The 213216-nt window shown below is 36.0% G+C and overlaps 7 protein-coding genes across 11 annotated transcripts; 5 read left to right on the top strand and 2 right to left on the bottom strand.

Moving 5' to 3' along the window:
* Positions 1–11039: 11039 nt before the first annotated feature.
* LOC128985787 (TRAF3-interacting protein 1-like) lies at positions 11040–79341 on the bottom strand. Of its 5 annotated transcripts, none has more exons than XM_054405660.1 (12): positions 78998–79341; positions 73854–73971; positions 69984–70096; positions 69529–69597; positions 66683–66876; positions 62457–62839; positions 58101–58239; positions 55154–55285; positions 52964–53075; positions 47287–47418; positions 18667–18869; positions 11040–11259 (listed from the first exon to the last, which is right to left on the bottom strand). In XM_054405660.1, the coding sequence occupies exons 1-12, from the start codon at positions 79130–79132 to the stop codon at positions 11100–11102; spliced, it is 1890 nt and encodes a 629-aa protein (XP_054261635.1). In that variant the 5' UTR covers positions 79133–79341; the 3' UTR covers positions 11040–11099. The 5 variants fall into 5 exon arrangements, with proteins under 5 accessions (XP_054261635.1, XP_054261636.1, XP_054261638.1 ...); XM_054405661.1 differs by having other exon boundaries at positions 55154–55282; XM_054405663.1 differs by lacking the exon at positions 78998–79341 and adding an exon at positions 78360–78416.
* A 19221-nt stretch (positions 79342–98562) lies between these two features.
* LOC128984211 (uncharacterized) lies at positions 98563–113027 on the top strand. The gene is made up of 5 exons (XM_054403509.1): positions 98563–98645; positions 104169–104265; positions 110334–110477; positions 111961–112169; positions 112914–113027. The coding sequence occupies exons 2-5, from the start codon at positions 104172–104174 to the stop codon at positions 113025–113027; spliced, it is 561 nt and encodes a 186-aa protein (XP_054259484.1). The 5' UTR covers positions 98563–98645; positions 104169–104171.
* A 617-nt stretch (positions 113028–113644) lies between these two features.
* Positions 113645–117536, bottom strand: LOC128984210 (uncharacterized). Its single transcript, XM_054403508.1, has 2 exons — positions 114970–117536; positions 113645–114407 (listed from the first exon to the last, which is right to left on the bottom strand). The coding sequence occupies exons 1-2, from the start codon at positions 117534–117536 to the stop codon at positions 113645–113647; spliced, it is 3330 nt and encodes a 1109-aa protein (XP_054259483.1).
* Positions 117537–128395: 10859 nt separating this feature from the next.
* LOC128984209 (uncharacterized protein K02A2.6-like) lies at positions 128396–129709 on the top strand. The gene is made up of 2 exons (XM_054403507.1): positions 128396–128652; positions 128728–129709. The coding sequence occupies exons 1-2, from the start codon at positions 128396–128398 to the stop codon at positions 129707–129709; spliced, it is 1239 nt and encodes a 412-aa protein (XP_054259482.1).
* Positions 129710–129769: 60 nt separating this feature from the next.
* Positions 129770–147436, top strand: LOC128984208 (oocyte zinc finger protein XlCOF6-like). The gene is made up of 14 exons (XM_054403506.1): positions 129770–130127; positions 130371–130477; positions 131013–131160; positions 132029–132129; positions 133645–133813; positions 134554–134672; positions 135859–136012; positions 136755–136867; positions 137828–138001; positions 139530–139542; positions 139864–140037; positions 140926–141002; positions 141820–142093; positions 145115–147436. The coding sequence occupies exons 1-14, from the start codon at positions 129770–129772 to the stop codon at positions 145333–145335; spliced, it is 2202 nt and encodes a 733-aa protein (XP_054259481.1). The 3' UTR covers positions 145336–147436.
* A 960-nt stretch (positions 147437–148396) lies between these two features.
* On the top strand, positions 148397–152453 carry LOC128984207 (uncharacterized). Its single transcript, XM_054403505.1, has 2 exons — positions 148397–148450; positions 151788–152453. The coding sequence occupies exons 1-2, from the start codon at positions 148397–148399 to the stop codon at positions 152451–152453; spliced, it is 720 nt and encodes a 239-aa protein (XP_054259480.1).
* Positions 152454–152546: 93 nt separating this feature from the next.
* Positions 152547–153194, top strand: LOC128984206 (uncharacterized). The gene has a single exon (XM_054403504.1). It carries the CDS (start codon positions 152547–152549, stop codon positions 153192–153194), a length of 648 nt encoding a protein of 215 aa, XP_054259479.1.
* Positions 153195–213216: the final 60022 nt, after the last annotated feature.

The raw sequence follows: 213216 nt of genomic DNA, 5'->3' as shown, positions 1-213216 counted from the left end.
TTGGGTATGGCGGGGTCGAGACAATATTTATTTAGTTGTATAGTAGTATTCTGTAAGCATTTTTCGTTAAATGAAGGTGCGCGCTGGAAATCAGAAGTATTAAATAAGTTTATCTATTCATTACTGGCTATACGTCTATTTATTTAATTTTTTTAGAACTAACAAAAAAATCGGTGAGCTATCAAGATCTTACGATTAATATTAGGATAAAGGCACTTTTAGTCAGACAAGGGTGCACGCTAGGAATGATTTGGGTGTGAGGTTGGCATAACCACGTTTAAGACCTTGTTGCCTTTTTATTTTTAAGAACTAGTAATAATATTGGGGAACTAACAAGTAATAACGAAGAACTCAAAATTGGCAAATATATATAAGCGTTTTTAGTCAGAAAACGGTGCCCGCTGAAAATTTTATAATTTTGAAGTCAGCGTACTCACTTTGTACGCCTCGTAACTTTTTAATTTTTTTGAGAACTAACGTAAATATTTCAGAACTATCGAGAACTAACGAAGAACTAACGATTGGCATATAGATATAAGCATTTATAGTCAGAAAACTGTGCCCGCTGTAAATTCTATAATTGTGTAGTTGGCGTACCCACTTTTTATGCTTCGTAACTTTTTTTATTTTTTGAGAACTAACGTCAATATTGGGGAACTATCGAGAACTAACGAAGAACTAACGATTGGTATATAAATTTAAGCATTTTTATTTATAAAACTGTGCCCGCTGGAAATTCTATAATTGTGAAGTTGGCGTACCCACTTTTTATGCTTGGTAACTTTTTTATTTTTTGAGAACTAACGCAAATATTGGAGAACTATCGAGAACTAACGAAGAACTAACGAAGAACTAACGATTGGTATATAGATATAAGCATTTATAGTCAGAAAACGGTGCCCGCTGGAAATTGTATAGTTGTGAAGTTAGCGTACCCACTTTGTATGCCTCGTAGCTTTTTTATTTTTTGAGAACTAACGTAAATATTGGAGAACTATCGAGAACTAACGAAGAACTAACGATTGGTATATAGATATAGGCATTTATAGTCAGAAAACGGTGCCCGCTGGAAATCGTATAGTTGTGAAGTTAGCGTACCCACTTTGTTTGCCTCTTATCTTTTTTATTTTTTGAGAACTAACGTAAATATTGGAGAACTATCGAGAACTAAGGAAGAACTAACGATTGGTATATAGATATAGGCATTTATAGTAAAAAAAAATTGTGCCCGCTGGAAATTCTATAATTGTGAAGTTGGCGTACCCACTTTTAATGCTTCGTAACTTTTTTATTTTTTGAGAACTAACGTAAATATTGGAGAACTATCGAGAACTAACGAAGAACTAACGATTGGTATATAGATATAGGCATTTATAGTCAGAAACCGGTGCCCGCTGGAAATCGTATAGTTGTGAAGTTAGCGTACCCACTTTGTATGCCTCTTAACTTTTTATTTTTTGAGAACTAACGTAAATATTGGAGAACTATCGAGAACTAACGAAGAACTAACGATTGGTATATAGATATAGGCATTTATAGTCAGAAAACGGTGCCCGCTGGAAATCGTATAGTTGTGAAGTTAGCGTACCCACTTTGTTTGCCTCTTATCTTTTTTATTTTTTGAGAACTAACATAAATATTGGAGAACTATCGAGAACTAAGGAAGAACTAACGATTGGTATATAGATATAGGCATTTATAGTAAAAAAAATTGTGCCCGCTGGAAATTCTATAATTGTGAAGTTGGCGTACCCACTTTTAATGCTTCGTAACTTTTTTATTTTTTGAGAACTAACGTAAATATTGGAGAACTATCGAGAACTAACGAAGAACTAACGATTGGTATATAGATATAGGCATTTATAGTCAGAAACCGGTGCCCGCTGGAAATCGTATAGTTGTGAAGTTAGCGTACCCACTTTTTTTTTTTTTTTTTTTTTTTTTTTAATAGAGGGCCAGGCTTCAAGTAACCATGGGATTGCAACGCAGCTAGAACAGCTTATTGTGCACCCTCATTCACAGGTCCTCATTCTTTGTCAAATCCCAGGTCCTTTGTGAACCGTGAGATCCTTTTGACAATGGTGACCCGTTCTTCCCTTTGATCTCCAGTCGATAGGCCAAGGGATCTCATGCGCAGACCTTGTAGGGCTGGGCACATAAATATCACGTGGAATGCTGTCTCCTCCTCCTCTCCACATTTCCTACATAAGAGGCTTTCAACTTGAATTCCCATCTTGTGTAAATGTCCACGGAATACCCAATGGCCGCTAATAAAGCCAACCACCTTCCGCAGGGTCTTCCTACTCAGCCCAAGGGCTTCTGCCGCTATCGCACCTGTAGGTGCCTTCAGCATTCTCTTTGACTGTACATTTCCTTCTGTTCTTTCCCAGTTCCTTTGATGTTCTATGCCCATCCACTGGCGAACAGCTCTCCGTGCTGTGTTGTAAGCAATACCACACGTCGGCTCTGGACCCATGAGCGGGCTTTCAGCTCCTTTGTTTGCCCACTTGTCAGCTCCCTCATTGCCAGCAATACCTTTGTGCCCTGGAACCCAACTAAGGATGATCCTGTTGGTCTTTCCCAGGGCTTTCATGGCTTGATGACAGTCCCATACAGCCTTGGAGGTAAAGTCGAAATTGTCAAGTGCCATTAGTGCTGCTTTGCTGTCTGAGTTCATGTATATAGTGTGGCCTATAAGACCGCGCTTCAAACACACTCTCGCACACTCAGACAGGGCCACCACTTCTGCCTGGAATACAGTGGCCATTTTTCCCAAACTTATGCATAACTGCACCTTGGGTCTGACTCCATATATTCCAGCCCCCGTGCCCGTTGGCTTTTTTGAGCCATCCGTATACCAGGTGATCCCCCTTTTCATGAATTCAGGTTCACCCTTATCCCAGGCATCCCTGTCAACAATGTTGACATTGTATGGTTTTTCTAGATCTGTGATCTTCACCATCCTGTCTGGTAGCATTTCCAAGGAGTTCTTTTGCACCTTGTCTACAATTCTTGTGTGCTCACTGGAGGCGTTATACTTCCAGTTGCCACTGCAAGCCATTCTGTAGGCTGCCATCCTTGCCTCTCCTTTCACAATGATGTCGAGAGGTGGCAGGTTTAGCACTACTTCCAGGGCTGCAGTTGGAGTGCCTCTCATGGCTCCTGTGATGCTAAGGCATGCTACTCGCTGGATCTTTTGTAGTCTCTTTACAGCGGTAGTTTGCATTACCTTGGTCCACCAGACCACCGAGCCATACACCATCATCGGTCTTGCGACCCTAGTGTATAGCCAGTTAGTCATTTGTGGACTTAGACCCCAGGTCTTCCCAACAGCCCGCCTCATCATCATAAGTGTGGTCTGAGAACGTTGCGTTATATGTGCCAAATGGCTGTTCCAGGTGAGCTTGTCGTCCAGCCTTATTCCTAGGTACTTGAACTCCCTTTTAACCTGGATCTGATTACCGAAGAGAGTTGGTACTCTAGCGATATCAACATTTCTCTTCCTTGTAAATGGTACCATTACAGTCTTCATTGGATTGACCCTCAGACCTTCCTGGTTACACCACCTCTCCACTATGGACAATGCCCTCTGCATGAGTTCCAGGCAAGTGTTCATAAATTTTCCTCTTATTAGTACAACAATATCGTCAGCATATCCTTGAGCGTACATGCCCTGTGCATTGAGCTCGGACAGGAGATCGTCAACCACCAGATTCCACAGATTTGGTGACAAGACGCCACCCTGTGGACACCCTCTTTGGGCCTTGACCTCTCTCACCGTCCCACACAGAGAAGCTTGCGCTCTCCTACTTTCGAGCATGTTGCCTATCCACCTCACTACAGTGCTTTCCACATTTCTTGACACCAGCTTTGATACAATAGAGCGAGTACTGGTGTTGTCAAAAGCTCCTTCTATATCAAGAAATGCAGCCACCGCTATTTCCTTGTTCGAGATAGCACTTTCAATCTTACTAACCAGCGCATGCAGGGCTGTTTCGCATGACTTTCCCTTCTGGTAGGCATGTTGGTTTGGATGCAAAGGATGGCTTACCAAGACCCTATCCTTTATTCGTCTATCCACTAATTTCTCCATGGTCTTCAGGAGAAACGATGTAAGGCTGATTGGTCTGAAAGCCTTGGGCACAGCATATGTATCCCTTCCGGGCTTCGGTATGAATACCACCCTTGAGGTCCTCCATGCTGTTGGTATAACTCCACTGGCTAAGCTGGTCCTGAAAAGACGCACCAAGGGGAGTATCAACTGGTCCCCACCTTCCTGCAAAAACCCAGGATAGATGCCATCGGTACCAGGAGCTTTAAATGGTTGAAATGCCCTAAGCGCCCATTTGATACCGTTATAGGTAATCACAGCCCTAGCGCAGGCCCAATCTTCTCTTACCGTCCGCACCCTAGTCTCTCTTTCTATCTCCACCTGGACTGTGCTCTGCGGTTGTAAGGATCCTGGGAAGTGAGCGCTCAAAAGGCTCTCCAGCACTTCTTCTGGGCCGTCTGTATATGTACCATCCTCCTTAAGCATTGTTCCTAAAGGATTAGCTTGACCTCGAGCTAGTACCCTATGAAGCTTTGCACATTCAGAAACACTCTCCATGTTCTGACAGAATTCTCTCCATGACTCTTTCTTAGCTCTTCTAATTGTCCTATTGTAAACAGTGAGCATCTCTGAGTAGTTGTTCCAATTTCCTGTACGTTTTGCCACATTATACAGTCTGCGAACCTTCCTCCTCAGAGCTTCTAGCCCCCTATTCCACCAGCAGGCTTGCCTAGACATGTTCTTTACAGTCTCTGGGCACGCTTCTTGGTATGAGCTTAGTATGGCCGCATTTAGAGAGTTCGCCATACTCTCCACCCCATGCCCTTCTGTGTCTTTTAATTGTCTTAGTCTGTCCCCTAGCACCTCTCGATACTGGTTCCAGTCTGTCCTTCTAACGTTCCTATAGGTCTCTTTTACACAGATCGAACCTATAGTGAATTCAATGTAGCTGTGATCTGACGCTGAGTGATCATCAGATACCCCCCATTTTACAACCTTTGTCGCCGCATAATTACTGGCCAAGGTTATGTCCAAAACCTCTTCCCTTAGTACCACCCCTCTCCTCTGTCTAAAGGTTGGTTTGGATCCCTTATTAAGTATAACTAAATTAGATTCAGCTACAAAACTTAACAAGCTCTCACCTCTCTCATTGATATTGCTGCTGCCCCAGGCCACATGATGGGCATTGGCGTCGCAGCCCAACAGCAGGTGTTTTCTTTCCCTGGCTCCATATTCGACAACCATCCTCATTTCTCTGGTCGGTGGTGGTTCCTGGGAGTCATATGGCAGGTATACTGAGGCAAGCAGGATTTTGACGTTACCGTCACCCATCTGCCCGTATACCTCGGTCACGGCACAATCCCTAGAACAGAGATTAGTGACTTTCAGTGTCTTAATATTTCTACTGACAAAAATGCAAGCTCTAGGTTTGTCACTGTCAGTATCATATATCAACTCACCTTTTGCGGTGCTCATCCCCATGATTCTGCCTCCTGCGGTCCATGGCTCCTGGATCAGAGCCACGCCTATGCGGCCGGCAAGAATTTTCTGGCAAAGCGTAGCCGTAGCCGCCTTGCTGTGCTGGAGATTTATCTGGAGCACCGCAACCATCCTCTACTTGTGGGGATCCTTGCTCCCATGCAACCTGAAGGTTACCCTCTCGCAGCCCAAGAATGGGCGCATCGCAAGAGACTTCAGCTTCTGCAGGGAGTTTTCGTCAATTATTATGACCAGGAATTGTCCGCTAGGGTTTGAGTTCCCCCCAACGACCGCCCAGTGGTCTGTGTCAAGGTCATTCTGCAGCTTTATGCCCTGCATCACGTCCTTCTTGGTTGTTGCCCCCGTTGTTGTGGGAACAAACACTGATACTTTCACAGCCTTTACAAGTTCTTTGGCTGGGGCAAGCTTTAGCGAGCTGCCCTCAAAGGGGCTCAGCTCCTGAACCTGTTTGACCAGCCATTCCTTTGTGGTTGTGTTAGTACAGCCGACTACTAGGCATCCACCTTCAAGATGGCAGCTGCTTATCCTGACGTCTTTGCCACGAATGGCCCGTCTGGACAGCTCCCCCTTGATTTGGTTGGCTTCAACCTCTGTCAATTTCCTGTCCGGGTGTTCAGTTCTGGCGATTGCCATCTTCTCTACGGACAATGTCTCTGAATATGTGGGTGCCGATGTCCTCTTTGAAACACCGGACCCCTCTCCTTCCTTCCTCCTTGACTTCTTTTTGTCACCCCCAGCATCCTCAGGTGTCAGGTGCTCTCGCCCCCTCTTTCCACCCGTCCTTCTAGAGGCTTCAACAGAGTCGGCTTTGGGAGTGCCGCCCTCACCCTGCTTTTTCCCAGCATCCTGGTTCCCAGAGGAACCGGCTTCGCCGGGAGCAGAGTTCGGGTGCTTGGCAGCCCACGCCAGCCTTCTCTCACTTCTAGATAGCACCTTCTCGCCTTTGGCTAGAGCTTCCGCTATCCTTTGTCTTCGTAACTCTCCCGTGGAAAGTCGTTTGTTTTTTTGTTCCTTTCCAGTTTCCGGGAGCTTGTCATCTTCATCAGATTTTAGTAGGCCTTCCTCCTCCATTAGGGTCGGATCTTCTACATTTACACTAGCAATAGAAGTGCTTTCGACCTGTTGGTCACACTTTTCTTGCTCATCAGTTATGTTTTTGTCAGTTTGCTTACTAACTTTTGTTTGGTCATCCATTTTGTTCCCACGAGTACCGGGTATATAAGGTCCACCTCCCCAGTGACCCGATTAGAGAGGTAAGGGGTTCATACGACTGGGTTCCCCCTGGTTCCCAGAAGGCTCCGTTTCTGACACTGAGTATTAGGCCCCCAGTGCCGCAAGGCTCTCAGCACGGGTCGCATTACACCTTAGCCCAGGGCCCGCAGTGCTCAGACATAGCTATTGCTATGACTGAACGTCTAGGTGGGCGCCCTGCTCTAAGAGAGGCAAGCCTCTCTTAGACCAGCACGAAACACCCAGTTCTGATGGTGCTGCTGCCCCCCACCAGAGAGTCATTCAGGACTCTAGCCTAGATCCGCCGAGATCAGCGTGACAGGGGCCACGACGTGAACGGTGCAGTCATTGGACTACACAGGCCTGTACTTCATTTTTGTACTGGCCTTCTCGGACGGTCTTGAGCACCATAGATGCCCCTGGGGGAGAAATAGTCCTCGGTTTCAGATATCATTGCAGCTTTAGCTGTCCGAGGAACTACCGCACCCCCTTAACCCCCCGTACCCACTTTGTATGCCTCTTAACTTTTTATTTTTTGAGAACTAACGTAAATATTGGAGAACTATCGAGAACTAACGAAGAACTAACGATTGGTATATAGATATAGGCATTTATAGTCAGAAAACGGTGCCCGCTGGAAATCGTATAGTTGTGAAGTTAGCGTACCCACTTTGTTTGCCTCTTATCTTTTTTATTTTTTGAGAACTAACGTAAATATTGGAGAACTATCGAGAACTAACGAAGAACTAACGATTGGTATATAGATATAGGCATTTATAGTAAAAAAAATTGTGCCCGCTGGAAATTCTATAATTGTGAAGTTGGCGTACCCACTTTTAATGCTTCGTAACTTTTTTATTTTTTGAGAACTAACGTAAATATTGGAGAACTATCGAGAACTAACGAAGAACTAACGATTGGTATATAGATATAGGCATTTATAGTCAGAAAACGGTGCCCGCTGGAAATCGTACAGTTGTGAAGTTAGCGTACCCGCTTTGTATCAAATCAAATCAAATCAAAATAGCTTTATTCGTCATGTCATCTGTACATGCTTGGTACATTGAATAGTGTCAATGAGTAGCCTATATTACATTTAAAATATTTGTAACATGGGCCCTAAAATTAAATATGTAATAAAATAAAATTAATAGTACAGATTCTTAAAATATAGAAAAGAACTTAAGTTACAGAATGGTTTTAAACATCAGCACTAAATGGACTAAATTAAATTAAACTAACTAACCAGAACCCTCTATAAAAATTATCTAGTGAGTAAATAGCCCTTTCAGTCAAGAAACTTTTTAATGCACGTTTGAATGAATTTAAGTTGTTATTTTTAATATAACTTGGTATGTATTTCAAAAATTTGGATCCATTATAGGTTGTTTTCTTTTCAAAAAATTTTAATCGATGTTGATCAGTCTGGATTTCATTCCCACTTCTTGTATTGTAAGAGTGTGTTTGATTGTTTAAAGTAACTTTTTCAGGATTGGATTTTACGTAGATGATTGAATCATAAATGTACTGTCCATAAACTGTTAAAATTTTTAGGCCTTTAAAGTGTTCTACAACAAATTCATCTTTTTGCAGTTTTAACATCTTTCTGATAGCTTTTTTTTGGCTTCTTAAAATCATATCTAAAGAAGTTATGTTTGCAGAACCATAGATGCATAAACCAAATGATATGTGTGAATGGACGAATGAAAAATAAATTACCCTTAAAGTTTCAGTATTACAAAGGCCTGACATTTTTGAAAGAGCATGTATCCCTGAATTGATTTTGGAAAGTACTCCTTTTATGTGATCATCCCAACTCAGGGTTTCATCAATCTTCAATCCAAGAAAATTTGTAGTATTTTTTCTTTCTAAAATTTGACCCTCAAAGACCAACTGTGGGTAATGTTTGAATTTATTTTGAGGTGTTCTAAAATATACACGAAGAACTAAGAACTGTATGCCTCTTAACTTTTTATTTTTTGAGAACTAACGTAAATATTGGAGAACTATCGAGAACTAACGATTGGTATATAGATATAGGCATTTATAGTCAGAAAATGGTGCCCGCTGGAAATCGTATAGTTGTGAAGTTAGCGTACCCACTTTGTTTGCCTCTTATCTTTTTTATTTTTTGAGAACTAACGTAAATATTGGAGAACTATCGAGAACTAACGAAGAACTAACGATTGGTATATAGATATAGGCATTTATAGTCATAAAACTGTGCCCGCTGGAAATTCTATAATTGTGAAGTTGGCGTACCCACTTTGTTTGCCTCTATCTTTTTTATTTTTTGAGAACTAACGTAAATATTGGAGAACTATCGAGAACTAACGAAGAACTAACGATTGGTATATAGATATAGGCATTTATAGTCAGAAAATGGTGCCCGCTGGAAATCGTATAGTTGTGAAGTTAGCGTACCCACTTTGTTTGCCTCTTATCTTTTTTATTTTTTGAGAACTAACGTAAATATTGGAGAACTATCGAGAACTAACGAAGAACTAACGATTGGTATATAGATATAGGCATTTATAGTCAGAAAACTGTGCCCGCTGGAAATTCTATAATTGTGAAGTTGGCGTACCCACTTTGTTTGCCTCTATCTTTTTTATTTTTTGAGAACTAACGTAAATATTGGAGAACTATCGAGAACTAACGAAGAACTAACGATTGGTATATAGATATAGGCATTTATAGTCAGAAAATGGTGCCCGCTGGAAATCGTATAGTTGTGAAGTTAGCGTACCCACTTTGTTTGCCTCTTATCTTTTTTATTTTTTGAGAACTAACGTAAATATTGGAGAACTATCGAGAACTAACGAAGAACTAACGATTGGTGTAAGCATTTATAGTCAGAAAACGGTGCCCGCTTGAAATTGTATAGTTGTGAAGTTAGCGTACCCACTTTGTATGCCTCGTAACTTTTTTATTTTTTGAGAACTAACGTAAATATTGGAGAACTATCGAGAACTAACGAAGAACTAACGATTGGAATATAGATATAGGCATTTATAGTAAAAAAACTGTTCCCGCTGGAAATGTTCCAATTGTGAAGTTAGCGTACCCACTTTGTATGCCTCATAACTTTTTTATTTTTTGAGAACTAACGAAAAGATTTGGGAACTATCGAGGACTAACGAAGAACTAACGATTGGTATATAGATGTAAACATTTCTCCTCAGAAAACGGCGCGTGCTAGAACCCGGAAGTGTGAAGTTAGCGTACCCACTTATAATCGGCTATAACTTTTTTATTTTTTTAGAACTAACGAAAAAATTTGGGAACTATCGAGAACTAACGATGAACTAACGATTGGTATGATCAAAAGTGGATACGCTAATATGGGTACGCCAATTTCACGGACCTGCTGGTACTCACTTTAGAATCAGCCATAGTAAATATAACCATTGACTATACACAGAACTCTCCCATGATTTGTATGCTAGATTTTATTTCTTGAATTCAGCAGACTCCATGACTTTATTACATTAATTTTCCTGAGCCCCATGGACCCATGATGAATTTTGATTAAATATGAAATGAAATGAAATTGGTTGTGGGAACACTGACCATTGTCACAGACAAATACGATTTGCTAACCAATATTAAGAACCCTTAAGAAAAATCACTTTCCCGCCCCACTACACCACTTATTATAATTAGTCCATATCCATTAGGTCTTTTTGCAGTTAAATCTGAAAAAGAGCTACTTTAGTTAATTTATTATTAAATATCATCATCATACTTGCCACATGTGACCTGGTCTATAAGTGTTCCAGTGTTCGATAGTAGTAACATCTTGAGAGCTCTTAGATTAGTTAAAAAAAAATAGTTTCCTCGTTAATCCCACGTAATAGTAATAAACGTCCAAATAATTGTGCATCCAGACATTCACAGCTGTTTGTTCCCTTGTTTACAATCTGACTTTTAACCATTCAACTGAAGGAACAGCTGTTAAATTACAATCCACATTTATTTAAACTTAACCGTTATAAGGAAAGTTGATCAGCAAAACTGGTTCTTTGAAAATGCATGCTAGAAATAAATTAAACACAAGGAGGCAAAGCCCTAAAGGAATTTACCTATTTAATTGCCATTCACAGGTGTGCTAGATTATAAGCTTTAAAATGACATTCAATCATAAAAATTGGTTAAATAGGACAGCCGGAAAATGGATGTAACAGGAAAAACCTTCATTAATTGTATTATGTATTAGAATAAACAATTTAAAAGGCAGAGGGATAATTATTGAGTCTGTAAGGTAATGTTCGCTTTTATATTAAAAAAGTTACAAACATAACAAGGACGAGGTTGGTTAGTGTGTCGGTGCTCGGGCTTTGAGCAGTTTAGAGATCCGCTCATCGTTGCGCAGGATGTTTCCCTTCACTACACTCATTTCCTCCTGCTGCTCCTCCACCAGCTGCTGCATGTCCTCCAACCTACGAGTGAGCGGCTCAATACACTCCTCTGTCATTCTGAGGAACACCAACACAATCAGTGGCAGCACTGGCTGCTTAGTACTCACTCAGACATAAAAACAAGCATTAAATAATTATGTATGGCTTACTAATATATTATTGCTATGCACACTGTACATGTGCCTAGCAGGACTATTTTTTCCAAGTAATACCTAACGGTACGTCCAGAGTGCACGCCGATTCAGATACAGATTCACATTTTCGGCGCTTGGTTAATCTGAGTCAGATATTTTGTTGGTGGCTACAGTGGAAGCAGGAAATACGCCGCCGGTGCTGACTCGGTTAGCAAAGAAACAAGTCAGTCATTGTTATGGAATTGTCGGATGAGGAATTAATGTGTAAAATTATAGCGTCTGAAACTGTTGTGAAGTTACAACCAGTGAAAAATGGTGTTCATGATTATATTATTTATCTCTTTTCTTATAGCTAGAAATGATATAGCTTCTTTCTATATTGCGTTGAGTGGGAACCACTGAAACCTGTTATTAAAATTGGACATCGCATTGTAAGGAACTGGTGTAACCTACATACCAAAAACAAAAAAAATCCTGAAGTAACCCTAAAAGTAAGAATGAAAAAAAAAATTACTATAAAAACATAATTTTATTAACTAAATAGTATGCGTACGTGCAAAATCTGAAACCAGATTGAAGGATTCATTTCAGTAAGCAGGTGCCTGCGCGTGGGCTCGGTAACCGGCAGCCACTTCGGCCACTTCCATTTGAATGCAAGTGCCATTCCTGCCGCCGAAGATCTGAATCTGAATTGACCTGCACTCTGGACGTACCGTTGATACGGAGATCTGGTTTCATCTTTCCAGGTTCACAACTGGATCAGTTGCACTCACACTATCAACTGTACTTTGCATCTGTTTAGGTTTAATATATTGGCTACTAGCTGTAACCCGCGGGCTTTGCCCCGTTTAACTTCTTAATTTTCAAGATTATCTCGTTCGCATGGCTCAATCACGTCCTGGTTGAAGTTTGTTCGCTACGCTCACTCACCTTTAGGTTGGAGCTCGTTCGCTGCGCTCACTTGCCTTCAGGTTAGCTTGTTCGCTACGCTAACTCGCCTCCAGGTTGAAGTTCGTTCGCTACGCTCACTCACCTTATGGTTGCAAATTAGCTGTTGTCATAAATGTAAAAGAAATAATAGTGCTGCACCCTGTTGGTAATCCTTGTAACTTAAATGCTATTGAACATCATAGAACAGAACCAACTCGTTTAATTGAAACAGCTGTTAAGATTCAATAATTCCATTTCTCATAAGGTTAACATGGGAAACTCCAGAGCCACTGGGGCGGAGCCCGAAAGGATTTTTGAAATAAGAATATGCCTATATGTTAATCGGGAATGTGAGCTATCATCATGCCAAATTTCAGCCCAATCCGACCAGTATTTTTCGCGTTCACTTGTCACAAACATACATCCAAACATACATCCAAACTTTCTCATTTATAATATTAGTAGGATTCCTGAGCATCTGTAATAATATTGTCTTGTTAACAAAAAAGCCATTGCCGACGCTTGGAAAAATTCTCACAAAACTGTCTCAGTCTCTTCCATTGCAGTGATAGACGTGGTGGCCTTCCATCAATCCGCTATCACCAAACTAGTGGTGTAAGTCATAAACTTTCCAGTGTGGCAACGCTCGGTCACTACCGATTGACAACTGATAAAAAATCAGCCGAGCTTAATTCGACCAGAATGCCTCGCCCGGCCCTATTCAGTGTGGCGTCCAAAGGCTTTTAGATTTTTGGCCTTAAATAGAGTGTGTAACCTAACACTGAATAATGCTTGTTTTACATTTAAGCTACAGGGTATGTTAATTAGGTTTCAAGACCGATTGTATCGAAGCGCTTTCAGACCGGTCACATAGCCCTGTTTGAGGGGGGTCTCGGGTAAGAGACCAAGCCCTCCCGGGTTGCCAGCGAAACGAGTATTAGCATCAGGCAAACTTAGAATGTGAGTCATTCCATGTCAAATCACCCAAAAAATTGAGGTTATGAAACCCACCTTCCTAGAATTTGATCACTTTCTGAAAAAATGTCATTCCTATGTCCTAAGTACAAAATAGAAAAAATTTGAAGATAAAAGCTGATACTTTTTTGTATTAATCTTTTTGTGATCCACCATTTTGTCCTTTTTAAAAAGGAAATTTTTTCTCGGAATTGACAACCGAATGTAGTCTGGGCGACTAAACAATTCAATTATTCATGAACAATTTAAGATAACACTTACAATTTATTCAGGCAAGTTGAACATAAAAAAATCTGTATATAGGTCACTCTTAGAATATAATATAAAATTAATAAACATTTTTATTTTTTTATTTAATTTTTTTGAATTTGACACAACATGGATTGTGAAAAACGGCTATAACTTTTTTCTCCAACCAGCTAGAACAATTATGTTTTTGCAGAATTTTCCTTAAAGCTATGACAAATCAATAATAATAATAATAAATATTAATTAAAGATAAAGATTTAGTAAAATATATCTTGTATTTAAAAAAAAAATACTACAAGAGTTTGCAGTTTTGAAAGCTTAATTTACCTAAGTCCTGTTGTTCTTTGACAATATTAAATTACGTTTTTGCAGATTACTTGATATTTCCTTAAACAAATTTAAAGCTAAAAGCTTCTGAGCGGTTTAACTTTAAATGATTGTAACAAAATAGGCGAATGTTAGTTTATTATTGGCTGATTTACAATTTGAGCAAATTTCATGGCAAGAGATTACACACATACACAGTTATTTTGATTTGGCAGAATTTCCAAGTCTTTCCTGACTAGTACCAAGGCCCCACTAGAAAAAACAGGCCATGCTGCAGCACGGGCAGTGGTGCTACGTCACAGTGGTGGATAGTTGTACTACTAAACTCTTACCATTAAAATCTTACAAAAAGCCAGCTCAGTTTTGGCCAGTATTGTTTATTTACCTAAACATATGGGAATAGTGATGGCAATGAATTTATCAATGAAATTTATCCACTAGTGTGACGTCAAGGATCCTGCAGCATGGCTTGTTTTTCTAGTGAGGACTTGCTAGTATACCATTTTTTTCAGGTTTGTTTCAGCCAGCTCTAAATCCTTGGTTGTAAAGTAATAAGCTCTACCTGTAGAACTTGTTTGTGGAGCACCAACTGAACATAAAATGTTATAAAAAGGGATAAAACAGGAATCTTCTCATTGTGGCCAGTAAAATGATTTACTAGGACCATGTGGATGCATGAACACTAGTTCAGCGACTTCATCTTCATCTGAAGTATTCCTCACAAGAGCAAAAAACCAATAGTAATCATACACTGCAGCAACATATGAGTATGGTGTGGGCTTTGAAGATGGCTGCCACAAATTGCCCTCTGTAAATGAAGAAATAAAATATTTGGATCTATGGCCGCTGTTAGCCTTCTAATTTCTAAAGGAATCACTAGAAATCGGTTTATAGTGGTGAAAAATGCTTCCTGGCACAGTTCTTGTTAGTGAAAATCCCTCTAACAGTTTGATCCGCAATTCATCATTTTTAGCCTTTGATAAATAGTGAAAGTTTATTTTCTCAATGCTTGATTTACAAAAGTCAAACACAGCAGCTGCAGTAGTCATTTGTTCATGATCAGGTCATTAAGGGCTTGGTTTTCGAAGTGTGCGTTTTATGGTACATCCAAGACCATCGCAGGTTGACTTACCATGGCTTGTGGCATAAGGCCGGCCACACACAGAACTAGGCAAGGCGGGGCGCGACAGGGCATTTTGCCTCGGGGCGTCTTGTGCGACGGGAATTGCACGGGCGCTTATGGAGCTCCACACACAGGGCCGGGCCGAAAAGACGCCCCCGGGCGCCCTCAGGGCAAAATGCGAAGGTCTCCAAAATTATGCCCCGAGGCAAGTCGCTGCCGGGCAGAACATTCTGCGCATGCGCGGTCATGTGATTTATTCCCTTACAGGCTAATTTTGATAAGGATTATTTTACAACTAATATAATTTACATATAAGACTAAAAATGTATACGACCAAAGATTACACCCTTTGATAAGACTATACAAGTCGTAGTGAAGTAGTGATATTACTACAGTGGTTGAATACCTAATAGTTTATCTTGGCATTGATAACTGAGGAAAGAGAGGGCCAACGTTCATATATTAAGGGTTTCAATAACCACTCCTCTGGAGGTATGACTTTGAATTTTGTTTTCTATTCTGCTCCCAAGTATAAAATAAAATTGAAAAGTTGGCTAAATCGGCTCAAGGCTCAGAAATAAAAAATCCTATATTAATTTTCAGGTTTATGGGGGCTAAACTTTTTACTTGACGTGCCCTGCCTCATTCTGTGTGTGACAGCAACAAGACAGGGCGTCTCATCGTGCCCTGTCGCGCCCCGACCTGCCTGGTTCTGTGTGTGGCCGGCCTAAAAGGAGTGCTCAGCATAAATCCCAAAATCGTTTTCATGCACACATTTATTTTTAAAGTTTTTTCCTGTTTTTATTTTTCCCGGCACATCCATCCATAAAATAATGCACCTTTGTGACTGATGGATAACTGTCTTTCAGCCATTTCATCATTTCTCGTTGGACGGCATTAAAAAAAAGAGACATCATGATCCAAGTCATCACTAATGAAACAGTGATTTGAAACCTCGCCACTGAAAAGGGTGATTTTTTTTATTAAATTAGGAAAGTCGTGCAACTATTTTTTTTCTAGTAGGGTATAATTTAACAAAAAATATAAAAATTTTGGTTTACTTCTAAATATAAATTATAGGTGACCGCGTTTGAATAAGAAGGTGTCCTATGATCTTGTATCTATCGTAAAGAGTGAAACCCGTTGGTTATAATATATAATAACATTCAGACATGTATTATATCATACTTTTTTGGATGTAATAGGGTCCAATGTACAAAGAAATGAAAAAAAATATTTTTTTTTAATTTTCATGATTTTTACCTATTTTCAGTGGCAAATCCCCTTAAGTTCCCCCTCCCTGCCAAATAAACACATACCGTAAGGGATTAAGTGTACGTACAACCACCTCTTGACCAGTGACAGCTCTGAATTTCATTTTGAATTACAAAAGAATAGTTTTCACTTAGTCCATAAATGTAGTGTATAATGTAGTAATGCATCGTTAGGAGAAAGGGTTTCTTTTTTTTTAAGATGTTTTAAAGACTTAGCTTGGGATATTGCGATGAAAGAGTGGGGAATTAGATTCTGAAGCTTATCAACAAGCAATTTCATTAATTCTTATTTGCTTGTTGTTTGCCTGACTAATTCTTGTCAGTCGGTGCTCATCCACTAAGTAAACTCAATTTATTGCATCATTTGATGAGCATTCATCACAATGTCTAAGCAAGCAGTCTGAATTTTCAGGATCACAAAACATTAACTTTTTTAAGTCGTATTTCTTTAATCTTGATAGCATCAAGAAGTAGTTTAACATTTTGACGAATACTACAAACACAAACCGAATGAGTGCCCGAAGCACCAGCAGAAATACACCACTTTGGTCGCAATGTACAAAATTTGGAAAATCCTATTTTGTCCAAATGGGTTGTCCCATTTGTAGCAGGAGAATAGTTCATATATTATTGAGATTACATAATAGTAACATTCTTTGCATGTAAACATTTTGACTTATACTATATTTATCTTTTGCTCCTGGTAACATTCTACTATCTAACTGATAAAATTCTTTGACACGACTACAACCAATCCAATCCAGTTAGCTATTTGCTAACTTAATACCATTGAGGATTATTAGTCCCAGAGCAGGCTTTTCAATGATTCTCTTGTTTTCTGGTAGCTTTCCAAGGCCAAATCCATGTTGGGGACCAACTCCTCTATTTTGGGGACCATCTCCACCACCAAAAACATCATCACAGGACCGGTTCTAAAAATTTTTTAAAGTTAAGCAAACACCCGAATCAGCGCCACGTAAAATTCCCCCCCCCCCCCACCTGCCATGAACAGAACTTAACCCTATTTGTGAAATTTTTTCCCAAAAATTTTGGGAAGAACTTTTTTATAAGTTTAAGTTCGAAGAATACTTGCAATAAAAGACTTTTTTCAACTACTGTTTATTAATCACACAAATTTTACATTTTTACACTTTTACTCATCATATAGGCTACACTTTAACAAAACCCAAAGTTAATAATTTATCTATATTCTATATAACCTAAATAAAATTAGAGTTTTGTCTGTACATTGCTCAGAATCATATATTTTTAGGTTATTTTTACCTTTTACAGTATACATTAAATAAGCAGAAACGAGTCTTATCTCTATTTCTGTTTGTCTGTCTGTATGTCTGTCTGTCTTTCTGTATGTCTGTAACACTCAAGATGGCATTTTACGCTATCTTCTCCAGGAAAACGAGAGTACCTATCAAGATCCAAGTAATTTTAATGTATTCACTGGATTGGTGAGAGTGTCTTTAGCCATTAAAATATAACCTCACTACTTTGTAAATAAAATTACGGACGTTCAAAAATGCAGTTTTGTGAGATTTTTGTCAAGTTTTCGTCCAATTTTTATCACATAATCATTCTATGAAATAACGAACAGCTGTTGGGATCAAGACTATTTTTTCTAGCTGTCACTGATATGTTTAGAAATGTTGTTTACAAATACCATTTTCGATCACGTTTAGAAAGCAAATCCCAACCTAGTGAGATTAAAAACGTTTTTCTTACGTAACGGATTTAATTAATCGTTGTTTTGTTTTGTTAAAAAAAATTATGTCTCGTTGGCGCCACTTTTTCGATATGCGACCGCCTAGTTCGCGTATGGGTTAAACCGGCCCTGCATCTAGAACACATTTGCTAGCCTCTTTATCATCTCACATGATGTCACCTCTTTCCAGTTTTCCTTGGGTTAGTTCAACTAATACAAAATGTAATAATTTAGAATCATGCCTCCAACAACATTGAAATTTTTTTTTTTGCATGATTCATAATTTTTCTCTTGTCCATGTATACATAAAGCATCAGTAAAATCAAATGCTGGAGGAAATTCCCCCCTTCCTCCATTATATTGGAATTTTACTTTTATTTCTGATCAAAACTTTGCCACTTCTAATTAAGTAGCAAATTTGGCTTGGCTTACTTGGATAACTTGAATTAAGGAGAAACTGCTTTTGGTTGGTTGGCTTTTCTCTAAAGGCCATAATTGAAATAGGGCCTTTCCTAAAATAAGTCTATTGACCAACACAAAATTTTCCTTACGGTTGTTTAAGATGGCCAACTCTGTCCATTCTTGGAAAAAGATGAGGAATGATATATTGTTCCATAGCTCTGAAAGAGTTAACCTTCATCAAGCAGTTGCTCGTATGTTACAAGCCAGGATACAGGCCTCTCTAAACTAAAACTTATATTCATTAATTGGTACATAGACCATAAGTAAGTTTACCTCTGTTCTGCCTGCAGCTGTTGGGCCAGTTGTTGGTTTGTTGTCACCCATGTCTCCAACTCTGTCTGCATTGAGTCCACATCCTCTTGCAGGAAGTCTATCAGCTTGCCCAGAGGGTTGACAGCTCGTGTCAAGGCTTGGATGGCCGAGCGAAGTTTGTCCACCTCACGAGCCACAGCCTCTTGGCGAGCACTGCTCCAGCTCTGGCAAAGCAAAAACAGTTATAGCAAGATCAATTAGTCTTGAGACCTATACTAAACTATGATGAATGCAGGACCGGGTAGAACCTCACCACAGTTACAAAATATTGCCACTGATCACATTTGATTATTGTATTTAGTACATTGCAGGTGCATAGTTGATACTGATTGTGAATGCACAGATCTAGTGTCCATGTAATGATGGTGGCATTGGGAAAACAGCAGCAGGTTGGCTTGCAATAGAAGTATCTCTAACTGGTGGATGGAACAAATGGAAAGGAGTTTCTAGTTTCTTACATTTGAAAATACATTAATGCTTTCGGTGCTAGAATATTTTTTTTGTAATTGTCCAAAAAATGCTAGAGTTATTTACTTATTTTGTCCGAAAAGTGCTAGGCTTGCACGGGGGCCAAGTCTAGTGTGCAAGAAAAAAATTGATAAAAATTAAATTTTTCATCTCAAAAGTACTAAGGAATGATATATCAGACATATAAATTCTTGGGACAGGAGTATTCGATACCCCAAACGAAGAGCCTAGGGCCCACAACACAAGAGGAGCCTGGTGAATGATTCAACAATGTTGTAACCATGTAAAGCTCAACATAAGTTTATAGCTAACATAAGTTTCCGGTACAGTACTAATCTTTACTTCTATCTTCTATAATATTATGACATCCCATCTATATGGACCAACTGTAGCAAATTTTTTGTAAAAAAGAACGTAGTTGTGTGAGCCAGTCACAGAATGTACTAGTGTCTAAAATTATATTTTAAACCTTATTTTTTGTTTCTGACCAGGTTGATGGGTCATAACAGTTGCTATAGCTCACCATAAGCCATTCCCTTAGTTTGACTTGGTAAACAAGTTTGCCAATTAGATAGAATTTAGTATTTTAGATCAGCGCAATCTGTCGGTGGCTCACATCAACTACGACAGTTTTGATCAAAAATCTGCCTACAAATTTAACATGGGAATGGAACGTCTAATATAAAAATCTAATTATGTCTGTATGTGTTACTCAATATCGTAAAAACTACAAGACAGACTGGGCTTAAATTTTACAAAATTATAGCTACCAAACCAAGAATGGTAATAGGACTATTCACACATCGATAATGATTATGGGCTTTGCCCCTTTGGCTTTAAAAGTTCTGAGGTGAGGATTTTAAAAGTAAATATTGATTGTCTCCATGGCTGCAATGAGAACACTCAAAATGTTTACCGGTAGATTTTGCTTTGACATTTCAATTTAAACAAGAACTGCCAAATTGTTTATTTCACAATTTCAGTCAGCTGATCCAAAGAAATAAAAATATATTATAACTATGTGGAAGGTTTATCTATATAAATAAAATTAGAGTTTTGTCTGTACTTTGCTCAGAATTATATACTTTTAGGTTATTTTTACGTTTTATACATTAAAGAAGCAGAAACGAGTCTTATCTCTATTTCTGTCTGTCTGTCTGTCTGTCTGTTTGTTTGTCTGCCTGTCTTTCCCTTTGTCTGTAACACTCAAGATGGCATTTTACGCAATCTTCTCCGTGAAAACCAGAGTACCTATCAAGATCCAAGTCATTTTAATGTATTCACTGGATTGGCGAGAGTGTCTTTAGTGATTTAAATAGGTATAACCTCACTACTTTGTAAATAAAATTACGGACGTTCAAAAATGCAGTTTTGTGCGATTTTTGTCAAATTTTCGTTCAATTTTTATCACATAATCGTCTATGTAATAACGAACAGCTGTTGGGATCAAGACTATTTTTTCTAGCTGTCAATGATATGTTTACAAATGTTGTTTACAAATACCGCAACCATTTCGAATCACGTTTTGAAAGCAAATCCCAACCAAGTGAGATTAAAAACGTTTTTCTTACATAACGGATTTAATTAATCGCAAGTGCAATAATATAGTCTAATAGTGTAACCGTAAATGAAATTAAATAACTAGACATCGTTTAGATCGGAACCAGAAATTCTTTGAGTATAAAATGTTTCTTGAGTTTTGACAACCAGAAAGAAGACCTTGAATCAGTGTTGTATAGGGCTGGACACTGAAATGATCGTCGCCAATAGCTTACAAAAAAGGTTTCCACTCATTGACGGCGCTTCAATGGCGGTTGTGTAAAGTGTAAAGTAAAAAATCACAACTGCAGTGGGTGATTGTAACAGAGGTTTAACAAAGGAAGTGCTAAACTCGCTTTTCCAATGTGTCACTTTCTGTTTCTACTCACCGTGTGATGCAATCGCTGGACCATACAGCCAAAAGGCCCATAGCTCATATCTTGGGTACGTAAGCCTACATATTTATTCATAACAACCTTTTTGACGACGATCCTTGATACCGGTACTTTTCCATAGAATACATGGCCTACCTACTTAAGAAATATAATTACAAATGACCAAAACCCCAACATTGTGTGATTTTCGTCACATTTCCTTCTAATGTTAATAGATATACTAATCATTGTTTAGAGAATGCGTAATCTATTAAATAACAAAAAGTTGTTTGGGTAAGGTTGTTTTTTTTTTTCAAACTGACACCGATAAGTTTACGCTATAACTTTTTACGAGAAAATCCAAAAGCAAGAGATCAATAACCTCGGGACTAGATATTAATGTATTTAATTGGTTGGTCGGATGTACTATAGTTCTTAGGTGTAGGTTCTTACGTAGGTACTGGTTCTTTTCCTTAGAACCGTTGGTAGCTGCTAGAATCATTTTTACGTAGGTACCAACACATCACTGTAGTTTACAAATTAGTTATCGTTGGTGTGTTGCACCTTATTTATTAGAGCCGTCCGTATTCAATTTAAGTGATGTCTGAAAGGCCTTTTCACACCGGCGTACTGGACGTACTGTACGTTTGGTACGTTTTTTTTTCAACAAATCGCTGTCCATGTTATCATATGGGCTCGTTCACACCGCGCGTACAGAACGTACTGTACGTACAGTACGTACGCGATGGTCTTGTAAAAATCGCTCGGAGAGCGATTTTTCTAAATCGTACGAGGCGTACGCGAGCTCGCGCATGCGCAGTGGTCACACCAAAACCACGTGCTCAGCCAGTGTTACTTGTCTGACTGCAAACGAACAAGTGTACGTTTTGGAAGTTTATGTGCGGTGTGAAAGGACCGCGTACTGTACGAACTGGCCGTACCAAACGTACAGTACGTCCAGTACGCCGGTGTGAAAAGGCCTTAACTCTGTATAAGTTTTGCTTTTTCTGTCTGGATTCCAAATCTTAGCTTACCCGGTATGCTAAGAAAATGATAACCTATTTGAGTAAAACATTTGTTGGGCAAACCATCATGAATTGTTTACGCCTTTATATTGTTTATGTATCAATAGTTCGTGGCCTTTTTTGGATTGTTGTGTGTATGTCTGTTGGTAACGCATTAATGTCCTTATTTCTCAGTGTTTCACGGAATGGACAAGAGCACCTTTGATACTGAAAATGTCAACCGGAATAAAGTGTTAAATGGTGAGGTTGAGGTAGTACTTTAAATACGTTTAGGTTAACCGATGTGGAAAGTAACTTTCAATTATAGGCCTACTTTAGGGCTACGCTTCATGGATCTATAAAACATTTTTTAGTTTAATCATTGGACATATGGACCATAACGATCCGGGTGACATTTAATTGCGAAGCATTTATTTTGGCTTGAACTGTCAGATACTGTATTTGCAAAGGTTTATATATAATAGTTTTGCCAGCATATCTGCAAATATGCAAACTAACTGCTGTTCTTAATCTTAATATATGAAGGTTTCAACTGACTACTATAAGATCCCCGTGCGTAGAACGGGCACACAGCTAGTTTAACCTAAAACTTGATCATAGATTATTTATTCTAATGTTTCTATAAAGGCCATAAAGTTTGACAAATTTTGTTGTTTCTAAAAGCGTTGGCAGATGTGTAACTAGTTTATACAACAAATGTAAAGATCAATATGTTTCTATTTCATGTCCTCTTCCCGGTACAACAGCTAGTACAGTAGAACTCCGATTATCCTAATCAATTCGGACCAGACCCCATTCGGATAATAAAAAATTCTGATAATCGGAGTTTTACCGGAATTCCGGGAATTTTAAAGGAAAATCCCCATTTTCTGTACTAAATGAACATTTAATTAATAATAAATGAAGTCACAACATTTTTACAGTTTACAATGCATGTACGAGTGTTCTATACATGTTATTAAGATAATAGTGGTCCATCAAAGTCCAAAAATACACACTTGCTAAATTTACAGTACAGTACTATCTTACTTGTTGAACATTTACACCAACGTGAGCTGCTTGGCTGTTTTCAGATGTTTTTTTTGCAGCCAGATCGCGCATCCGTTTAACCGTTAGTAGTTGTAGGTGATCACACTCAGGTTGCCGCACCATCCATCTTAAAGCAGTTTCAAGACAATTAAATGCTTCTGAAGCTGACGGTCCATTATCACTTTCAACTTCCATGTTGACTTCTTCTTCCTCCTCAACAATGTCTTCGGAAACACTTTCAATGATCTCTTCATCACTTAGGATTTGATACCCAAGTTCTGACGAATCACTCATGACCCACTCTCCAACCTCTTCAGTACTCACTTCTGAACATCCCGGAATTCGTATAAGAATGTTTCCTAGTTCTTCAAGTGACATATCATCTTCATCCATCTCATTTTCTCACCACAGAAAAAGAGTGCCTCGCCATGTTGTACGCTCTTAGGAAGTATAGACCCATCGAAGGCTATCATATAGTAGTGATTACTGACCATCAGGCCCTCAAATGGCTACACTCAATGAAAACTCCCTCAGGTAGAATAGCTCGTTGGGTGCTAGAATTCCAACAGTACGATTTCCAAGTCGAATATCGTAAAGGAAGCATGAATAAAGTAGCGGATGCTTTGTCCAGGAACCTACCCGAACCCACTAGAAAAAGTGAAAATGAGGTACAAACTGCCACTGAAGTGTTAGACATATCAAACAACTGCAGAAAGGATTGGTATGACAACATGATGCAGAAAGTTTCCAGGTGGCCAGACAAATATTCCCGCTTTAAAATTGTAGGTGGTAGACTCTTTAAACATATTTGGAATAATGTAGGACCGGGAGAAAAACCCTCTACTTCCCCGTGGAAACTGTGTGTCACAAAGGAAAACCGAGCTGACGTCTTAAAGCAAAACCATGATGATCCTACAGCCGGACATTTAGGCATAGCAAAAACATTTGATAGAATCGGCCGCAATTATTATTGGCCAGGTATGTTCAGAGAAATTGCATGGTACGTTAGGAATTGCTCCTCGTGTCAAGAGTTTAAGTACCCTAAAAAAAAGATTTTAGGGGAAATGCAGTTTAGGAATTCACAACATCCCTGGTACTGTGTGAGTACAGATTTAGTGGGTCCCTTTCCTAGATCAACAAAAGGTAATAAATATCTTCTCATGTTTCAAGATACAATCACTAAGTGGGTGGAATGTGCGGCCATCAGGGCAGCAACTGCAAAATCCATAGCGCAGGTATTAAAAGAAAGGGTAATATTAAGGTTTGGTACTCCGCAAATTCTTTTGTCTGACAATGGCTCTCAGTACACCAGTAAGCTCTTGGAGCAAGTATGTACAGAATATGGTATTAGACATAATTTTACCGCTCCGTATACTCCCCAAGCAAATCCAGTAGAGAGAACAAATAAGGTAATAGAAACTATGGTAGCACAGTATTTATAGGGGACCCAAAAGAAATGGGACGTACTATTGCCCGAATTTATGTTCGCGTACAATACCTCCACCCATACCTTCGGCCGAGAATTAAGAACCCCCCAATTGCTGAATTTTCCTCCAGACTATGGTGACGAATCTAGACCCGAGGAGAAAGAAAATGAACTGAGAGATGTTTATTGGTTTGTAAAAAAACATATTGAGAAGTCTCACAGAAATCAGAGGCATTATTATAATTTACAAAGACAACCTTACAGCCCTAAAGTAGGGGATTCGGTTTATTGTAGGGAACGACATTTATCTGATGCAAGCAAAGAACATAAATGCAAAATTACAACCAAAATACTCAGGTCCTCATTCCATAAGTAAAGTGTAGTCACCAGTGGTAGTCGAAATAATAAAGGATGGAAGGCCGGCAAAAGTTCATGTAAAAGACCTTAAAATAAACCAGTAAAGGAATTCTAGTAAAAGTAATAAAGAGGTGTCAAAAAGGAACTGTTAGTAAACAAATGTAAGTGCAAGATTGGGGTTTTCCAGGTTGAGGGTATGGGAATTTCCAAGGGACAAATTATAATTACCTTGATGGAATGAGTCAGCGTGTCAACCCCAACATAAAGGGGTGAGTCAGTATGAGTCATCGGTGAGATACCTAGACAACCAACAGGTAGGGAGTCATTCTACTGACAGACGGGGCATAGGAAGGTCAGGTAAAATGTCGGTGCTCCCTGAGAATGAGTTAACAGACTTAGAAGAAGGAAGACGGACGAGCGATAGGGTCATAAGTACCTACTTAAGCCTACTACAAAAAAGAGGAAATAAAAAGGCATGGCCTTCTATACTTCCCCTCAACACGCATTTCATGGAGAAGCTGCTAAAAAGTTCCCCAGCAGAAACATTACGTTGGGTGAAGAATGAAGATGTTTTTTCTTTCGACATGGTACTCATCCCCTATTTTATTCACGAAATACGACATTGGGTTCTATGTATAATAGATTTCCGAACCAAAGAAATCCTGGTGTACGACAGCCTACATGGCAATCATACGGGAGCTGCAAATAAGCTGTTGGACTTCCTGCGTTATGTAGCAGTCAACAAACACAAGAAAGTGTTAACTACTAGAAAATGGAAGATTAAAGAGAATCTGGGGCCACGCCAATTCAACAATCTGGACTGCGGGGTATTTCTCTGTTTTACAGCGGAAGCATACGCCGCCGACCGAACCTTAGGGTTTACTCAAAGAGACATACAGTGGTTGAGACGGATCATGGAAGAAGAACTAAAAACTGGTGAAATTGTTTCCCACCAGAAGCCACCACCACAAATACCCGGTGTTAGTCTCCCACCAGTAAAGAAAGGCCGGAGGAACATTGAGAGGCGCACCTCCCCTATGTTCACTGAACTGACTGGATAGATGAGAGATACAGAAGAAAGGATCACAAGAAGAGAGGACGAGCGGAAGACGGCAAAAAGAAACCCCCAAAAGCGTTACAGATCGTCATCATCCTCGAGTGCAAGTTCCGCCAGCTCATCGACATCGGACAGTTCGTCTGATACCACAGTTTCGTCTACATCTACAAAATTAGAGACTGGACCCACTCCCATCGAGAAGCAACCAGGGCACCCTCTAGAGGTAGCATCGGGGGAGGGCGAAGGCAGTTGTAAAAATAAAGATTTACAAAAAGAACTAGACGCATTAGTCGATGAGGTATTTGAAGACAAAGGAGCTAGCAATGCCGAAATGGATGACTGGAAAGTTTTGGACATTTTGGAAGGCACTGACACAGTGGAAGACGAATACCCACCAACCCCTGGAAGAACCATAGATACGACCCTTCCCCCTTCGGACTCAACGCATTGGGTAAACTACGTAGAAGTAGACGAACATTCAGTGGCGAAAACCCAGAGGAAGAAAACCATTCAACTACTGAACGAGTCGTAACCCTTTCGGGAAACACCCCGACTAACAGAAGCCCTATAACAGTAAGGATACCTCTGAACAAAATTAAGTCAACATCAATAAACAGGAAGAGAACCAGATTGCAACGGAAGAAACAAAGAAAATTCAGAGACAGGACTGCTGGAGTAAAATATTGGAAGTCTGAAGATGTTACTAAGTAAAGCTAGGAATATTAAGGAAAATAGATTTTCTTGGTAGAAAACTAAAAAAAAGACACAAGTGTAGAATTGTTATTAAAGAGCAAGTAGAAAAAGGAAGTCTTGTTTTGTTGTGTTTGTTAAACAAAAGAAATCGTTTTGTTAATAAGAGAAAATTTCTGTTTTGTTTTTGAATAAGATTTTATTTTTGTTTTTACTGATATTGAAAATAAAAGGTGTTATATGAATATGTTAAGTGCCATTTTACCTGTTAGCCACTAAGGCCCAATAAATGAGAAAGGTGTTTTTCATGGAAAAAAATAAAATCGAAAGTTTGGTAGGAAAATATACGTTTGGAAATAAATTAAGTATATTCATAAAAGAGGAAAAAAAAACGCTCAGTTAAGAGCAGTTTTCTTTTGAGTTGTAATTTTTTTTTTGTCGTTATTAAAGGAAAGGGGGAGTGTAATAAAGTGATATAGATACACATAGAATTGTGCCGTTTTCCCTCAGCACTTTTCTCTCAGCACTTTTCCCTCAGTACTTTTCCCCAGTACTTTTCACTCAGGTAAATCCTCTCAGGACAATGTGCTGGGGAAGGAGCTCAGTGCCAGGGCCCGGTACTGAGTACTTTCCCCCTCCCTTTGGGGGTAAAATTCGTGCATATAAGGGAGGGCACTTAGGCAGGAGAGTCAGTTGGGTACGACCCCACCGGATGGGCGTGTTGAGCCCCCAGTAACCCTTCCCTGGGTGCTGGATGGGCGTGTTGAGCCCCCACTACTTTTTCCTTTCCCTCCAGTACAGGACGGGCGTGTTGAGCCCCCAGTACTTTTTCCTTTCTCCGGTACAGGACGGGCGTGCTGAGCCCCCAGTACTTTTCCCTCTCTCCGGTACGGGATGGGCGTGTTGAGCCCCCAGTACTATTCCCTTTCCCCTAGTGCATGGGCGTGTTGAGCCCCCAGCACTCCTTCTTTACCTCTCCCTCCGATACAGGACGGGCGTGTTGAGCCCCCAGTACTTTTCCCTCTCTCCGGTACGGGATGGGCGTGTTGACCCCCAGTACTTTAGTGCACGGGCGTGTTGAGCCCGCACTGGTTGGACGGGCGTGTTGAGCCCCCAGCCATCCTTTGAATCTTCCCCTTCCACTCCGTGCAATAGTGGATGGTATATATAGGAGATTCTGTTTTAGGCTGGGCAGTTGCAGCCAGACAGCCGACGAGAACGGTCAGCAGGAGACAGCGCGGCTTTGCTACAAGTCTATACCACTATTAGAAGGTTGGGCAGCTGGAGCCAGACAGCCGACGAGAGGTGTCAGCAGGAGACAGCGCCGCACACTTCAACGAATCGACATCACTGTTAGAAGGCTGGGCAGTTGGAGCCAGACAGCCGACGAGAGGTGACAGCAACGATAGGTTGCTCTCTGGGAAGTACGCCGTTGGGAAGGCATTCCAGAGGATCACAAGGGACAGTACGACGTTGAACACTGGACGCTAAATTGATAGTTGTCTTTGTAATACAAGGCCTATTATGTTTAGAAGAAATTTTTGTAAATATTGTAAATAGTGCACAATAAATCAGATCAGTTTGTAGCAGTCACTGAGTTGTCACTAACCCAGGATAAAAACCCTCTAGGAAAAAGCTAGAAATACTTTGTAGGAGTGTGAAAGGGACTTTTATCCTTCAAAAGGGAAAAATTCCTTACAACGTACTAGTAGCTTCACGGGAGGAAGAACCATTGTAGGCCATATAGTAGCTTCACGGAGGGACGAACAGTAGCGCTCAAGGACGTCTGCCGTCTTCAATATCAAATATTTGATATTTTGCGAAACTTATTTACTGTAGCTTTACGTTTTTTAAATTGTTGAAATAAGCGATTCGGTTAATAGGAGTTCGGATAATTGGAGTTCTACTGTACAGTGATTGCATAATGAGGATTTAGTAGAGCACTGTGTATGAAGGATTATTGTGGACATTCCCATCACTAATTAGTAGCCCTTTAAATAACATAAACTCAAAATCTCTAACAGGAAGATTTAAAAAGATTATTGTAAAGTATTCTGCGTGATGACAGAAAGTTAGTAGGTAATTAAAAAAGTACCATATTTCTCTATTTGGGTCTTAAAATAAGGCACAGCTCGTAAATTTACTGTTTGAATAGTAAGGAAAAGGTGTTCAATATATACAAATAACAGTCAAAAAAGTTCCCGGAATGATTTTTTATAAATTTATTGAGTAAATACAATCTAATTTTCCTTCAAAATACTCTCCTTCTGCAACCACACACTTGCCCTAACGTTGATACAAGTCTTCAAAACACTTTTGGAACTCAATTTGTTGATGTTCTTTCAACAGGGTGGCCACTCAAAACAGATGCTTAAATTCCCGGTGTTTTCCCAGGTATTTTTTAAGGAATTCCAGGGCGTATTAAAGACCTATTTTCTACCTACACATATACACATTTTAACAAGAGCTGAAAAAAAACTATGAAACTCATTCGCACAATGCAGCACAGGACTGACGCGCAAGACAGGGTGGTTATGTTGTACAGTTTCTGATCGTTTCGCCCGGGTCGTGCCGGCTGAAAAAATCCTTAAATTAAATATAGAAACGATCAATTATAGGATTAAAAGTCTGATAATCAACTAATAAGGGAGATGGAGTGTATGTTTTCAAATGGAATTAAATAAATGAAATAATCTTATATATTAAAAAAATTTGGTTTTTCTTTTCCGAGTTCGTTTGGCTCTTCTACCCGACCGATTTTCATGATTGAGGTCTCAAATTGAAGGTATGCACGCTCAGATTTGCCATCAAGCATCGGCATATATTTATCTATAATCCTACTCGGCTTATACGTAAAAGAAATTTGCTCCCCATGTTATTCTTATGGGAGTTAAATTTGGTTTATCTTTGCCGAGTTTGATTGGCTCTTCTACCCGACCGATTTTCATGATTGAGGTCTCAAATTGAAGGTATGCACGCACAGATTTGCCATCAAGCATCGGAATATAGTTATCTATAATCCTACTCGGCTTATACGTAAAAGAAATTTGCTCCCCATGTTATTCTTATGGGAGTTAAATTTGGTTTATCTTTGCCGAGTTCGATTGGCTCTTCTACCCGACCAATTTTCATGATTGAGGTCTCAAATTGAAGTTATGCACGCACAGATTTTCCATCAAGCATCGGCAAATATTTATCTATAACCCCACTTGGTTTATACGTACAAAAATTTCCTCTCCATGTATTTCTTATAGAAGTTAAATTTTGTTTCTCTTTTCCGAGTTCGTTAGGCTCTTCTAACCGACCGATTTTCAAGATTGAGGTCTCAAATTGAGGGTATGTACGCACAGATGTCCCATCAAGCATTGGAATATATGTAGCTACAGTCCAAACCCGGATTATACGTAAAATAAATTTGCTCTATTGGTAGTTAAATTTAGTTTTTCATTTCTCAGTTCGTTTGGCTCTTCTACTCGACCAATTTTCATGGTTGAATTTTCAAATTGAAGTTTTGCATGTCCAGTTCATGGTTGAATTTTCAAATTGAAGTTATGCATGTCCAGATTTCACAACAAGCATCGGTTTAAGATACAATATACAAAATACAAAAAAAATAAAAAATACAAGGTTAAACCCGTCGAAATCAACAGGTACTGTTGAGGTAATTCTATTTTGGAACCATTTGGTTTGTTTGTGATTCAGCACTATGCCAATCTTAATAATCATAATTAATTACACAAATGATGCCGGAATTTTACCGAAGGTTCTTATATGAAAATAAATAGGATAACGTAATTAGAATTGAGTATAGATATCAACTTTCGTTTTTTCGTTTCGTTTAGTTTTTTGTTTTGTTTTTGTCTAAATAATCTACTTTTATTTGGGCTATCGGTGTAATATCGGGCTATAATTTTATTCGGGCGGAGGGTATGTTGAGTTGAGCTGACTCTGAACTTTAGTTTCAAAACATTTTCCAATATCTTATCTTAGACAAAATTTGTGATTCCTTCAAAAAATATTTACATCTGTCTTTCGAACATATGATTGAATATTTATTTAATTCCGATAAGGTGTTTACATTTTAAATGCATTTTCGTTTTGTTTACTAACACGTTTTCGATTTTATCTGTGGCATTTATGATGAAACTGCGAATTACGTAAATGAGTCGATTATTATTGTTTGTTTTATTATTTTTTTCCAGTTATTGCTTTTTGTGTGTTTACTCAAATTTATTTGTATCTACGATGAGTAATTTAGATGATGGGCACTACAGCGTCCTTGAACATAAAAGTGACAGTTCTTCTTGCGTAACACCAATGCACAGTCTTGGGTGTACTGATAAAAATGTTATACCTTCCCAATACCATAATAAAGGGGATCAGATTGTGGTCACAGTTCCTGCAAAGAAGCGTAGGCGCAATTCGACTTTAACAGGGAGGCGTGAGAGAGGTGTCAATTTCACATGAAAGACTTTAGTTGAAAAACCATTCTTGAAGACGTCTTCAAGCAGTGCCTTTTCAGACAAAATTACAAATGAGTCTAATGTACCTTCCCAATCCCATAGTAAAGCTGATCAGATTGAGGTCACAGTTCATGCAAAGAAGCGTAGGCGCAATTCGACTATAACAGGAAGGCAAGGGAGAGGTGTCAATTTTACAAGAAAGACTTTAGTTGAAAAACCATTCTTAAAGATGTCTTCAAGCTGTACCTTTTCAGACAAGATTCCAAATGAGTCTAATGTACCTTCCCAATCCCATAGTAAAGCTGATCAGATTGAGGTCACAGTTCATGCAAAGAAGCGAAGGCGCAATTCGACTTTAACAGGAAGGCGTGAGAGAGGTGTCAATTTTACAAGAAAGACTTTAGTTGAAAAACCATTCTTAAAGCCGACTTCAAGCTGTGCCTTTTTAGACAAGATTCCAAATGAGTCTAATGTAGTACCGATGTCACACAACGCTACTTCATCAAAGATAGGGCAAATTACCGTGAGTAATAATTCTTTGAAGACTAATTTTCCTACTTTTGATATGATTCCTATTGTTGGTGACGGAAACTGTTTATTTCGTGCTATATCTTACTGTTTGCATGGTAGTGAAAATAGACACTCTGAAATAAGATCAGTTATTGTTGATGATGTAATAAGAAAGTGGAATTTATATAGATATTTCATAGTTGGGGACACTTCTTATGGACATTATATTAAGAACGTTAGTGATTACGAAACTGTGATGTCCGCCAATGGACAAAAAGCAGGGCATGTTGAACTTAATAGTGCTGGTGAATTATTTCACGAGTGTAAATTTAAGGTGCACATTGAACATACTAAATCAATAATTGAATTTGGTTCTGGTAGTATAATTCACAACCTACTCTTCACAGGTAATTTAGATGATGGACACTATAGCGTCCTTAAACATAAAAGTGACAGTTCTTCATGCGTAACACCAATGCACAGTCTTGGGTGTACTGACAAAAATGTTATACCTTCCCAATCCCATTATAAAGGGGATCAGATTGAGGTCACAGTTCCTGCAAAGAAGCGTAGGCCTACGAGCAATTCAACTTTAACGGGGAGGCGTGAGAGGGATGACGATGTTACTAGAAAGACTGTCATTGAAAAACCATTCTTAAAGCCGTCTTCACGATGTGCCGTTTCTGAAGAGATCCCAAATGTACGTGCTTTCTCTGTAGGGAGCCTTCAGGAAGTGTGTAGACATTGCTCTGCATTGTATTTTAAAGCGGAAAAAAATACATCGGGGATCTTTTCCTTGTGTTGCTATGATGGGAAAATTAAGTTACCACCCAATAAAATTCCTGAGGAGATAAAAAAACTATATACTGGAAATGATGAAAAATTCAAAAACTTCCGAGAAAATTTAAGGCAGTAAAATAACGCATTGTCGTTTGTTTCTTTTGGTGCTAATGTAGACCTACCTCCGAGTTATGGTCCTTATACCTTCAGAATCCATGGCATGGTCCACCACTTAATTTTGCCTTTATATCCCAAGGATTCACAAAGTGCTTCTTATGGCCAGTTATATATTCTTGACTTCGCCAAATCTAATGAAATTAGGATTTCTCACAATGCTAACCTAAATTTAGAAAAAAATACACTAAATGATTTAAGTAATTTGTTAGACAAATGTAACCCCTATGTTCGATCTTACAAAACCATGCACCAGAAAGTAGAAGAGGAAAAACTTCATGCACAGAATGAGAACCGTGTTCCTCTTAATTTTGTTATGAGGTTCTATCATGAGCCATTTGCAGATCAGCGTCATTACAATGACCCAGCTGCCTCTGAAATTGCGGCTTTCGAGACGGAGGATGGTGCGCCACCTTCACATAGACATATTACAGTGTATGAAAAGGAAGGAGGTTTAAAGAAAATCGATTATGATAGTATGCACTGTGACCCCATGTGTTATACATTAATTTGGCCCTGCGGTGAAACTGGTTGGCATATAAATTTGCCTATTGAAGGAACGTGTGAAACAAAAATACGGAAAACTGTTACCATGCGAGAGTATATTCTATACAGAATTTCAGTTAGGGGAAATGGTTGTGCTGGAAACTTTAATCCTATAGTAAGCGCTGGAAAACTTACTTAACAGCTTTTTGTAGACTATTATTGTCGTATTGAAGGAGATAGACTAAAATACATTCGAAGAGAACAAACAAAATTACGTGTAGACACTTATGTTGGTTTGTCCGATGCTTTACGTATAAGGGCTGAACAGTTAAGAGTAGGTCGGATCGTAGTTTTGCCATCGTCCTTTATTGGTAGCCCCAGGAATATGATGCAGAATTATCAAGACGCTATGGCATTAGTCAGGAAGTTTGGGAAACCTGACCTATTCATAACATTTACGGGTTATTATCTAATTGTGGGACAAAATGGGGAAAAAAAATTTAATGTTTTTTATAGAGAAAGTAAATTTATTTTTTGTTAATTGTTATAAAATAACCTTACAAACATAATATCAGCCTTAGCATAGCTTAATTTTAATATTTACAATTTTTTTTTTATTTTTACTGGCCGAACATAGAGAATTTTGTCAGATCGCTAACGTTCTTATTAAAATCTATAAAAATCCATTCTTTAAAATTAGACCTTAAAAAGTATAGTTTTAGGATAAAACATACCTACAACAATGTATTCTACATATAATTATAAACATTTTTACGTTTTATGTATATATAAACGGTACAAATAGACGAATATTAAACCAACTGGCATGATTAAAACATTTAAATTTCAAGTAATGTTCGAATCTAAATTTGTATGGATTAGATTTTTAGGTTATGTGTAATAACAGATTAAATTATTTCATGTTATTAACCTTAAATATGAAAATAAATCTATTTTACTGGATTTTAAGAGTTTTTGTCAGCGTTAGCGATCTGTAACGGCGTTAGCGATCTGTCACTGACGTCAGCGATCTGTCGCGGTCTATAGTAAAACAATCAAAACTACAGTATTACGTAAATCAAAACAGTAATCCTACAAAAGAAAGAAATACAAATGACTCTTGGGAGATTACAAGAACAAGATAATTACAATTCTAGAAATGAAGGTGACAGTTTTCATTTTAGAACCGATATAACAATAGCAACAAAAATTTGGAGTATTACGTAAATCAAAACAGTAAGCCTACAAAAGAAAGAAATAATAATGACTCTTGGGAGATTACAAGAACAAGATAATTACAATTCTAAAAATGAAGGTGACAGTTTTCATTTTAGAACCAGTATAACAATAGCAACAAAAATTTGGAGTATTACGTAAATCAAAACAGTAATCCTACAAAAGAAAGAAATACAAATGAGTCTTGGGAGATCACAAGAACAAGATAATTACAATTCTAGAAATGAAGGTGACAATTTTCATTTTAGAACCAGTATGACAACAACAACAAACATTACAGTTGTACGCAGTTTTTGAATTTATACATAATGGTTCTCCTCTTTTTTACAACTGATGGGCTTGGCAGAACTCCAACAATTTGATCATATGAAACATATGATACGTCTTTTTCGTACATTACGTACACTGACTTATCTTTCAATATGTTTTTCATGAACATCACTTTCAGTTCATCCTCACTGTCAACTTCTGTTTTCACAACCGCAACAAAATTAAGCGGTTTTTTATTTTTCTTTTCACTTCCCACAGAAACAACGACAAAACAGCCTTTTACCAATGACGACTCATTGAGCACAGGTACACATTTAACCAACTTCTCATCGTCTGAACAAGAAAAAACCTCTTCAACTGTTAATTTCTTCTTTGACGTAGAAGAGGAAGCCAAGCTCATCTCTTTCTTCACCTCTGGTAACCACTCCTCCTCTGAAGAAACGTCTTCCAATTTTAAGGTTTTTGGTGTGGAAGTACGTGAAGCAGAAGCAGCTCTTTTCTTGGAAGTAGAAGACTTTGTCACGTTGTCTCGAATTTCCATTAAGTGATAGTGCTTGCACGGCTTTGATGTGTCTAAGCACTGGAAGCAAGACAGTTTTGATCCGAACATAAATCCCCTGCTGTTCCAGCTTACTTGTCTCACTCCCATGATACCTTTTAGGGCAATAAGATTAGTGGGAAGTAGGCTTTTCATCTCCACGAACTCGCCGTTTGACACCTCGGCGAGCATTACAGAGCTATTCTTCCTTAATACTCTAACTAACTCTGCTGCCGAAGATATGTCATTACCATGCTTTACATAGTCGTCTGCAGTCCTTTTAATTGATCCACCTACTCCGTCCATCGACCCTTTACCGTGTCCCGGTTCAGAAAAGTTCCAGGTAAAAACCTTTAAGTTTTAAAAAAACTTAGGTAACATTTCTTTCATGAAATACAGGTTGCCCTTATTCCTGTACTGTGACGATGGACCATCAGAAAATATGTGGACGGTGTGGGTTAAGGGGAGCCTTTCAGCTGCATCCTCCAGCACTGGTCGCATGTGGGCCCAAACCGCGTGACATTGGTGTTCCAAATTATCAGCAACCGTACAAAAGGATTTGCAGACTACTTCTCCTTGAGAAATGTAGTGCATTACACCGGTATGTAATGACACTTGTTTTTTCGAAGCACCAAAATGCATAGATTGGACTTCGGTTCCCAATTTACAAATGTAGTTTTGGGAGAAATCTATTTGTAGCAAAAGCTCTCCCTCCTTAAGGTTTTCTCTAACCTTTTTCAGTTTGTTGGCCTGGTGAAGCATGCTGAAAACACGTTTTTTATATATGGGCAGTGCTTTCTGAAACATGTCAATGAGTTCTGAAACTGGAGCCACTATTTCCTCCTTAACAGTTCTTTTAATATTCTTCTTTGCCCCCTTAATGTTCCTTTCTTCTTGAATATTTTTCCACTTGGAGTACTTCACGTTTGCTTCGCTGTCATTTACATTAAATTCAATATCATTGTTTTTGCATTCTTTGCATTGTTTTAACATGCATTTCTCATTCCTCGAGGAACAAACAAGGGATTTAAGTACATCTCGGCCACTCTTTTCTTTGATAACATTTGCTGAACTTAATGAAGAAACCAGGAATTCAAAATTTTCATGGATGACGCAGGCACATGTTTCTCTGTCTCTAGCTTTGGGGCGAGTCACCCAAAACGGACGAGATCTTACAAACGTAGTATATCCTATCTTAATGTTTGGATTTTCTTTACAGAATTTTGTATACAAGTTCTTCATGTTGTCTAGCAAAATACGGCGTTGTTTCTTGTTTTTCCCATTTTGTACAGAGTCTTTTTTACCGGGGCACATCTTTGAAACTAGGTCATCTTCAAAAAATCGCCTTAACGTCAATGCCTCTTTAACTCGTACAGTCTCATGCTGCTTTCTTGTGTAAGTTATATCAACTGTTTGACCATCAACCTCTTTCTTTGCTCGTTGATTGTGTTTATAAGAAACAATGTTTTTCAAATATGTCTGGACTCTATACCGTTTCAAGATTTTTGTGCCTATTACTTTAGTCATAATCTGTCTTTCTTTCGCTCTAGGATTGACCCCTGCTATCTGGTTTTTCAGTTGCTTTTGCAATGTGAATCCAACATAAAGTTATTTTTTAACTTTAGGCGAAACACGTTCGGTTCCAATCAATTCTTTAACTTTCTTGTTCGGAGATGGCGAACCCGGTGAATTAGTTTTATTTTTGATCTCTCTTTGCAGTCGTTTTTTGTATTTTTCTACTTTCCGTTTCAACTTTTTAATTTCATCCGCCTGCTTGTTTATTGTCCTATATGCCTTAGCTCTATCTCGACGAACCTGTTTTCGCCCTTTTTCTTTCTGTCTTGAAACTACTATTTCGGGATTCTCTTCCTCATTCGCAGAAGATGGAGGGGTTTGATTTAAGACATTTTTCAAAGCTCTTTGTTTCTTCCTGTACGTCGTACAATACTTTCGCCATTGCTTTCTTATTTTCTTTTGCTCAGACGGCTTCATTTCTTTTATTGGTTTAATTTTCTTTTCTTCTTTCAACCGTTTTAGTCTATCTCTGTCTCTTTTTCTCTTCTTTTCTAGCTGCTCTTCGGTCATTTTGGCCTTGAACCGACGCTGTCTCTCTGCTGCTAATTTCTTTTGTCGCTCATATTTTTCCGAAATCTGAATATGTTTATTGTTCACCTTCTTCGCCATTGCTGCAAACTTTACCAGCAAGTCTGAAAACAAGATACAAAATCGCAATACTCACTTGTTTAAACTTACCTGATATCATTCCAGCATTAATAAAAAATTGGGAAATACGGTGAAAACAATACAAATCATTTTGAAATATTTAACCATCCAAACAGTGTCATTACATTAAGTTGTTTTTAATTAATTCACAGATTAGAAAAGTGTACTTGCTTTGTTATGTTAGCATGATAATGTTAACTAAAAACGGCATGAACCACCACTGTGACACCATAATTGGTACCAACAATGAAGAGACGCAAAATTTCATAATCAGTTGGAAAAAATTTCAAAAAACACCGAAAGACTACTTTTGATACCTAATTTAATAGACTTCGAATTCCATGTAAAATAATATGGTACAAAATCTGAAATATTTTTAAATAACAATGTATCGCTACGTGAAGAAAAGGGTCATGATCACGTCCTTAGCTGCATGATAGCATAGTACGACCATGATATAAACTAATTGAAGGGATAAAAATAAACTTGAGAAATATTTAGGCTAAGAGAGATTTAATGTAAACATTGTGCAATACTGTTAAAACGTAAACTTACTAAAACATAACGTCATTCTTGTAACAATTATACAGCTCGTTAACAATAGTAGACAGATCGCTAACATCAGCAGACAGATCGCTAACGTTATCGGACAGATCGCTAACGTTAGCGACAGTTAAACAGATCGAAAACGTTAGCGAGCTGTTCGTTAGCGATCTGTGAAATTTAGTTGTTCTAGTAACTAGCGCCTTAATACGAGCATTGTGGCGGGAAAACAAACTTTGAGGTTATGTTGCTCACTACGTATTCTTACATTACGGCGTTTTCGTTAATGTTCATCTGAAAAGTTAAAAGTTATGCACGTTAGCGATCTGTTGCTTAATTAACATACTGAGTAGAACTTACCTTGATTTCTGATGATAAACTGGTAAACACGAAGATTAACTGAAAGAATAGCATACGATTTCACTTCACTAAACAAACTGCAATCACTGGTGAAGAGGGTGCTTCTTGTGAGACGCCGAGTGAGTAATGGCGGCAAGTTTAAAAAGTGCGGGAAATTTAAATCGAGATAGCGGGACATTCAAATGTAATTAAAAAATGCTGTTTCATATTTTCGTTTGCTTTAAAATAACCTCATGAATTAAAAGATCCATATTCAACGGTTATCTTAAAGTTGTTATTACATTTTATTTTTGTATTTATTTTATATATTTGCAATCTTCAATCAGCCATGTTGCACTTCGGGACCGTTAGCGATCTGTTTAAAACACTCTTTGGGAATATTTTTCATATTATTAAAATCATTTTTGTTTATATTTTATGCATTTATATGGTAGCTGTTATTATATGCTATGTATGACAAATTTAATTTTTATTTTTATAAAATCAAAAATGGTTGAAAAATTGGTGGGACTAAATTTTTCCCACAATTTTAAATTCACCCTTACCTGCAATCCGGCATGGCCTGAAATAACAGGGAGTATTCATACTTGGGAGACGCCAAATAACAGACCAGACATTGTTGTAAGGGTATTTCATACTAAGGTTCAGGAACTAATACGTCTACTGTGTACAGTTGGGATATTTGGAGCAATAAAAGCATTTTTGTATACAGTGGAGTTCCAAAAGCGTGGATTGCCCCATGTTCATTTGCTTCTAACGTTAGATGATGATTGTAAGTTTAGGGGTCCAGAGGACATTGGCAAAGTTGTTTCGGCCGAAATTCCCGATCCCATAAACCAAGATTTGTATGACTTAGTTAGTAAGCACATGGTGCATGGGCCGTGTGGTATATTAAATCCTTCCTGTGTATGTATGAAGGATGGAAAATGCAAAAAAGATTTCCCTAAATCCTTTATTGAGGAAACGCAAGATAATGTTAATGGCTATCCGATTTACAAGCGTAGAAATAATGGGAGAACCATAACTAAACGTGCAACTGGAGACGATGTAAATGTTACAAATCAGTTCATTGTGCCATACAATCCATTTCTTCTTCTATATTTCCGTGCACATATTAATGTAGAGATCTGCTCCAGTGTACGATCTATAAAGTACATCCATAAGTATGTATATAAAGGTCACGATTGTTGCAATATAGAGGTAGCAAGGGAAAACGATGTACTTGATCACGATGAAATTAATTTATTCCTGAATGCTCGATATGTTGGACCAAGTGAAGCTGCTTGGAGAATGTTTGCATATTGCATGCACGATCAATCTCACACTGTGGTTAGATTGCCAGTCCATTTACCTGATTCTCAGAATGTTTACTTCAGAAACGATGCCCCGGAGGAAGGTTTAATCCAAGCACAGTTAAAAACTACCCAATTAGTAGCATGGTTCAAGTTGAACAGCAATCCTTCAACTAGAAGTCCTTATGTATATCCCGAAACACCAGTTCACTATGTATGGAAGAAAAATGAATGGCATAAACGTAAACACTATTCTAGAACGATTGGCCGAATGTATAATGTTTCACCTGCGGATTCCGAGCGATATCATTTACGTATATTATTACTACATTTAATTGGTGCTACCAGTTTTGAAGATTTGAAAACGTATGAAAATTTCACACATCCTACATTTAAGGCAGCAGCAACAGCACGAGGATTAATATTGGATGATATGGAATGGCAGCGAGCCTTACAAGAGGCCTCTTCTTTTCAAATGCCATACCAGCTTCGACAGTTGTTTGCCTACATCTGTATATTTCAGTGTCCATCAAATGTTCTGAATTTGTGGAATCTCTTTAAGGACTCAATGTCTGAAGATTTCCTTAGATCATACCCGACCGAAGTAGCTTACCAATTAGCTCTGAAAGATATTTCAGAAACGTTAAAATTACATGGTTTCTCTCTGAAGTCATTTGATTTACCATCTATTGATGAATTGCCTCAAAATACATGTATAGAGGAAACTATAGATGAAATCCAACATGATGAACTAGCAAAAATGATCGCTTCATCAAATGAAGAACAACGTGTTGTGATTGATGAAATTCTAAACTTACTTCTAAACAATGATGAGTCTGCAAGTGTTAAGGCATACTTCATAGATGGACCTGGTGGCACCGGAAAAACATTTGTATATAAATGCTTAATCCAGAGATGCATTAATATTGGAATGCCAATCATATCCGTTGCATAGACTGGGATTGCTGTTATGTTACTTCCCTTTGGTCGCACAGTTCATAGCCGATTTAAATTACCACTGAATTTGAATGAACATTCTGTCTCCGGCTTAAAAGTCAACAGTAAAGAGGTTTCTATCATTCGTTCTGCAAAATTAATAATTTGGGATGAAGCACCTATGGCCAACAAATATGCTCTAATGTGTGTCAACTGGCTACTGAAAGATATAATGGATAACGATGTGCCATTGGTGGGAAAATCATTATCTTAGGTGGAGATTTCCGGCAAGTGTTGCCGGTTGTGCCTCATTCATCTAGAGCCTCTACTGTTCAGAATTCAATTAAGTTTTCATACCTATGGCCACTATTCAAAATTTTTAAATTAACAAAAAATATGAGGGCTAAAACTAATGAGTTAGATTTTGCTAACTTTTTGCTCGAAATTGGCAATGGGGAATACCCAACAATTGATGACAAATCTGTGGACTTACCCCCACCACTTATCTCTGATTCAGACATAGTTTCAGAAATTTATGGAAAAAAGTTTACAAACGCCTATGGACTCATCGTACTTATCAAAATGTGCCATTTTAGCACCAAAGAATGAGCATTGTGAGGAAATCAATAAAAGAGTTTTAGACCTCATCCCAGGCTCAAGCAAAACATATATAAGTGTGAATAAACTAATTACAGATGATGACAGTGAACTATTGCAATTCCCTATTGAATTCCTCAACAGCCTTGAGATGACTGGTTTGCCTTCTCACAAATTAGTCTTAAAGGAAGGTGCCATTGTGATATTATTAAGAAATTTAAACTACACAGCAGGTCTTCTAAACGGAACAAGACTTATTGTCAAGAAAATGTATGAAAACAGTTTAGACTTAGAAATCATAACTGGCACAAATATTGGACAACGTGCACTATTACCCCGCATTGATCTCTCTCCATCAGATTCTACAGTACCATTTTCTTTCAAATGAAGACAATTCCCCATAAAGGTTGCGTTCTGCATGACCATCAACAAGGCGCAGGGCCAAACGATTGATCAAGTTGGTGTGTACTTGCCTGAACCAGTATTTAGTCACGGTCAGTTGTATGTCGCCTTATCGAGAGGGAAATCTTTCGATACTGTAAAAGTAGAAACTAAATCAAAAGGTGGACGAACAGCAAACATTGTTTGGAAGGAAGTATTATAAAAGTCGTAATATTAATAAAGATTACCAGATGGAGGGAACTACTCCTGAGAATATGCGTACATGCAATTCTACCGACAGAGATGTCTATTTTACAAGAAATATTGTTGTTAATAAAACATTCTTAATAAAGCCTCATTCACGCTGTGATACATATGAGTTAACAAATGTACGTGCTTTCTCTGTAGGTGCTTTTAGGAAGTGTGTGGATATTGTTCTGAATTAATTGATTTTAAAAACGGAAAAAAATACATCGGGGCGATTTTCTCTGTGTTATATGGAATGTGTTATACTTTAATTTGGTCATAAGGCGAAATTAATCCAGCAGCCCTATAAGGGTTTAATTAAAGTTGTACCGCCCTTATTAAGTTTAGTATTTTATTTTTTTATTATTAATTTCAATGCTGCGGAGCAGCACGGGTCATCTAGTGGCAATGAAGAGGTTGTATTTATAGCCTATAGTTTATAACAGTTTATTTTTGTTTTTAAATAAAACACAAGTATTTAAGTACTTAAAAGCAAATCAAATTTTTTTATCAATAATTTGACACAAAAGTGCAAAAGGTTCTATTTATCTGTATTAAACAGGTAGTCTACAAAGTTAAAAATAAATTACGCAAAAAGAATAAATTAAAAGTCTGATAATCAACTAATAAGGGAGATGGAGTGTATGTTGTCAAATGGAATTAAATAAATGAAATAATATTTAATTAAATACAACTAAATTTTAAATTCAAACAATCTCTCTCTAGAGAGAGAGAATTAAATGTTTAAGACATTTTTAATTATTTTGCGAGCGAGCAAGCAGATTTAGAAATATAATAAATTATGGTTACAAATACATTTAAATTGATACATACAGGGTGTTCATTTGAAAACTTTCCATATCTGTTGTGTGCAAAGGTAAGGCTTTTAACACTTGTTTGTTCTCATTTCCCCCTAATTTGGACATGCCAAATCCAATAAAATTATTTTCAATTTTGAAAAATGCCCCAAAAGGGCCCAATTTGGGGGGTAGGGGTGCTTTTTGAGAAATTTTCAAATGTAAACATGGGTTGTGTGATACATCAATTTAAAGGTATAATCACCCCGATCATTTTGGTGCAAAAAAAGTTTAATTATCTTTAACCGTATTTACAGGGTGGGTCAAAACGTTTTAAAAAAGGACTTTGAAGTTAAGTACCATATTACCCTAACTACTGAACGGAACAGCGCCAAATTTCTTTCCAAGCTTATTCTTGAGCTACTCTTTAAGATAACTTGTAGTAAGGGCATTTTCCAAGTTATTTTCTAATTTTTAAAAAATCTCAAATTTTAAGAATAAAAGAAAGCTGAAAACTCAAAATTCTTAAATAGCAAGGTATAACAAATTTCATACAACGTGAAAGGACCTTTTTTAACAAACATTTTACGTATTTAAGTTTTCTTTCTATCTCTTACCGTTTAAAAATTGCAGTGGAAAAACATAATTTTCCATGGTAAAATTATAACTAGTTTTCTAATAAAACACATTGCACTTTGTTCAACGATGTAGTAGGATTCATAACAAATTGATCGACTACTTTTACGTGTGTCAGAATTCATCTTGGACCCTTCATCCTGTTCTTTTCTCATTGGTAACTGAGCCAGTTTCAGAAAACTTCCTAACTAAATCATTTACAGCCATATGACTCAAGGTTATACCTGGATATCTATTGTTAAACACTTTGCAGTTATCCTGGAACACTTTTGTTATGGCCAATAAGTAAAATAAAGTATATTTTTTTAAGTTTACACCATATTTGATTAGGTACTACAGGAAATGGTACTTTTGAAATTAGTACTACCATTGACTAGTCAATGGTACTACAGAAAGCGGCCCACGCTTGGGTTTTTCTCATCAGCTATAAAACTTGTTTCTCACAAAGTAAAACGTAATGACTTGTTTGCCTATCTGCCTAAAAATAATTATGAATTGTTTCCTTCAGTTATTGCACCATTTAATGTGTCTAGAGACGAATTTTGGCTGTTTTATTAGAAAACTAGTTACACAGAAAATTATGTTTTTCTACTGCAATTTTTAAACGGTAAGAGATAGAAAGAAAACTTAAATACGTAAAATGTTTGTTAAAAAAGGACCTTTCACGTGGTATGAAATTTGTTATACCTTGCTATTTAAGAATTTTGAGTTTTCAGCTTTCTTTTATTCTTAAAATTTGAGATTTTTTAAAAATTAGAAAATAACTTGGAAAATGCCCTTACTACAAGTTATCTTAAAGAGTAGCTCAAGAATAAGCTTGGAAAGAAATTTGGCGCTGTTCCGTTCAGTAGTTAGGGTAATACGGTACTTAACTTCAAAGTCCTTTTTTAAAACGTTTTGACCCACCCTGTAAATACGGTTAAAGATAATTAAACTTTTTTTGCACCAAAATGATCGGGGTGATTAGACCTTTAAATTGATGTATCACACAACCCATGTTTACATTTGAAAATTTCTCAAAAAGCACCCCTACCCCCCAAATCGGGCCCTTTTGGGGCATTTTTCAAAATTGAAAATAATTTTATTGGATTTGGCATGTCCAAATTAGGGGGAAATGAGAACAAACAAGTGTTAAAAGCCTTACCTTTGCACACAACAGATATGGAAAGTTTTCAAATGAACACCCTGTATATATTTCACTTTGATGTTTGCAGTACCTAATTTGCCACAAAAGTGACAGCAGGCCATGGTAACTAAACTTTGATGCAACACATACACAACACACAAGCGCGATACTAAAATGAAATAAATGATTTTGGAGACTAAACTCACGCTAAGTTGACTTCTTAAGCCGGGTTTACACTATGCCAGTTGGCGAGACAATTGTCTTTGCCAATTGGCATCACGTGGTTTTGGAATTGTCGTAGGCCAGGCAAGTTGAACGAGAACCTGTTCACACGTGGCCAACACTTGCCCAGGCATTTTACAGTGAACCAGGGTACTACTGCTAAAAGACAAGACAGTGCTATTGGCCTCTACACCGTTTACACGGTGCCAATTGTCACGATAACTGGGTTTTCGAGGGGTGGGGGCCTCACTGGGCCCAGCTCATTGTCCTCAGTCTACTCCCGGAGACAACTGAATTTCGGGACAGTTGGCGGGACAATTGGCTTGCCAATTGGCCTGAAGTGTTTACACGAAGCCAGTAATTCCAAGCCAGTCAGTTGTCTCCTGGCAATTGTCTCGCCAACTGGCATCGTGTAAACCCGGCTTTAGAGACTCAAAATTTCTTCTCCAGATAGTCCAGAGGGATGCTCCAGACACCTGAATCTCTCTGCCAATGAACCAGCTCCTTCTTTATTTCAAATTCCTCTATTGGGACACCAGCTGAGTTGATTCCATCGTAGACTTGGCACAAGGCAACCAAACTTTTCTCCTTCACGCACTTTTTTCCACAATGCACTCAGAGTTAATGGAAAAACCTCGCTCTACTGTAGAGTTTCTGTGAGACAGCGTCAATATGATGGTACAAAAGTCTGTCAAATGTTTGCACTGTTCGTCCCTCCGTTATTAATTACAAATCATTTCAAACAAAAACTTGTCAAGTCAGATCTCTTTTCTTCTGTACTTTTTGCACATTTGTACACTTTCTTCAGAGATGAATATTTCTTTGTATTGATTCTTAATGGAGTCAGCTTTGATTCCAGAAGTTAGATTTTTTGTAACAAACGACTCCAAGCAGTTTGTTAATCTAACCTCGGCAAGTGTTCTATCAAAACCAATTGTTCCCGGATCCAAAAAAGAAATGTATTTCGTTAAACATTAATAAAGTGGAGAATTTTTCATGAGTTTTTTTGTCATGGCTACAATAGCCGTTCTGCATTCATTTCGGAAGGTTTGTATGTCTAATTGTGTTTTTTTTCATCTGAGCGTGTCACGTGTAGCAAAGCCTATATCTATTGTTTTAGCAGGTTTAAGATTTTCATTAGTAAGTTGGATTTTTTCCGCTCTGTTTTTAGAATTTTTAAAACTTCTTCCTTTACAATTTTTTCCATAAATGATAAGACTAGTGCATTTAATTCTTTATACAAAAAAAGGTGCCATCGGCTGATCTCCTTGGAATTCCCGAAGAAAAGGCTCTATCATTGATTGAGGCCATATATGAAAAGAATGCAAGTTTAGGTGACAACATTTTGTATTTTATTTTTCCCTTCACAACCTTGAAACTGTAGGAATTGGGTTCTTGAGCCGTATCTGTAAGATATTTTATTACGTTGGGTAAGATTTTCAATGTCCTTTCTGCTACAGGTCCACTTTCAACCCATCTTACTTAACAAATTGCAGAGGAAACAATTTAGATCTAGATAACTGTACATATAAGACCTTCTGGCAGGTGAGTTTTTAAATAAATTATAAAAAGTTCTTAAAAAAGTAGTTATTTCTATTTCCCATCCTGTACTATTTATTCCAACTTTAAACTAGCAGTGACCATATGTGAGTTGTCATGAAGGAAAATCCAATTGTTTCCCGCCCATTTTTCAGTGCGTTTCCTTCTGATGGCATCTCTTAAGCGCCTGAGAATTTTGATGTAAATTACCTTGATTACTGTTTGCCCCTGTAGGATAAACTTGTAGTGAATTCCTTTTGAAAAAAAAAAACACCTCAAGCATCACTTTTCCTTTGTTTTTGTCCACAGGAAATATTTCCTTACTTGGAGATGTTTTTGTTTTCTATTCAGAGGTCTGTCGTTTTGGTAGAGGGTTGTAGAGATAACACCATGTTTTGCCACCAATCACAATTTTATTCAAATATTTGGATCTGCATGGACCAAATGAATTAATTCACCAGCCATTAACATTCGAGTGTCTTTGTACTCAGGAGACAGCAGTTTTGCAACCATTCGTGAACAAATTCGATGCATGTTCAAATGACCATGAAGGATGGTGTGAACACTTCCATGAGATAAATGTCAATTGGAAATTCATCGATTGTTAATTTCTGATTTTCACACACAACTTCATAGCCTACTCGCTCAATGTTTACAACATTGACTGCTGTTGAAGGACGTCCACTATGAGGGTCATCGTCGATGCTTTCAAGGCTGTCATGAAACTGTTTGTACCACTCATAAACCTGACTTTTCTTCATATTCTTTCCTCTGTAAGCTTGAATTGACAACTCAAGAGTCTCACTAGGTGGTTTTTTAAGTAAAACCATTGACTATACACAGAAAACATAGAACTTAATGTTTGTACGCTGTTCATGAAATGCCATATTTCAATGCAGGTACACGACTGACAGTTACCGATAATGTAGACTTGCAGGTACACGAAAAGCGCTTACCAATGCTGCACTACGGCTCGTCAGCTATACCCGCACTACCGATATGCCATTCCTGCAAGGCAAATTTCCCGCTGATGATCACGCTACATGTCTACAGATATTCATTCCGGGAATTTTTTTGACTGTATATGTAACTTAAATCCAAAATTGCACGATAATTTTGCTGATTCTAATGTAGCAATCTGCTTTAAGAGGGTAATCAATTTTCGACCTAACTAAAAAACGGCTACAGTTATTTGTGATGAGTGATGATATAATTAATATTATTGGAAATAACTCTTAAAAACTCTTTATAAAATACCTACAATATCAACTTTTTGAATATAATCCAGTCCGGTTTCAAAATTAACATTTTCTTCTAATTCCTTCTGTGTTTCTAAAATCTGAGATACTAGATGTCCTTGATCCCCTGATAGTAGTTGGTTTTCACCCACCACCTAAAAAAATATTACATGCACTTCAGAACAACAATACAGCAATAAAAAATTTATTGTGTTTTGTAGGTATAAGAGATAAACTAAGCCGGAACATTCCTACTTTATGATTCTATTCCAGCAACACTATAGAAAGTCTATCAGCAAGTCCTAAGTCAGGTATTGTTCAACCAGTTCGGCAGCCGTCCTTTATTACTGCATACTCAACTAAGATCACACTAAAAGGGACTAGGAAGCCCAATAGCAATTTTAATTTAACAAGTTATTTCCAAATCAGTAAATCAGCCCAATCTGATAATAGGATTTAGGGAGCGTTGTATTCCCCAAAAATCAGGTTTTTAGACTTTCTGCCTAGGTCCTATATAAATTTCAATAATTTATTACTGTTCAAATTAGCTAAAAAAAAAAAAAAACAGTCAATTTTAAATATCACACTTTTATTCTGCACCTAATGGTTACCAAGATGTGGCAATCAACAGATAAATGATTAATATTTTGTGTAGCAGATTTTCTGTTAACTATAAAGTTATCTAAGCCGACTGAAATGATTAGTTACAACCTAAAAGTCAGTGACGGCTGGTCCATAAGGACTCTGTGACAGAGTCCTCCCATTTTCAAGACAAAAGTATAAATAATAATAATTAACTTTATGATATTTTATTCCTGCATCTGAATGTACATACATGTTAGAAGGGTCAATATCTTTGGGACGGGTGATAATGGACGCAATATGTTTTTGCAATAGGTAGTAAGTACTTGGGGACTCAGTAGATATGAGTCCAAACTCCCATATAAACTGCATGGAAGAATTCAACCAATCACAGCGCTGAGTCAGGTTCTAATGCAATAGATATAGAGCGTTTGGGACTCCGTCCTAACAGTAGTTCTAACTATTGCCACAAGCGTTGAGCGTAATGATCTGTTGACTGTCAAGTGTCAACAACACAATATGCAGGGCCGGATTTCCCAATAGGCCCGGTAGGCCCGGGCCTATGGGCGCAAGCTCCCAGAGGGCGCACGGCCGAGAGGAAAAATATTTTTTTTAATATCTAAAAATAAAATAAATAGCCATAGCTTAACATATTTTGCTAGTTGATATAAAAAAACTCTTGCCAATATAAAGCATTATAATTTTTAAATTCATTAGATAGACGAGTCAATTTAGCCCAAAAAAGCCTCTAAGATAGAACAAATTCCAACAAATGGTTTTTCTACGGTTTTTGGTAGTAATAGGTGTAGAAAGTAACAGAAAAAAAGTCTACCAAAATCGGACAACCGGAAGTCGGGTTTTTCCAAGATGGCCGCCATGAGGCCTTCAAATCGACAAGATGACTGCAAATTCGTTGATTCATAGTTCCAGGATTGGCCGATTTCCACGAAAATTGGCAAACACGTGTAGAACTATATTTCCAACCTTAAATATGAAAACTAGGCAGACAAAGTAACCCAAAGATGAATTTTCAGGGTATTTTGTGCTAAAAAATAAGACTTTTTACCTCAAATATATGTTTTTCTAATATTTTGTACAAAGTTTGTTATAATTTCAAATTTATTTTTTCACCATTAGATTCAACACAAAAAAACCTAACAATTTAGTATATTGAATCTTTGTTCTGCTTCAATTTGTTACAGAGATATTGAAAGTAATAACTTTAGTATGTTTTCTTGCCGAGACAACTCAATGTTAATCTTATGGAGAATAAGCATACATATTAATATTATTTTTCATTAAACCTATATGGATAAGACTTTTTGTTCTGCTTCATATTATCTGTTTTAATATTTTTTTTTACTAAAAATTCCGTTTTTGGCAGTTACCATTGCAGCAAACCTACGTATTCGGTTCCTCAGTTTTAATCATAAAGAGAATAAGCAAAAATCAATTTCTTATTAGTCCGAGAAGTATAGAATATAACCTTAAAACAATACAAGAAAACGTTTTATGGTTTTATGTTGTAGTTTTGGGTGTGCAGAGTCGGATTTTCCCAACATTGGACAAATTTTTAAAAAAAGATACCATAAGCATTTTCTATGCACATTTTTCTAAATATTGACTTGGGACCAACATCGATATTTATTGGGTGGTCAGTACTTCATTTCGATGGGAAACGTATTTTGGCCGCCATTTTTGATCCACCTTATTGGATATAATTTTTTGTTGTTGTAACGACAGTGTTGTGACATATTATTACTATATATACTATATTTTCACGCATATTCCAATGCCGAAATCCGTTTTTAAATACAATTTTTTGTATTGAACGTTTTGTACTTTGAATTTTTTTACGATTATTTTCCTTATCTTCAGTTAGTAGTTCATTCTTAAATAATTAATGATGTAAGGGCTTTCATTTGAGCTATTGATCATTAAAATTGGACGAGTTAGAGACGAGCTACCAATCCCAACAAAATATTAAAATTTAACTTTTTATAAATCAATTTTTATTAAATGATTTATATCTCGGGTTTTTAATACGTCACCAAGTTCTTTCTGGTCTCAAATTACTCCGTAGAGAATTAGGTTTTTTATTTTATTAGTCACTAAATAATATCTGACTAATTAATAAAAAATGAGTCATGCACCTTAATTTAATATTAATTTATTTGCATTTGAAATTTGTCTTTAGTTAAGTACATATATCCCCAATTCTAATAACTCCCAACAAATAATCTATAACTACAGTAAAAGTCAATACTTTGATGAATCTTTTAAGATTATAAAGAGTATTGGGAGTTATTTTTCGATTTAAGGGTATATGTCTTAAACTAAAGACAAATCTCGAAAAGAAATTATTGTAAAATAAGACAGACCCATATTAAATTTGTCACATAACCCAAACATTTACTGAGTACAGTAATATGAAACCAGAAAGAACTTGGTGGCGTATTAAGAACCCGAGATATAAATATTTTAATAAAAATGTATTTCTAAAAAGTGAAATTTAATATTTTGTTGGGGTTGGTAACTAGTCTCTAACTCGTCAGATTTTAATGATCAATAGCTCAAATGAAAGCCCTTACATCACTAAATGTTTAAAGATAGAACGAACTGCAAGCGTTAATATGTGCTGGAGATATAAGAAAAAATAATCTTAAAAAATGTTCAAAATACGAAACGTCTTTAAGAAATGTATGCAAGAGAATTTTCGTTTGAATATATCTTTAAAACGAAAAAAAAATATTTAAAAGCTCATTTTGGCAATGGAATGGGCGGTAAATCTAGTTTAAAATAATGTGTCACAACATTGCCATTACATTAAAAAAATTATTTATATCCAATATGGCCGATCCAAGATGACGGCCAAAAACACGTTCCCTATTGAAATGAGACTGTCATTACATTTAACAAAAATATAACAACGAATTTGCAGTCATCTTGTCGATTTGAGGGCCTCACGGCGGCCATCTTGGAAAAACCCGACTTCCGGTTGTCCGATTTTGGTAGACTTTTTCCTGGTACTTTCTACACCTATTACTACCAAAAACCGTCGAAAAACCATTTGTTGGTATTTGTTCCATCTCAAGTGCCTATATTGACTCGACTAAGAAGAAATAACCGTTAGGAAATATAAACAGTTTTTCAACATTACGCATCAATTTCGTTACAACATTGATAACGAGCAGGCCCAATTCACACCGAACGGACGTCGGGCGGAGACGTGGCACGGACGTGGCGAGGACATATGTCCGTTCCTCGCCTCCCCATGTAAACAAATTGGTCAATGCACACACAAGTGACGTGGCGCGGGCGGCCGCCCTCCCGCCACCGCCACGTCGCTTCGGCGTCCCTCGTGGCGTATCGGAAGTGGCATGTCCGTAGCGCGCCCGTTGTTCGGACTGCAAATATTGTACTCTACTTACCAACCTTCTTGTGTATAGTGCTTGTACTTACCAACCTTGTTGTGTAGAGTTGTTTTTGTGTGTAGATTGTGAGTTGTTTCTTCACTATGCGAGACGACATTGAATTTTATATCAAATTTTGTGTGGAAGTAGAACAATTCCCTTGTTTGTACTAATTAAGTTGACGGAAATTAACTAACACCATTGACATAAATAGAAATAAGCAAAAACCAAGGCGTTTAGTCTACATACAGGTTGTCTCGCCACTGTACCGTCCCTTCACCGTCCCTTCGGTGTGCATTGAACACGCCACGTCACTGCCACGTCTGTGCCTCGTCTGTGTCACGTCTCCGCCCGACGTCCGTTCGGTGTGAATTGGGCCTTACGGTTATACGGGAGTAGGCTGTAGGGATGTTGTCGAGCGCCCGAGCGGTACGCATCGTATTGCCACTACTCTTTGCACTGCCACTATACTGGGTCGGCGCCACTGATCGGAGTGATTAGGGGCGAATGTGTGTTAGACACCGTTACCACCCTTACCTCACAAAAAGAAATGTATTAACTAATCTTTTGATTAGTTTACAGCAACCTGCAGGGTCAAGTTAAAATATATAATACGTTTTGAATATTAAAAAATATGATAAGTTTATCTTTAAAATTCAATAACGAAAAAAATATCTGAGTTTGCAAGAGGTTTTAGAAAAATTAAATCCCCTCCAAAGCACCATTTGATGTCTTTTTCTCCTCAGCTCAGGCCTGAGGATTATGGTTGGCCGGACTATTGCTTTGCAAATATAATCTGAATGCAGTACCACCATAGATTAACCATAAACTCAAGTCGACTTGTTATCATATTTTTAATCCTAAATATAGTTTTTCATGTCTAGTTCATATATGTTGGTCACACTGGAAGTTAGTTTTGACGTAATTTTGTTTCTATTATTGTCTATTATTCTATGTTGTCGTTGTGAGAGTTTTAGTTTCTTGTAATATAACCAGGGGACGACCTATTGTTTATGATTAGATCGTTTTATTTTGGACAAACTAGGTTTAAATAACATATAACTTAAATAAAAAGAATTGTTTTCAGCTAATCCCTAAGGATGACAAATCTACTAAAGGCCTATGTTTAATCTATGGTATCACGAACTTGTTATGGAGTTCATGTTTTGGGGCCCGATATTGGAATCAATGGACATGCTTTTTTTTTGCAGAAATGCTCTGTGGGTTGGATTGTTTTGTTTCAGTCCCACAAGCGTAAGCATTTGCTAAAAGCATAAAATTGCCTTAAGTGTTTAAGACGGCATTTTGTTAAGGCTAACCAAGACAATTCTTAAAAAAACTTGCAATGATAAAATTCCGACGAGGAGTGGTGTTCAAACAATTAACATAGGCCTTTAGGCATGAGATGTTTTTAGTTTTTAATAAAGGTTTGTAGGAAAGAAACTGTGACCAGAACAGGGGGCGGAAGAAATATTTGGGCCTAGGGACGCCAAAATGCTAAATCCGGCCCTGACAATATGATCAGTCTAAAGTGAATACAGTATCTAGTGATTCTTAGAGTTCATTGTGCCGATGGTATTTGAGGTGTTAATTAATAATGTACTAAATTGTTTCTCTATAAGTTTTGTTCAGAGATGCTAATGAATTCTGTTAAAAATATTTCTGGAAAGTACTGCTACTGCTGAAAGTGATAATGTAAAGTTACCTGATCCACTACACCCTCTGATGAAGGAGCCTCAACAATCACCAAGCTTTCATCATCATCTTTAGGAAGGTCAATAGAATCTACTATTAAATTCACAGGTTCATTCACTTGCCTGAAAAATGTGTCCATTCATTTAGTGCGACACAAACCTCAAATGTATAGATATAATATAAAACTAGTTTTAAAGTTTAAGAAGACTTGCTGTTTTTATACCTGTTAGGAAACACACTTTCAAATAATGAAAAACAAGAAGTACTAAACAGCAAAATTGCATTTTCTATAAAAGAACAAGAAGACTTGTCAATGACATGGCTACGTCCCTATATCACCATTGGCATATTTGATGTCACAGGAGAAGAACAAAGCTTTCTAGTATAGGCTTTCTCTAGCTGTTTTGATCCTGGGCTCGTGGTTTGAAGGTATAAATGGAATAAAACCTCAATGAAATGAGGGTCCAGTAAAATAGGATGTCATTAAACATAGGCCTACTGACATCAAGTTTGTTCACAGTATCTGTATATTGTGTACCATGGATATTACATCATATTCAGGTAGTTTAGAACTCAAGTGAATGTTTTTCTATTACTGCTGGCGAGGCAGTGAGTGCCTTGACCATAGTAAATAATGTTTCTCCTTTTTTAAATTTATTTTGAGCCCCTTGGATGTCCAAAGTTTTGAGATGAGGTTTTCAAAAGTAAATATTAATTGGTCTCCATAGAAGCATGAGAAAATTCACAATGTTTAACTTTGTGCTGACATTTCAATGTAAACAATAAGAACTGCAAAATGCTTATTTCACTATAGCGCCTAGTTTTCCCCTTCCAGGAACTGATGAGAACCTCTTTAGAGAAGGAGTGGGGGGCGTGACGTCACTCTGCTCTTGAGGGAACACCATTACCGTAACGAGACGAAATGTTTCCATCGGTGTTTGTGGCGTAGTTGATAGTGTCTCAGACTTGTGATCTGGAGGTCCCCAGTTCGAATCTTGCTGGTGACACTAACTTTTTGTTCAAGCTTTTGCTTAGAATTCGAATACTTCTTAACTGTACATCTTTTGCTAGAATTTGAGGCATTTATAATTTTATTTATGAACAGAACTATTTTTTTTTTTTAATTAGTAAACCTTCATTCGATTTTTATCTTATATCTTTTTATATGATCAGCAAGTTTGGTTGGTTAGGTAAGGTTATGACAGTTTAATTTTATAATTAAAAATTTTAAAATTAATTTTATGATTAAAAAGTAAATTTTCTAACTAAAATATTATTAAATAAATTTAAAGATTTTCTTAAATCAACGTGAGGGGCTCTCCCACAATCCCCCACTCCTTCACAGAAAAGGTTCTCATCAGTTTCTGGAAGGGAAAATGAGACGCTAGTCTTATTTCACAATTTCAGACAGCTGAACCAAACAAATTATAAGATTTTACACAACTTATGTGGTACAAACAGTCTCATCAATGCTTTCCTTAATTTTTAAATTTATTAGGATTAAACTTTGGAAAATATGATTTTTCCTGGATTATTATTTTATTAAATAAAGCAGGACCAATACAAACAAATCCATGTGTCAGAGTCAAGTTCAGTTCAAGCACATAACATTACATAACAGACATTGACATTGCATAGCACTGAGTCAGGTGGATGGATAAGCCAGCCAGGAATGTCCAAAGTCAAACTCACCCGCATTATCTCCATGATAGATACCCTTCTTGTCTGCTTCTATAAAGATTTTCATGCAATTATATACATTTTTCTCACTTCCTCCTTAAATGCTCTAACTTCTATGGACTTTAATTTCACATTTTAAACCCAATAAAAACCAAACAAAAAATACTAAACAAAAAAAAATTTAAATTTACTTTGTTTAAAATGGAATAAAACAGCAGCACAACTTCTACATGTGGGATTACTCTCACTCCTCGATGTCAAGCCTTGATGTAACGATTTGCTCTATATAACGTAATATTTTACAATTCCTGTGTGAACACCATATCAGTCAATAGAAAATGTGCCCCTATATAGCGAACAAAATACGTTTAACCCTCTATACATAACAAATATTTAGTCATTTCATTGTAATTATAATATTTAAACACCGGCGGGTTGCTCACATTACAACATAAAAATGGGGAACCTGTACCACTTGATTGGTTGGTCTGATAAACCTGTGTGTAGAAGTATTACTCACTTGTTGTCAGTGTCGTTGAGTTGTACCATGCCTCTGTCTCTCACTCTCGGGGCCCCGGGCCTCGCGCTGGCCGGTCGAGCTGCTGTTCTCGGTCTCTTTGTCTCTCTTGCCACTGCAGCTACGTTGGTACTGCTGACAAATGACAAGTCTGTTAAACTCTTGACCTAGAATAGTGCTAGTAGACTTCTCATCCTAATACAATATTTGAAGTTTGTTTTGAAGTTTTTGTTTGTTTGTTTCATGTGTCATTTTACAAAAAATGTGTCACTTTAAGTTAAGTAAATATCAAGAAACAAATATGAGGGTTGTCTATGAAATAAGATATAAAAAAATCCAGTGGAGGCCAAGCAAGCTTTTTCAAATCTGACTGTAGCATCATGTTCTTTACTCCTCCCATCTACTATTCTAGCCAGTTCTCATCCCTATGAACAAATTAGTTTTATCATAGCCGATAACGATGTAAGGTAAATTTATTGGTCCTGCAAAGAATGAATGACATTCTATAACTAGGGTTCTGTGTGAAAGAGTCAGATGTGTATGGGGAAAAGTGTTTGGATGTAAAACATATGTTAAGAGGTTTATGGCGTTTGCAGAATTTTTTACATATTTCAATTATGAAGCCGGCAGTAGGTGTTTACTAGAAGTGTTTACAATGATAGAAGTTTTGGAAACTTTGCTAGTTTGCATGTTCAAGACTACTAGCGTTTACTGTTATCCTTTGTTTTCTTAGAGACAATCCATATCAGTTCAGCAATCTTGTGTTCAGTTACGTCAAGATACATTTTTAAAAATCCCCTCACTTGTAGTGTATTTCATATAGTACACTCTGCTGAGTATGACCATTGTAAATATATGTATCATGATGGCAGTGTTTCAGTAAATAGACCGTTGTTCTCTTCAACTTACTCTCTTAAGAAGTCCTACTCCACCGGAGTTCTTCAGAGTTCTCTTCAACTTACTCTCTTAAGAAGTCCTACTCCACCAGAGTTCTTCAGAGTTCTCTTCAACTTACTCTCTTAAGAAGTCCTACTCCACCAGAGTTCTTCAGATTTCTCTTCAACTTACTCTCTTAAGAAGTCCTACTCCACCAGAGTTCTTCAGATTTCTCTTCAACTTACTCTCTTAAAAAGTCCTACTCCAGGACGAAATGTTGTGTTATGTTTAGTTTTGTGTTTTTTTTTTATTGTATATATTAACCACGGGGCTCTATTTTACTCAGGTAAGGTAGCCGAACTCTATTCCATTCCAAAAAAAAAAATCCTCTAAGAAACAATGAATCTTATCACACAGAAATCTTAATCACAGAGTGTTATTCATAACTGACAGGTTCTTTAATTATTCCTCACATTGTTATCAGCAACCAAGGCTACTCATTGTGAAGAGGTAGGAACCAGCTACTAATACTGGGGAAATATAAAGAACACAATGCTATTGTCAGATTTGAACTAACTTGCTTAGTCCTGACTGGAGCTGGTTGGAGACCTTAAATTACAGATAATCATACGCAGTAGGGAAATCACAGTTGTAAACGTGTCTGAGTACTCATAATTTATAATATGGTGGTATAAGAGAATAAATATATTCCTAATATTACAGCACCAGTTAATTTGGTCCATATACAACAAAATCCAGTGGCGGATTAGGGGGGGGGGGGGAGGGGCTGCAGCCCAGGGCGGCAAATTGTAGAAGTATGTTTTTTTTTAGTTTGGAATTTTAAATATATATTGAGTTTAAATAAAAAAAAAACTTCATAACTAGGAAAGTCGAGGGTTGAATATGAAACATAAATGTAACTACTTAGTCAGACAGCTCAGTCAGCTACTGTTAATCATCAAACCTTTCCACATTCAACCTCTACCAACAACACGCACTATCACACATCTCTCAACCAAGCTTCCATCCCCGAAAACAGCCATGGACTCGTTTGAATCAGCAGACAGCGATGTGGCGTGATGACCCATTGGCTCGCGAGTTACTCATGCGAGCAATATTTTAAAATACTGTCACCGGTCATGTAAGGCTTATTCAGTATGCTATTTCAATAAAATTTTGATAACAAAATAATTAATCACCTCAAATTAAACTACCTTTTTATTTTTTTTACTATTAACAATTTGATTTCACACCTACTCCGATAAAATAAATTAGTACAGTATTTAGGATTAATCTAAATACTACTTTATTTTATTGGAGTAGGTGTGGAATCAAATTGTTAATAGTAAAAAAAAACTTAGTTTAATTTGAGGTGATTAATTTAGCTATACAAATTATTTGATTATAAGTCAATCATTGGTCTCAATTAAGACACACAACTCTCGACTTCTAAAATAATATTTTTTAAAGCAGTCGTCGTATTATGAACTCCATTATGTTGTAAAACAATGTTACATACTATGATCATTTAAAAAACCATCATTTTACTTGAAATATTTTAAATCTCGTTATCAAACCAAACCTCTTAATTGTTTATTTTTTAATTTAAAATTATTCTCATGGCTAAGGTAATTAATTACTAATGAGTAGGTATGCAATGAAAAAAATTATAAGAATAAGATAAGTCAAGCTAGTGAAGATTCAGCTACTGTAGTGGTAATAGACAAGTGAGCTGAGGCACACACGTCACTCCTTTGACCACTGTGATGTGATTCGGCGTTGACCCGCCCCAGAACCAAGATAAACTTACACGGTTGCTTATGATGGGGGGGGGGGGATTGTGGATAGCCCAGTGGGGGCAAATCTTCAAAATCGCCTCTGACAAAATCCTGTAGACGGATACTCAAGTATAAGTAAAACACAGTCCAGAAAGTAGACACAGTAATAAAACTATAACAAGACAAACATTCCAAAGTTAAAACATACCTGACACACTCTATTTACTAGACTAACAAAAGAAGCTTTACTTCTATTCCATAAAAATGTCATTGAAAACTTGCAACCAAATAAATACCTTTGAGGGGTCTCTTGTTCCAATGGTTTCTTCTCTAAAGCCGATAATTCTTTTGGACCGGATATTACTTTTTCCAATGATGACACTTCTTCTTTTTTGTCGTCTTGGCTATTAAAAGGTTCAGTAGAAATAGGTTTTTCTAGAACAAATAAAGATGAAAATATAAATATACAGTCAAATACTTTTACCTACGACCGTTTTTTTAAAGAAGCTGTTTCAGTTCAGTTCTTTGAATTGAAAAGATTCACATCACAGCATTGTTTACTTTCATAACAGCATAGCTTTACTCTTAACAACACATGTTACAGACCAATGAGGTTCAAGGATTGAGAGAGAAGAAGTAAAATTGTAATGATTCGAACTCCAACTAATCAGCTGTTCAGGCCAATTCAATTGTTGAGTGGTGCAATTAGTGTTTGGTAGGTACCATGTTTCGTTGCATCACTATCAGTGGTAATGGTTATAAACGAAAACATAACCTCTCTTAGAAGTTATGAGTAGTGATTTTTAGGAAATATAACACTGTCCTATGTAAAGTAGTGTACGCAACTTGCGTAAATAGTTTTAATGACCCTCGTAGAATTTTTTAAGCCACTCGCCAAGGCTCGTACCTCAAATTTTCTATTCGTGTTGTTAAAGCTATCTTTACGCAATCGTTGCGTAAACTACTATAAAATTGCTTGGATACAGATCTGCATAAAGTAATCTTTGGTTGCTGAAGAGGCAACTAGTTTCATGGATAAACCATCTGCAGGCCTACAAAGAGTCTGCATCAATCACTTCATTTGAAGGTCATCAATAAAGTTTAGTTAAAACGAATAAACAAAAACGAACACATCACATATAAATGGAATATATAATGTACATAAAAAGTTAAAAGGACGGAAGAAAATTTACATACAAGCAACGCGACCAGGCTGAGGAATGTCTGCACTATAAGATGTTGACTTATTGTAGGCTTGAAGATGGTTCATATATGAACGAAAACTAGTTGCCACTCAAATAGAGGAAAGTGGGGCTCCTTCAGACAAGGGGCAGCATCAGAGATTGATATTTTGGGGAAATTAAAATACTCAAGATGGCAACACTGACATCAAAACTTCAATTATTTTACTCCCACTACCACTAGAACGGTATGCCCTCGTGAATATTACAATGACAAATACTTCTTTTGTAACAGAATGTACATTTCGGCTCTGACTGTACTGCCCGTCCAAGTCAATTTCCCCCACCCGAAAAGGAGCTCAGTGCCACTTGAAAAGTTGTGCGGGGTTTGTCTATTTTTGTCAGTAGGGTAATTCGTAATTTTTAGGCTACATAACTCTTTTGAAAATACATTTAAAGTTTGCATTATATAAATAATATAGACACATACTACAAAAGTAGGTAGACACTAGGCACTCAATAATAGTATACTAGTGCACCTGTTGCTCGAATTCGAGCAATTGCAAAGTATTACCATGGACTAAGCAACGTATTACAGTCGTTATTTCAAAACGAATAACAGTCATAATTTCCGATGACTTAAAAGAGTCAACTCAAAGATAATGTAATCAATCACTCCACTCCAGTTATCGAAACTGAAAACGAACGCTCACTCCACTCCAGTTATCGAAACTAAAAACTAATTCACTATGCAAACGAACGCTCTCGTATGTATCATGTGTTTACTATGAACAGGTGTAATTAATACAAATTATTCGTCTGTTTAAGTAAACAAAATATTTCCTCATTAGAAATACATTGGGATTTTGATGGCCTGTGGAGCAAAGCCTGAGGACTTTCATTGCGGTACAGGAAATGGTGAAAGGGGGCGTCTACACAAAAAATACTTAATTTTGACACATCGTTTGTAAAAATCCATCCATTATTAACGGAGGAGTAGTGTTTCGTATAAATCGCCTTCACGTATTATACAGGGTGTATATAAAGTCCGGCACGGGCTTAATATTTTATAAACGACAACAGATAAATCAATAAGATTTGGCACATCAACACCACACCTAAAAATCTACTTTTTCAAGGAACTATGAATTTTCTGTTATATCATGGGGACATCCCGCAAGAAGTCAGAAGGAAATCTTAAATAGGAGCATAGGTCAATATGCACATCAAATGAAAGGTCTTTTCTAGTAGAATACAATGCCGCAAACCGCACTTCAAAAGGTTGATCCTGCGCAAAATGGCCGCCGTTCAAAGATTTCTTGAATCCGCCATTTTGAATCTTTGAACGACTGCCATTTTTTACTCAGGCGTTCTTTTGAGCTTGAAATTACGGCATTGTAATCTACTAGTGAAGACCTTTAATTTGATGTGCATGCCAACCCATGCTTCCATTTAAGATTTCCTTCTGACTCCTTGCGGGACGTCCCCATGATATGACAGAAAATTGATAGTTCCTTGAAAAAGTAGATTTTTAGGTGTGGTGTTGATTCACCAAATCTTATTGATTTATCTGTTGTCGTTAAAAAAATATTAAGCCCGTGCGGGACTTTATATAAACCCTGTATATAAGGATTACATTACTAGTACGGAAAATATGTTTTTACAATACGGTGTGGTCATTTCCGCACGAGACAAAGCTGAGTACGGGATTATCCGGTAAACACATTGTGGACGAGTAACGTACGATATTTTTCGCCATACTACTCTGAATTAAGCTAACAATGAAAACACTGTACAAATCCTTAATATTCTCACCAACTAAATGACTTAACAATCACTACTCATAACGTCCAAGACAGGTTATGTGTTCGTTTATAACCACTTACTGCCAATTATTATCAGCTGGTGCCCAGTAAAAATGTATTACACAGTACAGTAGTATACAGTAGTAACCCTATTTGATTTAGCAGGCGGCAAACAGTTGTTTTCTGGAAAAAATCCTTGTGTGAAATAGTATATTACGTTACAAGTCCTGAAAATAAGTGTTTGCCGGATGAGTGTGGTTGTTGATGACCATACGAGTCCGGTACACACATTTTTGACGAGTTACGTACAATAGTTTACGCCATACTACTAAATCCGTACAAATCCTTATATATTACCACCAACTAAAGGGCTAAAAATCACTAGTCATAACCTCTAAGAGAGGTTATGCTTTAATTTATAACCGCTCATTGCCACCCAAATACAGTATAATCAGCTGATAGGTGTCCGGTAAAACTCATTACAGTACAGTAGTACGCAATGAAACCCCATTTGATTAAGCTGGCGGCAAACAGCTGTTTTCTGGCCTAAATCCTTGCGTAGGAAGTTCGTCAAAATAGTGTAGTGTGGTGTAAAGTTCATTAAAACAGTGTAGTGTGGCAAAAACTTTTAGTGGAACAATATAATGTTTTAACAAACTTGCCACGCATGGATTTAGTCCAGAAAACAGCTGCTGGGAATGGTCACTGGACATGGCTTTCTGAAATTACACCTGCATCGCTTGAGGATCCACAATGGTGACACTGCGTGTAGGAAATGTGGGCAATCAGAGGAGACTGCTGATCACCTACTCTACGACTGCACAGCTCTGAATGAGGTAAGGGACAGTACTCTTGGTGCAATGACAAGGGGCAGACACCTTCCTCAAGAGGAGCTCATTGACAGGATGCTGGAGTTCATTAAGCAACTCAGGTTTGACGGACTCTGAAGTACCATGTGGGGAGCGCAAAAAGCCCATCAGTGGCTGACGTGCAACAGGACAAGGTCCGCCCCTACAGAATCAATCAATCAGCTGCTGCTGCCAGCTTAATCAAATGGGGGGTTTCATTACATATACTACTGTACTGTAATGAGTTTTTACTGGACACCAACCAGCTGATTATATTTGGCAATGAGTGGTTATAAACAAAAACTTAACCTCTCTATGAGTAGTGATTGTTAATCCTTTAGTCGGTGGGTATAAGGATATTTTATTGTTAAGTTAGCATAGAGTAATATGGCGTAAAATATCATACGTCACTCGTCCAAAATGTATTTACCAGACTCAAATGGTAATACCGCACTCAACTTCGTCTCGCACGGGAATGACCAAACTCTTCCGGTAAATACCTATTTTCTGGACTAGTAACGAATATACTATTACACTATTACAAATAGGATACAATGGTATTTTCCAAAACAATCTTTTACCAGTGAAAATAAATCAGGATTATTGGATTTAAGACAGACAAATAACTAGAAATATTTCTCCAATTCTAAATAAAGAACCTGTCTGTTAGAACCTTATCACCTTCTCTGTCATCCCTTACACCACAGAGAAAGCCCCAATCCAATCATCCACACACACACACACACACACGTATGCTCTTGCATAGTTACAATTACATTTCAGTTTTTAAATTTTAGTAGGCTTAGGAATTTTCTTACTTGTAGATTTCTTACGATGAACAGCTCGAGCAGACTGAGGTCGTTTAGGTTCCTCACAAGATTTAGTAATGTCTGTTAGATCATTTGAAATAACTATTGAATGTAGATCTTGGCTTTTCAGAGGATCTTTACTTGTGTCTAAGTCTTTAGTTTTAGTATTAAATTTCTCTTTAGATTTTTTCTCTTTACTTTCCTCTTTGTCTTCACTATTTCCTGAATTATCCAAGCCAACTGCGGGAGATGGAGGTGGAGGTTTAACATCATGTTTGGGCTCAGGATTGTGGAGTTGTCTTGTCTCCACATCAGATGACTCTTCACCAACTGTAACTGTGGTAGGGACTTCAGACTTATCTTCATCAGGCTTGATTCTCTCTTTTGGTGATCTACAAGACACAGAGTAAACAATTAACAGTAAGTAAGCATATGTATAGAATACTAGCTGTAACCCGCGGGCTTTGCCCCGTTTAACTTCTTAATTTTCAAGATGATCTCGTTCGCATGGCTCAATAACGTCCTGGTTGAAGTTCGTTCGCTACGCTCACTCACCTTTAGGTTGGAGCTCGTTCGCTGCGCTCACTTGCCTTCAGGTTAGCTCGTTCGCTACGCTCACTTGCCTTCAGGTTAGCTCGTTCACTACGCTAACTCGCCTCCAGGTTGAAGTTCGTTCGCTATGCTCACTCACCTTTTGGTTGCAAATTAGCTGTTGTCATAAATGTAAAAGAAATAATAGTGCTGCACCCTGTTGGTAATCCTTGTAACTTTAATGCTATTGAACATCATAGAACAGAACCAACTTGTTTAATTGAAACAGCTGTTAAGATTCATTAATTCCATTTCTCATAAGGTTAACATGGGAAACTCCAGAGCCACTGGGGCGGAGCCGATTGGACGGATCACGAAATTGATGGTGTATAAACCTATTCCATGAAATTCTACACGTATGTACCAAGTTTCGTGGCAATCGGTTCAGCGGTGTCTGAGTTTATCACTGCCAAAAATATATATATACAAACATCCTCTTTGATACTTATAGAAATTGCATTTATTTAATTGGTAAATCAATTTTTAGCTGCAATTTTTAAAGTTCTTGAAATTGGTTAAGGGTGGTAAATGATGAAGTTTTAATACTTTTCTTTTAAATTTACAATGGTATGTGTCGTCTGCTTATAAGTTTGCTGCTCCCTTGCCATTGAGTTTTATGTGCAGTAAATATAAAGTCCAGAGCACATGTGTCTGTACAAACCCTAAAAACATTCCTTATTATAGAGTCAAAGAAATTGTTCTATAAAAATTAAATTAAAATTACTTATACATCAACCAATCTTATTTTGATGAAACGGTAAATAGATGCATTAAAATTATAAACAAATAAAATTTGTGAAATGTAAGATATTTATGAGCATGCAATAATCCATTGAGTTAAATTTTACGTATTTAAATTTACATATGACACAAAAACTATACATGCTTTAAATACAACGTCATCAATGAATTTAAGTTTGGCTTCTAACCAAAATGTATTGTTTTTGTGTTGAATGTGTCTTTTTGTTGATGTGAATTCTGTGTTCAATCTTCAATTTGGTATTGAGATTAATCATAGGAGAGAATATACCTCAAGATGTGGTAGTTGTTGCAAAACATGTAGTAAATAGATACCAAAGGATGTGCTGCAATATTTCATATTAAGATCAATCAAGCAGTAGAAAAACAAATTCTAAATAGTTGTAATGAAGTGTTTCTGGAGGCAAAGGTATGGGCACAAAATTTACAATAAAACAACTAAATGCAAGAAAACGAAAAGGTGCCAAGTGAAATCCCCAAAAGGAAAAATAACACTTTTGCTGAGGAAAAAATTCGCAGGACTTTCGCTGGGGACCGGGTACTGGGTACCTTCCCCCACCCTCAGAGCACCTTCTGACCGTATATAAGGCCTTGGGAGACTCAAGTCAGTTGGGCCTCCAGGCCTAACCCCGCCGGCAGGCACCTCCGGTGGAGTATGCACTCGAGTCATGTTAAGCCCGGTACACCCTATACTAGAGAGAGGCGTGTTGAGCCCGGTGCAGCCGAGAGGCAAGATGAGCCCAGGACACCCCGCACTAGAGGTGTGTTGGGAACGGTGCATCCCGTCCCTGCACTAGAGGTGTGTTGGGAACGGTGCATCCCCCCCTGCACTAGAGGTGTGTTGGGAACGGTGCATCCCCCCCTGCACTAGAGGTGTGTTGGGAACGGTGCATCCCGTCCCTGTACTAGAGGCGTGTTGAGCCCGGTGCATCCCGTCCCCTGTACTAGAGGCGTGTTGAGCCTGGTACACCCCACACTAGAGGCGTGCTGAGACCGGTGCATCCCCCCCTGCACTAGACGTGTGTTGAGCCCGGTACATCCCGTCCCTTTACGAGAGGCGTGTTGAGTCCGGTGCATCCTGTCCCCGAGTGAAAATTTAAAAACGTACGTTTTCATGTCCCTGGCCTTTTACTTCGTAGATACTGGATTTGTAGTTTATTATTATGTGTTTTAATATTTTTTGGGACGGGGGCAACATGTTACACACATTTATTTAGTTTTAAATAGGTTCTAGGTATTTTTTTCGTATTTTTAAAGTCTCGAAATTCACGACCATGACGTGTCCCTAGGGTACATTTTCCAACTTTCACGCTGTTTTTAGACTAATTATTCATGCCGAAATATATAAAGTCATATTTTTATGTTATCAATGGTTATTAAACTTACAAAAAAGGAGTATATTATAATTTTATTATCATTGCAGACTGACTACCATGACAAAAAAGGTCTGTCCCTCGATTTGGCGTCACGACCATTTGGGAAAATTTTTCAACTTTGGAGCACGACAGTGGCAAGCCTGGCGTCGATGGAGTCAGTTGGTTTTAGAGACTAGTTCGGGGTGTACGTCAGGATTGTAGTGCCGATTGTTTTGAGTTGAAAGGAGGAATTACAAGATTAATAAAGGAAAGATTGTGTTTTTTGTAATTTTGGTGTGTCCATGACCGTACGTAGTCATTCGATGAAGTAGACATGGTGTTAATTTTTTTTTATAAGATATTTCAATTGCTAGATCAACCTAGAAGTCCACTTTGTATCCTCGAACATGAGGTGCAGGGCTACCGCCAGAACAGAGCCAAATAACACGTAATTTCACGACCAAAGTTTCACGACCATCGCGGTTTTTTTCACGACCAATCCAGCCTTATGGATTATAGTGAGTTTGGTCGTGACAATAACTTTAATATAATTGTAAATTGAACAGTTTAGTTCAATTGAAACACATAGTTTTATTATAACTAACAGTATAATTGAAGGATTGTTTGGAAAGATTTAGATTATTCCAGACAATTCACGACCGTACCGCTTGTCCCTGACCATCACGTTTATGATTTCTATCATAAAAATTTCAAAAATTAAAATATCGTCATATTTCAATGTTTTATACACAAAAGAAGCACACCTCTATACAAACATAACGATTTTTCGGGTCTCAGGTAAGTTTTTTCGGAGTTATACAAACTTAAAAAGATTTTATTGGCTTTTTTCTATTTTATGAGTTTTTTAAATTTTTTTCTAGAAAGACCAAATATACCAAAAGCTCAGTGACCTTTTTATTGTATAATGGTCATAAAAGTAAATTAGTTTATAGCAAAACATAGTTATAAAAATAATATTAACTATTTTTAATATTCATTTAAACGTCCGTTATGGTCGTGACAGGAATTTGTGTTTTTCTACTAAAGATGCTCTTTAAAAAGAAAACTACCAAAGATATTGCGTTACCATGGACATTTTATGAAACTTAAAATGTTAATGAAATAAAAATAATAATAAAAGTTTTGAAAAAAGGGGAAACAAATTTGCAAAGTGCTTTTCCTGAAAACGTACGTTTTTAAATTTTCACTCCCCCGTACTAGAGGCGTGTTGAGCCTGGTACACCCCGCTCTAGAGGCGTACTAAGCCCGGTGCAGCTGGTTGATGTGTTGAGCCCAGTACACCCCGCGCTAGAGCCGAAATGGAATACATGTGTAAATAGCATTGTAAATAGTCCTGAAATAAATGTATCATAATTTCTACAAGTGTACAGTCAATGAGAGTCCTGGAAAAAAAACCAAAAAAGGTCTAAAGCTGAAGAAAGGAAAAACAGAGAAAGTACCTTACATAGTTTTATTAAAGTTTTTTTTTTTTTTATCTTTGAAAACATAAACCAAATAAATGTTACTTACTCATTATTGTTGGCAGGGGTTTCTTTTGGGGGTGATACATCTTTGGATGATTGTTTACTTTTTCTTGACTCTGGTTTTCCCACACTTTTAATTTTTTCTTTGCTTTTCTTTTTCAAAGTATCACTGTTACGTGTCTCCTTAGGTTTTGAGTCAGATGTTTTTGTCTCTTTGATAACCTTATCTTTAGGACCATCCTGTGAACCAAACAGAAATTACAAGTAACATACAACAGTAGTAAACTCAAAACCAATGTGGTGTACCGATTCTTTTACTTCTGGAAAGCACCCATATATCTAAGTCTTTAAACATTCCTCTTAGCTTTCTGTTCTTTTGTATCTTAACCTCTGTTATCTTGAAATGGTCGGTATATTTTCTCTGCACTCTATTCTCAAACCCAGCACAATAAGGTTTTTTGGTGCTTTGGTCAGGGCCCAAGTTTCTGAACCATACAGTACTACTGGGATAATATGGTATGGTATGAATTTGGTTTCTACTGACACCCTGCAGCTTATTGGACAGTTTTCTAGAGACCTACCACAGCAATTAGCATTTGCTTTACTAAACAAATATTTGCTATGCCAACATAGTTCTGACATTATTAAATAAATCTTCCATACCTATCCTTCATATCAATTTCACTGCATTAATTGCTAAATAAATAAGTAAAGAAAGAAAAGTAAAAACAATGACAGATAGTTTGTTTTGAAACAGCTGTAAACATTGAATTCGATCAGCGCCGCCCTTAGGGTGGAGCGAGTGGAGCGGCCGCTTCAGGCCTCGCGCCGGGGATGGCCTTGCGCAGCGAGGCCTGCCCAGCGAGGCCTGCCCAGCAAGACCTGCCCAGCGAGACCTGCCCAGCGAGACCTGCCCGGCGAGAACTGCCCGGCGAGGCCTGCCCAGCGAGGCCTGCTCGGCAAGGCCTGCCCGGTGAGGCCTTACTATCGCTAAAAATAAGATAATGCTTGAGAAAGAAAATAATAAAATAAAGGATAGAAAGATACATGTGCCTAAAATATGTCTTACTTATTATGAATTATTTCAATTGTTGTATTGATTTAATAAAAACCTACAAACGACATTTAAAACACAAAAGAATACCAAACATCGTTTTACAGCGACGGCGGCGAGATGACGGAACCCGAACCTCGCGGCAGCCAACGAGCCACCCTGGTGAGTGTAAATGAGTCATGATTATTGCCCCCAGTACACTCTCGCCGAGCCGTTCGCCGAGTAATTTGGGCGAAAGCTTATGTGAGGTAACTGTGTACACTCTCGCTTTGTCTCACATTCGAAATGGAGTCAAACTTCGATGTGGAAGTAGCGCTCGCCACTCGTGCAGCCTCGGGTCCTTTGACTAATGTCAAAAAACCAACTCCAGACAGAGCACCGGTGAGCACGAGGCGAGGCGACCCGAGTCAAGGCGAAAGAAGACGAGCTCACCGAGTACACTCTCGCACTCGCCAACGCTCACCTTTAAAACCCCCTTCACAGACCAACTGCCGAAAACACAATAAACCTAACTTGACAAAAAGTAAATAAACAAGATAGCCTATGAGCATTTATTATTTACAAAGTGACGGGACGACAATCCACAATGAAGAGAAGTGTTCATTTTTTTTTTATTAATGAATAAAAAAGTAAAGAACTTTGTGGACAATATTTATGATATCTACGATGGAATTGGAACAATAATATGTGCAATTAGCAATAACATTAACGGTAATTTTCAAAGTGTAAAAGATTCATTTTTTTCGTCAAAACTCTTTGCAAACGACTTTGCAAGTATAATTTTACAAAAATTTCCGGGGGTGTCCCCCAGAACCCCCAGTTGGCGTTGTTAAACATGGCCTTGCAATTATGCTTTGCCCCAGGCCTCGCTTTTTATAAAGACGGCTCTGAATTTGATATACTACACTCTATATCCTAAAGGTAAGTTTTATTTTAATTTTTCTCCATGGAACTTATTTTGGAGGCCATTTTGTGGTGCCAAATGAGGTCAAACCACATTTTAAGTTGCATATTTAGTTTCCCCATCTTTGCCTCTCATTCTCATCTCAACCACAATAATTACTATATTACTTAAACTTAAGATAGTATATATCTTACTCCAATTTCGTTGGCAAAAGAAAAAAAAAACTGATTTGACTGTGCTATCTGCTTCTGAAGAATTTTGTTTGACTAAAATTTACTGTACTTGTCATTGATGAAAAAGACATTTAAGAAGCAAGAAGCACATTATTTCATATTCCTTTACAATAACAAATTGAACACTTAAATACTCAGCAGTTTCATTGGGTACCGGTACATTTATCACCCTATCCCCAAAATCAATTTTAGTAGTAATTTCGTAGTTTCCGTATTTAACCTTTATCCCTGAACCTTTTTTTTTACAAATTCCCACATAACTCTACAAGAATTAACAATAAAATCACTACAGGTATTACATTTACATACAATCTCTTTGACATGATTTATAATTCCAAAAAATGGGGTGTAATATTCTCTCATAGGTACACTGAAAAATTTAATTTAATAGAAAACTATAAGTTTTAAATTATTGTAGACACTCAACTTATTAACTAATCTCATTTGGTATTAGACTTGTGAATTTTTGCTATGTTTATTGACTGAACCAAGGAGGTCACTTCTGCATCACTGCATGCATAACTAATGTTTATTGACCAAGTGGACATACTGTCAGTCAATGTTGAGACATTGCTTCGATCGTATAATACACCTTTACTGTGTGGTTTTACTAATTTTGTTAAAAAGCATAAAAAGACTAAAAAGCTAATATTCCTTATGAGCAAGTGTCTTAAACATGACAAAATTAATAATAGTTTTACCTTCTTTTGCTGAGATGAACCTTTACTTTTTTTATTTAAGACCTGCTCAACAGCTTTTGAGCTATCGATCTGAAAAAAAATTCATGAAAGCTTTTTATTAAATGATACAACTTGCAACATTTACTAAAGTAAGAGTCTGTACATGTGTACTAACTATATACTTTAAAAGATTATTCTTCAATATGATTTATAGTGGAGGTATAATAGAACACCTTAACCACTTAGTATCATTGTGACAACGTTATGTAAAACACATTAGCCTTCTGACTTCTTTTACCTTTTATTAATCCCGGGGTTTTTTTTACAAATTAATCCATGAAAAAATAAGTGTTACAGTTTATTTTTTTTATTTTTAGTGAGCTTTAAATGTCAACATATTCTATGACACCAATTTGATACAGTGACTACGAAACTGACCAATTACAAAAAACAAAAATTATTAGGTTGATACACACTTTTTTATCCAAAGCTTTTCCGATTGCTTGGAGCAGCTCGTTGGTTTTGGCAACATCTAGGCCTGCCACTATTTTGTTTGGACGTGCTAAAATGCTGATACCCGTGGACAAATCTGAAACATTAGATTTAAAACAACACATAGGATAACCTACAACAAAAACATACTATTCCATTGGGTTTTATAAAAAATAATCAAATTAAATGAAAATCAGATACTTATGATTATACTAATTATCTATCAATAATCAGTTGTTACAATTTTCTTTGCTCCCAACTTTTAGGAGAGGCTGATTAAAGGTTCAAGTACAAAATGATAAGCCCCTGATACAAGAAAACCTGCAAATATCCAGCATTTTTGTTGAAATTAGTTTTGAATATGACCATTGATAACTAAAAACTTTGATTCATCCCCCTTAAAAGAATGAATGGAGTGAAAGACAATAGATTAACGAGACTAAAAAACAAATATTTTTCAATGGCAGATCAAGGTAAAATAGCAGTTGATCAGAGCCATATTTCTCTGGAGGTCCGAGCCTGGGGAGAACATTTTTTTAAATATCTACAAATAGAAAATACCCCCACTGCAGCAGACCTGCAAACTACGCGAATTTCCATTTGCCTGATTTGATTTTCACTTAAATCTATTTAAATAAAATTAGGTTTAACGAGTACCTAGGTTTGCTGCTACGAAGATGGTAATTAATTGTGTTTTTTAGGAAAATATTATTTAGCTTATCCTAAATAAATCCATATTTATAAAAGAGGAAGTTTGTATGTATATATATATACTAGCAGAGTACCCATCCTTCGTACGGGTGTGGCATATAAGTATAAAATGCTTAGTACAGTTATACTCAAGCTTACAGCGTTTGCAATGAGGGAGGACAAAGTATGGTAAAATTTGCTTCTTTAAATTTATGGTATAGTACTATAGTATTACACATCTACCATAGGTAGCCATAATGTTCTACCACTTCACCCAAACAATAGAAAAATACCCCCGCCGCAGCAAACCTGCAGACTAAGCGAATTTCCATTTGACTGATTTGATTTACACTGAAATGTCTACTTAAAAATATAACATTTATTCCCGATTTAAATAGAATTAGTTTAACAAGTACTTAGGTTTGCTTCAGCATCAGGGAGGGTAAAACTTTTTTTTGTAAAATGTTAATAGTTAGTAAGAAATAAAAACATTTTCCAAATTTGATGAAAATATGTTCATAAACAAGCAAACTACAACAGTTTACTTATTCTCCATAAGAATAACATGGGAATTTTAAATTTACAATTTTTTGGAATTTTCTCCGTAACCATTAGGCGCATAATAAAGCTTCAACATACTAAATTATTTGTTAATTTAAGCTCTACAAAATGGTTAGGAAAGAAATTGCTACATTTTATGTTTTTGGGTCAAAAATGGGAAAAACCTATTTTTACCCCATAAAACCCCCGTTCCCATGGTCCGATCATGCTGGATCGTGAACTCGTTCGAATAAACGTAGGTTTACACGTTTGTACCAAATTTCATCAAAATCAGATCATTTTTGCTAGAGTTATCGTGCTAACGGACATATATATATATATAAAAATATATAAATAAATAAATATATATATAAATATATATATATATATGAATTTGAACGGATGGTGTTTTTGGCCTCTAGGGACCTCAAAACAAAAAAAAAATCGGTCCCGTGTCCAGGTCTTACCATGAGTACTACGGTAATAGCTTATTCCCTATATGGGAAATTCGCTAAAATAAATTATTAAAGATTCACAAAATATCACAAATTATTCGTGAAATTAAAAACATAAACATAACTGTAAACAGACAGTTCTCATTGTGTATCACAGTTTTTTTGTTGCTGCTTAGTTCAAATTAGCTGTTTTCATAAATGAAAAAAAAATAATAGTGCTGCATCCTGTTGGTAAATCTTATAACTTTTAATGCCTTTGCATATCATAGAACCAACCTTTTTTAGTTGAAACAGCTGACTAAATTCTTTAATTCCATTTAAATATGAGTACTCATAAGGTTAACATGGGAAACTCTAGAGCCACTGGGGCGGAGCCCGAAAGGATTTTTGAGATAAAAATATGCCTATATGTTAATCGGGAATGTGAGCTATCATCATGCCAAATTTGAGCCCAATCCATACAGTAATTAATGCGTGATTGAACTTCAAACACACAAACAAACAAACAAACACACAAACTTTCACATTTATAATATTAGTAAGATAAGATATTTGAACGTTATGGACTCCGAAACCGCTCGACAGATTGTAATGAAACTTTCAGGCATTATTAAACATTATTCAAGGATGGTTTGTGTAAAGTTTGGTGCAGATCCGTCAAAAGGGCTCTGCCCCAGTGGCTCTGGAGTTTCCCATGTTAACCTTATGAGTACTCATATTTAAATGGAATTTGAGAATTTTAACAGCTGTTTTAACTTAACAATTTTATTCTGTGATAATCAATAGCATTTAAAGGCTACAAAATGTACCAACAGAGTGCAGCACTATTAATTTGTCTAAATTTGTTTGACAGTTTGCTAATTTCAACCAAGCAGCTGTGATAAAAAATTAGAACTGTCAAAGTAGGATTGTTTACAGTTATGTTTATGTTTTTAATTTAATAAATAATTTTTGATAGTGTGTGAATAAGAGGAGTTTTATTTTTTAAGAGCGTAATTCATTAACTTATTGACTTTCTTTTTTCAAAATGTTTATAAAAACCTATTGAATTTGTATGGTTTATTTCCCAAAAAATAATGTCTGGGAAACGAAAGTAGCCAGTTAATATTTTAAGTTAATACTTTTAGTGGATTACTAAAAGTTTATCTCCATAGCCTAAAACATATCTATAAAATAATAATTATTCTCTTAAGCGTTCTCTTCCCGTTGCGAAGCAGGGTATGGTGGCTAGTATTCCATAAAATATCAAAATATATCCATAAACAAACAAACTACAACAGTTTACTTTTGAATAATATATTGCCGAAATATATTGCTTTGTTATACTTTGTGAATATAATTTAGATGCAGTATGCTAACCAACACAAGTAGACTTCCCATCACATTGTACAATCTACAGATTTTTTTCATGTCTAGTTTGTGTTGGTGACACTAGGCGCTAGGGTGATTTGTTATAATCGATTTATTGTAATGTAACCAGGGAATGTGTTAATGTTTTTGATTAAATTGTTTTATTTGGCTAAACGAGGCTTAAATGACTGTAATAACAATAAGAATAGAATTAACATTTCAGTTATTAGAATTTAACTGATCTATGAGGATGCCAAATTTACCAAGGGAGTATGTTTAATCTGTGGTATCAAGTACTGTACGGAGTTAATGTTTTTTGGTCTGTAATTTGAAGCCACTGGGAGGCAGCAATGGTCTAAATAGACCAATGCTTTGTTGCAGAAATGCTCTGTATGGGTTAGATCGTTTTGTTTCTGTCCCACAAACACTAGCTCCCTATTTAATGCAAAATATTTCTAAAAGTGTTTTAAGTTGGCATTTTGTTAAGGCCAGAACCAAGTAAATTCTTCTAAAACCTTGCAATGATATGACATTGTGGAGTAGTGTTTTAGCAAAAATTGTCGTTTTAGTAAAGGTTTGTAGAAAAGTAACTTTAACCAGAATAGGGGGTATAAAACAAATATTGGGACTCCAAAATGCTAAATCCGGGCTCTGTAGAACTAAAAATAAAATAAACCATAGACTAGATATAAGGTGTTAACTATCTCCACCAGTAACATGAAATGCCATTTAAAATGAAAATTCTTATTTTAATGGAGCTTACATATTTAGTGCAAGTCCATTCAATGTAATTTGATTGCACTAAAATACTTTACTTACTGACAGCAGCTATAAGTTTTTCAAGGAAAGCAATTTTGGCCTCTCTGTCTTTGATATTCTCTGGGTTTAACTCGTCTTGGGAGTACAATCCTTGTAAGTAACCTGTCTCTTTCATCACCTAAAAATTTTAACGAATATATTTTCTAATAAATTGTTGTTATTATTATAATGTGCTTGTCTTTGTTATTATATCAATCATAAAGTATCCAAAACTCTTTACCTTTTTCTGTTTTTATATTAAATATCTTCATGTCTTGGCCAATTAAGTTATGTTTTAGTTAAACTCTATCTAGTTTTCTAGTAGATAGCATCAACTTGAATTTTAGGTAAGTTTAAATTAACATGTTATATTTGATTTTATTGTAGTTCTTTCTTTTGAAATTCCATGAAGAGAAAACTGACATTCAATTTGATGAAACCAAAGTGAAACATTTTTTGTCTAAAATGGTGGAATTTTCACTTGAATTGGTGAGATTTGCGAAGCCTGTGGTGTACCAGGAGTTGGAGAAGATTCTTGATTATTCATTATGGTCTAAATGAAATACTGACAATAAAAAGTACAATAAGGGGTCACCAAATAAGGCTTGTGCCTTATATAAATATACTAACACAAAATAAGTTAATTAAAAGATAAGATTATAACATTGAAACACTTTTGTATTAAGAAAGAACTACAATAAAATCAAATATAACATTTACAAACAGTCAGCTCATCATATGATAATTTTTACATTTAAAGCACAGTTGAGACAGTAAGTAGCAGATTCATATTAATGGCAAAACTATGTAGCCACAACTATATAATACCGTACTGATTTTAATTGTTTAAAAGTCTGAAAATTATACCACGCGTATACCAAGTGTGTATTTTATGAACAAAGGCGGGTTCTTTTAACACTGAAACCTAAGAACTGTCTTTGAGATTTGCTGATGTTTATGGCAAAGGAAGGAAAAACTGGGAACAAATATTTCAAGAGCAAAAGGGAGGAGGGAGTTAAATAGCTGCAGTATGATCTTAGGAATAAGTATTTACTTGCTAGACGATGAGCCCGATAGTGTTAAATCCCGATGATGACTGATGAGCTCCAACTACCTCACACTTGATAAATTCTTTTAACACGCATACCTACGTCCTTTAATCAAGCCTGACGACAATTCAAGATTCCTGATTTACATAACAATGATGTTTTTCTTGAGCTTGAGTATATGAGGTGGCTAACAGAGAGGCTGTTACAAAATTTGGTAGGATAGCTATTTTGCCCAGCGTCGTTTCCGTAAGTTCCTTATCGCTGCTTAAATATTGTTGTATCGCTGCTTAAATATTGTTGGCACTGGCCAGGAATATTGTCCACTAGTGCACCTGTTGCTCAAATTCGAGCAATTGCAAAGTATTACAGGCGTTATTTCAAAACGAATACCAGTCATAATTTCCGATGACTTAAAAGAGTCAACTCAAAGATAATGTAATCAATCACTCCACTCCAATTATCGAAACTGAAAACGAACGCTCTTGTGTGTATCGTATCATGTGTTTACTATGAACTGCTGTAACCTGTAATTAATACAAATTTGTCTGTTTAAGTAAACAAAATCTTTTATCCATAAGAAATTCATTGGGATTTTGATGGCCTGTGGTACAAAGCCCAAGGACTTTTATTACAGGAATTGGTGAAAGGGAGCATCTGCACAAACAATACTTCATTTTGACACATCGTTTGTAAAAATCCATCAATTATTAAGTGTTTGTGTTGTGTGTGTGTGTTTGTGTGTGTGGAGTAGTGTTTCGTAGAAATCGCCTTCACGTATTATATATATAAGGATAAGGATGATTGCGCTACACTATTAATTTCGCAGCAGTCTTCATTTTTTTAACACAGAATGGTGCGGTCAATTATGTCTTTGCTCTTAAGGATTGCATACACATTCCCGTTATTACCAAGAGGATTGTCCGAAACAATTGGATTTTGTGGTATCTCAATTACATTGCATACAAATTCTGGGCGAGTGTCCAGCTTTCCATACCCGAGACGCTAAGGAAAAAGCCATGAATTCTCGTTTGAATGCAAAAAATTTCATATTATTTCTTTGTGTGAGTTGCTTGATCTCATGCAATGCTGTGAAAAACTTACTGCATTGCTCATAACGTCCCACTCCTGCACACATATAAGCATTGACTTTATATCTAAAGTCAATGATATAAGGTACCACTGGTAAAAGATCTATCTAAACTTAAGTCGCCGCAATAAAGAACCGTTGTCTAAAGCAGGTGCCTACCTCACTCAATGGAGAAATCACCATCGACATAGAGATTGGTTGCAAGACCATGTAAAAACAACTAGGTACTGTATCACAAAATTCTTCCTGGACCATAAATACCAACTCATGCTGGACCATTCCAACTTAATATCCCAAATTTCACATACACTTCTCCAAAAACCAAACGTAAAACATTAGTAATTCAGGGTGTATACACTATGTTTTATAAGTGGGATTCCAGGTTTTTCAGGTTTTCCTGGATTCTAAAAGTTGTTTCCTGGTTCCCACGATAATGTTTAGCTGTAAACTACAAGCAATTAATTCAAGGTCAACAGTTTAAGTTTGCTCTCATATCACATTTGTATAATTCTAATTGTTCCAAAGTTCAGTGAGCTAGTGTTCCAAAAATAATAACCCTTAATATCGTGATCGTGATAATTATCATCATCATTACATAAGGTCACAAAAACATCGTTTCCTGCGACTGTGGCAAAATCCTGAATATCTCTCGCGGGTGTGTAGTTATCATCGTCTCCCGCAGTCACGGAAACATCATCATTGTCTCCCCAGAAAAATCCTGTACATCTCCCGCGGATCAAAGACCTAATTGTCGTCTCCCGCCATCACAAAAACGTTATTCTCGTCATCCGCCATCCCGGCGACATCCTCAATATTTCATGGGGTTTGTAGACGTTATCTTCGTCTCCCGTGGTCACAAAAACATCATCATTGTCTTCTGTGATCACGGCAAATGCTGGATCATCGTCATCCACCATCGCCCAGCGAAATCCTGAATATATATATGAATTTGAACAGATGGTGTTTTTGGCCTCTGAGGACCTCAAAACGAAAAAGTAAATCGATCCTGGGTCCATGTATTAACAAAAGACATACGGTAGGTAATAGCTTATTCCCTATATGGGAAGAATTCGCTAAAACTAACTAGGCCCACCGATTTCATGACAACTTTTCTCCTGAGTCAACTTTATTTGAGGTTCCTCCTAGGTCTAGGAGAAGTCATTTTGAATTCATTTTGAGTAATTTTGAATCCTCTTTCAGATAGGCTATCAAATCATGCGAATGATTACAGTTGATAATAATGGTTAAAATTACCTGTTGTTAGTCAAAACAATACATTGTAGTAAAACTATAGTAACTACAGTACAGCTGTTGGGAGTAGAGCACATCACCACGTTAGAATGTCTGGCTAATGACCCCATAATGTATTTTTCCAAGAGATTTAAATTACACAAAAAACACTTGAAATGAGACATTTATTAAAACTGGTTGATCTGACACTGGTTGGAATCAGCATCTGGTCATCCAGTTTTAATTGGTTTCGTTTTATGAGCTTACTAGCTGGCCTATTGCAAAGCTTTCGCATCACTGAATCCTTCTCAAAGCCCACTTATTGAAGTACACAGCATGGGCCTACAGTTAATGGCGTAATAAGTGCATCGTTGATTTCAGTATAGGTCCTTACTTCAGGAATAGATGAGAGGGATTACATTATAGATAACTACCTTTTCCAAAATGTAATGTTAAGTTATTTACGTTTTAACATGTTTACAGGACCTCTTTTAAAACTATGTTTGAAGTTATATTATCTGGCCATATGTACGATTTTTGTGTTGATGGCTTTGTTTTTACACAGACATAGTTTTCACAGAAAAAAGCATACCTTTGGACAAAGCCACAAAAAAAACCGAATGTACCTATACAAAATTGAGGTCTGGCACGTACAATCCTTCCTTTGTTAGCGTCTGTCCGTGTGTTTTATTCAAAGTCATGGCAAAGATTACTTTAGCGGTAAATTCATTATTAGTCAGTTTGAAAGGATTCCAGACTATTGAGTAATATGACAGTTTCGCCAGCTAACTTGTTTGATAGTGCAGGTGCCCAAGTGAGCTCCAATTTTGGACCCAGCTTAAGTTTCTCATTAAAATGATAATATAGTTCTTTTTAGCATGGGTTTATAAGTAGACAAACTTAAACGGCTCTATATGAGTTCAAAAACTCTAATGGATACAACAGAGCGTTCTACGTCCCTTGGTAAAGAACCGAATCAAAATTTGACACAACATAGGGTAATCATTTATTGAAACCTGTAGTAAAGAAAAGATAAAGAAGTGATGTTTGAAGATCGAGTTCTTAAATATACATAGAATGGTTAGGTACCGGTATGTCAAAATGAAGTCTATGGGTCATAATAAAGAAATATAAAAGCTAAAGAATCCATGTGATACTTACTTTTGAGTTGCTCTTGTTTAGAAGTGAATAATCCTCTTAAAGTGAAAAAAAATAATTAACTGTAGAAATTATAATATATATAGATTATCAAAAGTGTTTTGTATAATTTAAATCTACTGTCAAACTCCACCATTTTATGGATCATTAGCTAGACATTCTATCCTGATGATGTGCTTTATTTCAAACAGCACGAACAGCTGTAGATACTACAACAGATCATTTTCAGAAAACAAGTTGGTACATAGTTGTCCAGTCAATCCACACAATCCAGAGGCAATCAAACTTTAAGCGTTCCAAATGAGTTTAAGAGAACCAAGCAACCTTAGGCTATTTTGTGGTAAACTGTCACAGTTATGTCCAAATAATCACTAAGAGTTGAATAAAATTCTTATGGAGAATCATGGTAAAAAAAGATTCACAAAACATTGTTTTTGTTTATAATCAATAGACGTATTTTTTCTGTTGTGAATGTTTTATATTGCCAAAACATAAAAAGCAAGAAATTTGAAAGATTCATGCTTCTATTCTTTTCACAAAAAGGGAGAAAGTAATCCTTGGTTTAAAACAACTTTGCGATCACTTAAACTGTTTAAATAAACTCATTAGGCTAGGCCTACTATAAAAATTAGTTTACTTACCGTTGTAGTAATGTCATGTAGGTATCTAAATGGAGGTTTCCGTAAAAGTTTCTCAGTTAGAGGAGGTTTTTTAATATACTTTGAAAGAGAACTTTGAGTTGTCCTTATTATTTCTATTTTTACCTCTTCTCCCATTTTTCAGCAATTTAAAACCCTACATAGTAAATTAACAACACAACTAGGCCTAATTCAAAATTACAATACATATTATCTACTAGTTGTTGATTCCATTCAAATTAAAATTATTTATGTACTCATTAAACCATGAAATAACAATTATAATTCACAAACAAATACAATAACTTGTATCCTGAAGTTTTACTCTTTTCTTGGACTATCTATGTCACAATCACGGTCATAATTTATTGTTTACACGATAGTTTCCATGGCAACGAGGTACGAGCTACGATGCAGGTTACATTGCAGACGATTCTTTTTTTCTGCTGAACAACAGCTGTCTTCAACCATAAAATCGTTTTAGAACAACGGTGACCAGCTTTTCGTATACCTCAATGACGTCATAGGAGTGGAACTATCGACCAACAATAACAATAAAATGAAATGATAGTCGTAAAAACTACACAGTTCATGACAATCGTCAAAAGGAAAAAAAATACCCCCGCCGCAGCAAACCTGCAGACTAAGCGAATTTCCATATGTCTGATTGGATTTACACTAAAATGTCTACTTAAAAATTTAACATTTATTTCCTATTTAAATAGAATTATTTTAACAGGTACATAGGTTTGCTGCATCAGGGAGGGTAAAACTTTTTTGTAAAATGTTAATAGTTAGTAAGAAATAAAAACATTTTCCAAATTTGATCAAAATATGTTCATAAACAAGCAAACTACAACAGTTTACTCATTCTCCATAAGAATAACATGGGAATTTAAAATTTACATTTTTTTGCAATTTTCTCCGTAACCATTAGGCGCATAGTAACACTTCAATATACTAAATTATTTGTTTTTTTAAGCTCTACAAAATGGTTTGAAAAGATTTTGCAAAATTTTATTTTTTTTTGGGTCAAAAATGGGAAAAACCTATTTTTACCCCATAAAACCCCCCGTAAACCCCCGTTCCCATAGTCCGATCATGCTGGTTCGCGAACTCGTTCCAGTTTATCTCGCCTTACACCTTCAAACCAAATTTTATCAAAATCGGACAAAAATTACTCAAGTTATCGTGCGGATGGACATATATATATATATATATATATATATAGACATATATATATATATATATATATATATATATATATATATATATATATATATATATATATATATATAGATATATAAAAATTTGAACGAATGGTGTTTTTGGCCTCTGGGGACATCAAAATGAAAAAGTAAATCGGTCCCGGGCCTAGGTCTTACCATGAGACCTACGGTAATAGCTACTTCCCTATAGGGAAATTCGCTAAAACAATCAAGATGGATTTAGTTTTACAATTACATCAAAACTAAAGTTGTAAACTAAAATAATCTTCTTTCTCGTATTTTGTGAGTTTCTACGCGAGTGGCATTTTTACTTTATCCCCCTATAGGCTACATAGTATATGCAAAAAGTATTGTTTTTGTCAAATTTTTCGAGTTTGAGTTTTGATTGGATATATCCGTTTTAGGCACGGCCGCCTTTAACTCCAGAAGTTAAAGGCCGCCGTGGTTTTATGCCCCCCTGAACCCAAAAAAGTGGTTTTCCAAATTGTCTGTATTTGTGGATGTGTACAGAGCCACAGACCACACCTGTGGTCCGATTTTGATTAAATTTGGTAAGTTAGGCCTAGGTACTAATCCACGTCATCTCCAGGCTTTTTCATTATTTTTGTCTTTTTTGTGTGATTTTCTCATAAAAACCTATAAATTAACGGGGAAATCGGATTTTCTCGAAAATGGCCCGAACGATTATGATAACAATTTAGTATGTTATAGTCCTTTAAATTCTGAACAAAATGTTACAAATCCCACTTCCGTAAAAATTACGGTTCAAAAGTTATTGTAACTTATGTTATTTTCCCATAAAAACATAAAATAATAACAAAAAACCGGATTTTAGGGAAAAATCCAGTTTTGGTCTAAATTTCGAGAACTTTGATGTTGGATTTGCTCGAGGTCCCCCAAAGTTCAATGCCGTATGTCCAAATTGGTTTGATCATAACTTTATATAGTAAAATTTTGTTAGTCAATGATAATTTTGAATTCGTACCTAGTAGCCAATTGAGTTTACGAATTTTTAACTCCATTTGCTGTCTCTTGCACCAGATATGAGATTTCCAATTTAATTTTTTGTCAAGAGTTAGACCTAAATATTCTACACTGTCTGCCTCCGTTAAAGCTATAAAGCTACATTATTAATGGATACCGGTACTGGAGGATCGTACCCTGTTCTCAGAGCAAAAACAATATGTTTGGACTTGTTTTCGTTGACTTTTATCCTCCACTTTTTAAGCCAATATTGGAGCTCATTCAAGGCAGCTTGCAGGTTAATTGAAACGACTTGAGGGTCCACACATTACTCGACAACAGTGCTGTGTCGTCAGCAAATGTAGCAACTGTGACGTTGGGGACCACAGGGATGTCTCCTGTATATATCAAATATAGCAAGGGACCAAGGAAACTCCCCTGAGGTACTCCAGACTATATCGGCCTCAGATCAGATAACGAATTTTCGAATTTTATTTGAAAAGATCGATTGGTCAGATATGATTTTAGAAGTTTATACAAAGAGTGAGGGAGAGACGTTTTGAGTTTAAATAGAAGTCCAACATGCCACACCTTGTCAAAAGCCTGTTTAACATCCAATAATGCATCTGAACAGTACTGTTTTTTCTCAAATGTGTTCTTTATTATAATATCCACTAATCGGTGAGTTTGTTGAATGGTGGAATGTTGTTTGCGGAAGCCGAACTGGTGATCAATAGACAATAGACAATATATATTTATTCCTTTAAGCATACAGATAATGCAATAGGACAAGTCAAGACAGGTAAATAGGTTCAGTGGGACTGAACTAAAGATCTGGTATTAAGCTTAATTAATCTACAGTGGGGGTTAACCTTTTGAGTATTACCTTTTCAAACAATTTGGATACTATATAGGAAGCAAGCTTATGCGGGTCTGTAAGAAGATGCGTCATTAGGTGGTTTGCCTGGTTTTGTGATAACAACTATTTGTGCAATTTTCAGTTGAACAGAAAAATATTCCAATCTTAACATAGGATTAAATATAAATGTCAACAACATAGTGCCTTTACGGGGTAGTTCTCTTAGACTTTTTCCAGTGATGAGATCATAACCAGGACTTTTCACGGGGTTAATTTCTTTACAAATTATTCTTGAAACCTCTGAAGGAGTGCAAGATTTGATAGGCAGAGACAACTGATTTGGTCCATCCAAAAATTCGTGAATTTCACTTTCGTCATTGGGGGTATTCGGAGTAATAGGCATACATCAGAAAAGTAATCTTAAAAAACCTTCGCTTTTTCTTCAGGGGTTTTAGCTCAGGACCCATGAAGTTTCCAAATTGGAGGTACATGTTGAACTGGTCGTTTAATATATTTAGTAGACTTCCAAAGAGAATAATCGGGTGCTTCAGTTGGGGTTAGATTTTTCGTAAAATCGTCAAACCATATATTTTTCAGTCTCGCTAAACATAGTTTTAATTTATGAGCTGCACGATTTAGACGAGTTTTGTCAAGAGGATCACGTGAATTTTGCCAAATTCTCCGTAGTCTACGTTTTTCTGCTACTTTCTTCTTAATATAAATTGGGTAATTATTTGATTCTGAGAGACAGATTTTAGATTTTGGAGTTTGCTTCCCAGGCTGATTTCTGAATGGTAGTGTTGAAGTAATTTATTGATTCTTCTACATCATGTTCATTCCGTAACGTACTTTAAGAGGTACCTACTCAAAACTACCCCTTGGTATTCAAAACTGTTTTGAGTATTGAGTGACTGGTATACATGCCTTTGCCTTAATGTGGACAGATTATCTTTAGATTGTGTACAGTTATGAACATCATATATATTTTTAAAGAGATACATATTTTCTTTTACATACAGCATGTGAATGTGATAATGTTAAGAGCCACAAAAAGAGGCGTACAATGAGTTGGTCTAAACTACAAGTTAACCTCACAGCCTTCTTTTGTAAAGTAAAAAAAGTACTTTTCCTACAGTTACCTAACAATGTACATGTTCTCTCACTGATTTGAGAAAGCAACGTGGCCAATTCACTCATCAGTGAGACAATGTTAACATCGTCTCACTCTAATTACTTTGTCTCACTCCAGATTTGCAACGTGAAGGCACGAAATAGTGAGCGCGTAACATGCAGGCAACGTCGTATGCGCGCGAAATACGTTGCCAGCACTGGCTGTAAATCAGCTGGTCAGCTGTTGTACTGTTGTATTTGTCACTTCACATTAAATGTTTATTAAAAGTTCACTTCTGTGTAAAAATAGGTTATGTTTCTTAACCAATTTATTTGTTTTATGGTAACTGTAGGAAAAGTACAGTAAATGTGCAACTCGAGTTCAAAGTACAATTGCCTCACTCGAGAAACCATTCCTAAGGATTTCTCTCGAGTGAGTCAATTGCTCACTTTTCTCACTAGTTGCACAAATAACTATTTTTTAGCATACAGCTTTTGGCCTATAGTGAGGTACCATAGGATAGATAGGAATGTGGCAATAATATAGCTTATACAAATAAGGACATCTTGTGAAATAGTTGACTTAAGAGGATTCTACCAAGGCCCGACTAGGTAAATTCAAGATGGTGGCTAAAAATGCTACAATTTGTTCCTGAATATGCCTCTACGGTACAAGCTCTCAACATTCTAAAACAGTGGATTTTTTTTTCAATGATTGCGTGCATTTTGTGCTCTTAACAAATCAAAGCTTGTTGCGGGTGGAGCAAACATAATTTGTAACTACATATTATTTAGAAGTTAAAATCGCACGTGAAAAAGAATAATTAACTGATTTTCACAATGATTGTCTCAATACTTAAAAACTTCTTTCACTTTTACACTTTTAAATATTGCACGATATTGTCATGTCGGTTTAGTTGTTTCAATCCAATCTACAGCAACGTCAGCAACCAACGGGAGAACTTCCAACGTCGGCGGGGCGATGGCAAACGGCTACTTTCATGGTTTCATCGTTCGTTCGTTCATGTGACGTTCCAGTCCAGTGAGGCTGAAATAGTCAATGCTGAAACCATACTGGACTGAAGCTACGTTTCCATTCCTACAAGACGCAGGCACAAGTCGCAGCACATGTCGAGCCATGTCGCGGCACATGTCGCACGTAGTTTGTCATGCCGTTTCCATTCCAGGCACAAGTCCCGCGACTACGACTGGCAAGGTAGTTTAGTTGCTCTCTTGCTGTGATGTTGTGAGGTTCAGTGGCTAGTTTATATATATATTATATTGTGTACTACAAATCGCCATGGATGACGTAGCAGCCTCTGCTTTTTTATTTATGGCTGGTGCATATAATGAACTCAGGAAAAAAAGACGAAAACGACCTAGATGGTGGATTAGGAGTTTTTTGGCTAAAAGACCATCGGAAGGGGCCTATAACTCATTAATGAGAGATTTGCGCGCACAAAGTGGATTTGAAAATTTCCTCCGGATGACTTTTGCAGATTTTGAATTGCTGTTGGATCTGATCGTACCAGAAATCGAAAAAAACAGCAATTGTCGGAAACCCATTCCTCCTGGGGAAATGTTAGCTACCACTCTACGATTTTTAGCAACGGGTGATAGCTACAGCTCACTGATGTACCTTCACAGGATATCAAAATCTACAATATCAAGATTTATTCCTGTAGTGTGCAAAGCCATTGTTGTAGCTTTGAAGAGCTACATTCAGGTAAGAATCTATCCATTATCTATATGACCTTGATAAATCTATCGATTTACCCATCAAGCTATATTACTGTTGTTAAAGAATGTTGTTCATTTTGTATTAAATATATCGACCCATAAATATTTTTAGATATATGTTGAGTCATATCAAATTAAAGCTCTTATCATACAGATGAACCTTTTTGTGGGTTTGGAGATATCTCGGAAAATGTCTTCATTCTTGAGGCTTTTGAAATTTTGAGTTTAAGGCAATAGTAGAAGATAATAGTGGCAAGAACAGGACAATAGTGTATGTGAAGTAATGTGTTGCATATACTTGAAATGCGTTTATAACCAAGGTACAACTTTTTAAGTCACGAAGTGATGCAGGTTGCCCTATAGGTCTACTAGTTTCCTTTAATGGTTGCGTTGTGACTTATCTCGTATAACGTTTTATTGTACAAGGTCATTGTATTCGTCAAAGAACGTTAAAAGTGGTCGTTATTTGATAAATAAGAAAATCCCTCACTGAATAGCAGGACAAAAAAATAAAACATTTTAGTATAACATTACTTTATTTTCAAAACAAATTTTACTTAAGTATTAATTCACAATGCAAAATCCCTTCTGTCCTTCTGTCCCTTCTGTTTACATTAATTAAGCATTAATCTATAAATAAGAAATTACATTAGTTTGAGAGTTACAGCTCAAAATGTTCTGCAGAACATTAAAAAGCAAAAACAAACACGCGAAATAATAAGAATATTTTTCAAACCATTTTATTCATTGCCGTACTTTAAATGGCATTAATTACTTCTTTGCATACGGCACATTTTAAGAATACTCCAGATTACCAGAAAACACGTTCAGTTCTTCTTCCTCATTTCTTAGTGAAATCATCGGAGGGTACAGCGGCTGATTTGTGTTAAACTGTTGGGGAGGGATTGGACTTTGGGCAGGGCTATAGTTACTGGAAGATGAATTTGAGCGTGATTGTAGGTTGGTATAAACCGTAAGTGGGGATTTTGGTTGGATTAGAGAATGATTGGCTGAAGGAGCTGGAGGAGGATTGAATGGTGGAAGAAATTCGCCTACAGTCATACCACATTCGGCTTGGTATAATATGTTTGAGATACTATGGCGCACCCAAGCCTTCACTTTTCTGTCAGTAATTTGTTTTAAGGACTCACCCACATATTCCCCAAAACATTCATCCTCGCTTTTTTTCCGCAAGGCGGCTGATGTGAACACATCATAAGCGTGGTTGAATTTTTTTTTCAAAGTTTTCGGTTCTTGCAGAGGGCGTTTTCTGGGGCGTGGCATCTGCTCACGAGGCGATGTAGCGTTGTTGGTTGGACCTGGTTCAGACGGGGGTTCTGGCGCGTCTACGATTTCATTTTCTATGTCGTCACTCTTCTCTTGTAATATTTGCTCCTCAGTGTTCCTCGGTTCTTTGGTCAGGTTCTTGTCCTGTAATATATATATATATATATAAATTATACTACATTGTTACATAATACATTTTATAACCTGTAAACATGGTATAATTAACTCTTCCACAGTGCAATATAAAAAAGACAAAAAAACCCCAAAATTACTCTAAATGTTATAATCTTACTAATATTATAAATGTGAAAGTTTGTGTGTTTGTTTGTTTGTTTGTTTGAAGTTCAATCACGCATAAACCACTGGACGGATTGGGCTGAAATTTGGCATGATGATAGCTTACATTCCCGATTAACATATAGGCATATTCTTATCTCAAAAATCCTTTCGGGCTCCGCCCCAGTGGCTCTGTAATTCCCCATGTTAACCTTATGAGTATTCATATTTAAAGGGAATTAAAGAATTTAGTCAGCTGTTTCAACTAAAAAAGGTGGTTCTATGATATGGGAAAGCATTAAAAAGTTATAAGATTTACCAACAGGGTGCAGCACTATATTTTTTTTGCATTTATGAAAACAGGTAATTTGAACTAAGCAGCAACAAAAAACTGTGATTCGCAATGAGAACTGTCAAAGTAGGATTGTTTACAGTTATGTATTTATGTTTACATACAGTACTGTATGTTTTTCATTTCATGAATAATTTGTGATATTTTGCGAATTGATAATTTATTTTCCTCTATTGTTTAGGTAAAATGGTAGAACATTATGGCTATGGTAGATGTGTAATACTTAGAATACTGTAAATTTAAAAAAGCAAATTTTATCAAACTGTGTACTCCACCCATTGCAATCGCAAAGCTTGAGTATAACTGCAATAAGCATTTTATACTTATATTCCAACCCCGTACGAAGGACGGGTACTCTGCTAGTTGATTATAAAAATTAAGTAGCTAATATTAAACACATTTATTTAATAGTTTATGTAAATGCATGTAAATTTTTCAGCTACCACAAAATGAGGACGATTGGGAAGACGTATCAAAAGGATTTTACACCAAATAGAACTATCCAAATTGTATAGGTGCACTAGACGGAAAACACGTCGTTATCCAAGCGCCAGCCAACAGTGGAAGTTTGTACTACAATTATAAGGGGACATTTAGTATTGTCTTAATGGCAATGTGTGACGCAAACTATAACTTTATGTATGTGGACGTTGGTGTACAAGGACGTGAATGTGATGCAGGCGTATTTTTGGACACCGACTTGTACTCAGCTATTGAACAAAACCAGCTAAATTTTCCACAGAAGCGGTCTTTACCAGGTAGAGATGTCGATATGCCTTTCGTCATTGTGGCTGATGACGCATTTGCCATGACAGAACGCCTGATAAAACCATTTACAGGAAGACATAACAAAGGTTCGATTGAAAGAGCATTTAACTATAGACATTCAAGAGCAAGGAGGGTTATCGAAAATGCCTTTGGAATAATGAGTAGTGTCTTCAGAGTACTCAGGAAACCAATATCACTGCATCCAGAATCTGCGAAGTGGGTTACGATGAGCTGTGCCTATTTGCACAATTTCTTAAGAAAGAATTCATCTATAGAAACCTACTCTCCTGCTCATGTGTTTGATTATGAAGATGAACAAGGAAATGTGACAAATGGAACTTGGAGAAATGAAGGGGTGGAACTTCAAGGACTAAATTGGGTAAAACAGAGGGGGAAAAATCCTGGCGTGTTTGTACGCCAAGAAATGGCCTACTTTTTTCACAGTCAACCTCTCTCCTGGCAAAATCGCTTTGCTTAGTTCCTCCTAATGAGTTTAAGATTATGTTAACACTGAGTACACAAGAGTTAATATGAGAGAGCATACAAAGTATTGACATTTTGTAAATACCTTAACTTTTTGTATAAAATAATAATTAGTACATTTAGTTTTTTATGTAATTCATTACTTTTCGTTCAATACGCAAAAAGGAGTTAAGGGACTGTAACCGACATTTTGTACAATGTCATTAACTTATTTCACGTTAATTTAGAATTATGACCACATGTAACTATTGATTAAATTTTTGTCACATTAAAAGGTTTTGTGTACGTTTTGACTTTTATTAAACACAATTTAACTACTAACTTATATATATATATATATATATATATATTATTTACTTACCACATTTATAGAGCTGAAGTGGGGCATACACTCACTGTGCTTTGACAAAAAGCTCAATAACGAAAAAAAATGCCATTTAGGCACGTAAACTTCACTTGCCCCTGCACCACTTTTCTTGCTTTTCTCCATCTTAGTTTTCTCCCTAAGGTACTGCGACCTAAGGTTGTGCAGCTTCTTTTCTACTTCAGCAACAGTGCACTCCATCGCAGTTGCAATTCGTTGTAAAGCGTCATGCCGGTTGTTCGAGTTTTTGTGGTTAGAACTCGTCACATTCCAGAGTACGGTCTCTTGTTCGAATAACTCGATTAGCCTCGAAACCTTACACTTGGACCAATCCATAGCTGCCTAGATGATAGTTGATAGTTAACAGAAACAGATAGCACGTGAATGAACACTGGTTGCACCGGAACTCGGCGAATTATGAGGTTATGTTTATCTGTCACCTATGAGCATGCGGTAGTTCGGAGGAGCTGCGCATGCGCGAGTCGCAGGGACATGTGCCCGGCCGTTTCCATTCCAACTGGGCACATGTGCCCGCGACTCGGGCACATGTTTTGTCGCGCGGTCGGCGGGCACAAATTTGTGCCGGGCACTTGTGCCGCGACTTGTGCCAGGCTGTTTCCATTCCTACAAATTCAGAGATTTGTGCCGGGGACACTGCGGGCACATGTGCCCGGCACAAATTTGTAGGAATGGAAACGTAGCTTGAGGCTGTTTTATGACTATGCGCTCTTTTCAATCGTTTGACAATACAACTTTACTTACTTGAACTGTTATTAACTTGTATTACTACAATTATTAACTTTGACTACGACCACCCATTAGGTTGTTAGATTTGGTAGCTTCTAAAATTGCCAAAGGCATATTTTTGATAAGAGAACTTAAGATGGTTCCACCCGCCGGCTGTTTACCACGTAAACATGGTCCTACAAAAGAACCTCCTGGCATTATTAAAATGTTTATCGAGTTGAAATATACTTTAAAATATTCACAAAGATCCAAACTATGCACTGGCTGAATTGTTTTCTAAGTCTAACAATTTCTAATTGTTTCTTTAATTCTTACGGATGTCTTAAACATAACATATTTTAACTAAATTTTCCGATTAACAACCTGCCAAACTGTGCACTTACATCAAAATATAATCCCATTTTTTAGAGACTATAGGCTACCTATTTTAAGTTTTAGTTCCTTCCTATTAGTCTGTATAGTCTTATCTCTATTTCCTGAAGTGAAGAAGCTTATTGCCAAAATTGTAGTGGTGAATCATAATAGAAACAATTAATAACTGAATTGACCTTCAATAAACTAAAAACTTCTTATACACTTAACCCAGTGCTACATTTCCTTCCTGCTAAGTTTGATTGGAAAATGGTTAGTGCATTAGAGGTAACAAATGTAGTCAGTAGATTTAAGTCCTCTAGCGGTAAATATATTTACGACATGTCAACTAATTTTATCAAAAGGGTTGTACATGTAATCGCTCCTCTACTGGCCCACTTGTTTAGGGGCTGCCTTCTTGAAGGCATCTTTCATGATGAAAACAGCCATAACTGTGCCTGTGTTTAAAGGGGGTCCTAGAAATGTATTAAGCTACAGGCCGGTGTCCCTGATACCTGTGCTAGGCAAGATATTTGAAGCCTTAATGTTAAAGTCAGCTAAGTGAGCACTTTGAAACTCATAGCCTACTAGTCCCTGCTCAGCACAGCTTCCGAGGGTAAGTCCACGTCACTGCGGTGGGCTCCCTTTTGCAGGTTATTCTTGATGCTTTTGAAGACAAAATGTCAACCTCTGTTGTTTTATGTGATCTGTCACGCGCTTTTGATTGTGTGCCACCTGATCTACTTGTCAAAGCTTTCAAGCTTGTCAAAGCTTTTGGAGCCTATGCGCTCAAAATGTTTGTGTCCTACCTTGGAAATAGGTTTAAGGTATTGTATCCTCTGGGATGGGGAAAAATCAAACGCTCGAGCTGTTAAGCATATGGAGTCCCCCAGGGTTCAGTCCTTGGGCCTTTCTTATTCATTGTTTCCATGAATGACTTGTATTATGGCATCTCAAATGATTATATTGATGTACATGGATGATACCACTTTTTTGCTAGACATATTGATCATATTATGGTAAAAGATTCTGTTAGCACATTGTTAAATGAAACGTCTCAACGGTTTAATGGAAATAAATCGGCTTTGAACGCAGCCAAAACTCAAGAAATCATGTTTAGCCTTAGGTTTCACCATGAATTCGGACGAGCTTGTGTGGGGTGACCACATGAATGCACTTTGTGTAAAATTAAGTAGAGTAAGGCATCTTTTGAGGAATTTGACCTCTGAACTACCTTTTAACTTTCTTATATTTGCTTTCTTTTCTTTTTCCCAGGCCCTTATTGTATATGGCACACTATAGGGTCACTCTCCACTTGCTCAGAAAGTACGGTACTGCTCCATCAGAAAAATGCGATCCGGGTAATATGCCAGGTTCTATCTGGAGCATTGTAAGAATTTGTTCACTGAACTCCGCATTATGACTGTTTTGAATTCCAATATTTATCAATGTTTGTTAGCTATTAAGGACATGGAAGATGATCTTGTTCAAAGGTTTATTGCGGACATTTTCCATCACGAATGTAAAAAAAAAAAAAAAAACAATACACAACGTTTCGGGATCTGGAATCTGATCCCGTCTTCAGGTGAAAAAACTTAACTAACACATTACAACTAACAATACACAAACGCCCAACCTAAGTTGGAATACACTACCGAGGGTAGTAGTCAAAAAATATGCACTGTATAGCAGTCAAGTCATGATACAACATGCAATTAATAACAAATCACAAAACACTATAATCTATAAAAGGTTTACGTACAAAAAACTCACACAATGGAACACTAACAACACCGTACGCTATGACTCCACCAATGAGACTGAACCAACATGGCTGACCAATCGGAAACACGGAGACAACAGAAATGGCTTCCGGTCCCTGGAAAAGTAAAACCAACAAAATGGCGGAGCGATGTACGATGCCGCAAGATGGGTGTTAATTATGTTTATTCATATCACGAGTTTTACTACGAGTTAACATAACGTGCGAATTTTGAGGAGAACTCGTTATTTCCCTATTTATTGAACAATTAAGTTCCCTATCCTTTAGTTCCTTGTTCAAAATGGGTAGCCAAAGTGGCCTTATTTCAACCGATGACTGACTGATTGGTTGGTCTGCTAATTTAATGTATGAGGCTTCAATGAGTTTACGTTTGAAAAAATGAGGTTCCTTATGGACAATTTTTGCCTCTTCAAAATTCATACGATGATTTTCGGACCAGCAATGATGAGCGATCTTAGATTTTTCCACTAAACCTTTTTTGGTGTTTTCTCTGTGTTCTTTGATTCTAATGTTCAACGGTCTTTTTGTCTCGCCATAGTAAGGCCTGGAACAATCATTGCAATTTATTCTGTAAACACAGTTTTTAGTATCCTGAGTGTCATTTTTGGGTTTTGTTTTGACGAGACTCTGCCTAAGTGTGTTTTGTGTCCTAAATGCTGTTTGCACATTAAATTTCCTAGCAACCCTTCTGATTTTTTCCGACAGTCCTGACACATACGGGATTGACATGTGGACGAGTTTTTCCTTGCGATTTTGTAAAGGTTCACGCGTAGCCCTATCTTTCTTGCATTTGTTTATAATGGATCGAGGGTATCCGTTACTAGCCAAATCCTGTTCTACTTTCTTAATTTCATCCTTTAACTCATCCTGATTGGAGCAAATGCTCTTAGCCCTGTCAAACAGAGAGTAAGCAACCCCCTCCTTGACAGAAATTTGGTGGTTTGATTGAAAGTTTAGATACTGCCCTGTGTGTGTCTTTTTTCTGTAAACAGATGTTCTAAGACTGTTCAAATGCTTTTCTACGCACACGTCCAAAAAGGGGAGTTTGTTTTGTGATTCCACCTCCATGGTTAGTTTTATGGAGGATGAAACACTATTAAGATGCTCTAAAAACTCATTCAATTTATCATCTCCATGAGGGAAAACCACGAAAGTGTCATCGACATATCTCCACCATATCCTCGGTTTGAGCCGAGCTGAAGCCAAAGCTTTTTGCTCAAACTCCTCCATAAAGATGTTGGCAAAGATAGGTGACAATGGTGACCCCATGGCCATACCCTCATCTTGACGGTATAATTTACCCTCTAATTGGAAATAGTTACATTGAGTACACAACTCCAAAAGTTCCATTATGACGTTAACAGGGAGTTTAGTTCTGTTTGCTAAAGTATCGTCGTTTGTGAGACGGGTCTCAATTATTTTTAGGGTTTCCGAAACGGGGACATTCGTAAACAGACTTTCAACATCGAAGCTGACCAGCTTGTCAGTATCAGCCAGTACGATAGATTTAGACTTTTCTACAAAATCTTTGGAGTTTTTGATAAACGAATCAGTGTTTCCTACTAAAGGCTTTAAAATGTCCAGAAGGACTTTAGACAATTCCCTACAAGCAGAATCACGGGAGCTAACTATTGGTCTCAGAGGAACGTTAGGTTTGTGGATCTTAGGTAACCCGTACATGTGTGGAATTTTGGAATGGTGTGGTGTCAACCGAGTCCTTTGTTTGTCGCTAAAAAACCGAGGATATGGTGGAGATATGTCGATGACACTTTCGTGGTTTTCCCTCATGGAGATGATAAATTGAATGAGTTTTTAGAGCATCTTAATAGTGTTTCATCCTCCATAAAACTAACCATGGAGGTGGAATCACAAAACAAACTCCCCTTTTTGGACGTGTGCGTAGAAAAGCATTTGAACAGTCTTAGAACATCTGTTTACAGAAAAAAGACACACACAGGGCAGTATCTAAACTTTCAATCAAACCACCAAATTTCTGTCAAGGAGGGGGTTGCTTACTCTCTGTTTGACAGGGCTAAGAGCATTTGCTCCAATCAGGATGAGTTAAAGGATGAAATTAAGAAAGTAGAACAGGATTTGGCTAGTAACGGATACCCTCGATCCATTATAAACAAATGCAAGAAAGATAGGGCTACGCGTGAACCTTTACAAAATCGCAAGGAAAAACTCGTCCACATGTCAATCCCGTATGTGTCAGGACTGTCGGAAAAAATCAGAAGGGTTGCTAGGAAATTTAATGTGCAAACAGCATTTAGGACACAAAACACACTTAGGCAGAGTCTCGTCAAAACAAAACCCAAAAATGACACTCAGGATACTAAAAACTGTGTTTACAGAATAAATTGCAATGATTGTTCCAGGCCTTACTATGGCGAGACAAAAAGACCGTTGAACATTAGAATCAAAGAACACAGAGAAAACACCAAAAAAGGTTTAGTGGAAAAATCTAAGATCGCTCATCATTGCTGGTCCGAAAATCATCGTATGAATTTTGAAGAGGCAAAAATTGTCCATAAGGAACCTCATTTTTTCAAACGTAAACTCATTGAAGCCTCATACATTAAATTAGCAGACCAACCAATCAGTCAGTCATCGGTTGAAATAAGGCCACTTTGGCTACCCATTTTGAACAAGGAACTAAAGGATAGGGAACTTAATTGTTCAATAAATAGGGAAATAACGAGTTCTCCTCAAAATTCGCACGTTATGTTAACTCGTAGTAAAACTCGTGATATGAATAAACATAATTAACACCCATCTTGCGGCATCGTACATCGCTCCGCCATTTTGTTGGTTTTACTTTTCCAGGGACCGGAAGCCATTTCTGTTGTCTCCGTGTTTCCGATTGGTCAGCCATGTTGGTTCAGTCTCATTGGTGGAGTCATAGCGTACGGTGTTGTTAGTGTTCCATTGTGTGAGTTTTTTGTACGTAAACCTTTTATAGATTATAGTGTTTTGTGATTTGTTATTAATTGCATGTTGTATCATGACTTGACTGCTATACAGTGCATATTTTTTGACTACTACCCTCGGTAGTGTATTCCAACTTAGGTTGGGCGTTTGTGTATTGTTAGTTGTAATGTGTTAGTTAAGTTTTTTCACCTGAAGACGGGATCAGATTCCAGATCCCGAAACGTTGTGTATTGTTTTTTTTTTTTTTTTTTTTTTTTTTTTTTTTTTTTTTTTTTTACATTCGTGATGGAAAATGTCCGCAATAAACCTTTGAACAACATTAACTCACCATCACCAACAATGAACTTCAAACAAAGAAGATGATCTTGTTTGCAACAAGGATGTCCACTCATATTTAACTAGAAATAGAAACAATATACATATAAGTAGCAAAAGATTGAGTAAAACTAATAACTGTTTTCCTGTTTTAATCCCGGGGGGGGGGGGGTTTATACAGTTTTACAATGCTCTCCCGGAAAGTTTTCGATTGGTGCGGAAGTCCAAATTTATCAAGTTTGTGAAAAATTACCTCGAAACGAAACCGTTTTAGCAAATTTCCCTATAAGGAAGTAGCTATTACCATAGGTGGCACGTTAAGATCTAGGCCCGGGACCGATTTACTTTTCATTTTGATGTCCCCATAGAGGCCAAAAACACCATTCGTTCAATTTGTATATATGTATATACAGTGTGTGTGTGTGTGTGTGTGTGTGTGTGTGTGTCCGTGAACAAGATAACTTGAGTTATTTATGTCCGATTTTGATGAAATTTGGGTTGAAGATGTAAGGCAGGATAATCTTGAATGAGTTCGTGAACCAGCATGATCGGACCATGGGAACGTGGTTTAATGGGGTAAAAATTAGGTTTTCTCATATTTGACCCTCTAAAGATAAAATTTTCCAATTTCTTTTTTGACCTTCTTAAAGAGTTCAAAAAACAAATAATTCAGTATATCAAAGTGTTTTTATACAGGCCACGGCCTGGTAGAATTGGCAACGTTGAAGTAGTGTTGTCTAGCGCCAGACGTCTCATAAGCATAACATGGCAGAGGTGACATCAGCCAAGGCCACACAAAAAAAAGTGTTTTTAGTGTGGCCTTGCATCAGCTCATTAATTCACGTATTATTTATTTAAATTTATCAAAAGATTGAAAATAAAACATACAGAGAGGAAAACCAAAATGAAAAAAATATTTTTGTACATTTAAAGCTTTCGTATTCTTCAGGTCTTTCTAGTATTCGTGGGTCTTACCATGAGTACTACGGTAATAGCTAATCCTATATGGGAAATTCGCTAAAATACACAAAAATTAGCTGCCTCCAAACAAAACAGCTGTTACAATACTACTTGCGATTTGGCCACTTCGAAGGCAGCGGACTGGAGTTATCTACAGGCCGCGGCCGGGTAGAATTGGCAACGTCGCAAGTAGGGTTGTTTAGTGATAGACGTGCTAGAAGATAACATGGCAGACATGTGACTTCAACTCATTATTTCGCACTTTATTGATTTTAATTTAAATTTATGATCATAGGCCTAAATTTATTAAAACATTGAAAATAAAAAATACAGAATTGAAGACCGAAACAATATAAATTAAAAATTAAAAATCTGTTGTAACAGCTGTTACAACCCCACTTGCGACGTTGCCACTTCGAAGGCCGCGGCCTGGAGTTAAAGGCAGCCGTGGTTTAGCACGGCCACCTTTAACTACAAGCCATGGCCTGGTAGAATTGGCAACGTCGCAAGTGGTGTTGTTTAGTGATAGACATTCCATAAGATAACATGTCAGACAGGTGACATATCAGCTAATTAATTCACACTTTATTGATTTAAATTGATTTAAATTTATGAACATAAATTTATTAAAATATTGAAAGTCAGCATTTAAAACCGAAACAATATGAATTAAAAATCTATATCTGTACATTTTAAGCGGAGTCAATATTGTCATAGTCCAGTAACCAATCTTTCGTAAATACACAAAGTACCATTAGCTGCTTCCAAACAAAACAGCTGTTACAACACCACTTGCGACGTTGCCACTTCGAAGGCCGCGGCCTGGAGTTAAAAGCGGCCTTGGGTTTAGGCCAGACCTTTAATCCATGCTTGTGTTGTTCGAAGTCTATATATTGTAAAGAAAAAAAAGAAAAGGAAACTCTGACTTAGACTCTCATATATTTAAATGTTATATTTAAATATATTTACTCCTTGCAATGCTCTTTAATGAATTCTTTACAAATGTTGGTTGCCCCTAGGTTGGAAGAACTCTAGAAAATAAAAATATCAGACAGAGCTTTTTGGCAGTGGAAGCTTGATGTTATTGAAAAATATGAGTGGACCCTGCAAAATATAAATATTCCCCAAAGGTCCTTAGGGGGCGCCCCTGGCACTCTTTGTAGTTCTTCCAATAAAGTAATACCTTTAATGAGATCAATTTACCAGTCTTAATTCTACACTGAATTTACTTGCTCACTACTACACTAGTGACTAGTGTTGCACTTAAAAGGTGAATCTTTTGTAGTGGCTTATGATTTACTGAATTACCTTTTGTTTATCAATTAAATACTATTGCATATACTAAAATACCAAGGTTATTGAGAACTAAAAGTGAGTAACAATTTGAATTTATTGCACAGAATTTAATAAATACACTTGTTTCAGTTTACAGTCGTTGTTGTGTTCTTTTAAATAAAAATGACCTTGAGATACACAATCAGTTGGAAATTTATTGAAACTGTTGAATGGATTTATCAAAGGGGAGGTATGGTGCGGTTTCACACCGATCTCGAAAGTATCAATGGAAGAGTGGTATTTAATCTAATAGTTGAGATGACCTGTACCAAGCAAATCCTTTCGTTGGCCAACGATTAAAAACGAAGGTCGTCTCGCAGTCCAACTGATTGAACAATATTGTATTCAATCGTAGTAATGTTTATCAGAATGTTGCGTTATTATTTTATAGCTAATTTGGTACTTTGGTGGTTCATCTATGTTCAAACTGGCACAACCTCCAACAACACTTCCGTATCAATCGAACCAGCTAACTGCTCCCTCCTCTGATAATAATTTATTTCCCCCAAAAGATACTGACTGTGACACTCTTTAAAGGAATTGTACCATTTGCTCAACAATGAAAACTAACAATGACTCTGTGTAAAAATTCCAACACTATAAAAATCTTATTAAATAACTCTGAATTGCCCTATAAAAACATTTTCACCTATTTATTCTTAATACTATAGGATTATTACAATCTAATTAATAAAGCGGATTGCTACAATATGAATGGATATGAAAATCAGTGATTTGAATTCGAACCTGTGAACATGTGCTTATTCTACATGAAATGACAAAACAAGACAGGAAAAATTTACAAAAGTGCGACTCACTGAAATCTTAAATTAACAAATAAATAACACAAATTACTTACAGTTTGGACGTCCACAAATATAACACAAATAAAGGGGAAGGGATTGGGAAATGTAACTAGCCGGTATTCTACAAGACGCGATGAATTGAACTCGTGAAACGAACGTGTAATTTTCAAATGGCGGAACTGCGTTGGTCGGTAACGAACTTTTTCACTTTTTGACAATGACACTGATTCTAATTTCCAATCGCGGGGCAATTATATCCCTTAGGGATATAGGCTGTACGACTTTAAGGAAATTTAAGATTGCCCGACCAAACGCCGCGAGATGAATTTAATTTCCACGAACGAAAAACAATTTTACCGAACTAGTTACGATGAGATTTGGATAGGAACTGGCAACTCGTGGGAGCAAATGACCACCCGGCTAGACTTCTCCCCTCTCCTGCTTTAGTGCGTGGTGCATTCTGGTCTATACTGATCTATTGTTTAAACCAGCTGACTGTTCTTCGCGTTACCCTGTATTGATTTGTTGCCTTTTTACAACAAAATCGGTACAATATGAATTAAAAATCTATATCTGTACATTTTAAGCGGAGTCAATATTGTCATAGTCCAGTAACCAATCTTTCGTAAATACACAAAGTACCATTAGCTGCTTCCAAACAAAACAGCTGTTACAACACCACTTGCGACGTTGCCACTTCGAAGGCCGCGGCCTGGAGTTAAAAGCGGCCTTGGGTTTAGGCCAGACCTTTAATCCATGCTTGTGTTGTTCGAAGTCTATATATGATCAATGATCAATACTATTTAACCATTTAGATTTCACGTAAAGGCTACCCTAGCCTTCTTCTTGCTCTATGGCGTCTTCAACTTCAACTTGAAGTTTCTTCTTTCTGTACAAGAAGGCTGTTCGGGTTCGGCATTCTTGCATTCATCTATGTTAATAGTTTTACGTTTTGTTGTCTGAAGGCGCAGTTTTTATTTGGATTATTCGAGGTAATTATTATTTCAGATTCAGGGATAAAAGATGCATTATAAAATTTTCTCTTTAACAATAAATTGTGAAAACGTTTCATCATAGTCTTTTTTCATGCAACGTGTTGTTAATGTTGAAAGACTCACTGTGTGCTGCAGCGAATTGCTCCGCCATTTATCCCATTGACGCGTTTCAACCTATTACCTAATTTCTTTGATGATATGCCACCAGTTGCTTCTTGGCTTAGCGTTATCAATTTCATCCATACTTTTCGATTTATGAAAAATCAGGAATAAGAAAATTACTGATTCAAGTTATTTCTTTGATAAGTTTTACCCATTTCTCAAACATTCAAAGCGAACGTAGGCCTAGGGTAGGACTTAGTTACGCCTAGCCTAAAAGTTTCACTTCCTTACAATACCTAAATAGACTAATCAAGGAGAACCCAAGACAGGTTATTTCATAGGTAGGATATAGGCTAAGATGATTTTCCAAACATCTATTGTTGAAATAGCCAATAAAAGGTTTGTCTTAAAAACTTCCCAAAGGCCTAATCCTAGCCTAGTGTTTGATTCAATTTGTAATCATCACTCACACTGCTCCACTTGTGGGGTGTCCCTCTCTTTTGTTAGGCTTGGCCTACTAAACTTTACATTTTAGTGTTAGGTAAATGAATTGACAAACTAAGAAGAATCTGTACATTTTCACATGCACTGTATTTTAAGTTATAATTTGAAGGGCAACGTACAGTTTCCTGGGCCAGGCCTACCCTTATAACCGATTAAATCTATTGATTGAAAATATTGATAGTCAATATTTTTATCTTAGTTAACCCTCCGAGTGTCACTCGTCGAAAAATCGACGTGCGACACACTTTGTGTAGTGTCACGCGATGATTTTTCGACGCGCGAACATCGTTTACGGCGAAGGCTCTATGACTGACTGAATCGGATTGAACTGGATCGAGTTAGGTATCGTTCTTCTCGTTATATTCTAAGCTTTCTCCAGAGGTCTGTCTCAGCGCTGTATGTTCTCCGAGCCGATCGTAATTGTAGCAGACAGCTGACGTGCGTATTTGTAAATAGCTAGGTTACCCTCGGACCGATGACTGATGTGTTTTATTACGTTTATCATTGTTTTAGTGTTAAAAATCAAAAGTAGTGATATACGTGGTGCGTTATAAGAAGATTTAAGTGATTTTGAAGGGCTGGTTGATGATCCTGAAGAAGTAGGTAGTGATATTGATGTAAATTATCAGCCAGATTCCTAGCTATGGTTAGGCTATGCATTCTTAGCTAAACGCTATGTACTGAAATCTGTTTTTTGCCCATAACTTATTTATTTGCAAATCTACTTCCTTATATTATTACTTATATATTTGTAATCCTCATAAAATTTAGAACAAAGTGGCTATTTTCAAATATTTATAGGCCTAGGCCTATAATTTATCCAATTTCATTGAGCGCGAACTTATTTTTTTTTGAAAATTTTCCAAAATATTTTTTTTTTTACCTAAAAAAATTTTTTGAAACAAATGTTCCTTATGTTTTATGTATAATATTGAAGCCCATGATTTTCCAAACAAAATGGTATATAGCCTAGAACAGTTGAATTAACATTGTTTTAAGCTTCTCAGATCGGTTTTAATAAAACCTTGCAAATGCGCCAAAAATAGGCGGACATTAAGGCCTAAACTATGGACACTCGGAGGGTGAAACTTAGATAAAAATGAAACTGTTATAAGTTAGCTTAACCTAACCAACCAAACTTGCTGATAACTGACTTAGGCTTAATGAAAAGAAGGTTAAGGGCCTACTACTCATCGAATCAATAGTTTCAAACCCTCCTTAACTAATTAAGTAGGCTCTTATTTGCTATAACTTAGCCTAAGTTTAAGTTAATTAAGTTACCGGTAAGTTAGGATAATTTCCTACCTAAGTTATCTGAAGATTCTAAATTATTGATGTGACTATAAGTTAACTTAACTTAGTCAAGTAATCACTTTTTTGACCTAACTCTAAAGCTGCCACTGACTCGAGTTAGGGCCTACAAGTTATTTCTGACTTAACTGACTGATGGTGGCTGGGTCTGAGTTTGTGTAAATTTGGTTACTCTGCACGAGTTTGTGATTTAACAGAAATTGAATAAGTGCTGCAATTACTGTTATGTCAAATGAATATTAACTTTAAATATGCTATGTAACTTAGGCCCTACTGCCTTTGTTTTTTTTTTTTTTTTTGTACCAAGGGCTAGGCCTTTGAATCGCCAGTTATAACTTAATGCGTAACTTATTTGAAATGGGGCAGATTAAAACCATTAAAAAAGAATTTAAGTACCGGTATCTGCCGCTTCTAGGCAATGAAGTGTGCCCCCCCCCCTCACTTTTCAGCGCACTCCCCGACCTCACTAATATCACCCTAATGGCCAACACATGTCATGTCAGTTGATTTTGTAGAAAAATAATCGGCAATATTGTATGCTGCATCAACAAATTTAAGCTTAATAACTTTTGAAGCCCTTTTAACGGAGGTTTTTTTGCGCCGTTTTTATGCAAAACGTGATTCTGACTGGATACACGGAGTGCGACGTTTTTATACAATCATTAATTATCACGTTTTGCGGCGTGAAACAGCACACAAAATCGTCTGTATACAAGGGCTCTTATAACACTTTTCATTAGGCCTAACACTTTTAGTCAGATCCACTTGAGACACATGCTATTGGCTTTGAAATGGAAACAAATATGTTTACTTATAGAACTGTTTTATTGAAAAAATCGCATGAATCAAAAATAAAAACGTACGTACTTTTGCATTAAAGAATAATATACCATTTTAAATGAGTTAACTTAGTACAGTAAGTATTTTGTTCACACTTTCATTCTTTCACACTTTCATTCTTTCAACCTTTCAGCTAGCACTGTAGTGTCGTATGTAGGGTTGTTGCGATATCAGCAATCTATCGATATTAGATATCGATAACGATTCCAGCCTCTAGTAATATCGATAAAGGACCAAAGAGGGAGTGAAATTTAAAATTAATAATAAAAATCCACAGTGCATTTCAAACCCAGCCTATTTTTTAGGAGTTACAATGAAAACAATAATTACCGTATTTACAACAATTTAAACAAGGCTAGCACTGGTGGACTTTAGTATAGGCTATTATAGCCTACAACAGCTCAATCAAATGCTCTTGAGCTCTGACAACTAACAAGTGACAGCTGACAGCGCAACCTAGTGATGGGGCATTCGAATACAGAATCGAATAGGTACTTATTCGAATACAACCAAGGTGTTCAAAGATTTGAATACTTCTGGTTGTATTCGAATACTGACATTCGGCCGGGTTCAATAATACTTTGAAGCCAAACCAATCTAGTTTGAATAGCCAGAATGAATGAATTCGAAATCGGCCGATGTGTTCCGAGTTCGAATACACTGAATACTAGTGTTATGAATACCTTTGCTTAATTTACTTCACAACAACAACTTATAAGTTTACTTACTTGGAATGGAATCTTCACTGTACCCGACTCAGGAGGGATCAATAATTAATTAATTGTCTCATTAAAATGTTAAATTTGGACACTACCAGCATTTATTAGTTATTATATAAAATAATTCAATGAAGTAATGAATCGCACTGTTTTAAAATTGAAATTCACTTCTCACTAAATCTATAATGAATACTTTTGTCTAGTTTTTTAACAATATTAAATGACTCATTACCTACAGTAATTTAATGAGAATGAACAATAATTTATTTAATTTGGGTTTTAGTTTGTTTTAAAATATAACCTACCTATTTATGTTAGAGGAGAATTGAACCACATTTATTTTCATTTAAATGTATTTATACATGAATGGCAATACTTGATTTACAAAACTAGACTTGGGAAAATTGAAATTGCCATATTGTTACACCATATTGCTATAAAAGTATTCGAATAGCCTACAAGTATTCAAATAATTCTAAGTATTCAAATTCTCAAAAGTTTTTGATTATCCCATCAGTAGCGCAACCAACACTCCAGCAATAAAAATCAGTTGCTACTAACTTAGTTCCTTCTACCACAAAAAATATAACCAGCTATTCCCATATTAGTGTGGATTTTATCTTGTACATAACCTCGATAAGAAGGTATGCACGGCCACCTTTAACTACAGGCCGCGGCCTGGTAGAATTGGCTACGTCGCGTAAGTGGTGTTGTTTAGTGACAGACGTCCCATAAGATAACATGACAAACAGGTGACATCAGCTCATTAATTCACACTCTATTGATTTAAATTTAAATTTATGAACATAAATTTATTAAAATATTGAAAATAAAACATACAGAATGGAAAACCGAAACAATATGAATTAAAAATCTAGATCTGTACATTTTAAGCGGAGTTAATATTGTCATAGTCCAGTAACCAATCTTTCACAAATACACAAATACCATTAGCTGCTTCCAAACAAAACAGCTGTTACAGCACCACTGGTGACGTTGCCACTTCAAAGGCTGCGGCCTGGAGTAAAAGGCGGCCGTGAGGTATGTCGATATCACTAAAACTTTATCTAAACTTATAAAATTCAATATCGAGAACCGATATCGACAAAATTCTTCCGATATCACGATATTATCAAAACCCCAATATCGATACAATATGGGAAATATCAAAACGAAAATATCGATATGCATTGATATCGATAATATTGCAATATCCCTAGGCATATGAAGTGTAGCCTAAACAGTGTTTCTTCGTTCACCACTACCCACTACGCTCCCGCGTGTCTGCCAGACCAATTAATAGCGTGGCACAGAAAACTCAGCACAGCCGTGCAATACACTATTGACTTTTTTAATGCGTTCTGAAATAATTTTATACTTAATTAAAATATTTCAAATGGCTGTTTGCCGTTCCCAGTATTATTTGCTATATAGCCTAAATGTTTATTTTTTGTCTATTTTATGTCCCTGGCGTTGGCATATCTACTGAAACAGTTATTTGTTGATAACCCTGTTTTTGTCTAAATACGTTCCAAAACAAACGCCTATGGACCCCTACTCATTGATACAGACACCACTGACTGTTAATTAATTGTGGAGAAAACTTTAAGGAATTGGCTGTATTAGACCAGGTCTGTTTGGCCTATCACCCATGGATTAGAGTAAAGGTTTAACTTATAAACTTTTAATTATTAGATACCATATAGTGGATATTCTGACAAGAAGGAGCACTTGGCCTACATGTAAAGATTTGTTGCAGCAATTAACAATAGGCCTATAGTCTTGCTTGTTTGCTGCAAAGAGAATTTTATTTGGATAAAGTGCTATAAAATAAATAAATAAACATTATCTTTAAATTCTTTATATTAAGCTATAAAATTACTTAAATGCTCAAGGAATAGGCCTAGTCCCTAGGTAGCATACTTTTATAGATAATTATTTAGCCTAGCGGTCTTTTTTTACCACAGTGTGTTTTTGCTTGTACAATTTAATGATAGAACTTGAAAAATACTAAATGATTATTAACTTATCTTGTTTTTTTTAGACCATGGAGGGAGAGATTGAAGAAACTGAGGAAAATGGGGTGAAACCCCCAATCACTGCACAGTTAAAAACTTATACGAGGCAAAACAACAAATCAAGTGAGTAATATGTTGGTTAACTTACTGCGTGATAAATCAAAGTAGTCAAATCTAAGAATCTTATTTGCACTTAGGTCTAAGTTGAGAAAAAAACAACATAATTATGTTAAGCTCAGTAAGCTTCAAGATTAGTTGACGATTAAATTATGACGTACTTACTATTTTGTTAGGTCTATCTCATACCAATCTATATTAATAAATTTGATCATACGTAGACAGAACACATGATTTAACACCTATAAACTAGAACTATTTTATACAAAAATGTTAATTTTCGTACAGTTACCTAACAATGTACATGTTCTCCACTTATTTGAGAAAGCAAAGTGGCCAATTCGCTCATCAGTGAGACAATGTTAACATTGTCTCACTCTAATTACTTTGTCTCACTCCAGATTTGCAACGTGAAGGCACGTTTCTTTACCAATTTATTTGTTTTATGGTAACTGGTTGCACAAATAACTATTTTCTTTAAAAAGTGGACTCTAAAGATTGACAATAAAAGTTAATCAGGAAGGAAAAATACAGCACTGACAGGATAGGACGTAGTCATTATGATAGGTGGCCACGTTTGACAAACGTGAGATAATACACTGTTAGAAATCACTTAACAGTCGATTTTCAAAAACCGGCCAATATGAGTAACAGAGAAAAAAATATGTGTTTATAATTTTAAGCAAATATTATGGTAGGTAATAATATATTAATAACCTTACACAGCAGAGCTAAATGTACTTTTAAGTTACTTTGAGCGTACTTTTAAGTTACTTTGAGCCTAGATAATCAATCACCAAGTAGGCTACTTTGATCATTCTTTAGTTAAGTAGGCTATTTTTTTTACTACTGGAGTAGGCCCTACGCTATTTCTATATTTAATGATGATTTTGTGCACCACTTTTCAGAACGTGAAGCAGCTCAAGGAGACCCTCCTTTGCATTTTCTAGTGCCACCTTTTTTTCACTACATCTTTTTCCCCTGGGCACATTCTGCTACTTTCAAAGAAAGTGGTCAACTGTCTTCTGTGGCATGAGATGACACTTTTTTCTGTCTGGCTATTGGATTCAACTATAAACTGTAGGTCCCTTAGTTGCCATTAGCTGTATGGGCTATTAATTAACAGCTGTGTCTAAGGAATGTCGGCCTTAGTCACTAACAAGACTACAAGATCGCGCCACTCACCCTACACTCATCTCCATTCATACTTTAAATACCTACTTTGTATGGTCACCATTTAATAAGAAAGTATTATAGATTCGGCTAATAGTTTATTAATTTAGTAGGCCTTTGCTGCTAAGTGATTGAAATATTTTTGCAATCAATATTTCTTTATTACTTATTGCCCAGGACCTTCGATACTTGCTGGTACATTTTTAGGATACATGATCCAGCTACCTCTTTATTTTGTTTGCTTAGCTTTTTTGCAGTACAAAACCTAGAAAGAGTTGTTTTCAAACATTAGGAGTTACTTTATTCCTAACTATTTGTTAAGCAGAAAGGAAGGATACACAACTAACTCACCTGAATAGAGTCCCTGGAGGTTAATAGAACACAATAGTTTAACTGATATTTCACCCCTTTCATGGGCTTCTTCAGAGAAATAATGGCAGTTACAGTTCTAGCACTGTTTTAATTGTATCTCAGGCTTGTCAACACATCACTTGTAACTCTATATACACACACACACACACACACACACACACACACACACATATATATATATATTTTTACACCATTGCTTTTACTGTACTACTGTTGTTAGTTGTATGGGTGAGGAATATTTTGGAAGGAATTTGGGTTCATCTCATGTTTAAGTTTGCTTAGGAGATGGGAACTATGAATAGAATACCTCCATAGCTGCATTGGTTTTTTGGAAGGGATTTTAAAGATGTTGTAATATAGCTACTGTCAAATTGGAGGTTGTGGGTTAGGGCATTTTGTGCCATGGGGTTTTCTTTGTTGGTTTTAACGTCATGACGGTGTCTATTCATTCTTTTTCGTAATGTTTCTGTTGTTTGGCCAATGTATTGATTGATTGGACAGGTCATTGGGTGCATTCCAATCATCTTAAGTGCATGTTTTCTGAGTTGCAGGAAAGGTGTCCTTTGAGTTTCTACTGTCTATTGTTAAAAGAACTGGATAACGTTTCTGCTGGTTTGTGAATGCATCTTTCCTCATTACAATTGTAAGAGCCGGGGCTAGGTTTTTCTGATGGTTATATTGAAGTGTCTAGTAGTTTAGGATGAACAAGCAAGTTTTTTTTTAGATTTAGAGGTTGTCTGTATAATAGGGATGGAGTTTTTTGGAGAAGATTCTTGGATAGCGCAGGTTTCCAGTGCACCGATAATTCATAGAATGCTCGACCTAGCAACAGCCAGTAAAGATCTCAGGCGCTACTCAAGGCAACACTAAATATATTTATTTACTATTGGCCGTAAGTCTCCTCAGACATGACGACATCATAGGCCACGGAAATAAAATTATGTAATAACTTTTTTAGTTACATTTTAGTTTTCCAAGAAAAGATTAAAACAAGCAGCTGATCGCATACGGCAAAAATTACGTCGTTGCTGTCGCCTACGATGACGTCATGCCTAGGGAGCTTTGCGACCTGTTGATTTAGTGTTGCCATGCGCTACCGTAGTTCTTAGAATTGATTGATTATCTGTGTATTCGTGCATTACGGATCGACGGCTCGGCCTAGCAACAGCCAGTACAGTACTAAAATACAGTAGAGAAGTCTACTACTTGACCTAACAACAGCCAGTGGAGACTTCCACTACTCGACCACACTTGTTAAACATCACGCCTCCCAGTAGTTGTCTCGATATTTATAGTTTATAGTTAGGCTTTATTTATAGTTATTATTTTTTTATGAATGGCTCGGTTAACCCGGAGGCTTGGTTAACCGAGACTCGGATAACCGGGAGTTTACTGTATTTTGATGCCGTTAGGCCATGGTATAAAGGGAGGTTAAATCTATCATTGCAAAGAGTGTACCATCTACAAACAAACTACCCACAACTCATGTCTACGCACAGGCCCCTGCCTATGTAGACCTTTTCCATATAATTTGATAAGGTTTTTTTTTTCTTGTGCCATTTAGTAGGTACTTTTGTAAGTTACTTTTAAGTGTAAGGATTGTATAATTTGTTATGTAAACTGCCACGAATTGTATTTTTCAGTTGGGAAATAAAAAATATTATTTCATTATTTCATCTGGTAGAGGTTGGGGTGTAGCCTACTGTTGAGTTTGTTGAGGAAGTAATTAGAATTTTGTATGTATGAGCCTAGGTTTTGGACCGGTGGTTGTAAAAAAGAATCAACGTAAGAGAATATATCCTCTCTGTTTGGGAGCCGCAGCCTCCCCAGCGTAAACTATGGGTCTACCAGAGGGGGTTCGTGCCTTTGTGGATTTTAGGTAGGATTTATATTTTGGGTGTGATAGGTTCTGTTGGAATTTAAAAAAAAACTTGCAGTTTAATTGAAGTGCAGATTTGAAATATATCAGTTAAATTGTGTTATTTTTTGTGTTCTATTAACTTCCTGGGACCATTTATTCAGGTAAGTTAGTTGTGTATCCTTTCTATCTCCTTAAAAAATTGTAAAGCCAAGCTGCTTTTTCCTTCAAAAACTTTAACTAATAATTCTTCAACAAGTTTTTTCGGGCAGGGAGATCCTTTAGATTTTGATTTCTTCCTCTCTCTCTTTTGAGTCTCTACCTGTATTTTTCCAAACACAGTGGTTTTATCTTCTCTTCTTGCTTTTTATAGCCATTGTCTCCGCAGTTGTTTTCTTTTTTTCGAGCTTCGTTCGGTTCTGTTCTATCCAGTACTTCTTCATTTTACAGTGTTCCCTTTCCGTCGTATCCGCAACTGTTTTAAATTTTCCTTCCTGTTTCATTCTCTCTCTGTGTTCTCTGTCATATTTCCTTTTCTCCTCCTACTTCACTTCGCTTAATTTTGCTCCCTTTCTTCTAAGGCAAGTTGTTTGCTTGTAGGGCTACAAGAAACCAACAGCCGTAGAATCTGTCGTAAATCACATTTTGAATAGTTTTGAGAGTAAGCGTTCAAGCCTTTTAGATTTAAGTAAAGCCTTCGACACTGTATCACATGTTATTCTATGTAAGAAGTTAGACTTTTATGGGGTTGGAAATATGGAGTTGAAACTTATTGAAAGTTACCTTAGTAATAGAAAACAATTTGTTAGTTTAGATAATAGGGTTTCAAACTTTGCAAATATACATGCCGGAGTGCCACAAGGATCCGTACTTGGACCTTTTTTGTTTTTAGTTTTTGTGAATGACTTAAGCTGTAATGTCTCTGCCTTGTCAATACTGTACGCTGATGATACAACCCTTGTTCATTCTGACCTTAATCTGGAAAATGTTATGACAAAACAGAATAGAGCTCTGGCACAAGCCCAAGAGTGGTTCTCAGCAAATAACCTAGTTTTAAACAATGACAAAACCGTCCATATTTTATTTTCTTTGAAAAATGTGATAGATATTAACTGTGATGAAGATTTATTTAAACCTGTTAATTTACTAGGTATCTATTTAGATAGTAAACTCTCATGGGATGTACATGTAAATAGTCTATGTAAAAAGCTGTCAAGAGTAGTGTGTCTACTGTGAAAACTGAAAACTTATGTCAGTGAAGATGTGTTGCTTATGACCTACTTTGGTCTATTCCACACACATCTATTGTATGGAATAAAGCTTTGGGGCAATTCACCCTCTGCCATAGATGCTTTCACATGGCAGAAAAAGGCTCTCAGAGTTATGGCTGGGCTAGACTCTTCAGACTCTTGTAGAACAATTTTTCCACTATTTAATATAATGACCCTTGCTTGTATTTACATCCACAGCAATCTTATTTTTGTAAAATCTAACTTAGAAAATTTTAATCAACAGTTATCAGTTCATGATCATGACACAAGAAATAGAGGTAATCTTGTTAAACCTAATATTAGACTGCACAAGTATTTTAAGAGCCATAAATACCAACAACTGTTGTTCTTCAATAAACTGCCAGAGACTGTGAGTGAGGCTGTTGCCTAATAAGAAATTTAATTGTGTAATTACAAAATGGTTAAAAAGTAAGGCTTTCTACACTGTAGAGGAATTTTTAGATGCTAAGACTGATTGTATTATAGACTGACTGTGATGTATTTTTGCACTGACGATGCCTATTGTAACGTTCTGTTATTTAATGGCAAATAAATATTCTTGATTCTTGATTCTCTTGCCTACATTAAGTAAACAAACACACAAACTTTCACATTTATAATGTTAGTAAGATTAATCAGGGGTCATCATCTGAATCTTTTCCTTTCTACTGTGTTTATATTGGCTCGATTTTAAACATATGCTATGATTAAAATTGTGACGTAAAGATAAATGCAGGAAATCGGTGGTTACTTGAATGAAAAGAACGGTTTTGTTAGCTGTAAAAAAGACAAAAATGTGTAAAGAGACGGGTGACTATCATGACACAAGAAATAGAGGTAATCTTGTTAAACCTAATATTAGACTGCACAAGTACTTTAAGAGCCATAAATACCAACAACTGTTGTTCTTCAATAAACTGCCAGAGACTGTGAGTGAGGCTGTTGCCTAATAAGAAATTTAATTGTGTAATTACAAAATGGTTAAAAAGTAAGGCTTTCTACACTGTAGAGGAATTTTTGGACGCTAAGACTGATTGTATTATAGACTGACTGTGATGTATTTTTGCACTGACGATGCCTATTGTAACGTTCTGTTATTTAATGGCAAATAAATATTCTTGATTCTTGATTCTCTTGCCTACATTAAGTAATTGACTAAAATACAACTAAAATGTATCAGCCTATATAAACAAATAATTAACCTGCCCTTGTACACTGACTCCATTAGGGGACTTAGGGAAGAGATAGTCACTTCTCAAGAGCTGTTAATTATGAGTAGGCCTAACATGCTTGGTTGATAAATCCCTCAGACATCTAATTGTTGAACATCTAATACCTTTTTGTGTAGTCTAATCTAAGTTTTATCAAGAACTGTTTTGCTGATACTTTCAATGTTTTAGGTGGATTGGTCACAAAACTTGAAATTTTACAAGATTTTGATGAAATTACAGAAGAAGATCTCACCAATGCTGAGAGTATTCTTAATCAGGAAAACCCTGAAAATTCAACTGAAATTGAACCTTCCTCTGAAGATTATGAAACAGGTAGGTTGGTACAACAACAATACCATATTGAGTTTGAAGGTTCTGTACTGTGTATTCATATAGGCTAAATATATATTGTGCCGTTGTTTATTCTATATGTAGGTCTACATACAGTGGATTATTACACCTGTGAAAACATTAAACTGTAAATTAGCCGTAAATGTTGTAGTCAAACCTTAACAATACAAATGGGCTGTTTCGGACCCTTGATTTACCCAACTAAACCCCGATGGTATTGAGAGTATATAAATTCTTGATGTTTGTTACTTGGACATTTTCAAGCCCAAAAATGAAATGATATTTACATACAGTCGTGCAATACGATTGTTGTTATAAAATATTAAAACATTCTTGAGCTACACTCATAGTAAGTGATACACATTTAATACAATGAGACACAGTTGTAGGAATAGCTTTAACCATTTAAGACCAGTATATATATATTTTGATTATTTTAGTCAAAGTGCAGTAAACCCCTGTTATATCAAACAAAACCCGGATACCCAAACCGAAAACCAATTGAAACATTAGCTAGATTTAATGGAAATTACCTGTCATGGTGCTGGTAGTTGGCCCAGCTTTGCCAACGGAAAGTAATGGAGCAGTTTACAACACATTACTCATAGGTAGGCTACTTTGATAAAGAGTAAGTTCAGAAAACATTTGCCTATTACCATTGACTATTGGAGTCAAAGCTATTACTTTAAAAATAAATATATTTTGGCTACACAATTGTTCATTTCAAATTGACAGTAAGGCCTAGTTTGAATAATGTAAAAAAAATATTCATTTATATCTCTGAACCGATTTAACCTTTATATTAATAAGTTCCAACCATTGATTCACAAAAAAAAATAGGTTATTAGAAATGGTCTTGTTTCCTTTATTTCAGTTAATTATGGTTTCACTGAGCTACTTTTATATTGTTTTCTACCACTGCATGGAAATGATCACATTGCCCATACCTGTAAACAGTATGCAAAATAGCTCATTTCCGCACTAGCTAAATATATATATCAGCTGATTTCAATGTTGGCGTCTCTTTATAAAAAAACCGGTAAGCAAATAACATTTAACCTAAAAAAATCAAACAACATAAAATTAATTTTATATACAACTAAAAAGTTAATCTGTGTGTGGTGATAAGTTAATTATGGTGGTAGGAAAAATCTTATGTGTTACAAGTGATGTGCGCCGCTCCACAAAGCTTTGCAGCAATGACGTGCTTTGTGTTCTTAATACACAAATAGCCATTCCCTCATTAAATTTGTACAAACAGAAAACACCTAAATAAAAAGTAGCAAAATGCCTGAGGTGTAACTCACAAAGAAACTTCCTATTTTGTGGTGCCGCCCACCGCTTGTTTTAGATGGTCTCTCCCACCAAGATTTATACTATACACCTGACTTCAATCTACTAAATCAGGAGACAACACTCTAGACCACGTTGTGAACATTTTACTGTATCCATACGTTCCTTTTAGTTGCAGAGATAGTTGATGGCAGTGAGTTGCCTGTCAAACTGCCAGCAGATATCACTGTAGTCAAGGAAGTAACTGTGACACCAGCCAAGCGAGGTCGGGGACGCCCAAAGAAGAACTCAACCCCTGTCATAACACCTCACCCTGTCGTAGTTGAACCACTTGAAGCCTTCTCTTGCAGTTTGTGTCCTCGATCGTTTCAAACTGCTTTTGTAAGTTTTCATTTATTCATTTTTAGGAGAAAAGATTAACTTATTTTAAACCCCAAATCATCATTGTGCAATCTTTCCATCCATGCTGTTGCAATATTGTAAACGATTTTTTAATTTAGGCAACTGTTAAGTTCAAAATAAAATTTTTGTAAATCTAACCAGCCTAAAAATGTGTAAAATTGGTTATGAATCAAATCTAGCATTGGTTAAACACTAATTCTTAAACTTTTTAAAATACATTTTTAAACCTCATTTTTCTTCAGAATAAAATATTACCATCCTCTAATCTTTGAAAATAATTTTAAAATATTGTAAATTTAAAAAATACCTATTAATAGTTATAATATTATGGTAAAATTTATCTTTAGTCTTTATTTGTTTATAATCTTTTGTTCTTAAAATTGCAACTGAAACCGTATAGAACATTGCATATGTTCTGTTTTGATTTTTTTTTGTTTTGGGGTTTTTTAACGAGCTAACTGGATTGTTTGTGTTTCAACTCTTTAACTGATGATTATTTTTCTTTTATTTTACTTATTTGATACTGGTGTCTCAGGTCAACTGTAATTTTATATAGTCATTAGAACAGCCATAATTTTATTTTCTGACTATGATTATTTTCTATTTATGAGGCAAGTATATCATATTTTCCCTCCTTTTAGTGTATTTTTATAGTTATTATCAATCATAAAACAACTAGTCTTGTCAGTGCATACATAGCTAATATATTCCCTTTTATGCCAGGGGCTGAAAAAGCATGAAAGCGCTTGCAAGCGTATTCATGGAGTAACTAAACAAGAAGTTGAAGAGGTGGCAGAAGTGATGACTGAAGAGAGCCCACCAGTGGAAGGCAAGTAAATTCACATCTCATACTGTAGCGTAATCAAAAGGTTATTGTAGAAATAATAAAGTGGACTGTATATGGGTTATTAATTTAATTTTGACAACAGAAAATAATGGACTTTTGGTTTAATTTTTAACACTGAACTATAGTTATGTTACCACTTTGACGTTATTAAGGTCTTGAAAGAAGATCTGGTCGAATGTTGTCTCTAGTTGAGAAGATATGTTTCATGAATGTCCAAATGTTCTCACGGTACACAGAATTTAGTCAAATTAAAAAAGGTTTATTTAATGAACACAAAAGGAAAAGGTAAATGGAATAAGTCAAAATAAAAGGAGAGAGAAATTAATTATGTTACACAAAGAAACGATATTACAAGAGAGAAAAATTGCACTTTTTGAACCAGAATGTTTACCTTGGAATGTTTACATTTTCAAATTTTTATTATTGTATTGTTGTTGACATGTGGAGATTATGCTCATATGGTCAGCTGGCCTTTTACTGAACATACCGGCCTCCATAAAACGATAGTTTTATAACAATGAACACAAAATTGTACAAAAAACGGAGCACTGAAGAATATTCTGAATATTATTTACAGCTATTTACAGGTCTTTTTAAGTTGTATGGCTTAGTTTTGAGGGAGAGGGAACACTTTAACAACTGGTCTAGTAAGGTAACCGTGTTGAGTCTTCAGATCAACAACCCTGACTTGTCCATCTGTGCCAGGATGCAACTGTGTGACACGGGCAAGGGGCCAGGACAAAGGAGGCGATGAAGAGTGGATCAAGACTAGATCTCCAACTTTTATGTTTTCTGTCTTATGAGTCCACTTGGATCGTTGCTGGAGTGTATGAAGGTACTCTAGTTGCCAGCGCTTCCAAATCCTTTGGTGGAGAGCTTGTACTAGATGCCATCTTTTGAGCCGAGTTAGTGGAATATCAGCATGGTCTTCTTCTGGAATTGATGCCAGCGGAGATCCTATGAGGAAATGTCCTGGAGTGAGTGCTGAACAGTCATTAGGGTCGTTAGATAATGGTGTCAAAGGACGGGAATTGAGGATTGCCTCTATTTGTGTAGTCAGAGTCATGAATTCTAGGAGAGTAAGAATGTGTTCACCCATGACACGGCGCAGATGGTATTTGACACTTTTCACTGCTGCTTCCCATAGACCACCTTGATGGGGCGAAGCAGGAGGATTGAAATGGAAATTTATTTTCCTGGATGAAGTGAAATGCAATAGTTGTTCTTCAGATTCTTTGGTGCGCAGAGTGTTTTTGATTGTTCGACGCAGTGCAGAATCAGGGCCATATGAAGTTCGTGCCACAGTCGGAATAGATATCTTTACAGAATCCTCTTCGGGAGATGAATCGTGTGAGTGCAGCGATGAATCCCTCAGTTGTTAAATCTTCTACAACTTCTAAGTGCACTGCCTTTGTCACAAAACAAACAAAAACACAAATGTAGGTTTTGATATGACGCATTCCGCGGAGATTGACAACTTTCATGTCAAAAGGGCCACAATAGTCAACGCCACTGGTAGTAAATGGTCGAGCTGGAGTTACTCTTGCGGTAGGAAGATCTCCCATGAGTGGAGTGATGTTCTTTGGTTTCACTTTGAAACATTTTACACATTTATGAATACGTGTCCGTATGACTCGACGAGCCGAAAGAATCCAATAGTTTTGGCAAAGGATTGCTTGGGTCAGTTGTGGTCCGGAATGTAAGTGAGTAGTGTGGACAAAGTCTATGAGAAGATCAACGATATGGTGCTTCTTTGGAAGTACTATTGGGTGTTTGACGTTGAATTTCAGCGATAGCTTCTTAAGCCGGCCTCCCACACGAATTATGCCGGAAGCATCCAGAAAAGGGTCTAAACGTTGAAGATTAGAGGTACTGGGTTTGTTTTTGTGAAGTAGAGTCAATTCATTCGTAAAACATGTAGCTTGTACACACTTGATGATGGTACGCTCTGAGTTCTTAAGTTCAGAGACGGTGAGATGCCCATGTCTTCGGTCAGAGCTACGTGCATTGTGGATAAACCGCAAGACATAGCTTGTTACTCTAAGTAGTTTGGACCACGATGAGTACTTGGAGAGAAGATCCCATTCTGGAGGTTGGGTTGAAACTAGGACATTTAGAGGAGTTGTTTTACATTCTTGAGTGTCTTGCAAGTTGATGGGAACGAAGCGATTAGATGGCCAATGATCATCTGAAAGAGTTAACCATGGAGGGCCATTCCACCATAGAGGATGATCAATGAGTTGAGCGGGAAGCAAACCACGTGACGCACAATCAGCGGGGTTGTCTGTTGAGGGAACGTAGCGCCAGGAGTGAGAGGGGATCAATTCTTGGACTTGAGCAACTCTGTTGGCAACATACGTTTTAAGTCGATATGAGGGGGTGTGTAACCAAGTGAGGGTTACTGATGAATCACACCACAATGTAGTTTGAGGAAGGTCAATCTTTTCTTTGAAAATTGTACAACAGTAGGTTGTGAATTTTGCAAGTAAGTATGCACCACATAGTTCCAAGCGGGGTAGAGTAACACGTTTCAAAGGAGCTACACGTGTTTTTGCGAGAATCTGACGAGTGATGATTTCTCCAGTTGAAAACTCACAGCGGAAGTATAAAACTGCTGAGTATCCTACTTCGGAGGCATTTGAAAATCCATGGAATTGTAAGAAACATGTGGTAGTGAAATGGAACGAGCGAGGGATCTTAATACTTGAAAGTAGAGAGGTTTCATCAACGAATATGTGCCATTTTTCGGCGAGTTCATTTGGAAGAGTGTCATCCCATTGGATACCCTGTGACCAGAGTATTTGCATGAGGGTTTTTGCCCACATGGTCACGGGTGACAAAAAACCGGTAGGGTCAAAAATGCGTGCTATAATGCTCAGCACTGATCGTTTTGTAGGAGGACCATCAGGGAGACTTAAGTTGTAAGTGAAACAATCTGAAATGGGTGACCAATTTAGTCCAAGAATGGCAAAATGAGGGTGATTAGTGGCTTCCAAAAAGACTGGTGTTTCTAGATGATCTTGAGGCAAATCTTGGAGTATTTCTGGGCAATTGGATGTCCATTTTCTTAGCTCAAAACCACCACGTGCAAGAAGTTCAATCAGCTGATCTCGTAGTTGCTTAGCTTCGTTGAGTGTATGAGCTCCACAGATGACGTCATCCACATACGTATTATCCCGTAGAACTTTGGCTGCTGCTGGGAAGGACCCTCCTTCGTCGTCAGCAAGTTGATGTAACGTTCTGATGGCATGGAAAGGTGAACTGCTAAGACCGTATGTAACTGTTGTTAATTTGTATGTGGAGATTTCTCGAGTCTTTTGATCACGCCATAAAATTAACTGATACTTCTGGTCGTCAGGATGAACTTGAATGCAACGATACATTTTCCTTATATCGCAACTGAACACATAATTATGTGAACGAAAATTCAACAAAATGTCACAAATGTCAATCTGAAGTTTGTGACCGGTTAAAAGAATATCATTTAGTGAGACACCGGTACTGGTTTTGCAACTACCATCAAAAACTGTACGAAGTTTGGTTGTACTACTGGTTTCCTTCAGTACACCGTGATGAGGCAAATAGTAGTGTGGCTGCGAAAGATCGGAAGGGGATGCTTTGACCATGTGTCCGAGATGTTCATATTCAGTCATAAACTGTGTATACAATACCTTGAAATTAGAGTTGGATTCAAACTTTCGTTCAATTGAGTGAAGTCTATGTTCAGCAGCAGATTTTGAAGTGCCCAGTGGTTGATGTTGGTCCTTGAAAGGGAGTCGAACCACATATGTTCCATCTGGAGAGCGGGAGTGAGTTGATTTGAAGTGATCTTCAGCGATGCGATCGTCTTCAGAGATAAGATTGCACTGCGGTACCTCTTCTTGTTGCCAAAAGCGAAGTAGAGTATTATGTAGCTCGTCCGTAGTGGAGAGTAGAGATGAATGGCATGAGGTGGGAGAAGAGTTAGACAAAGTTGGTGCATTGCCCATTAACACAAATCCCAATCGTGTTCCAATAACGAATGGAAGGTTTGAGCCCAATGGGTAGGATTGATGAGTAAGAAGTTCTGGAAACAAAGCACCTCCTATCAGAATGTCAATATTCTGAGGAATATGAAAGGTCGGATCTGCGAGGACAAAAGGTTTTACCAGTTTGTAAACCTCAAAAGAAAGTTGAGTACGAGGCAAAGGAGCGGAAATTCTATCTAGAATATGGAAAGGTTGATTTGAAGCAATTACTTCACTACCTAGTGTGGATAGTTCTAGGAGTGCATGTCCCTTTGTCGAGGATTGCGATGCAGATATTCCCACGATTGTGTGAGTAGAGCGGTGACGAGAGACGTTTAATAGCTGTGCTGCCCTCTCTGTCATGAAGTTGAGTTGACTTCCACTGTCGAGCAGACATCGAAAGACATGAGAGATTCCATTAGTAGCGGTAATTTTAATGAGAGCGGTGCCTAGAAGTACCGTAGTTGCTGGCTGAGAAATCGAGAGCGACATTTCTGGTTGAGCAGAAGCGACTACAGAAGGTGTAGCAGTTGAAGGTTTTGAGGGTTTGGCTATAGGAGGAGGCTGCACCGACTTTACAACATTTTCGAAATGTAACAAGGTGTGGTGTTTTTGTTTACATTTAAGACATGTGCCTGTTGAGCGACAATCTTTGAGTGTGTGATTGCCAAGACATGAAATACATTTATTTTGCTCCTTTACAAGTTTGTAACGCTCGTTTGGAGATTTCTTAGCAAAAACCTTACACATGTAGATTTTGTGATCGGTTTGTTGACAGGCAAAGCATGATGGAAATGTCTTTACAGAAGTGGAGTGATCATCTAAGCTTACAAGTGCAGTATAGCGGGTGCTTGGTTTGGAGTAATTTTTACTAGATGTGAGGGCAGACTTTGAATTAGCCTTGTGACAAAAAGTTGAAGAGTGTAGGTTGGCATCTTCACTGTTTGAGCATTCTTCATTGAGAAATTTAATGATTTCGTCCACAGATGGTAACGAATGAGTTTCACATGATTTGAATGAGCGGTAATGTTCAAGTTTTTGCCGTAAATTTCTATCAAGTCTACGGAGCAAATGAGCTGACAGCAAAGGATTGTCATTGGTAGTGATGTCACTTTCTAAAGCAATAAGTGATTGTGTATGTTCCAGAAAATGATTTAGAAATTCACGTATTGATTTTGTATTTTCAGATGTAGCAATGGGAAGATCCAATATGGCATTTAAATGTAAAGAAGTTAAGCGTCTGTGATTGTGGTATCGATCGCGCAACAAATTGTATGCGATTTCGTAGTTAGATGCACTGATGTTTAAGTTTTTAATTAAATTTAGAGGCTCTTCAGTTAGACAGCTTTTTTTTTTTTTTTTTGTGGGGGCTGGGGTATTGGCATACCCCTAGCTACTTCGGCCTGGAGACCTTTTGTAGCACCCTTTAATTCATTCTGACAGCCCTAGGCTCCTCAAGTAGCCCAGGAGCTGAAAGACACCCAGCTTCCTTATCTCTGTTGGTTCCAGGAATAACCTCCCCAGAGATATAAGCCTTCTATGGGCCAACGCTGGACAGTCCAGCCATAAATGTTCTGAGGTTTCTACCTCGTTCTCACAGAACCTGCAGAGGTCTGTTTGTGACCTCCCTATGGTCCTGAGATGTTTCCTGATAGGACCGTGCCCTGTTAACACTCCTACTAGCAGACTAATGTCCCCTTTCTTAAGGCTCAGCAAGTCTTTCCAGCCTTTATCAGTGGGGTCGATTAGTAATTTGGACGTCCTCATACCTGGGTGGTTCATCCAGGCCAGAGCCTTTTGAACCTTGACCCAGTCTTGGACTTTGGCTACTCCTGAGCTTATGGGGGTACCACAGTAGGGTTCTGGTCCTGACAGTTGGTCTTCCGCACCCTTCCTGGCCAATGCATCGGCTTTTTCGTTCCCCTCATGCCCCGAATGTCCAGGAACCCAAGACAATTTGACTTGGTTTCGCTCTGCTAACTTTTTGAGGGTGTTTTTACACCCTTTTACTGTTCGTGACTGTGTCACACATGACCCCAGCGCCTTCAGTGCTGCCTGGCTGTCAGAGAGAATAAGGATTTTACCCTTTCTTAGATTCTTGCTAATAATATTATTAGCACAGCACTCAATCGCCAGGACCTCTGATTGAAAAACTGTTGTTGTTCTGCCCAAGGCCAGAGATATTTTGGTTTTGTTACCATACACTCCCAGCCCTGATCTCTCATCCTTCCGACTTCCATCGGTGTAATAGACCAAGCATGCTCTGTCATTGCTGAAGTTGCACTGTTGCCAGTTGTCTCTTCCCCTATTGCAACTTGGTAAGGAATCTCGAAGTCGTATTCCTTTGTCATGAGGTCTGGTGTGCCTAGTTCCAAGTCCATGCTTGGGAATCCCCTCAGGATGGACAGGTGGCCAGACTGCCTCTGTAGATTCAGCTCACCTCTGCTGCCCATTTTTAGTGCAGATATGGCTGCGCATTTCTTAACTTCCAGCCCTAGTGGGAGCATGTCGAGTATTGCCTCCATTGCAGCTGTGGGACAGGATTTCATGGTTCCACAGATCCCCGAGCACGCTAGCCTTTGCAGCTGCTGCAGTTTCCTGCCAGCTACTGTCTGCTCTGCCTTAGGCCACCATACTAAGGCTGCATATGTAACCATTGGTTTGACTATGGCTTCATAGGTCCAATGTGTGAGTTTGGGACTGAGTCCCCATTTCTTGCCAAAGGTTCTTCTGCAAGCACCAAAAGCACCTATACCTTTTGCGAGTACATAGTCAAAGTGCCTGCTCCAGGTCAGTTTCTGGTCGAGGTAAACTCCAAGGTATTTTGTTTCCTTCACAAGTTTTACACTTTTCCCCTGAATTTTTGGGGCTGTTAGGTTAGTTCTCCTTCTCGTAAAGGAGATTAGCTCTGTTTTGTCAGGGTTAATTGTGAGCCCCTCTTTGGAGCACCACCCCTCAATGAAGCTAACGGCTGTCTGGGTAAGGTTGTTCACTGTGGCTGCGTGTTTGCCTCTGACAGTCAGCACTAGGTCGTCTGCAAAGGCTTGGAGGTCTATGTCTCTCCTGTCAGCCTCTCTCAGTAGATCATCCACCACAAGAGCCCACAGCAGGGGTGAGATAACCCCTCCTTGAGGGCAACCCTGCCGAGCAATGATAGCTGTCGAGTAGCCTCCCAATTCTGCCGTCACCACCCTGCTCTTGAGCAGGGCATTTATCCAAGCTGCTACGTCGGGGGAGATGCCCCTGCTTCTGACTGCAGCCTCTATAGATTTGTAACTCACGTTGTCAAAGGCACCCTGTATGTCCATGAAGACCCCTGCCATAATCTCCTGGTGTTCTAGGGTTTCCTCGATCTTTGCCACTAGGGTGCTTAGGGCCGTCGTTGTAGATTTGCCCTTCATGAACGCATGTTGGCTCGCACTTAGGGGGTTAGTAACTAAATATGCATCCCTAATGTGGCGGTTTATCACTTTTTCCATAGTCTTTAGCATGAAAGACGACAGGCAAATTGGCCTGTAGGATTTAGGCTGGGCCTGGTCTCTACCTTTTTTCAGCAGAAACGCCACCCTTGATTTCCTCCAACAAATTGGGATGTAACCTAGGGCAAAGCTGCCCCTGAACAGAGCTATCATATGATTTAAAAGGACCTCTAGTCCTTCTTGGATGAGAGCTGGGAATATTCCGTCCCCGCCTGGAGACTTGAAAGGGCTGAATGAATCGACAGCCCACTTCACGACCTCCGGCTTGAACAGCTTACTCGAAAATCTTCTAGCCAAAGCAATGTCTCTAGGTGATTTCCTATTCCAGGGTATCACGTGTTGTCCTGTTGAGTTGCCTAGTGGGGTGTTCCCCGGGAAGTGGGTGTTCATGAGGACTTCAAGAGTCTCCTCCATTCCTATTGTGTGACTCCCATCCTCCCGTTTTAATGTACCGAGCGGGTTAGGCACATCTCTCTGAAGGGCTTTTTGCAGTCTAGCTGCTTCTGGTAGGTTTTGAATCCCCTCACAGAACTGCCTCCAGGACTTCCTTTTGCTTTTCCTTATCTCTGAGTTGTACTCCGTTAGGGCTCTTGAGTAGTTAGCCCAATCCCTGGTTCTTTTGGTGGTGTTAAAGAGTTTACGGAGTTTACATCTCATCTTGTTTAGCTTCTCATTCCACCAGGGCACATTTCTTGTTGTCCTTTTGGTTTTGAGAGGGCAATTTTCCTCAAAGGCATTTAGCATTGACCTGTTTAACTGTTCTGCCTTCATGTCAAGGCCGTCAATGGTCATGAGTTGGATCACCTTTTCTTCAACTTCATCCCTGAGGGATTCCTTGTATCCCACCCAGTCTGTTGTTTTAGGAGCCCTATAAGTCAGAACGCTTTTGACGCTTGCTATCAAGTCAAACCTAATATGGCAGTGGTCAGATAGAGAGGCTTCATCAGAGGCGTGCCATCCTTTTGTTTCCAGGTGACCAAGGTTTAACGATAGGGTGAGGTCCAAAATTTCCTCTCTTATTCTATTTCTGAAGGTTGGTACATTACCTATATTTTCTATCTGTAAGTCAACCTTAAATATAAATTCCAGGAGATCCTTACCTCTTTCATTAGTGTCCGAACTCCCCCAGATGGTATGGTGAGCGTTTGCGTCACAGCCGAGGATTAGGGGAATCCTCTTGCTTCTAGCATACTCCACCAACTGCACCACCGCCCCCGGAGGACAAGTTTCTCCTGGGTTGGGGAAGTAGGCTGAGGCAACTAGAGCTTTTTGCCTCCCTGCAGTGGAGTCGAAATCGACTTGGATTGTTACCAAGTCACGGCTGGTGAATTCTGTAACAGCTAAGCATACGTTGTTAGGGTTCATGAGGATGCAGGCCCTAGGGTTAGCAGATCCCCTATCGTATACCAGCTTACCCACCTGGGTTGGAAGACCTCGAATTGTTCCTCCTCTTACCCAGGGTTCTTGTAGGAGGGCAAAATCGAGCCCTTCGGTGGCAAACCTCCTGCCCAGGGCTGCTGAAGCACCTTTGGCATGATGGAGGTTGGCCTGTATGAATCGGGAATTCATTCCCGTTTCCTGTCTGAGGGGTCACTCTTACCCCTCCTGTCACGGTGATGGGACTCCCTTCTGTCCCCTTGTCTAGGGTTGCTGCTCCTTGGCCGGTACTGCTCCCTTCTTGTAGTTGAGGGCCCCCTGTGCCTCTCCTCTCTCCTTTCCCGGGAGTTTCTCCTGTCGAAGATAGGGAAGTGCCGGGAGTCTTGGCTTCTCCTTTCTTCGCCCCTCCTTGACTCCACTGACCTCACCGTGGAAGTGGATGTTGAGGGTGGTGTCCTTTTCCTTGCACCCAGGGTGGCAGATGGTGGTTGCACTGGCGGAGCATTTGGTGACTGCGCTGGCGGAGCATTTGGTGACTGCGCTGGCGGAGCGGTTGTTGGCTGCGCTGGAGTGACGGTGGCCTCCCCTTCAGCGTTTGATGTTATGGTGGACGAGGGGGGCTCAGGCCGAGGTGCCGGAGCTGATTGAACAGCTCCCTCCTCCGGACCTTTGCCCCTCAGCTTAAGCGTGACTACACCGAATCTGTAGGCCACAATCAATGGACGGTCCCTAGTGATCTTGGCAGCCGTCTTTGGGTCGATGGACAGGACCAAAATCACTGCATTTCCTTCGACTTCCACTCTGCTCAGAGCCCTCCAAGTCTCTGCTGGCAGGTCTTCGTTTTGCCTGTTGAGTGCCCACAGGATGTGCTGGGTCGAGTACTGGCTACTGTTCGGGAAGTAGACCGTTAGGACTTTTGCCTTGGGAATGTCTCCCTCAGACACGACCTTCACGGTTATCCCCCCCTCAAGGCTTATCCTTTCGCCTTTAGTTCTTATCCAGGCAGCCATCTCCTCATTTGCGCAGACCAGAACCATGTAGCCATGCCTGCTGTAGACTGCGTTGAATCTAGGCCGAAGGCCTTCCTCTGGAGCCTCACTCCAGACGAGAGTCAAGATGATCTCCTGAAGTGCATCCATCTGTTCGCTTGTAAGCAGGACCTCGGGATAGTCGGAGTGGATGACTCCAATTCTGATCCCCTCTGTCGCCTGTTTATAAGAGAGTTTGTGGGGTTGACTGGTTGCCTCCTGGGTAGTAGGCGTTGCCCCTGCTGAGCTCTCTTTTTTCCTGTTTTTCCTCATACGGGCTTCTTCGGGGGTAGTTGTGTCCTGCCTAGGTCTTTTTGGCCTACTGCTGGTCTCCCCTTTATTGTCATTCCTCCCTAGTGGCTCGAGGCTCTGCTCATAGGCTTCCTGCCTTGGAACTCCCCTCCTTACAAGCCAGAGGAATCTCTTCGTTCTGGAACCGCACATCTTTCGCCAAGGTTTCCTTGATGTAAGCTTGAGCTTTCCAGCTTCTACCTCTAACTCCTTGACAGTTTCGGAGTCGTCTTCATTGAGGAGGCCTTCCTCCTCCGATAGTGTCATTGCATCCCCTCCCTGAGGTGCGGGCACCTCCTGGGCGGGAGTGCTAGGTTCTCGGGGGATGACATCTTGGGACCCTGTGGCCGCCTCAGATGTCTCCATCCGTTGGGGAGTTGTCCCCTCCTCTACCTCCATACTTACTTCTTCTTTTTTGTTGGTTTCCCGGTTTAAATTATTCTCCATGTTGGTCCCACGAGTAGCTAGGGAAATGTGGGTCACCCCGGGCAGAGCCCCGCTTACCCGGAGAAGGCTGCTTAAAACTGGAGGTCGCCTGGTATCCAGAGTCCGCATACTTGTGGCCAAGCTCCCCCTTGACCATGCAGTCCTCGGCGTATGCTGTTCCACCTTGACTTGGGATGATTAGATAGGGAAATGAAGATAAAGTTGAGAAAAGAATAGTTAGAGGCAGATTTTGAATCAGAGGACTCGACAGTGAGAGAGTAGTAATAAAATAGCGAGAAATTAAAGAAATAGAAAAGAAGCCTGCCAGTTTGGCACCCTGATCCTTTGGAAGGAGTGTCCTGAAAGAAGAGTCGGATCAGGGAGTACCCAGTTGGGATGCGCACGTTTTGCCTTAGATTGAGAGAGTAGGAAGGCAGTGCTTCTTGGACATACTGGCTCGGCACATGTGAGGGTGCTTGATAACACAATCACTTCCCAACCAGTTAGACAGCTTAGTAGGTATTGAAATTTTGATACTGGAGACAGAGATGTGTTGAGGTGTACAGCGCTATCAAAAAGATTTATGAAATTAATCCACTCGGCTGAGTTTCCCGAGAAGGTTTTCAAGTCAAGTTGCGGTAGGCGGACAGGTTGCATGAAAGCATTACAGTTGGAATCATTCACCATTTCTTGAGGGGGAGATTGAGGTTCGTCAATAGGGATTAGTGACTCTATAGTACTACAAAGATGTATACATAATTCACCAATAGTATTTTCATCATCATTTAGAATAATGCCATCGAGTTCTTCGTCAGAACAATGTTCTAAAACGCGCCTGAAATTTAGTTCAAAGTCGTCTTGCTTTTTCCTGATTTCATCTAAATAGTTATGAAGTGATTATATTTGCACAGAGGATAGGTTGTTTGCTTTCGCACTTTCATTAATAGAATCTATATTTTCTTGAATTTTTCCAAGCCTAACTTTGAATTGTTTGGTTAGTCTTTTATAAGTACAAACCTTAATCGGGGCTAGGTTCACAGGAGCCATCATTGAACACAAATACAGTCAAAATACACAAGACACAAAAGTTATTTCACTTCGTAACATAAAACAAAATGAATTAGGCTAGTTCAATTAAACAGTTTGTGGGCCTTAACTCGGAACCAATCAACAAAAAATATAAACACTGAAGGATTGGTACAATGTTTACAAAATGACTATAATGTCACAGAGTCTTTCAGTCATTGGAGTAGGCCTATTAGGCTAATGTGATCGAGAGAGTGAGAGGGATAGAGGTAGAGGGGGAGTACAAAATATGCGTGAACGACAATATTGAGAGTTTATGAGGTTATGTTCGTCTTTAATCTTCACCAAAAGTCCAAATAATTAATCCAATCAATTGGTTAATCAACAATCCGGCTCGAAGGACCAAAGATGTAGCGTAATCAAAAGGTTATTGTAGAAATAATAAAGTGGACTGTATATGGGTTATTAATTTAATTTTGACAACAGAAAATAATGGACTTTTGGTTTAATTTTTAATACTGAACTATAGTTATGTTACCACTTTGACGTTATTAAGGTCTTGAAAGAAGATCTGGTCGAATGTTGTCTCTAGTTGAGAAGATATGTTTCATGAATGTCCAAATGTTCTCACGGTACACAGAATTTAGTCAAATTAAAAAAGGTTTATTTAATGAACACAAAAGGAAAAGGTAAATGAAAAGTCAAATTAAAAGGAGAGAGAAATTAATTATGTTACACAAAGAAACAATATTACAAGAGAGAAAAATTGCACTTTTTGAACCAGAATGTTTACCTTGGAATGTTTACATTTTGAAATTTTTATTATTGTATTGTTGTTGACATGTGGAGATTATGCTCATATGGTCAGCTGGCCTTTTACTGAACACATACCTATGGATTTTACACATTCAACATGTTTAAGCATTACTGTGTCTTTCAGTTAGTTTGAGCTATTCTCTGGCTCTCTTTTTTGATAGAGCAAAATTTAAAAGTTTTTTAATAGATTATTTTGGTGTGATTCTTGTTATGTATCAAGAAATAAGTCCATATGTTTTATTTATAACATCTGTCAGATGACTGTTTACATTATTATGTTTTGTTTACTTTTTAGTTTAGTCTGATTTGTGAGTTCAATAAATTCAGTTGTGTTAATTATGTTTTAATTTACTAAACTGGCGACGAGGATAATTGGATAATTGATCTCAATAAGCCTGATCGTTTTGACCCCCATACAAATCCTGCAAGTGTCACACAGCGTTGGGGTACATGGATTAAGCAATTTGAGAGGTATGCTTTAGCTGCAGACATTACCAGTGATGTAAGGAAAACTGCACTAGTACTTAATCTAGCTGGTGAGGAAGTGGCTTACATTTTTGACAGTTTACCACAACCTAATGAAATAACGTACAAAAATGTTATAAAACTATTAACTGACTATTTCGCTCCTACCAAAAATGTCCTTTTTGAAATATTTAATTTTAGGAAGTGTCATCAAGCAGAATCAGAGTCGTTTAACTCTTTCTATTCTCGACTAAGAACATTAGCTGTGAACTGTGAATTCAAAGACTTGGATAGGGAATTAATTATGCAAATTTTGATTGGATCTAGAAGTGATGAGTTAAGGAATAAAATTTTGAAAGAACCTACTATTAAACTTCAGGATGTTGTTATTGCAGCTAAGTCAAATGAATTATTTCAAACTCAAAGTAAGGAACTTTCTTTCAGTAGCTCAAGTTTTGCTAATGCACATAAAATTGACCATTCAAACAGGAAATTTGTTGCATTTAACAACAATCCAGCTCACTCTGTTACACCTAATGTTTGTCTTGGTTGTGGACTAAGACATTTTAGAAGGGATTGTCCCCATCTTCAGACTACTTGTAATATTTGCAAGAAAATTGGGCATCTAGCACGAGTTTGTAAAGGAGGGAAACCACGCCCCAAAGAATATTTTAGCCAAAAACACGGATCAAAGGGACAGCGGGCTCATGAAGTTTTGTCAGAGGAAACCAATTATGAACAAGAAGAAACGTTTCCACCTCAATCAAATAACGAAACAACTCAATACGTCCAGGAAGTTAACTGCACTAAAGTACCGGAACTGTATACCACTGTCAACATAAATAATCACAAAGTTCTAATGCAAGTTGATACTGGTGCAGGTGTTTCTATCATAGGAGGAGAACTATGGAATACAATTTCTCATAAAAACTGTAAACTACAACCTTCTCCTTGGAAACTCAAGGATTACAGTGGTAAACCTGTAAGTGTTTTAGGTCAGACTAATGTTTATGTGAAATACGGTAAGTTCAATGGTTTCCTTCCGTTAGTCATAACTGAAGGTAATAGAAATAGTTTATTGGGGCGTAATTGGCTAAAAAGTCTTAACATTGAAGTAAACGGAGTACTTTCAATCAACTGTCATGAATCTGAAGTTCTTAATAAAGCTCAGCTGGATGTTCAACATCTGAAAAGTGAATTTTCCGATGTATTTTCAAATTCTTTAGGGTGCTATAAAGGACCTCCGATCGAACTGAAAATTGACCAGAATTATAACCCAATTCACTTAAGAGCGCGCCCTTTACCTTATGCATTGCAGGCCCCAGTAGAAGAAGAGCTGAATAAGTTAGTTAATCAGGGAGTGTTAGAACCTGTTCAGGTATCGGATTGGGCCACACCAATTGTTGTTTCCGTAAAAAGCAATGGTAAAATATGAATTTGCGGTGATTATAAGGCAACGTTAAACAAAGCTATCCAAGATCATCTGTACCCTATTCCACCAATCTCTCAGCTCTTAGCAAACTTAAACCAAGGGAAATATTTTGCTAAGTTAGATTTAGCCCAAGCTTATCAACAACTGGTTGTTGACGAGAAGTCGGCACTAGCTCAGACACTAATTACACACAAGGGTGCTTTTAAACCAAAAAGACTACAATTCGGTATTAGCTCAGCTCCATCTATATTTCAACATTTTATTGAGGGTTTGCTTTCGGGCTTGGACAATGTAATCCCTTACTTTGATGATATTTTGGTTAAAGCAGGAACAATACACGAATTGATTACCACATTAAGACAAGTATTCACTCGTTTTAGAGATGCAGGGATTACACTCCAAAGCGAAAAGTGTTCTTTGTTATCTACATCAGTTGACTTCTTGGGATTTGTTGTGAGCTCTGACGGAATTCGTCCTAACCCGGACAAAGTCAAATCCATTCAAGATGCTCCTGAGCCGACTAACAAGGAACAACTGCAGGCATTTTTAGGTTTACTTAATTTCTATCACTGTTTTTTACCCAACAAAGCCAATGTTGCAGAACCTTTACATCGCTTATTGGACAAAAATGTTAAATGGCGGTGGGAGGAAAAACATAAACTTGCTTTCAATGCTTCAAAGAAGCTCCTTTCTTCCGATAGTATACTGGCTCATTACAATCCCTCCAGCCATCTTATACTAACTTGTGATGCATCTCCTTATGGTATTGGTTGTGTGCTTAGTCAGGTTCGAGGGGAAAAGGAAGTTCCAATTGCGTTTTATTCCAGGACAATGAGTCAGTCAGAACGAAGATATGCTCAAGTAGATAGGGAAGCACTTTCCATCATTGGAGGGGTTAAAAAATTCCACAATTACTTATATGGGAGGCATTTTGAAATTAGAACAGATCATAAGCCACTTCTGGGTCTTTTCACTGTGGATAAACAAACACCAAACACACTGTCACCTCGAATGATTCGCTGGAGTATCCTTTTAAATGGATATGACTTTGATCTTGTATACAAACCGGGAATTTCTATTCCGAATGCTGATGGTTTGAGTCGTCTTCCATGTTCCTCCAATGTTGTTGATCAAGAGATAAATGAAGTCTTGAATGACGTGCTATACATTGAATCCGATGAGGTTAAACCAATCACCGCTAATATAATAGCAAAAGAAACAGAAAAGGATCCACTTCTATCTAAAGTACTATTATGGACTCAACGTGGTTGGCCAACTCATAACTCAGATCTCAACCTTACGCCTTTCATTTCTCGTCAAAATTCAATTTCTCAATACAAACAATGTTTACTTTGGGGAACTAGGGTGATCATTCCATCCACTCTCAGGCAACAAGCTCTGAAGCTTCTACACATGGGACATGAGGGCATTGTTCGAACAAAGGCGTTGGCTCAAAGCTATTTCTGGTGGCCAAAACTTGATCAAGACATAGAAAACATAGTGAGTTCTTGTCAAGCATGTCAACAAAGTCGTCACAACCCTCCAAGAGCAACAGTTCTTCCCTGGGAGAAAACGAAACAACCCTGGTCTCGTCTCCACATAGATTTCGCTGGGCCCTTCCAAAACAAGTTGTTTTTGATTGTTGTCGATTCTTTCAGCAAATGGTTAGAAGTAGTTTTGGTGCCTTCTACAGATTCAAGATCAACTATAAAGGTCCTCAGAAGCCTTTTCGCAACACATGGTGTTCCAGACACAATAGTATCTGATAACGGGTCGGCTTTCACTTCACAAGAATTTCGATCGTTTAATGAAAGCAATGGCATCCGCCACGTCGTGGTTGCACCATACCATCCGTCATCGAATGGTCAGGCAGAAAGGATGGTCCAAACGACAAAAAATTCTTTGCGACGAATACTTCAAGGAGATTGGCAAAAAAGATTGGCTCAGTTCCTAATATCATCTCATATAACGCCAAATTGTTCTACTAATATGTCACCGAGTGAACTGCTGTTCGGAAGGCGTATTAGAACCATCTTAGACAGAGTTCACCCAGATTATTCTTCAAGTGACAAAGAAGAGAAAATCTTGGATAAAGCGCTTCATGATTACCAACTGTCACCTCAGAGGAAATTGAAAGAAAATGACTCCGTATTTGCAAGAAACTATAATCAGCGAGGACCAAAGTGGATTCCTGCTAAAGTCACTAGAATAACCGGGCCACTGAGCTACCATTTGATAACAAAAGAAGGCATTGAAATACGACGTCATATTGACCAATTGAGACCTCGCTCAGAAACATCAAAAGCATCTACTAACTCACAATAGGATAATCCTGAATCTCCAGTAAACCCACCATTCCACCCACTACTCCAGAATCCTATTCAAATGAGAACACCAGAAGCACATCATATCACTCCAGTGCAACCACCATCAATGGTTCGCAATTCTATTATGATGAGAACACCAGACGTACAACCAATGCGACCATCAGTGATGCAACAATCTCGCAATTCCTTTAGTGTTATAGAAGGTTCAATTAACCCTCATCAAGAAGATGCTGGTTTCAACGTTTCTGGTTTAATTCAAGACTCCACTAGCATGAGCACGAGTCCACAACCTGTTCGGTCACGTGTCTCTAGATCAAACTCCCAAAACACTTCAATGAGCATGAGTCCTCGACCTGTTCGTATCCGTCGACCACCGGCATATCTGAAGGACTACCTAACGGGGGGAGGAGTGTTATGTATCAAGAAATAAGTCCATATGTTTTATTTATAACATCTGTCAGATGACTGTTTACATTATTATGTTTTGTTTACTTTTTAGTTTAGTCTGATTTGTGAGTTCAATAAATTCAGTTGTGTTAATTATGTTTTAATTTACTAAAATTCTTTTAACCTTCCCATAGAGAGCCTAAATAAAATACTTAAGTGTCATTACTAATTTATAATTACAAGGATTGCTATTTTATGTTTCATTTTTGCAGTTCCAGTTAAACGAAGGAGAGGACGCCCGCCTAAGTCTGAACAGTTACGTCAAGAAATTGTAAAATTCAAATGTGAAACATGCCCTAGAGAATTTAACACTCTGCCTGTAAGTTAAGCTATCTAAAAGTTTACCTGTAAGCCCTTTTAATAACCAATCAATTAATAATGATGTTTTTAAAATGTAAAGCAAGAATTATACGAGTAAATTTATCTTAAAAAAATAATTGTGTGGATGGTTGTGTTGAAACCAAACCCGATAATTTGATACTAACATTGCTTTTTTGTGCCCAAAAGGAAAACAAATTTGAATTACTCAAATACAAATTCCGTCTGTAGGTATTTATACTCCCCAGGCACTCTTGGTTTTTCGTTTGTATGTCAATTATTGTTTTTTATTCTAAAAAGCTGTTCACAACTTATCTCTACACTAATAACAAGTCTATGAATTTTCATACCTAAGTGATTGACAACCTATACTTGTCTGGCATTTTTTGTCAACGTTCTAAGAGAAGTGTTAATTCTAACAAAGTTTGGGCTCGAAAATCAAAAGGAATATCAAGAGTACCTTGTCATGAGCTGATAAAAAAGAATAAATATATGAGGCTGGTGAGGTAACAAAGTAATTATTGCTGTTGACTCAGGGGCTGCAACGTCACGAGTCTAGTTGTCGCAAGATGAACCCTCGCAAAGGCAAGCAGCTAGCTGATGACTCTGACGGCTACACTCCCAATGTGCCTATCTACAACAAACAGCTAAACATCAATCAGATACTAGAAGGAACCCTTGAAGGTACTTGATAGTGCTCATTTTTTATTTTTTTTCCCCGGTACTGTATCTATTTACAGAAAGTAACGATGCAAGTTTGCTACGTTTAAGATTTTTAACTGATTGGTATTATAGTAATGAATCACAACTTTGTAGGTTTAAAATATTTTATGGCATACATTTCTTCTTGAATCTGAGTAATGTTTGGTTCTTTTGAATGGTTTTTAATGTACTAGAGTTTTTAGGCCGATCATAAGGTCAGGTCTTTGCTTTCTCTTGAGTTACAAGTTTTGTCCTGGAAATTTTTAATTTTGATCCTGGAAAACCTTGAATTTTATTTTGATGGGATACTGGAACCCCTGCTTTCGTTAAGGATGTAAAAATACATTTTTCAGTTGCATTGATTTAATTGTTAAAGCTTTCAAAATATAAAAGTATAAAATAAAACTATTGTGGTTATAAGGTTTAATTTGTACTGTATAATAAAACCCTAATTAATTTAAATAAAAACAAGTCTATTTGAATAACCTATTTTTTGGTCAATCAATATAGGAATAAAGGCTATTTTTATATAAAGAGATCACTATAAAAGTACATTTCTTTACACAAAATCGATTCATCAAAATAATCAACATTGTTTTATACTAAGTTTCAATGAACCCACGCTGGCAGACACAACTCATTGCCTAGCCAACTTTCCAATTGATTTGAATGTTTTTACTTGGTGTTGGTTAACTCAAGTTTTGGTTTAGTAAGATGTGTGTGAAAAGGGGTTTTATTTAATGATCTATTGCAAATTGTAATGTATTCCATTGCAAATTGTAATGTATTCCCTATTGTAATGTATATTGCTTTACAAAGGATCATTAATCATAGTTATTGAACGTTACAGGAGATCAGGTCGCCATAGAGGCAGTTGATGTGAAAGACCCTTACGCTTTTGAAGAGGGAAGGTGCCATTGTTGTGGAGAAGATATTGAAACAGCTCACATGGTTAGTAAATTAAGTAATTGCTGTATCATTCACAAATAAATAGCCTCACTTGGATTTTACATAAACTCTTCAATCCAACCAGTCAGGTTACAAATTATAAGATCTTAACACGTTCTCTTATGATATTAACCACAATACTAGAAAGGGTATTTGAAAATGGGTTTTATTATTTTATTAGCAACAGAGCCCGTTGTGGTTAAATACATTGGTCTCTAGTGGTTTTGAAATTTGCATACACCAGTTTACTCACTCATAATTGTTGGTACAGATTAATCACATAACTTTAGGAACACACTTTAACCACAAATGCCAATTGTGAACAACAACGTGTAAAAAAAGAAAAGACAATTAAATAACAATATAACAATCGGCTGTTAAATTATTAACACACGTTTCATATTATTAGATGATGCATAGGCCTACTGGCAAACCAATTAATGCAATAAATAAAAATAAAAAAATCTAACTTTATAATTCTTTGCAAATCTACATGGATGAAGCGCTTTCAATTGACCGATTAGAAAATCGGTCCAGTAGAAGTCTAGATTTAGTTGTACAAAATTCAACAAAAATATCTCTAATTCAGTATTTTCTAACAAATATAAATTTGGAGGTCGCTTGGGTTATTTGCCAATAACTTAAATGGTGGTGAAATCGACCAAAGTGGACGTGATATTCTGAAAGAGAATAAAATTTCCTACAAATAACTGCAATGTAGGCCTATTCCTTGAAAATACCTAATAAAGGCAGCCAAAAGTTGCATCCAAATAAAACTATTTGATGTATTTCTCATGGAAAACAATTTTCATTAGTTCATTTGTATATTCTTCGATATAGTCATTAGAACAGCCATAATTTTATTTTCTGACTTTGATTATTTGCTATTTATGAGGCAAGTATATCATATTTTCCCTCCTTTTAGTGTATTTTTATAGTTATTATCAATCATATCACAACACAAATTAAGCTTTCCAACGAACCATAAATAATAAAATCGGTCCAACTCTGGATTTAGTTGTTCAAAGATTTTAAAAACTGAATTAGGCCTATACTTATTTATTTTACAATAATCATATAACATCATATTCAGACAGGTGATTCGTCATTGTTACAATATTTTAGTTACCAAATGATAAGAACTAAAATTTCATGTTCTTTGTTTTGGCAAATGCATTTTCAGTGATAAATTTCATAGTATTTCATGTATTTATTGACAATTTCAATGGTCATAACTCATAAGTTACTTTTGTACCAGTAAGGCTACAGTAACTTAAAAGCCCTCTTAATTAACTTTTTTTTCCTTCTCGTAAGCTCTACTTCTCAGGGACTTACCACAACGGTCCTTATTCTAGTAAAAACTGGCAGTGCAATATCCCTATTAAGTAAATCACATTTTATTTTATAAAGCCAGGGTTTTATGCAGTTTATGATGAGGATATATATAGTGTCCATAAATTTGGGAAATTATCTTGTGTATTCATTGATTCAACCTACTTTTCATCATCTATGTTCTAGGGAGGAGAGTTTGAATGTACAGAATGCCAGAAACTGTTCAGACTTAAATCGTCACTGGAAAGACATCGAAGAGTGATTCATAACGAGGGTGACTCCTACAAGTGTCCAGAATGTGATGCTAGATGTCCTGACAAGGGCACACTTGCTCGTCACATGTACACTCATACTGGTAAGTCCTAATACCTCCAGCATTCTACGTGTAGGCATACTCCACTTGATTCCACATTCACTGTGCAGTACAGATCTTATGGGAGATAGTCGTTCACTATTAATTATTAGAAATATGATATTTGCAATCTGTGAACCCTTGTGTTGGGGTATAAGTACATTCTAATGATTTTTTAAATCTTATGTTATTTAGGCCTATAGGTTTGGGTTATGACTCATTGATTTGAAATCAACATTTGTATAGTAAAAAAAGTAAGAAAAAAGGAAAGCAGAGTCTCCCTTGTTGCCAGGAGATGGTAAATCGATGATGCTCTGTGACTGTTCCTTTTAAAGCTCCTTGATCACTCTCTCTTCTTATCTAACTCTTCTTGTAGCACGTTGCAAAACTCACTGATCAATTCCCTGCACATAATTTAACATTTTTAAGTACTCGTGAGACAAGACAGACGTGGGGCACTCAGCAATGTGTAAACAGGTTCTTGTTCAGCTTGACTGGCCTCTGACAATCCCGCAATAATGTGATGACAACTCTGTCCCTTCAACTGGCATAAAGCGGCTCCTGATGTTTAGAGGACAACTAGTATCACTGTGGCAGCCATTTGGAATATGTGATGTATGTAAGCTTTATATATTTCAGGAAAACGTGGAATGAACTTTACTATACAGAATATTATACAACATTTTTGGCTATTAATGTTAGTAAAAAACCTCTTCTAAAGCTTAAAATGTTTTGCCACATAGGTTTGAAGCCAGTCTCTTGTCCTGTTTGCAACACTATGTTTAGCAGGAAATACCATCTCATCAGGCATAATTACCAGACTGGCTGTGACGGGTCTAAGAGGCCCACCTTCCCTTGTCAGGTAAGCTATGTAAACCAAAGTAAAGCTAAATAGTGTTAGCCAGTTAAACATAGTTTGGAGTTACATATCTCGTTTGGTATATTATTTCACTCATTTAATCTAATTATTATTTTAGTGGCTCACTGACTGTTGTGTATGCCAAGGATAAGTTTTCAATTACAGTTGATTCTTGATAATTCAACTCTTTAGAAACTGGGCGGGTGCCAGATTAACAGAAAATGTTGTGTTACAAATAATAATGTAAAATGTAATCTATAAGCTGATAAAAATAAACCTTTGAAGCTTTATAATGTACACCTGAACTATTGGGCATTCAAACTAATCAGTTTAGGCTTTTTTTACAAATCAGGCAATTTTCATAGTAAACAAACCTTATTTAGCAGCTAGCTTACCTTGAAAGTGTGGGTAGGCCATAGAACAAGTAGAAAAATATTTTGCACACAATATTTCGTCCCCTAAGGGACTTTGTCAAGTGTAGAGAGAGTTTATAAATTACAAGATGGCTGCTGTCATGGCTGATGGCTGTTGTCAACTATGCAGGGTTGCCACATCTCATTTACAACTATGTACACAACTTTATATATATACACACACACATATAATATTTTATATACAAACTAGGCCTATTATGTATTTAGCTAGCTGCTTGGGCAGGTTTATCTTAGGTTAAGGTTTGGGGGAGTTCTGGAGTTGGTTATATACTGGAATGAGATGTGGCAACCCTGCATAGTTTACAACAGCCATCAGCCATGACAGCAGCCATCTTGTAATTTATAAACTCTCTCTACACTTGACAAAGTCCCTTAGGGGACGAAATATTGTGTGCAAAATATTTTTCTACTTGTTCTATGGCCTACCCACACTTTCAAGGTAAGCTAGCTGCTATCCTCCTTCTACCATTTAAAACCTGGCCTAGAGCCTTTCCTTAAGCAAAACAAACCTTATTTAGCTTTTATTCTATCAAAAAATAACAACTATTCATTTTAAGTTGAACTTGACGCATAAGTGATTGAACTAGACATTACTACTGAAGACATGTCACAACATGAATCAAAGTCCAGAATTGTACAGACATGGGCCGATGTCTCGTTCATCGCAGTGTCCGATTACAAGTGTATTGAACTATCAAGTGCTGGATTATTGAAAGGGTTTTGCTCCTTTTGAATATAACCTAGGTACATTACAGGTGTGTGGTCGGGTGTTTAATCGCAAAGACAATCTAAGAGAGCACCTGCGGGCTCATGCTGGTCAGACCAAGCGCAAGAAGAGATACACTTGTGAGGAGTGCAATGAGGAGTTTGTAGGTCTACAGACACTCACAATGCATAGGAGATCCCACATCCCGGGACTGCTGGAAGGTAAGTCATTATAATGTTTAAAAAAAACTTTGGAACCGTTAGTACTTTGATTAAGAATTAACAAAACAAATGGAAAACTGTAATAATGTAAAAAATTGTATTAAGCATGCTAGGCTGCAATAAAACTATGTAAGTGTTTTACTCGTTTGAAAATTGTTTTTTTTTTTTGTACTAAATTGTTCACTACTTTGTCAGTTTTCCAGTTATTCTGGTTGCTCGCAAAATTGTGCTCGCAATATAAACCATTGAAAATTACCTCAAGTACCTTCTAAAATTACTTCAGAAATTAATGTATTAGGCTATTTAAAATGTAGAAAAAAGAAATGTTCAACCTTAAAAGTATTAGCAAATCAGGCTACTGCATAGCAGCTGTCAGGGTCAATTTAGTGAGCACTCTTTCATAGTAGTACCAGCACCAGGTGTAGTTCACAACCCAATATACCCCCAGGAAATAATCACCAGCAGCCATACCAAGAAATGAGCACTGCTCAGTTTATAAAATGTTCGTAAACATATTTCTGTAAATATGCGCAAGCTAAACAAACTGTGTCCTTTTCTATCATTCATTGTCACTTGCCATTTACAATAATGCAAAAGACATGTTCAATATTAAACTGTACAGACAGGAATCTTTAGCTTGCTATAAATTATTTAATAATTACAATCTCTTATTCAGTAAACTTGTTTGGAAGTGGACCACAGTTACGAAATGTGATTAATTTTTCAGGGGATAAACCATGGCCGTGTGATTTCTGTCCCAAACAGTTCCCATCTCAAGGAGCTCTGAAGAAGCACAGAAGAAAACATACAGGAGAAAGGCCTTATGAATGTAGTTATGTAAGTATATTAAGGGAAATGCCAAACATTACCATAAAAATAAACAGAATCATTCTATCCATTGATCTTTTGGGTTAAAAACTGTGTTGTCAGATAAAATCTGATGACTAAGTTGATTAGCCATGAAAACCTGGACAAAAGCATGCTTTGCCCCTACCTAAGAACACAAAATCACACTGTAGGCTACATTATACTGAGTACACTGTGACCCAGGTTTCTGCTTTTGAGTAATAAGAGAAACTAAAAGGATTGCCTCCAGAAAATGTTTAAAGCAGTTTGAGTGTTTAAATAGCAATTATTTAAGTTAAATACATTAGCTGTAGCTACAGCTTATTTGAACCAATAACATGTGGGTTTTACATAGTGTTATGCGAGGTTTGCTGCCAAAGAGACTCTGAACCGTCACCTACGCACTCACACTGGAGTGAAGCCCCACACTTGTCAATATTTAAGTTAATTACATTAGCTGTAGCTACAGCTTATTTGAACCAATAACATGTGGGTTTTACATAGTGTTGTGCGAGGTTTGCTGCCAAAGAGACTCTGAACCGTCACCTTCGCACTCACACTGGAGTGAAGCCCCACACTTGTCAATATTTAAGTTAATTACATTAGCTGTAGCTACAGCTTATTTGAACCAATAACATGTGGGTTGTACATAGTGTTATGCGAGGTTTGCTGCCAAAGAGACTCTGAACCGTCACCTACGCACTCACACTGGAGTGAAGCCCCACACTTGTCAATATTTAAGTTAATTACATTAGCTGTAGCTACAGCTTATTTGAACCAATAACATGTGGGTTGTACATAGTGTTATGCGAGGTTTGCTGCCAAAGAGACTCTGAACCGTCACCTACGCACTCACACTGGAGTGAAGCCCCACACTTGTCTATATTTAAGTTAAATACATTAGCTGTAGCTACAGCTTATTTGAACCAATAACATGTGGGTTGTACATAGTGTTATGCGAGGTTTGCTGCCAAAGAGACTCTGAACCGTCACCTACGCACTCACACTGGAGTGAAGCCCCACACTTGTCAATATTGTGGCAAAGGCTTCATACAGGCTTCCCAGCTGCGAGCTCACATCTTCCACCACTCAGGTACTACTCCCATATCAATGATACAAGGCGTGGTAGTAGAAGCAGTAATACCACTGAACACTAACATTTGATATTGTCTCAAAGAGTCAACACAAGATAGAGAGAAAGAGTCAAAGAGACAAAAGACAAAGATCACAGAAACATATTGCATAGCCTAACTGAAAAGTTTAATAAATCTAATATCAAGTTTAAAAAAATAACAGGATTTATTTTATTTAATTAATAATAAAACATACATTAAGTCAGTCATAATTTTAGTCTCATGTGTGTACTTTCGAAACAACAGTTATGCAGCAAGGTGCTTGTAAATGAAACTTCTTTTGAATTTAGTTACCCAGTACCAAAATTAGGATTGACAACGTAAGGTGTGTTAAACTATCTATATTGTGAAAAACTCGAGTTTTAATGATATATCAATCTACGATATAAATTTTTCATTGTACCAGAGTGTTACAATTGTTACTATATTTAGTTCTAAGAGTTTAACATGTTTTTTGACTAAGGGTTATTTTATTGCTGAATGGCAGAAGATGAATCTTACTTGACAATCGCTTCAGCTTATCATGTAATATCATAATTTTGTTGTAAAATGCAGTGTTTCATGACTAATATTGATGTAGGCTAAAATTAAGTTGTTAAATGGAAACACAGGAAGATTTGTATTGACTAAGATATATAATATTTTCATGTTTACTTCTTTAGCCTTTCGTCTGAAACTAAATTCAGTATAATTGTCTTAAATGTGTAACCACACTAATAGGCATTTTCTTTCAAGCTATTCCAATTAAAAAGGAGATAAGGAGTAAGTAAAATCTAAAAGTGTTTGATTCCTGAAACTATAGTTCCTTACTTACTTAATGACGTTACAAATCATTGGGTTTGATATTACCAAAAGACTGGGGACCCGTAGTAATTAGATAGATGACTATTTAAGATGGAATATTACTTCAGTCTAAGAATTTGCAAGTGAATTGATTGTATTAAATATATGTTACTGCTACTCAATACAATACTGATTTGCGCTGAACTTGTGTAGATAAAAAAAATGTCAGTTAAGCCCCTGTCACACGGAGCTGGTTTTTTTCACCGCTAGTAACTATCAGCTAGAACCAGCATAAAACCAGCATCAGCATCGTGTGAATGATTCTCTAGCTGCTAGAGACACTTGCATGAGCTGGTATCTCTAGCCACTAGAGGGTTTAAACAGTTTAATATTACAAATGCTTGAAGAGTCACTAGCAGGTCATATGACCACCCAGCTGTTGTCTCTAGCGCCATTCCAGCTCCGTCTGACAGTATCGTGCTAGTTCTCGCAATAAGAAAAATGAATTTAAATCATTTAATACATATAAACTAATCAAGAACAAATTTAAAACTTTATGTTTGGAAATTTTTTCATGCATTTCCATAATTTTCTTGTTGTTCCGATTGCTACATCTCGCCTATATTTTAAAACTATATGAATGTCTTTTTTTGTGTTGATAAAAGATAAAGAACTTGTGTTATAGGCCTACCACAACTTATTTAATTTTAATTTGTTAATTTACATGCCTGTAGTAGATACAAAATAATAGTGTTTATATATATATATTAACATTTCATTTTTTCCCTTTTACGCTTTTACTTTTATGATGGCTGATCATAGACAAAAACATCACCTTGTAATACCAACAGACGACATTATTTTTATTAACAACATATTGTCTCATTAAGTCACTTATATTGATATCAGCAATCTGAGAGTATCCCATAAAACTATTTTATGTTTGAATAAAATACTGGCTATGGTTGGTTCACATAACCCAAAGATGAATGCTTACATGCTCACAGTGATAGTACACAGGATGTTGTGTATATAACCGATGGGTAGACATACCTGGTGTTGCAGGAGAAGGGGGCTTCACCTGTGATCAATGCGGCAAGTCCTTCAACCGCAAGCAGCGCCTGCAGCTGCATGTCAAGTACGTTCATGAAGGCGCAGAGCCATTCAGATGTGACACCTGCAGTCGCACTTTCCTACGCAAGGAGGACCTTGCACGGCACCAGCTCCTGCATTCTGGTGTTAAAGGTGGGAACTGGGATCATCATTATAAAATATAGGTTACTAACGTTTGACTTTAGCTTTATCATGTCCACATGACTATTCCAGTTTCAATATATTAAGAGACGACGATAATGTTTACATCATGTTGTAGTTGTTTTTCGAAGCCACTCTATGCAAATCAAAAAAAAAAGGTTAAAATACCTGCAGACTGCCTATAGTGGTCCTTTATCATCCAACAGGATTTTGCGTTTTAGTATTACTATACCATATTCAGATCCTTTTATACAAAACTTGAATGTTTCGACACATAATATCACTTCACGGTTTTAAACACAGTCACAAAGCATTGAATAAACTATTTACAGTAGGCCTATGAATTGAAAGGGAGAGACAAAAAAGAAGCAACGCATACATTTCAACACTTGAAATGCTTGTGTTGCTTCTTTTTTGTCTCTCGCTTTCAATCCATCGATGTATCGTTCAAGTGCACAGGTTTGCTTATCCTTTGTTGTTTCTCAGGGTTATCAATAGCATAATAGTAGCTGAATAATATCAGCTAATTTAATGCTGTTTATGAAAGATCAACTGAAAAAACCTGAGAATTGTCCATAAACTATTGGCTTAGTTTGATTTATAACAACTGCCTCATTACATATTCTATTGATCTATTGATTTTTATGTTCTTAACATTTTGATGGACTCTCACTTTCAATTTTAGAACTTTCTGTAAAAAATTTGAATTTGTTCATGAATTTTAAAATGTTTCCTTCAACAAAACCCCCAAAAAAGAATAAAAAAACTAGCATTAGTTACAACTGTTATATTTTCACCACAAAGTCTTTCTTTCATCTGAAAACCCTGGAAATTGTGGCAAATAAACAAAAACTGTCCTAATAAAAATTATTGTTTCAGAACACAAATGTCCTATATGTGGTAAGGCATTTGCCATGAAGTCTTCTCTGAAAATCCATCTTTTGACACATACCAAGGTAAGTAATATTACAAGTGCTTCCTTCCCTAAGCTAGCCTAATTTAACTAGCAGTTTTTAAAATAAATTGAGTTATTTTGAATTTGCCACCAACCATAGAAAGTTTTCTGTAGATTATGCTACTCCTAAGGAAAGTGTGCTTAGTGAAATAGTTTTCTTTAAATTATTGGCCTAACTAAGTAGAAAACTTGAATACAATGGCATAACACAAGTAAAAAGTTTGTTCAGCGCCAAACTTTAACCAAAAGAATGAAAATGTCCTGTTTGCTCTATAGTGGTTTATATTACCGTGTTACTGTTGAAAGGATCATTTGTAGTTTGTTAGGACTAAAGCTGGCTTTGAATGGAGCACATCATCAGGTCCAAAGAATGTGGAATGTGGCTCTTGTCTTTGTTTGACTAATAAAGTTTCATATCAAAACAAACCATTATTTATGATCACCAGTTTCAATATGTCATGAAACAATATTTACTAAGAGCTAAAAAGAGGATACATAAGAAAATTGGCTTTTGCTACTGCGTATACATGGTGTTTTCATTGTTAAATAATTACTCAAATGAAGAAAACAGAATATTTTTGTCGAGAACCATAATTATGGAACATAAAAATAAACTATGAGCAACCTGGTTGCAAAATTGTTTTAAAATCTTAATTTTAAACAATCTTTTAGTAATATTTAATATTTCACCCCTAACAAATCTTGATCTCTAGGTACTAAAAATAAAATATGATAATTCATAATTTCCCTTACCTTACTGTGACTACCCAATGGAGGTTTTGATATTATATATTTCACAAATCTGTGGCTAACTGTAGGAACCGCCAAGATCATGTGACGAGTGTGGTAGAGCATTCATTCGTCAGGACTGTCTTCTGCGTCATATGCGTACCAAACATCGTGACATGTTGGAGGAGATCATGCAGGAAGCAGAGAAGAAGAAGTTACAACAGCAGCTGCTTGCAGCAGCTAATCAAGCAGCTCAGGAACTGCCTACAGAAGAGCCTCATGTCCTTACAGAGGACAGCCTGGCAGAGAACGTGAGGCAGCTGCTCACTCTGCTGGTAGACGAGACCACACTCAAGGCCTTCGGTGAGACAAACTACCTGAACAAATAGTTAAGCTAGCTTGCTCATTAGAGTATAAACCAGACACACAAATAATCACAAAATGGTTTTCTGTATTTACTTTAGGGAAAAAACTCATAAAATCAAGCTTTGGTTCCCCTACTAAAAGAGCTTCTGCCTACATATACACACATCTCCAGGCTTTGATTCAAAACCTACGCACCTTCATACATCAAAGAAACCACTGACTTTCTTTCAAAACTTGCCGTCCTTTAACAATCCCTCCTCTACAAAACTGTTCTTGCCACCATCAATGTTACATCACTCTACACCAACATCCCTCATGCAAATGGACTTAGTGCCACCAAAAACTTCCTGGATGAGACACCAAAATCCAAAGTCGATTTCTTAAAAACAGACCCTAATGTCTGTTGGTACAGATACATTGATGACAAGTTGCTATTCTCTTTTCACCCTAAACCTACAAACCACAAACATACCTCCACAATAGTAGCTGCCAACAATAGGTACTAAACGCCCACTTCATTACGGTATGGCCCTCAGAGGAAAAAGAATCTGTTTTTTTACGATGCCTAAAAAGTACAACAATCAGCTCCAAAAAGCCTTTGTGGGGAGAGGTTCTCCTTCTTCTATCATAGTCATATCTCAAATAAAGGTGGCCCAAACAGCTCAGAAAGCTCTTGAACTATACCAAACCAAAAACACAACAACAGTCTCACACTCAACCAAAAAATCAACCTGATTACCCTTACCACCCCAGTTTGAACAAACTAAACGAGCCCTCAAAAACTGCCTACACAAAATTAACATGCAACAATACCACCAAAGCTCTTATATTGTGTAAATGCAAGCACCAAACCTAAAACATATGGTTCACCCTAAATTACCAGATCCTTACATCGAATCACTCACAAAAAAAACCTCCTGGGTCTTACCCTAACAATGAAAACAAGTAAAAACCTGTGGCATCCACCTTCCAGTTAAAACCTTCACCGTGCTGGCATTGAATGTGCTATTCCACAACACAAGAATACAAGATCAAAGAACACATAACCAGCAATAGTGAAAAACCTCATCTACAAACTCCAATTCAACCTCTGTCAAGCACAATATAATAGGCATCACAATACATAGACCTTAGAGAGAGAATAAATGAACACAGGCTAGATTTCAAGAGTCAAGATAAAATATACAACCCACAAAGAATAACCTGTAGCCAAGCATGCTGGAAAGCTCTTAAATTTTGATTCCTTCCCCTTCCTCACCTAACACCAACCTTTCCTCTCAGCTCAGTTAGATTTTATGTAGTTTTCGCTGTGTGAATAGAGAATACTTTGTTTGGTCATGTATAGTATAATTTGTTGCGGTTGCCTAAGAAGGCTGTTTTAAAAATAAAGTAGACTGTATGAAAGGAATGTTGAATTTGATTTTGGTTACAAATATGGCGGATTTTTGTTTAATCTTAATACTGAATATAGTTATATTACCCCAATGACGTTCTAGAAGTCTTGGAGGAAGATCTGATCGAATTTTGTACTGTATGGCCATACCTTTCACTGGTGTCATGTAGTCCCGTCGAGAAGATATTTTCAATGAATGTCAAAATGTTCTCACATTTTAGTACAGTACACAGAAAAATACATGTGGGATAAAACAGGACTTTTCCTCATATTAAAGCTGATATAGTTCAACTCATTGTAGCACTTTTTGATTTGAGAAGAGGTGTATCCGTAATGTTAGATCAACTTCAAAATAGCTTGGAACCCTCCCAAAATCATCAAAAGTCATACTTTTCTAAAATAGTATTTTAAAGGGAAAAAAACAACTTGGCTTTGGAATAGTTATTGAGGGGAAAGGAAGTATACACAACTAACTCACCTGAGTCCCAGGAGGTTAATAGAACACATCCTTAATATATAGGGTGAGTTTTAACTGTCCCCCCCCCCCAACTTTTTTCTACATTTTTTCAAATATCAATCCCAAACCACTTCTAAACATTGTTGGGTAGTAAGTACTTCATTTTGACTAGGTAGTCATTTCCAACCGCCATCTTGGATTCACCACCAGTCATTGTCGACCTATTTTCACTGGGTTATGACTGATTTAATTTTTCTTGTCGTCATCTTGGATCCGCCATTTTGAAATGTGATTAATTATTTTAAATATGAAGGGGATGTTGTGACCCATCATTTCAAATTACTTTTTTAAGCTGAACTCAATTCCACGATCTGTTTTTCATTTTAATATTTAGATTTTGAAATATTGAGATTTAAAAAAAAATTGCTATATTTCATAAAGAAAACTTGATAACAATAAATGGATTGCGGCATTGAGTTTAGCTTAAAAAAGTAACTCAAAATGATGGGTCACAACACCCTCTTCAAATTTAAAATAATTGATCACATTTCAAAATGGCGGATCCAAGATGGCGGCCGAAAAAAATACATCCGTCATAACCAAGTGGAAATAGGTCGACAATGATTGGTAGTGTATACTTATCTTTATCTAGCACTATTTTGAGATTATGGTCTTAGTTTGTAAATACACAGTGTTAAAATGGCCTAAAAATAAAGTTATATACAAGCTCTCATAACTTTGGAATGGATCAAGATTTAAAAAAACAATTTGTGGCATTGTAATCAGGGTAAAATCTAGATCGAAATAACAGGTCACAACCCCTCCTTAACATTTGAAAAAAACATTTTGCATCCAATATGGCGAATCCAAGATGGCGGCCGGAAATGACCACCTTGTCCAAACGAACTTCTTACTACCCAACAATGTTTGAAAGTGGTCTGGGATTGATATTTGACAAAATGTAGAAAAATTTGGGGGGTATCAATTAAAACTCACCCTGTATATAACTAATATATATATGTCCTTAATAGGTAATATGTGTTTCCTTCCTTTCTCCTCAATAGCTTTGTGATATAATTTTTTTTTTTTTATAATTTTGTCCCCTAAATCATTAAAAGGACTTTTGCTGGTTTATATATAGAACTGCATGATAAAGTATTTTGTTCAGGTTGGCCAGATGCGTCGGTTGACAAGTTACTGGAAGCAGTGATCCGTCGTTGTGGTCATCAGCCTGCTGGGTTCCCTGACATGCCCTACGCAGACCGACTGCGGGAGAACGCCAAACTGCTCTTCACTGTGGTCATTGACGACAATGCTGTCAAAACTCTACTCAACAACCAGACTGTGGATGAAGTGATCCTGCATGTGCTGCGACTTGCCAAGCCATAAAACTGAGACCATAACATAGGTCATAAAGATTTTTTATAGAAAACTAATTTTAACACTAGTTTTACAGGATTACTGACAATTATTCTAAAAATTTCGAAATATAATGCAATTGAATTTTTTTTTAATTAACAAAACAATAGCCTGACAACTTAAACACGTATTGTACAGTTTTGAACTGTTTCTTAAGATCGGTTTAACTGTCTTACTTTCAGCCACTTTGTATTCAATTTATAAACTGAACTGACTACGACTTGTTACGATTGTGTGCAGTTATCTGCCTCTGGTCATGGTGCTGTGCATCTCAACTGCAGAGAAAAGTTTTTGTTGCCGTTTAATTTTGTTGATTTTGAATTAAGTTTGGAATTTGTTCTTTATTCTTCATGTTAACCATTCAAAACATATAGAAATTGTATAAGTAAGAAGGGAAACTGGGGAGTGTTTCCATTTGTTTTATAAAGTAGTAGGATACTTTGCTTGTAAAGCTATTTTTTAGCCTTACATTTATAGACAGGTCTCCAGCTGTGCAGTATTACATCAAATGGTTTGTTGTTCACATACTTGCTGGCAAGTCTCTTCCTGCCTTAATGTGTAGTCTGAATTTGTATTTTTAATATTCGTATACATGCACATATTTTTATAGAAGTGATAAGTAATATATATATATATTCAGATTTCAAATTATTATATGTATTATAAACCATATTTGTATTTATACGCAATAATGTATTAATAGTTAGAATCGAAGGAAAAGGTTGGGGATAATATTTTATATATTTGATATAGTAATGAAATCTGTAAATAATATTTTTACTCTGAGTTAATTACTATGATTATTGAGGGTGTTTTAGCCCAGAGATGGTAAGAACACTTCTATGAAGTGTACACAAGAGTTTAAGCCTTATTATGGATTTACTCAATGAAAGTGATTTTCTTGCGTCCTACTAAGATATTTTAAACATTTTTTTTACTATTAATGCAAAAACAATGATAACATTGGTAAGGGTTGTTTTAGTCGTAGAACTATGTAGTCTCTGGGTGTAGATGCTATTAAAAGTCTTCTGTCTATTGTCGACTTCAAAACACAGGATTTTAATGTCATTATATAATATTTAACTAATTATGCTGTTGATAATAATATGTTTGTGTATTTTTATTTTATGAGAGATTTTGAAACTTGACATATTTTAATAACACATCAGTTTTTATATTATTATTTTTTTTGTAAATCTTGCATTTTAAGGTTATTAAATCCATATTGTTTTATTAATGAAATAATTAATTTTAATCCTTTGGTATGCGATATAAATTGTTAGATCGCATTATCCTAAACATTTGATGTATTATTTGATTATTTAGCAATATGTGCAAATGATGCAAAAGGAGTATCTGAAGGTATTTTTCCTCTGTTACAAATTTAGTTTTTGTACAATTACAATTATAATAACTTATGTATGAATTGTGATTTTATCACTTTTAATTGAAGTCCAATTTTTTAAGTGGTGTCAATATTATACAACTATTGAACGTTACACACTGAAAATCATTTGTAGCTTAAGCCTATAAATTGAACCCTTTCCTAACAAAAAACCCAATGCCAGAAAGATTTGACAGTTTAAGTAAACATAAACTGGAGAAAAGTACAGATGGTTTACTTGGATATGCACAACATTTATTTTACTGTGCCAAAATGGGATTCTTATCTTTTTAATGTGGTATTTATAATGTTAACTGGCATATGTTATAAAAGGTTTTTTTTAAGTAATTAATTCAAACATGTTTATTTATTGGCGCTCTTGCTACAAATTATGTTCAAGAATTGGTTGAGTCATTTGGGTATGGAAACTTAGGTACAAGGGATGCTGGTCAAGTTGTAATCATGTATCATTATACAATTAAATGGTTGTCATTACCATGTTTAAATATTTGTTTGTTAATCATTTTTTGATTTGGGTAAGTGAACTATTAACTGTAATTTAAATATTAAGTTAAATAAAGTAATTTCTGTTACTTTTATGAGCTTATAAACCGATAATTTTTTATAAAAATCCTATTTATGAGAAACTGTTTTGTACATATAAAAATAAATTAGTTTATTAAATTATTTTTTACTTTCAGTTTCTTTGTACCCATTTTAGTAATTAAAACAATTTATTGCGGTTTTGTCTTCTGTAGTCTGTTTGTACTGTTTTTCATAAATATTCCATTTAGGCTTCCATTAGACAATTATGTTAAAAGCTGACTTAGGTTGTTTTGCTGCCTCAAAAGTATTGATGATAATTTTTTTAATTGATAATTTAAGTATCGATTTGATGATAATGGACCATCAATAAGATAATTTTCTCATACTGGCGATCTTGTGATTATCAACCAAGGATCATAACCACTTAGCTACCCAGCCATATATTTTACCTCGTAGTGCCCGAATATTAAAATAGTGCCTACTGTATTATATTGTGCTTTTTGAAATAGACAGTTGCTTGGTAAAATATTTAAATTAAAACACAATCCTTCTAAGTACAGCAAAGTATCATTATACCTTGCTTAAAAATAGTTGTCTGAATACTTAAAGTTGTTCATTAGCCTTTTATCAATTTTTTTATGGTCTCTTTCGATAATGTTAGGTTTATAAGGGAAAGTGGGTAAAATAAATACCTTTAAATTCTTTGAACAAACAAAATATCTTTATGTTAAAAAAAAAAGAATATAAAATGTCTTACAAGGCAGCTTTTTACACTTTCCCTATGACCGATAGTTCTGATGCTGTGAGAGCTGGACCAGCCTTTATACCATGTATACAAAGTACTACTTTGACAGGCTATTCAAGATTTGTTTTCTCTCCAAAGATAAATAGAAGCAAACATCTCCCCATCAGTGAAATTAACTACTTCACAGATTGAATTAAGGTAAGGTGTAATATCCCGTGCGGCTCCCGGGTTAGAATAGGACCGCAGCGTTCCCGGCTTGTCGTAAGAGGCGACTAACAGGGGTTGGGAGATTATTCTCGCTCCCAACTTTCTTGACGTCAAGCTCCCATCCTGCCTTTGGCTTTGCCCTCAAAAACATGCAGAAGCTTCTCTCTTCAGCGAGTTATTTTAGTCCTCTTCTTGACCGAAAGGTACATGGGGCCCTTGGAGTGCCCACACAGTGGCTGATGTGTGTCTCACAAAGGTAATTGGATCCTTAAAGCCCTGATTACACGAGGCCAATAGAGCAGGCAGGTTACTTGCCTCTAATATATTTCAAGTTACTTAGGGCAAGGAACCTGCCCGCCAACTGGCTTCGTGTAAACACGGCTTAAGTGTGTCGTCAGGAACCAGCCCTTCAGGGTCTAGGTTTTGTTTGGTCTCTTCACCACACTGTCATACTTAAGGCTGTTTCCCACCAGGTTAGCGTAGCTTGAGCAATGTCGCATGTATCGAGTATTAGCGACATACATCAAATCAAATCAAAACATCTTTATTTTCCTTACATGTACATGGGTACAAAAATAGTGTCAAGTATAAAGTACTAAACTAGCTTAAAGATATAAATACATTTTAAGTATGAATAGGTATTTATTCAATGAGTTCCTCCATTGTATAAGGCGCCTTTTCTATTAAATGTTTTTTTAATTTAGATTTAAATAATTTATAATTTGATTCCTCCTTTATAGAGGCAGGCAATTTCCTTAGAATTAGTGATCCAGCAAAAGTTGGTTTTTTTTTTAGAATTCCAGCTTATAGGTTGAAGTTACAATATCCTTTTTATGTCTTGTATTGTAACTATGTGGCACAACTGGCTCATATTTTAGGCTGTCTCTTTTAGCTATACATGCTATTTCAAAAGTATACGCTGCAAAAACTGTTAAAATATTTAGATTTTTAAAGTGAGATTTAACTGATTCATCTTTTTTAAGGTGTAACATAGTTCTAATGGCTTTTTCTTGCATGATTAGAATTTTATTTAAATTTTTAATCGTAGTTGCCCCATATAGTCCAATGCCATAGTTTATGTGAGAATGAATATGGGCAAAATATATTTTTTGACGTGCATCTAAATTGCACAAATAAGACATTCTTTTCAATGCGTACACTCCAAAATTAAGCTTTTTTAATAATTTTTCAACGTGTTTATTCCAACTTAGATGTTCATCTACATAGAGACCTAAAAGTTTGGCTTCAGAAAGTTGTTCTATTGATTCTGAATCAATGATCAAATTGGGTTCAAGTTTCTGTTTACTTTGTTTAGTCGAAAAGGACATAAAGTTTGTTTTTGTTGTATTAAGATTCAAATTATTATTTTTTAGAAATTGTTGTATATTATACAATTCTACAAAGGCCGAAATTTCCAACTCCTCTTTACTTTTCCCCGCCACTGTTAAATTTGAATCATCTGCATATAAACAAATCTTACTCTTTTGAGGATTAACAATACTTTTAGGCAATTCTTTTATATAACATAAAAACAAAATTGGTCCCAAAATTGAACCCTGTGGCACCCCCCACTTAATTCTACGTTTATGAGAGTTAAATGTAGTTAAATAATTGTTTTTGTTTGATTTTATTTCAACAAATTGCATCCGACCATCCAAATAAGATTGAAACCATTTTAAGGGGACTCCCATTATTCCAAGACTTTCCAGTTTCTCTAGCAAAATTGAATGACAAACACTATCAAATGCTTTAGAGAGATCCATGTATATCCCTAGAACATTTTCACCGTTTTCAATTGATTCTACGATGGACTCAATGAAGTCAGTAGCTGCTGTTATTACTGATCTTCCATTTCTGAAACCATGTTGAGAATTATCAAATAACTTATTTGATTCAAGATAATCTACCAATCTAATGTACATTGCTTTCTCGTATACCTTTGATACAGCAGGGAGCAATGAAACAGGTCTATAGTTAGATATTTCAGTAACTTCGTTTTTTTTATGTAAAGGAATTACCTTTGCAATTTTTAGTTGATGCGGAAATAAGCCAGACACAAAAGAGGAATTCACCAAATGTACAAGTGGCTTTACTAAAAGGTTCCCTACATATTTTAATAATTTAGTTGGTATATCATCATAACCACTAGACATTTTATTCTTAAGTGAACCAACAATTCTTTCCATTTCCTTATCATCTACAGGAGTGCACTTAAATATCCTACTTTCAAAAAGCCCTTTTGTTTTATTTACATCGCTAACTTGATTAGTTGTTCCTCTATTTTTATTATCTAAAGGTTGCCTAACACTAAAGCTATCTACAACATCTATAAAGTAATTATTAAACATGTTTGCAACATAAGTAGGATTTTCAATTAGTTCATCATTCAGTCGAAGACTAATATTCTCTGAGTAAGTGTTTTTTTGTTTGAAACTTCATTATTAATTATTCTCCATGTGGTTTTGTTAATGTTACTTGAATTATGAATTTGGAAATCAAAAAACTTCTTTTTACTCTCAGTAATTTTTTTATTTAATATTTTTTTTCTTTTATTTAGTTTAGAGAAAGTACATTTATTTTGTACTTTTCTAGCTATTCTACTCATTTTTATAATTTCCTGTTTTTCTTGTTTAATTTCTGGATTTATCCAGGATTTCTTTGTGTTGTAAATTTTGACAAGTTTATTTTCAAAACATAAATTGAAATAGTAAATTAACGTTTTGTGAAAAATATTGTACTTTTCTGTTACCGGTGCTAAATAAACATCATTCCAGTTTTCCTTTTCCAGCATTTGATAAAATTGGAGCTTATTTTCTTCTGAGAATTGTCGGGATTTTTTAAAAATGTAATTGTTTTTTATACATTTATCTAAAATATTTATTTCTAAGATTTGTCCATCGTGATCTGAAAGCTCAGTTATGACTCCTGTGGTCTTTAATTCATGGGTTGGAATGTTTGTTAGAATGTTATCAATAGCCGTTACTGAGTTAGCTGTGACCCTTGTTGGAAAATTTACTAAAAATTTCAAACCGTGAGATTTTAACAAATTATCAAAATCCTTGCTTTGTTTGCTGTTTACTAAAACATTTATATTAAAATCTCCTACTATTACCACCTTTTTGTTTTTTGATAACACATAGTCACATAGAATACCTAATCGACTTAAAAATTCATTAACACTACTTGCAGGTGATCTATATATACCAACCAAAAGAATTTCATCCCCTACAAAAAAATATTTTGAACAACAGAACTCAAACACTTTTTCTTCCCTTAACACTTCAATATTAGCATAGTTCACCTGCTTCCACTTTAAACCAAGCTTAGATAATATCAAAACACCTCCACTTTTAAATTTTTCCCGAGTGTAATCTGAATTTATCATAAAACCGTTTAAATTAAATCTGCTCAGCTCATCAGATTTCATGTTATGCTCTGAAACATCTTTTACGAAAACTACTATTAGTTCACACCTGTGGCGTTGACTTAGCCACAGCTGTGCCTTTGGTCTATACTTTGTTTAATATTTATTATGAACAGCTGTTGCTAGTTGTTGAAAACAACGTTCAGCAACGCAACGACCCTGGTAATGTATCAGTTAGTCGAGTTGTAGTAAAGCTTCCACCATTCTGGGCCGATCGACCTAGACTGTGGTTTGCTCAGGTAGATTCCCAGTTCACCATCTCAGGCATCACAAGCGATGACACTCGGTTCCACTACGTCGTTTCTCAGCTTGAAACACGTTACGCAGTGCAAGTAGAGGACATCATCACAAATCCGCCTGCAACGAATCGTTACGCTGTACTTTGTCCGAAGCTTATTGAAAGGCTGTCTACTAGTGAAGAAGAATGTGTTCGCCAGTTGATCAGCGACAAAGATATCGGAGATCGCAAGCCATCGCAGTTCTTACGCCACCTACGTACTCTGATCGGTCCAGCCCAACTACAGGACAACATCCTTCGAGCACTCTGGCTACGTCTCCCTATTAACATTCAAGCGATTATCACAGCTCAAAATGAACTTCCACTTGATAAACTTGCAGATATAGCGGATAAAGTCATTGAAGTTTCTACAAGAACACCACAAGTAACAGTAAATGCTACGGCAACTCGTGAACACACGAAGTCAGATGACGACCTCACTGCTGCTGTTCAAGAGTGGCGCACTCGAAGTATCCCTCCGGCACGATCGTTCGACCAATCATAACAAGAAAACATCAAAATACGTAAATCAATATCAGCACAAATCTACAAGCCATATCTGCTGGTATCATGCCAAATTTGGTGAGCACGCGTCAAAATGTACATCTCGTTGTTCTTACGCGGGAAACTCCGAGGACGGCCAGTAACAGCGGCGACTGACTGTCAAGCACCCAGCCGCAGAATCTTTGTCTCAGATCAAAAGCCGAATCTCCGGTTCTTGATCGACACCGGCTCTGACGTATCATGTTATCCCAAACGTCTTCTACGAGACTGTCACACATCTACAGACTTTAAACTAAGTGCCGCCAACGGTAGTACTATCAAGACCTACGGAACCTGTTCTATGACATTGGACCTAGGCCTTCACCGTAGTTTTGCATGGCAGTTCACAGTTGCAGATGTCAGTGTTCCAATCATTGGCTCAGACTTCCTCAGTTACTACCATTTGCTTCCTGACTGTCGATTGTTGCGACTTCATGATGCCAAAACTGGACTTATCACAGGAGGACAACTTTCCGTTACGACTCAATGTAGCGTAAAATCCGTAGTCACTACTTCTTCCCTCTCTAAAATCTTGCACGAATTCCCTGAAATTACTCGCCCTCCAGGATTGCCTCGAGAAGTGAAGCACCAGATAGTACATCATATACACACAACTCCAGGACCTCCTGTATTCTGCCGACCACGACGACTGGCCTCTGTAAAGCTCAAGCTTCCTGGACTTCCAGTCTCTGCGGGGGGCTGATGTGGCGTTGACTTAGCCACAGCTGTGCCTTTGGTCTATACTTTGTTTAATATTTATTATGAACAGCTGTTGCTAGTTGTTGAAAAATAGTTAGTTTTGACTATGTTATGATTCAGTATACTTCTTTATTCGTTTGTAAATAAATCATTATCAAATATTCGTTCATATAGTGGTGAAATTAATTCATACAGATTAAACATCGCTATACACTGAAAGCTATGTTTCTATTCTTTTGTAAATTGGCTCCTAATTTGAGATGTGGTGGAGTGCATAGTTGGTTGTTTGTTTCAAGTTTATTGCTGTTCTTTTGCACCCCTCCAGGCCAGTGCATCAACTTTCTCATTCTGCTCACGCCTGAGTGTCCTGGGACCCATAAACTTTTACTTGTTTCCGCTTTGCCAGTGTTGTGAGGGTGTTTTTGCACCCCTTCACTGCTCGTGACACTTTCATACAAGACCCCAGGGCCTTTATTGGGTCTGAGAGGATCAGTATTTTCCCTTTCCTCACGTTCTTGTCCAGGATTAGTCAGGACCTCCGATTGAAAGACTGTCACTGTGTTTCCCAGGGCTAAGGAGCTATTGGTTTTGTTGCCATTAAACCCCAACCGCGAGCTGGGGGTTTATCCTTTCAACTTCAATCTGTGTAAAATACAAGGCATGCCCTGCCCATCTTGAGCCTGCCTTGTTGCCAGTTGTACCTTGAAGTCATACTCCTTGGTCATCAGGTCTGGCATTGTCAGTTCCATGTCTATACTTGGCAAATCCCTTAGTATGGAGAGGTGTCCAGTCCCTCTCTGAAGCATTAACTCGACTCTACTACCCGGGCAATATTTCATGGTCCCACGGACCCCCGTGCATGCTAGCTGCCTGCCACTGTTTGCACTGCTTTTGGCCACCAGGGCTGTGTCACATCATTGGCTTGATTATGGTCTCATATAAGTCCAATAAATAAGGTTGGGATAAGCCCCCATTTCTTACCAAAGGTTCTTTAGTCCGAAGGCTACTGTGCGTTTTGCAAGATTATAGTCTAAGTGCCTGTTCCAGGTAGGTTTCTGGTCTAGGAAGATTCCAAGGTACGCTCCACGTTCTCAGGCGTCCTCACTGGCCTTGGACGGCCTGTAGGCCTACGTTTTGCAGTTGATCCTGTGATCTAAAGGTATCCACCCACAATTTGATGGTGTTTTGGGATGGGATAGGTTCCCCACAAGCCACATTAAAATGCCTCCGAAACTTATGTTGCATACCAACAACAGAATCGTCATTTTTAAAAAACGCCTCAACGGCAAACGCGCGATGTATACTGGTCCACTGCTCCATGGTGACTGAAATGGCATCACTTGGCCTTGAGAATGAGCCGCTCCCCACCAATCCCCTCCACTCGGCTGCCGGACTGTACTCGCTTGAAAACCGTCAGATATTTCTGCCGCTCCCTGTATTTTAACTCATTCACTGACTTAACTCTTTTCCTACTTATTTCTGAGGGGGGGGGGGGGGGTGAGCTTTCTGAGTTCCAGGGTCTCTTCTATCTTTGTGACCAGGTTGCTTAGGACTGTTATTGTTGACTTGCCCTTCAGAAACATATGTTGGTTTGTGCTGAGGGGATTTTCCTCTAGGTATCCCTAATGTGCCAGTTTACTACTTTTTTTGTAGTCTTTAAAATGAAAGATGGCATATTTGCCTGTAAGACTTTGGCTGGGCTGGATCCCTCCCTTTTTCAAGAGAAATGCCACCCTTGCTTTTCTCTAGCAAGAAGGGATGTAGCCTATAGCAAAACTGCCCCTAATCAAGGCTTTTATGTGGTGTATGAGGACGGATGTGGTGTACAGTATCCGCCCGGAGACCCCCCTTTCAAGGCTGAATGACTTGATAGCCCACTTCACTATCTCTTGCCTGAACAGCTTGCCCAAGTATCTCCTTGCTATGATCCCAAGGGGATTTGATTTTCCAGGGTATAAGATGTCGTCAATTGACCCAACCAGCCGGTACCTGAAAAAGATTGGTCAGCCCGGTCTTTGTTGGTAAAAAGATTAAATACTTTATCGAGGAGTCTACTTTTTTCCATTACCTCCATAACCACTTGCTGAGGGAAAAGTGGTGCATTTGGGTCAGTTATAGCAAGGTAATCAGTGCCACTGTAGATTTCTATGTGTAGCTTATTAAATACGGTTATTACTTTTACTGTCACACTTTTATGCCATTCTGTTTTTTCTTATTTTTTTTTAATACTGAATGAATGCGCAGCGGTGTTTTATACCTATTAGGCTCTCGTCAATGCATAAATCCTGGCTTGGAATAAAATACTTCTTGAACATAGTATTTGCATGGCCCAGTATCCACCTAATTTTTACCCAGGGATCATAATTAGGATTAGGGTCATTACGAGGGAGTGCATGAGTCCTATAATCAGGAATTGGTTGAGGGACATAGTCTTGGAGTAGAAAGGAATGTCCTGGTTTGGTCTACTGTCCCAGTAGCTTTTTACATATGTTCTTCCAGGGGGTAAGGCCCATATTTATTAGGATTCCAAACCATTTTTTCAGTCCTGAGACTGTTACATTCTTCCAGCTATGATATCTTGATTAGGGGGTTAGATTTTTACCATCAAGGAATCTAGTGGCTTAGGCATTGGTTTCCCTCGCAAAAAAGTGCAAATACCTCTTAAAAGGCCACAGAAGTAAAATAATGTCCTCTACATATTTAGAAACTTGTATTGGCCCCTGGCATTTACCACTTAAGGAGGAAAAAGTTTACATTTTATATCTTCAATTGAATACACTAAAATGTCTGGAATCGTTGGCCACTTCCAGTAGTTCCCGGCTTTGACCATACAACTTACTTCTACTTGATTTGGTTCTACTTTTCTTAAAATTTCACCTGGGAAAAGTTCTTTATCATATTTTACTTAACATCAGTCATTAACTTTTAAATCAGAGGTATTGGATTGGTGCTCAACAACTTTGGCAAGGCCAGTAAAATTAGATCAAAATAATACATTTTGAGGAATTAATTCCCAGCAAGCTGGAAATCATTTTAATACCTTCGTTTGGTCCCAAATAAGTTTAATCTGAGTTTGCACCGTTCTATGAGGTGAGCTTACATTATGGCAGCCTAAAATAAATTAAATTTTAGTCCTTTTTCCAGTTTTTTCCGAGTAGCTCAAAAACAGTGCGTCGGACGCAAACAACGTCCTTTTAATATCAAAGAGGATTAAATTATGTGTAAAATGAGTATATACATATCCAAATTCGGTTAAGTAGTATGGCCAAAATCTTAAGTTCAAAATATATATTTTTTCGTTTCATTGCATTTTACATTTTGCGACTTTCCAGAACCCCATACTATCTTTGAATGAGAAACACACCCGTCACCCCGTCACTATTTCCTTCTTTACACGAAGTAAGAGTGGGGAAAACAGCTGATCAAGTATTCCCAGCTGTTTGCAGTTGTATAGTACAACAATATCATTGCTAAGTGGCTGGCATCAGTTACTTTGGAGGTGATGTTGTGTATACGACGCATCTTATTGCAAACAATATCATATTACTGACTCCCATTAGAAAAAGAAAAAATATATAGAATGGCAGTTATAGAATGAAAGTTGTATAATCATTGACTATATTATATAGTCAATGGTATAATATAACACGTTAAAAAGGTATTTCAATTGAAAATTTCATGTATTTTGAAAGAACTAATTTTGCATAAACCTTAAAATCGGGTTCCATGAACTGTCCTCTTGGCTGCACATCCTCCGTAAATGTAAGGATTTATCTCAAGCTGCGGTGGATTGTCAAAGAGACTGTCCTCACCTGGTTCTGCTTCTACGGTGTTCGGTATGTGGGACACACTCTCTTCTTGAAACTGCTAAATTTAAGCATGACTGACCAATGGCAGCTAAGGCAAATTGTTGAGCATTCCATGTCTACTTTATGACAGCTGCACTTTCCTGTACACTCTTTTGTACCTGAATGACACTAGGATTTAAATTTGAGCTGGATTCTTTGTGTTTATGTTTGGGAGTAAGCCATGTTCCGTCATCCTCTAACCCCAGTTGAGCAGATCCACTGGTCTATCATACCAGCTCTGTATTTGGTGGCAAACTCGTAGAATGTGTTGGGCGGCGGCTGCATTTGTTAGTGGTAGAGAATCTATATATTGAAAGTTAACTTTGAAATGGATTTTGAGAATATCTCGTAACGAATTTTGTCCAGTGAGGTATTAACAGTATTATTGCTTTTAGATAAACAAACAGTTGACCTGCTAAAATTAGGCCCTCAGGATGAACATCTGTATGGTGGAAACCCTTTACAGCCCCCTACAACATGTTCTTTTCAAGGAGTTTTATAATCTTCAACATCCCTTGGCGATAGAATGCAGATGGTATTTCATCCACTGATTGCATATAGGAACGGAAGGTTCTCTTTGACAGGAGAAGAGAAGTTGAAATGCCTGGGAGAGCAGAACATGTTTTAAGAGGTCCTCTTTCCAGATTTCCTGAGGTAAAAGTTTGAGGAATTTGGTGCTTTGGCGGTTAATAGGACCAATAGATCTTTGTCCTATTTAATTATTATGGCTTTCGCAAAGTTCTTAGCCATTTGAATGGCAGTGTTGACTATGAGAATATCAGCATCCTCAAGAGCTTGTCTGACTTCAAGCCCCTGGTGCACTAATTTCTCACTCAGCATTGAGTTAGATGTTGTAGTTAGAGAGAAATTGTTCTTTCAGCATGGTTGCAGTCATCGTTTTAGTGAAAATTATGTTTGCCAAGGATTGATTGCTTATTATTATTACTATTCCTTGTTGTTTCACAGAAGTTGAGGCCTCAACATGTAACGGTCTATCACAGATTAAATACTCAGGATCGTTCATGTCCTAACATGTTAAACACTTAATATCATAAAGATAACAGATCACTACGTTATGTAACACTTGTTTGAACAAATAAAAATATTGGTAAACGCCCTCGATTATTTTTAAACAACGCCGTATTCACAACATCACTTCCAAAGTGAGCATTAACTCGACTCTACTACCCGGGCAATATTTCATGGTCCCACGGACCCCCGTGCATGCTAGCTGTACGCATCACACACTTTTTCCATTCATATACTACTTTTTCCATTCAGTGCAACTAGTTCCTTGCTGCGGAAGATAATTTGTGTTATAATTTTCTTGATGACAGCCACTTAGCTAATATTGTTGTACTATACAACTGCAAACAGCTGGGAATACTTGATCAGCTGTTTTCCCCACTCTTACTTCGTATAAAGAAGGAAATAGTCACGGATGTGTTTCTCATTCAAAGATAGTATGGGGTTCTGGAAAGTCGCAAAATGTAAAATGCAATGAAACGAAAAAAATATATATTTATAACTTAAGATTTTGGCTATACTACTTAACCGAATTTAGATATTTATATACTCATTTTACGCATAATTTAATCCTCTTTGATATTAAAAGGACGTTGTTTGCGTCTGACACACTGTTTTTGAGCTACTCGGAAAAAACTGAAAAAGTACTAAAATTTAATTTATTTTAGGCAGCCATAATGTAAGCTCACCTCATTGAACGGTGCAAACTCAGATTACACTCATTTGGGACCAAATGAAGGTATTAAAACGATTTCCAGCTTGCTGGGAATTAATTCCTAGAAAAATTCTTATTTGACTGGCCAAAAAAGATTTTAAGAACAAGTACAATGTGTTGCGTGTAATCAAAAATAAAAATAAAAATATTTTAAAATTATAAAGCTCCGTTCCGATAGTCCTATCATGACGTTTCAAAACTGCATGGTTTACTTCATACACCACAGATAATTCACATTGGAACTCAATGGACGCTCGTTTGTTTGTTGTCATCTTTCACACGAGTTGTGTTGAGTGTGTCTGAAAATCTGTGTCTTTGCCACAAACTGAGACATGCCACGCAGCACACGCATTTAGTTGCAGAGAGCACAGCTGGTTAGTTGTCAAGATGGCTGAAAGTACCTACTACTCCGAGTTTGACAAGGAAATTGAGGAATTGGTTAGTCTATATTGTGTTTCGTGCTTGCACCCAAGTTGTGTCGCATGTGTCGAAAACTTTGACATGCCGGCCCACGCATATGTCAGTGACATACACACATGTGTTCCAGCTTACGCGGCAACGTAAGATGAAATGGTGGCACAGTTTTCTGCCTTGTGCTGTGTTGCGTGCTTCTCAGCATACGCCCGGCCTAAGACCCATGTGTTTCAGCACATTAGCTTTGGCAATATAACCCTTATTAAAACAGAAGATTGCATCAGCCGCACCAAACTGCAATGTAGTAAGGCCAACAAATTCAGTCTTAGGCAAGGCAATCTTTTCCATATACAACTATTTACACTTTCATTGGGGTTTTGTGTTTTGCCATGCAAACATCGCCTCAAAAGTCCTTCTGCAGATAAATCTTCATATATCGGTTTTATTGCTTTCATGACTGCTTCAGGAAGAGATTTGTTGTGTGTAAACGGTGCTTTTGTTATTAACGATTTATTAATCTTGCACCAAGTGTTCTCTCCTTTCGGACATAAGTCATGTTGCGGGTTTAGATTACACTCTTAGTAATTTGATTTACACTCTTTCCTATGCTGTTCTAGCTTCACTGGATCATTCTTGTACAGATCTCTGACACAATTAATCCAGAATGTTGACATGCAATAATAATCTAATACCTTTCCAGTGCCAAAAGATGTTACAGTTGTGATGCCGTTTAGTGACTTGAACCCGCGTTTTGCGATGTGCCGTCAAAAGCGGCAGCAATATCTGGACTCCCTTCATTTTCTAGGACAGCTTCAGAGGCTGCATTTCTCAAAGAGGCATTACACACATCTGTTAGACTTGGGAGGATTTGTTTGTACAAAGTCTGCATCCATAGGTTAGGAGGAGCTTAGGATTATTACGGCGGAAAACGTTTTACCAGGCTCAAGCCTATTGAGCGCATTGCATAAGAAAATCGCAGGTTGGCTTCATGCTTATTCCTAAATGTATTTGACGACATGAAAGAATTACTGTAGCCACATGAATCACATTCAAATATCAACTTATGTGCCAAGCCGTTGGAATAGATCTATAGTCCGTTGAAATAGATAAGAGCATAACTAATTATTTTAGGAATAACGCACAACATAAGAACATGACTAACCTTTAGCATGTATGACGTTAGACAGCCGTTGAGCCGGAGATCTGGTAGTAATGACGTCACGGCATTGGTACAGTGCAGCCAACACCGTTAAAACAACTAGTTCTCTTAAGCATTGATTCCTTATATATTACACTCGCCAACTCTTTTAAAATAGTTGGCCTACAAATCAAAACTTCTTATAAAAACTTTAATTCAACATAAAACTCTCTTTAAAACCAAACACTTTTTTTTCTTCTTTTTTTATTTTTTTAATAATCAACTAAAAATTCTTCATCTTTAATCGTGTGTATACACACTTACAAATACAGTTTAGCTGGTTTGCGCACAGTGCGCTGCGATCTTCTAACCACAGAAGTTGGACTGCACTGCACCTCTGGACGCTGCCCCTCTTCCATCGACTTCCGTCCATGGGGTGACGGTGGACTTTTGGCACTTGGCGATGATGGCAAACTCTGCCGACTTGGAGATACTCTTTCTGGCGACACGCTGACGGTCACTGATTCTGGTTGATCTGGCTTCCTCTCTTCTAACCAAAATTTCATCTTCCTCCACATGACTTGGTCTTAGATGACCCGCGTGACAAAACCTGGTCCGGTTTAGGACCCTCCTAACTTAAGATAGGTTACTGGACTTCTACACTCCACAATTTGGCCGGAAACCCAAGAAATCTTTTCCTGCCTCACTAACACCTGCTGGCCTTCACTGAAGGTCCTATTAGAGTCCCTGTGTTTATCTGCTGCCCGTTTTTGCAACTCCTGTTGCTTCCTAGCCCCATCAAGTAAATTTGGCTTCAACATCGTTAAGATAGTTCTAGGCTTCCGGCGTAGAAACAGTTCAGCCGGACTCACGCCTGTCACTGAAGTGGGGGTGTTGTGATAGGAAAATAGAAAGTGAGAAATAGAGAATGTTTTATCATAGATAAAACTTATTATTATAGATTTTTTATCGTTAAGGATCAGCCAAAGAATTTGTTGTCAGTTAATTCCGTCTGGTCGACTGTAGAGGTCGTGATTTGTTTACAAATTGTTTCTAGTTATTTCAGTCATTGAAAACCTCGTTAAGCCAAATAAAACGATCTAATCGTGCTTACCCTAGTTCTATAACCAAACAGTATAGTAGAAATCACAAAATTGCCAGAAACTCTTCGTCACTAACGTTCAGTGTTACCTACATGAACTAGACACGAAAAAAGACCTTCCAAATTTACACTGGGATGTCAAGTCTTTTTGTGTTAGTTTGTGTGTCCGCAGGTTTGCTGTGGCGGATTTGTTTGCTCATTAAATAAAGTTAAATTTTAAGATTGTATAGTATCACACTATATGACTAAATGGAATGAATTATAGTAATCATTGAGAGTAACCGTCAATTTCCATGTTTTTCGTCTATTTTTTATAAATAGAAAAACTAAATATACTTAATCGCAAATAACTCAAAAACTGTCGGGTTAAGAGAAAAGTGATAAATACAAAAAATGTGTATTTTTATATTCACTACATTTTGTACATTTAGGCTTTTCCTGTATCTCTAATAATAAAGTCACTATAGCAAAAAATACAGAAATATCCCGCCATTTTCCAATATGGTGGCCGTAGCACAGCTTCAATTTTAGGGGACTTTTAGTATGTTCAAAAGGAAGGTACACCCAACGTCTGTACGAAATTCCCCGCTTGTGCTAATTTTTTTTAGGTTTAAGGAATTTTTCGCTCTTTTTTACTGCACTAATATGGGAAATTCGCTAAAACACAAAAAAACTAATATTCCTCTATAATGTTCTCTATTCAACTCTTTTAATTACTTATATGTAAAATCATGTACAATGTAAAATCAAGAGATCAGTCTGGACTTCTCATTTCACAAAGTATTGGCTCATAAGTGTATGCACAATCACTTCGATAGTTCATCACCGTGGTCTTAATCAAAGTCATAGTCTTTTTCTTGAGTATTAAATCACTTTTACACCTTTCATGACACATGCAGTAGTTGCAACAAGCTTTCAGATTGAAAAACAAGGACATTATTTTCTTGGGCACGTCTTACAGCGGGATGTTTAAGCAAATTGTCTGGTATTGTAGGGAACGTCAAAAGTTTGGGTCGTAGTTTCTGGTTTTCGTCTTTAAAGTAACCAAACTCTTCCAAGGGTTGAGGCTTGATAAAAGGGGCTAGGGAATCTGTACAACGTAATATGTGTAGCTGAAAGCTATCAGAGGTTGCAGGTTGCAGGCAATGCAACCATATCACTAGTAGAAAAGTTGATGAAACTGTTTTCGTCGCAGGTGTTTCTTTTTTTAGCAAGTCGTAAATAAAGTGTCTCTAAGCATTCTAGCCATTCTTTAATAAGTTTTAGCCGTTTTAATAACTTAAGCGTATTAATACTATCACAATACTTTTTCACATAGTGATAAGCTGTTTTTTTTTTACATAGTTAACTAGTTGTGTCGCATTCTGTGAATGTAAGGAGTGCTGGTAAAATTTCAGAAATCTGGGATCCAAGACTTTCTGAAGCAATATTACATCTTTTTCATTAGACGTTCCCACAATAAACCAAATTTCTTTGCATCCTTGATATAGAATTTGTTTCCAAAATCTAAATCCTAGTATGAAGACGTCTATATCTGGACTGTGAATGCAGACGATACTACCATATACTTAACATTTTAAGCATTCATGCTCACGAAGAAATATTCTTGTGTCTGCTTCTACATGATTATTCCTTAAATTATAAGTTTCCTCGATAGTTTATGTGTTCCCCCTAATACAAATTTTCATTAGAGAATGATCAAGACAAAACAATCATTTTCCCTGTAGGCACAAATATGTTTTCTAAAATGTATTTACCTAAATACTCAATAAACTATTTCTTTATTGGAGCTTGATAAATAGTGTGGCCAATGAGATGGAAGTTTTGTTAAGTCATTATAAATATGCACGTTTAAAGGGAGCCTGTTGCTACTTATCTTGTTCTGTGTCTTTCATTTAAGATTCGTTATATTGATTATAGACATTATCAACCCTACATGTTGTGTTCTGCTTTAAAACATCCTCAAACTTGTACGGTTGATATTTAGCTGAATCCTCAAAGGATTCCTAGAATACCACAGCATTTGGCATACTATGAATTTATGCTATCCCATCATATGTACTTGTTTTGGTAATGAGCTTATTAAATCAAAACTTTCATTGAATTTAGTGTCTTCTTCAACTACTTTTATCAGGTCTGCTTTAACACTTTTTTTTAGTTCCATTTTCAAAAGCAAGCCTTGAAGGAAAACCAACAATTTCGGGTTTTAAGAGTTCTTGAGGGTTTACACGCCTTTCATTTGCCAACATAACGGTTTGTCCTATCTGGTCTTATGGCACTTTTGGCTCATATGACTTTTGGTTCTCGAGATATAAGTCATTTTGTGCGCGGTGCCACAAAGGCCTAGAGCAATGACCACGACGCGTGTTACGCCTTTGATTATATTAGGTTTATTGGATCTGAGGATTGTATAGCTGTTAAGCTATGTATCGCTATAGTGTTATCTACGTAAATATTATTTCCCTATTGTATACTACTCTCCAAAGTTGTTATTTGAAAAATCAGTAGTTCTAAACAACAACAAAACCATAATACTCATAATTAAACTTATCGTAAATTAAAAAATGTAATTTTTACTAACTTCTCGTGGGTTTTTGTCAAACTACTACATAATCTTATTTTGGGACGCATCTGCATAGTTTGACATGTCTAACGTATTCATATGACTTTTGACTCTCGAGGTATATGCTGTGCTCGGCTGTCTTCCCAACTTCACCCCCTCCCTCCACGTTTTTAACTACCTAGGAATGCGACAACATCGGTTTTCTACATCTACTATGGGCACCTTAGCAATAATCAAAAGTCAAATTTCGTTACACTTTTAAGCATGCTCAAACCCCCTCAGCGCTTGTACGATAATAAATATAATATGAATGCTCTAAATTCTGTTGCTTTACAAAATTGAAAAGCTTCAACTCTTTTGGTTTCCTAGAAATTTCACTTGGGGTACACTGAGTTAATGGAATAAGTCTGTCTGAAATGTGTTTTACCTTAAATGATTGTTGTTTTGGCCCTTTATCAACTTAAGCCCGAATTAGCCTTTTAACAACGCCTAGGCAGATCAAATGCGCGTAGTCAATAAGTACCTGGGAAACCAAGCCAACATCTAAAGTTTAGATGACAGACTGACTAACTTGATGACCTCCATCTTTATATCCAATGTTTTTAGATTCTGAATCAGTTCTTAAAGGGGGGGAGTGATTGCTTGCTTCTATATGGCCAAGTAGTTCCACCATAGCTTTCGCCTTCTTTGGTGAATTTTTCACAATCGTGAGGAGACTTGATAAACAATGAATGTTAGAAATGCTCTTGCAGGAGCATTTACTATAGAACAACTAATTCTGAAAGAATATGTTATTTTTGTCATTAAAATTTATTCCATTTGTTTCCAAAAGCTTGCATTCTTTTACAAAAGGCTCCAAGAAATCGTTGAAGTGTTTGGCTTTGATTCACCGTTGTATAATGCAATTACAAAAGGAGATTTATCTTTGGCTTGATCTAATATCCTAATCACGGGCCAAAATGTTAGGCCATCAACGTTAATGCTTAAAGTAAAAAAAATCATCAGTTTTTGTTTGCTTTTTATCTGGTCAATTGTTGGATATCACTTTCTTTGGCCAAACAAACCAGCTTTGCCTTATCAAGTAAATTTGGTCAAACTTCAAAATAAATAAATGAACCCCCACAACATGACTCTACATAAATATTTCATTTAGTTCATAAATCGTCCTTGTATCAAGAGGTAACATCGTTCGTGTTGCTTCCTTGTAAATAACAAATTGTATAGGTACTACTGCATCTCTCTGTGAATACGTCATTTCATATACCTTTTCTACATCACGTTTGAACCGATTTTATCTCAATGAAACATTGTTTTGATCAATTTTATTGTTTCGTTTCATACAATGACTTAGTACAGGAGTTTAACATGTTAAAGGTTGTGACCAACATTCCCAAAAAAGTCTAATTAACAAAAATAACCTTTAACGTTTAACTTATTGACGATAAACTGCTCGAGAAATCAAAAGACCATTGTAAAATAGCATTACAATCAAATATATTAAACCTACTGCTGAATTCTGCAAGCACCGTTAGTGATGAGTTCTAAAAAAAATAATAATCAAGTGGTGAACATATTTTAACAACAGTATTCAACTGTTTTAGTACAGCGTACAAAAATATTGTAAAATTTCGCAACACAGATTGGAAGCCGATAATAAAATGGGACCATTCATAAAATATTTGTACCTTTCTGTAACAAAACGAATTTCGATATCCGCTGCTCGGTGGAAGACGTAGAGGTTACACAACTCATTTTAGCAATCGTGATCAGCATCTCTTGGCCTTTATTCTTACACTTTGCATAGAATATACATATTGTAATATTATAAGTATATTTAGTAGTTTTATGTTAGTATCGTAAATGATACAGATTATTATCGTAATTATTTTAAACGGGCGTTTTACTGTAACTTATTAAAATTCATACAAAACATCTAAATTTTCATACTGTTTCTATGAAAATGCATCACATTATTTCCAGACACTTTAAAATCAAAAGCAGAGCCTGGGTTGATAAAGATATATTTTTTATCAGGTTCTGTCTGGGTTATAGAATATATATTTTTTCCATAATCATTGATACAGTTTTAAGAATTATAAATACCATACATAACCCATTAATTTTAATTCAAAACCAGCGTTTTCCCCCCAAATTTTGTTTTTTTTAAAATCATAGTTGGGTTTATATAAAAGAAATCTTCATTAAAATCAAAATTTAAAAAAATCATTAAAAATGCACCTGGAGATACTATGGATTAGTACCTACATACTAAATTTCCTTACAATCGAACTACAGGTGTGGTCTGTAGCTCTGTACCTCTGTACACATCCAAACACACGCGCGCAACTACAGGTGTGGTCTGTAGCTCTGTACCTCTGTACACATCCAAACACACGCGCGCGCACACACACACAGACTTGTAAAATTTAAATCCTAGTTGTTTTTACCATATTGAGAGAAACACACATACAGACAGACACCATTAGTTTTTTATATAATAGTATAGATTGCATTATTTGTTGTATTTATAACTTTTTCATGTTTAGTCATACTAATATTATAAATGTGAAAGTTTGTTTGTTTGTGTGTATGTATGTTTGTTTGTTTGTTTGTTTATTTGAAGATCAATCACGCATTAAATACTGGTCGGATTGGGTTGAAATTTGGTATGACGATAGCTCACATTCCCGAAAGGTTTACCAACAGGTTGCAGCACTATTAATTATTTTTGTATTTACGACAACAGCTAATTTGAACCAACCAGCGACAAAAAGAACTTTACTTTTTTCTATTGTTTAGGTGCAGTGGTAGAACATTATGGTAGATGTGATATACTATAGTATCCCGTAAAATATAGTAAAACAATTTTTTTTTAACGCGTCCTCTCTCATTGAAAACTCAAAGCACGAGTAAAACTGCAATAAGCATTTTATACCACATGCACTAACCCCGTCCGAAGGACAGGTACTCTGCTAGTGTTTCATAAATTTAAAACAATATTTACGTCTTCTTTGTTGTGTATGTATTCTATAACTTAAGTGTTGAACCAAATCTACAACTACGTTTAAAAGTGTACAGCTTAATACACAATCACAGGAGCAAGAGTTTACGATTTTCCTTTATGAAAACAACAAATCCATTAAACATTAAACCCCTGACCTACGGATATAATGGGAATTTCTATATCCGTTCCAGAATACACCCGAAAGAACGAGGTGTTCCAATGCGTGGTGACAATATTATAACCTTTTGAAATATATCCTTTATTAGGTTGTATCGTTTGAAAATGAAATAACAATTTATTTAGAAAATCGATTATACGTTAGTTTACAGGGTTATTTTAAAGTAATTCACTAAATTTCTTCGATCTTTTTAAGTCAAGTTAAATGTCTAATGCTAATTGTAATCCTACACAAGTGTGTCACGTTCATATGACCACGTTGGTAGAGGTCGGTTGTATGCTGTTGCTCCCCGCTTAACTACACAAGTGTGTCACGTTCATATGACCACGTTGGTAAAGGTCGGTTGTATGCTGTTGCTCCCCGCTCAACTACACAAGTGTGTCACGTTCATATGACCACGTTGGTAAAGGTCGGTTGTATGCTGTTGCTCCCCGCCCAACTACACAAATGTGTCACGTTCATATGACCACGTTGGTAGAGGTCGGTTGTATCATTGTATGCTGTTGCTCCCCGCCCAACTACACAAGTGTGTCACGTTCATATGACCACGTTGGTAAAGGTCGGTTGTATGCTGTTGCTCCCCGCCCAACTACACAAATGTGTCACGTTCATATTACCACGTTGCTAGAGGTCGGTTGTATCATTGTATGCTGTTGCTCCCCGCCAAACGCGATTGGCGTAGTTTTTAAGTACAGTAGTGAGATTGTCGCAAGATTGCCAGTTACAGTGCCCTGCAATGTGACAGTGATGGGATTTACGCATGATTGCCAGTTACAGAACCCTGTAATGTGTCAGTGATGGGATTTACGCATGATTACCAGTTACAGACCCCTGTAATGTGACAGTGATGGGATTTACGCATGATTGCCAGTTACAGAACCCTGTAATGTGACAGTGATGGGATTTACGCACGATTACCAGTTACAGAACCCTGTAATGTGACAGTGATGGGATTCTCGCATGATTGCCAGTTACAGTGCCCTGTAATGTCACAGTGATGAGATTTTCGCACGATTGCCAGTTACAGAACCCTGTAATGTGACAGTGATGGGATTTTCGCATGATTGCCAGTTACAGTGCCCTGTAATGTCACAGTGATGAGTGATGGGATTTTCGCATGATTGCCAGTTACAGAAACCTGTAATGTGACAGTGATGGGATTTTCGCATGGTTGCCAGTTACAGTGCCCTGTAATGTCACAGTGATGGGATTTTCGCATGATTGCCAGTTACAGTGCCCTGTAATGTGATAGTGATGGGATTTTCGCATGATTGCCAGTTACAGAACCCTGTAATGTGACAGTGATGGGGTTTTCGCATGATTGCCAGTTACAGTGCCCTGTAATGTCACAGTGATGAGTGATGTTATTTTCGCATGATTGCCAGTTACAGAAACCTGTAATGTGACAGTGATGGGATTTTCGCATGATTGCCAGTTACAGTGCCCTGTAATGTCACAGTGATGGGATTCTCGCATGATTGCCAGTTACAGAACCCTGTAATGTGACAGTGATGGGATTTTCGCATGATTGCCAGTTACAGTGCCCTGTAATGTCACAGGGGCGAGTTTTCACAAGATTGCCACACACATCCAAAACATAATAAACTTTGGTGTCTGTTTACTGATTTATCTAGATTATTTATATTTTACCAATTATCTAAGTAAATAATATGCATTTCTTTTCTTGTACAGTATTGTCTGTTTATATCAGTCATTCGATTTTAATGTCTTGTTAGTCCTGTTTTTCTAATTTGTGTTGTTGTAAAAACCCAATCTATTATCGCTATTTTCCACCATATATTTCCTTACTTTTACAAAAATTGCGTTCTTCTGCAGTATTATTTGGTCAAAAAGTTTTTAACGTATATTCTGTGCATTACACCGATGTTAAACAACTTTAACGTACAACGGTAACTTTTTGTTTATAACAACGTTTCTGTTAAAAATCACAAATTTAATACTTAAACCTTTACGTTAATAGAAGCAACCCGAAACTAATTTCAATGTAGTATTTTGCATTCGTTCGAACTTTGCGGTGCAGGTATTGTCGGGAATGTATTAAGCGCTGCAATGTTACTCTAGAGATGTGATGTGTTGAATTGCTCATGAAGCAGGTTAATGCAGTAGATATGTGGAACACGTCGACATGTGTTATTCATGAGGACAACCGCGGGAAAACAAAACTGTCCCACTTTCGTCTGGGATACACTCGCCACTCGCTATTCCAACCTAAGTCGAGGATCATAACACCTCGAGGCCATCATGAGTCTAATGTACGATTGTACTAATCAAATCGATTATGACATATATTGTTATAGTTATTTGAAATGTCTGTGGGTTCTATTGCTACACAGCTGTATTAGTAAAAGGTCTGTGTAGTTTTTTTATGTTGTCAGCAATAATCAGGTTTCTAGATGACACTTATTTTCTAACCACCACTCTGCTAAAATGAGTTTCTAAGCAACTAAATCAAATAAACAAAATGTAACTACGGAAAACTTTCCATTGTCAAGATAGTAAACAGATAGATTAAAAAGATTCTTTACAAAGGCTGCGTTTAAGGAATAATTCTTTTTCATTGACAGATAATATCACGCTTTTAATAAACAGTTTTCATTTATATATATATTTGATATATAATGTTAATAAGAGGACTTCGTACTGCGCTGAATAGTTGCTGATATAGGCGTAGAATAAAACTCAAACACCCTGATCTTGTGTTAAACTAATCTGATACAAAAATATTTTTAAATGTAATCCATTGTGCCAAAAAGTAAAATTCTTCAAATTGGAATACTCCATTAAAATGATACTACCAAAACCGCTAATGTCTTATTGGTCTGAACTCGCGTTCATGTAACAATAACTGATAATTAAAACTTGTATAACTTTAACACTTGTATAAATTTAATCTTATTATCATCTTGCTGTACATGTAGTATGGATCTAATTATTGAATTCACTATAACCTGGTCAATTGTTGGATATAACTTTCTTTGGCCAAACAAACCAGCTTTGCCTTATCAAGTAAATTTGGCCAAACTCAAAAATAAATAAATGAACCCCCACAACATGACTCTACATAAATATTTCTTTTACTGTAGTTCATAAATCTTCCTTGTATCAAGAGGTACCATAGTTCGTGTTGCTTCCTTCTAAATGAAAAATTGTATGCTACTGCATCTCTCTGTGAATACGTCAATACATCTAACTTTTCTACCTCACTTTTGAACTGATTTCATCTCAATTAAAAATTGTTTTGATCAATTTTATTGTTTCGTTTTATACAATGACTTAGTACAGGAACTTATCATGTTAAAGGTTGTGACCAAGATTCCCAAAAAAGTCTAATCAACAAAAATAACCTTTAACGTTTAAATTATTGACGATAAACTGCCCGAGAAATCAAAAGACCATTGTAAAATAGCATTACAATCGAATATATTAAAGCTCCTGTTAACTCTTGTAAGCACCATTAGTGATGATTGGTCTGAACTCGCGTTCATGTAACAATAACTGATAATTAATAACCTACTTATTAAACAATAATTTGTATAAATTTAATCTTATTTTCATCTTGCTGTACATGTAGTATAGATCAAAGTTTTAAATTCACTATAATCTGAAAATGAATGAAAATGAATGTCCAGCGGCAGTGGCAGCATGATGACTTGTAAGTAAATCCGAGGTACAAGACTGATCTTAATCCCAAGACAGCGTCGTCGCCTCCGGGGGACTTTAATAACTCAGTCTGCCTCCGTAAACTCAGGGCTGGACTCAACCGCTTGTATTAGACTAAATGAAAGTTAAGTAAATTTCTGGGAGCTAACCTGATAGTCAATAGAATGCCATATTACCACACACCTCTCTACAATGAATTCGATTAATAATTTACCTAACAGTCTATGTTAATAACTAGTACTTAATTAGTAGGTAGGCTTATGACATCAAAGTGGAAAAATTAGTTTTTTCTAGAACTATTTTCTGATATTAAGGAAATAATTGTGATGTAAGGCTCTGCCCTACGGAAATTTATAGATTCAATTGGTTTAGTATAGATATACAATTTTGCGAATACCTGATTATTATCGACATGGTGTTAATAAAATATTACCAATTTTTAGCCATTTCAAGTTATTCTTTTTTTAACTAATCCACATAATGCAATATTTTTTATTTAATTAATTGCCAAACTTTGTCCTATGTACTAATAATAACAACACGTCTTAATACTTTATTATTACTGGTTTATAATATGAGATATCATTATAATGTGAGAACTCAATCCAATTTTGCTTTATATTTGTTTAGAGTCGCTTCATTTGCTTCATACTTATGCTGTGTAAAATATTTCTTCAATGTTACGCTTGCTGGGTAAATTTCCCTAACTCTTTTAAAAATATAACATTTGAATCATAATGCTTGTCTTTAAAACCAATTGATTGTGGCAATAGCTTTGTAAACCAGATTTTGTAACATATTTACTTTACTTGGGGAATGGGGGGGGGGTAACTACTTTTACTAAAAATAGTCATTCCAATTAAGTGACCGATCTTCAAATGTGTTCGACAGTGTTCAAGGTTTTTATTAGTAACATTTCTACTTCAAATCTGTTATTCGCAATAATATATTAAATGAAGGTATAATACCGATATATTATTTAAAGTTGTTAACTTCATATCGTTAACCATGTATTTAATTGAGGTGGCACAAGTATAATTCTCAGTATGATAATTTATACGTGCCAAAAGTACAGTTAAAAGATTTCTTGTTATATCAAGAAAGAAATTATCCTTTGTTAGACTAATATTATGTATTACACTATTACATTATTAGTAAAATCGATTGTAAATACACATTACGACGACATAACCGTGTTACAATTCTACTGCATGTAGGAAAAAATATGTTCACGTCTTTCCACATTAATGAGTGACAAAACAAGCGTTAAGAGCACTAAATTTGTTTGTTGAAACTAAAGTTGTGATGAATTATTCATGGAATTAATTTGTTTTGAAACACGGTCAAAGGGCTGTCCTGAATAAACAGTGGGTTTGTCACGGCGACACAAACCGCATCATCACATTTCCTGAGTTTATTTCGTTATATTTTAATGCAAAAGAAGTTTGTATTTTACTAACTTGGCCTGTTTTGATTTGTGCTAATAATATCGATCTTTGTGCTGGAATTTATAGTAATAATTTAAAGCAATAAGTTACATAATATAATAATCATATCACTCAAGTGAATGTTACAATAATATCCAACATTGTAAAACTTCTCAAGGTGACCCTAAACCTTCTCTTTAAAACAACGAATTTATTTAATCTCTGCTTCTCCGTCGTGAAAAATATAATTGTAGCCTAATTTCGGCAACTCTAATTATTTATTATTTGTTTTGCAGTAAATTATGCTCCATGCTATTAATCCGAGTGTTCTTCTCTTTTTCTCTGTACCGTCAATTGGGGCTACTTTGATACGAAAAACACATATTTTTCTAAACATTTTTCATACTTAAGAACTTTTTGAGATGAATATTTTTTTTACTATGGCACAAGTTTGTACTATTAAAATATCTTACATAAAAAAATTAGCAATTTGATTTACCTTGAAAACAATTCAAATATGGCCGTTCAAAGTATAGATGGGGCTGAACAATTTAATATATAATAAAAATAGTTAGGAACAAAACAACATTTTTTTATTGAGAAAATACAGCAACGTACCTGAAATGTCCTGATGGTTTCAACTAAATATCCTGAGAGTTTCTTATCACTTTAGTCTTGATAAGTAATCAGCAAAATAAAGTTAAAAGACTTTATTTATAAGAAAAAAATATATAATTAACACATTGTACATAGTTGTTTTACGCATCACTAAATTTGACTATTTACAGGATATTTACAAGAAACAGGTTTGTCTTATTGCAAGTTCAACCCATCAAATGAAATTCTGCAAAATTTCATGATAACCCCTGTTATTGGTAGTGGGTTCTGGCAAAACCTGGAGAACATCTTGTTCAGTAATGTTGTCACAGTCCTCCTTCTCTGGCCATGGTTTCAACTAAATAACCTGAGAGTTTCTTATCACTTTAGTCTTGATAAGTAATCAGCAAAATAAAGTTAAAAGACTTTATTTATAAGAAGAAAAAAATATAATTAACACATTGTACATAGTTTTTTCTACGCATCACTAAATTTGACTATTTACAGGATATTTACAAGAAACACAGGTTTGTCTTATTGCAAGTTCAACCCATCAAATGAAATTCTGCAAAATTTCATGATAACCCCTGTTATTGGTAGTGGGTTCTGGCAAAACCTGGAGAACATCTTGTTCAGTAATGTTGTCACAGTCCTCCTTCTCTGGCCATATAAAACCATCAAGAGCTTGCCGTGTGAATTTAACTTTGAAACCATCTTTGGTAATGTCTAGGACTTGTCCCACGAAGTCGCTCCCTTGGTTGGACAAGGTTTTAACTGCATCTAAGTAACTTTTGGGAAACATTTCCTTCTTGAAACAGCAGTTTTACTTCCATTCCTCTCGTCGGTTTCTCCTACATTTTCCATCAACTCATCATCTTCCATCAACTAGTCATCTTCTTTCTCTTCACCTAAATGTACTTGCTCTTCAATATTCATTCTTTTAGGTCTTGCAGTTAGCAACCGACTTGTTGTTTGAATAAGAAAATGTCTTTTCTCTGAAGCTGTTCCAAAGGAATAGTATGAGTCATGTAGGTTTGAACGCTCTGCTTCAGAATTTTTTTCAAAACACTTAAATCTACAGTGTACATTACAATTTTTCAGCGTTTTATCCCTTCTTTCTTCCACGTTTTTCCCTCTTTTACTTACGTAAGATTTACCTGCCTGGTGAGCAATTTTCCTTACATTACTCTTTTATTTCGATGGATTCGCCACAATTTTCCTAGGTTTTTTTGAAGAATGGTCGTGTCCTTGGGGCCTAAAAATAAAAAAAAAACTCATTAATATAGTGTGTGGAACAAAACTGTTATATTATGGCCATTGAATTTTGTTATTACAGGATTAATAAAAAGTGATATTAATGGATAAAAATGTGCTGTGGTAAAAACACAGTAATAATGCGAGATAACATAAAAGGTGTTTGTAAACCGCCAACTGATCCATGGATTCTCTAGGATTTCATGAATTAGTGGATTTCATGGATTCATGAAGGTATGAGTAATAGATTGTCCTAATTTATAAATAGGCTATTAGGCTAAATCTAAACTCGTATGTGCTGCCTTTTTATTTTAACTAATTCATATGGTTACCTTCTGATTCAATTTCTTGAATTATGTCCTGGCCATTTTCTGTAGTGCTACTATTTTCTAGTACTGAATGTTCTTCTACAGCTGATCTAGATGGTTGTGTATCATCAAAATGCAATTTTCTCCTCTTCGTAGAATGAGGAAAAAGAGAAAATCTACATTTTCTCTTTCTTGGCCTGTAATAAAAAAGCTTCATTGTAAAAATTGCAGTTTAACTACAAGTTTGGTACTAATAAATTTGCTACAATGGTTAGCTTGTGCACGTTAAAAAATGTCAGGGCTAAGTAGAAACGTATTTCATGATTCATTTTATATACTAATATTATTATTTTGTAATCTTACGCTTAACTATATACATAATTAAAAAGAACATAAAATTGATACTTGATTTAATTTAATACCCATTGATTACCAAGCACACTACGAAAAGTCGTGGAAGTCATAGACCCTTTTCATTGAATGAAACGAATTTTCCACCCTGTGGTGGAAGGAGTCGGCCGTCATGAACGTGTGGCCTGGCTCAAAATATATTATTTCTATTACCTGGGCAGAGACTCTTGGGCTATTCACACAAAAATGTAAAAATGCCCAGTTTTTATTTTGATCGGTAAAGGGTAACTTTGTTGGTATCCCTAGCCTCTGTTGTTAAAAACTTAAGCACCGTGCTAATATCTCTTCCTTTTTCCTGCCCCTAAAAGCTTCATGCCACAAAAAAGCACCTATTTTTGCTTCCCTTTTCTTACCCACAAGAACGTAGCTTTCATTGTACACAGAGAGTCTTTGAGTAAAACCGACTAACTTGAACATATAACAACGCGGAAGCATAATTACCTTCTGCAGATCAGCAGAGTAAATAATTTCTTCACTTTCCCAGACTTTTTCAGCATCTTTTTTGTAGGCTTCTCTGGCAGAACTTGCCTTTTTAATATGGGATTTACATGACTGACATTCTTCAGATTTTTCTTCAATGTTATCTTTTCTATGAGAGTGAAAATAAAAGTTCGCATTGTTCACACTCCTCATTTCCTAATTTAACAAAAGCCATATTCATTTTTGAAAGTTCAGGGCGGTAGGGAGTTCGTAGAACTCCAGGATGTTTCTCCTTAAAATTATCATTCATCTAAAGGATTGTGATGTCACTAGGCAAATATCTCCGATTAGCTATGATTGGAAAAATAAAGGTGTCTTCACCATAACTCAAAGATAATTATCTACTTGTCCCTGTCCCGTTAGCAGGATTAAGAAAAATAAATAAACACACATTTCCTTCGACTTATCTTGAGAAATAGCTCCATTTGTTAACCCCTTTGCTCAAATTATGGTCCTTCAATTTTATAACTAAATTGCATTTAAACTGCCGGCAACGTATACTTATTGCAAACATTTTATGTGGATGGCCCATTAAATTTCTTGTAACGGAATACAATTTTCGAGCTTGTTCCAACTCAGTAGTGAATTAAATAAATCAATAAATCATGTAAATCCTACTCTGTTACTCATGTGTCGACTCAAATATGAGAAAAGCGAGTGGGACACAAGTTCGTTTAACACCTCTAGGGGTTGTTTAATCATTTAGCATCTCCATTTACCATTTAGGCGGGAGTCACTGTGTCCAGCAGATTCGTTGACGTTAGTTAGGGCAGATTGATTCCCTAGGAGACGTCCTTGAGCAGATTGTGTTCTGGGGGAGATGGGGGAGATGGCAGTAGCACGGGGCCTAGAATCATTTAAGGGTAGAGGCGTTTTGGGAAGAGCCAGTAATTTTGAGCTGGTCGTTTCATGTACCTAAACGCGTATAAATTAATCATGCCTGTTGAAGTTAGGCCTGCTGAACCGGGGAGGGGTTTTATGCATGAATCTATTTAACCGGTCGGTAAAATTTCTAATTTGAAAGACATTGTTGACGTCAATATTCTGGTGAGCTTGGTTAACCTCGCATCTGTTATGTCATTGCAATTTAAACATTGTATTAAAGGGATTTGTAAAAATAATTTATTTTAATGGGAATACAATACACAAGCCTAGAACACGGATGCCAGTACAGAGCTCGGCTGTTACTATGAGTTGTAGAACATCTTCATCTTCCGAGGCAAACCCGATTTCGCTCAGCCCCTCTGATGTAGTGAAAATCTAAATTCCTTTTGTTACAGAAAATACAGGATTATATTACGAAAGAGAAATTTTATTGCTTTTCTTACAATTTTCGTAGGTCATATTTTACTGTAAGTCGTACCTTTGAACTCATATAGCATCTTCTTATGAAAAATCATGATCTTTACCGAACTGAATTGGAGTAAAAAAAAAACTAAAAAAAAAAAACTATATTAACACAAGGTCCAACCATGATAAATAATATATTTAAATAATTATGAAAAATTGTAATACACTATACATTTTTGTTTTATAATGTAACAATCAATCCTCATAACTTTTAAGAGAGGTTATGTTTTCGTTTATAACCTCTAATTTCCACTGACGGTAATGCAACGAATCATAGTTGAAGTTCGAAGCATTAACATTTTACTTCTTTCCTCACAATTCTTGAACCTCATTGGTCCGTTATCTGTGTTGTTAAGTAAAAAAAAGAAAGAAAAAAAACATTGCTGTTAAGTAAGTAAACAATGCTCTTTAAGAAATTAATTGGATTTAAAAAAAAGGTGATGGAGAATCGGTTGTCCCTATCTCGGCAATGTTTATTTCATACATATTCAAGGTACATTTTCTCAATAACCATAATAGATAGACAGATTATTTTTGTACTCATAAATATAAGCAGAAGAAATGTTCTAAAAAAAATTGTTTATAAATAATATATTTATGATAACAATGTTTGACCAAAAAAACTATATTTGTGAGTTGATAAAAACTTAACCTAAAGAGCTTTTGAGATTTCCTATGCTCATATCAAAGATACATGATTTTAGAGTAAAATAAAACAAACTGAACTGAGATAAGTAATACGGTTTTGAAATTAATGCACCTTTTGTGGGAAAACACGATTTTCTGATAAACGCGGCCGAAATTTTAGCCTAGGCCTATCCACTTTATTAGTTGTTCAAGATTTTACACATACCTTTAATCTCCAGGTGAATATGAGGAGTTGTCTGGGTCTTCTAGCTCCTCATATTGGTCTTCAAGCCTTCTTTAAGCCAAAGCGTAGTAATTTTTCGTCATTGCTTAGCATACTCTTCAAAGTTTTTCTCCGCTTTTCTAATTCGGGTTTCACCCATCGCCTTCAAAAACTTGATACAATTTCTTTCAGGATTAATGTCCAATTTAGAAAGAATTTCACATTTTGTAATATTGCCTTTATTGAAAGTAGCTATTACCTCATATACACCCAGTTCCAATGTGGATGTCATTACAAATAAAGATTTGGGAATTTGGGTCCATATAACTTTGTTTAGTGATTCGCATGGGTTTTGAGTTGACTCATGCAAGCATCTACGAAGGAGGTCTGGATTGGAGAGGTCTTGAAAAATAGGCTTTATTAGGTCCATGACAATCTTTGGCAAGTGGAAATGTTTGCTATGCTCATAAAACTCTTGCGTGATGATAGATTTCTGGAGTTGCACCACGTATCTGGTCCTTTTGGGCAAAGATGATGGTTTTCCGGTGTCGCATCAGTAGCTGAAATATGGAAATGTTTTGCCACACTGCAGTTCATGAATTTATTGATGACCACTTTTGACAAACGGCCACGGCCTCCAATAGTTTTTTCGTCCGAAATTTTGGTCTTTCCCCATTTTTTTGCGTTCTTAGCCTACACCTCGCATTCTCTTTTGAATGTGTCCACACATTCTTGTTTTACTATTGTAAAATCTGGCCCATAAGGTTTTTCAGCTACTACAGTGGGAAATGATAAACTATCTCCGTCGCCGAGGTAATACTTAGGCCTATTCCACGAGTCTCTTGCGACTTCAGAAACATATCAACAATACCTCTAGCTTCCATACCCCTAGAGGTACTGCTGCCAAAATAATTTGCAACGCATGAGTCTACATGTTTATTTTTCAATCTTTCTTTGCATCTGCAGTGCTTGGTTAGTACTCTGCAATCAATCACTTTGCCAGTATTTCCGCAAATTGCTGTTAAAACTCGATTTAGAGAACTGTGACCGCGGCGCTGCCAGGTCACATCGAACATAGCTGTTATATCACTATCATTTGCCATCCTCCACAACAGTTTCTATTGCAGCTTGTTTCATACTGTCCATGCGGACATCTTTCGCAGCTTCCCACAGTAAGTTCTTGTAGTACCTAAACTCCGGGTCCTCAGTCCCAAATATAATGGCATTTACTATAACAAAACAATGACATAGTTTTCGCGTGGAGAGTGAGAAAGACTTGAAAAACTTCTGCTACTAGCATTTACAAAGTTCCTCATAACTATTAAAGTAGTCTACCAATCAGAATTCATTAAATTTAGTATTAAATTAAATAAGAACAATTACTTGACATTAAAAATATAAAATTGAAAAATTGAAAAATGTTCACATTTTTGACCCCTGACTCCCCTAAGTGAATCTTTTCAATCCTAAGAACCGAACTAAACGGCCGTTGGTAAAAAACTTAGTCTACACTAAATATCACTCATTATTTAATGTTATTATCAAATTTATATGATCATTTATGTATTGGCAAAAACCCTTAAACCATGAAACAATGTTTTTCAGTTAATAAATCCTTCTTCTTAATATTAAATAATCTAACAATAAATAATCGAAATAAATTTTTTCCGTGTTGTGGTTATGTTCCAATTTGGTTATGGATGTAATGGTAAATAATTTAACTTGTTACTGCACAACTGTCATGTTTATGTTCAAAAAGATTATTTGGTCCAGCTTTTCTGGTCCAATTCTGTTTTTTCATTGGAATCTTGACCTGCCATAGAAAATATCCTCTCAGATGGTACTGACGTAGCCGGGTTTTATTGTAGGTATCCTGTATAGATCTTTGAATGTGCCATAATAGGTTTTTCAGAACTCCAGTGGGGGCTGCTGTTACATCCTAAATGTCTATTTTTACTTATTGATTATTTATTTTATAACTATTACCAGCTGGTTATAATGTTTACTTCTTCACTTTGTTTTTAATTTGACGTCCAATAAAGAGATGTGAAGGAGACTGTCCTGTAGTACTATGTGCAGCTCTTCGATAGGCCATTAAATATCTCTGTAATTTCAACTCAATTGAGCCTTCCTCAAAGTGCATGGCTCTGATAGTATCTTTCAAGTCTTGTACATAGCGTTCTACTTGGCCATTAGTAGCAGGATGGTAAGGTGCTGATCTCTTGTGTCTAATTCTGTTAGATTTAAGAAATTTTTCAAACTCTAACGAAACAAATTGCCTTCCGTTGTCTGACACTAATATGTCAGGGATTCCAAAAGAGCAAAAGAATTTCCGCAAAGCCTCAATGGTTTTATGTGAATTTATAGTTGTAAGTGTTACAATCTCTGGCCATTTATCAAGACTTGACTTATTGTATCCTGATTTGTCACAAAAAATGAACCAAAATTTTGACTCAAAATCATATTATGACAGGCAAAAATCATTTAAAGCTCAAGACCCTGTTGCTTACCGCCTATATGGGACCTGCAACAAATGGGGCTTTGTAAAGCCCCCAAAAAAAAAAAAAAAAAAAAAAATAGAAAAAAAAAATAAAAAAAATAGAAAAAAAAATAGAAAAATAGAAAAAATAGAAAAAAATAGAATAGAAAATCAATAGAAAAGAAGGACCAAGAAATTATGAAATATCCACAAGCAGTGGCACAATCAGACGTCATCAAGACCAAATTAGACGTTCAGGGCGAAACTTGTGTGAGTTTTCATTAAGGAATGAGCAAAATCAAGTATTCATACCAACAAATTTTGGAGGAGTCCATTTTGGAGGAGTCAGAGAGGAACCAACCGAAAACCACGCAACAAATGATCACAACATACCAACCGAAAACCACATAACAAATGATCACAACATACCAGATGTTCCAGAGGCCAACGATCACAACATATCAGATGTTCCAGTGGCACCAACTCCCGCTATTACACTGAGACGTTCAAAAAGGACACATAAACCCGTGGATAGACTCAATTTATGAAGCTCACTTAAGAAGGGGAAGTGTTACATCCTAAATGTCTATCTTTACTTATTGATTATTTATTTTATAACTATTACCAGCTGGTTATAATGTTTACTTCTTCACTTTGTTTTTAATTTGTGTTGAATAAAGTTGGTTAAAATTGTCCTTTTTCAAATACATTTATTATTTGTTCTAATTACATACAGAACAGCTGCTTTCTGTCCACGTAGGTTATTTCAAGTCGTTGCTGGAGTGATTGCGGATGTCCGTGATGCAACCTTTGAATCGAAATCTGCCCATATATCATCATCTTCTTTGACAGATTGCTGTCGATAAAAATCCCTGCCCGAATAACTACAAAATGGTCAATATCAAAGTCTGGAGTAACAGGAACAGACGGCACAAAGGTTGTCTAGATATTCATTGTTACAATTGTTACTGGTATTGCCACTGACACCGTCAGATTTCAACAAAACTTGAACATCATCACAGCATGATGTTCCAGTTTTTGATGGTTGCTCAATTTACTCCGGTGGTAAATCCCCAAGTTTTATGCTTCTCGCAGCAGGATCTTTTTCTTTGGTCCACTTGTTTGTAAGTAGTCTGATCGCTTCTTTTCCAGCTGTTCCAAAAGCGACTCCACAATCCATGCAATATAAACATATTGGTTTTGAGGCAACCGGTCAAGATACTTTTCTTTGTTTAATGGGAACATCCCACATTTCTCGGATCTAGATTTTAGGGTTTGTGCCTTACCTTAATAATGTCGGAAACACATACAGGGTGAATAAAAAGTCAAGACCCCCCCTCTAATATTTTTCCAAGTAAATATACAGAGATATCCTTTTGGTGGTCAAGCAGTCTTAGCAGGAAGTTTCATTTTATCATTTTGAAATTTTTGGGTGTCCCCCCAAATGGAGGGGGGATTTGGGGGGCAACTCAAATATTTTAAATGTAAACCCCCTTCAAGTGACACCTCATTTTGAAGTGTTTACAAAAACTTAAAGAATGGTGAAAACTAGAGGTCGCTATCTCTTCTCTATCCAAAATGGTAGCCCGTCAAATGTTGTGGAAAATCAATGGTAAAATTGTTAATATTGGCTGCCATGTTTGGGAGAGAAGAGATAGCGAGCTCTGGTTTTCACCATTCTTTAAGTTTTTTTAAACACTTCAAAATGAGGTGTCACTTGAAGGGGGTTTACATTTAAAATATTTGAGTTGCCCCCCAAATCCCCCCTTTTGGGGGGAAACTCAAAAATTTCAAAATGATAAAATGAAACTTCCTGCTAAGACTGCTCGACCACCAAAAGGATATCTCTGTATATTTACTTGGAAAAATATTAGAGGGGGGGGGTCTTGACTTTTTATTCACCCTGTATTTTGGAATTGCCGCATAATTACTTCCTGAAGCAGATTCATTCAATTTTTGTTTTAATTCCATGCCACATTCGTTTAGTTGGGACAATAAATGCAACGTCTAATGTCTTGGTCACGTGAGAGCTATTTAGTGATAAACAGATGAATCTCACATTATGATTTTCGCATAGCTAAAGAACGTGTGTGAATATGTGTGACGATATGTTATTACTGATGAGGGCAACTGGCCCACAATGGTGCTCTGGCGTATTTATACTGAAAGTAATTTCTTCTTTTATGATAACTAATTAAACATTGTTAATTATTTCTAACGATCACTGGCATACTAACAATGATAGTAATTCCTTATTTTGTGATCATTTGCTAAACAATGGTAACTATTTTTATTTAGTATCTTTTATATGAGTCCCGTCACAGACTTCCACTAGTAATCTTCTTCGCGCTGGCGTATTCATACTAAAAGTAGTTCCGTTTTTTAACATTGGTAAATATTTTTATTTTGCATATGTTATTTGAGTTAATTTTAATTATTCCTTTGATTATATCACTTAGGCCCATCATATTTTAAGTGAAATTGGAGTCTTAAACAAGTTCAAAAATATTTCGATGCAGGTAAAAATAAATTAATACAAATTCATATATTCTTCATGCTTTGAATATGAAATAAATAAATGTTCCTTTTAAATTTGATTAAAAATCTATACTTGGAGGGTTTCTTTAAATTATTTTAGTTTTTTCTTTCCTAAATGATTTTCAAACTATAAACTATATGTTTATATCTTTCATAACTGTCGAGTGACAGGACAAGCGTTCAAAGTACTACATTTATTTGTTAAAACTACAGTTGTGATTAGTTAGTCATAGTGTTAATTTGTAAAAAAAAAAAAAACACGGTAAAAGGGTTGTCCTGTATAAACAGCGGTTTTATAAAGGTTACATAAACGGCGTCATTGTTGCCTACTTCCTGAGATATTTTGGCTATTTTTGTAATGCCAAAGGAGGTTTATATTAGACGACTTACCAGTTTGCTTTTAATTATCAGGTTCTCGACTACCTATACTAAGGATGGTGGTGATGATTATACAATCTTAGAAATAAAAAATAGATAGGTTGTTCACGTCTTTGGGATGGCTTATTTTTCATTTTGAACCAAATGAGTTAATTCATTGACATTTTGGAAAGGATGGCGCCCTATACTGGTGTAGGCGATCTTGTTTGTCTTCAAAGAGGCAAGACAATAGAGTATTTTGTAATATTTCATTTTATTCATTCATTATTTAGTATTAAGTTTACTAAAATGTTAACTTCTGTTCATACACCTGTTCCTCAGAAAGGCTGGCCTAGTATTCATTTTCTTATTTATATACTTTCATTAATCTGTTCAATTAATCATTAATAATATTAATTCCATAACTTATATTTTTTTTTACAAAGTCCACAACCTAATTATTTATTAAATATGCAAGAGAATTGCAATACATCAAAATTTCTTATAATATCATTTCAAAATTAGTCCTTAAGGAATCAAAATTAAAGAAGCAGTGGAACAGCGATCCATGTGTTCAACAATGAATTATGTGAACATTGAGATTGGAGAAAGAAGGAAGCCAGAGTGGAAGTTGAAACTGTTAGTTGAAAGAAGGATTCCAGATTTTATCTAAATTAAATTAATTTAATCTTCAAGAAAACCAGTTTATATCAAGTTACATCACAGTAAACCTCAAGAGGACTCAACTCCATTATTGTTATTTTCAAAATTAAGTATAAACTTTTCTTTTAAACTCTTTTAAATTGAGTGCTAATTGGACTTACCTTTTAGACAACATCGAAATTAGAGTATTTCATTGTTGGGATTTTGTAAGTTTAACGCCTTAATTAGGCCTATTTGGACACTATCAAATTTATTAATTCTTAGCATTCAAGCCAGCACGACACCCTACCCTGAGATATAGCACATCTAAATTTATACTAGGCCCTATTGTAAAATTTTAACCTTTAGTCCACTCTACATTGTCAGTCCCTTCATTATAACATAACTAAGCCTTTTAAATCTCATTGCATGTTTGTTCATTTGTTTAAATAAAACACCTTTTGTAATTCGTATATCTTTGTTAACTTAGCCTACTAACTTTAAACATTTATAGAATAGGCCTAGCCTAAAATGAATATTATAAGGTGAGTTTACAATTTCTTACAGCCATCAAGAATAGTGTAAGATATATCAGGAATAGTGCCCTCATCTTTATGGGGGCTGAATTATTTTTTAACCCAAAGTGGTAAGCAGATCTAATTGTCCCAGTTTTAAACGCTGATGGACTATGTTGGAATCGTTTAGAATTTGACTATTATTAAACTAGCCATGTCCTTTTTTCCACAGTATACAGTCAAATCCATAAAGTCCTCTTTTATAAAAATCGTGGTTCAAATAATGGACTAAATATGTTTTTTTTTTTTATAGGTGGCGAGTTATAAATTAAATTAAAAAAGGCTAGTTTATCGATTTACAACTACGAAACTAAACAACTAAACAGTTAACAAAATTTAGAAACTTTTCTGGTCAACTTGTTATGTTATGGATTTTGATAATTTGTACAGGACTTTCTTTTTCAAACCGATGCTGATGAAATTGCTTAGAAATAGTAATAGTAATAAATAGTGATAGTGTACGTTGGTTTCAATAACACAATAAATATTATGTAGACATTGACACTAATCTTAGGTTTAAAGTTTTAAATATAGTTTTCGATTAAAGCAATTCTTCGATTTATAAGTTACCAATATATCGTGTTGTCATCTAATATCTTTTCACTTAAATGTCAACACGTTCAATTTCAGTTTAAAATACCTTTTTACAGGTTCGGGAGTAAAGTGATTACGAGAATGTCAAAAGCCAAGAAGATCGGAAAAGCGGCGATACCAATAAAAATGCAAATAGAGTCTAAACTTGTTTCGGTGTTTAGAGCCAAGTATATGACAGGCATTCAGATTTTTTCAAAAAAGTGAAAGTGCATATCTGTCCTCGCATCCGTATAACAATTTACTTAAAACTAAATTTACTATTACGATGGATCAGGAGCAGTAATAGGCAATTATTTTACCATCGAGAAAATAATATTAGGTATTTAAAAACAACAATCTAATTATTTTATCAGCCTTAAAGCTGAGGTAAAATTTTTAGAGCTCTATTTTCATCCCAAAAGTATGTCACTAAAAATACTGACAAAAAATTGTTTTCCCCCTTTGATCTCAGTTGAGTTTCTCTTTAAAAAGTTATAAATATTCGGGTGCTATCAAACTTTATACGAGTATAATATTATTTCATACTTAATATCGTATTTCACTGATAAAGCAAGAGCACTAGTGTTGGTGAGGTAGATTTCTCTGAAGTGCTGCATATAAACGCTCTTCTCTTTATTGTAGTCTATGTTGCATCTATTGGTATGACGGGATTCACACTAAAGGTATTACAAATCTATTTCGATCACAATATGAAAGAATGGTGTTCTTTCTTAATCTATTGTAATTATTGTACAACAATCTATTTAGTATTCAAAAAGGTGATAGTAGAAATATACTTTCTATCAATGTAAATCAATGTCCAGAAGTAGAACAACGAATTCTAACAACTACAATAATAATAATAATCATATTTTCTTAGGGTTTCTTACAATTCAGTGTTTGGTAGAGTCTATCGCGTATAACCCCTTTCCAATACATATACAATCTATGAGGAAAGAAAGTAATAAACATTTGACTTTCTTACAAACAATACACTTGCTGAATTATCTTGTTAATATTATGTTTACACTCAATTTACATATTATTTTTTCTTGACTTCATAATTTAATCAACCATCGCCTCCTTGTAAAACTTCCGTATTTTTACCATATTACATTTTAATTCATATAAATTGTCTATTGTTAAATTAAATTAAGTAAAAAACTGGTTCAATGCGCTGAGAGTTGTGAAATACTGATTAATGATTGCTGCTAATCAGTGGCCAATCCACAATGTACACATTAATCACATTTTCACTGAACCACTCCGGTGTAATGCCCCTTTTCCAAGCAATCAACGCCACAGTGTTTTTAAGTACAAAAAGCTTTTCATGTTTTGTTAATTAAAGGTATGATATGTTTTCAAACATCAAAACGCTTTTAAACACCGGAAATCTTGATTGTGCGGGTCGTTTGGGAATAGCTGTCGACTTTGTAACAATATTTTCTCCAAGCTATTTATTTCTACATAAATACTCCAGCTTATACGCATGCCTCAATTTTACTATTTTACAAACTAGCTGTTACCCACGGGCTTCATCCCGTTTGACTTCATAAGTATTAATACAACTATTGATTGGTTATGAAGCTGAAAAAAGGCGACCTTAAAGTGCAATTTATGAAATTATGGATAGTTTTGCGCAAGGTTTCTCGTCATGACGAACATTTTAAGTATACGGTTTATGGGGGTGTTACATCTAGTTTTCTCAAAAGTTCATGGGTACTTTGGGCTTTATATATATGGATAACTAATCTTATCAAGGCTTCCGCTAATTCATCTAACTGTGATAATTAAAATGAAATTTTACAAATTTTGAGCATTTAGCATTGTTTAATGAGTAATAAGTGTAAAAACAATAATGACTATTGCGTTAGTTACAAAAAAATGGTTGATAATTCAATGAATAAATATTTCCCATACCGTACGTCATCGAAGTTTTATTACTATGTTAACTCGTTTCTCTTCTTTTGGAAAAACCATTACATAGTATTAAAATCTTATTGGTGTATCTTTTGTGGTAAAGCCTTTCGTGATTTAATCAGTGTAATGCAGATAAAATAAATGCTTTTATTTGAGAAAAATATGTGTTTGTTGAGAAGGCACGTCGTTACTTAAATGGTCTTGAGAAATTGTTCGTGGGGTTACTGTTGAAGCTGAAATTCCTTGACATGAGGATGTCAGTTGCCTCAGCATTATCAATTACATGTCGTACCGTATGGGAAATATTTTATTCGTTTGAAGGATAAACCATGGTTTGTTACTAACGCAATAGTAATTATTGTTTTTACTTTATTACTCATAAAAAAATGCTAAATGCTCAAAATTTGTTAAATTTAATTCTATTTATCGCAATTAGATGAATTAGCGTCAGCCTTGAAAGGAACCATCAATTGTGACGGGTTTCAACTAGTTATTTGAAAAATATTAAAATAGAGGCATTTATAAGCATGCTGCAGCTTTTTTTTATAAATAGCTTGGACAGAATATTGTTATACAATCCACAGCTATTCCCAAACGGATTCCGCACAGTCAGGATTTTCGGTGTTTAAAATCGTTTTGATGTTTGAAAACATATCCCACCTTTAATTAAAAAAAACATAAAATATTTATCTAAATATATAAATATCCCAACACAGTACTATTTAGTTTGAATTGATACTAAATACATGATCGTGGTGATATAGGCCAAATTTGTTTTAGGAACTTATGTTTTATTTACACATATTTCAAATCCTCTTGGAATTACACGTTAAAACCGTGTAGTTTCATTTTAATATTGGTTCAATTTATAAGCGTTATAGCTTTTTTTGATGGTTTGTGAACTGTTCATAATTGATATTTTTATTATTGGTAACTCTGTACTGGCGAGGATTTATTATTTATTTACGATGCGTTTGTAGCTGTTTACGTATAACAATGTTCAAACAATGTAAAACAAACTTAGGATGGCCTAATTTACATTGTAATAGTCGGGCCTATTAATACAATTAATTCGTGCATAGTTCTGTTCAAAAAAAGTGTATGCTAATATATTAACCAACGCATGTATATAGAGTTTTAAAAAATCATAATGACGTTGATTCTGTAAAGTTGCCATAATAAAATTTGACTTTTCCAACTTGTTTTGTTTTTAAAACTACACAAAGTTCATGGAGGTGGATCAACTTCTCCCGTTATCAAGTGAAAAATATAAATTCTACATTAATCTAAATTGGCCCTCAAAAGGTGGCTAGTCACCAAAATTTCTTACTGAAAACCCGCTATTTACAACATATATAAAACAATAAATTATCAAGTACATAACCAAAAAAAAAAAAAAAAATTTAAAACCAAATTGAAAAATATAAATCGCTGATATGAAAATTAATTAGTTCCTTATATTAAAAATACTTTTAGTACAAAAAAAAACACTAAACTTATTTTCGTTCTGTTTGAAAAATCGTGATCCTCGTGAGTTAGGCTTTAATTATATATGCAACATGTCAACATTTAAAAAACTAAATATTTTTCAATGATTTTAATTTTTTTATGTTTTGTGAATGAATAATTAAAGAGGCAACATATGTCAAATGGCGTATCATTTTGAAGGTCTTGCAAAAACAAACAACTTTTAAATTTAAACCCTAGAGATACTATAATTATTATTTTTTATTTGATAATTCTCCAAGCTCAATGATAAAACTTAGCAATAGTCCTAAACAGAAATCTACTGTCATTTATTTGCTGGTATATTTTTCCTTAAAACCATTAGCTTACACATTTGATCTTGTTTTTGCAATAAATTAGTGAAGTTTGTCCAGAAGGGTTTTTTCGGTAACTAAATTTTAGGATGCTGCTGTCGTTTATATATTAATTATACTCGAAATTTGTTTCAAACCTAACTAAAACATTTCTTTATTCTTTTTCTGTAATTTAATTACCCAAACAGAATCTTTGTAAATTGTAATATTGAAACAAAGGCCACAAGATCACGATACAGGATTGTTACAATGAGTTATGAAACCTCAATGTATACCACTAAAGAAGGTATAGTTTATGAAATTTTCGTTTATATCATCGACCTCCGAACTGTCTATGAAGAAAGATAAAATTTATGAAAATAGTGTAGAATATTTCTTTAGGTTTTTTTATACAATCTACATTATAGTTATACGGTTAAAGAGGTATTTTACATAAAGTTGGTTACAAACGTTGAAGGTTTAGGTTATAAAAGTCGATGCGCAAATAGCTTTTCCACGAAACGATTACAATAGAAAGCTGAACCGAGCAAGTGCTGGATAAATCAATACTAACTAAGAGAGCCAAGTTAGTTTTTTAGTGATCACAGAGTGATGCAGTAGTCTACAGTTTGTTATTTACAAGGAAGCAACACGGACGACCACATATTCTGCTTTTGGCATTCACATCTACCTTCTGAACTTCCATTTTCCGCCTGTGTGTGACAGTGTGTGACTGTGTCTTTTTGGATTCACTTTCCTTATAGAACTCTTCACTGAAACTGGGTAATGAAAAAGAACATTTTATTTTATATTGAGCGTTGCAATGATAATTGTTTAGTTACCTACTCCAAATGTTTAATCATGATGATATTTTAATATTCCGTTAGGCCTACTTAAGACAGAAATCAGATTTTATCAAACAAGGTCTCATCGAAAAACATTTTTCGGCGGGGTTTCACATAAAGACCTTACATTCAAGCTTCAAGTATGTTGTACGGTAGTCTAACGGGTTTCTCAAATGTTCGTGATCCTTATTAGCTTATATACATTTTCACTTTGTATTATTTCATAGGTTTTCGTCAAAACAATTCGCATTTTACTGTATAAAATAGCTTTGACATTTAGAGAGAAGTCTGAAACATAAAACTCAATAATAAGCTAAAGAATGTCAGATGTTATATAAATTGATGGGGACACGTGCGAAAATTACGCATTTGTATTGGGTTCTAACCTTGTTTCCGAGGAAAAAATAGTAATGAAAGACTCTTTTATATTTTAAGGATTATGTTTGAGTAAGACAGTTACAGTGTTTATGTTAACCGATTTATATATACTATTGCAAGAATCTTATTTAAGTTTTAATTTTCTTGTTTTATTGGGTAATCCTTTGAGCACATTAAAAAAACTTGGCAATAAAAGCGACTTTTATTCATTTGCTGGTGTATTTTTACTTAGAATTATTAGCACAAGCTATTTACGTCATTTTTGTAGTAAATTAATGGAATTTTCTCCAGCATTTTTTAAATCCGGTAACTTAATTTTGGCAGGTTTCCGGGATTTTAAGCTATCAATAAAGTACTGTACATTGATCAACGAAATCAAAAATTCTTATAAAAATAACTCAAACAGTAAAAAATATTGTTTCGAAATATTATATTTTAAACGGAATCGTTGGAAGATTTAATATTAATACAAAGGCGAGAGGTGCTGGTTACGATGTAAGATTGTTACAGTGAGATGTGTAATCTCTACGTCTAACACTGAGCAGCGGATATCGAAATTCATTTTATTACATGAAGGCTTATTTTATGAAAGCCTAATTTTCATCACCTGCCTCCGATCTGTGTCACTAAATATTGTAATACGTAATTACGTTAATAACATGTCTGATAAAATCTATTATATTATTAGTGATACAATAAAATCTTATGTAAATGATAAATGGCCTTAACCAAATAAAAATATAGACATATGGCACATCAAAATGAAGCTCACAGTAAGTGGATTTGGCGAATAAACGTCTATCATTTTATGTTTCATTATCTACTATCACAAATTATTTTAGTTCGTATCTCTGAATCATCCAACGAAGATTATTTTAACAAAGTAACTGTTATGGTAACAAAATAACTCTATTTATTCTTAACTTTCATGATAAGCTTTTATTAAATTCCATGTATACTTGGCTTGAACACGAAATTGCAACCCAGAATTGAACAAAAGCCACAAGCAAGTTTGAAAGTTTACGGTTTCATACACAGCGCCAGGAGCAAGAACATATGATTTTCCTTTATGAAAACATTTGTTTCCTCCTCGGATATTATGGGGATTTCAATATCCGTTCCGTGACACGGAATACATTCCAGAGAACTAGGTGGTCCAATTCGTTTAGACATTCTTATAGCACTTTATATCTACATCCTTTATAGAATTGTTGTCTACTTTAAAATGCCATTAGTCCTAGATATGTCAGCTATATCAAGCTTCCATTAACTTTCTCATCAAAGTATTTAAAACGCCAAAGTTAATAATATACGAGTTTTAAAATATTTTACCTACGTCCGTTTTTTATACCAGCCGTTTGAGTCCAGTTCTTAGAATTGAAAAGATTCACTTAACAACATTGTTAAGTTACAGCATTGTTAACATTGTTAATTTGTTGCATCACAGTCAGTGGCAATGAGAAGCTATAAACGAAAACATAACCTTTCTTAGAAGTTATGATTATTGATTGTTAGGAAACTGTCGTAGATAAAGTAGAGTGGGCCTACGCAACTCGCGTAAACTCTTAACAGCTCTCAAATTAAATCAAAGTGTCGAATCAAACCATCAATTTGATAATGTATCTTTGGATAAATTATTTTATATTAAAATAATTTTGAGTAAGTAAACAACTCCACTCTTTTTTAGATGAATTGTTCATACTCCGTTATCTGTTTCTAAATCTTATATAGATCGCTATATCCTATAACTTATTGTATTATGTTGTAATTCGTTTCTCTTAAACTTAATATCAATAAATGTAACTTAAATGTTTTGCACTCTGTATATATTTGATATTCGTAAAGATTTCTTTAATTAATAAAAAAAATACTTGTATGAAGTTTAAATATTTTCTATACATCTATAAAGACCCTTGATATATCTATAAATCTTACTATTTAGTATTTTTTTGTTATCTCAAGTTTGAATCTTATTGAGGATGTTAATGTATAATACATCACTCAGTGCTAGGCCTTCTGTCCAGGCTGAAGTTCGTTATCTCAATATTCGGATCTCCTTGAACACGTCTCTGAACCCATTTGAGTAAGGAATTCCGTTTTGAGCTACGCTTTTTTACAATGATAGTGAGTAGTGGGTCTTTATTCCTGCCAGAGCACTTCGAAGATTATTTAAAAATATATTTCTATCTTATTATTATCAACTTGTTTACTCATTTTATATGTTACATCTTAAACACCATTAATTCACATTATAATTAATCTGTTTTATGTTGAGAAAGTCATTTTATGACTACATTGCATTACAAAGGCTCTCTTAATTTTAATGGATAATTTAAAACACAAAACCTAAATGCGTGTTAAATTTACTTACATCCACCTTAATTGTCTTCTTACTTGTGTAATCTGACTTTATGTTGACCACAATCACTCTGTGATATCATTCGTGGCCTATTGTACTATTGTAGGAAAGGGGTCACATTGGACACGCTTGAAGATCATGTTATATAGAACATGAATCATGAGAGCAAACTGGTCATATCTTAAATGAAAAATGGAAATTTAAATACCACTCTATCTTCAACACTTAAAACAGCTTGCCGACTCTCTGATGGTAAACAAAACAGTAGGAGGGGTTACTACTCCATGTCCAGTCAGTCTACAGCCTCCGCCGACTCCGAGTCGTAATCGGTATAATTATTTGTTATCTGTTATGTAGGTGTTTTGTGGCTTGTGATAAGTACTTATTTATTTTGATGTTGTGACGTTTGCCTACTTTGACATCGTCCCCTGACAGTTTGAACTATTTATTATACCTTGCCTGAACAACTTAAATTGTGGTTTTTTCAGCTCGTAATACTTGATCTTTTTTAACTTAATGTCGTTTGAAAGGAATATTAAATAAATGCTAAATAAAATCTTTATAGACTGTGTTCTATTTCAGTATATGTTACAAACTAAAATGTCCTCTATAAAAAAAAAACTATATTTGCAAACAGTTAACGGTTATTTAAAATCGTATACCTATTTTAAAAAAAATATCGTCAACGTTTTCAAATATTTTAAATATTAAAAACAAAATAGTGGATACATTACTAATAAGGGGCTTCGAAAAATATATTATAATTGTTTTTCTACTTAAAAGGCTTATTTATAAATGTTTTTTTAATTACTTTTAAGACACCCTCTACGGAAAACCCTCGTACTTATTTATTTTTCAGTGAGATAATTTTAAAATCTTGAAATTTTATACCATAAACTGTTTTTAATGTTATATATGCTTGACTACTGTGAATGATTTTGTCTGGATTCAGTGAGTAATTAATGGTAATTATCTTTGTACGGTAAATCATGGACTTGAAACTGGTAATTAATGGATGTATTTGACATTAGCAGCACACACACACCAGTAATGTACCTTTAACATTAATGGTCCATTAGTGAGTTAAATTATTTAACAAAGTATATATTAACGAATTATACGATTATTTTTACGAATTATTGTAAAAAATAAAAAATAAAATAATAAAAACTATGTCGATAGTTCTAAGATGCTCCACAGCCTATAGGGTTAAAATGTGGCACTAATTACAGTAGTACAATTATTCTTTATCTGATAGTCGAGTGATTCAATGATGCGTTGTGTGTTCATTATTCAAAGTGACTACGATTGAGTCTGTGACAGATGCTAATTGCCTCCTGCTATGATTCATGAAGTGGGATTCAACATCTAGGACGCGCTCTTGCGCTCTTACCCTTACCACAGTGTTATTGATTAAGGGTTGTCAACATGTTGAAAATATACAACGAATTCTCTTCATTTGCTTAAGATGTTCATATACATATTTCAAGTAGTTTTAAGTAACATTTCAAGTTTTAGATATCTCTTTACTAACGATATAATAATTCGGATTAGGTGAGTTTGATCGGTCGCTATATTGAATGTAATTTTATAAATGAACATATTGAATCTTTTTCATGTACATTTTGTATCGTTTCCATGTTCATTGTGTGTTACAAGCCTGAATGTATAGCGCGTGGATGTTATTCAGAACAAGGATCATTCCCCTTCAATCTCCATTGGCGTTTATGCACGTATATATAATTTTAAGGCCTACGAAGAGTTGTAAGTTTACCTTTGTGCAAAACATCTTTTTGCATTTCACATCAGTAAAATACTTGATTTGTTTACACGAAGTTTATATAATTAAACAACAGTAAATATTAGCCTTAGACGATGTATGTAAAATGAATTTGTATTTATATAGGTACTTTGATCGTTGGTCTTAAAGCATTATGAAGATATTATGAAAATCAATTAATTTACAAAACCCCGTTTATCATACTGATCTTTGGCATTTATGTTAATTCGTAAACACTCTAAAAATATTTAAATTAAATATGCATACTCTGCATTAAAAGATTTTATGTGTGGTTCTAAAAAGTAATAGACGAACCCTCGCTAATTTATTTTATAAAATATTACTCGTTTAAAATAAAATAGACAGCAATTGGAAACAAAAATAGATTTTGGAAACGTTCGATATGCATAAAAAAAGATTAATCGGGTAGATATTGGTTCAACCTAATTGTATATCCATGTGCAGTTTTGCAGAGCTGGTATTGTCGGGAATGTATTAAGCGCTGCAATGTTACTCTAGAGATGTGATGTGTTGAATTGCTCATGAAGCAGGTTAATGCAGTAGATATGTGGAACACGTCGACATGTGTTATTCATGAGGACAACCGCGGGAAAACAAAACTGCCCAACTTTCGTCTGGGATACACTCGCCACTCGCTATTCCAACCGTAATCAGTAAATTATAGACTTTAATTTGAGCTATTGATCGTTAGAATCAGTTAGCTCAAGATTTTTACAGCAATTGTACGATTTTGTTTAGAGTTAAAAACAACTATAACGTACTATATTCTAATCAAAATCAGTCAAGCCCTTTTTTGAAAATCTGATATATTTCCGTTATTTTTGGTTATTTGTTATTGGGTTTTTGTGGGGAAATGACTATGATGTGACTGTAGTTCTGTACACATATCACTCCTAAAACCACAGGTTCAGGGGGGCCCAAAGACCAAAGCAGATCCACCCAATACTCAAATTTGAACATTTTAACAAAAACGACAGTGTACCTACTATGTGTATGGAGGGAAAGTAATATTAGGCCTACATAATTAATTTGAAAGGGTTGATGTTGTGAACAGATATATATATATATATATATATATATATAGATGTGTCAGTGAACGATAAATTGAGAAATTTTTGTCCGATTTTGATGAAATTTGGTTTAAAAAGGTTTTTTTTATAATTTATTTTACAATGGCATTCAACTGTTCATTGCACTGCCCACTCCGCTGAAGATGGAAAATAATGTGGAAAAATTTGGCACAGGGGTTAAGACTTTTTAAGAGAACAATGAACTTTAGTTTTTAGATTTTATCTTTAAGAAAATATTCTTTTGATTTGTTAAAGAGAAATTTTTGTTGACGCTATTATGCAGTTTGTACTGTAAAAAAAAGAAAGATGTTTGAGTCTGAGTTTAAAGGTGTAAGGCGGTATAAACTTGAATGAGTTTGCGAACCAGCATGATCGGATTATGGAGACAGTGTTTTACGGGGGGTTCTATGGGGTAAAATCTGTTTTTCCTCATTTTTGACCCTCAAAACACAAAATTTCCTCATTTATCTTTAGACCATTTTAAATAGCTTAAAAAACAAACAAATTAGTATACCAAAGTGTTTTTTTACGATTATTGGTTACAGAGAAAATTAAAAAAAAATACAAATTTAAAATTTTCATGTTATTCTTACAGAGAATAATGTTAAATATTGTACTTTTCTTGTTTATGGAAATATTGATATTGAACTTGGCAAAATTATTTATTTTATACTAAGCTATTAATATTTTACTAAAAAACATACTCTATTAGTCTCCCTTTAGCAAAAAAAAAAACAAGGTACTCGATAAACCTAATGTTATTATAGATTTAATTTAAAATCAATTCAGGTAAATGGAAATTCGCTTAGTCTGCAGGTTTGCTGCAGCGGGGATATTTTAACTAAAATTGTAGCACACGATCATCTTAAGGGTGTTTGGACGAAAATCTTTATCTCGGATTTTTTGTTATTGTTCAATTATACAAAAAAATTAGAGATACAAATATACAGTGTGTAAATTAAGTATTGAAACAAATCAGTATTTTTAAAACCGAAATAGATAGAAATATTCTGTTTGTGGCAATAATTGTTAACAAAGGTTCCGCAATTTTTACATCTCAAATATTTTTTAACCCCCCTAACAGGGTAGTTGGTAGGGGGCGACTCTTTTTTTTCAAATAGCAACCCCTATTGAGTGACATCTCATTTTGAAGGATTTGCCAAAAGAAACACAATGAAGCAAACCCGAGGTGGATATCTCACCCCTAGCCAAAATGGCAGGTATTCCAAAATTTGATTTAATGTTTGCGAAAAAGCATCAAATTCACAAAGAATGAAAAGAAATCTGTACTTTTAAAACCAAAATAGATAGAAATATAATTTTTTGTGGAATTGACTGTTAACATAGGTTCCGAAACTTTTTACATCAACAATTATTTTTCAACCTCTTTAACAGAGTAGGGGGTGGGGGTGACTTATTTTTTTCAATAACAACCCCTATTGAGTGACCCCTCATTTTGAAGGGTTTGTTAAAATTAGAAACTCTAAGCAGTAATCTCGTAGCTCAGAATCATACTGTAGTTATTCTTGACAAAATTACTTCACCACTCCCTAGATCACAAGTGCATCCTGATGTAATTGATCGTGTCAGAAAATATAGCCTAGCTGATCCCTCATTTAATGTTACTGGACCCATTGATATTCTCCTAGGATGTGAACTTTTTGCCAACATTTTCACTGGTGAGATATACACCATTGGTGATAATTTACCAAAAGTTGTAGGTACAGTATTTGGTTTTACAATCATTGGGAAAACACCCTGCCTCAATGAAAACCACCCAATCAACCACTTATCAACCTTCTTAACAATAAGTGATGTTGATCTTCACAACTCTCTGCAGCGATTTTGGCAGCTAGAAGAACCTCCGCAGCATTCGAAGCTTTCTGACGACGACTCTACTGTGTCAATCATTTTGGTAAGACTCATTCCCGTGATCCCGATGGGCGTTATGTAGTAAGGCTACCAGTCAAGCCTTATAGACAATTATTAGGCTTGACCGCATGATATTAGGTTTTTCTTTGATCCCTGCCAAATCCAGAATGGCATCTCTTGAAAGGAAATTCTCCTATTAACCTCAATTTCATGAAAAATACACTGATTTCATGAAAGATTACAACACCTCTGACCACATGACAAAATGTGATGTCAAACCCCCATTAAATTGTCCACATTTTTTCCTGCCCCATCACGGAGTCGTCAAAGAGTCTTCATCCTCAACCAAACTTCGTAATGTTTTTGACACATCCTGTCGAACAAGTAACAACATCTCTCTCAATGATATACCGCCAAATGTCCAAAATAAAAAAAAGGATCATCTCATTGTGCTCACCTCCTCCGAAACGCCTGATTTTATAATAATTCACCTTGTGAATACAACTAATTATGTTGCGGGCCTTAAACGAATATTTGTATAGCTTACTACATTGACGAGTGATAAAACAAGTGTTAACAGTACTAAATTTGTTTGTTGAAACTGGTGTTGAGATAAATTATTCATAGAATTAATTTGTTTAGAAACACGGTCAAAGAGCTGTCCTAAATAAACAGTGGGTTTACTGCATCATAGCATTTCTTGTGGGTCTATGTTTATTTATTTTTATTTAATAACTTCAAACATGAGTTACACGATCATGACCTAAAAGTTTTAGTATCCTTTTTGAGATTCCTGTGAATAAATATATCCAGTTACAAAAATAAAGTTACTCGTATATGAAATTAAATGCCTCTTAAATAAACTTTATTTTATAATAGAAAGGAATTCTATGATAGTGTTTTATAGAGTTAATTGTATACACTGTAATGCTTGAGGAGGTTAAACGCATGCTTTCGCAATACGTTGATAATTTCAATAATTATTGATCAAATGTCCTCCTTTATTAACAAAAGCTCGTTAATTGTCAATAATAAAATTTTATGTTAAAATTATTAGTAGTGCTACAGTTATTTAGCTAACAAAAACATTATCCATCAATAACCTTAAATCATGATTGATTATGTATGTAGTTCTTCTATCCATACATTATAAAGAAGAGGTGGTGTCTGACTGTGCTATTATGTCTAGACTGATCTTATGCAGACGGTAGAGTCTAGACATAACTTCGCCCGATCAAGTCGTGTCCCTTAGGCCTAACGTTTCAGTATTTTTGAATCTTAAATGTTCCTATTTATGTTCGTGTTTTTGTTTATTTATTTATCATCGATTAACGACCTTCGAATTAAGCAACCTGAAGATGACTCTTATGTGAGTTGAAACCGGTAGCAACAAACAAAATTGCAACAACAAACAGGATTGCATAAATGCAGGTAATTACACCAATGTATAGTATTTAAATATGACCAGGAGGCTGAAATTACAAAAAGTCAGACGATTACTATTTTTTATGGTTCTGATGTTCTTTAAGTTTCAAAATATAAAGACCAAGGACACAAATTTTATTTTTAGGTTTCATAAAAAATATAGAGTCTGATAAACCTGACACACACAACACCGCGTACTTTATTCTTATGAGATGTATAGTTGTAGTGATAAAATCGGCCAGATTGTACTTCAGATTAGCCTATCGGTTCTGATGATGATTGGATTTTCCAATAGAAGTCTATCACCACTTACCATATTTTATATATATATAACACGTCTTTTGTGTTAACAGTATAAGTGAAAATTTATGTTTCAAGTGTTATTAGACTTGTTTTTATTTAATTTCCTAATATCCTATAAATATAATATTATTTATGTTTGTTCGGTTGCGAATTTGTCAGAGAATCGCTACACTGTTATAGTACATAATTTTAAAATTACAAATAGATTATTGGAATAATTACCAATGAATTACAAACTATTTGATATATAAAATTTAACAATACTGTTCCTTCATTCTAGTCATAGTTTAATGAGTAAAGCTTTGCTTAGAGGTACTTTATACAATATATTTCAAACAAGATATCTAAGATAAAAATTGTATTTGTTGAACTTAGTTGGAATTGAGAATCGAAATGACGCTATGTATAACTTATTATTTATAGTTTTTTTATGGTGGTAAGAAGTATGACTAGAAAACCTCCACAGTTTTAAAAGTATTCTAAACACAGCTTTGAAGCAGGTAAATGGGAATTGCGTCTAGTGAAAACAGTTAAAAGCTTTCCTCAGTTTGTATAGTGTTTATCGCACTCTTATGTTTCATTTAATGGGTCTTCTAATTCAACGTCAAGAGATCGGAATTTGAAACCCATCTTGTGTATTTAAAGATACTAATTGTATCTCGTAATCGAACTGGCGAATAAAATTGCACGAATAATGATACTGAAATAAGTGTTTGTTAATTGTTGTTTTAACACTCAGTGTATTTGAGATTAATCATTTTCTCACAAGTTTTGTATAAAATAGCTAACACATCCGCGTCTGGTTTCAGATTTCAATTGGACCTCTTAACTTTGATAACAAATCATTCTTTACTAGGCTAACAAATCATTCTTTACTAGGCTACCATGAGTAAATTATATGAACACTCCTCCCTGCTGGCTGTCTCTGTGTAAATTTTGGCAACCATTCACACCACAGAGACAGCCGGATGAGATATTAGTCCATTGGTTTCTCCCGATAAGCCTAGTATCAGATAAGGAACCTTTACATGATATCTGCCTGTCTGCCAGGTCCTTATGCATTTTAAGGTTATTTGAGGTTTATATAGAAATTATGTAACCTAACAGGACCTAACCTAACCTAACCTAACCTAACCTAACCTAACCTAACCTAACTCAGAAAAACTGATAATTTAGCAATAATCAATACATCAAGTAATAAGATACTGTCAATTCCATTTTTGATGATTAGCATAATTAAGAGATATTATAAGATATTAGAATGCTAGTCAACAATTTGTCCCAACTGTTTAGACCATGAAACAGTTGTATTTGTCAAGAAAAGCATATTATTTTGGGGAAAAATGCATTAAAAATATCGATACAATAAACGTCTGTAACTTTAAAACTACAATAGCTACAGGTTTGGTCAAAACTGAGTTTTAATCAGCATAAATAGTACTACAAGATGCATATGTTTAATCATTTCCAAAACTCCGATTTAAGAAAACACTATGAATGTATTAGGCTATGATACGCCGACAGAGAAAGAATGCGTGTCAGCAAATTCCTGGTGGTCGGCCTTGACTCACATATCAATGAAGAGTGTACCTTGCGAATGGTATTACTGTAAATTTTATTTGTATTTAAACGTTGGAAAAGACTATATAGAAGAAATATAGTTATTGATTTGTAATCGTCATGAAAGTATGTTTAAGAAATGTTCAAACAGCATCTAAATCTGACTTTTCCAACGTGAGAAATCAATTTTTCCCGAAAAAAGTAAAAATATGTATTAAATTAAGGCTAAAAATACGTTTAAACGCATAACACTATTCCAACTGATAGAACCACTTTGAAATATATCATAAATGGTCACATTTAAGCGTAAAAACTAGCATTTTTTTACCTAATTTTAATTTGAAACCAAACTGTGTACAACATAGAAATAGTGAATATTGGCTCAAGTACTATGATTTTAAATGAAAGTATGGCTTTTATTATAGCACAATAAGTGTATAAATAGAATGAAACGATAATATAGACCAAAAACACTCATTTAATGCGTCAAAAACATTACGTAAAATAATTAATTCGGTCCAACAGATTTCCCGTCTTAAACCTTTAAATGCTTAAAATTGGCTTAAATAATATGATTTTGAATACAATTATAGGTTTTTGAATTGCAAAAAGAGTATATAAAACGAATACAAGTACAACATATACCAAAAACACTCATTTAATGAATTAAAAACATTACGTAAAGATTGATTTCGCGTAAAAGCAATTTCCGATTTCAACTATAAAATGGCCAAAAAAGCTTAAATACCATAGTGGTGAATAGGATTATCGCTTTGTGAATTGCACAAAGCGTGTATAAATAGAATAAAACTGTAATATAGACCAAAAACACTCGTTTGATGGGTTAAAAGCATTATGTTAACAAAAAAGTCAAAATCATTTTTGGTGAAATCTTACTTTATTTGTTTATTTTCTTAAAAGTTGTATATTTTGAACGCTTGAAAATGCTTTATTACACTACAGAACTATATACTCAATGGTATAGAACCGATTTAGAGGATAAAAATTCAATAGTTTGCTTAAAAATTGAAAAACATAGTTAGATTTACAAGAATTTCATTCGTCTTTCTCGTGCAAACCATACATTATTTGTTTATATTTTTCAAAGTAATCATTTTAGAATGTCTAAAACCTCATATATCAATAGGGTACTAGTTGGAGCAAGGTAATAAACCAAAAATAAATCTTAAAAACCTATAGTTTACTCAAAAAATGAGTTTTATAAAAAGTAGAGCTAAAGACCACCCACTGTGCCGTCAGGCCTCTGAAGCCACAACTGTATACCATACATCCATTATATGTTCCATTATGACATATTGATTTTTTGGTCAGATATTGTAGATATTTCAATTATATACACCCTGCAGTTGATCCCATACCTATGCGTTGAGCCGTTCAAGAGTTATGACACTTTTAAATTTAAAAATTTGACATTTTTGTTTACTCCAAAAATTACATGTTTAATGGTTTTTTGTTCAAATTTCTTGCCAATTTGTTCTCTTGATTTAATCCTTAAATGTATAACATACCTACAATTGGTTTAATCTTATTACTTATCAAGTATTTGTGGAAAATCCACAACCTGGCAGACAGGCAGATCAGGTAAAAGTTCCTTATCTGATACTAGGCTTATCGGGAGAAACCGATGGACTAATATCTCATCCGGCTGTCTCTGTGGTGTGAATGGTTGCCAAAATTTACACAGAGACAGCCAGCAGGGAGGAGTGAAAATTCACAAAGAATGAAAAGAAATCTGTACTTTTAAAACCAAAATAGATAGAAATATAATTTTTTGTGGAATTGACTGTTAACATAGGTTCCGAAACTTTTTACATCAACAATTATTTTTCAACCTCTTTAACAGAGTAGGGGGTGGGGGTGACTTATTTTTTTCAATAACAACCCCTATTGAGTGACCCCTCATTTTGAAGGGTTTGTTAAAATTAGAAACTCTAAGCAGTAATCTCGTAGCTCAGAATCATACTGTAGTTATTCTTGACAAAATTACTTCACCACTCCCTAGATCACAAGTGCATCCTGATGTAATTGATCGTGTCAGAAAATATAGCCTAGCTGATCCCTCATTTAATGTTACTGGACCCATTGATATTCTCCTAGGATGTGAACTTTTTGCCAACATTTTCACTGGTGAGATATACACCATTGGTGATAATTTACCAAAAGTTGTAGGTACAGTATTTGGTTTTACAATCATTGGGAAAACACCCTGCCTCAATGAAAACCACCCAATCAACCACTTATCAACCTTCTTAACAATAAGTGATGTTGATCTTCACAACTCTCTGCAGCGATTTTGGCAGCTAGAAGAACCTCCGCAGCATTCGAAGCTTTCTGACGACGACTCTACTGTGTCAATCATTTTGGTAAGACTCATTCCCGTGATCCCGATGGGCGTTATGTAGTAAGGCTACCAGTCAAGCCTTATAGACAATTATTAGGCTTGACCGCATGATATTAGGTTTTTCTTTGATCCCTGCCAAATCCAGAATGGCATCTCTTGAAAGGAAATTCTCCTATTAACCTCAATTTCATGAAAAATACACTGATTTCATGAAAGATTACAACACCTCTGACCACATGACAAAATGTGATGTCAAACCCCCATTAAATTGTCCACATTTTTTCCTGCCCCATCACGGAGTCGTCAAAGAGTCTTCATCCTCAACCAAACTTCGTAATGTTTTTGACACATCCTGTCGAACAAGTAACAACATCTCTCTCAATGATATACCGCCAAATGTCCAAAATAAAAAAAAGGATCATCTCATTGTGCTCACCTCCTCCGAAACGCCTGATTTTATAATAATTCACCTTGTGAATACAACTAATTATGTTGCGGGCCTTAAACGAATATTTGTATAGCTTACTACATTGACGAGTGATAAAACAAGTGTTAACAGTACTAAATTTGTTTGTTGAAACTGGTGTTGAGATAAATTATTCATAGAATTAATTTGTTTAGAAACACGGTCAAAGAGCTGTCCTAAATAAACAGTGGGTTTACTGCATCATAGCATTTCTTGTGGGTCTATGTTTATTTATTTTTATTTAATAACTTCAAACATGAGTTACACGATCATGACCTAAAAGTTTTAGTATCCTTTTTGAGATTCCTGTGAATAAATATATCCAGTTACAAAAATAAAGTTACTCGTATATGAAATTAAATGCCTCTTAAATAAACTTTATTTTATAATAGAAAGGAATTCTATGATAGTGTTTTATAGAGTTAATTGTATACACTGTAATGCTTGAGGAGGTTAAACGCATGCTTTCGCAATACGTTGATAATTTCAATAATTATTGATCAAATGTCCTCCTTTATTAACAAAAGCTCGTTAATTGTCAATAATAAAATTTTATGTTAAAATTATTAGTAGTGCTACAGTTATTTAGCTAACAAAAACATTATCCATCAATAACCTTAAATCATGATTGATTATGTATGTAGTTCTTCTATCCATACATTATAAAGAAGAGGTGGTGTCTGACTGTGCTATTATGTCTAGACTGATCTTATGCAGACGGTAGAGTCTAGACATAACTTCGCCCGATCAAGTCGTGTCCCTTAGGCCTAACGTTTCAGTATTTTTGAATCTTAAATGTTCCTATTTATGTTCGTGTTTTTGTTTATTTATTTATCATCGATTAACGACCTTCGAATTAAGCAACCTGAAGATGACTCTTATGTGAGTTGAAACCGGTAGCAACAAACAAAATTGCAACAACAAACAGGATTGCATAAATGCAGGTAATTACACCAATGTATAGTATTTAAATATGACCAGGAGGCTGAAATTACAAAAAGTCAGACGATTACTATTTTTTATGGTTCTGATGTTCTTTAAGTTTCAAAATATAAAGACCAAGGACACAAATTTTATTTTTAGGTTTCATAAAAAATATAGAGTCTGATAAACCTGACACACACAACACCGCGTACTTTATTCTTATGAGATGTATAGTTGTAGTGATAAAATCGGCCAGATTGTACTTCAGATTAGCCTATCGGTTCTGATGATGATTGGATTTTTACAATAGAAGTCTATCACCACTTACCATATTTTATATATATATAACACGTCTTTTGTGTTAACAGTATAAGTGCAAATTTATGTTTCAAGTGTTATTAGACTTGTTTTTATTTAATTTCCTAATATCCTATAAATATAATATTATTTATGTTTGTTCGGTTGCGAATTTGTCAGAGAATCGCTACACTGTTATAGTACATAATTTTAAAATTACAAATAGATTATTGGAATAATTACCAATGAATTACAAACTATTTGATATATAAAATTTAACAATACTGTTCCTTCATTCTAGTCATAGTTTAATGAGTAAAGCTTTGCTTAGAGGTACTTTATACAATATATTTCAAACAAGATATCTAAGATAAAAATTGTATTTGTTGAACTTAGTTGGAATTGAGAATCGAAATGACGCTATGTATAACTTATTATTTATAGTTTTTTTATGGTGGTAAGAAGTATGACTAGAAAACCTCCACAGTTTTAAAAGTATTCTAAACACAGCTTTGAAGCAGGTAAATGGGAATTGCGTCTAGTGAAAACAGTTAAAAGCTTTCCTCAGTTTGTATAGTGTTTATCGCACTCTTATGTTTCATTTAATGGGTCTTCTAATTCAACGTCAAGAGATCGGAATTTGAAACCCATCTTGTGTATTTAAAGATACTAATTGTATCTCGTAATCGAACTGGCGAATAAAATTGCACGAATAATGATACTGAAATAAGTGTTTGTTAATTGTTGTTTTAACACTCAGTGTATTTGAGATTAATCATTTTCTCACAAGTTTTGTATAAAATAGCTAACACATCCGCGTCTGGTTTCAGATTTCAATTGGACCTCTTAACTTTGATAACAAATCATTCTTTACTAGGCTAACAAATCATTCTTTACTAGGCTACCATGAGTAAATTATATGAACACTCCTCCCTGCTGGCTGTCTCTGTGTAAATTTTGGCAACCATTCACACCACAGAGACAGCCGGATGAGATATTAGTCCATTGGTTTCTCCCGATAAGCCTAGTATCAGATAAGGAACCTTTACATGATATCTGCCTGTCTGCCAGGTCCTTATGCATTTTAAGGTTATTTGAGGTTTATATAGAAATTATGTAACCTAACAGGACCTAACCTAACCTAACCTAACCTAACCTAACCTAACCTAACTAAACTCAGAAAAACTGATAATTTAGCAATAATCAATACATCAAGTAATAAGATACTGTCAATTCCATTTTTGATGATTAGCATAATTAAGAGATATTATAAGATATTAGAATGCTAGTCAACAATTTGTTCCAACTGTTTAGACCATGAAACAGTTGTATTTGTCAAGAAAAGCATATTATTTTGGGGAAAAATGCATTAAAAATATCGATACAATAAACGTCTGTAACTTTAAAACTACAATAGCTACAGGTTTGGTCAAAACTGAGTTTTAATCAGCATAAATAGTACTACAAGATGCATATGTTTAATCATTTCCAAAACTCCGATTTAAGAAAACACTACGAATGTATTAGGCTATGATACGCCGACAGAGAAAGAATGCGTGTCAGCAAATTCCTGGTGGTCGGCCTTGACTCACATATCAATGAAGAGTGTACCTTGCGAATGGTATTACTGTAAATTTTATTTGTATTTAAACGTTGGAAAAGACTATATAGAAGAAATATAGTTATTGATTTGTAATCGTCATGAAAGTATGTTTAAGAAATGTCCAAACAGCATCTAAATCTGACTTTTCCAACGTGAGAAATCAATTTTTCCCGAAAAAAGTAAAAATATGTATTAAATTAAGGCTAAAAATACGTTTAAACGCATAACACTATTCCAACTGATAGAACCACTTTGAAATATATCATAAATGGTCACATTTAAGCGTAAAAACTAGCATTTTTTTACCTAATTTTAATTTGAAACCAAACTGTGTACAACATAGAAATAGTGAATATTGGCTCAAGTACTATGATTTTAAATGAAAGTATGGCTTTTATTATAGCACAATAAGTGTATAAATAGAATGAAACGATAATATAGACCAAAAACACTCATTTAATGCGTCAAAAACATTACGTAAAATAATTAATTCGGTCCAACAGATTTCCCGTCTTAAACCTTTAAATGCTTAAAATTGGCTTAAATAATATGATTTTGAATACAATTATAGGTTTTTGAATTGCAAAAAGAGTATATAAAACGAATACAAGTACAACATATACCAAAAACACTCATTTAATGAATTAAAAACATTACGTAAAGATTGATTTCGCGTAAAAGCAATTTCCGATTTCAACTATAAAATGGCCAAAAAAGCTTAAATACCATAGTGGTGAATAGGATTATCGCTTTGTGAATTGCACAAAGCGTGTATAAATAGAATAAAACTGTAATATAGACCAAAAACACTCGTTTGATGGGTTAAAAGCATTATGTTAACAAAAAAGTCAAAATCATTTTTGGTGAAATCTTACTTTATTTGTTTATTTTCTTAAAAGTTGTATATTTTGAACGCTTGAAAATGCTTTATTACACTACAGAACTATATACTCAATGGTATAGAACCGATTTAGAGGATAAAAATTCAATAGTTTGCTTAAAAATTGAAAAACATAGTTAGATTTACAAGAATTTCATTCGTCTTTCTCGTGCAAACCATACATTATTTGTTTATATTTTTCAAAGTAATCATTTTAGAATGTCTAAAACCTCATATATCAATAGGGTACTAGTTGGAGCAAGGTAATAAACCAAAAATAAATCTTAAAAACCTATAGTTTACTCAAAAAATGAGTTTTATAAAAAGTAGAGCTAAAGACCACCCACTGTGCCGTCAGGCCTCTGAAGCCACAACTGTATACCATACATCCATTATATGTTCCATTATGACATATTGATTTTTTGGTCAGATATTGTAGATATTTCAATTATATACACCCTGCAGTTGATCCCATACCTATGCGTTGAGCCGTTCAAGAGTTATGACACTTTTAAATTTAAAAATTTGACATTTTTGTTTACTCCAAAAATTACATGTTTAATGGTTTTTTGTTCAAATTTCTTGCCAATTTGTTCTCTTGATTTAATCCTTAAATGTATAACATACCTACAATTGGTTTAATCTTATTACTTATCAAGTATTTGTGGAAAATCCACAACCTGGCAGACAGGCAGATCAGGTAAAAGTTCCTTATCTGATACTAGGCTTATCGGGAGAAACCGATGGACTAATATCTCATCCGGCTGTCTCTGTGGTGTGAATGGTTGCCAAAATTTACACAGAGACAGCCAGCAGGGAGGAGTGAAAATTCACAAAGAATGAAAAGAAATCTGTACTTTTAAAACCAAAATAGATAGAAATATAATTTTTTGTGGAATTGACTGTTAACATAGGTTCCGAAACTTTTTACATCAACAATTATTTTTCAACCTCTTTAACAGAGTAGGGGGTGGGGGTGACTTATTTTTTTCAATAACAACCCCTATTGAGTGACCCCTCATTTTGAAGGGTTTGTTAAAATTAGAAACTCTAAGCAGTAATCTCGTAGCTCAGAATCATACTGTAGTTATTCTTGACAAAATTACTTCACCACTCCCTAGATCACAAGTGCATCCTGATGTAATTGATCGTGTCAGAAAATATAGCCTAGCTGATCCCTCATTTAATGTTACTGGACCCATTGATATTCTCCTAGGATGTGAACTTTTTGCCAACATTTTCACTGGTGAGATATACACCATTGGTGATAATTTACCAAAAGTTGTAGGTACAGTATTTGGTTTTACAATCATTGGGAAAACACCCTGCCTCAATGAAAACCACCCAATCAACCACTTATCAACCTTCTTAACAATAAGTGATGTTGATCTTCACAACTCTCTGCAGCGATTTTGGCAGCTAGAAGAACCTCCGCAGCTAGAAGAACCTCCGCAGCATTCGAAGCTTTCTGACGACGACTCTACTGTGTCAATCATTTTGGTAAGACTCATTCCCGTGATCCCGATGGGCGTTATGTAGTAAGGCTACCAGTCAAGCCTTATAGACAATTATTAGGCTTGACCGCATGATATTAGGTTTTTCTTTGATCCCTGCCAAATCCAGAATGGCATCTCTTGAAAGGAAATTCTCCTATTAACCTCAATTTCATGAAAAATACACTGATTTCATGAAAGATTACAACACCTCTGACCACATGACAAAATGTGATGTCAAACCCCCATTAAATTGTCCACATTTTTTCCTGCCCCATCACGGAGTCGTCAAAGAGTCTTCATCCTCAACCAAACTTCGTAATGTTTTTGACACATCCTGTCGAACAAGTAACAACATCTCTCTCAATGATATACCGCCAAATGTCCAAAATAAAAAAAAGGATCATCTCATTGTGCTCACCTCCTCCGAAACGCCTGATTTTATAATAATTCACCTTGTGAATACAACTAATTATGTTGCGGGCCTTAAACGAATATTTGTATAGCTTACTACATTGACGAGTGATAAAACAAGTGTTAACAGTACTAAATTTGTTTGTTGAAACTGGTGTTGAGATAAATTATTCATAGAATTAATTTGTTTAGAAACACGGTCAAAGAGCTGTCCTAAATAAACAGTGGGTTTACTGCATCATAGCATTTCTTGTGGGTCTATGTTTATTTATTTTTATTTAATAACTTCAAACATGAGTTACACGATCATGACCTAAAAGTTTTAGTATCCTTTTTGAGATTCCTGTGAATAAATATATCCAGTTACAAAAATAAAGTTACTCGTATATGAAATTAAATGCCTCTTAAATAAACTTTATTTTATAATAGAAAGGAATTCTATGATAGTGTTTTATAGAGTTAATTGTATACACTGTAATGCTTGAGGAGGTTAAACGCATGCTTTCGCAATACGTTGATAATTTCAATAATTATTGATCAAATGTCCTCCTTTATTAACAAAAGCTCGTTAATTGTCAATAATAAAATTTTATGTTAAAATTATTAGTAGTGCTACAGTTATTTAGCTAACAAAAACATTATCCATCAATAACCTTAAATCATGATTGATTATGTATGTAGTTCTTCTATCCATACATTATAAAGAAGAGGTGGTGTCTGACTGTGCTATTATGTCTAGACTGATCTTATGCAGACGGTAGAGTCTAGACATAACTTCGCCCGATCAAGTCGTGTCCCTTAGGCCTAACGTTTCAGTATTTTTGAATCTTAAATGTTCCTATTTATGTTCGTGTTTTTGTTTATTTATTTATCATCGATTAACGACCTTCGAATTAAGCAACCTGAAGATGACTCTTATGTGAGTTGAAACCGGTAGCAACAAACAAAATTGCAACAACAAACAGGATTGCATAAATGCAGGTAATTACACCAATGTATAGTATTTAAATATGACCAGGAGGCTGAAATTACAAAAAGTCAGACGATTACTATTTTTTATGGTTCTGATGTTCTTTAAGTTTCAAAATATAAAGACCAAGGACACAAATTTTATTTTTAGGTTTCATAAAAAATATAGAGTCTGATAAACCTGACACACACAACACCGCGTACTTTATTCTTATGAGATGTATAGTTGTAGTGATAAAATCGGCCAGATTGTACTTCAGATTAGCCTATCGGTTCTGATGATGATTGGATTTTCCAATAGAAGTCTATCACCACTTACCATATTTTATATATATATAACACGTCTTTTGTGTTAACAGTATAAGTGCAAATTTATGTTTCAAGTGTTATTAGACTTGTTTTTATTTAATTTCCTAATATCCTATAAATATAATATTATTTATGTTTGTTCGGTTACGAATTTGTCAGAGAATCGCTACACTGTTATAGTACATAATTTTAAAATTACAAATAGATTATTGGAATAATTACCAATGAATTACAAACTATTTGATATATAAAATTTAACAATACTGTTCCTTCATTCTAGTCATAGTTTAATGAGTAAAGCTTTGCTTAGAGGTACTTTATACAATATATTTCAAACAAGATATCTAAGATAAAAATTGTATTTGTTGAACTTAGTTGGAATTGAGAATCGAAATGACGCTATGTATAACTTATTATTTATAGTTTTTTTATGGTGGTAAGAAGTATGACTAGAAAACCTCCACAGTTTTAAAAGTATTCTAAACACAGCTTTGAAGCAGGTAAATGGGAATTGCGTCTAGTGAAAACAGTTAAAAGCTTTCCTCAGTTTGTATAGTGTTTATCGCACTCTTATGTTTCATTTAATGGGTCTTCTAATTCAACGTCAAGAGATCGGAATTTGAAACCCATCTTGTGTATTTAAAGATACTAATTGTATCTCGTAATCGAACTGGCGAATAAAATTGCACGAATAATGATACTGAAATAAGTGTTTGTTAATTGTTGTTTTAACACTCAGTGTATTTGAGATTAATCATTTTCTCACAAGTTTTGTATAAAATAGCTAACACATCCGCGTCTGGTTTCAGATTTCAATTGGACCTCTTAACTTTGATAACAAATCATTCTTTACTAGGCTAACAAATCATTCTTTACTAGGCTACCATGAGTAAATTATATGAACACTCCTCCCTGCTGGCTGTCTCTGTGTAAATTTTGGCAACCATTCACACCACAGAGACAGCCGGATGAGATATTAGTCCATTGGTTTCTCCCGATAAGCCTAGTATCAGATAAGGAACCTTTACATGATATCTGCCTGTCTGCCAGGTCCTTATGCATTTTAAGGTTATTTGAGGTTTATATAGAAATTATGTAACCTAACAGGACCTAACCTAACCTAACCTAACCTAACCTAACCTAACCTAACTAAACTCAGAAAAACTGATAATTTAGCAATAATCAATACATCAAGTAATAAGATACTGTCAATTCCATTTTTGATGATTAGCATAATTAAGAGATATTATAAGATATTAGAATGCTAGTCAACAATTTGTCCCAACTGTTTAGACCATGAAACAGTTGTATTTGTCAAGAAAAAGCATATTATTTTGGGGAAAAATGCATTAAAAAATATCGATACAATAAACGTCTGTAACTTTAAAACTACAATAGCTACAGGTTTGGTCAAAACTGAGTTTTAATCAGCATAAATAGTACTACAAGATGCATATGTTTAATCATTTCCAAAACTCCGATTTAAGAAAACACTACGAATGTATTAGGCTATGACACGCCGACAGAGAAAGAATGCGTGTCAGCAAATTCCTGGTGGTCGGCCTTGACTCACATATCAATGAAGAGTGTACCTTGCGAATGGTATTACTGTAAATTTTATTTGTATTTAAACGTTGGAAAAGACTATATAGAAGAAATATAGTTATTGATTTGTAATCGTCATGAAAGTATGTTTAAGAAATGTCCAAACAGCATCTAAATCTGACTTTTCCAACGTGAGAAATCAATTTTTCCCGAAAAAAGTAAAAATATGTATTAAATTAAGGCTAAAAATACGTTTAAACGCATAACACTATTCCAACTGATAGAACCACTTTGAAATATATCATAAATGGTCACATTTAAGCGTAAAAACTAGCATTTTTTTACCTAATTTTAATTTGAAACCAAACTGTGTACAACATAGAAATAGTGAATATTGGCTCAAGTACTATGATTTTAAATGAAAGTATGGCTTTTATTATAGCACAATAAGTGTATAAATAGAATGAAACGATAATATAGACCAAAAACACTCATTTAATGCGTCAAAAACATTACGTAAAATAATTAATTCGGTCCAACAGATTTCCCGTCTTAAACCTTTAAATGCTTAAAATTGGCTTAAATAATATGATTTTGAATACAATTATAGGTTTTTGAATTGCAAAAAGAGTATATAAAACGAATACAAGTACAACATATACCAAAAACACTCATTTAATGAATTAAAAACATTACGTAAAGATTGATTTCGCGTAAAAGCAATTTCCGATTTCAACTATAAAATGGCCAAAAAAAGCTTAAATACCATAGTGGTGAATAGGATTATCGCTTTGTGAATTGCACAAAGCGTGTATAAATAGAATAAAACTGTAATATAGACCAAAAACACTCGTTTGATGGGTTAAAAGCATTATGTTAACAAAAAAGTCAAAATCATTTTTGGTGAAATCTTACTTTATTTGTTTATTTTCTTAAAAGTTGTATATTTTGAACGCTTGAAAATGCTTTATTACACTACAGAACTATATACTCAATGGTATAGAACCGATTTAGAGGATAAAAATTCAATAGTTTGCTTAAAAATTGAAAAATATAGTTAGATTTACAAGAATTTCATTCGTCTTTCTCGTGCAAACCATACATTATTTGTTTATATTTTTCAAAGTAATCATTTTAGAATGTCTAAAACCTCATATATCAATAGGGTACTAGTTGGAGCAAGGTAATAAACCAAAAATAAATCTTAAAAACCTATAGTTTACTCAAAAAATGAGTTTTATAAAAAGTAGAGCTAAAGACCACCCACTGTGCCGTCAGGCCTCTGAAGCCACAACTGTATACCATACATCCATTATATGTTCCATTATGACATATTGATTTTTTGGTCAGATATTGTAGATATTTCAATTATATACACCCTGCAGTTGATCCCATACCTATGCGTTGAGCCGTTCAAGAGTTATGACACTTTTAAATTTAAAAATTTGACATTTTTGTTTACCTCCAAAAATTACATGTTTAATGGTTTTTTGTTCAAATTTCTTGCCAATTTGTTCTCCTTGATTTAATCCTTAAATGTATAACATACCTACAATTGGTTTAATCTTATTACTTATCAAGTATTTGTGGAAAATCCACAACCTGGCAGACAGGCAGATCAGGTAAAAGTTCCTTATCTGATACTAGGCTTATCGGGAGAAACCGATGGACTAATATCTCATCCGGCTGTCTCTGTGGTGTGAATGGTTGCCAAAATTTACACAGAGACAGCCAGCAGGGAGGAGTGAAAATTCACAAAGAATGAAAAGAAATCTGTACTTTTAAAACCAAAATAGATAGAAATATAATTTTTTGTGGAATTGACTGTTAACATAGGTTCCGAAACTTTTTACATCAACAATTATTTTTCAACCTCTTTAACAGAGTAGGGGGTGGGGGTGACTTATTTTTTTCAATAACAA

Source organism: Macrosteles quadrilineatus, unplaced genomic scaffold, assembly GCF_028750875.1.
Source record: "Macrosteles quadrilineatus isolate MER2022 unplaced genomic scaffold, UCM_ALF_1.0 Scaffold_2__2_contigs__length_208266976, whole genome shotgun sequence".
Taxonomy (NCBI): domain Eukaryota; kingdom Metazoa; phylum Arthropoda; class Insecta; order Hemiptera; family Cicadellidae; genus Macrosteles; species Macrosteles quadrilineatus.
Note: the sequence above shows the minus strand (reverse complement) of the source record. Positions and strands in the feature narration are given on the sequence as shown.

Coding starts and splice junctions, on each gene's coding strand:
- LOC128984210 (XM_054403508.1), bottom strand. CDS start 117,536: ATGTCGCTCTCGATTTCTCAGCCAGCAACTACGGTACTTCTAGGCACC. Junction 114,408..114,969: donor TCAGAGCGTACCATCATCAA/GTGTGTACAAGC, acceptor TTAACAACTGAG/GGATTCATCGCTGCACTCAC.
- LOC128984208 (XM_054403506.1), top strand. CDS start 129,770: ATGAGAACACCAGAAGCACATCATATCACTCCAGTGCAACCACCATCA. Junction 132,130..133,644: donor ATATTGAAACAGCTCACATG/GTTAGTAAATTA, acceptor TCTATGTTCTAG/GGAGGAGAGTTTGAATGTAC. Junction 134,673..135,858: donor GGCCCACCTTCCCTTGTCAG/GTAAGCTATGTA, acceptor GGTACATTACAG/GTGTGTGGTCGGGTGTTTAA.
- LOC128984211 (XM_054403509.1), top strand. CDS start 104,172: ATGGAGGGAGAGATTGAAGAAACTGAGGAAAATGGGGTGAAACCCCCA. Junction 104,266..110,333: donor GAGGCAAAACAACAAATCAA/GTGAGTAATATG, acceptor TCAATGTTTTAG/GTGGATTGGTCACAAAACTT. Junction 110,478..111,960: donor CTCTGAAGATTATGAAACAG/GTAGGTTGGTAC, acceptor CGTTCCTTTTAG/TTGCAGAGATAGTTGATGGC.
- LOC128984206 (XM_054403504.1), top strand. CDS start 152,547: ATGTACATCTCGTTGTTCTTACGCGGGAAACTCCGAGGACGGCCAGTA.
- LOC128985787 (XM_054405660.1), bottom strand. CDS start 79,132: ATGGGAGAAGAGGTAAAAATAGAAATAATAAGGACAACTCAAAGTTCT. Junction 73,972..78,997: donor TACATGACATTACTACAACG/GTAAGTAAACTA, acceptor TAAAATTTTTAG/GTGATGAAAGAGACAGGTTA. Junction 11,260..18,666: donor CAGCTGCAGGCAGAACAGAG/GTAAACTTACTT, acceptor GGTGTTCCTCAG/AATGACAGAGGAGTGTATTG.
- LOC128984209 (XM_054403507.1), top strand. CDS start 128,396: ATGATTCGCTGGAGTATCCTTTTAAATGGATATGACTTTGATCTTGTA. Junction 128,653..128,727: donor CTATTATGGACTCAACGTGG/TTGGCCAACTCA, acceptor TCAATACAAACA/ATGTTTACTTTGGGGAACTA.
- LOC128984207 (XM_054403505.1), top strand. CDS start 148,397: ATGCAGAAGCTTCTCTCTTCAGCGAGTTATTTTAGTCCTCTTCTTGAC. Junction 148,451..151,787: donor GTCCTCTTCTTGACCGAAAG/GTACATGGGGCC, acceptor TATTATGAACAG/CTGTTGCTAGTTGTTGAAAA.